We start from the raw sequence: 213,976 nt of genomic DNA, 5'->3' as shown, positions 1-213,976 counted from the left end.
TTTATATATTTCATTCCCCCGTTATTTATTAAATAAAATAAATTAAGTCTACATAGTTAATGACGCTAAATAAGTTAAGACAATGTCAAATAGGAGTGGACAAAAAAACCAAAAAACTGAACCGAACTGTTGAACTGAACAAACAAAAAAAACTGAACTATTACTAACAATTATGAAACTGAATTGAACAAAAAAAACTAAATCATTACTAACAAAGTAACAATGTTGAAACTGAAGTAAAACAGTTCAAAACAGTTCAGTTCAATTCGAAATAGTTCGGTTCAGTTCGGTAGCTAAAATTCGATTTCGTTTGTTTTTTTATATTTTTTTTCAACGGTATCAATAATAACAGTTCGATAACCAATGTTTTCACCCTAACTCCCTAATTGAGTGGTGGCCTTAAGTATAGTTGAAAAGGATGATTAACCTAATTTGCTAGGGAAGTCTCGGTTAGACTAATTTGCTTATTTTTATAAGGAATATTTAATCTTTTTGAAGTTGAAATTTAGATCTTTTAATGGCATTGTAAATTATTAAATTTTATCTAAATTAATGATAAGATTTGCACGTTACATGATCCAATGTCTCATCCAGAACCAACTTGTTTTATTGGATTAGTTGGAGTAACAAAAATTACGAGCTGTTACCCAATCCAATGAATTTTGATTATATCTGATAACGAATTTCGTCAAAAGTAACCCAATTCATCTTGTATACAATGTGAAATCTAGAGATGAACACCATCAGAAGATGCATTAAGTTCAAGATATGATTGTATCTGGTCAAAGATGTTTGCTGTGTACTTTGGATCAAGTAAGAAGCTGGTAACCTAGCTAGAATTACCAAATATTATCCAAATTATTCTTCTTTAAAAATGTTGTGTTAATTACGATTCCAACGGAGTATACCATCAAGATATAGAGAGTACTAGAAGAGAAGCCATAGAAGAGGATCATTAGCACTAGAAGAGAAGCCATAGAGTTGTAATCACTGCATGGAGAACTTTTGGAACCAGTATTCAAAATATTTTGATAAAAAGTTAAAAATTAGAAACATCTTTCTATTCAAATCCCTTAAACATTCATTGAAGCTTATAAAAAATGAATCAAGTACAAGCGGTATATATATCCATCAAATGACCCTAAAAAAATTACATATATAAAATAGAACTAGATTGATGACCCGTGCGCCGCACGGGTCTTATGAGCTGTAATGCATTCACTATTAGTAAAATGCAATAGTTATTTGAAAATAGACTTTTGACCCGTGCAACCCATGAGTATTTTAGATTTAAAATGATAGTATTTTTATAACAATTGAAAAAGCATGGATAGATTTGAAATAATTAATATATGATTTCCAAAATTCAATTAGAAACCGTGCAAAGGAATGGGACAATTTGATTTTTCCGTTTAGCATATTCTTGTGGCTGTAATTTAGAATACTATAATAAAAAATTAACTAAGGGACGTACACCTAATTTAGATTTATCAATGTCATCTAATGAACCATTGTGACAAACAGTTGTTGTGCTGTTTTTGGCAAAACAGTGTCAAACAAATATGTAGTAGAACCACAAAACAACCTTAACAATGATTGATGATTGATCACTACATCAATAAGTTAAAGCACAGTGTGAATTAATCATAGAACAAAACTGGTTTTGAATATAGGATGGACACATAGTCAATGGAGCGCCGAAGACAAAGGATTCATGTTGCTTAACGATAAAATCGTATTTGTAGTCTCGCCACCGGAATATACATAACGAAAAGTAGAGAAGAAAGTTAGCGTTCACATAGATGGACCTCTCAATCTAAATCTCAACATTGGTAACACTCCAACATAATCAACACTTTTATAAGATAATCATAATTTCTCATGTATCTTTGAATGCAAAATGAATGACCAAATAAAAATGAATGACACATAGAGAAATCAAAATCACAAACTCCCTTGCATTCTGTAGATGCTTGAACCTCAATAATACATATTATGATGTTGTTGTTATAGCACAAACTCCCTTGCATTATATGAAAATAATTTCAAGCTTGAAGACTATATCATCTATGTTCTCAAAAAATCACACGATGACTAAAACAACTAAAAAGAATTAAATCTAGAAGCATTTGTTTTGTCCACTGAAGCTATAGACAGAACAAAAAAAAAACACACAAACTTTAAAAAAAAATATTAACAGAGGAAATAAGTGAGTTACGAACACTTCAAATTATTTAATATCATTCTTGGCTTCCTTTATATCTGCCTTCTAACCATCCAACCTGTCATATACAAAAATAAGTATTTTCAAATTAAAAACTTAGAAAATATAATATCATTAAGATTTTGGTTTTTAATTTGCAGTTTGTAGGAATTGAATTCTAAATCTCAACACATAATGGATATTTAGCATAATTAATTGTATGGTGGGATAATTTGCAAGCAAGATCCTTCATTACATGAAGCACATATTTAAAATGCAAATTAGGATGCTTGAGAAGTAGAAAACAAAAATAAGATAGACAGTAGACCCATTAATGTAACAATTATATTTCAACTAAAGAAACTAAGGTATAGGTGGTTCTACCTTTGTATCTTTGTTTCGAATAATGGCTGTGGGAGAAGAAATGTCAAACTCAAAGCATTTTTAACCTCCATAATCTGAGCATCAATATCCTTAAGATTCTTTTCAAAAACTTCAAAATGCTCTTTCAATGCTTCCTCCTCAAATATCTCATCAGAAAAATTTGGTCGGTCCATAAGCAAAAACGGTTGCTGCAATGAAATAAGCATGCAATGATTATGTAATGCAAAGTTTCTATGAGAGGCACAAATCATATGGAAGGACAGAACAACATTCTTTACTGAGTGGATATTAAATGTGTTAGTGTGCATGGGGTATTTCAAGGGAGAGGAATAACAGAAGCTTATGTTTTGAAATTCAAACCGGAAGCTAATTGTGCTAAAAGAATTCCTTAATAAATGCATAGAAAGTGGGATGTGCGTAACAAATGCTACCACATTGTTTTTTGTATATGACGATCCAACAAACACTCCTATCACTAAGGCTCAGTTAATGCTCACAAAAAATAGGAAAAATAACAGATTGCAATGCAAAATTTTAAAATTCAAATTCAAACCTAAGGAGGGAAATATTTTTAGGGTTGATTAGAAATTAATGAGATGTGATTTAGAGGGAAAAAATTAGGTTTAGTGATAAGCTAGACCTAATAAGCTTTAAGGATACCTGGTTATGTTTGAAGAAAATGAAGTGCATAAATATTCTCGGTATGGAAGATTCAAGGATTCAAGGAATAAATAATGATGTGTTTGATTCCATTTTGTTTTGGAAAGTGGAGAGGGAGGGTGGAGAGCTACATATATATGCTTTGGAAACAACTAAACGTGTGCTGAGTGGAGATTTGAAATTCAAGCCTCGGTAAATGGAAAATAACACAAATGGCAAGGCAAAATTTGAAATTTAAATTTAACATATAGAAGGAGGGAAATATTTGTAGGGTTAAAGTGATTAGCAATTAATGACATGGAATTAGAGGGAAAAAATTAGGTTTAGTTGTAGCTAGACCTAATAAGCTTTAAGAATAAGTGATATACAATTAAATTGGAAATGATAGCCACCCATCACATCACCATAACGAATGAAATAATGATTATATTATGAGAATTAATTTTCACTTATTGGTCCTCGATCATGCTAATTATGCTAGCTAGTGCCTGCGATTGCGAAGGTTATTGTTGGCAGCGACATGAGCAACAGTATGGTCAGAGTCGAGGGGCTGGAAATGGTGATCATCAGATTCGCGAGTTCTTCTGCGAAAGGAATTATTATCAGCTGATCCCAATAACAAACGTTTTGAGCTATCTGAATGTTGTAATGAGCTGTTCGTGTGATCCTAATGGAAGGTTTGATTCCATATATCATTGGCGCAATCAACAGAAAGCAAAGGTTTGATCACACGAACAACTCATCAAATTGCTTTCTGTTGTATAGAGCATTAGGAATTGCTTGATTTATCTGAAATTTACACTTTCGAATTCTTACACGATGACTACACTAATGTCAATGTTATGGTTGAAACATAAAAATATTAAAGCTTCATGTTGATTTTATCTATTTAATATTGGACAAATATTTCCATAAATTGAATTCGAAACTTAAATATCTATAAACAATATTGTCATGTTCAGAACTTGCACATTCTTCCAAATTTCACAAATATTGGTATGATGTTTGTGATACTCACTCTCGTTGACAAAAAAACATAATCTTCGATTTTCCTAGATTACACTTGAAATTGAATAACTTAGTGGTAGTCCTTTTAACTAAACAATGTCATGGTTCCAAGTGCTTTAGAAAATATAAATCCGATAAATACTTAAGTTTTTTTTTTTTTTTTTTGCAAAAATAACTTCTTTTAATTGGTCAATAGTGAGTTTTTTCTTATTCTTATAATTGGGGGTCGAAGTGGATTTTTTTCCGTCTTATAATAGGGCTATATTAGGTAAAAAAAAAATAAATAGTAAATCAAACCATAAAATTATATAGATATGTTAGATCCATGCATCTCAAGATAATTACTACTTTGAGACTTTCAAATCATAAATTAAGATTAAGAGTTGGATTGTCCGTGATGCTATGTATTAAGTAATATAGATCAAATAGAATGACCAAATAGTGGAACACGACTGATTATAGCAAGGATGGAGAAATATATGCCTAAGGGAAATGCGATATCTGAAAGTAATATCGGCGACATAGTTTTCGTACCCTTGATTGTCTTTTCAAATCTATAAAATGATATATTTTATTTTTGTATATTATAGTCGATATGACCCGTGCGACAGCACGGGTCGATTGTCTAGTTCTAATAGGCCTAAAAGGCTAAAACAAGGGGACAGAAAATGGTTGGGGTATTAAAAAAAAAAAATTAGAGGGCAGTAGTACTAGTGGGTATTAATTTTTTTTTGAGACCCATGGCTGAAGGAGGCCCAGCTCTGTTGAGCTGTTTGCACCCCCTCAGGGCCGGGCCAGTTAATAATGATGATTGAATTAAGTTTTATGGACTGTATATCTTTTTACTTTCAAATTCAATTTAGGCGCATATTATAATATGAATATGAATCTCTAAAAATGGTATAAAGATTAATAACATTTTTCGTAAAAAATAAATTTAAAATAATAAAAATTGAAAAATATATATAATATTTCACCAACAATAAGATCCACGTTTGGGCCATGTCTCTATTAGATGCTTTCATTAGTTAAATCTTGGGAAAAATGTTGTACAAATAATAAGTAATTATTGGTAACTTATTTTTACATTTACATTTAAATTTAAAGAAATCAAAGTCTTTCGGACATTAATTTGAGTGAAAAAAAATGAAATCAACTGAAAAATAAAATGTAATTAATTGAATGCGAAGTAGGCTAAGATGTCTATGTAAAATAAAATGTAAATTTTGTTCCTTGAAAAAAAAATGTAAATTTTGTTGATAAAAATAAATTGGAAATTGGATATGCATGCATGGTTGACAACTCTGACTGTTGCTTTATGGACCTTTGACTTAGACTATTAAGCGCAACAGCTCATCATAGCCACTTCCAAAAAAAGCATTCTTCATCTTTGACAATCGTCCCAATAAACAAAACAACAATGATCAACTCGTGCCCTAAGGGCATTGTATAAGGAACCCATAAAAAGAAACTATATCTTAAAAATACAAGTCCAACACATGTTAAAATCATAACTGTACAATTTCCAATGTAAAAGTTGCTATTTTTAGATGCTTAAACAATGCCCTTAGGACACTTGTTAGCTTTTTCCATAATTGTTTAATTTCCAAAACACTAAGCAGAAAAATCAAAATCTAAAAAACCTTTTTTATCCAACGGTCTTCTTTTAAGAGGTTTAAAATTAATAAAATATGATCAAATTGATGACTAAAACAAAGATAAAGGACCATATTATAACGTTTAATAATAAGGGGGCCATTCAGAAAAAAAAATTAAATTAAAGGACCAGATAATCAATTAAGCCAAAAAAGCCTAATAATTATAATGTTCATATCTGATCCTATGCAACCTCAAGCAATTATCCAAAATACTTAAAACAAAATTACAAAATTGTTGTTTTATTAATGGATTGGATCGATTTTCATTTATTTTTTTTTATAGAAAAGGTTAACAGGTTTAGGGATCGATTTTTGGTTTTCATAGCAAATATCGATCCAACCCAAATACAAAAATGTATTTACCATAGTCATAGCTGATTGAGAACCTGATATATACATTGTAATAGTCAAAACTGAAAAGCAATACAATTCATTCAGTTTGGTCCATCTAACCGATTTTTGTATTGTAAAATTGTGAAAATTGAAGTTTTTTTAACGAGTTTTCTTGTAATTTCATGAAAGTTGATCGGTCCACATTATCATGTCGTAACTCTGACTCATGTTATTTAAAACATATCAAATCATTATTTTTAAATACCAAAATTTAATAAAAGAACCAAAACCAAGTGATTTTAAAATAGAGGGACAAATTTCATGAATGAGTTAAAATATAGATCAAAATAGTAGTTAAGCCAAAAAAAAATGAAAACTTAATTACAAAAGCCACAGAAAGACATTTAGATAGAGGAGAGTTCACTATTAGTTTCCGTTAAATTTTTGCTTATACATGAGACCGAAGGGAAGGGAGTAACTCAAATACTGATGTGTGTAATAAACATATTAATTTCTTAGGAATAAAACTTCGGTAGGTTTTACTATAAATTGTTGTTGCAGTGAACTAGCAAGCAAATTTAAAATTGGATGAATTAGTGTTGGACTAATTAACTAACTAAGGTGAAAATAAGTTATTTTGGCACATACACCTCCAAGCTATGGGATAGTGTTCGGCAACCAATATTGTTGTGATTGAAACCTCAACTAGCACACAAGGCCTGCATTGGTTTCACTTTGAGTCACACCACACGTAGCTGGAAATGACCCCCACCTTCTTTCACTTTCTTTGCTTCCTTCTTCATATCGAACGCTTCACCCTCCAGCTCTCTCGTACTAGTACTACTGCTTTCCTGAAAATTAATTAGTGGCTTTTGAAATTTAGAAACAGTTATATTTGAAAATAGAAGTTTGGTAGGAAAAATAGCATAAATGCGAAGGACGCAACTGGAACTAGTGCTGGTGAAGGAGAGGTAGATGCTATGTATCCGGATTGGACTAGCAAACAACTATATATGGTTGAGAATGAGAATGATGAGAAGGACAATGAGTACTGTCTTAGGCACCTTCGCTATTTTTTCCATAAGTAATACACTTGTATAATTAAATTATTGTATTACATAGTATATTTAGTAGGTAATTAATTACATGTATATGAATGTGATTCTACTCTGGTCGATCCTGATCCTGATCCAATATAGCTGGGTGAGGAGCAGAGCAGTTGTGACAAAACATCTCTGTAAAATTAATTAAGGAAAGGGTCAAGATCCCCCCCACACCCACGTGTGAGTCAGTGAAAGCATTTCAGATTCTGAATATTATCTGCAGGCGGTAGTTACAACAATAATGATGCTATTTTGATTCAATCATCACATGCTATGACATATTCACATCCAACTGCAGTGTGCTTTCAAAGTACATTAATATAAAAATGAAAAAATCAAATTGTACATTTAAGAATGAAATCCCTAACTAGAATTTCAAACTTTTAACCATTTTTAATTTTAAAGAAAAATTACATTGACTATGATTATTGGAATGTAGACTAACAAATCACAACTGAGAAGAACATATGTAATGATTTTACTTAGTTGGAATAAGAATGTAAATGAAATTTCATTGATTCACTCAATTAAACATTACAATTTGGTAATTGGAATCTCTGTTGATAAAGAGAGAGTAATAGGTAACAAAAGGAATGTAATAAGAATAAGAAGAATAGAAGTGAAGGACTGGAGAATCAGAGAGAAGAAGTTACTGTTGTTTTTGGATTTCCAAACTGTTAAATTTGAATTTCCAAATTCTATCATCTACCGAAGTTGTTACTAGGTTGAGTCACGACCAGGTCGCTCTCTTTAAGACGTTTCGTGGCACTACCCAAAGTTGTGCAAGGTAGACTATCAACCACGCCGCCTCCAGGATAAAACAAGCCCAGCTACAACTGTTCGATTAACTACTGCACTGTAGAAAAATCGTTCGAGAATTACACCCTCAAAATATGGCTCAATCGTTTGATCGAAGCCACTCGATACGGTACGTAACCGCTCTATTCGAAACCGTTCAAATTAATATGGTATTATTACCATTCTATTATGGTGCTGAGACCACTCAAATATGGTGTTTCCACCATTCTAATTTCTCCAAAACATGGATATGGCACTACGACCACTCAAATATGGTGATACCACCATTTCTCCTTAAAATTATTAAAATAATATATATACTGTTAAGATCATTCTTTAATATGATCTTAATAGTACTCTATATTCCGAAGAATCATATATTATCGAAGGGACTATGAACTTAAGACCAAGGGACTATGATCTTAAGAACACTCTTAATACCGAAGGGACAGAAAGGAGTAGAAGCAGAAGAAACTTGTTAAAAACAAGTCGGAGGGAGAAGAGAGGAAAAAACACAGGAAGCATCGACTGTGAATTTTCGGTGTAAAGAATCAAATGGGGCGAGCTCTCCTTTTATAGGGAGAGTTTGTAACAAAAAACGAGTGACTTGGGGATTAAGTCTGCTTAATCCTTAAGCAAACGCGTTTTGTTTCTTAATTGGATATATCCGGAAATTTCTGGATATGCTTTTGGATCGGGTCGGATCGTAACAAATTTATTTGTTACGCGTAGCGCTTACGGATAATGATTAAATTAATTAATTAATTAATTTAACATTTTCAAGTGACAAAAAAATATATATCAATTTTTTTTTAAGCGTTCACCCGTTCACAAAATTGGGTACCCCAAGGGCACACCCTTGGAGGTCATTTTTCCCATATATAAACACTTACTAGTTGGGGTGACCCTTCAATGTGGGACATTTTTAAGTCACACCTACACACTAGTTTTTTCATAGTGTTTTTCTTTCCAATTTTCTTCACTAGAATTAACTAGTGTTCCAACAATCCCCCACTTGACTTCAAAATGGTTTCGAGAAATAACGTAAAACGTTTCCATAAGATTTGCTAATATACAAAGGTGTCGCCAACAACTTGAACCTTAGCATAGTGGAAGGTATTCTGATTTAACAAGAGTTGCTTACAACATTGAACTCTATCTCAGACATAGAATCCACACACAAACCTTTTCATAGGTGTATTCTAAAAGCCCGTGCGTTTTAAGGCCCTGCACGTGTATCCCGGTTTTAACGAATGCTCTAGGAATTCTGCCTCGAAATTCCATAGGACTGGCCTAAGTTCCACATTCGTATAGGTGAGTCTATCAAGGGTACTCCTGTAGCTGTGTACCCCACTCAACATAGAGTATAGATCTCATTAAGAGTTACTATTACCTCATCCTTCTTTCGCTGCAGGATCATGCTTTCTATATTCTTTCTCTCATAGCATGTTCTACCACTTCATGACTTGTTTTTACCCATTGAACCTATTTCTTGGGATCTCCAGTCATTTAGGTCGGGTTACCATCACTTGTGGGCTATAGGGATTAGTCCCATCCTACTGGATGTTTCTTGGACTTTCTCTCTATTAAGTCCTTTCGTCAAAGGATCAGCTAAGTTTTCATTCGTACGTACAAAATCAACTCTAACCGCTCCATTTAGAGATACACTCTCTAATCGTGCTATGTTTTCGCCTTATCTGTCGTCTCTTACCATTGTAATAACGATTCTTAATCTTTGCAATAGCCGCGGTACTATCACAATGAATTAACACAGCAGGTAACGGTTTTTCCCATAGAGGGATCTCAGCTAGCAAGGATCTTAGCCAACTTGCTTCTTCACTAGTTTTATCTAGTGTTCTCATCTCAGATTCATTCCATAGTGGACTGAGTCAATATCATTTGTTTTAACAAACAACTCCTCTAGTGATGCTCAATGTGCAAACACTAGTCGCTAAATATTCATCTGAAAGATGTTCAATTTATATCTTGTATCATTTAAGTACAATATGTTACTCCTAGTGAAGTAATCTTAGAGTCATAGTCTTCTTTAAACACCTCATGACTCTTTCTATAGCATGGCAATGCTTCCCACCTGTCTACTAGTAAACTTGCACAAGAGTTTCACGACATCGACAATGTCGGATCTAATACATTCAGTGGCATACCTAAGTGCTGCCAATGATGCTCGTATATTCTGTTTTTCTAATTCCATCTCAAGTGTTCTTACACTTGGATCATAATATGTGATTGCAAGGTTACGGTGAAATAATTACATTTCTTTAAGATCTTCTCAACTTTGTGAGATTATCAAAAAAGTTATCTTTTCTGATATAGTAATCTTGAAACCAAGAATTACTTCAATTTTTTTTTTTGTTTAGGTCTTTCTTATCAATGTTGTTGATAAACAATGATTTCACATAATTCATAACATGAATCTTTAAATCAAATATGAGCAAGTCGTCTTCATAGAGACATATGATCGTGCAAATATTATTTGTCACTTTCATTCACTTTATACTCATTCGATAACATTAGAATGTCAAATTTTTCATGCCATTCCTCAGGAGTTTATTTTAGACCATTCAAATAATTATCTAACTTACAGACCTTGTTTTCTTGTCCATGAATTGCAAAATTTTTCAGGTTGTTCCATATAGACTTGTTCTTCTAGTTCACCATAAAAAGGCAACTTTCACATCCATTTGGAGTACTATCGAGTTATAAATGGCGGCTAAAGGGACTAGTACTCTTATGGATATGATTTTCATGACTGGTGAATGAATGTCGAAGAAGTCTATATTTTTCTCTTTGTCTAAAACCTTTGACTACAAGGAAAGCCTTGTATTCATCAACCGTACCATCAGGTTTTAGTTCCTTTTTTTTTCAAAAATCCAAATACAACCGATTGGTTTTGCAACTATGAGACAAGTCAACTAAGTTTCATGTTTTGTTAGACTCTAGAAAATCCATTTCATCGTTTATTGTTTCTTGCCATAATTCAACATCCATTAAGGATATAGCTTTTTAAGGCTTAATGGATCTTCTTCCATTTTATAAACCAAGTTCATACTCTTTAGCAATTTTAGCTTTCTTACCTCCTTGAGGTTCTATAACATCTCGTACGATGTTTTCATAACTGTTTCATAACTATTTCTGATAACATGAATGTGATCAGATTTAGTGCCCCCACTAGTTCTTAATTTTTAAAAAGGGAAATTTAATTTGCCCCCACTAATGTCGTGCTCCCATTAGAGCCCCCACTAGTGCCCCCACTATTCTTTAGTTAAAGGGGTATATATTTACATAGAATTCGACATCTTTTAAATTCTATGATCACTTTAACATTTAGGTCATAAAACCTATATGTTTCGTTATTTATCGCATACCTGATGAATACATATTCATAGGCTCTACTAGTGAGTTCAACTCTCTTGGGGTCCAGGATCTAAATATAGTCCAGACAATCCCAAGTTCAAAAAATAAGACAAGTTGGATTGTCTTTTCTTCAAAAATTTCTTAATTAGAATTTTTGTCTTTAGACTTGGGTACTCTATAAATTTCAATTTTCGTTATAAAAAATTGAACATTCAAGCATATCAATTTTATTTTTCCAAAGTTCACAGTCATCAATAAATATGATAAAAATATTATTTTATCATTTCTATTTTATGTGTCATCAAATTAACACATATCATTATGTTTAGAGATTCATATCCTCTAAATTCTAATTTATATGAACTTTTGATTCATATATCTTGACTGCAATAAATAAAATTGTTTAATTATATAACTTTGGAATTAAGTCCAAGTTACTCAAGTTTTAAAATTTAAACACTTGTTCGTGATCAATTTTGATATGTCAAATATTAAAATCACACAACTAATAACATAGAAGGAGAATTTAATTTTTTAACATACCATCAAAGTGCAATCTTTTTCACAAGAGTGCATGGTACACAAGTCTCTCTTTAAGTCTGAGTCAACTCAGTCTTATTCAATAGAAATCTGAAATTCAGATTCTTTCTTAGAGTAACTAACTTCCGAATTTTAGCACTCCCTTAGAACTAAAATCATGTTAGTTCCTTCAACCAATTAACCAAGGACACAAATTTAAGAATATTAAATCTGCGAATTTTTTCAAATGGTTATTCCAGGATGGTATAGAACAATTCATTAATGTTACGGTCGAATCCATCCCAACAAATTATTAGCACAGAAGATGTTCGCTGCATATATTGGTTTTTCAATAGCAAGAATGAATTCATATCCAATATAGGTTCATCATGCTTTTATGTAATTGCATAAAAGTTCTTTAACATCGTCAAAAGTTATATTCTTAATCAATATGAAAGGTAAACAAGCCAGGCAAAATTAAATGGAGCTACCGTGGCTTTTAATATCAAATAAGAACAACATTGATATCTCATGAATTTTAGTGTTATTGTTTGAAACAACAAGCACTTCGTCGTTTCAGTCAAAAGATGTAATTCTATAGCTTGATTTATCCTTAATGTATTTAGGGACAACTTAACCTCAATATGTAACTTCTTCGGTAGACATAGCATATAGAAACGTCTTAAAATTGTTGTTTTTGGATTTCCAAACTGTTAAATTTGAATTTCCAAATTCTATCATCTACCGAAGTTGTTACTAGGTTGAGTCACGACCAGGTCGCTCTCTTTAAGACGTTTCGTGGCACTACCCAAAGTTGTGCAAGGTAGACTATCAACCACGCTGCCTCCAGGATAAAACAAGCCCAGGTACAACTGTTCGATTAACTACTGCACTGTAGAAAAATCGTTCGAGAATTACACCCTCAAAATATGGCTCAATAGTTTGATCGAAGCCACTCGATACGGTACGTAACCGCTCTATTCGAAACCGTTCAAATTAATATGGTATTATTACCATTCTATTATGGTGCTGAGACCACTCAAATATGGTGTTTCCACCATTCTAATTTCTCCAAAACATGGATATGGCACTACGACCACTCAAATATGGTGATACCACCATTTCTCCTTAAAATTATTAAAATAATATATATACTGTTAAGATCATTCTTTAATATGATCTTAATAGTACTCTATATTCCGAAGAATCATATATTATCGAAGGGACTATGAACTTAAGACCAAGGGACTATGATCTTAAGAACACTCTTAATACCGAAGGGACAGAAAGGAGTAGAAGCAGAAGAAACTTGTTAAAAACAAGTCGGAGGGAGAAGAGAGGAAAAAACACAGGAAGCATCGACTGTGAATTTTCGGTGTAAAGAATCAAATGGGGCGAGCTCTCCTTTTATAGGGAGAGTTTGTAACAAAAAACGAGTGACTTGGGGATTAAGTCTGCTTAATCCTTAAGCAAACGCGTTTTGTTTCTTAATTGGATATATCCGGAAATTTCTGGATATGCTTTTGGATCGGGTCGGATCGTAACAAATTTATTTGTTACGCGTAGCGCTTACGGATAATGATTAAATTAATTAATTAATTAATTTAACATTTTCAAGTGACAAAAAAATATATATCAATTTTTTTTAAGCGTTCACCCGTTCACAAAATTGGGTACCCCAAGGGCACACCCTTGGAGGTCATTTTTCCCATATATAAACACTTACTAGTTGGGGTGACCCTTCAATGTGGGACATTTTTAAGTCACACCTACACACTAGTTTTTTCATAGTGTTTTTCTTTCCAATTTTCTTCACTAGAATTAACTAGTGTTCCAACAGTTACATCACACATTTTCTGCCTTGTTTCTTTGGTCTTCTCTTATTTATAAGTGTCCACTTTCATATTTTCTATATTGCCCTTTTCATCTCTTTGACTCATCACATTACCTTCCCCTTTAAAATCAACCTTATCCTCAAGGTTGAAGCAAAGATAATGTTGAGGAGTGGTAGCAACTTTCCGAGCAACATGTGTCCAAGTAGCCTCCCATCCAAGTAAACCTTCCCAATGGACAAAAGAACATCCACCCGGATCCCATTGGTTGAATTGTGAGGACCCCTTATGAACAAAACAATCACTGAGCAATGTAACAACATCAAGCACAAAATGCAAAACAATCACAAAATGGATGTTGCTGCTTGTAGTTCTTTCACCTAAATGCAAAACAAGCACAGAATGGCTGAGAAAAAATGGCTCCACATCAGGTTCAGAAACAAAGTGTCCCCCATCCACAATAATGATAAAACAGTTCATGAGTCATTCCTACTAAGGACTGTGGTGGATCCAAAAGCTCCAAGGATTCCAATAACATAAAACCACCACACACATAAGAAAAAGTAGCAAGTAATTTCAAGGAAGAGAGCTTATTAAAATATTTTTAAACTTATTCATTCGTCAAGTGAATAAAATATATAGTAGATAAAATTTATTTTTGACACAAATAATGTTTAATTCATCTTTATTAAAAATCAATAGAAATGGGGTTAAATATTGAGTTATTATAAAAGCTTTGTTTATTCTTATTTTTCTGCATTTGTTTAATTAGATATAAGCTTTGTTTATTCTTATTTTTCTGCATTTGTTTAATTAGATATTTTAGAAAAGGAAGTTTTGAATTTTAATTAGATATTATCAAATACTTATTCTAACTTGATTCTATGAAATTATTTTATTTAAAGAAAATGAGATGAAATAACTCAACTTTAAAAAATAAATAAATCAAATTCCTCATTTTTCATAAGCAGCATTCAAATACTTCTTTATCATGACATGAATTTTTTAGTAACAAATTTATAATCATTCATCTTAAGACCTTTTATAATAATTAATTTTTTTATTAAAATTTAATTTGATTATATCTGCAGCATAAATAAATAAAGGATGCACATTGGGCTTTTACCCTCTTTAGTGCTATTTTTTTTTGTTACAAATTTAGTGCTAAATTTAAAACAATTTTTTTATCAAAATAAAAATGTTATTTTTCTGAGAAATTTGTTGAGCACAATTAAAACTTAAGAACCGATTTGTATCTGATCGTTTATATACATCGGAACTATCATTGAGCACAATTAAAACTTAAGAATCAATTTATATATACATTTTTCAATTCAATCAATTCAAGTGAAAGGGATATATTAATAAAGAAGTAATAACAGAAAATAAGAAAGTTAGAAAAGGAGACTAACAGACATTATGTCTCCTCAGCCTTATATTCTTTTTTATTTATGACATTTTTTATTAAAAAAAGTAGACTAACAAACTTTATATCAAATAAAAAAAAGTATGGCTATAATATTTGGTTAATCTAAGAGTGATTTACGTATCTATCATGCCATAACCAAATATTAACTAAGAGTTATAGTTAAAGAGCAAAAAAGAGGAGAAAAACTATAATACAAAATTGAAAAGGTACAATTCAGTAGTTGCTTGGAGAAATTGATGATAAATAAAACCCAAAATTTGTGTATAAATTTTATGTTTTATTGACTTAACAGGCAGCAAGGATGAAACAAAAGTGCAAATGTAATCCTCCTTTATCCTTTTTTCCCCATTCATACGAAGTTGGAAAAGTAAACTAACTAATGAACAATCAAGACAAATTAAGGGTAAAATATTTGGTCAGTTTAAGAGTAATTTAATTAGAGTAATATCTAAGATCTTTTGGTTTTCAAGCCTACTTGTGAATACTTATCTGTTTTTTTTTGTTCTTCTTACAAGTGAAAGGAGCTTTAAGAAGTTTAAGCATTTTGTTTAAAAAAATTTGGAGTAAAAATATTATATGGAATTGTTATAGTTAGGGAACTAATGAACATGTGATTTATTTAATTTAATTCTTTAAAGATGCATAATAAGATAGAAAGCCAAGTTGTTACTAGTGTGAGAAGATATTTTAGAGATGCCACATAGGCATAATTCTAGTTCTAGAATGAGTTAGGTTTAGATTACAAAGATAATAATATATGGGATAATAGTCACTTTGGCCCCTGAAATTGTAATGAATAGTCAAAATAGTCCTTCAATGTATCAAAACTTCAAAATAGTCCCTGATTGTGCATTTTGTTAGTCAAAATAGTCCTTAATGTTAAAATATTTCATTAATATTGTCAGATTAGTCCTCCAATATACTTACTTATTGTCATATTAGTCCTTATAAGTACATGTTTATTGTCATTTTAGTCCCTATATGAAAAGATTTATTGGGAACATTGAGATGTTATTTTAGTGTTAAGGACTATTTTGACTAACAAAATGCACAATCAGGGACTATTTTAAAATTTTGATAGTCCCTCTTATTCAATGTCGTGTGGAGGATGCTGGATTTACGGACCTTGAAATTATTCCACTGGGGGCAGATAAGGTGTTTCTTCGTTCTATGTCTGGAGGCTCGATTTTTGAAGTGGTTAAGGAGGCAAGATAATTTTTTGATTTACTATTTTCCCAGTTGGTTAGATGGGATAATACGGTGTTGCCTTTTCGAAGAGGTGCATGGTTAAGAGTGTGTGGGGTTCCGTTGCATGCATGGAATGAATGTTTTTTTAAGCTGTGTGTTTTTGAATGTGGGAGTTTTTTACGTGCAGACAACTGTTCTTTAGCCAGACAGCGGTTAGACTACGCTAGGGTGTTAGTTTCTACTTCGTCTTTTGATGCGATTAATTTGACGGAACAGATTTTATTAGATGGTGATCTGGTGGATATTAAAATCATTGAAGAATGGGGTTTTCATCTTGGAGATGATGCCTGCTTGTCTGAGGAGGACGTGAAGTCTGTTGTGTCTTCTCCGGGTTTTGCAGAGTTATTAGATGACATTGAAACAAGGGATAATGTGGATGTTTTTGTTGACAAAATTGTTAAAAATTTGGAGGAAGCATAGGATGAGAACCAGCATCTAGATAATAATATTAATGGAGCAAATATTTTAGAGACTACGGTACGGAATGAGATTCCCATAGTGCCTCTTAGCCGTCCGGACAGTCCTAAAATCGCTTCCAAAGAGGTTGTTCCTGTTTCTGTTGATTTGGAACCTGTTAATAATGCTGAGTTGCCGCTAGTTAAAGGTGGCTCGGCACAGGCTCTAACGGAGGTGCAGCCATCAAGAAAACGCGTGTTCAACCAACTTCAAGTTCTAATGCGAATGTTCGGTCTTCTCGGGCGGGTCCGTGGAGTGTGGAATGGCTCCGTAATGTTCAAAGTGCTGATGTCGGTCTCGTCTCATCTAAGAAAAAAAGGTTGAAGAGGATATGGGGGAGGCCGGTGGTATGGCTAGAGGAGGTACAAGATCAAATCATAAAAAGAAAGCGGGTGGGGTGCTTAGACATCCGGTTCTTACTCTTAAAAAGGTTGCCAGGCTTCCTAGTAAGGATCGTGCGGAGGTTATGAAAGTCTTGAATAAGTCCGATGTTATGATCTCCTTAAAAATGAAAATATCTCGACGCCAACAATTGAGGGCCCGTGTTAGTGAATCGGTTGTGGGGGCTGTTGAGGCAAAATCCCTAATTAATTTTAAAGATAACAAACCTTGATGATTAAGGAAATAATGGACTTTGATTAATTTGTTGGTATTTAACTTGTGCTCTTGAGTGGTTAATTAAGACAGGAACAAGTTTCAATTCATACCAAGAAACAAAGAATCAAAGGACATAAAGACTTAAGAACTCAGTCAGAGTTCAGAAAGTTAAAAAGAGTTCAGAAGGTTGGACAGAGTTCAGAAGGTTGTTCATGATGAACATCAAAAACCAAGCCTAGATTTTCATGATCCAAATGAAGAACATGCAAGGTCTATGTGACTTAAATAAAAGCCCAGTAAAGTACAATGAATAAAATCAATCAAGGAATAAAGGCATTTAATTGATTAAAGTCAAAGAGGGCATCTTCAATGTTCATTCAAGACTATGAACATTTGAAGTACAAAACATTAGGAATATTCCGTCAAGAATATTATCCTAGATGTTTTCAAGCTGCACTTCATAAATGTTTCACTATTAGGATTTGATTACATCATATAAGAGTCTTACAAATCATCCTAAGTGAAACAAAAAGAAACATTCTGAAGTCCCCTGAGTTCAGAAAGTTCGATCCTGCTCCATGCTTTTTCTGACATGAACAGTACAGTTGTTGGAAAGAAAAAGGCAAAGCCAAAAGCAAGATCAAATCTGATTCAACAAGATTTCGACACATAAGGGAGTTGATACTGTACAAAGCAAACCAAATCCCCTAAAGTATGGAATGAAAGTGACAGCTCCACTTTATGAGATCCTGCACTTGTTCCAAGACAGATTGCAAAGAAAATCTGACCCAGGAACATTCTGAAGTCGTACAAAGCAAATCTTCAAGTACAACCCAGAAATTCATGTGACATTCATCTGCAAAAAGCCCAGATGCATATCTGACCGTTCATCCACATGAACCCAGATGAAGATCATGATGAACACAACAACATTCTGAAGTATTCTCAAGAACACAACAACATTCTGAAGTATTCTCAAGAACACAGCAACATTCTGAAGTACATCAGTTTTGCCCAGAATTCAAGTGTAAGTTGGTGGGTCCCAGGACACGTGGCACAAGACCAGTGGACACTCTCCAACGGCTACAATGGTTCAAGAAACTCTATAAATAGAGATCAAGACCTCAGCATAATACACACCTTTGCAAAGCATACAAGAAAACAACATAAGAGTGTTTGAAGCTTTAGCAAAAACATTGATCATCACAAAGATTCTAAGAAGTCTTCAAAGTGTACATCAATATTTCTCTTATCTTTTTAAAGATAAATCTCTTCCTCCATTTCTCCTTTGTCTGATCTATATCATTCAAACTCCATACAAACTCCATACAAATTGTAAACAAAGTCTCATCTAGCTTTAGGGGTACTAAAGTATTAGGTTGAGCAGAAAGGTGTAAAGTCTAAGTAAGTAACTTAGCAAGAAAGGTGCAAGCCTGCTGAGGCTTAGAGAATACAGGTTGTGTAATTGTTCAGGTGAACAGAGTTGTACGGTGCAGGATTTGAGAAGTTATCTCAAGCATCATAGTGGAAAATCTCACAAAACTGTGAGGAGTAGACTAGCCCACATTGGGTGAACTACTATAAATTTCTGTGTGTCCTTCTTATCTTCTCTTTACTCTTTAATTTCAGTAAACACAACACACACACAAACACGTGTAATTAACTTAACTGTTTAAACTGTTTTTCAGACTAACACTTCAGAACGTTCTGAAGTCTGTCAGTTAACTTAACCATTCCAAGTTTTCAACTTGAGAATAAAATTTTAAGTGACAGGTTTAATTTTAAAAGGGTCACAATTCAAACCCCCCTATCTTGTGACTATATTATCTACTTCAGGGGCGACTTCTGGTTCCTCTAGAGAATCTACGTCTTCGACTTCAGTGAATAATGACTGGATGAATTGGGTGACTCTCCGTGGGAATGATAAGGCAGCTACTGATGATGTTCATGGGTTGGGTAAAGTTCTTGGTGTTTCGTTGCAAAATAATTCGCAAAATAGGTTCGAAGGGTTATCTCGTCCTAAACAGGTTCCTAAGGTGTCAGTTGTGGTGTCTACGGAGGTTGAGGTAGGGGCGGTTGGGCGAGGGAAGTAGTGTGGGTGGCTCGGTGGTGGTGTGGAGGCGGGTGGGTGTTTGTGATGAAGTTATTATCTTGGAACGTGCGGGGGTTGGGTGGGATGGAGAAGAGGAAGGAAGTTTGGTCACTGGTAGGGGAGAAACAACCGTTTATTATTTGTTTACAAGAAACTAAGCTTTTGTTGTGTGATGATTTTGTGTGTGCTTTGTTGTGGGGACGTGGAACTCATGCCTACTCTTTTCGTCCTTCAGTAGGAGCTTCTGGGGGGATGCTGACTTTGTGGGATACCTCGGTGGTGGAAGTGTGGTCTTCTGTTAGCAAAGATCATGTTCTTATTATTCATGGCCGAATTATTTCGATGAATGAGGAATTCTGTTTATTTAATATCTATGCTCCGTGTGATACTCTAGGAAAACAAGCTTTGTGGCTTTTTCTGTCCGAAAGGTTATCTCATATCCGTGGGAAAAAAGTTTGTGTGTGCGGGGATTTCAATGCAGTTCGTGGAATAGATGAAAGACGTTCAGTGAGAGCTGATGTTGTGTCACCGGATGTTGCGTCATTTAACCTTTTCATTGACGACAACTTTCTGATTGATTTGCCGTTATGTGGGCGACACTTTACCTGGTTTAAAGGGGATGGTATCTCAATGAGTAGGATTGATCGGTTTTTGCTTTCTGAGGAGTGGTGTCTTAGATGGCCTAATTGTTTGCAGATTGCTCTCTTGCGTGGGGTGTCTGATCATTGTTCGCTTCAGTTATCTGTGGATGATGAGAATTGGGGCCCCCGTCCTTCCCGTATGCTAAAATGTTGGCAGGACTTGCCGGGTTATCATCAATTTGTTTCTGATAAGTGGAGCTCTTTCACCATCGAAGAGTGGGGCAGTTTTGTTCTCAAGGAGAAGCTGAAGATGATAAAGTCGGCTTTGAAGGATTGGCATTTGACTCACTCTTCTAATATTCCGGCAAAGCTTGACTCTTTAAAGTCCAGGCTTTCTTCATTAGATGGTCGAAGTGTTGATGGCGTGTTGTCGCCCGCTGAGCTTGAGGAGTTACGTGGGACTACTCACGAGATTCATTCTTTGTCCCGTTTGAACACGAGCATTTGTTGGCAGCAATCTCGGTTACTTTGGCTTAAGGAAGGTGACACAAATTCTAAATTTTTTCACTCGGTTTTAGCTAGACGTCGAAGAAGGAATGCTATAGTTTCTTTTGTGGAAAATGGTCTTGTTGTGGAGGGGGTGCAACCTATCCGTAATGCCGTTTTTACGCATTTTAGTAATCATTTCAAGAAACATCAAATGGTTCGGCCAGGTGTGGGAAACATGAATTTTAAAACTCTATCGGTTTTGGAGGGGGGCGGTTTAGTGTTACCTTTTACAGTTGATGAAGTGAAGGCAGCGGTGTGGGACTGTGATAGCTACAAGAGTCCCGGACCGGATGGTGTAAACTTTGGATTCATAAAAGAGTTTTGGGTTATTTTGAAAGAGGATATTATGCGCTTTATTACGGAGTTTCATCGGAATGGCAAATTAGCTCGTGGTATTAATACAACATTTATCGCTCTTATTCCTAAAGTTGATAGCCCACAGAAGTTGTCAGATTTTCGGCCTATTTCTTTGGTGGGTTGTATGTATAAAATTTTAGCAAAGGTTCTTGCGAATCGCCTTTGTTTAGTGATTGGTAAAGTGATCTCTGAGACTCAGACAACGTTTGTCAAAGATCGACAGATTCTGGATGGTGTTCTTATTAGGAATGAGGTGATGGATGAAGCTCGAAAATTGAAAAAGAAGCTTCTGCTTTTTAAAGTGGATTTCGAGAAGGCTTATGATTCTGTTGATTGGACTTATTTGGATGAGGTAATGGGAAAGATGGGTTTTCCGATTTTATGGTGAAAATGGATTAAAGAATGTGTTTCTACTGCTACGGCCTCAGTTCTAGTAAATGGCAGCCCCACAGATGAGTTTCAGTTAGAGCGGGGTCTCCGACAAGATGATCCTCTCTCACCTTTTTTATTCCTTATGGCAACCGAGGGTCTGAATGTTATGATGTCTGAAATGGTGAATGTTCAAATGTTTGAGGGATATACTGTGGGGGCGCATAACCCTTTGGTGGTTTCTCACCTTCAATTCGCTGATGGCGTTAAAAGTTGGGCTAATGTCAGAGCTTTGCGGGCTGTGCTTTTGTTGTTTGAGTCCATGTCTGGCCTGAAGGTTAATTTTAATAAAAATATGCTGGTTGGTGTAAACATCTCTGATTCCTGGTTGGTTGAGGCAACATCTATCTTGAATTGTAAAGTGGGGAAGGCTCCATTCATGTACTTGGGTCTCTCTATTGGGGGTGATCCTCGTAGGTTAGCGTTCTGGGACCCTGTGATGCATACCATTAAGTATAGATTGTCGTCATGGAAAAGTTGTTTTCTTTCTTTTTGGGGCCGTTTGACTCTTCTTAAATCCGTTCTGACCTCTCTGTCTGTCTACGCCCTTTCCTTCTTCAAAGCTCTGTCAGGTATAGTCTCTTCCATTGAATCTTTATTTTAAATTTTGGGGGGGGGGGGGAGTGAGGTTCTCAGTAAAATTCATTGGATTGATTGGCAAACTATTTGCCTTCATAAGGAGGATGGAGGACTGGGGGTTAGGCAGTTGCGGGAGTTTAATTTATCTCTTTTAGGTAAATGGTGTTGGCGGATGTTGGTAGATAGAGGAGGTTTTTGGTATAGGCTGTTGGCTGCTAGGTATGGTGGGGAGGCAGGGAGGTTGGAGGTTGGGGCCCTGATTGTTTCTTGTTGGTGGAGGGAGGTGGCGAAGATTAGAGATGGGGTAGGTGAAGAGGGAGAGGGATGGTTTGCTGGGTTGATGTCGAGGAAGGTGGGTGATGGGGAGACCACGTTTTTCTGGCTGGACCGATGGGTTGGAGATGTACCTCTTTGTCGGCGCATTAGCCGTTTGTTTAATTTAGCGGAAAACAAGTTGGCGTCTGTTGCCTCTATGTGTTCGCTAGGTTGGGGGTGGTGCGTGGCAGTGGAGGAGGAGGTTGTGGGCGTGGGAGGAGGAGTTGTTAGTGGAGTGTAGGACTCTTTTATCTCATGTCTTTTTGCAGCCTATTATTTCAGATACTTGGCAGTGGCAGCCTGACCTTATAGGAGGCTACTCAGTGTGTTCAGGTTATGAAATCCTTACTTCACATGATCATCATGTGGTGGATGCAGCTCAGCACCTTATTTGGCATCCTCAGGTTCCGCTGAAGGTGTCGATTTTAGCTTGGCGTTTGCTTCGTGACAGGTTGCCGACAAAAATCAACCTTCTCAATCGGGGCATTGTTACTGCTGCAGACATCTTATGTGTGTCAGGATGTGATCATGTTGAATCTGTCGATCACCTATTTTTACATTGTAATGTTTTTGGTGCTATCTGGTATCAGGTGCGGTCTTGACTTGGTTTTTCAGGAGTAGATCATTATCATATTGGAGATCATTTTCTTCATTTCACGCATTATTTAGGTGGTATGAAGACTAGACGCTCCTTTCTTCAGCTCATTTGGCTTCTATGTGTTTGGCTTATCTGGAAGGAGCGTAATAATAGAATTTTTAATAATATTATTACTCCTATAGAGGAGCTAGTGGAAAAGGTTAAGTTCCACTCGTATTGGTGGTTGCGTGCTAATAATGCCGCTTTTGTTTTTGGTTGTCAGCAGTGGCGGTCGAACCCGTTACTTTGTTTGGGTATCGACTAATGTCTGCTTTTGTACTTTGACAGATTGTTTGTTTCTTTGAGCGCTTCTATGACACTCCTTGTGCTAAAGAGGCGTTGAGTTTAGTGTGAATATATTTCATTTTGGCTTTTTCAAAAAAAAAAAAATTTGATACAATGAAGGACTAAAATAACTAATCATTACATATTCAGAGACTAAAGTGACTATTACCCCAATAATATATAGATAGATGGTAGAACCCATCTCATATTTAAGAGTTGAATCTCTCGTCATATTAAAAGCCAAGAAGATTTGTAAATTCAGTATTATTCTCTTAACAAAACAATTTTCTCTTCGTAAAACAAAACAATAATTCAATAAACTGTTATAACGATTAATGAAGAATGTTAGGGATACTTTATGTTCAACACTCTTTTAACATTCATTATTTTATTTGATGAAACTAATGCATACCCATCATTTTAAGTGGAACAATTTCTAAAGTATTAGACCCACCATAATTCCAGTAAAAAAAAAGTGACTCTTAGAAAAAGTGTTGGTAGCATTGATTCAACACTTAAGATTGAACTCTTTTTTTTTTTTTTTTTTTTAAGGAACTTAAGATTGAACTTAATTCATAAGAAGATGAAATAAATACAAGCTGTACTAAAATTCCACCAAGAAGTAAAGGACAATAAGAAAGTGAGTATTGTTAACATTGTCAACTAAAACTATTTGGAGGAGGGGTAAAAAGTGATGATGAAAGTTTTTTTAAGACTAGAAGTTGATTTTTTTTAGAGAGATTAAAACGAAGAGTTAACATATTTACAAGGGCAAAAAACATATTTAACCCAAAAAAATAATAAATAAAATAGTCAGTTTCGACCTTTTTCAATGCAAATAACACATATAACAAATAAATAAGAGTAAATTCAAATATTAAAACAAAATGTAACAAATTTCATATGTCTGATTTTTTTCGTTATCATTTAAAAAAGACAATGGATGAAAGTGAATTCAAATATTAAAAAGAATGTAACAAATATGATATGTGTATATGTCTATTTTTTTTTCTTTTATCCTTAAAAAAAGTGTAACGAACTATATCAAATATATCTCACTATAAATATAATCAATAAGAAAATGATCGTTATTTTATTTTTATTATATAATCAATAAAAAAATTATCATTATTTTATTTTTATTTTATATACAGAAAAATAAAAAATTGTCAAATTAATAAATAATTTAATTATATGCTTTTACAATAATTTATAGATAAATCGATGTAGAAATAATTTCCATGAATTAATATTTAAAAAAAATTATAATCAAAATTATACAACCATATATAATAAAATACACACATTGGCGCAGTGGTGCCCGTTTTTCCACTGTTATTTTTTTTGTGGTGGTCGAGGTTCGAATCCCGAACCTTGTATATTTTATTCATTGTCAATATCAATTGAGACAAGCTCACGATGACTTTTCTCCGCTGATATAGTAATAAGGATAGAGAGGTGGTAGTGACTTAAAAAAAATAAAAAAAATAAAAAAAGTTAATCACGAGTTTAGCGTGGTGGAGGAGCAAGGAACTAAAGTCTCACAACCAAACCCAACCCAACCCTTGGTAGACTCCCTAATTATTTTGGTTTGCGATTATCAGAGAGAGAGAGAGAGAGAGAGAGAGATCAATCAGAGAGAAAGAGAAAGAAAGAAAGACTTGTTTTGTTGTGTTGCAGCAACAGCATCAACAAGCAAGCAAGATAACACTTACACAACATATTTGAGACCCACCAACTATAATTCCACCTTGAAATTAACCGATCGAGTCGAGACCCATCAGAAGAAAGAAGAGATGAAGTTTTTGTGGCGGTTGTCAGTACTGTTTATGTTAGTTGGGATGTCAACGGCGAGATTCGTGGTGGAGAAGAACAGCTTGTCGGTGACTTCACCTGATAAAATCAAAGGGAAACATGACAGTGCGATCGGTAACTTTGGGATTCCTCAATACGGTGGTAGCATGGCTGGTAATGTTGTTTATCCTAAAGATAACAATAAGGGTTGTAAAGACTTTGATGATTCTTCTTCCTTCAAATCCAAACCTGGTGCTCTTCCTACCATCCTTCTCCTTGATCGTGGAAGTTAGTTACTTCACTTCACCTTCTTTCTTGTTACTTTCATTTGCATGTTTCATATTTTGCCTTGATTCTTCGCTACTTTAATCAAAACCTAGATGCCCAATTTAGTATCTCACAAATAAATAATACCAAATTACTCCATGCTATTTTTATACTGTAGACAATTTAGTCCCTCATTATAACATAGGGACTAAAGGGATCAAAATGGGTCTTCACTCTATGTGCTTACTTACTTGTGTTCCTTTGCAGATTGTTTCTTTGCTTTGAAGGTTTGGAATGCTCAGAAGGCTGGAGCTTCTGCGGTACTCGTTGCCGATGATATTGAGGAGCCCTTGATTACTATGGACACACCCGAAGAGGATGGCTCATCTGCTAAATATATTGAGAATATTACAATACCCTCTGCTCTTATTGGAAAAACTTTTGGTCAGAAGTTGAAGGATGCCATTAGTGCTGGGGATATGGTCAATGTTAATCTTGACTGGAGAGAGGCTGTTCCTCATCCTGATGATCGTGTCGAGTATGAGTTGTGGACCAATAGTAACGATGAGTGTGGAGTTAAATGTGATATGTTGATTGAGTTTTTGAAGGATTTCAAGGGTGCAGCACAGATCTTAGAGAAAGGAGGTTACACTCAGTTTACACCCCATTATATAACATGGTACTGTCCTCACGCGTTTACATTGAGTAAACAGTGTAAGTCCCAATGCATAAACCATGGGAGATATTGCGCTCCGGATCCTGAGCAGGACTTCAGCACAGGCTATGATGGGAAAGATGTGGTTGTTGAAAATTTGAGGCAGCTATGTGTTTTCAAGGTGGCAAAAGAAACCGAAAAGCCTTGGGTGTGGTGGGACTATGTCACTGATTTTCAAATTAGATGCCCGATGAAGGAGAAAAAGTACAACAAGGAATGTGCGAATGCCGTCATTAAATCTCTTGGTCAGTGAATCATCATGCTTATTATGTTTTCTTGCAGTCGTTGGTTGATAATGACTTTGTTAAATATCTAATGTCCATATTCTTATTATGTTTATCTGCAGGTCTCGACATTGCAAAGATTGACAAGTGCATGGGAGATCCTGATGCCGATTCTGAAAATTCCATTTTGAAAGAAGAGCAAGATGCACAAGTAACGTCCTTTATAATTGCTTTTAGTTTATGCTATCATTTAATTCATTGTAACATTATATTTATGCGTAGATTTTTTTATGAAACTGGTTTTGTAGATTGGGAAGGGATCACGCGGTGATGTTACCATATTACCTACTCTTGTTGTCAATAACAGACAATATCGTGGTAAACTGGAGAAAGGTGCCGTTTTAAAGGCTATTTGCTCTGGATTTGAGGAAACTACTGACCCAGCTGTTTGTTTGAGCAATGGTAAGTGTTTACTTACCTTTGGTACAAGGGAAATATGCGATGAAGACTTGTTTTTAGACCTCATTCTTCTGATTTCCTGTGCAGACGTGGAAACAAATGAGTGCTTGACAAACAACGGTGGTTGTTGGCAGGATAAAGCAGCTAATATCACTGCATGCAAGGTATTTATCTTCATGAAAACAGACTTTCTAATAACACGGTGATGCTGATTTATAATTCCTATGTTCTTACAATGTTAAATATCTGCCAGGATACATTCCGTGGGCGAGTATGTGAATGCCCCTTGGTTGATGGTGTTCAATTCAAAGGAGACGGTTATACAACTTGTGAAGGTGAAATGGCGTTAAGCTTTACCTTTATGCACGCAAAATTGATTTCTAAAGGGTTTGCTATTTCTGTACCATGTTTATTGCCTTCACTTCTATGCTGTGTTGTGCATAGGGTGTAATCACGATCCTTTAGCTGAGGGACATATGTGATTCTTTTTTCCCCACGTGCACTCGTAGTTGTGTGTAACTAGTTTCTTCTGTGTTTGCAGTCGGTGGACCTGGGCGTTGCAAGATCAACAATGGAGGATGTTGGCATGATGCCCGGAACGGACATGCATTTTCTGCTTGTTTGGTTAGTAACTATTAAATTTATTGGCCAAACTTTATTTCATTTAAAATGTTTGTAGTTTTAGTGGCTCGTTAATCCCAAATTAGAAACTGAATTACTACACATATTGTTGTGTAAACAGGATGATGGAGGAGTTAAATGCCAGTGTCCTACAGGGTTTAAAGGTGATGGTGTAAAAAATTGTGAAGGTGAGGGATGCTTATGTTATTTTTCTTGTTACTATCCCCCCCTGCTCTGTAGCTTTCTGAATATACAGATCAGCGTAGTATATACTATATACACCATGAATAGAATCCTCATTCTGTTTTTAATATTTTTATCAATCGTGACTGAACGTTCATTCTTGAATGTCTTATTGTCTGATAGTAATATTTGTGAAATATTATTAATAGAATCGATGGTTTGCTGTTGTACACTATAAGTTAGTACTTCATGCTTCAATCTGGGTCAAATTTGTCTTCCTCTCTCTTTTGTCCAAAATATGTTATCTCCTCTCTGTTTGTTTCACTGGAGAGAGTTACTGAAATCTCAGCAAGTGAAACATTGGCTTCTATACTTGGATAAACTGTGATTGAACTTACTATCACCAGTCAAGTAGCTGCAGATTCTTCGTAGTCCATGGGTTGAACAAGCATTGTGATCTTGATGATACCTAGTGTATGTTTTCCACTATAAAAAAATTTGGAATTCATAAGTTGAACTACTTCTGTTTCATCTTGACAGACATTGATGAATGCAAAGAGAAGAAAGCTTGTCAGTGCCCTGAATGTAGCTGCAAAAACACTTGGGGCAGCTATGACTGCAGTTGTAGTGGAGATCTTCTGTATATCAAGGACCATGATACCTGTATAAGTGAGTTGTATACAATAAACTTTTTTACTTGCACCTAAATTTACACGTTCTTGTTTTTTGAGAGTATGTTCTTGTTGTAATGCTTGTTTTCATGTCTCCTACTGTATAATCTACAGGTAAAACCGCCAGTCAGGCAAAATCCACTTGGGCTGCTTTTTGGGTTATTTTGATTGGCTTGGGTATGATTGCTGGAGGGGGATTCCTTGTGTACAAATATAGAATTAGGGTAAGCTCTGCTGCATTCTCTCAGTTTGGTGATTTTATTGGGTTCCAATTGATAAATTTCTAAAGCATTATAGCATATCGAGTTTCCCATGACTTGCTTACTTTGTTGTGTTTAATAGCATATAAATGAAATAATAAATTTGTTGGTGGTTTTGCAGCAATACATGGATTCTGAAATCAGAGCAATCATGGCACAATATATGCCCCTGGACAGCCAAGCAGAAGTTCCAAATCACGTCAATCATCAAAGAGCTTGAAAGAGAAAAACAGTCCAGTCTCGTGGGATTTCATGGCGTGTAGCATGGATGTGGCGTCTCATGTGCCCTCCTTGAGCCATTTAGAATTCTGAGCCTTTTATTTAGTACTGTAATATATAGACAATAAAATATTGCCTATTAGAAATTTAGAATGTTCTTGGAAGGTGAGATGTATTTCACTGGATTTCTGTTTTACCATATGTAATCTTCCACGCACAATGTTGTAACTTATGGTGCTGTAGTTCAGAAAACATCTTGATATTATTTCACTGCTCAGTTGGGTGTTCGTGCTTTTTTCACTTTTATTCTGGATGTTGCGTGAATTTGTATTTAGGATGTGTGTTGCCATGCAATGGTACTTCTTCATTATATATCAGATTCACAGTCCTACACAAAATATGCAGCACTAACCATAATTATGTATTAAACACATTAGGACAACCGAATTGTCGTCTTGTTCATGAAAGACCTTCTACTCCGTAATAGTTATACATACAATTAGCACAAGGGATTTATCTTCTTATTCCAAGATTAACATTTTTATTATGTAACTAACTATCCAAAGAAAACTGTCACATATAAAAGTTGTTATATAGAAGGATCACAATGAGATCCAACTTCAATGGATATATTAAAAGATACCAATAATGTATAATGTTTTGTCTATCAAAAGAATCTAAATATGGTTATGGGTAGTTGATAAATTTTAGCCAATAATGCATAAAGTTTATGTCGCAATGGATAGTTGATAATTTCAATAGTAAATGGTGTTGTTTTGAAAAGTGGATGGAAGATTGGAAGCCTTACTTTTTTTCCTTTTAAGCGGAAAGCACAAATAAGAGAAATTGCTTATTATGGTTTTTACCAACGCAGGCTGTATTTTGTCAAAAGCAACTATTTATATAGTTTTAATTTTATTTAATTTTAGGCAAAGTCTTATTTACATATAAGCAAAGGCGGGCAAAGTCTGTATTTTTTCCTGAATTATTTTGTATCACTATTCATGTTATTATATCTTTTTTTTTTTTTGAGGGATGTTATTATATCAAACAAATGAATAATTTTGATTGATGTCAACCCAATATGAATAACTCTACGCACATTTTGTTGATGTGTAATGTAGTTTTTTTTTTGACAAATTGATGGGTAACGTAGTTGTCACCTTAATACGTGATAGTTCTTGAAAACTTCATTTATAATATAGAAATAGTACAGCCATAAGATAGAAAGATAAATAAAACTTATTTCACATCTTATTACGGTAGAATGAGTACATCATCCAATGAAATTCATGTAATTTGGTAAATATAGTCCTAAAAGAACAAGAGAGCGTGTATATTACTTTTTTGATTATAATTTCCACGTAATGCTTATAGAAAGAATCAAGAAACCAACTCAATTTGATATCTCATTATTTAGAAGTAAAGGTTTGCTTTGTAATCAATTTCATATATGCTAAGAATTAAATGATACTCTTTAAAAAAAATCACAAAAATGGAATGGAACTGGGGTCTCTTAAACAGCTGCATTCTCTTTTATTGGTATGTTGTTATGCATATCCTTTGTTTCTTTTGTTGGGGTAATACCAAGTTCAAGTCCAATGTTCATTCCATTGTAAGCAATGGGAGAGTACATCCACATGTCATCAGAGCTTAGAAGCTGTTCCATTCAAATTCATATAGGGATCAGTACGTAATTGTCTTTGCATTGAGCTCAAATTTTTAATGAAGAGAGAGAAAGGAGAATCCTCAAACCTTAATTTGAAGTTGTAAAAACTTCACATATTGGACAGCTTCCTCAAGCATGGTGCTGATATCCACCTGCAGGGTTAATCAGCAAAAAATAAAAGAATTTTTAGCAGATGAACCAATTGTTGTTCAATATATAGTCTGAATGGCATGTCATTGAGAAAGAAAGTTACCTTAGTTCCATTGGGGACAAGGTTTTGTAGGATTTTCAACCTTTCATTTATTCTTTCTCTTCTTTTCTATACAATACAAAAGGAAACATGGTAAGACCTTACATGGACAGCAACAGAATATCATATATTATTAGAAAGACCAAATACATTATGAATAAGCACTTTTTAGAACCTACCAACTTAACAATTAACATCCACATAAACACCTTTTAATCGAGCTTGATTGAAAGCGGGTAATAGACTAATAGTGCATATCTTTTATGACTTATGGAATAAGTTCATTTTAACTAACATAAATGATCAATTTGAAATTAGAAAACTAGAAGGATTAGTTCGATTCGATATACAAACATTAAATAGGACCACAAGATGTATTTGGCCTATGAGAAACTAAGTGTTGCTATTCCACAAAAGACTTACTCTTGCATAGAGGCTCTGTGGATCAGTAGCAGGACCTCTACTAGATCTTGATTTTCCACTTAATTTAGCCGTAGAATCATTCTGGCTCAAACTTGAAGATTCCCTTCCACGTAGCTCATGAGAAGAATTGGACTCATCCTCTGAACAATAACCGCTTAACGTCTGATCCTGAGAACCAGGACTTGTATTCTCTTCAGTGCTTATAGAAGCACATCTTATAATCTTCCTACATTTGACATTCCTCTTGTTCTTTGGGACCTATAAAATCAAATGACACGGAGAATTTCAGAAAATCAAAATCAAAATCCAAACCATAAACTGTGGTGGAAAACGAAATGCATATCACTTGGAAAGAAGAAATAAAAAACAGTAGTAAGGGAAACATTTAGAAGATTAATTCATGGGCCTTCTGTTTGTTACCTCATTTGAGCTCCTAGATCTTTTTCCTGAATTTTCTGCGCTTGTGGTTTTATCCTCTTCTGGTTCAGAAACTAGTACTTCACGTTCTGATTTTCGGGCCTGCAAGTTTTTGTTAGCTAGAACTTGTTCATCAGATTGTGTTGTACATGGAGTGAATTTGGAATGATCTATGGAAAGACCCATAGAAATATAGTCAAAGCTGGTTACTGGATTGTTGTCGAAGCAACTTGTATCAGAAGTTGAGGTAGGAACTTGTGCAGTAACAATTGTGGAATCATGTGGTGGCCAAAATGCAGTTTCAGTACCCAACAAATTGGAATTTTGATAGAAATGTTGTGATGAGAATGAGGAGTTACCAAGTAATTGGTTCATAAAGTCAGATTCCTCAGCAGTGTAGAGTCCACTGAGAGAAGTCCATTCTTGAGAAATAAGCTCAGTAGGTTCCATTTTATTTCAGAGTGTTTGTGTTAGAAGATCTCCACGCTTGTTTTTAGGGCTTGATAGTATTCCATCTATTTATAGTCGACAAATAGAATAAGAATGTACGTACTATTATAATAGGGAGTGACTTAATCCTTATATGAAAAGAAAAGATCTGAATACATAATTGCCAATAATTAGCATCTGACACAGGTATGGTATGGGACCACTTCAGCCTGAAGAGAGGAGCCAGTTAAGTAGTTACTAGTTTGGAATATATATATATATATTCATTTGGAATATATATATATATTCCAACCGCGTGTGGGAGACGTGGGGTTATCATATTCATAATCATATGATGAGGTTGAAAATGAAAATGAGATCGTGGTGAGGAGTCTGTGTGAGATTCTTGAACAAACTGTCATTGAAACAGACAGCACTATCTATCTGTAACTGGATTTTTGTCCCCTTCAGTCCAGGGATCTTACAAAAAACCTAGCTACGTACCTACTACATTCTTCTCTCAAACTTCAACATAGCTAGCTAGTAGCTATATAGATCGATCAGAAATATTCAATTTCAACTCTAGATTTTCATACTACGTACTATTTATGGCATATTAGCTACGTACTACATGTGGATGAGATGGGCTGGATGGACATATTCATATATCAGACCAGATTCTTTTGCCAGCTTCATTAGTTAAACTTGAAGAAAATTTAATACAAGTTTAAATCAATACTTATATCTATATGTGGCTACTGGACCACAAACCAATATATTTTTTCATCCATCCACATCCATGTATTTTGTATGTTAATTTATACAACTTGTTTACACGTATGAGTTAGCTAGCTCAGGGTGAATTCCCCGAAGGAAATTTTCTGAATATGAATGAATTCCGTAAATGTTGATTACACTGTTATACATATATAGGAAACACACCTCTTATCTTTTCTGATATATAATAATAATATATTATATACAAAGCAGAGAAAAACAGAAGGGGGAAAATGAAACTGAAACAACAAATTAAATAGAATGTTAAAAAAAAGAATTAACTAAGTTTCTAACTAGAATAGAGTTGGTGAATAAATAACTGGCCAAGCATGCGCTCCTCCCGGTTGATGCCATTTGAGAATACTACTAATTTATTTATAAACATAGTGTTGCCACAAGTTAAGTTAACTGCATCTATCTATTTCTATTCTAATAATAATAATAATAATAATAATAATAGGGCTTTTGGTTGAACTATATATAACCAATTCATTTCTCTTATGGAAGCCAATTAATTACATCTAAACTTTTGATCTTGCACTCTCACTTTCCTAATATTTCAACTAATCAACTTTCTGACTCAGCAATCCTCCACTTCACTTGTTAATGTTAAGCAGCTAGCAAGACAAAATGATAGTATTAATTCCTTAAACATTATTGGCAAAGTACGTAGTAATATTTAGGAAAACATTCCAAAAACATTAATAAGAAGAATAAGACAATTGGGTTAGGTGCTTTTCTAGAGTCTAGACTAGAACTTGAAAAAGGGTGGTCTGGTCCCACCTCATAATCAGAGTTATTTATTCACATATGACGACATATTGAAAGGAAAAAGAAACTCAATTAGCATTATGGGATTGATTTGGGACCACTCACAAAAATAATAACTTAACCTTTGCACTTGCACGAGGGATTGTTGTTTTGCTTCCGCGTGAGATACAGATCATCGTTGTATTTTGTATGAGACTGCTAGATGACAAAGTGAAGTACAAATGAATATGTACTATACTAATACAAGCATAATAATAATAGTAAACAATTATTTTACGGCAAAGAGAACCATTTTATTCATCAAAGATAGAATTTAGCACAAGTGATAAGGTAATATACCGAAACATTCTAAGTAGAATTCAACCCACCAAAAAATTGAAAACCATTATACATATATCAATTCCTAACTATACAATCTAATCTAATGGCCTCCATAAAAACCAACTTCAAGACAAGTTTTTGATATCATATATGGCCTCCAAAGAATTGGATTGTTTTCCACTTTATTTTTTTATCGGGGTTCTAGCCTTACAAATGAACCATTTTCCCCTCCTAGTCAAAGCACCAAATGTCTATAACAATATTGCAGTTAGAGCTCGTATCGTAGTTCACATTTCTCCTCTCATCTGTCAAGTTTAACAGACTTGATTATGTAGATTATAGTTTTCTTTTCTTTATGTTGCCCTATCTCTGTCTCACCTTTGTAAAAAAAAAAAAAAAAAAAACCAAAGTCATAAATTGTGTAGTGACTATCACCCCTTCAATTGCTATATGCATTTCGCTTTATTTGTTTAATTCATCTGTGATGAAACCATGATATTGTCAATAATTTTATGCCCTCTATTGCAAAAAAAATAAAAATGTAAATACTTGTTAATTAATATTTTTTTATAAAAAAAGTATATGTATTGGTGAATGGTGACTTGTTTTGGAACCAACTCATTCTTGTTCTTCCTTCAAAACAAAAAAAAAAAACTCATTCTTGTTCTAATATTGTCTCATCTTTATTGGACTCGTATTTCATTGAATTTAATCATATTTAAGGTCGGGTTTAAAATATTGGTCAAGTCTAATGTTAATTTCGGGATACATATAACCCGATATAACCCATCCTTTATAGACCTTCACCTCATGAAACCAAATAGTGTTTTTGCAAAGTTTTTTTGAACAAGGTGTTTTTGCAAAGTTAATTGAAATAGAAAGGATAATGTGTTGAAATTCAAGTATGGAGAATTAGAGGGAGGAATTGATGGAGGTGGGAGTGTAGAGTTAAGATCTTCTCTATTTCTCAAAATATAAAAAATCAATTCTACAACTTTTAGAATCACTTTGAGTTAATATATCCAAAATGTTGGGAGATGGGGGAGAAATGTTTTGTTCAAAACCGTGGGTGAGTGGAGTCACTTTAAAGAATAAATTTAGTTGATTGTTTTCTTTTTATTATTGGATAGAGGTTAAATTGGTACTCCCTCCGTCCTAAAATATAAGCAAAAAAATCTCATTTTCTTTGTATCAAAATATAAGCAAAAAACACCAACTTTTATGTTATTATTGTGTTTTTTTAAACAAATCATCTTTTCCAATATAAAATTAAATGCATGTTGCATTCAATTTGTTTCTCTTTTTATTTTCTCCATAATTTTTAACCAATGAGAATTATTTTTACATCTTTCCATGAAACTTATTCCAAGGAGAACACAAAAAATTATACCTCAAATCACTAAGTATTGGTTTTCTTAATAAGTGTGAATTAGTGTTTTTTGCTTATAAAAAAAGACGGAGGGAGTAGATTTTTGGATAAATTTACTTTTTAGTAGAATGTTTTCTTCTTACCTTGTTAGGACATTTTTTTAACGGATGGTAGGACATATTCTTATTAGAGAAATTCTTGATATACACATTTCAAATAATTAAAGGGCGCCAGTGGTTGTCATGCATTTAAAAAAAGAGATGGGAATAATTGAGGTATGGCTAGCCACTAACAACTCGACTAGTGGTCCTAAAAATGGTGCATATACTATAAACGGAAGAACTTTTAGAGAAAATCTTTAGAAAATCAAGTAATTAATCAGATGATATTGTTAATATAAATAAAATATCGAGAAATACGTTCGTTAATTATAAATATTATTATTAGTTTATTCCCTCAAAAAAATAATATTATTAATAGTTTATATTAAACCTTGCTGTAATGTTTAATCCCTTGGACTTCTTTACTTGATAACCGAAAAATAATGGAAATTAGCTGCTTTATTTTTGTCTAATTTTGGAATAGTTAATCATTTTTTAAAATAAGTATGGCCACATAAAAATTATTCCAGAAATTTAAGGCCATTTTATTATGAGATAATAATTTGTATTTTTTGTATTGTTTTTCTATTGAAATATTAAATGAACCCTTTATTATAAACAGATTTGCAATTTTGTGATTAATTTTAAAATAAAAAAAAAAAAAAAATTTCTTAAAGCATACATTATTTTTTTAGATGATTCTTATAGTATACTTAGTTTCCAAAAAAAATATGTGTGACATAAAATCATACCTCGTATCTAAGGAGTTAGAAAGAATAATTGTCGTTAAAGAAAAAAATCTTCATCGCAATAACAACAAACAAGTGTTCTTGTTTGAAAGTCGAAGTCCAGGTCAGAATCTATGTTAATGGTAATTAACACCTTAAGTTGGATTTTTGGGAGTTGTGGCACTCAGTCCTTTAGGCTATGTTTAGATTGGTGGGATGTGATGGAATGGAATCAAGTCATAGTCCGTTGTTTAGATTGTAAGAAGAGTAATGATATTTTGATATCCATTTGATGACAACTTTGTTGACAACTTTGTGTTTTCTCACTTCTTATTGGTCAAAAACAATGGAGAGAGAAAAAGGAAGAGAGAGGATAACAACATCATGTGAGTATGAGAGAGAAAGTTGTCAAAAAGTGGTTGTCAAAAATATCATTTCTCTTGTAAAAATCATGGTAGAATTACACTCATTTTTGTTCCCTTCCTTCCAATTTGGAGTGTAAAGTTATGTTCTGTTCATCTGTTGAAGGCGTGCAAAGAAAATAGAACGGAAGGAGGATGATTGATATAGGTGTGAATGGAGTAATTTTTAGTTTGTTTGATGCAAGTACTAATGAAAAAAGAGGGGTGGGGATAGGAATGAGTAAAAAAAAAAAATGAAGAAAAGATAGAAACACACAGAAACGGGCCGGGTTGGGCCGGATCGGGTGATCATCAGTCAGTGAAGTCTGGTACATTTTGAAATTGAAATTGGAAATCTATGAAAAAACAGAAGACAGGATTTGAAAAATAAAAAAAGAAAAGAGAGCCTAAAACAAAAACAAAAACCCCGTGTTTGTTTGGGTCGCGTGCGTGTTGATTCAAACAAAATTGAATTAATTTCCCTCTTTGTTGTGTTTGGAAACCCTAGATTAGATTAGATAGGTAGTGAGTTCAACTCAACAATGGCAACACCAGTGGTATCCGCCGGTCGAGAGTTAACAAACCCTCCATCAGACGGAATCTCGAACATTCGATTCTCAAACCACAGTGATCATCTTCTCGTCTCCTCTTGGGATAAAACTGTTCGTCTTTACGATGCAACCGCTGATGTCCTTAGAGGTGAGTTCCTTCACGGCGGACCTGTTCTTGACTGTTGCTTCCATGACGACTCTTCTGGTTTCAGTGCTTCCGCCGATAACACTGTCAGACGGTCAGTTACTTACTTACTTCACCTTTCCAGATCCATTGTTATTGTCATTGTTAGTGCTCATTAATTACTTTTTGTAGCCTCATTTTTGCTACCGGTAAGGAGGATATTTTGGGAAAGCATGATGCTCCTGTTCGTTGTGTTGAGTACTCCTACGCCGCAGGTTACTTACTTACTTACTTATTATTCTTACTCCTTTTTTCTTTCAAACTGCTAACCAATTATATGTGTTAATTTAGATGTCAATGCTACTGCTACTGTCACACACTCTAGATACATACTTTTGATCTCTTTTCAATGTCTTGGTAAAACATATCCATACTTGTTTGCACATGCGTGAGTATAAGAGAACGTATGTTTTGCTCCACTAGTATATATTTTCTGATTCTATCAAACAATGCTTCACACTGTCATTCTCAAGTTGCCTATTCATTGCAGTTTCTAGCTTATCCCTTTTTAACACTGAAAACTCAAATGTGTTGACTACTAGTTACTATAGCTTCGTTTTTTTTTTTTTTAAAAAACTTGGGGAAGGGGTAAAATATTATTAATTTAAGTTACACTCATGTTCATTTAACAACTGTTCCCGTGGAGATTTGAACTCTATTCCTTGAAGTTACTTACAAGTCAAACTCTTATCACCAGATTAGCGAAAACTGATTTTGTTCTCTCATAAGTTACAAAGAAAATTCAAATGGGTACTACTAGACACTAGTTACTATAAGTTCATTTCACGACATAAACATTGCGTTTTCAGAAATATACATGTCCAGTCAGTTTTGCATTGCCTCGTGTGATATTCTTTGTAAGGAATAATAATTAAGGATTGTAAATGTAGTGTACTAGATGTGATTTGTGACGTGTGTTTTCTCCTAAAATGTGCCTTGAGAATCAAGTTTAAAACCAACGATGATAACATATTTGGTTGTATATGTTAAATATCATTATCGATTAACGTCTATAACTGTTGAATATTATTATTTCCGTTCAAAGGAGTCATCATTCTTAACTTATCCATGACAATGACAAGAATTGCAGCTTATTTGCTGGAAGTTTGACTATTGACAATGGGCTAACTTTTAACTTATCCATCATTATAGGGCAATTGATCACTGGAAGTTGGGATAAAACCATAAAATGTTGGGACCCTAGAGGTGCAAGTGGACAAGAGCGTACTCTAGTTGGGACGTATGCACAGCCTGAACGTGTTTACTCTCTATCTCTTGTTGGACATCGGCTTGTAGTAGCAACAGCTGGAAGACACGTTAATGTTTATGACATGAGGAACATGTCTTGTCCTGAACAACGAAGGGAATCTTCATTGAAATATCAAACCAGATGTGTACGCTGCTACCCAAATGGAACAGGTAAACTGTAGTGTATGTGTGATTTTGGAATAATTTGCAAAACTTATGGTTTGGACTTTGTTTTGTTTCTTCAATCTCATTTGAAATTTTCATCAAATGCTGGTTTGTGTTTGTTTATACTCTGTGCTTTAAATATTGTTTATGCATGAGCACTATTATTGATTGAAAGAGGAGAATAATGTGTAAATTCATGTGTTGAGTTTCTTAGCTTTGATGGCACTGATTTTTGTGTTGAGTTTCTTAGCCTTGATGTTCATATCCCACATACTTTTTGCAGGATATGCTCTTAGTTCTGTTGAAGGGCGGGTTGCAATGGAATTCTTTGACCTATCTGAGGCTAGCCAGGCAAAGAAGTATTGATTTTTAGTGTTTTGTTTATCATTTTAACCACTTCAAAATTGTTGTTTTTTTTTACTTTATGTATTCTATATAATACCTCATTTGCTTCTAAACTCTACACAGGTACGCTTTCAAGTGTCATAGAAAATCTGAAGCTGGAAGGGATATCGTCTATCCCGTAAATGCCATGGCATTCCACCCCATGTAAGTGTTTTCAGGTTCTTTGTCTATCAAATTTCTTATCACCTTAATTCACTAGCATGCTAAAGAAGGTTAAAATTTAAAACAAATTGTGGTTTTAGTGGAATATATAAATCTTGTTATCAGCTATTTATGTTCTCTGGGTCCAAAGAATGGACACTGATAATTACCACAATGGCTTGAGTCAGGAAACGATAATCTCTTGGCTTGTACTAATTTTTTGTGTGTGACAGTTCCTTTCATACATGTTATTGATAATCATGACTATTTGGTTTAGAAATTAAATGGTTGCAAGTTGGGAAAGGTTGGTTGCATCCTAACTGAATGTTGATAGGATCATGAAAGTTGTGCAATTCAGTACTCCAAAAATCGACTAGAAAATGACTAGGAGATATTACGAATGTCATTGGCAAGTGATGTATTTGAAATGAGAAGCATTTTTGCTTAGTTGTTTCTCCTATCAGTACCATTCTAGGATTTGTATCATTCAGAACACCAAAGATGACATGGGGATATTACACTTAATGGTTTCCGAAATTGGATGGTTAGAATTAGAATATACAAGAGTTTCCCACTCGTACAACAATGTAATAGTTGGTGTAATAAGAACCAATCTGGGGGACGAGGAAAGATGTGCAAAGGTGCTAAACACCTTGAATATAAGGAATCTTATTAATAAAAGGTGCTAAACTCCTTGAATACATTGTTCTTTCTATAGAGTACAGCTTATCAAGCTAACAATCTCAGCCAACTATCAATCACAACTAACTAACCGCTGCTAACCCAATTATCACTAATTTATTAGTAGCAGTATCAACATACTAACTGGCACATACAGTTCTGTTAATGCTTAATTAAAGTGTCAAAACACTCATGAAAAATCTTCATGCAGATATGGTACATTTGCCACAGGAGGTTGTGACGGTTTTGTTAACGTATGGGACGGAAACAACAAAAAGAGGCTATACCAGGTTTTTCTCATTTGCCTCGAGTAAATTTAGAGATCAGATTCTTCTTATGGCACTGCGTCAATTACTAAATTTCCATTTATCCTTGCAGTATTCAAAATATCCAAGTAGCATTGCTGCACTCTCGTTTAGCAGAGATGGACGCCTCCTAGCTGTTGCATCAAGTTACACTTTTGAAGAGGGACCTAAACCGTAAGTATTCACAACTCCCATTTTCTCCACACACACGCTCTCTCTCTCTCTCTCTCTCTCTCTCTCTCTCTCTCTCTCTCTCCCTCCCTCCCTCCCTCCCTCCCTCCCTCCCTCCCTCCCTCCCTCCCTCTCTCTCTCTCTAATCTGTTGTTAATTTCTTTTGCAGCCATGACCAAGATGCTATCTACGTTCGCAGTGTGAACGAGATTGAAGTCAAGCCAAAACCCAAAGCCCTTCCCAATCCTGCAGCGTGATTCACTGGTTCCTGATAGTAATTTTGAAAAATAGAATTTTCTTTTATTATATTTTACTGTGTACTTTGTTCACATCTTTGGTATGAACATCCCAAGGTAGACTAATGTTGTGAAGCACTAGCGAATTTCTAGATACATGCTAGTTAACATTTTGGCATTTCTATTTTATGCGTCTGAGTTTCCCTTCATTGTAAATATTTGTTGTTGCTGTGTTGTAAAGACCCAGGGTGACTACTGCTACTATTTCTATTGATATGCTTCTCGAAATTTGGACCATCTCTAACAGAGATACCTGGACTACTCCGTTCTATTTTTAGTATCAGATTAGCAGGAGAAAAAAAAAATCTTAGAACAAGTGTGATTTTATATTTTTGATGCACTGTTCCGTTATTTGAAAGTCAACTTTATTACACTATTATGACTTTATAACAACTGTAATAGATTTGTTATACTCCCTTCATCCCTATATCTACCATCCATTTGACTTCATTTTTGTCCCTAAATCTAAACCCTTTTTCAAATTACTAGATGCATTTATTATTATTTTCCTAAACATACCCCTAATTAATACTACTAACTTATCTTGAAATTTAAAAAGTCAAATTTAATACATATACAAACAAAGGACAATATGGTAATACTAATACACAAAACAGACATAATAATTACACTGATAGCTTTTTTTAAGAAATGTGAAAAAAGCAAAGGGAGATTACATTAAGGGACGGAGGGAGTATTTGTTTGTGTATGAATCTAGTCACTAGGCTACTTGACAAAAAAAAAAATAGATTTGTTATTTTTGACAGAAATTATAAAGATATAGATATGTAAACTTTTTTTTTTTTTGAGAGAATATAGATATGTATACTTATTATGGTCTTCTTTATATTTTCAGCTGATGTGAAAATACTTGAAGTTTAAATACTTGGAGGAAATTATGTGAACAATATGTGGTAATATGTGATTCCGATTGAATTTCAAATTATTTTAAAAATTTATTTTCTTTTTTTTTTGAAAGAATTTATAAAATTATCATTTACCCATAATATAGTGTTTTTAAAAAATATATGGCAATTTTTATGGAAGATTAGTAAACTCTGATTATAAACTATTGATACATATTAAGCATAATACTTGCAAAATCAAAAGTTAATCCTTATGAAAATATCATCTGTTTTTATAAACACGGTATTTTCTTGAGCATTTTTAATATTAAAGAAACCAGCAATTCATTCGTTGATAATCTCAATCAACACCTTCATAAAAGAAAATGTTGAAATCAAACCTTGGATTAAAGAAATTGAAAATTCAAGAATCTCAATGTTATCTCAATGTTTGTGCTATGTGAAAACTATGGATCTTCCACTTGGTGCAATGATGAACCGGCCAAGATCACTCGGTATATTGGCACCAAAAGTAGAAATGTAGCTTCAAATTTTATACGGAAACAAAAACATTCTTATGCAGTATTAAGACATTGGAGGAATGCTTAGACTATGTGACCTAAGTCCCAAAATATATATTTTAAAAGTATAACGTTTCATTCCCATTTCCATAATAATAGTAATAGTCACGATTTTGTTTTAAGAAATAGAGAACATAACTAGTTCAAATATGCACTAATAGGGAGATCCTACCAAAGACTCGCCCACAATAACCACGTAAACAAGTCTCAAGAACATTATGCAGAAGTAACAATCAAGATATATATCCTTTTCTAAGGCAGTCAATAGTTACTAGTTCTTAAATAACTTTATTGTCAAAAAAAAAAAAAAAAAAAAAAAAACTACCCAAGGTGTATTCCAACACCTTAATCAAATTAGACACCAAAACCAATTTACATAGGATCGTTTAACATATATTGAGTGTCTTTCAATTCGCTTTGCCAAATAAACCGCACATAGCTCTCTACTCAAAGGGTCGTGCTAACCTACCGGATGACAGGTTAATAAACAAGTGAAATGTATGAAAGTTCTATAGGTTACCAGGTGAGTTAGTGTAAACAATCACAACAGATGTATATCAATGTCTGGACATTCTAAAGATCTAGAATTTGCAGCACACAAACACACACATTAAGTCTAAATTAGATGTTTCAGATTATTTATTAACCAACAAAATAGTTACATATCATCTCCAGTCGATCAAAACAGTGGAAGAACTCCCTATTTTTTTAATTTACAAATGGCACATTTTCAAGTTTACATATCAAGCAAGTTAAAATTCTAGTTAAAAGCTTAGAAAGGCAAATTACTTCCATTCACATCATAAAACAGACACCATGCACAAAGATGCCAACATCCAATTTATAATTCTAGTGATGGATAAAAACAAAACAACAACTCCACAACCAAGTAGGAAGTAAATATGTTTTTAGTCTAACAACTCAAGTTTGATTAAGTGACTGAATATAATAAAAAAGCTACAAAATTATAAATAACTAAAATCATCCTGGCATCGTTTTGCAGCTCGGAAGGACCATTTCAGCGATACTGCAACACCGAAAAAAGAGGGTAAAGTGATGAGAACTCGTGCTAAAACAAGCAGATATTTAGAAAATCTACACTAACAAATAGAAAAGTAGATGAAAATATTCACCTTAATGAAGCCAATTTCCTTGGCATTGCTGTGGAAGCACTGTCTGCAACACATGAGTCCGTACTTCCTGATCAATCCATGAGAGTTTCCACAGACACGGCTACAAAACAAGGTAGAAAACATACATTTACAATCGAGCAATATCAAGTATGTACATGTAATGTAGCTAAGAAAGAATAGTTGAAATGTGTGTGACAATAACTCATCTTAAGACAGTAGTTATGACATACTAACACTGATGTTTACAACAAAGATTGCATTGTTTAAGCTTTAAACCAAGTACAAACGTTAAAAACAAAGAATGGGTGAGATTATTATTATGTAAAATGATGTGAAAATTAAGGTCCCATTTTATTTTCAAAGTAGGACACATGTCAGAATGAATGAAAAGAAGTTGAATAGAAGTAAATAATACTTCCAGAAAAGTACAAGCACATCGAAAAATGCATTGGTTTCAAGAGTTGAGTTGGATCTGAATGAATTAGGATCGGAGACAAGTTTAATTCCGAAATTTGTTTCAGTAAATCATCCAATTAACAATAAGTTGGTGTGATAAATGACAGTAATCTATGGAATCACATCTATAACATGAACACAGTACTCAGAAATACGGATCGAAGAATCTTACAAGGGTTGGTTTAATATAAAATAAAATAAAATGAAAGAGATAGATAGATAGCATACCATGTGCGAGAACCAGGACCATAGGTCTTGGGGTGAGAGTTCCAAACGTTGGAGTGACCCATGATGATTTCTTCCTCGGATGTAGGCAGCGATCTCAAACCCTAGCAGCAGCAGCAGCAGCAGCGCAGTAGCAGCAGATACGATCGATCAATCAAAGCAAAGACTCTCTCTAACTTTATATACTACCATCAAAACTCAACCCTAAATATCATCTTTTTATTTATTTTTTAATCCTTTCATTTTTATTTTTTTTTAACACTTTGCTCCTTTGATTTTTTTTTTTTTTTTTTAACAAATTACTATTCTAACAGTCAATTGATTTGATTTGAAACCAAGACAGAATAATTCACCTATAACCCCTTGTTTTTCAAAGAAATGAATTTGGGACCACCAACTTAACATAATCGTCTACATAAATACTTTTTAATTGAGTTTGTTGATAATATGATAATTGTGAAAATAATTTATGACTTAAATGATCCATTTGTTACAAAAAATAAATAATTAAATAAAGTAAAAGACAGCGAGAGGTATTTGACTTCATTTTTATTTTTCTAAAACAAAGTGTTGTGAAATGGTATCACCCTTTGATAGATGTACTAATAGTTCGGACAAAACCAATGTACTCGAGAAGAAAAAAAAAATCAAACCAAACAAAAAATTATGGGGTGAACACAAACACATCTCATGGACCACTAGGATACGAATCCAACTCGACTGGCTCCTTCTCCTCCTCAGCATCCGGGTGGACCTCATCATGAGCATAACAACCTAATCATGCTCCTGATACTCAGGTTCAAACTCAACTACAGGATGAGGCTCATGCACATGAGTATCACTCATGCCTCCCTTACCCCCTTCTCGCCCTACCCTTCACTTCGGTTTGTTGTAATCACTTCTGTCTTGAGATGTTGTCGTTGTAGGTCTAATCCATCTAATACGTCTGAGCGGTCCATATATGAAACAATCAAATTCACATATATAAATCAATAAAATACACAAAATAAATAAATAAAAACAATTTTGAACATAGATGAACACGTTCGAATTATATAATCCGAACACGTTCAACTTATATATATATATATATATATATATATAAGGGGTCTTGCTAACAAGTGCCCTAAGGGCATTGTTTAAGGAACTCATAAAAAGAAATTATGTCTTGAAAATACAAGTCAAACACATGTTAAAGTCATAACCGTACATTGTCCAATGCAAAAGTTGCTACTTTTAGATGCCTAAACAATGCACTTAGGCACTCGTTAGCATTTTCTATAAATAAATCCGGGTGAATATATAAGGGTAAAATTGGAATTGCAGAGAGTGGATGAGAAGTTTGGTAGGAGGATGAAATCAGAAAATTTAATCGCATCGCCTCTGCCTGTGCGCATTGAAAAGTAAGCTCATAGCTTCTACCGTTCATGGCTTCATCTTCTTCTCAACCGGTATTAACCTAAACCTACTTCTCTCACTTTTATTTTTCTTGTCGAATTTTCCATCACACACACAATAACTACTTATGCCATAATCGATGACTCAGGAAGGTGGTTTATCAGAAGAAGATTACGACTTAATCCATGGCTCTCAATCTGGTTGGGTCGATGCTCGTACTTCTTGTCATCATCTTCATTCCTTATCAAATGATCTTACCCACATTCCAACCCCTAATACTCCCTGCAACAGGTATCATCTTATTCTTTTAGGATAAAAATATGTTCTTGGAGTTCTAACCTCTCAAATTTATGCTATGCTAAATTGATGTGATCCCTTCACAAGAATTATTATTCAATCTTGGAATAAAAACAACCAAATTTATCTGTGTTATTTCGGTAGCAGCAGATGATGTTGCTCTATCCTGTTTTAGTAGCTCTTTCATTCCATTGAGGTAATCTTTGATTCGATAGAAAACTTATAGAATTGTCTAAAGTTCTTGTTTTATGTTCGACAGCAAATTATGCTTCTTTCGTAGTGTAAGATGGGTTGAAAGATGATGATGTGATTATGATGAATGGATTTGAGTTTTCATTTCGTTCATTTAAATTACAAACAATGGGCTGCAACATATATTCAAACACATTGAAGAGAGGACAAGAGCATTGAAGTAAGGAGATAAGGCTTTATGAGGAAGAATGACATTCGCGGAGTGGTTACACTTTAGAGATGAATGTTTATTTTTTCGTGTAACAATTCGGCAAGCTGAACAACTTTTTACATATATGTATCACGCCCAAAATGAATAAATGGAAGTAGAATTTTTATGGAACAGTTACCTTATTATTATTTGCTCCTACAATCTTTCATCAAAGTCCTTCTCATTTGACTCAAGCACATTCTCTCTTTCTTCAAATTGCCCCTCTTTTGATTTGAGTTCCTTCCGTTGGATTTCAAGTCTTGATTTATGCTTCTTCACTTGCTCTCTAAACTGCTTTTCTTTCAACTTGAGATCCTTCGCTCAACCGTCATGGACCTTTACTTGTTCTACAAACTGCTTCTCCTTTGACTTGAGATCTAGTTCGTCCTGCATGGATTCCAATCGTTGTTCTTCTTTTTGTTCCGTGGTACGCCATCCGTGAATAAAATCTTGAATTAATGTGAGTTCTTGGCGATTACTTCAAGATTCGATACATGAATGGCGCATCAATGGACAAAAATTGCAATCCAAGCATAACCAACTAGATAAAGTCAAAGGAGAAGCACTTTGTAGAAAACTAAAGGTGCATGAAGGAAGAGCGAAGCATTTCGTGTTGAAAGAGAAGCAGTTTGTAGAGCGATCAAGATTTGAAATCCAGCGGAAGGAACTCAAATTAAAGGAGGAGCAATAAGAAGATAGAGAGAAGGTGCTTGAGTCAAATGAGAAGGACTTTGATGAAAGATTGAAGGAGCAAATAATAATAAAGTAACCGCTCTATAAAATAAATAAAAGGAAGTTGAACTTCGATCAAAGTTCTACACTTCATTTTGGGCCTAATACATGGAAAAGATGTTCAACTTGCTGAATTGTTACAAGGAAAAATAAACAGTAAACTAGACCCACTCATTGTTCCAAAGTGTAACCGCTACATAATCGTAATTCTTCCTCATAAAGCCTTGTCTCATTTCTTCAATGTTCTTGTCCCCTCTTGAATGTCTTTGTCCCTCTATGTAGCAACCCATTATTTATTTAACATGTAGCAGCCCATTATTTATTTAATTTAAATTAACTAAATAGAAACTCCAACCCACTCATCAAAATCAAGTAATCAACTTTCATCCCATTTTACACCATCAAAGAAGCATAGTTTGTTCTTGAGCATAAAAGATGAATTGTAGAAAATTCTCTAAGCTTTCCGTCGAATCAAATATCACGTCAATTGGACATCTAGAGCTCAAGATATAGCCAAAACAAGACAGAGGTGACATCACTTACAAAAATAACACTTCGAACCAAAACTAATTTGGTTCTTTTTATTCCATGATTAAATCAATGTCTTTTAAAGGTCAAGCATGTTAAGATTGTTAAAAGTTCCACAATGGATGAGATACACCTTACAAGCCGGTTTTGTAAGTTGAGTTAGGCCCAAACCAAACTCTCTGAAGGATCACATCATTGATTGGTGGACAGTGCATCAAAAGTTATTGATAATATTCGACCAACAACTTAATTGGACATTTTTTTTCTTCCAGGTGCCAACACCCGAGTGAAAACTGGTTGTGTTTATCGTGTAAGGACGTGCTCTGTGGCCGTTTTGTGAACAGGCATATGCTCCAGCATTTTCGTGAAACTAATCATAGTGTGGCCCTCAGTTTCAGGTATTCATGATGCTCCTTTTTACTTGTGTCCCCTCTGACACCCCAATTATCTTGTGCTGCTTTTTTCATTCACTCATTCTGTCAAACAGTGATCTGTCAGTATGGTGCTTCTCCTGTGATGCTTATTTGGATGCTCAAGTTATTCAGCAATTGCGACATGTTCATGAAGTGGCCTATATATTGAAATTTGATGAACCTCCACCAGTTGGAGCAAGCTGAAGCCTGAAGGTTCGTCTAGGATTTGACCAGGGTTTATTATTTACATATCTTGTAGTTTTGATGGGAATCAATACTTCTATGCAATGAATTTGGATCTTTTCAGTTTCTACGTAACATTTGGGTTAGCTGTTTTATATTTTTGCGTATTTGAAGTACTACCTTGTGAAATACTTTGTTTGATGTTTGAATATCATACAATTCTGGATGGAGAGTCAGATTTTTTTATTGGGAATACAATCTATAGGATTCTGATTGGCCATGTTTTGCTTAAAATAGGAAATTTGAAATTTACAACTTTTAGAAAGTGGAAACTTAGGCCTAATGCTGAACATGGAATACTACTACCTGTTTCACTCCCTCTTTGCCCAATGTATGTGTTTCAGAGGTTTGGAAATGTCAACTCGATTCTCTAGATACTAATGAACAAGAAAAAAAGAGTTAAGAAAACACATGAAATGGGACATAAGTGGTTGTCATGGCTGCTATGACCGAACATAAAAAGACACTAGAGAGTAGAGATAAAATGATAGATGAAAGAGGATGGATGCAGCAATGCAGATGGAAGATGAAACACTTTGATAACATGAATTGTTTAATGAAAGTAGTCTTGGGAAGGAACAACTCCACTACTTTGTGAAAAAACAATAGCACTTTGGACATTGGATTTGACTCATCTAAAACAAGTAATTAGTAAAGTGAGAAAACAAGGGACGGAGAAGTTATCAATTCTCATGAAAAGAGTAGATAGACATTATTCTCACCCTATCAAGCGGGCATGACATTTATCATGTTATCGTTATTGAATAGAATAGAATAGAATCTTTACATAATAATTTACCCTATCGAGTCTGTACATAAGAATTTTCCCACTTAAACTGGTGTTATTTTGTAATTTTTCGTTATTCACATGTGTAAGTATCTGTAATAATTACTTTTTGAATGAATACTTGCCAATGCCACTTCATTACTCCCAAATACTATAAGCTGTGTAAATGTTGTCTGTCAATCAAATAAGTTATCCAATACATCTGTCTTCATTGAACCAAGAGTCGCTTAAAAGCTACAAATAAATAAGAAACTGGTATAGAAATATGATGCTTAAATCTCCTCCCTGTTTGTTTATGGAAATAACACAGGTCAATGATATCAATAACTGCCCTTTGGCATATTACTTGTGAGCCCTTTGGCATATTTGTTGAATGTTAATTTTTTCCGGAGTATGGGGCATTTCTCATATGGTTTTAGTTGTTTTGGGCAAAGAGGGCAAAGATGCTTTGCTGTGAGCATTATAAGCCTATGATTTACATCTGACGGAGAAATAGAAGCAGATGTAAATCATCGTATTCAAGCTGGGTGGTTGAAATGGAGAAGAGCCTCGGGTGTTTTGTGCGATAAAAAAGTACCACTTAAGCTGAAAGGAAAGTTTTACCGGACAGTAGTCAGACCGACAATGTTGTATGGTACGGAGTGCTGGGCGGTTAAGAGCCAACACGAGAGTAAAGTAAGTGTAGCGGAGATGAGGATGTTGCGCTGGATGAGTGGTAAGACTAGACATGATAGGATTAGGAATGACAACATTAGAGAGAGAGCGGGGGTAGCACTTATAGTAGAAAAGTTGGTAGAAAATAGGCTTAGATGGTTTGGACATGTAGAGAGAAGACCCATAGATGTCGTTGTTAGAAGAGTAGATCAAATGGAGGAGAGTCAGGTTAAAAGAGGTAGAGGAAGACCTAAGAAAACCATTAGAGAAACCATTAGAAAGGATTTAGAGGTCAATGAGTTGGATCCAAATATGGTTTTTGATAGAACACTATGGCGTCATTTGATCCATATAGCCGACCCCACTTAGTGGGGTAAGGCTTGGTTGTTATTGTTGTTGTTGTATATTAATTTTTATGTTGTTTCTTTTATGAGAAAGTGATACTCTTAAGCTTATTTTGTTCTTTTTCCTTTTATCCTTCATTACAAAGACTCAATAGATGTCTTATTTATTTTTCTGCTATGTTTTTTTTCTTTCCACGTACTAAACACTTTTTCTTTCTGCCTTTCATTCAAATTTTAAACATGTGATGCCTTTTTAAACATTGCTTATTTCCTCGAAATACAGTTGAACATGTTGAGATCCCATTGTTTTTACTGAATGCATCTGATATGTGACAGGTAAAAAGAATGAAGACAATTTCTGAATGCATGTTAATATTAGTTTGTCACTTGGGAGAGTTTGGTAGCTCATTTGGTTTGAGCCAAAAGTTAAAAGGGTTAAAGGAGTTGGAGGTGTTCAAACTCGGACGAAGGAGTAAATATTAATCTAATAACTAACATTTGTCATAATTTTTTTTAGTTTGTCAGTAATTACCTTAGTATAGTCGCCACACGTTTCTTTCTCCATTCCACGAATCTATACTAGTTTTGAGCAAGCTATAGTTAGATAATTCTTATTCATGTTAATGATCGTGTGTGTTCATGTTCATCTAAAAGGAAGCACACATATATTTACGAAGGAAAAAAAAAAAGGCACACATCTCTCCCTATATCTAGAAGTAAAAATGCCACTATATTGATGTTAAAATGGTATTGTCTCTTAAACTAACACACTTTCACCGTACAAAACGTGGCTGGCAAATCACAATTCTCTTTTGTTTGCAGTGAAAACTTTGTTTAATCATCGCTTCCACAATTTCCTTCCTGCGCATGAAGATAAAACCTACATACAATGGCACTTCATAACCATGAAGATAGTTTCAAGATGCACTTTTTTTATTTGCTTATGATGTCATTTTAAGACAGTTTAAGACGACTCCAGTCTTATTTTATTTTTTCTACGATTTTTTTTTTTTTGTTCTTGTGTACTTTTAATAGAGAATATGATTTATGTAAAGTATAACAAGGACCCATAAGTAAGTTTTATTCTAAATAAAGTAACACAACAAGTTCTTAGTTTTTTAGAACAAGATGGTAGTTGTTTTTTTAGAACAGAGGGTCAAAACCCAAAATAGAAAACTAACTTGTAATTAAATGAGGTGTATAGAAACACCAGTATTAGCAGCTAAGAATAATTAAAACTAACTCGGGTAACACATTGCTTTCATAGTATGCATGGCAAATACTGAATTACAAATCCATCTCTAGTTACTTTTGAATGTTCATCAGCAAGCTCCAACACATTAGAATCCCATTGTTTCCATTGAGAAGAAGTGTAGACACCACAACCTGTGCATCACAATGAAGTTAAACTCTACCCGTCTCTCAACTCCTTGCCAAATGCAAACCTTCAAAAACACCCCAAAGCTTCACAACAAAAGCACTACATACAAGCATTCTCATCATGCAAAACGCCACCGCAACATGAAATAGAAGGCCAAAGTGGCTTGGATCACCAAACTCCAAAGTTGTTGGAATTTGCTGCAGCCAGAAAATTCCTGCAATCACGTATCTGTTAGTCGTGAGATCAAGAGTGGTTTTTTTTTTTTTTTTGTCAAGTGATATAGTTGCTAAAAATTCGCTTTTAATAAAAGAATAAAAGAAGTGTCTAGAGGTTTGAACGTCAAACCTATGTGTTATAATGCATTGTCGGAATTAATTGAGTTAAACTCATGGGAACAAATCAAGTGCAGTTCTAATTTAAACTCGGTATTTTTGAAATATTAAATTTAAAATTAAATCATTTTTTTCTAAGCCATCGGATCAAGAGAGGGAAAAGGGCGACGGCATGAAATCAAATTTTGTTAAGGTTGACGGGTGTGAAAGATTAAAAAAATCAATAGTAATGAAAAAATTGATTTGTTGGGTGATGGATTCGTGTTGAGAAATAAGGTTTGCAACATGAAGGTTGTGTTGTGTTGTGCTGTGAACAGATCTGAAATATTAATAAACAAGAAGTTAATCTCATCCGTTGACTATTGATTCTTCTTCTGCTGATGGATGATGATGAAGTAGTAACTGCTGCTGCTGCTCCAAAACTAACCTTATTACCTCTGATTGCTCTAATCTTCTACGAAGTCTCCGGCGGTCCATTTGGAGTTGAGGATTCTGTTAGAACCGGCGGTGGTCCTCTTCTATCCTTACTCGGCTTCTTCTTTTTCCCTCTCATTTGGAGTGTCCCTGAAGCTCTCATCACCGCTGAACTCGCCACTACTTTCCCTCACAACGGTGGCTATGTTCTTTGGATATCATCTGCTTTTGGTCCCTTTTGGGGTTTTCAAGAAGGTTTTTGGAAATGGTTTAGTGGTGTTATGGACAATGCTCTTTATCCTGTTTTGTTTCTTGATTACTTGAAACATTCCTTTCCTATTTTTAACCGCATGCTAGCCCGTATTCCTGCTCTCTTAGGCTTTGTTTGCGAGTTGGGTTTTGGAGGGGAAGGGAGGGGAAGGAAAGGCTTATGGAGAGGTAAACCCTTGTTTGCGAGTTTTAAAAAACAAGGGAAAGGTTTTGGGGGGTTTAGAAGGGCTTCATTTGTTCAATTTTAAAGTTCCCCCAAATTGGGGGGTTTTGGGGGGTTAAGCATATAAATTGACAATTTTGCCCTCATAATAATTCAAATTGACAATTTTAAATATAACCTAATTATTACGATCTCTTTTCAAAACAACTTTTTCTAAACAGCTTATATATCAAAAACAGCTTATTACAACCTCTTTTCAAAAAACAACTTATTTATGCAAATTAGCTTTTAACGACCTCTTTTTCAAAATCAGCTTATTCAAAACAACTTATTCATCAAAAACAGCTTATTACGATCTCTTTTTCAAAAAACAACTTATTGAAAACAACTTATTCATCCAAAACAGCTTATTACAATCTCTTTTTCAAAAACAACTTATTCAAAACAGCTTATTTATCCAAAACAGCTTATTACAACCTATTTTCAAAAAACAGCTTATTCAAAACAGCTTATTTATGCAAAATAACTTATTACCACGTCTTTTTCAAAAACAACTTATTCAAAACAGCTTATTTATCCAAAACAGCTTATTATGACCTCTTTTCAAAAAACAACTTATTCAAAACAGCTTATTTATGCAAAACAGCTTATTACCACGTCTTTTTCAAAAACAGCTTATTCAAAATAGCTTATTCATCCAAAACAGCTTATTACGACCTCTTTTTCAAAAACAGCTTATTGAAAACAGCTTATTTATGCAAATCAGCTTTTAACGACCTCTTTTTCAAAAACAGCTTATTCAAAACAGCTTATTCATCCAAAACAGCTTATTACGACCTCTTTTTCAAAATCAGCTTATTCAAAACAGCTTATTACGACCTCTTTTTCAAAAACAGCTTATTGAAAATAGCTTATTCATCCAAAACAGCTTATTACAATCTTTTTTTCAAAAACAACTTATCCAAAACAGCTTATTACAATCTCTTTTTCAAAAACAACTTATTCAAAACAGCTTATTTATACAAAACAGCTTATTACAATCTCTTTTTCAAAAACAACTTATTTAAAACAACTTATTTATGCAAAGCAGCTTATTGGATGATTAAGTTGTTCTCAATAAGCTGTTTTTGAAAAAGAGGTCGTATTAAGCTGTTTTCGATAAATAAGCTGTTTTGAATAAGTTGTTTTTGAAAAGGAGATCGTATTAAGCTGTTTTGTACAAATATGGTGTTTTGAATAAGTTTTTTTTTTTGAAAAAGAGATTGTAATAAGGTGTTTTGGATGAATAATCTGTTTTCAATAAGTTGTTTTTGAAAAAGTGGTCGTATTAAGCTGTTTTGGATGAATAAGCTGTTTTGAATAAGCTGATTTTGAAAAAGAGGTCGTTAAAAGCTGATTTGCATAAATAAGTTGTTTTGAATAACCTGTTTTTTGAAAAGAGGTTGTAATAAGCTGTTTTGGATAAATAAGCTGTTTTGAATAAGCTGTTTTTGATAAAGACGTGGTAATAAGTTGTTTTGCATAAATAAGCTGTTTTGAATAAGCTGTTTTTTGAAAAGAGGTTGTAATAAGCTGTTTTGGATAAATACGCTGTTTTTGAAAAAGAGATCTTATTAAGCTGTTTTGTATAAATAAGCTGTTTTGAATAAGTTGTTTTTGAAAAGAGGTTGTAATAAGTTTTTTGGACAAATAAGTTGTTTTGAATAAGTTGTTTTTTGAAAAAGATATCGTAATAAGTTGTTTTGTATAAATAAGTTGTTTTGAATAAGCCGTTTTTTAAAAAAGAGATCGTAATAAGCTTTTTTTTTTATAAATAAGCTGTTTTTTAAAAATAGATCGTAATAATTTACTTTTTATGAGATAAGTTGTTTTGAATAAATTTTAAGATAAATTACAAAGTATAACACAACGTATTGTTTTTAAGAGAAAAAAAAGAAAATAGATCGTAATAATTTACTTTTTATGAGATAAGTTGTTTTGAATAAATTTTAAGATAAATTACAAAGTATAACACAACGTATTGTTTTTAAGAGAAAAAAAAGGGTAAAATAGTAAAATTACAACATAAGCCCTCAATTTCCTTTCCTTGTTGGTTTTTTAACTCCCAAACAAGGGGAAGGTTTTCCCTCCTTTCTCCCTTCCCTCTCTTTCCTTCCCTTCCCCTCCTAAGCCTTTCCTTTCCTTCCCCTCAAAACTCGCAAACAAAGCCTTAGGGATCACGTTTTCCCTTACTTATTTGAATTATAGAGGTCTTCACATTGTTGGTTTCTCTGCTCTTGTTTTAACCATTTTCTCGCTTTTACCCTTTCTTGTTATCTTTGTTCTTTCTGTTCCCAAAATCAGACTAAGGCGATGGTTTGTTGTGGATTTTAATAACGTCAATTGGCGTGGTTACTTCAATAACATGTTTTGGAATTTGAATTATTGGGATAAAGCTAGTACTCTTGCAGGGGAGGTTGAGAATCCAAGTAAAACGTTTCCCAAAGCCCTTTTTTGGGGGATGCTTTTGGTGGTCTCTTCGTATTTGATTCCGTTGCTAGCAGGAACAGGTGCTTTGAGTTCCCCTCCAACTGAATGGGCTGATGGTTATTTTGCTGAAGTCGGGATGTTGATTGGTGGTTTTTGGCTTAAACTGTGGATTCAAGCCGCCGCTGCCATGTCTAACCTTGGATTGTTTGAAGCAGAAATGAGTAGTGATGCTTTTCAACTTCTTGGAATGAGCAAGATGGGATTGCTTCCAGCTGTATTCTCATCAAGGTCAGTAATGTTTTACTTTTATGTCATGTCTCAATACCCTCTTTCTCTTTCCTAGGTAGAAAATGAAACTAAATTCAACTATGATGAAATTGTGATACCCTCTCCTTGTATGGTATCTTTCTTTTAATTAGATTGTATATAAGCAATATGGTTATCTGTTTTGAAAAAATAGATGGAAGATTTGAACTTCATCCTTAAAGGGGATTTGTAGTGGATGTAGTACCTACCATTTAGTCTTAAGTGAGTGGTAGATGAGAGTACTTTCAAATTTGATATTAATTGCTTGAACAAAAAGGTAACAGTGATCTAACATTGATGTGGTACTATAAACTTTCTAGGTCTAAGTATGGAACGCCGACTATTAGCATTTTATTCTCTGCAACTGGAGTTATCTTCTTGTCATGGATGAGCTTTCAGCAAATACTGGAGTTCCTCAATTTCTTATATGCTATAGGAATGCTTCTTGAGTTTGCAGCTTTTATAACTTTGAGATTGAAGAAGCCAAATCTTTATAGACCTTTCAGAGTTCCGTTCCAAACATTTGGTGCGGCCATGCTTTGTTTGCCTCCTGCTTTGTTACTTATTCTTGTTATGTGTCTGGCTTCTTTGAGAACGTTCTTTGTAAGTGGAGCAGTAGTAATCGTTGGATTTATCTTGTACCCTATCTTGGTTCAAGCCAAGAATAAAAATTGGTTACTGTTTGAAGTGGAACAACTGTCATCACCTTCCAATGGTTGGCATTCAATTGATTCAGAACTGGTTGGCCATGAAAACAAGGACACAGAGCTTTCTATGAGCTCACCATTGCCTATGGTGGAAGAAGAATTGTCTTTAATGCAAAGTGGTTCTAATCCAAAGTAGAGGGTCTTGTCTTGACGTATTTTTCATAGAAAATTCACATTAGATTGTTGCATATTCTGGTCTTCATAGACTTTATTAAGGTTGCAAGAAATGGACACGGTTTTCCATTATACTGTTGATTCAAGTATTGAGAGAGGCCACTGTAAAACAGATATTCAAAGAGTAGAAGCAGAGTTCTGTACGATGGCTGAATGGTGAAAAGAACATGACCAAATCTTGTTTGTTGTACCTTGCTTATATTTTACATTTGTTATTACAATCAATTTAGCAAAGAATTATAATTATTTTCGATTAATGAAAATTCTTATCAGTTACAACATGTTTGTTTCTGCATCATAGGCCCTCTCAATGCATGTCCAATAGTCTCTTCAAAGGATAACATTTGGTTCAATTCATGGCGTCACTACAATTTTATACATTTCCAAACACAATATTTTAGACAGGTTTTATTTTGATTCACATTTACACAACTCCCAATTGTACATTGCTGCATTTTTTGAGTTTTGTTTTTAAATATACTGTCTTGCTTATTTTGCATCAGACATAGTGATTGATTGTGCAAAGAATTGATCAAAAGATGTAGTCATGATTCAACTGAGTACATTTAAACTATAATGACATTAATTCTGAAGAATGCTTTGTAGGAACAAATTTGTCGTTGTGTTCCAATAATGTACAAGATTTATCATATATGAAAATTGTGTCAAAATAAACCATACAATTGAGCTCAAGTGGTTGTCCGAGTTCAATTCTTGGGTGGAACAATTCTTAGCCAGGCTATCCTTACCTCACAACCGAACTCCGGATTACAAGGGCCCCTTTCCCCTAGGAACCAAGGGTTAACACCCAAAAAAAAATTGTGTCAGAATAACTCGTCCTGTGCTGGATCATGAATTTGGCCAAACTTCCTATGGACTACCAAATTAAACAGAAGAATTAGGCAGCAAATCACTTTGACCCTTTTGAGTTTGAAGCAACATAGGAGCCCCACTTTCAATTGTTTTCTAAAGCATTTAAATTTTAAGACAAATGTGTTTCTACGGTTGTGAAACCGATCATAACATTAGCATGAAAACGGTTGTCTGAAAAATATTCAGGAATCAAAAACAAAATATTAAAGCCTTTTGCTTTATGTGAGTATATAAAAACAAAAGGAAAATAGATACAACGAGTCTTGCTATGCAGTCTGCAATCATCTTATTTACTATTACATATATTTGGACGTACATGTGTGTCCTACTTAGATTCATTTTGCAGCAATCATACATCTCCGATACTGCTAACTGCCCAAGTAAAGAAGCCTCTTCATAGCAATCTGAGGAGGCCAGTTGTGGAATTCTTCTGTCTTTCTTAGCATCCAAAATCATAAGGAACCAGTCCTTTCAGTTCTGGGCCGTTGAGTCCGTTATTTTCAAAGCTGAAACACAAGTAGTAAACATATACTTCAGCTTCAAATGTTATGAATACAAGTTTGGGCGACTATTCTAAGAAGCGAGATACTTTGCAAAAGTATTTAGTGTATGTAATCTTTAATTCAAATCAATTATTATCTCAAGCATGTTAAATATGGTCATTTTATCTTAGTTCAGTAATGATAATAAGCTAGACACTAAAGTAGTAAGTAGACAAAATTTCCAGATGTCTCGTATAAATGAGACATGCTAGGATGGTTGATAAGGTAACAGTTACTGAAAGTGATGCAGTCGTATATTGATGCTTCCTATTTTCAGCAGGAATATGTTGGAATTAATCTAACAGATGATTTTCAGAACCATGATGTGGTGTATGATGGTATGGATCTTGGTTTTATCCTACCAGCTGAAACTGACAATTTCACATGCTAGTTGTATAATATGATGAATTGTATTGTATAGTGCCTGCAAACAGTTAGTGTATTGTATTACCTCTGTGCTGGGAAAGATCCAAAGTTGCCATCTACTGGTATTGTTCCACAGAGGTCATTATTGGAAACATCACTGCACAATCACAATCATGGTTTGAAATTAGTTGAAAAATGAATAAAGTAGCAAAATAGAAAGAAAAAAGAATGAGAAACTTACAAGAATTTAAGATTCTTAAGGTGAGTGAGTTGTCTTGGAATGGGTCCAGTGAGCTTGTTGTTGTTTAAGCGTCTACAGTAGTATATGATGAATGCAAAAATGATTAATAAATTGATTGATGTATGGAAGAGTAACATAAAGAGAAGAGATGATTTGGGGGGATGACTTACAGGAATTTAAGCGAGTTCAAGTTGGCAAAGGAGTTAGGGATAACACCTTGAAATTTGTTATTATACAAATCCATACTAATAAGGTTCTTTAAGTTACCAAGTTCGTTGGGAATGTTGCCATATATGTTATTGTTATAAAGCTCCCTGCAAATGCAAAATAAATAATTGAGGGACAACAAAACAGAACACAAGACATGATTTAGCAGTATGTATGTATGTATGTACGTACAGATATTGGAGGTGGGTTAGTTGGGCCAATTCAGGTCCCAAAGTACCAGAGATGTTAGAATTGCCCAAGTCTCTGAAATTCAATTCAATTGAAACATTAGAAGAAGCATAAATAAATAAATAAAATAACCCTAAGAAATGAAATGAAATGAAATGGATCTATCTAACTTACAAGCGAATAACGTGATTGTTAGAGTCGCAGGTAACATGGAACCAAGTACAAGAGTTAACAAGAGTAGGGTCCCAGCTTTGAAGGACGTTGTTGGGATCAGAAAGTCTGGTTCTGAAAGCATGAAGTGCGTTACCTTCAGAGTTTGTTGAAAGAGATGGGAGAGGAAGGATTAGAAGTAACACAGACACAGAAATCAAACTACACATATTCATTCTTTCTTTCTTTCTTTCTTTGTGAGTTAAGAAAGAAAGAGAGAGAAGAAGGGAACTAAAGTAAGTAACTAAAGAGAAAGACAAGTTAGAAAGAAGAAAGGAAAGGGAAGGAAGTCAAAAGAAAAGAGGTTGAAACGGTGCCAATACGACAGACACATTAACATTGACTGAAGTCAATCACTCACGCGTTGCTTCTATTCTACTGTGCTTGTGCTCTGGTCCCACCCCACCATTTAATTTGGTGCTTGAATTAATATCACCAAGTTTGACTCTAATTTCAAACCTCAACATTTGTTACCAACTAAGAAGCCAATATACATGACACAAGAGAGGACACGGAAAAATTTTAAAATTCAAAGATACGATACTGTTGGGATATTTTAATAAAAAATTAAATTTAAACTACATATTAAAATTTAAAATACAAAATATGAACTAAAATTCAAAAGGAAAAAAATTGGCGTAAAACCTAGACCAAACAGACATATAAAATTGATAAGGCACAATAAAGAAATTGCCTTCACACAACAATCAACAATAACATCGTTCTCAAACAAACAAAGAGACACAAAACAAACGGCGGCAACAATAGAAATATAAATGTAAGTAATATTGATAATAAGGAAAACAACAATTAGTCAATTACATATATAATATATCCTAAATAGAAAACATCATTACTTAGTCAATTACATGTATACCAAATATAATAGAAATATCTGGTAGCCCTCACATATCGATTTTCCATCGCCTATCGCTCGTATCTTAGATGTATCTAAAAAGTATCAGTGTTTTAAAAAGAAATAAATTTAATCTTCGGATAGGTGTTTGTTTTTCAACAATATTCTCAACATTCTTTGTACTCTTTCCAAAAGTGAGAATTTATAAAACCTTTAATAAAGCCATATTTCTACTCATGTTAAAAGTCATACAAGATAAAAGTATAGAAAGTAATATACAATTTGTATTGATAATGAGAATGTTGATTGCATTAAGGTTCATAAGACATATAATCAATAAGAACAACTAACTAGTCTAACTAATTTTCTTTTTTTTTTCAAATGAGGGGTGACTAAATTTTACATCTAACACTTTCAATAAGAACATTTTAGGCAAACAAATTGTTTTATCATACGTAGTAAGCTAACATAATTAATGAATTTTCAAAATTGATATACAAAATTTAAAGGGCTAATAATAATATGAGACCGTGATTAGAATAGAGTAAGCTACATCCAATGTATAAAAAAAAAAAAAAAAAAAAAGATTAAGCTACATGATAATTGATGTGCTACTTTGTTTGAGGCAAAAGAAGGAAAAGATAACATTACTTTGAGACTATATCCATGGTGTTTAATTATTGATCGATCCATGCATGGTGCTTATTTGTACACGCATTTTACTCGGGGAAGAACAGACACTAATTCCCACGACTGAAATGAAATATGAAAAGTAGCAAGACATGACAATGTGGTGATGTTATTATATTCGCCTAATAAACAAATATTTAGACAGAGCACAACAAAATTGTACTACAATTTCGGTAACAAAATTGATATTCGTTTTTTAAAAAAATAAATAAATAAAAAGACATTCGTTTAATCCACATTGAATTAGTTGGAGAAAGGAGCAGGGCCGTCTTAACAAATTCATAGGCCCGTTTTAGTTTTATAAGGGATGCAAAAAAAATTAAATTATGGGCCCAAAAAAAAATTACACAAGTCATTTAAAAAAAATTAAAAATTACACTTTGGTGGGACTTGAACACATGACCTCTCATTCACCAAAAGCTACCCGTGCCACAAAAGCACGCTTAGCAGATTGATATTATTTGCTTTTAATACATATATAACCATTATTTAGTGTCTTAAATATTTTTAAAAAAAAATTTGGGCCCCAAAAAATTGGAGGCCCGGTGCCGTAGCCCAGCCTCGACGGGCTATGGGCCGGCCCTGGAAAGGAGTAGGAAAAGCAAGGGTTTATAATGAAAGCGCAGATTGATTTTCCTCAAAAGAACATGAGTATAATTATGCTGTTGCATTCTCATGTGCAAAAGAATTTATTCTTCTTTATTGGACCTGTACTTGCGAGATTTATATACTAGTCCATTACATTATAAATAAGCATCATTTCACCATGTGAATTGGCAGGTTAATTTCATATCTAGACAATAATATTTCATATCAAGTAGCAGCTTCCAATACGGACGTACGTATTGATTCATGGGAAGATCAAACATGTTCATGCATCTCCGGTAATATATAGTATCTTTAATTTATATAATACTGACTTAAACTAATCAATATTGGTGTAACACAATTGTGAGTGAATGAATATGAATGAAACTTACTTACTACTATAATACACTGGGTGCAGGAGAACAGCTAAGGGAGCGGAGAGTACTACTGGGCTCAGTAGATACTTAGGAAGAGAAGCTGGGTCGAAGCAGCTGCTGGTTGATCAAAAGACAAAGAGTAGTAGTTTAGTGGATTCATCATCATCATATTCAAGCTGTTGGGTTCCACACCCAAGGACTGGAATTTACTTCCCTGTTGGCCATGAATGGGTAATGGAAGATGTTCCTGATGGCGCTGCCACCTTCTCCGAGACCTGTTACTTCAGGAACTAACCATGTGGTCGGGGTGGATGACATTCAAAATGAACTAATGTAATATCATATCATATCATATGTATACCTCCATCATCACCAGAAAATAAATACACACTACGTTTACTATATTATATGTGGAGCTTTAAGAACTCAAGCATCCACCACCACCATCTAATATTATAAAGCTAAGTGAGGTATCCAATTGAACATATTAAATCAATGAAGAGATCTTATGTGTGCAATTTTTTTAGGTCTTAAAAAATTGTGATGCCATAAAATAAATGGTAAGAAATCATGGGAGGGGTCTTACATGTATCATTTTTGTTAAGTTTAAAATGGTGAGGCCAAAAAATTAATTGAGACAAATTGTGAGAGGAAACCATAAAATTAGTGCGTTGAACAGCATATTTATTTATTGGAGTGGAATTGAGGTCTAAAACAATGGCTTTAGTGGCGTATAATTGATAGAATTCAGCGGGAAACATTGGATTAAAAGTACATTAACTCTCCCTTTCTATCCGGTCAAGAAGATCAAAACTATGGATGATTCCAATTTTTATAAGTCATTCTTAGAAACTTATGAAAATTGCCTCTTCAAACATTGTTCAAGTTCTAGCAATGTAAGTTTCAAAACAACGAATACACCACTATGTAGGAGTGTCAAGTATAAGAAGTCCTATGATAGATGGAAATAAGATGTTGAGTAACGTAAAAATGAGATGATCCATATAATTAATGTTTTAAGATTTTAAATGAAAAAATAGTGTCTAAATCATTTTTATCGTCACTCTTAACCCCTGATGTAATGTCTCCTAAGTGGTTTGAGCCTCCTTCAAGACCCAACACATGGTTCATCATTCATCAATTAAGAGATTGGTGACTCTAGTCCTATTTATAAGAAAAATTTGACTTTTTAGATTTATTGAGTTTATCTTGTCTAAAAATACATCATTTATACAATGAATCAAAAAAGTCAAATGTTACTTATAAATAGGACATAAGAGAGTAATTAATTGATTAAACCAGCATTTACAAGCAAATAGGTTAGAAATGTTAATGTCCACCTTATAACACACTCTAATAATAATTTGCCACATCATCCATTAATTTTACTCCATGACTTGCTATCTTTTCAACCATTTATTATATGTGTTTTGTTAACGAGTGCCCCGGAGCACTCTTTAAGGATCCTAAATTTATTAAATATTCTTTAAAAAAGTGAAATGTTACAAATTTCAATGCATTGATTACACAATTTTTCATAAAAACTTACTATTAATGGAATTTTAATATTTCCCTTATTATATTTATTATTAATATTGGAATTTTACTAACAAATATTATAAAAGCTTTTCATCCTCCTGCTGCGCACTTGAACTTCTCACCACCATTTCTTCAACAAAGGTTCGACAAAGTAACAAAAAATAAGATAAGATACCCCTAAATCATGGCACAAGAATGTTTCAGTTGCACGGAGTTACTCGTAATTAAATAATCATCTCACTCTCCTTCACCTGAGTGGTTGGACCAACAATCATGAGCAGAATAATAAATAATCATAAGCAGAACATATAGCAGCAACATATTTAACATGTCCAATAAAAACCTAATAATAATAATAATAATTAAAAGGAGTACACACTATCGCATGCTGAAGAAATTACATCATTCAAAACGAAATCTTCAACAGAATCCTGTTCTGTACCTGAAGTACTAACAAAAACAAAAAACTAAGGCTACTACTATATTGCAGGTCACGATACTTCCAAATATAACAGTTCCATACACCAAAACGTGGCCTTCATATGATATAAAAACTAAACCTTGAGACTTAGTGGCCTTTGCCTTCAATTAAGGAAGTGAGGGCTAATCAAGCCAGCAATCTCAAGCATATCAACTTCATCTCTCCCTGCAAATACCTTCTTCAGTTTCTCATCACAGCGAATAAGCCTCTTTTTCTCAGGGTTCTGAATATATTAGAAAGAAACATTCAATTAAAACCAATCAAACGTTGCTGAACGTATTTATGAATGCAGGATAGCATTGGATTAATGGATAATTATCCCAGAGAACATTCAATTTATGGATGATACGGAAATAATCAAACACTATACTAGTGTAGTCTGTACAAGAGTAGTTGTAGGAAGCTAGAAAATAATAATAATAATAATAATAATAATAATAATAATAATAATAATAATAATAATAATAATAATAATAATAATAATAATAATAATAATAATAATAATAATAATAATAATAATAATAATAATAATAATAATAATAATAATAATAATAATAATAATAATAATAATAATAATAATAATAATAATAATAATAATAATAATAATAATAATAATAATAATAATAATAATAATAATAATAATAATAATAATAATAATAATAATAATAATAATAATAATAATAATAATAATAATAATAATAATAATAATAATAATAATAATAATAATAATAATAATAATAATAATAATAATAATAATAATAATAATAATAATAATAATAATAATAATAATAATAATAATAATAATAATAATAATAATAATAATAATAATAATAATAATAATAATAATAATAATAATAATAATAATAATAATAATAATAATAATAATAATAATAATAATAATAATAATAATAATAATAATAATAATAATAATAATAATAATAATAATAATAATAATAATAATAATAATAATAATAATAATAATAATAATAATAATAATAATAATAATAATAATAATAATAATAATAATAATAATAATAATAATAATAATAATAATAATAATAATAATAATAATAATAATAATAATAATAATAATAATAATAATAATAATAATAATAATAATAATAATAATAATAATAATAATAATAATAATAATAATAATAATAATAATAATAATAATAATAATAATAATAATAATAATAATAATAATAATAATAATAATAATAATAATAATAATAATAATAATAATAATAATAATAATAATAATAATAATAATAATAATAATAATAATAATAATAATAATAATAATAATAATAATAATAATAATAATAATAATAATAATAATAATAATAATAATAATAATAATAATAATAATAATAATAATAATAATAATAATAATAATAATAATAATAATAATAATAATAATAATAATAATAATAATAATAATAATAATAATAATAATAATAATAATAATAATAATAATAATAATAATAATAATAATAATAATAATAATAATAATAATAATAATAATAATAATAATAATAATAATAATAATAATAATAATAATAATAATAATAATAATAATAATAATAATAATAATAATAATAATAATAATAATAATAATAATAATAATAATAATAATAATAATAATAATAATAATAATAATAATAATAATAATAATAATAATAATAATAATAATAATAATAATAATAATAATAATAATAATAATAATAATAATAATAATAATAATAATAATAATAATAATAATAATAATAATAAACACTTGAATTGTAATCTAATTATATGAAACATGTAGTTAAGATTATATGGCTCCAAAATTGACAATAGAATCCATCAGCATCAACCATTATAAAACAGAATTGCATATACAACAAATTCAGAAAATTTGTGCAATTGAAACGCGGAAAAGCAGAGTTAGTACTTGATGGCCAGACAGACAGACAGGTTAATTATGTATTGTGCTGTATGTAGAACAAGTGCAAACAAGGTTAAAAATACAGAGTTAGATATGACAGTCAAAAAGTTGATGTACAAATTGGATTCCCATTTAGTTGGTTAAAAATAAAAGAATGAAAACTAGATTTGGTTTTCTGCTGCAGCCCAATTGAATTTAGCCCCCATAATAACCGATTATTCCCAAATTAGTGCCTAATAATATATTCATTCAGACCAAATTGGTTGTTGAGTCAAAATAAAACATGAACAAATGGTCTTGTAATATATGTATTGTAGTCAATGAAACAGATATCATGTCTTGAAATGAAACCATCTTAATAACTAACAACTTACCATTCTGAATATATGCAGTTTAACAACAATTTCAAAAACAAATAATTTGTACGGTTTAGGTGAAATTTTAAAAAAGGCTTATTATCCTCAAGAGAAAGAGAAAGGAGAGAAGTTAGACCTGAAGATTGTGTTCCTTAATGTGGGCCCAAATGCTCTTGAGGGCTTGGGTTCGGGAAATCTCGGGTTGGCCGACGAGGTCTTGCATCTCGGGGGAGATTTTTTTAGGTTTCATAATACCGCGAATTTTGCCTCCGGTGGGTGGAGGCTGAGAGACGGTGGCAGAAGTAACTGTTCGGAGTGGAGCCATACGCAACGAAGGTGTGGGAAACGCAAACCTTGGAGTCCTGAGAGTTAGAGGAGGAGATGATAATAATAGTCCGGTAGCCATTGAAACCGCCATCTTCACTCACAGCGAGCGAATGGATAATCTTTGTTTTGCAAACTTACTGAATAACACCAACACTATCCCCCCCTTACTCACTCCGCTCAACTGTTATCTCCTTCTCTTTTCAATTACCAATCTGCCCTTTTCAAACTTAGATATTTTCCATTCCTATCCACTTTCTTTTTCCACCCTCTTTTTCCTACTTCATAATAAAGTTTTTTTTTTTTTTTTCAAGTAGCCTAATGGCTGGAGCTTACACGTTTTAAATGTGAAAAAGTAGGGTTAAGCTCATGGGAACTATAATATCATTTTTTAAAAACATAAAATTGCACTTTCAATTTTCCTCCCTCAAACATAGACTAGATATCAACTCATTTCTACCTAATCCTCTCATCTGTGATCTTCATGATTCAATTATGGTTCTGGTTTTTAAATCACTGCTCGTTAATATACCAATATTGATGGGAAAAAAAATGATATTTATATAATCATTTTGTGACAACTCTCTCATACTCTCGTTGTTTTTTACTCTCTATTATTTTGGTTATTATGTCAAATATATAAAAGATTTTGTATATTTTTAATTTTTTCACAAATCGCCCAAATAACATATCTCATATTGATGCATCATATTGTAACCAAAAAAATATTAATGCATCATTATATGTCATTTCTTCTTCTATTAAAAAGACACGAAAGATCAACAAAGCCAACAAAAACCTCATAATAACAGCTGCATCCTTCCATAGAAAATAAACTAGACTTTTTCCCGTGCTATCGCACGGGTCTGTTAAAAGATATTTGCATGTTAACAAAAGAGCAGGTCACTTATTCTGGAATAAAAAAATAAAATAGACTTGATGTACAATGTGAGCATAAAACATGATCATTAACTAATGACTTCATTTCATAGGTTACCATTGAGAAAGCATAATAGCTGCACAACATAAGTATAACAATATTTCAAAAAGAATAGTGTCTAAATTGTAAAGATCAGTTTATAAAAAGAATCATTCTATAATATCTAGAAGCTCAATATATCAAATATGCTATCATCTTAACTCCATGTTTTTTCATAACTTAAACAACATATAAATTCTATATTTTTCTATCATATAGAGGCCGAAAACAGATGGCACAAATTTAAAAACAAAACATTACCCGATCATCAAGTAATATCATATGAAGACTTCAAATGTCATTTGGATTGAACCAATCAGGTATAGTCCAAAGATTAATCACTCTTACCTTGACTTGGAAATAAATCTTTCCACCAACAATGTCTGAGATTTTTGTTATCTTTGGAGCGTTGGATCAAAATTCTTACAAAGAAAAATAGAATGTATGTAGACAAAAGAGCCAAGATGCATGTAAAAAAAATTACATCTTTGCTTGCCATTTACGATAGTGAAGATGGTTTGATATCTATTATAAACTTATCAATTAATAATGGCAAAAATTAACTAAGTCTAGGGATGTATATATAGGAAAGGCATATCGAAAGCACCCCATATTGTGACATTAGTATAGGCAAACACGTCCAAAACAACTCAATAAATGATGTTTGCTGGAGAAGTTGCAATTTATTGTACCAATAAATTAACTTGTCTGAAATTTCCATGGACATTATCACATTGAGAAAACCAAAACACGTTTATCAATCAATGGAATAGCAAAGTAAAGAATCATAGCCACATAGTATAGGTCTTCTTGAGCAACTAAATTTAATAATGAAGCATGCCAATTTCTTGTTTATAGAGAAAAATGTGCAACAATATGCTTGTTTATGAATAAACGTGTGAGACATTAGATCTAAGGCACACATAGCTTATCTTGAGCAGCTGAATTAATTAATGAAATTAGATAGTGGTTGAAATAGGGTGAAAAAAACGTGCTAGGGCTGCATTATGGCGCCAAAAGATGGTTATTAGCAGATTAAAACATGCAAAAGTGGGTTAGGGCTCCAATTAGGGTTAGGGATTTACATCAATCAGACTACCTTAGATTTTAATTAAGTAAGATAAACAAAAACAACATCTTGATACGGCCGGTTCAACGCATTTCAAAGTCTAGAGGGATTTAATGTGATGATGTTTTATGTAAAACAAATTAACATAAAAATCTTGTAAAAAGAAAAAAATTAACATAAAAATATTTTTTTTTCGAGAGGTAACATAAAAATATTTAATTTAAAACAACATAATTAAAGAATACTTTTTTCTTATAGCAAAATTAAAGAATACTATGTTACACCTTACATTATCAACATTTTCTTTTTTGTAGAAATGACCTTTTGTACCCAAAAATATAATAAACGGGACTTATGCATACCAATTTCATAGGAAAAATAAGGAAAAATAATTTCTTCCCTCACCTTATTCACTTATCATGCACCCTCTAAATTGAAAATTTTATATCTTTTTGGATTTTAAACATTGACATCATAAATGACTCAAAAGAAAAGTAGGAAACTAAGATAAGAGAATGTGAGTTGGAATGAGAAATTGTGAAGAATGAGTTAATATTTATAGGTCAAATTTTGAGTTAATACTTAGATAACATTTCAATGTTTCACGCATGCATTTTTTACACTATAATGTGCTATCTGATATAGAGTGATAGGAAGATATGCGTTTCAAGGTGAAATTTCCCTCGAATTTTACCACTAAAGTATGCACTAATCACTCTACCAATTACTACCTATTAAAAGCAATTATGACCTACTTATTTCAAATATTAACACGTATTAAGGTTGATTCGATTTTGAATATTAATTATTATGTACTGTTAATGGCAATTAAGAACGTAGTTAATGGCTTGAAAACGTCGTTAATGACAATTAAAAACTTTTAAGTCGCATATTTTTGTATAGGAATTACTTTTAATTGCTTTTATGCATTATGCACCAATCACTCTTCTAATTACTACCTATTAAAAGCAATTAACTACATACTTATTTCAAAAATTAACACGTATCAAGGTTGATTCGATTTTGAATAGTAATTATTACGTACTGTTAAAGGCAATTAAAAACGTAGTTAATGGCTTGAAAACGTCGTTAATGACAATTAAAAACTTGAAAGTCGCATATTTTCGTATAGGAATTACTTTTAATTGCTTTTATGCATTATGCACTAACCACCCTACCAATTACTACCTATTAAAAGCAATTATGACGTACTTATTTCAAAAAATAACACGTATCAAGGTTGATTCGATTTTGAATAGTAATTATGACGTAGTGTTAATGGCAATTAAAAACTTTTGAATAGTAATTATATCCAATAGAAGACTATGATTAATCACATTTGAAACTAACGAAGAGAATTGTCAATTACCTATTTAAATACCACTCAGTTGTGCTAATACAACCATTCTCGACTTTAAGCAAATATAACTCTTTCTTCCACTTGCTAATATGGCAAACATTTTCACCCCCATTTCAGCTGTGACAAGTGGAAGAAGGATTTGAAGTTGATTGTATGTGTGGCCCATATATGGCTGATCCGTGATAAGGAAAATCCAGACGATATCATCTTCATGAACATGATATTGGTTGATGAGAAGGTATATTATATAAATCGATTGTATAAATAAATGATCCTTTTTTCAATATACTATGGTTTATGTTAATGACATGTTATTTTTTGTTTAGCGAGGACGGATCCATGCAATACACATCAATGAACTCATAGTATCCTGAAGGGGATTCGCCGGCCAGTCCTTATTGCATCCAATATACAGTTATTGGTGGGGGTGAATCGAACCTAAAGGTTAGTGTGGCAACCCCATGCACTTTGAGTTTTACATGCATAACTATTAAACTTTTCAGGTTTCAAGTGCAGCAGTCTCTTCCCAACAATCAAGATATACAACAATCTTTGGAATTTATGTGCACACTTTATCATATTCATCTTCATCATCTTCTTGGTCAAGTTATTGCAGCAGACCCCCAACACAAGTTTCAACAATCTTTAGGTTCGATGTATGATTTACTTGTGATTAATGACTGCAATTTTTGGAAGAGATGAAAGCTGTAACATCCCTAATTTTCATCAGCTATATTTTCATGTATCTCTATGTATATATGTCCGTTTTAGAATCACTAAATAGAATTTTATTCCAACTATTTATTTTTATTAATCAGCGTGACAATATAAATAAATAAAATCTTTACATAATCTATTTTATTCTAATCCTAATCATTTAATAATGTATTTTTATTAGTAATTTATTTTAAAGTTCCTTTTTGGTATTATATTAATTAGGTTATTATATTTTGACATGGTCATATTAGTTAAAGCTACACGTTTTTGGTGTCTAATTGCTCAGTCAAGCATGTTCCACATTATCTCCTAATTAGTTGGCATTAGTGGTGTTACTTGAGAGAAATAATAGCAATGTGAAACCAATCCTTTTGCACGTAATAAGGTATCAGAATCAGACCAATATAGGGAGTGAGCGTTTGACGGTTCTAGTTCTAACCCAGCCTACTGTAACAACACTATCATCATGGGGTCTTCATAAATTACAATTGCTTTTACTTTCTTTTAGAAGTCAACGATGTCCTTCCATCAATACTTAGTTTGAATATATCCCCATTTTCATTGCTCAAACTGAAGCTGGTACCATGCATATTTCCTTTCTCTAACACGAAGAACAGGTAGTGTATTATGAGCATCAAGGTATTCTAATTCCTTGAATTCATTAGTTTGGTCAGTTACATATTAAAAACCATTTTCTTACATCAATACAATTATCCAAATCAAGAAAACAAACCCCCTCCTATCCATATGACCTCACGCAAACCATCATATCCCTTATCACAATGTGATCTTATTATTTCCCATAGTCTTGGAGCATACATGCATCTTCAACATTCCATAATTGATTCACATATACAAATATTTTCCAAGCTTATCAATCAATTTCTAGAGTCTATTCCTCTCAAAATTCGTGTATGTCCTAAGGTACTCCATGTCCTATTTTCTAGTTTAATTTTATTCTCCAATCTCTAATCATAAAATTATTGTTTCGTGGAACCTATTTTCGTTTCCCCTGAACATGCTGCTGTGGAATTGTGACCGAGCATTCATTCACCGTTCAATCGGGTTAAATTTTAGACAACATTTCCCAGCAGGTGGTTATTTGTTTTCAACGGTCCAATCGTCAAAATAAAGTCTAGAGCGAGAGAAATCGTGCATACTTTGAACCTGCAAATTTAGAGGACCTTATAGTCGATTGATTGGGAGGAAAGCTTATGAGGTAAGGGCTTTTTTTCCCCATACGTCCATACTAAGTGCTAGGGCTGTGTCATTAAGTAGTGGTAGCAATGCTTGTCTTTTAATAAGAAAAATAATTAAAATGTATTTTTATGGTAAAAATTATTCTTAATTATGTTGGCTTAATACATCCCCAGGTCCCTTAACTTATTTTTTTCTTCTCACTTCAGTCCCTTAACTATTAAACGTTTCAATTTGGTCCTTAATTATGTTTTCTTCATCGATTTGGTCCAATTTTATTAATTTTAAATCCCTAAAAAGAAGACCGTTGGATCAAGGACGTCCATCAGATCTTACTGTGTACCACCAACACCTAAGTATCTGAAATTTAATTTTTAAAAATAATATAAATCCATTTATATTAATTTAGAAATAAAAAAAATTAAAAAATTGGAAAATTAATTTTCAAAAATAAAAAAATTCAAAAAATTTGTAAAAAAATTCAGGAATGAATTTTTTTTTTTAAATCTGGAAATGTTTTTTAAAATCTGGAAAATTAATTTTAAATTATTTTCTACAAAAAAAAATTTGGAAAATATTTTAACTTTTAAAAATCTCGATACCAATTTATAAAAATTCAGATTATTTTTTTCAAAAATTTTATTTCAGAATCACGATTATTTTAAAAATCCAGATTATTTTTTTCAAAATTTTAATATTTTCGAAAAAAATCAGATTAATTTTTTTTGAGGGAAAAAAATAATCTGATTTTTTTTCCAGATAATTTTTAAAATCATTTTTTTACGAAATTATGAAGATTTTACGATTTTGGCTAAAATTTGAAAATATATTTCGAAAAAGTACAGATTTTTCTTTCCAAATTAATTTTCCAGATTTTTTTTAAAAAAAAAAATCCGTAAAAGACTCTGAATTTTATAAAAACTTTTTTCGAAAAAAAACTGACCATTTTTTGTAAAATTTTGAATTTTTTCTTTTTTTGTATTTTGAATATTAAATTCCTGAATTTTGTAAAAAAAATTTAATTTCGAAAATAAAAAAATTCTAAAAATATTCTCCAGATTTAAAAGAAAATATTTTCAAAAGAAAAATATTTTTCCAATTTTCCAGAATTTTTTTTAAAACCTGGAAAATTAATTTTAAAACTTTTTTCTACAAAAAAAAAATTGGAAAATATTTTAACTTTTAAAAATCTCGATACCAATTTAGAAAAAAATTCAGATTATTTTTTTCAAAAATTTTATTTCAGAACTACGATTATTTTAAAAATCCAGATTATTTTTTTTCAAAATTTTATTATTTTCGAGAAAATTCAGATTTATTTTTAGGGAAAAAAATATTCTGATTTTTTTTCCAGATTATTTTTAAAATCATTTTTTTTACGAAATTATGAAGATTTTACGATTTTGGCTAAAATTTGAAAATATATTTCGAAAAAGTACAGATTTTTCTTTCCAAATTAATTTTCCAGATTTTTTAAAAAAAATCCGTAAAAGACTCTGAATTTTTTAAAAACTTTTTTTCGAAAAAAAACTGACCTTTTTTGTAAAATTTTGAATTTTTGATTTTTTTGTATTTTGAATATTAAATTCCTGAATTTTGTAAAAAAAATTTAATTTCGAAAATTTAAAAAATTCTAAAAATATTTTCCAGATTTAAAAGAAAATATTTTCCAATTTTTTTTTGTAAAAAAAATTTAAATTAATTTTCCAGATTTTAAAAAAAAAAATCCTGAATTTTTTTTCAAATTTTTTAGAATTTTTTTTATTTTTGAAAATTAATTTTCTAATTTTTTATTTCTAAATTAATATAAATGGATTTATATTATTTTTAAAAATTAAATTTCAGATACTTAGGTGTTGGTGGTACACGGTAAGATCTGATGGACTTCCTTGATCCAACGGTCTTCTTTTTTAGGGATTTAAAATTAATAAAATTGGACCAAATCGATGAAGAAAACAAAAGATAAGGACCAAATTGAAACGTTTAATAGTTAAGGGACTGAAGTGAGAAGAAAAAATAAGTTAAGGGACCTGAGGATGTATTAAGCCTAATTATGTTTTATATCAAAGTTGTGTATGTGGAAGTGAGGTGAACTGGTTTGTTTTATATTATTATGCATGATATGTTCTTGTGATGTAGGGAAAGAGATGTTAGATTTTTGATAAATTAGAAAAAGGAAAAAATGGAAGTGTGAGTTTGTGAAATGATTGACTGTTGGTTGTGTGTTTGATGATGCGTTAATATTTGGTTGTAATTGCCTTAGTGGCGGGTTAATATTATATATCTGTGTGGTGCCTTAGTGGCGGGTTATAGTTATATTTTGCGTGGTGCCTTAGTGGCGGGTTTTAGTCTGCATTTTCATGATCATGCATGACATATGCATCTTTGTGGTGCCTTAGTGGCGGGAATTGCAATTATACTCTGTGTGGATGCCTTAGTGGCTAGAATTGCAATTATATTTCTGTGTGGTGCCTGTGTGGCGGGTTATATCCGGATCATATAGTTATAAGAGCATGCATCTTACGCATAATTGCATTGAGTCTGTTGTATTCATGTGATTGACTTAAAACTATTATATTTCAAATAAGATGTGTGTGAACCTTACTTTGAAGCATATGACTTGAACGTATTTTTCTTAATTCTTTTTGATTGATAAGTTTTGATATTATCTATTTTATGACATTGTTTCTGGTGCTTTGAGTATGAACCAATTTGGATAAGGAAATTGACCCTTACATTAATATAATGTTGTAGCAGGTATCAAAGATGATATATGAAGTTTGATATGTGATGAAAGTGTACGCGGAGGCAAAAGTTGGGTTTTTGATTAAATTGTAATTTTAGAAGTAATTTAGAATTATATTTAGTTTAATAATTTTTATTAAATTATGTAAAGAATTTTGTATAGGTTTTGGTAGAATATATATTATTGATGAAATAAATAAATAGTAGTGTTTTTCAGAAAAAGAAAATGAGTTAGGTGAAATGTCTTGAACCAAAAATCCGGGGCGTTACAAAAGCTTACTTTTCATCCATGACTACGGTGAACGGTAAACAAATTCCTTTTATGAATATATGTTATGGAAATTTATGGATAAATATTTCATATGTGATGTGTTTGTGTTAAATTTACATGTGTTTGTAGATAATATAATGATATTTGTACAACCATTTTTGTACAACTTTTGTACAACTTTCTCTCTCATACTCACATTATCTTCTTATGCTCTCTCTTCCTTTTTCCCTCTCCATTGTTTTTGACCAATGAGAAGAGAGAACAACAAGGTTGTCTCAAAAGTTGTACCAAAATAGTTGTTCAAATATCATTACTCTAAATTTTGATATGTATGAAGTTTATCGTTTGAAATCCATTTGATGTTAATTTGAACATGAAATAACATGCATATGATTTTATTTGAATATAAAAGTAGTGTATGTGAAATTATCTAATGATTGTGTTGCTTCATGTAATAAGTTGTTAGACTTATATTAAAGGGTTTTGTTTGTCAAGTGGTACTCGTGTCTTTTTAAACCAATTTTTAAAAATTCATTAGCTCTAACATTTGAAATTGTTTTCAAAATTACGGATACATATAAAGCCCGTTTGTTATAGCTATTTTTTAGGATAAAAACACTTTTTTTAAGAAAATAATCACTTTTCAAAATATTGCATCCGTTTGTTACAGATTTTTAAAAAAATCAGAATCTAAAAAAAAATCTAAAAACAGCTTCAAATGAGAAGCTGTTGAGAGCAGCTTCTCAAAAAATAGATTTTTTTTTTTTGAGAAGAGAGAAAATATGGATATAAAGATTGAACTAATTTTGTAACAAAAAAATCGCTTTTATATAGCTGTATCCAAACAAACTAATTTTTTTTTTAAAAAGTGATTTTTTATTACGGTAAACAAACGCAAAATAGATTATGATTTTTCATAAAATCTCTAAAAAATAATCTCTAAATTATTTTATGTCAAAATCACTTTTATTTTAATCCGTGACAAACGGGCCCATAATTCGAACCCATCCAAAGAGATAGATAATTAAACGCTTGCACCAATGGGATCGACAAACATATAACTGTTGCAATGTTAACATAAATAAATAAATAAATAAAATATTAATCATTTTTTGCAATAAGTTGATAATTGATAATCAAAATTAATGATATATTTAAATGTTGATGATATCATATTATATCTGCATGATAGTGTGAAAGGAATTGTTAATTTCTTGTTTATCATGATATTAAAATAATTTGGGTATGTTTTGAATTACTGTAAGTTGATATATGTTCGTAGAAGAAAGTCATAGATAATATTAATGATTTTTGTTCATTATTTATTTTTCTATGTGACTATTTATTGAAATTTAGCATTGAACATATTTAAACATAAACCTGAATTTAACACAATGAATTCATGATATATGGTATTAGTTATATGATAACTAAGATCAAAATGTTTGTTATATTTAATTTTATGTGGAGTATATGACTTGCATGTTTAATCTCATCTTATGAAGTTTGGTTATGACATTCTTTTATGATCAAGTTTTATTTTGCTATGTATGTTTAATGCATTCAATGTATGATATATCTTGGCCAGATATAAAAGAAAAGTTGAAGTTCAAATTGAAATGCAAGTTAAATATTTTTATAGCAAATGTGTAATGACATAAAAGATCGTGTATTATTACAATATACTCGATTGACAAAAGTGTCATGGTTTGATGATAGTTTGGTGAATACTATCAAGAGTATATAAGTTGATCCATAGACATAGCCATGAGAATACAAAATCTACGTGAAGAATTGAATATTCAAAGTTTATAAAAGTTAAAGAAAATTTTGCAATTATTTGACGAAATGATTGACAAGGATATGATGTCTTCGGATAAAGATGTTCATGACATTGAAGACATCATTAGGGATGTGGTACAAGCCCAAATCTAATTGATCACAAATGGTGGAAACTCAACCCACACTTGAGTAGCATCAAGTCTTGGGTTCAATGGTGAAAGTACACTATTAAAGTGATTGAAGTACTTGACAATAGATAACATCCCAAGGGGTAAAAGTACTTGGACCATAAGAAGAAAAGGGGTAGGATGAGGTTTTTCCTCTTAATGGACATATAGTATATATTGCTGGAATGCATACTTATGGGGCATTCCCGATATAGTCTACCTATGTGAGATTGAAGTTTGGCCGCTTCATTGAGTTCAAGGGCTTGACTCTTAAATTCTCATGAAAAGGATACATGGACACAAGGCCATAACAAACGTGTCAATTTTACAATTCTCTTTATCAATGGTACCGAGATTCTATGTGTAAGTTATGCACACTTGTTCTAATGAATAGTTGGTCCAAAGCTTGTCTACCATACTATTTGGGAATGAGCGAAAACTTAACTTACTAAGTAATGGTTCAAATCGCGAGATACCATTATCTGAAGGCATGAAATTTCCGGATTTATGAGATTTAGTATTTTGAAAATGGTGGGGGATTGTTGGTGATTTCCAAAATAATGGAATCACTTTAGATCAAAAGTTGTAACTCTTCACCAACAGTTGTAACTCTTCGTGAGAATCATTCATATACATTGGAACTTTTCGCAAAGAGGTGCTTAATGAACCTTTGTGTTTATTCAAGTGTATATGATTATAACCTTTGGCTTAGGGGTGCTTAATGAACCTTAGCATTGATTCAAGTGTGTATGATCATAACATTTGACAAAAGGGTGCTTAATGAACCATAACATTGATTCAACTCAAAGGGGTGCTTTCTCTCATGTGAAGGGTCATATAATGTACTATAAATGCTTGACATTTGGGCATTAGTTTGACAGACACAGAACAAGAATTTTGTTGCATTAACAACATAGTTCTCCCTTATTCTCTTACTCTAAATCATCCATCAATTCTATAATGCATGAGTGAATTGCTGGAAAGGGGTGTTCAAAACCGAACCAACCCAATAGAAAAACCCCAAACCAAACCAATTCAAACCGAAAACGCAAAAAACCGCACTTGGTCCGGATGAATTCGGATGATTTTTGCACTGAACCGCGCGGTTCGGTTCGATTTGCGGTTTGCATCTCAGCAACCAAACCAAACCAAACCAAACCGCAAGAATAATGAATATTACTTAAATATGTACTAGCCCAATTACGTAGCTCAAGAATAATCTTTTTTGATTCGATTTTTTCATCGTTGCACCATCAGGTTCGATTATAATTCCTTTCCATCTTTTTCAATTCATTTCCAGTGATGAATTTGTTTTCTTTACTTCCCAATAATTTGTTTCATGCTTATGTTTCTTCTTAATTTCACCTATTTTGATATAAGTTTTACCTAATATTTTATCATATAAACATCAAAATAAAATGTCCTATGTTTATTTTGTAACAAGTTGGCAATATTAGAGTTAATGTAATATTTTTTTATCTCGCGATAAACCGCACAAACCGAACCAATCCAAACCGTATTGGTTTGGTTTGGTTTGGATGACTTTTTAAAAATCAATTGAACCAAACCAAACCATATGCTTTTTTATCTCGCGGTTTGGATGACTTTTTTGCTCAAAACCGAACCGAACCAAACCGCGAACACCCCTAGCTGGAACCATAAATCTGTAAAATACTGTTAGGAGATACGGTTGGTGTGGTTGTGCAATACACATCAATGAACTCATAGTACCCTGAAGGGGATTCGCCGGTCAGTCCTTATTGCATCCAATATACAGTAATTGGTGGGGGCGAATCGAACCTAAAGGTTAGTGTGGCAACCCATGCACTTTGAGTTTTACATGCATAACTATTAAACTTTTCAGGTTTCAAGTGCAGCAGTCTCTTCCCAACAATCAAGATATACAACAATCTTTGGAATTTATGTGCACACTTCATCATATTCATCTTCATCATCTTCTTGGTCAAGTTATTGCAGCAGACCCCCAACACATGTTTCGACAATAATATGGTCAAAAGAAAAAACAATAAGTTATTCTCCATACATTACCCAAAAAGTTGGTTAAAAGCTGTTGATTAAAGAGGAGGAGGATTGATGTAAGAATTTTGCTCTCCACCCAGCACATTTTGCTCGCACCCTGCAGCCATGCCAAAATTACCCTTGCGCAAGTTAACTCACGCTAATTTCCAAATTTCAAACGTGAAAGATGAATCACATGCATACAGCATACCTACATACACAGCCTGGATACATTAAACTATTATTATCATTCCAACACTTTGCTTATATTCAAGAATCACGTGCATAGATAGTTAACATGCTCTTGGAATCTTGCCACGTGCCAAATTGCAGAAGACATAAAGATATTATGCTTCTTGCTGCTTGCTACGTGTTGAAGCAATGACATAATTAGCTGCTTGCAATGACATAATATATGACGCAAATATTGCTTGCTGCACCTGCTTTTGATTGCACAGATACATGTATAATTCAAGCAGAAAGCTTATTGTGCAGACAAAAACCAGCGTGAGTTAACTCACTTGGGTGCGTGAGTTAACTCACGCAAGTGTAAATACAGGTACGTGACTTAAGTCACGCTGCGCTAGTTAACTAGCGCAGGGGTATTTTCGGGATGGCTGCAGGGTGCGAGCTGAAAGTGCAGGGCGGAGAGCAAAATTCTTGATGTAAACCTGCTGGAAGGGAAAGATACGAGCTAACAAATGGAGGTTGAAAAGTAGCATATCCAGCTTGAAACTTACTAGCCCTACCAACACGTCTCTAGCTTTACTAATTTTGAATAGTACATAAGATTTTTGTTTTCTTTTAGAGAAAATAGTAAGTAAGATCTAAAATATGTTTAAATATATTGAAGTCTTTTGGGGTTTTATGTATGAGTAGATCGCATATGAATGACTAAAATGTAGATATTTAAGAGATGTGACCTCTTAATCTAATGTCTTAAGATTTTGAATGAAAATGTGGTGTCTTACACATATGGTCCTAAAACATTGACCTGTTGTTGATCCTATCGTCCCTAAACTCTCTGACATATTTAGTAGCCTTACAAGCAAACTTTTTTTTTACAGATGTCAAGCAAACTATATAGCCATTAAATTCAAATATTAAAAATTGTCTATCTTGGATTCAATGATACCAATGTTGCATATCTTCCTCTTAGGATTTCCTCACCCAGATATGATGTCCTTTTTTTTTTTTTTGATAAAAAGATATGGGCTTAAGGCTTAAAATATATTTGGTCTTTTATCTTTTATCAAAAATGTGTTTTAGTCCTTTATCTTATCTTTAACATATTTTGATATTTTATGTTTTTAAAAAGATTCACGCTTTAGTCCTTTAGTCATAAATCATGACATAAGTTAAGAGAAGTTTAATATGTTACAGTGCTAACATAAACCTATATGTGGCATAGAAGAGGGGATACAATGTCATTTTTTTTTTAGAAATATTGGGAAGGAATGGTAAAAACAAAAACATAAGTATTTGAAGAAGATTTTGTTGCGATACCTTTGAATGAGAACGATTTGTTGCGACACTTTTAAAGGAGTTTAAATTGTTGCAATGTGTTTTACAAACTTAAAGCCCCTTGGTTTAGTTTCCAACTTAACATTTGGATAACAAATGGACAAACTTGAATCTTTTTAAAAAAAGATAAAGGACCAAAACATGTTGAAAATAAGATAAAGGACCAAAACACATTTTTGTTAAAAGATAAATGACCAAAAATATATTTAAGCCAAAGATATAATGTCTTTTAACATTACTTATATATACATACATACATATATATATATATATACGTATATATATATATGTATATATATATATATATATATATATATATATATATATATATATATGTATATATATATATACACACATACATATATATACATACATATATATATATATATATATACATATACATAGCTATATATATACATATATATATATATATACATATATATATATATATATATATATATATATATATATATACATATATATATATGATTTTGTCAAAAACAAAACCATTACTTATATTCTCAAAATAGAAAATATTCAAACTTAACAATTACATATCCTAGTCAACCGGACACATATAACTTGTTTTTTGAAATACCCCATTGATTGGTGAGCCTATAGGCTTTAGGCACTAGAAAGATTAAAATAGTTACCAATTTTCTCATGCAATGGTAGTTGAGGAAGGTTTATAACTAAACTTTTCTTTTAGTAAAGCAAAATTGAGTTCGCTTTCAAATTGTACTAGTCGGTTGCTGAGATAGATAATCCCTTTCAGAGGTTATTCATTTCATGGTTAGTTAAAGGTGTAGACAAAAGTATACACTTGGCAGCTATTTAGTTACAGTGCAAGATGCAAAATACTTGTTCTTGCAAGAAATTAAATAGTCTGAAATCAAAGTTCGAACAAACTGCTGATGACGGTGCTAATTAAGAGGGTGAAATGTCTAATTAGTGAAAGAATAGGTTAACTTACATGTATAATAAAATCCACTGGTATAAGTTAACTTTTGTAAAATGAGGGATGCAATTTATTTCGAAAATACAATTTTCATATCTACTCTATCTATCTATCTAATAACCGTTGATTGAAACTTTTCTTTTACGGTAAAGGGACTTTTGCATTTCATCATCAATCAATGTTTAACAGAAATAATTACAGTGCTAATCATGTTTTCCAATTAAAGTGGACTTTAAATGCGTGGATTGTTTTTTAAGCAAAGTCTTCTTCATTTTTTGTTTTACAATCAAAGCTAAAAAAATCTTCCTTGTTACTTGGCACTGTTCCTATTAATGCTTACCTGGTTTCGGATAGCACTTGGGTGACATTGTGGTTGGTGACATTGAGCAACCACAATGTCACAGGTGTATGAAAAAAAAAACCTTATGAAAGAGAGAGAAGAAAGTCACTTGTAAGATTATGATTGATTAATGCTAATATCATCAACCACAATGTCACTCATGTGCCATCTACTCATGTGCTACTGGTTTCATTCAATCAAAAGCAATGAACACGACATGTGAATGCAAATAATCATGTTTATTGCCAGCAGAGGCTGAAGCCCCCACCATAATTTGGGGCTATATGTGTACTGCATGGGCCTCTGATTATTATTATTATTATTTTTTAAATAAACCTCTCATTATTGTTGATGATATTTATTTAAACATTTTTCAGTAAATTATTTGCATAATATTTCATTTATCAACCTTATGTTATCTAGGACAGGGAGGTGAGTAGGACCCAACAAGAGGAGTATCTGGCCAGCTTCGGATCCACCTTACCAACTAACTAGTGTAGTACCCCCTTATTGGCTTCTTTTAACTCCCAACGTAGCGTACAAATCACACATGCTATGTGTAGCCCAGCCTCCAAATGAAGACACATGACATGACCCACGTTCTCACACACTCGTCGTTCTCGATAAGATTGAGAGTATTATAATCTTTCAAAAAAAAAAAAAAAAAAAACTCCTATTATCAATAACTCTTACAAAAGAGAATAGCGAATTCGTTCCAGGTTGCTTGCTTGCTGCCCAAGCCTGTTTTGTCTGAAATGCTTGCTGCCAAGACTGTTGTAGTTACATTTTGTCAAACTGAAATGTGCATAATTTTGTCCAATGAAATAGCTTACTTTTTCTAATAGTCCTTTACTTTTTGTCCTATACCAATATTATATTTCACTTATTTTGTTTGTATATGCCCAGTTTTATTTGTATATGACAGTACCATATGACAGTTTTGTTTGTATATACATGAATAGTTCTGTGTGCTACTGCTGTAGTACTGTGTGCTACTATATTTCTGGTGAAAGTAATTTTGTTTTGTAGTGCTACTCCAAGACCCTTTCTCTCTCTCACGCTCCAAGACCCTTTCTCCCCAAGGCTCTTTCTCTTCCCTCAAGTAGTATTTAAAGCCTTGCCTTGCCATTACATTCACTCATGTTGGTCTAATTTATGCCTCTTGCCTTGCCTTTCTCTCTCTCATACATTTTGATGATGCAGGTTATATGTGATACAACAACTTATCTCATTGGTATGCATTTTTTTTATTCTTCTTTACAGTACAAGTACATGAACATCTCAATGTCATTCTTCATTATGCAACTTTTTGCCTCTTCTTTGTCTCCCATCCATAGGTTTCCACAGCCAGCTCAAGGCATTCTTGAAGGAGGAACCACGCCAGCAGCAAGCAACATGAAGGCAAGTCAAAAGAACTCTATGATTAGAATATTTAACAAAGTTAGTGTGGAGAAGAAAAATTGAATTTTAGTTCACATAACTCATGGTGCTCATAAAATTTTTGTTATCCTCTTCATTGTTTCAGCTGGAAGCCCTTCATATGAAAGCAAATGATAGATATTCTACAAATAGACAAGTTTAAGGTATAACTACTCTTCACTCCTTTTTTTTTGGATAGTTACTGTTAACTCTCTTGGTGATAGTTTTCTCATTTCTGTCTCTCTTTTTTCTCCAGGTTTCCTCCCCCCCACATAACCAAACCTCACCTAAGAGTCTACCATCTTTTCTACATTGATAGCTACATCTAATTTTTTCTGTAGATAATCTCCAAAAAGACAAGTTTAAGGTATAACCCTTAAATGCAGAGTCTCTCTTCATTCATAACATTCTTAGTACAAAACAGAGTTATATGGCTAAATATGTGTTTGTGTGTGTGTCTGTTTGCATATATTATTAAGTAAAAAAAAATGATTTCATGTTATTCACAAAACAATCAAAAACCAATTGCAAGCTAAAAATCATAAACTTTCTTCAATTTCGTAACAACTTACAGTTGAATAATAAAGTGAATGAATGAGAAAGAACTCAAAAATGGAAGGCCGGCACTTTTTTTAATAATAAACAAGAGATTACAAGTTCCACACAATTGTTTTCATTTTTTTTTACTTACAGTGATAATGTGTATTATGGACAGCAACAAACAAGCATGTAAACAAGTCCTCAGCAGACAATTCCTTCATCAAATCTGCATATTTGTGAAGATCCTTCATCAAACTATTCCTCAAAAGCATTTGGATAGCTGCCAAGCAGGCATGTTAGCAAGAACATGATCTGCAGATTTGGGTAGATTAAGAAAGATGCATCAGTCATCCATAAGATGTCTCCAGAAATTATAATTTTACCAATGTTACTTAACATGTGTCTAATAAAATTAATTCTTCAACAAGCAAACATGTGTCATCTTACTAATTTTTGTTCCTGTAATTTATTCCTATATTATTATTTGTATTTCTGTTCATTCGATCATTATATGAAAGGAAAATATGAGGAGTCCAAGAGGCATACAATGAAATTCATGGTTCACACTTTTACTAAGAGAGTTTATTATAAGGCATGGCAAAAGAAAAATTGGCTTGCAAGTTCATTATAAGGGTTTATCATGTTTCTAAGTCATGTGTTTCACTAGCAAGTATTCTCCATAACCAGGGTTTGAAAACTTTTGAGCATAACAAGTGACTATGTTGGTTACAATTGTATTAAACGAAAAACAAATTCAAAATATAAGTCCAATTAAATAATTTAAATTTAAATTAAATATGTATGTGGTTTCATGAGAAGTTTGAATAAGTAAATCAGAATTTGAGTCATAGGTCAAAGGAAACAACAACCAAATTTGGAAGTAGTGTTATAAAGAGAAAATTTGATACCTCTGGCTTTGCAACACTAACAAAGCTCAAAAGTGTACTTTTCTTCATTTGAAGCAAATCAGAATTTGAGTCTTCAACAAGCAAACATGTGTCATCTTACTAATTTTTGTTCCTGTAATTTATTCCTATATTATTATTTGTATTTCTGTTCATTCGATCATTATATGAAAGGAAAATATGAGGAGTCCAAGAGGCATACAATGAAATTCATGGTTCACACTTTTACTAAGAGAGTTTATTATAAGGCATGGCAAAAGAAAAATTGGCTTGCAAGTTCATTATAAGGGTTTATCATGTTTCTAAGTCATGTGTTTCACTAGCAAGTATTCTCCATAACCAGGGTTTGAAAACTTTTGAGCATAACAAGTGACTATGTTGGTTACAATTGTATTAAACGAAAAACAAATTCAAAATATAAGTCCAATTAAATAATTTAAATTTAGATTAAATATGTATGTGGTTTCATGAGAAGTTTGAATAAGTAAATCAGAATTTGAGTCATAGGTCAAAGGAAACAACAACCAAATTTGGAAGTAGTGTTATAAAGAGAAAATTTGATACCTCTGGCTTTGCAACACTAACAAAGCTCAAAAGTGTACTTTTCTTCATTTGAAGCAAATCAGAATTTGAGTCATAGGTCAAAGGAAACAACAACCAAATTTGGAAGTAGTGTTATAAAGAGAAAATTTGATACCTCTGGCTTTGCAACACTAACAAAGCTCAAAAGTGTACTTTTCTTCATTTGAAGCATCAACTATACTCACATGTTCCAATTTTGTCTTTACATTTTTCTTGAAGTCCAAAAAACTCCGATAAAACGACGTATACTTAAATGATGTACAACTTAAATCATGTTTGCAATGTGACTAAGAGAGTCAATTAAAAGGCATGGGAAAAGAAGTATTGACTTGCAAGTACATCATAATGGTTAATCACATTAGTATGTCATGAGTTTCACTAGCAAGTATGGTACTGAAAAACGATGCATTAACAAGATTTAAAAGTATTCATAGTACTTCAATTCCCTTACCTTATGTTACTATTTGTACTTCCACAAAGATTGATAACCTTATGTTACTATTTGTCTTCATTTGTAATGTAATTGTTACTTGCAAACCTGCCAAAAGTTTAACATAAGACAATTTAGAAATACTATTGGACAAATTTTGTAAATTTTTTTAGCTAAGGGATCAAATACAGTTTGAAAAAAGGGCCAGATTGTATGTCCGATGTGGCAGCAAGAAAAATACGGCTATAACAGACAAAAGCCTTAAAATGTGAGAAGAAAAACAAAATGCTTCCATGTAGGTCAGGAAGGTAGAGCCTTCCCCATAAAAAACAAAAGTATTCATAGTACTTCAATTCCCTTACCTTCCCCAGATAAAGCCTATAGAATTTTAACAATTTATTCTTACAAGTGGTATTTAAAGCCTTGCCATGTCCATAAAGTTAAAGCCTTTCATGCCCTTTGCCATGTCCAAAACACTCAATTGATAAAACGATTTCGACTTAAATCATGTACAACTTAGATAAAAAAGGAGAGATGTGTACTGTTTTTAAGCCTAAAAATCTTGAAATGAAAAATGGTTACTTTTAAAAAGCAAGGTAAAAGACCATGGATATCTAAAAAAAATGTTGACTTAAACGGATTGAACCAAGAAACACTATACAAATGAGTTGGTCACAATTTTGCTCAACACTAACTATAGTGGGTACTGACTATATAGATTAATCTCAAGCAATTAAACAAAAACGTATTCCATAAAATTATAAGAATTATCAGTAAATTGGAAAAAGAAAATTGAAAACATATATACCTTCCAATGTGTAGCTTAATGACAAGTAATAACGTGGTAGAAACAGAGGCAAACAATGGACCTGTAATGTGTACACACCATGAAATTAAAAAACCCATTACTCCTGAAACCAACCACTATACCCTGCACCATTCAATTCACACGGACTAATAATCAATGGTAATATTTAAACATTATTTTCAGTACATTTTCTTTATATAATTATTAACAAAAAAAACATTTAAAATATATTTTCATTTTCTTATCTTTATTATTGAAGTATAAAATGTATAAATAAAAGTGTGAGAATATTATAATGTTAAGCATGAGAATTGCAATATATTTAAGCATACCACATAAGCAACGGTCAGAAGCCTTAAGTTCCAACCCAGCTTCCACTAACTAAAATCCCTCCCAAAGCAAAGAGCAAACACAACGGAGTAATGAGTTGGGTATCTTTCACTCAACTTTATCTGTTCACAAAGTTAAACAAATTAACCAGAATGAATAGTTGATATAAAAATTTAATTAAAATGTTAATTAGTTGGTATTGGTATAATTAATCAACCAAATAAAAAAACTGACCTGAATAATAAGCCACAAGGCAAACGAGATGCTACTAAACAAGGCACATACAGAACCCAAAATGGTATTGAAATGAGCCCATCTTGATTTCAATACCTTTAACAAAAGTCAGTACCATCGCTCCACCAATTCCAATAATTGTACCCTAAATGTTGGATACCCATTTTGGTTCGATTGTTGCATGGAATTTGTAGAGCAGAAGTAGAGAATCAAGACTCGATCGATGAAAATACGCGGCAGTTGCTTGCAAACTCTGGAAAAAAATGACCCATTTTTGGGTATAATCTTTTTGTGATTCTGTTATGTTAGAAAGGTAGATCAGATTTAGGATAAGACAAATATGTTGTTCGGGGTAAACAAGTTCGAGATCAACGGTTGCTGTTGAGGAATGGCTGACGGCGGCCGGTGAGGGAGAGGAGGAACCACGTATGTTAGGGTTTCAGAATGAGACTGTTAGAATGAAAATGGGAGATGAGGGACAAATTGTTTTTGTTTTCTTAATTGGGCTTGGCCCAATTCCTGTTTACTGGAGGGATTTATGCCTAAAATAGTAGTGTGAATAAAAATAGGTGTAAAATTAAATTTTTATTGAATTCAATTTAATTCAATTTAAAATAGATACATTCAAACCTAAATCTTAACAAAAACAAAACAATATTCATATATTTAAATTGATAGACTGCCCATGTCTTCGGCTCAAATCATTGATTGAATAGTTGATCTTCAAATAAAATTCAAATGAACACCACAACAAGATGAGAAATTAAAAAAATAATATTTTACAAGACAACGAACAACACGGTTTCGCACTCAAGCAACGGATCACAAAAAAAAATTATATCTACGTGAAAATCACTTATTTAAATTAAAATAAATAAAAAAACTTAAATCATATCATTTGAATTTCAAAGTCATTTCATCCCCAAGTATATCTCCAAAACATTTTCAAATTCAAAATAATAAAAATAATTGAATTTGAAAATAAACATTATAGATATAGTTGTGGTCAACAATGTAATGAAGATTTCGTTTGTACGTGTTAATAACAATATTTGTTTCGATACTACGTAAAAACTTTGATTTTTTGTTTTCATTTGTACGATGATAGTTAAGTAATAAGCGATCATCACACGTAATAGTCGTCCCGTGCATCGGCACGGGTCTTACTTTTTGTAGAATGTCTTAATATTGTCCAATGAAACTTACACCATTTCTGCTCAGCTGATTTTGTAGAATGTCTTAATTTTGTAGAGAATAAGGAGATGAAGAATGATACGGTGCTAGACTAAGGAAACGGGGTCGGAGCTACTTGGAAACATCATGAAAAAGACAACCCATCTTTCTGAAATGGCCCTTTCATGATATTGGTTGGGGAGAAAGTTAGAATCGGTTGTGGAGATGAAGAAAATGAATATCTTTTGGTCAAACGATGCCGAACTCATTGATGCATGGGGTAGTGAGTTCGCCGACGGCGCTTCAAGGGGAGAATGAAGCGTGAAAATTGTTTTAGGGTTTCAAGAAATGAGGAAGAGATAAGATGATCCGCTCAGTTAGTAAGGAATATTGGGCTTGGCCCAATTTCGGATAGTGCAGGGGGTGTACGCCTAAACCGATGGTGTGAATAGCAATATTTGCAAAATTGCATTTTTGTTGGATTAATAAAACAATTGCAAACCTTGAACTTATATCTTTTTTTTTTCCTCTCAAAAAAATATATCATTTAATATTTAAAATACCTACAACCTCGAATTAATCTTCAAAAAGAATAAAAATTATTTGAATTTTAATTGTTATTGTTGAAATTCAACTTTTTTTGAATGACAAATGTTAGTGGTTAGATTAATTTATTCTCCTTTGTCCTCGTGAGCTTAGCTCAGTTGGTATGGACAATGCATAAAATATGCAAGGTCTGAGGTTCAAACCCTAGCCACCACCAAAAAAATTTGTTCTCCTTTGTTCGGGTTGCAACTCAAGACGTTCAACTCTTTATCTCTTGGCTCAAATCAGTTGAACTGCCCAATTTGAATTTCAACTTGAACCTACTACATTCGGTTCGATTGGTATTTAATTATACCTTTTTTATGATTGAACTTCTCATATCCCTTTCTATGTTATTAATTTTTTGGTATTGCCTAACAAATTCTATAATTGTAACCTTTTTGGAATGCAAACTATGAGGCTTAACATGTAATATTGGGGTACTACCAATATTAAATGTGAACTTTTATAAAAGCCAAATTTTTGAGTTTAATTTAATAAAAAAATTGGACCTAAAAATGAAATTTTAAGCTAACTTATCGCAGATGAACTTTTTATAATATTTTAAACAAGCATGTTAAAAATCATTAAAAGGATTAAAAGTTTATGCACCATTAAACAAATTTTAATTTAATTAATATGGACTAAAACTACGTGCTGAAAAAAAAAGTATATGGACCAAAATATGTTACTTTTTTTATGAGGACTAAAAACGAAATTGACTATATTTTTTAGGGACCAAACATTTATTTAACCCAGAAAAATGAATATGTTCCAGGATAAAAATTATTAATTGTTGGATAACACGTTTGAAATACGAGAATTGATGCAAGAATATTGTGTAGAAAATTTTAAGTTTTAGTGTTTTACACTTTGTGTCCGTGTGTGGTATGCACATCGTTCAGTATGTAGCCTATTGTCGGCTGTAACCCACATAATATTAATTTATGATCATGTGTCATGTATAATATGGACGACGTGCAGTCCAATGTCGACCGTTTTCCACCCGTGCGACGCACGGGCAACACACTAGTTATTAAAACAAATGTAAGACCTAATTTACTTTTGAAGAATTTTGAGTGATTTACTCAACACCTAATGATATAATCAGACAAAGAGAAATGCTACCCACAAAGTAATTTTTACTCTATTTGCAAATTTATTCATGTAATTAATTTTCGTTGTTGAGTAATCCATTCATAATTCTTCAAAGTCAACGTAAAAAAAAAAAACCTAAAATAAAACTTGATATATAAGGATAGTTATTCCACACATGTTTCAAATACAACAACAACCTTGTTGTCTTGCCATAAACAAGCACAAGCAAACTCAACACAACCATATATGCATCTTTAAAATCATCAATCGATCTAATCCTTTTTTCGAGCCTGAACTCCACACTTGTTGTGATTAATCCATACTTTTTGACTAGATTTTATCCTAAAATATTGTTAAATTAATAATGTGTAGAAGAATTGGTTAAGCAAAATTTGATGATCCGATGATTTTTACAGTTGACACTAAGAAACTGAATTTACATGTGTTCCCAATTAATGCATTTTTTGAACGCAAAAGCCATTCGTGTGTTTCTTACGTCTGAATGTTTTGGCCACATATCCAAAGAGGCACACAAATTGATGTTTGAACATGAATTGAATTGAAATTTGAGGCAGTGGGATCCACCAGGGGTGAAAGAGGTCATTGTTAGTTGTTATTATGTCGTTTGTGACATTCCATTATCGGTTATCACAGTGAGATTAAGCTGGAAATGTTTGGTAGCTAGTAACAAACCTCATGATCATGATATATACATACATAATTACATATACGGAACCTATATCCTGCCTATTTAACCTCTCCCATGCCAACAAACTCTTAAGTCTTCAACTCACTCACTCAATCTCTTCTCTTCTCTTCTGCTCTTTTGTGACCTGCCAGTTGCATGCGCAGGTTATATAATTAAGCAACTGAAATTAAGATCGAGCAATATCATATACATTATAAATCAAGACAATTAAGATGGGCACACATCATATAGTTTTGGTGGTTGGTTTGATCTGCGCTGTGTTTTCCAGCGTAGGAGCCCAACAAGCTCCATCCACCTCCCCAAACTCATCTCCAGCACCACCCACTCCTCCTGCTAATACACCCCCAACCACTCCTCAAGCCTCCCCTCCACCTGTTCAATCTTCTCCTCCACCCGTGCAGTCTTCTCCACCTCCAGTTCAGTCCTCCCCTCCACCAGCTCAGTCCACTCCCCCTCCCGTTCAGTCTTCTCCTCCACCTGTATCCGCTCCACCACCAGTTCAGCAATCTCCTCCTCCAACCCCACTCACTCCTCCACCTGTTCAGTCTACTCCACCACCTGCATCACCACCCCCTGCCTCACCTCCACCATTCTCTCCTCCCCCTGCTACTCCACCTCCCGCAACTCCACCTCCAGCAACTCCTCCTCCGGCACTCACACCTACTCCCCTCTCATCTCCGCCAGCAACTACTCCAGCTCCCGCTCCTGCCAAGCTTAAGAGTAAAGCCCCTACATTGGCACCTGTACTCTCGCCATCAGATGCTCCCGCTCCCGGACTCTCTTCTCTCTCCCCCTCTATCTCTCCATCTGGTACTGATGATGTAAGTTCACTTCTCTCTTTCTCTCTACTTGATCACTACTAATTACTAACTAGGTTTTTAATATTGGACCTAACACGTCCTTACAAAATCAAATTGTAAAGTAACGGGTACCATGTCATATTAATATTTTTTATATTAGATCTAACTCATTCTTTGTAAACGTGTTTAATAACATGATGCGTGCATCTCTCTATAAAGGTCTTGGTATTTTCAATACTAATAAGGTTGATCCCCATATCATACACAACCCCTTTAGTTTGACTCATATCAAAGCTTTATTTGGAGATCAAATATATTTCGGTTCGGAAATGTATATATTGCCTTTCCTAATTAAAAAAACATGTTTAAGTATAAATTAATTAGCTTCCTTTTCTTCTACTTTATCTATTTTCTAGCCAAATTTTGTGTGCGCGCATGGTTTTGATGCAAACAGATAGTAAGTTGTTAGACTAATTAAGTTTTGTGGGTATATTATATTGCATTGCAGAGTGGGGCAGAGAAGTTGTGGTCACATAAGATGATGGTTGGATTAGTATTTGGATGTGCTTTCCTGTACTTGCTGTTCTAGATCGACACCTCTGTCTTCTCTTCAGAACTCAGATTGTTATTTTTACCTCTATATATTATTATTTTCTCGATGTGATATGGGAGTTTACTACATACATTACATTGTTTGCATTCTTGAGACATTCATTTCAGGGGAGGTTTTGTATTAATTGAGGACACTTATTTTGTATCTCACTATTCTATTATAGTTTATCCATCCATTCGTTGCTTTCTTTTGAATATTTTATCGATTACATTTTTCTGTTAATTCTTCTAATATAATGTTTCTATTTCTATTTACATTTACGTAGTTCTGTAACGTGGGGAGACTCTACAACAGGAACCATTAGATTAAAACTAAGTTGTTTTGTTCTGTGCCCTTTACCACAACCATGTTTATATTCTTATTTCTCTTCACCTGCTAATCAAAACTTTAACAGCTGCAACAAGCACCGTAATTATTGCAACTACATTCTCCTTCATTTTTTAGCACCGAAAGTTGCATAATTAAGGCTTCAAATGCACAAATTATAGTGCGGTTCCTCTAAAATTTGAGTTGTAGGGACAATTTTTTTTGTAAAAACCGTCAATAATAAAGAAGCAAACGTACAGTCAGCAGACAACAACTATAGCCTATAGGTCCCATTTGCAATTGTGCCCAGTTTCATAATACTAGGTTGATTACGGTAACTCGTTCTCAAAATAAAAATAAAAATTACGATGACACAAAAATAATACTCCCTCCGTTTCAAAATGAGTGTCGTTTTAGGTGTTAACACACATATTAAGAAATGCAATGATTAAGAGAAAGAGAATGGTTATTTTACCAAATTATCCTTATTAACTATTGGTTAGTTTTAAAAGTAATACTTTGGAAGTAGTGTGCAGAGTATTAATTAGAGGGTACAATTGAAAAGAAAAAGTTATTATTGCATTGGAAACTTAAAGCGATACTCATTTTGAAACAAATTTTTTTGGCTAAAGCGACACTCATTTTGAAACGGAGGGAGTAACTTAAACAAGTTAAAGGTCCTCGCAAGTCAATAACGGTTTACTTTTTTTTTCTTTTCTTCCCTTTTTTGAACAATCCTGATTGTACCTACTAAATCCTAATTGTGCAATGTTAGCATGTTACTCCCATAAAATTTTTAAACTGAATTTATTAATATAAACTTCTAAATACTTCAGAGTTTGGTTGAATATCGATACTTCCCATAAGTAAAACTTATTTAACATTTGAATTTATTTAAACAAATTGTTATAAAAAGATGTACCAAAAATAATTAATATAAAAATGTGACAGATCATTGATTGATTGTGATATGTCTGGTGAGACATTGATGAAGGTAACACTGATGGAAGATGCTCCGGTTCGATGGCAACGAGTCTCTGCGGTGGAACGAATGGTGTCTGCAGGCACGTTAGCACTCCAATGCTCAAGTCAGTATTGGAACTAAGAAAGAGTGTGTAAAAAGTGTGGGAAAAGTGAATCATACCTTCGGGGTGAAGTTATCTCACCCTTATATAGGCATGTGTGAGAATAACTGCCTCCATGATGTGGGGGGCGTGTGATTAGGAGACAGTTGGATGACACGTGTACGGTATCTGATTCACAGAGGCGTACTCCAGTGGGGTAAGGCGTACTGATACTGATATATTCCTTCAGACGATGCGCCTTAGTCTGGTGGACGTTTAGTCCACATGTCACAAGGGGATTGACCTTCTGACCAGTCCAGAACATATAGGATGAGAGATACATACTCAATCAAAATTCATGAGTACAGGAATGTTCATCTTTTAAATAAGTATTTTGATATATGTTTAAAGAATAAATAGTCAAATTAATCCCTAAATTATATGGTTTTCATCATTTTGGTCCATAAACTATTTAAATCAACTAAAAGATGCCTAAACTATATCATCATCCATCAATTTGGTCCCAAATTGATGAAAGAGTGATGAGAGAATGATAATTTAGGAACTAAATTAATTGTTTATTATATTTTTATATAAACCAGTGAATTAATAGAATTGTGAGATTAAACTCTCTTTTGATATTAACATGTCATTTTAGTGAGTTTCACAATATATGATATCGTATTTTAATTCTACTTTATAATAATATATTTAAATATGTGAAAAATTAATGTACACTATTAAGTTTAAATTATTGAAAAAGTTAACAAATTTATAATTTAATTCAAAATATGAAATTTAATATAACTATAATAATAGTGATTAAAAAAATTATGCATATTTTAAAAGATATTACACTTCCAAATTATTATCCATTTGAAAAAAATATTAGGTCCTTTTTTTAAAGAGTAGTGATATTTTGACATCCATTTGATGACAACTTTGTTGACAACCTTGTTTTTCTCACTTCTTATTGGTCAAAAACAATGGAGAGAGAAAAAGGAAGAGAGAGGATAACAACATCATGTGAGTATGAGAAAGAAAGTTGTCTAAAAGTTGTCAAAAAATGGTTGTCAAAATATCATTTCTCTTTTTTAAAAGAGAAAAGAAAAAGGTAATTAATGAGGTTGACTAGTTAAGTTAGTTGGAAGGAAGGAAGTTTGGAAGGGAAAGGAGAAGAGTTAGATTAGATGGAGAAAGCGGTGAGAGCATACGCAGAAGTTCTGAGACTTGTGCGGCGTTTACCAAAGGATTCAAGAGGTTATTATGCTAAGTACGCTCGCGAGAACTTCGTTAATTACCGTGAGGTTGATCCTTCTGATTCCACTACTCTCCATGATCTCTTTCAACGTACCTACACTCATTCTCTATGGGTTCTTCATAAGGTTCGTTTCACTCATTCATTTCTGTTTATGGATCTTAATTGATGATTGATTACTCATAATATCACTACTGCAATGCTACTGCAGTATTCGGTCGATGAATCTGCCGCTGATAAGCTCAAGGTGATATGTTGCGGGTAGTGCCAACATCTGTGTACCTCAACTGTTTGTTGTTTTTCCTCACATAACAATGCTGCTTGTTCAACATTTATTATAAGATTCTCTATTTATTTATTATTAATTCCAACATTTCCTAAAGAATGAGTTTCCATATCCTCGATTCAATAAGAGTTACCGCCGTGAGTGTATATATACAGATACAAGTGTGTTTTTTAATTCTAAATTGAATGCAACATATTCGATATTGATACTTCTCCAATTTTAATGTATCCGAGCTTTATAGCTTCGAGTAGAGGCATAAGTTTAAAACAAAGGGTTAAATCTGCAATTAGGCGAATTGAGTCTTGATCCATTTAATTGTTAATTCTTTTAAGAGTCCTGCTAACTTTTGCTTAAGGAGGATAGTTGGATTTGGGGAGCATATGAGAGTGGTGTATTCACGGTGAAGTCAACATATTTTTTGTTGGAAAGAAAGTTTGTGGTAGACGATAATTTGATGGATATCTGGAAATAGTGTTCCATTATCTTTGTCAGTTGTCTAGTCTTGACATTCTAACTAAGATGCATGGTTTTCCTGCCTTTGTAATTCTCCTCTCTTGGCAATGGCCCTAAAACTACTCGAAAGATGAGTTGATCGTTGATCCACAAACGAAATACCACACAAAAAATATTAGGCTCACGACCGCAAGCAGCCACATAATCAAAAGGTCCCATCTCATGATAAAAAGACCATTTTCCTGCATCAAAATCTAAAATGTAGATTTCAAATCTTTTATAACAAGCATCTTTACACACAATGCAAGAAAGACAATTTCCCATCCATACAAATTTCGCAAGAGGACGATGATCCATTGGCACAGGGGGAAGTGAAATTTCTCCAACATTAGTTTCCTTGTCATTTGTCAATATACATGACACTTATTCCATGCATAGTTATCCAGTAAAGACAATTGCCTCAATTATAAAGCAGTTGCCAAAAATTATACCATGGTCATCGAGCTTCTTTTCTAGCTATTTCTTTCCACAAGTTATCTATTCCAATTCTCAGCACATAGAAAACATACCAAAAAGCACCTGAAACCTCTAGGATATCTATGAAGAACAGTTTGAATTTGGCAGTGTGAGGAACACGTGCTATAGTAACTTGACGCACAAGTTGCATTCGCTTTTGTGAAATGGGTAAAGGAGGAATTCTAAGCCAGCACTTGATAATGGGGTTCACAACAAAAGTTCGTGTAGGACCCTGAAAAAGCAGCAATATGCCATCACAATTACCAACTATACTTCCCATTCTTGGAGGTGTTCCCAAATCAGTTCTTTCAAATTCAAATTGGCCATTCACATTGTCTTTAATATCCAAGAAATAAGAACTATTTTCTGAGGTGCGATTTTCAACGTAAAGACCAGGTTTGGAACGTGCATGGCGTAGGCATGACTCAGCAAAATGGGAGCTGCGGATAGTAGCAGCCCAATGTTTGGAAACATACCTCGCAGAGTTAAGCAAACAGTCTAGAGGAACCAAAGTAAGGATAAGTCTTCAGGAAGCAGCGGCTTTGAAATCACTTTACAACTCTTCCACTATTGGAGTTTGGCTTCTTCTTGTCATGTGACTTGGAGTATGTGTTTATGGATTTAAATCTCTTGCTTCTACATCTTCTTCCCATTATTATTATTAAGGTTATCCTGCATGCATAATAAAGTATAGGCCCCAACAAACAAAATGTCAGTTAAACCATCGTCAATTATGTTAATAACCAATTTTAATTGAAATGTCACCTCCTAAACCGCGTCATTTTGTAATCTAATATAGTTAGGTTCTATCTGTATTTGTTGGAACACTAGTTAAAGTCTAGTGAAAAAATTGGAAAGAAAGAAAACACTATGAGAAACTAGTGTGTGGGTATGTGACTTAAAAATGTCCCACATTGGAGAGTCACCCCAACTAGTAAGTGTTTATATAAGGGTGGGGTGACCTCCAAGGGTGTGCCCTTGGGGTACCCATTTTTGTGAACGGGTGAACGCTTACAAAATACATATATCACACGCGCGGCGCCGCCGTCGGGCCGGGCTTGGGCTTGGGTCGTGGGTTGGAAAATTGATATATATTTTTTTGTCACTTGAAACTTCCGGATAATTAATGTGTTACATTTCGACCCGATCCAAACCAGTATCCAGAAACTTCCGGATATTTCCAATTAAAGAAAACGCGTTTGCATTGCTTAAGGATTAAGCAAACTTAATCCCCAAGTCACGCGTAAAACGCGTTTGCTTAAGGATTAAGCAAACTTAATCCCCAAGTAATTCTCGCGAACTCTGCCTATAAAAGGAGAGCTCCCCCCACTCATTCTTCACACCAAAATCTCACAGTTGATGCTTCCTGTGCGATTTTCTCTCTTCTCCCTTCGATTTTAAATCGTTCTTCTTCTTCTACTCCTTTCTGTCCCATCGGTTTCGAATAGAGCGGCTGCGTACCGTATCGAGTGGCTTCGATCATACGATTGAACCATACTTTGAGGTGTAATTCTCGAGCGACTATATACTGTGCAGTATATACTCGTAACAGTGATCTGGGCTGTTTTATCCTGGAGACGGCGTGGTTGATAGTCTACCTTGCACAAACTAGGGTAGTGCCGCGAAACGTCTTAAAGAAAGCGACCTGGTCGTGACTCACCCAGTAATTTCGTTCGGTATAATTTTTAAATCGAAAAATAACAATTTTAAGACGTTTCGGAAACCATGAATACCAACAACGAAATTACTGTATCTGGAACAGCTGTCGATTTCAACAAACCGTTTAAGTTTCACGGCAGTAACTTCAAGCGTTGGCAAACAAAGATGATGTTTTTTCTAACTACGAAAAAGGTTGCCCACGTCTTGAAGGATAACATACCCGTGATACCATCGATGTCGGTTCCTATGGAAACGACTAGTAACGGTAAGACAGCAGTGGCTACAGATGCTTCTATATCTGCAGCAAATGCTGAGTTGGAAAGGCTTACTGCCGAACATGCTGAAAAGGTGAAACAGGCTGAAAAGGATATACTCCTCTGGAAAGAAGAGGATTACCTGTGCAAGAATTACATATTGAACTGTCTTGCGGATCATCTATATGATCTGCATCTGATTCATAAGACAGCTAAGGATGTTTGGGATGCTCTTCAGAATAAATATAACACTGAAGAGGCTGGCTCAAAGAAATTTGCTGTGAGCCGGTACCTAAACTATAAGATGAACGACGAGAAATCTGTCGAAGAACAATCTCAGGAGCTTCAGAATATAGCTCATGAGATTTTTGTTGAAGGGATTCAATTACCTGAGCAGTTTCAGATTGCTGTGATAATTGATAAACTGCCCCCTGCTTGGAAAGACTTCAAGAATGCCCTTAGGCATAAGACTAAGGAGTTTTCTCTTGAAAGTCTGATTACTCGACTTCGTATTGAAGAAGAGGCAAGAAAACAAGAACTAAATGAAGAGGTGTTTGCTGTCTCGCACAGCAACACTAAAAAGAAATATGTGGGTGCTGTTCTGAAGCCTGCTGGCAAACAATTCAAGAATCAGAACCGTCCTGCAAATAAGAATTCCAATCGGAATAAGAATGGGAACCCTCAAAAGGCCCCAAGAGCTCAACCATCAAAGAATGAACCTGCTCAACCGTTTAATTGCTACAATTGCGGACAACCAGGTCATATGGCACGAAAGTGTAGAAACCCATCCACTAGACCGGCTCAAGCTCAGGCTCACTTGACAACAAATGAGGAGCAGCCGTATATGGCAATGATAACTGAAATCAACATGGTGGGTGGATCTGATGGTTGGTGGATAGACACTGGTGCCTCTCGCCATGTCTGTTATGAACGTGCTATGTTCAAGACATACACTGCTGCTGAAGATCAGAAGGTGCTGTTGGGAGATTCTCACACCACTGAAGTTGCTGGAACCGGAGATGTGGAGCTGAAATTCACCTCTGGGAAGACTCTCATATTGAAGGATGTGCTGCACACTCCTAGAATTAGGAAGAATTTAGTTTCTGGTTTTTTACTGAATAAGGCTGGTTTTGAACAAATCATAGCATGTGATATGTACTCTATTACTAAGGATATGGTTTTTGTTGGGAAAGGGTATGCTATTGATGGTATGTTTAAGTTGAATCTTATGAATAAAATTTCTCCTTCTGCTTATATGTTGTGTGATTTTAATATTTGGCATGCACGACTCTGTCACGTTAATAAACGAATCATTTCTAATATGAGCAATCTCGGTTTAATTCCTAAGTTATCTTTGAATGAATTTGAAAAATGTCAATTTTGTAGTCAAGCAAAAATAACAAAAGGATCTCATAAATCTGTAATAAGAGAAACCGAACCATTTGAATTAGTACATTCTGATATATGCGAACTTGATGGTAACTTGACTAGAAACGGGCAAAGATACTTTATAACTTTTATCGATGATTGCTCTGATTACACTTATGTGTATTTAATGAAAAACAAAAGTGATGCGCTTGATATGTTTAAAAATTTTGTCAAAGAAATTGAAACTCAATTCAATAAAAGAATCAAGCGCTATCGTAGTGACAGAGGCACTGAATATTTATCACACACATCCAATGAGTATTATAAAGAGCACGGAATCATTCATGAAACAACTGCACCTTACTCTCCTGAGATGAACGGTAAAGCGGAAAGAAAAAATAGAACCTTTACCGAATTAGTAGTTGCCATCATGCTTAATTCTGGTGCAGCGCCTCATTGGTGGGGGGAAATTTTATTAACTGTTAGCTACGTGCTAAATAGAGTACCTAAAACTAAGAACAAAATTTCTCCTTATGAAATTTTGAAGAAAAGACAACCTAATTTGTCTTACATTCGAACATGGGGCTGTTTAGCCTATGTAAGGGTTCCTAATCCCAAGAGAGTCAAACTTGCAAGTAGAGCCTATGAATGTGTATTCATTGGGTATGCCTTGAACAGTAAAGCATATAGGTTTTATGACCTAAAGGCTAAGGTGATCATAGAATCAAATGACGCCGATTTCTATGAAACGAAATTTCCCTTTCTATCAAGAGATAGTGGGGGTAATAGTGGGGGCGCAAACATGAACACTACACCTGATCACAATCCAGTAATCAGAAATAGTGATGAAAACATCATAACTGATGTTACAGAACTTCGAAGAAGTAAGAGAGCAAGAACTGCTAAAGAGTATGGACCTGAATATGTGGTCAATACATTAGAAGAGGATCCATCAAATCTCAAAGAAGCTTTGTCTTCCTTGGATGCAGACTTATGGCAAGAAGCCATAAATGATGAAATGGATTCTCTACAGTCTAACGATACTTGGCACTTGACTGAACTGCCTCCAGGCTGCAAACCAATAGGTTGTAAATGGATTTTGAAAAAGAAACTGAAACCTGATGGAACTGTTGACAAATACAAGGCACGCCTTGTAGCCAAAGGTTTCAGACAAAGAGAAAATATAGATTTTTTCGATACCTACTCACCAGTCACTCGAATCACATCCATAAGGGTACTAATTTCCTTGGCTGCTGTTTATAACTTGATAGTACACCAAATGGATGTGAAAACTGCTTTTTTGAATGGTGAGCTGGAAGAAGAAATCTATATGGAACAACCTGAAGGTTTTGTAGTCCATGGACAGGAAAGCAAAGTATGTAAGTTAGACAAATCTCTGTATGGTCTAAAACAAGCCCCTAAGCAATGGCATGAAAAGTTTGACAACTTAATGATTTCGAATGAGTTCAAAGTGAATGAAAGTGACAAATGTATCTACTACAAGTATGATAAAAACATTTGCACTATCATATGTCTATATGTAGACGATCTACTCATATTTGGGTCAAACATTCCTGCCATAAATTCTGTGAAATCACTGTTGAGTAACAACTTTGATATGAAGGACCTAGGAGAAGCTGATGTAATTCTTGGCATCAAGATTACTAGATCAGATAAAGGAATTTCCTTGGATCAGTCTCATTATATTGAGAAGATATTAAGGAAATACAACTACATTGATTGTAAACCTGCAAGCACACCTTATGATCCAAGCGTAAAACTTTTTAAGAACACTGGAGATGGTGTTAGACAAACTGAATATGCGAGCATCATTGGCAGTCTCAGATATGCCACTGATTGTACTAGACCCGACATTGCCTATGTCGTGGGACTCTTATGCAGATTTACAAGTAGGCCAAGCAAGGAGCATTGGCATGCTATTGAGAGAGTCATGAGATACCTGAAAGGGACTATGACATTAGGACTGCATTATCAAAAATATCCTGCTGTACTTGAAGGGTACAGTGATGCAGATTGGAACACCTTGTCGGATGATTCCAAAGCGACCAGCGGCTATATATTTAGCATAGCTGGAGGAGCTGTTTCTTGGAAGTCTAAGAAGCAGACCATTCTGGCTCAGTCCACAATGGAATCTGAGATGATAGCACTAGCTACTGCTAGTGAAGAAGCAAGTTGGCTAAGATCCTTGCTAGCTGAAATCCCTTTATGGGAGAAACCGTTACCAGCTGTGTTAATTCATTGTGATAGTACCGCGGCTATTGCAAAGATTAAGAATCGTTATTACAATGGTAAGAGACGACAGATAAGGCGAAAACACAGCACGATTAGAGAGTGTGTCTCGAATGGAGCGGTTAGAGTTGATTTTGTACGTACGAATGAAAACTTAGCTGATCCTTTGACGAAAGGACTTAATAGAGAGAAAGTCCGAGAAACATCCAGTAGGATGGGACTAATGTCTATAGCCCACTAAATGATGGTAACCCGACCTATATGACTGGAGATCCCAAGATTTAGGTTCAATGGGTAAAAACAAGTCATGAAGTGGTAGAACATGCTATGAGAGAAAGAATATAGAAAGCATGATCCTGCAGCGAAAGAAGGATGAGTTAATGGTAACTCTTAATGAGATCTATACTCTAATTGAGTGGGGTACACAGCTACAGGAGTACCCTTGATAGACTCACCTATACGAATGTGGAACTTAGGCCGGTCCTATGGAATTTTGAGGCAGAATTTCTAGAGCATTCGTTAAAACCGGGATACACGTGCAGGGCCTTAAAACGCACGGGCTTTTAGAATACACCTATGAAAAGGTTTGTGTGTGGATTCTATGTCTGAGATAGAGTTCAATGCTGTAAGCAACTCTTGTTAAATCAGAATACCTTCCACTATGCAAAGGTTCAAGTTGTTAACAACACCTTTGTATATTAGCAAATCTTATGGAAACGTTTTACGTTATTTCTCGAAACCATTTTGAAGTCAAGTGGGGGATTGTTGGAACACTAGTTAAAGTCTAGTGAAAAAATTGGAAAGAAAGAAAACACTATGAGAAACTAGTGTGTGGGTATGTGACTTAAAAATGTCCCACATTGGAGAGTCACCCCAACTAGTAAGTGTTTATATAAGGGTGGGGTGACCTCCAAGGGTGTGCCCTTGGGGTACCCATTTTTGTGAACGGGTGAACGCTTAGAAAATACATATATCACACGCGCGACGACGACGCCGCCGTCCGACCGGCCGGGCTTGGGCTTGGGCTTGGGTCGTGGGTTGGAAAATTGATATATATTTTTTTGTCACTTGAAAATGTTAAATTAATTAATTAATTTTTCATTATACGAAAGCGTTCGCGTAACAAATTAATGTGTTACATTTCGACCCGATCCAAACCAGTATCCAGAAACTTCCGGATATTTCCAATTAAAGAAAACGCGTTTGCATTGCTTAAGGATTAAGCAAACTTAATCCCCAAGTAATTCTCGCGAACTCTGCCTATAAAAGGAGAGCTCCCCCCACTCATTCTTCACACCAAAATCTCACAGTTGATGCTTCCTGTGCGATTTTCTCTCTTCTCCCTTCGATTTTAAATCGTTCTTCTTCTTCTACTCCTTTCTGTCCCATCGGTTTCGAATAGAGCGGCTGCGTACCGTATCGAGTGGCTTCGATCATACGATTGAACCATACTTTGAGGTGTAATTCTCGAGCGACTATATACTGTGCAGTATATACTCGTAACAGTGATCTGGGTTGTTTTATCCTGGAGACGGCGTGGTTGATAGTCTACCTTGTACAAACTAGGGCAGTGCCGCGAAACGTCTTAAAGAAAGCGACCTGGTCGTGACTCACCCAGTAATTTCGTTCGGTATAATTTTTAAATCGAAAAATAACAGTATTGATGGAACATAATGGAATGAAATAAAGAATGAATAATACAGCAGCAAATACAATGCACAGAGTGTGAGGTAGGCTATACAGATCAAACGTCACCATTTGATGTTCTATCCAACTAATTATTCTTATGTACTATTAGAATAATTAATTTTTAATGCAATGGGAATATTAGACGAACACAGATGCGTAGAAGAAAACCCAGCATAATTTTAATAATAAAACAACAAATTGATTCCATCCTCGCAGATTTGGGGGATAAGTGGTGGGATGAGATGGAATCAACTGAGCATGAATTCATTCCATTTCATCATCAATAGCTATAGGGAAATAAAAGCAATTTTACCTATAATAATCTACGAGATTGTAGTAAGAGAGAGGATATCTTCTTCTACCCTGTGCCTGCCGTCTTTTCCACCCTCGTCGTCTCTGTCTCACGGTCGCATTTCGCATATTTTTCCTTTTGTTTTGTTTCATTTTTTTATTTATGTTTTTTTCCTTTCTTTTATTTTTTGAATTCTATAATCCAAAATATAAAAATCCTTATTTATTAATTTTGTTAAGTCTGCAGCAACTTAACCTAATTTTTTCTCGCTCATTTGCTTTATTAGGTTTGCAATTATTTAACCTAACAAATTCTATCTAAAAAAATGCATTGCACACCAATTTCATTCCTATCCGCTTGCCTTTTTTTTTGAAGAAAATATTTTCTACCATATCAATGATCACGTATGATCCTTCTATTTTATACTTTTTTTTGGTCAAGAATTTTACAGTTTTTTTTTGGATTTTTTTTTTAATTTCATGCCTTTTTTTTTTTGACATCCTTATCCTTATTTATTAATTTTGTTAAGTCTGCGGCAACTTAACCTAATTTTTTCCCGCTCATTTGCAAATTAGGTTTGCAATTATTTAACCTAACAAATTTCATCTAAAAAAATGCATCCACCAATTTCATTCATATCCTCTTGCCTTTTTTTTTTTGAAGCAAATATTTTCTACACTTTTAGGTTTGCAATTATTTAACCTAACAAATCCTTATTTATTTAACCTAACAAATTATTGAACCATATTGCGTAAAAAAAAAAGCTTATGAACCATATTTGTTTTAAACTATTAATCAATTTGTGATTGCGTAGTTTATATTTCTCTCAATTTGAAATTATGCAGTTTTTTATAAGTGTGATTGTTGTTGCCTATTTATAATATCTGAAATTGCCTCTTTAGATTTATTGTGTGAAATATTATTGATTTTATGATTGTATTTGCTTTTGGTGTACGTGAAAAGATATACATGGATTAAAACCCAGAGCTTATGGTTGTTGCATGAGATTAAAGCCTATAAAGTTAGGACAGAATCATATATGCATGAGATCAAAGCCTCTGAGTTAGCAGCATAGAAAAACAAGTTATTTTAGGCATTTTTGGATTGTCTTATTTTCGAACTTATGAAAATAGGTAATGCAGGTAAAAAGGTTTTTTGTTAATTCATAAGTACTCACTAACAAAAATTGAATCTTCATAAGTTGCATTTTTTCATAAACTACCTCTACACAAAAAAAGTGTGCCATCACTTTGAATTGAAGACTCTATTTCTAGACTTTTAGCCCATGGGTCTTATCGTTTGTAATTGACACCAATATAACTAATATTACATATTTCTTTTTATTTTGGTCAAATAGTCTCATGACTTTCTAGCCACTAGACTGTTTGGCTAATATATATCACTTATTAATGTCTTTTAAAGTCGATAGGACCCGTGCGTCGCACGGGTAAAATGTCTAGTAGAATTTAAACCTCTAATAAAAATACGGGTTATTGTTCTTCTCTTATTAGTGTGGTTTGCTTCTCATGAACTTAACTCGGTTGATAGAGACAATGCACAATATATGCAAGGTCTGAAGTTCGAACCTCGGACAGACGAACACCATAAAAAAAAAAAAAAGTGGTTTGTTATTTACATCTTTTTAACCAACACTCCCTCCGAACCACCCAAAATTCAAATCTTGCTACATTGTGCATATTTTAAAGAAAAATGCTAAACATCCCGACAATGTTTTATCCCGAAGCATCCCGAATGATGTGTCAGTGTTCCTATCTATGCCACGTGTTTTCTCTTGTGCAAAACATCTCTTCTTTTTTTTTTTTTTCTTTTTCGGATTTTCATTTATCTTCATCCTCACTTTCTTCTTCTTCCCACTAAACATTCATTAGTAAACTATTCCTACAAAGCTCTGCTTTTTCTCATATGGGTAATCTTATTATCCATCACCTTGATTTGGCAACTTGGTATCATAAAATGAAGTTTTATTCTTCAAAGAGAAGTGTAAATGTGATCCAGAATTGCAAAACCATATCAATAATAAGAATATGAGGTTGAACCTCCCAACAAACTCTACTGGCTGGCTGTTATATGAATAAATTTTCTTGTAATCAAAATCCATGTTGATTCACACAGTTTATTTGAGAATTCAGAGTGCATATGTTGCTGGTAGTGTGTTACTTATCTAGCGTGTTAAAATACATAGTAAAACGGCAATCGTGAAAATTCACGAGAAAAGCTTTCGTGAGAAATAGCACTGCTCTATTTTAAATGAAGTTGTTCGAGTTCATCGTTTTAAATATTAAGGAACCTTTCTTTGATCAAACTCATATATTCGATCCAATGAAAAATAATTTTCTCTATTATAACTAATGAATCACTCTAAAAAAATCACGTCATGAAGTCACACTTGATTAACTTAATGGGTTAAATATATTTTTGGTCTCTATAAATATACCAATTTTTTGTTTTAGTCCTCTAAAATTTTCCTTCAACTTTTAGTCCCTATAAAATTTTCAATCTTCACTTTTGGTCCCTCCGTTAAAGTAAACTCATATGTACAATTCATATTTTTGAATAAAACTTTGTAGAAAAATTTATAATATTATAAGAATCACTCCCAAAAAAATTTAGAATTTCTTAACAAAACATGATTTTAATATGAATTTATATTTTTTTATGGTTAAAAATTCATATTTAATTTATGTTTGGTTAAAAAAATCTTTTTTTTTTGGGAAAGATTTTTAAGATATTCTGTATAATTTCATTAAAAAAAATACTAAAATTAAATTTAAAATAGGGACCAAAAGTAGTCATTGAAAATTTTTATAGAGACTAAAAGTTGAAGGAAAATTTTAGAAGGCCTAAAACGAAAAGTTCATATATTTATAAGAACCAAAAACATATTTAACCCTAACTTAATTATTAGTCAATTATAGTTACATTCCTCTTTCACAATTTGAGCCCGTTTGTTACGGATTAAAATAAAAGTGATTTTGATATAAAATAATTTAGAGATTATATGAAAAATCAGAATCTATTTTGCGTTTGTTTACTATAATAAAAATCACTTTTTTTTAAACAAATAATCTAGTGTGTTTGGATACAACTATATAAAAGGGATTTTTTGTTACAAAATTAGTTCAATCTTTTAAATTATATTTTCTCTCTCCTCTAAAAAAAATCTATTTTATTTTAAGCTGCTCCTTACAGCTTCTCATTTGAAGTTGTTTTTAGATTATTTTTAGATTCTGATTTTTTTAAAAATCTGTAACAAACGGATGCAAAACTCTTAAAAGTGATTATTTGTTTAAAAAAAGTGATTTTTTTCTTAAAAAAGCTATAACAAACGGGCTCTTTATCTTTTTCTTCCCCTTCTACTAAAGGGCTTTATCGTAAAATACACTATAAGATAACAAATTTCCTTTCTCAATGTAAAGAACTTTTAGCAAATTTAGTGTGTGGGTTTAGCTTTGGATAAAATTGATTCTGACAGAATTGATTCTGACATAATTGATTTTGAGAGAATTGATTTATATTTGGATGCAATAATGTAGAATTGATTAGAAAGATTGAATGTTGTTTGAATAGTTTTGATCAAAATTGTTTTTGAATGTATAATTACTAAAATGGACATAGCTAAGTACAAATAAATAGACATATGTGAATGTGTGTGTAGAACAATACTGAATGTATATATATTAATTATTCTAAATAAATAAATAAATTTTATGTATATATTAATTTAAAAAATGATAAATATGATCATTAAACCTTTTTTTTGCATAATATTTTTTCATATATTTTTTTTTATAAAATATATTTTTTTAATTTTTTTTGCGATGGTGAGAGTACTAATTTAAGGAAAATGAGAGTTAGAGAGCGTGAGAGAGAGAGAGGCGGTGGTTATGGCTATCGCCGTAAATCACCGCGCCGGTTTTCTTTTTCATCGGCTGCGAGGTATGTCGGGGGGGATGGGGTTCCAGCCAGGGAGGCACAAATTGGGTGGGATGGGGGAGATTGGTCTGAGGTTAGGTCTAGACGTCGGAAAGCGAACGGACCGGGACAGTATGGACAGGACAGGCTCGAGGGTTTCAATCGACAGGGAGGATACAATGATGAGGGTTACGGCAACAGAGGTTACAGGCATCGCGACAGAAGCTTAGGATCAGAGGACTGGTATGGTGAAAAGGTTTGATGATCATCGTAGGGTTAGGGTTGATGGTTATCGTCATTGGCATAGGGAACGATCAGCAAGCAGCGTTTCTGGTGGTGACAGTGTATACCGCGCCTGGCATGATGGTTCACATCCACATAGGTTCTCAAGGCAATATCAGTATGACGCAACTTCAATTCAGTCACGTGAACAACAGGTTACAAAACCAGTTACTGGTATTTCTTCTAAACCAATTGCTTTTATTGCTTTCTATATATCAAACTTCCCATCGGAGTTGTCTTATGTGGAGTTGCGTAAGGGTTTGGAAGTATGTGGAATTCTTTCAGACATTCATATATCTCGCTATCTTAATGTCAGAGGTCAGTCATATGGTTTTGCACGCTTTGCCAGTGTCAGGAATGTTGAGAAATTATCTGCTGCTCTGAAAAATGTGATTTTCGGTGATTTTCGTTTGCATGCTAACGTTGCAAAATTCAATATGTTTGATAAGACTGTTAAGAAGGAGGGGGATATGGAGGACGAAGGGAAGAACAGAGTTGTAGAGGGAGTTAAAATTAAAAGAAGAGGTGATGAGGGAGGAGAGAGGCCGAAGGTGTTGAATAGGAAGGAGGAGTTAGAGAAAGTGAAGGTGGAGGCCATTAAAACGGAAGAGGAGAGGGAGAAAAAAAGAGAGAGAGGTAAGAAGGTTCCGGTAAAGGTGTTGGTAGGCGGGGTGGATGTTCCGATTGTGCTAAAGAAGGGAAAAATTGCTAAGAGGGGAGACATAGTTGTAGGGAAAGGGATGGGATCGGTTGTTGGTGAGGAAGGGTGTAATGATGTGGCGATGGTAGCTAAGGAGAGGATCTATAGTGCTGTTCCGGAAGACATAGCATGGGCTAGTAAAGGCTTAACGGCACTTATTCGTAATGGGTTGACGGTTCCGACTTTTCAACAAATTATTATTGATATTGGTTTGGAGTTTTTTCAAGTGTTTCCTTTAGGTTGTGATAAGATTTTTCTGCAAGCTATTAATGAGCAAGATTTTACGTCTCTTTTCAACAAAGCTTCTGAATTTTTTAATGAATATTTATATGATTGTCGGCCTTGGTCGAAGGACTATGAATTATTATATGAAAGAGATGCTTGGGTTAGGTGTTATGGTATAACGTTGCATGCTTGGAATATTCGTTTTTTTGCCTTGATCGCTTCTTGCAAGGGTAGACTTCTGAAGGTTGATGAGTGTACCGTGAACAAAGTTAGATTGGATTATGCCCGCCTATTTATTACTACATCCTCATTCAATGAATTAAATGGGGTGGATGATTTTTATATAGATGGTTCAAAATTTACAATCCGTTTAGTCAAAGATCTTGAGTTCGGTTTAGCGGAAGACGATTGTCTGGTGGAGTATGAGGCGGAAAATGTTTCTCACTATTCTGAGCCCTCAGGTTTGGATGTCAATGAGCCTTTGGTGGATACATTAGTTGATCAGTTACAGGAAGAATGGTCAAAAGGAAGTAAGTATGTTTCTGAAAAAAAGGAGAAAAACTTGAAAGAAGCGGTGAAAAGACTAGAGGAAGCTTATGTGGCTGCAGGTGGGGGGCGCTAGAAATGACGTTGGAGGTGATAATATTCCTCCTCCAGGTTGGCAAGAAATAATGTCTCAAGGTCCGTGGAGTTACAATGTTTGTAAAAAGAAAGGGTTGGTTGTGGGGGAAAAGACTGTATCTACTTTATCTGCAAAGGAAGCGACATCCAAAATTATTTCCAACAATAATATTAAGTATGGTTCTAAGAGTGACACATCTTTGTTAAATCTGAAACGTATTGCTAGACTCCCTTTGAAAGACAGGTACAGGTTGATCCGCGCTAGGCATGGCAATGGGGCGGGGTGGGGACGGGTTTTACCTTCCCCATCCTCATACCCTATTCTCATATACTTACCCGTTACCCTACCCATACCCAACGGGGATGAGAAATCAAACCCCATCCCCGTCCCCGACGGGTTTGGGGATCCCATCCCCATCCCCGTAGTGAATTATTTTTTAATAATTTTTTTCCAACCCCAATGGCAATTTTGTAAAGCATTATGTTCCCTTTAACATTTCCTTAACATAATGATTTGGTTGCTCCTTTAAAAATCAAAGACAATTTTTATAACATGGGAATTATTAAACCAAATAACATAACATGATCTAGGGTTGTGTTTCCATTTATATAAAAAAGGGTAGAAAAATAATAATTTTTTACATTTGGGACGGGTATGGGTATGGGTTCAGGGTGGGTACATATAACCTCGTTACCCGTCCCATACTCGTGTTTTGAAATCGGGGAAAACCCAAACCTATACCCAAACCCAGTCAAAGCGAGGAAAACCCGTCAAATCGGGGTGGGTTTGGGCGGGTACCCATGGGGACGGGTATTGTTGCCATGTCTAATCCGCGCTATAAAAAAGTTAAACAGAAAGAAGTCTGCTTCTAAGGTCTCACGTTCCTCCAAAAGAGGTGTTTCTTTGTCTCATGGTTCTAATTCTTCAGGGTCTTCGACTAAGTATACAAACTAGTTGGCTTTACATGGGAAATCCAATGATGTAACAGTGGATGTTGCGGTGGTGGGGAAGGCTATGGGGGTTAAGATAGATGTGGACTGTTCTAATAAATTTGATGTGCTAGCTAGGGGTAAGGGTGAGGGTGATAAAAATGTTAAAGAGGTGGAAGGGGCCAAGGGGCCGAAGTTGGGGGAGGAGGGAGTTTGAGGGTGGGTTGTGAGGGTGTGGGGCGGTGTGGTTGTGGGAGTTGGGGTTTTTTTTTTTAATGAAGCTTATATCATTTAATGTGCGGGGTTTAGGAGGATGAGAGAAGCGGAGGGAGGTTCACAGGTTGGTGAGGGAGAAGAATCCTTTTGTTTTTTGTATTCAGGAGACCAAGCTACAGGTGATTGATGATTTTATGTGCCGCTCGCTGTGGGGATCTGAGCCCTACGGTTTTTCCTATCGTCCTTCTCTAGGGGCAGCAGGGGGTATTCTTACTCTTTGGAATTCTAATGAAGTTGATGTTCAGGTATCTATGAGCTTTGAAAATGTTTTGATCATTAAAGGGCGGTTTATTAAGAGTGGTGTTGCTTTTGCCATCGCCAACGTGTATGCGCCTTGTGACAATGGGGGGACGCGTGCATCTTTGGGAGAGAATAGCGGCTTTGATTGTTAATGATGTTGGGAGTGCCTGGTGTGTGTCTGGTGATTTTAATGCCATCCGTTCGGAGGCCGAAAGGAAGAGTAGAGTTATTGGCGGTTATCCTGAAGACTTTCCAACTTTGAATAATTTTATCGATAGTACCGAGTTGGTTGATTTGCCTCTTTGCGGGAGAAATTTCACATGGTATATGGGGATGGTTTATCTATGAGCCGACTTGATCGTTTTGTTTTATCAGAAGGCTGGTTATTATCTTGGCCCAACTGCTTTCAGGTGGCTCTCCCTCGTTCTGTTTCTGATCATTGTCCTATCTTATTGTCCGTAGATGAAGCTAACTAGGGACCAAGACCAAATCGCATGTTGAAATGTTGGTCTAAGTTACCTGGTTATAAGGATTTTGTTACGGAGCAATGGCAATCTTTCCAAGTCACTGGGTGGGGCGGCTATGTTCTCAAGGAAAAATTAAAATTAATTAAAGGAAGTTTGAAACTGTGGCACCAGACTCATACTCAGAATCTTCAATCAAAAATTCTTTCTGTAAAAGAGCGCCTATCTGTTTTGGACGTCAAAGCGGAGGAGCAAGATTTAGCGGATGATGAATTGGAGGAGGTTCATTTTTTGCCGTCTGAAGTTCTTTCTTTATCAAAATTTCATGCAAGCATTCAATGGCAGAAATCAAGGCTTAACTGGCTCCGTGAAGGTGATGCAAACTCTAAATTCTTTCATGGTATTATGACTGCAAGGCGGAGGGCGAATGCTCTTTTATTTATAGATGTCGACGGTGCACGAGTTGAAGGGGTTGCAAATGTTCGCGGTGCTGTTTTTAATCATTTTCGACATCATTATAAGTCGATTAATGATACGCGTCCAAGTGTGTAGGATATGGTATTTAAGACCTTGTCTGTCGAGGATGGTGGGTCTTTGACGGGGTTATTTTCAGAAGACGAGATCAAGCATACAGTTTGGAGTTGTGATAGCTATAAAAGCCCGGGTCCTAATGGCATTTCTCTTGGCTTTATTAAGGATTTTTGGGGGCTGCTCAAGGGTGATTTGATCCGTTTCTTTAATGATTTTCACAAGCATTGTAAATTGTCGAAAGGTATGAATAGTACTTTCATAGCCTTGATTCTGAAGGTGGAGAGTCCTCAATGTCTGTCGGATTTTCGACCCATTTCTTTGGTGAATTGTTTATACAAGATTTTGTCGAAGGTTCTTGCTAACAGGCTTCGAAATGTTATTGGTATCGTTATCTCCTCATTGCAGACAGCTTTTGTGCCCGGCCGCCAAATTCTTGATGGCCTTTTGATAGCTAATGAGTTGGTGGACAATGCCCGCAAACGTAAGAAGGAACTATTATTATTTAAGGTGGACTTTGAAAAAGCTTTCGACTCAGTGGATTGGACTTATTTACATACCATGTTGCGAAGAATGATTTTCCCTAGATTGTGGTGCAAGTGGATGTGGGAATGTATATTGACACCTTCTGTTTCTTTTTTGGTGAACGGTAGTCCTACCGAGGAGTTCAATTTAGAAAGGGGTCTTCGCCAGGGTGACCCTTTGTCTCCGTTCCTCTTTCTTATTGCCGCCGAAGGGTTACATGTGATGATGAATTCAGTTGTGGAGCAGGGTTTATTCGCTCCTTTCATGGTAGGGGCGCATGGTGCTATGCGCATCTCTCATTTACAGTTTGCGGATGACACCCTTTTGGTGTGTGATAAGAGTTGGGGTAATATTTGCATTTTAAAATCAGTTTTGATGTTGTTTGAATTAGTTTCTGGTTTAAAAGTAAACTTCCATAAAAGTATGCTATATGGGGTTAACGTTGTTGGCTCTTGGTTGCATGAGGCGGCCTCAGTGCTTCATTGTAAACATGATAGGCTCTCGTTTCTTTATTTGGGCCTTCCTATTGGTAGTGATCCAAGAAAATTGGCTTTTTGGTACCTTCTAGTCGATCGTATTAAAAGAAGGTTGTCTGATTGGAAGAGTTGTAATCTGTCTATGGGTGGTCGGTTGATATTGCTTAAGTCTGTCTTGTCCTCCATTCCGGTCTATTTTCTTTCCTTCTTCAAAACCCCTTCAGGTATAATTTCTACCCTTGAATCTTTATTTAATGCATTTTGTTGGGAGGGATGTGAGGATATTAGGAAAATTACTTGGATTAAATGGGAGACTGTTTGTTTGCGTAAGGAGGAAGGCGTATTGGGGGTAAGGAGATTGAGGGAGTTTAATTTAGCTCTATTGGGTAAGTGGTGGTGGATGATTTTACAGGAGCGTGGCACCCTTTGGTATCAGGTCCTTTGTGCCTACTACGGAGAGGAGGGAGGGCGGCTTTGCTGCTCTCGTAGAAGTGGTGGATCAGTGTGGTGGCAAACTATTTTAGACATTAGGGATGGAGTGGGTCGGATTGATTCAGGTTGGATGTTGGACAATATTACTCGTCGTGTAGGGGATGGTTTGTCCACTTTGTTTTGGGTCGACCCTTGGCTGTAGGGGAAACCGTTATGTACTACTTTTTCGCGTATGTATGAGTTAGCGGAGAACAAATTAGACACGGTGGCTGAGTTGTTTGCGAGAGGGTGGGGGGTTAATGGGGAGGCGTGGAAGTGGCGTAGGAGACTTTTCGCATGGGAGGAGGAGTTGTTGAGGGAGTGTATTGGTCGCCTATCTATTTTTTCTTTTCAGGGTCACCGTGCAGATAGTTGGATTTGGACATTACATGATTCTAATTGCTACACTGTTAGTTCTGCTTATTATTACTTAACAGACATGGAGGTTGATGAGCATCATCAACATAATAATAATTACAGGTTTTTATGGCTGAAAGCGGTGCCTCTTAAAGTGTTAATTTTTGCTTGTCGCCTGTTCCTCAACCAGATTCCTACTAGAGACAATCTTTTTCACCGGAAGGTTTTGCTTGCATCTGAACAGGGGTGTATTGCTAATTGTGGTTTTAACGAAGACAGAGACCATTTATTTCTTACGTGCGGTTTCTTCGGCAGAGTATGGCATATCATTGCGGCTTGGCGTGGTTACTCAACAGCTTTCCATTGTCATTTTTTTGAACATTTTAATCATTTTAGTGGTCTGCGGGGCTTCTCAAAGAAATCAATTGAGTTAATGCAGATTATTTGGCTGTCAGTATCTTGGACAATTTGGAAAGAACGAAATAATAGAATTTTCAAAGGAAATGAGGATAATTTGCTAGCTCTAGGTGAAAGGGCAAAGCTTCAGTCTTTTTGGTGGTTGAAATCGAAATACACTAATTTTGATTTTGACTATCAAGAATGGCGGCGGAGTCCTCTAACTTGCTTAAACTCTCTTTTCTAGTTTGTTGTTCCTTGTTTCTCTTTGCTTCTGCGCCTTATTGGCTTGTACATGATTGTTTGTGTACCTTTGTGCCTAGGCGTTTTGGCACTCCTTGTGCTTTAGCGCCTAGTGTTGTTTAATATATATATATCCCATTTTGGCTTTTTAAAAAAAATACTAGAGTTAGTTGCCAAAAATGATAAAATATAGAGTAAAAAAATGTAAAAAAAAACAGTAAATTTGAATGAAAACACCGGAAAGGAAAATCCAAAACTTGGTAACTCATGACCATATATATTTTATGGGGGTTAATTTGGTTCGTTAAGTTTTCTTATTAAATTTGGTTTATCAAATTAAATACAAAGTAAAAAGAAGGAGAATTGATAAAGGTCGATATAAGAAAATAATAGGTTGTAATAATCAAAATATAAAATTTATTGGAGAAATGATTCTAGTTAACTCAAAAACTAGGAATTGTAGCTTCATCCATAATTGCTTTTGGAGATGAGAATTGATTTTGATAAGCTGAACCAAACATGTTAGACACTGGCGGAGGGACCATGGGGGCCAGGGGTAGTCGTGGTCCCCCTAATTATTCAAAAAAAATTTCTTTACTATTACTATACTATTATTATATACTATTATTTACACATGGTTATGAATATGGTCCCCCCATTATTAACATATGTGTTCTTTGTATGTTGGACATTTGTCTTTTATGGCCAAAAAAAATTTCCGAAGCTTGTTTTTTGACATCCATTGTTTCCTAGGAACACGTGAAAATGACCAAAAAATCAGCGGTAGTTATGTGTTTCTAGGAAACCATGGATGTCAAAAAAGCAATTCTCAAAATCCTTTCCACTTTTAAAAAAAAGCTCATTATGTAAGTTGGAGCCCTGAATTCTATCTTTTACGGTAATGACCTAATTAACTTTTGGATGTAACTTAAATTTCTTATATATAATGCATTTGAAGATTTAATGTTTCTTTGCTAAATTATACCTATTACGACTTGGTTCCCCCAATGTTTAAAACCTGACTCGCCCTGATGTTGGAATTGCTAATTTTATATGATTTATATGCACTCAACTACAATTTTTCCATTGCATTTTCATAGCATTCTGATTAAAATATAAGTTAAAGTATGACATGTGTGCTTAGTGGGTTTTATTTTTTAAAAAGTATGTATGAAGATAATATTTAGTGTTACAAATGTGGCAGTTTTTATAAATTTTAAAGTTTGTAAGAATAATAAATATTTTCTTTCCTTCTTCAAAACCCCTTCAGGTATAATTTCTACCCTTGAATCTTTATTTAATGCATTTTGTTGGGAGGGATGTGAGGATATTAGGAAAATTACTTGGATTAAATGGGAGACTGTTTGTTTGCGTAAGGAGGAAGGCGTATTGGGGGTAAGGAGATTGAGGGAGTTTAATTTAGCTCTATTGGGTAAGTGGTGGTGGATGATTTTACAGGAGCGTGGCACCCTTTGGTATCGGGTCCTTTGTGCCCACTACGGAGAGGAGGGAGGGCGGCTTTGCTGCTCTCGTAGAAGTGGTGGATCAGTGTGGTGGCAAACTATTTTAGACGTTAGGGATGGAGTGGGTCGGATTAATTCAGGTTGGATGTTGGACAATATTACTCGTCGTGTAGGGGATGGTTTGTCCACTTTGTTTTGGGTCGACCCTTGGCTGTAGGGGAAACCGTTATGTACTACTTTTTCGCGTATGTATGAGTTAGCGGAGAACAAATTAGACACGGTGGCTGAGTTGTTTGCGAGAGGGTGGGGGGTTAATGGGGAGGCGTGGAAGTGGCGTAGGAGACTTTTCGCATGGGAGGAGGAGTTGTTGAGGGAGTGTATTGGTCGCCTATCTATTTTTTCTTTTCAGGGTCACCGTGCAGATAGTTGGATTTGGACATTACATGATTCTAATTGCTACACTGTTAGTTCTGCTTATTATTACTTAACAGACATGGAGGTTGATGAGCATCATCAACATAATAATAATTACAGGTTTTTATGGCTGAAAGCGGTGCCTCTTAAAGTGTTAATTTTTGCTTGTCGCCTGTTCCTCAACCAGATTCCTACTAGAGACAATCTTTTTCACCGGAAGGTTTTGCTTGCATCTGAACAGGGGTGTATTGCTAATTGTGGTTTTAACGAAGACAAAGACCATTTATTTCTTACGTGCGGTTTCTTCGGCAGAGTATGGCATATCATTGCGGCTTGGCGTGGTTACTCAACAGCTTTCCATTGTCATTTTTTTGAACATTTTAATCATTTTAGTGGTCTGCGGGGCTTCTCAAAGAAATCAATTGAGTTAATGCAGATTATTTGGCTGTCAGTATCTTGGACAATTTGGAAAGAACGAAATAATAGAATTTTCAAAGGAAATGAGGATAATTTGCTAGCTCTAGGTGAAAGGGCAAAGCTTCAGTCTTTTTGGTGGTTGAAATCGAAATACACTAATTTTGATTTTGACTATCAAGAATGGCGGCGGAGTCCTCTAACTTGCTTAAACTCTCTTTTCTAGTTTGTTGTTCTTTGTTTCTCTTTGCTTCTGCGCCTTATTGGCTTGTACATGATTGTTTGTGTACCTTTGTGCCTAGGCGTTTTGGCACTCCTTGTGCTTTAGCGCCTAGTGTTGTTTAATATATATATATATGTATATATATATATATATATATATATATATATATATATATATATATATATATATATATCCCATTTTGGCTTTTTAAAAAAAATACTAGAGTTAGTTGCCAAAAATGATAAAATATAGAGTAAAAAATTGTAAAAAAAACAGTAAATTTGAATGAAAACACCGGAAAGGAAAATCCAAAACTTGGTAACTCATGACCATATATATTTTATGGGGGTTAATTTGGTTCGTTAAGTTTTCTTATTAAATTTGGTTTATCAAATTAAATACAAAGTAAAAAGAAGGAGAATTGATAAAGGTCGATATAAGAAAATAATAGGTTGTAATAATCAAAATATAAAATTTATTGGAGAAATGATTCTAGTTAACTCAAAAATTAGGAATTGTAGCTTCATCCATAATTGCTTTTGGAGATGAGAATTGATTTTGATAAGCTGAACCAAACATGTTGGACACTGGCGGAGGGACCATGGGGGCCAGGGGTAGTCGTGGTCCCCCTAATTATTCAAAAAAAATTTCTTTACTATTACTATACTATTATTATATACTATTATTTACACATGGTTATGAATATGGTCCCCCCATTATTAACATATGTGTTCTTTGTATGTTGAGCATTTGTCTTTTATGGCCAAAAAAAATTTTCGAAGCTTGTTTTTTGACATCCATTGTTTCCTAGGAACACGTGAAAATGACCAAAAAATCAGCGGTAGTTAACTACCGTCGGTTTTCTAGTTATAAGACAGCGGTAGTTACCGCTGGGGTGTTTTTTTTTGTCATTTCCATGTGTTTCTAGGAAACCATGGATGTCAAAAAAGCAATTCTCAAAATCCTTTCCACTTTTAAAAAAAAGCTCATTATGTAAGTTGGAGCCCTGAATTCTATCTTTTACGGTAATGACCTAATTAACTTTTGGATGTAACTTAAATTTCTTATATATAATGCATTTGAAGATTTAATGTTTCTTTGCTAAATTATACCTATTACGACTTGGTTCCCCCAATGTTTAAAACCTGGCTCGCGCTGATGTTGGAATTGCTAATTTTATATGATTTATATGCACTCAACTACAATTTTTCCATTGCATTTTCATTTTCATAGCATTCTGATTAAAATATAAGTTAAAGTATGACATGTGTGCTTAGTGGGTTTTATTTTTTAAAAAGTATGTATGAAGATAATATTTAGTGTTACAAATGTGGCAGTTTTTATAAATTTTAAAGTTTGTAAGAATAATAAATATTTTTGTAAAAAAGAAAAGAAATTAAAGATGTGTGATTTTTAATTTAAGAAAACGCAGCGATCTGATCTGATTCATCTTGTGGTGCGAAAAGTGGTAGATACACACAATTCCTTCCCTTCCCCCTCTCCCTCCAATCCATCGTCGAAGATGAGTTTGAATTCTTGTAAAAGAGCATCATCATCATCATCATCATCTTCCAATCGATCAAAGAAGAAGCAGCAGAAAACAACTACCACCAACCAGAAAACCTTAGGCGTCGCCTGGGGGAACAACTCTAATTCCACTAAATCCCCTTTCTCCGATGTTGCCAGGTTATTATTATTATTATTATTATTATTATTATTATTATTTTCTTATTATTCCTTTTCTCAATTTCTCAGTATTGAATTCAAAACTTCACTTTTACAGTTACATGACTGAGAAGAATCGAAAACTACACAATCAGTTTAACACCGAAGAAGCTTCCACTTCTTCTGGGAACCCTATATTCGCCGGAGTTTCAATTTTTGTCGATGGTTTCACCGTTCCTTCCAGTCAGGAACTGCGTGGATACATGTTAAAGTATGGTGGAAGATTTCAGAATTATTTCTCAAGGCATCGTGTAACACATATCATCTGCACCAATCTTCCTCACTCTAAACTTAAGAATCTCAGAGCTTTCAGTGCAGGGCTTCCCGTCGTAAAACCAACTTGGATTTTAGATTCTGTTGCTTCTAATCGACTATTGACTTGGGCGCCTTATCAACTTCACCAGCTTTCTAATAACCAACAACCAAAACTTTCCAAATTCTTCACATTCAGACCTACCAAAAATTCAGAGGATGCCCTTTGTCAAGTAGAGTCAGACATTGAAGATTCATTTGTTAGTGTTGGAAAATCAGAGGGTACTGATGCAATTATGATAGAAGAGCGGCTGGCCAGTGCTGGAATTAAGTGTGATGAAGAAGATCCTGTTGGAGGAAGCAATGATGCTGCTAAAGATGAGGAAGACGTCCAAGGTGAACTCGAATCTAGTTGTCAAGAGCCTTCTGCATCAGTTAGTAGCCTCGGCTCATACGACCATAATGTAAATGAAATTCCAAGTTCTGCCTCCAACAAGCCTTCTAAGCAGTGTCATTCAACTCTTTCCGATCCTAATTTTGTGGAAAATTATTTCAAGGTACTGAAGTTGATATAAGTTTGGATTTTCATATTACTTGTCAAAATGGTGACATTCTTGTTGGTTGCCTTCATTTTCTCTTATTATGGTGGCTACTGTATTCGTCATCTTAATCCTTTAGAGTATTCTGCAAAGATAAGATGGGGGGAGTCATAACTAGTTTAAGCACCCTTGGTGCATTTGGTTGTGTTTGCCATCCCATAGCAGTAAAAACAAATATAAAGATTAAAAATAAAATAAAAACTGATTTTGGCTGAGGGAGGGAGATGGAGAATATCAACCTTCTTTAAGGATGCAAATTGCAAACGTATCAAATGATATACTGTCATGATATTGACTTGCTCCTCGTTTTACTTTGGCATGATTTTCCTCTCCGACTGTATCATAAAATTTATGCAAAATGTTAACGTTACCAATCTCTTAATCTCCACTGATGATGCCATAATTTTGTGATATCCTAGCTGAACTTTGGTATATGCAATATGCAGAACTCACGGCTACACTTCATTGGAACTTGGAGAAATCGGTATCGGAAGCGTTTTCCAACCCTTTCTACTGGGTTTGATAATGAAATTTCTAATATCAGTGCCTCTAGTGTTTCTGGGAACTCAGTTGTTATCCATGTTGACATGGTAGGCTTTACATACATGTTGGAAATAACTAATTGTTGTCAACTAATTTTCTTTGTTCAATGCTTATCAGATTTTACTTTTAAAAACAAATGTTATGTTTATATTGTTGTGTCATGTGCTGCCCCAGGATTGCTTTTTTGTCTCGGTGGTTATCAGGAGCCACCCTGAATTGTTGGATAAGCCTGTAGCTGTCTGCCACTCGAATAATTCTAAGGGAACTGCTGAGATTTCCTCTGCAAACTACCCAGCACGTAGTTATGGTTGGTTATATGCAAAATTATAAAATGACAATATGACTCAATATGCTACCTTATTTGTTTTATCTTTTTGCTCTGTAACTTATGACTTCTGTCATTGTTAGGTATTAAGGCTGGTATGTTTGTTCGAGATGCCAAGGCTCTTTGTCCCCACCTTGTTATCTTTCCATACAACTTTGAAGCTTACGAAGAAGTAAGTTACAGAAGGGTGTATGTAATTAATAAAGTTACAGAAAACAATTTCATATCTTTTTGTAACTTCTTTTACCCCTTATTTTTTATTTTTACCAAGACATCTTGGACAATTTGCAGGTAGCTGATCAATTTTATAGTATATTGCATCGACATTGCAACAAAGTGCAGGTTTTCTACGGTTTAATATTTTTTAAGTTCATAAATTCTCAGTTGGTGTATCTTTAGTGCTATAACTGCTACTTAATACAGGCTGTAAGCTGTGATGAAGCATTTTTAGATGTCACCAATTCAAAGGCTGAAGATCCTGAACTTTTAGCGTCATCAATCAGGAAAGAGATCTATGAGACCACTGGATGTACAGCCAGTGCTGGCATAGCTGGAAACATGCTTATGTCTCGTATTGCTACTAGAACTGCTAAGCCAAATGGTCAATATCATATAACTCCAGAAAGGGTATGTTTTGGAGTTTTCTATTAATCATTACTAAATCTACAGGAGAGAGAAAATGTGTGAGAGAGTTTTGTTTAGGTAAGAGAATATGAGATTAAACCTGTTATTGATTGATTCATCTGTTGAATACAACTGTAACTAATTGTCACTAACTAATTGTCAGTTATGCCAGCCACGCTAACTGACTGAAAATTATGGAACACCTCTATATGCTGACAGTATTAATTTGTATTTTTTGGTGTGATGGAGGTGTCACGTAACTGATATTAAGACCCTGTTTCCTTTCTTTGTACATTCCTTTATTTTATGTGGCCAGAACAGTGTCTGTTCCATGAACTATATGCTGAAAGCTTTTGACTATCTTCAGATATTTGTTGATTGCTATATGGGACAGAGCGGTAAAAAACAAGCACAAGAATTTAATAAGCGTAGCAAAGATGAGAATGTTGTGTTGGATGTGTGTTAAGACAAGACGAGATAAGATTACGAATGACAACATTGGAGAGAGAGTTGGGGTAGCACCTATCGTCGAAAAGGTGGTGGAAACTTGGCTTAGGTTGTATGTGTACGTGGAGAGAAGACCTTTAGATTATATACTAGGAGAGTAGATCTTATGGAGGGTAGTCAAACTGCTAGAGGCTGAGGAAGACCTAAATAAACTATAATAGACATTATAGGGTCTTCTGATCCATGTAGCTGACCCTATTTAGTGGGATAAGATTGAGTTGTTGTTAATGCTAATTGTTGCTATTTTAATTTTGTATTTACATTGTGGATTATACTGTATGATACGATTTTTATTAGAAATTCTTTGAGATAGTTCTATGCTAGACATGGAAGATATAGTTATGTTCAGTTAAAAATATTCTATTACTCCAGACCATGATGCTTCAAATTTTCCTCAAAAGTTCTAATTCCATGTTTGACATGTACTTTGGAGTGTGGACATTGCACAAGACTTATTGTTTATGGTGGTTTCTGCTGCATGTTTTCAGATAAAAATAATATATTTATAGATCAACTTACATATCAAATCTTCAGATAGTTAATGAAAATATTGTGCTTGTGATTTGTAGCTTTTCTACTAAATTTGGACATGTAGGTCTACAATAAGTCCCTACAAATTATGTAATTTGATAAAATAGTTGATGTGTGGAATGTGTCAATATTTTTGCCTTCCCTCTTATATAGTTTTACTTTTCCAGGTTGAAGATCATTTAAGTCAACTCCCAATTAATGCACTTCCTGGAGTAGGGCATGCTTTACAGGAAAAATTGAAGAAGCAGAATGTTCAAATGTGCGGACAATTGATGATGATTTCAAAGGTTTTACTATTCACTGACTTATTCTTTTTAATGATTTTTTTTCTTTCTTTTTCTGATACTTTGGAAGTTCAGTTTCTGTTCCTTGACTCCCTTTTGAAGGTCATTTTGTGACTTTTCAAATCTAGTATTAATACATCCAATACAATACAAAATAAATTTGACATAAGCCTCCTTATAGCATCAAAATGAATTAAGTTCTAAAATAATGTCAAAATGACCACCAAAATATATACTCAAAATGAGAATAGGCTGTGTAAGAAATTAGAGACAGTTTATTCGACACATCAATTATTTTCTCACAAGAGAAAGAAAATAGGGGAGGCTATACAAATTTCTCCACAGCCAAAGAAGGATTCCCGAGATTGAGAGGAAATGAAGCAAATAAGGGAAAAGGGATAAAGTGGAAACACAAATGAGGTAGGGTGAAGCCGCACAACACAAGGGTAGAAAATATAATGCTTCTCGTTTGGTGAGAAGCTTTAAAAGGATTCGGCCCTCGTTTTTAAGTGAAACTGCTCATTTCAAAAACCTTCAAGAACTAATTTTTTTTTTCTTTCTTTCAATTAGCACAAATTCTAGTTCATTTTCTTTTGGGCATTAGTTGAATAGAAATATCTAGAGATTAATGAGCTGGATAGAAGTATGGTACATGAAAGAGCATTATGGCGTCATTAGATCCATGTAGCCGACCCCACCTAGTGGGATAAGACTTGGTTGTTGTTGTATTAGTTGAAAAATGTTTGGATAATTCTATTGTGTCAGTATCTGACATCTTTGCATCTGCAGGTCTCACTGCAGAAGGACTATGGAATGAAAACAGGAGAAATGCTGTGGAATTATAGCAGAGGAATTGATACCCGGTTGGTTGGGGAATTTCAGGTAGGGAAAAAGGCCATCATTTTGAATTTTTGTTTCATCTTTAAAATCCAAACTCGATTTCTCGTTATTTGGACTTGGAATATTGACAATATTTTGGACACACACACACACACATTAATCCACCTATTTTCTTCCACTGTACATCGTGCCAATAGGTTGTGTAAGTTGCCCCTTTGCATTGATCTATTGTCGTCCTTGTTTAGTCATTGACTAACAATTCTTAAAGTGAACTGGGATTGAAGGATACAAATTGTCAGGTTAATATGAGAAATAATAATATTCTCAGTCTGAAATCAAAATTGGTATATTTATGCTCCACAGCATGATTTAAAACATGATGCCACTGGCTAGTATTTTACTCTCAATCTTTCACCTCAAATGTGGTGTTTTATCCTCGTTTCCTCCTTTGAAGGTTAATTTGTTCTTTCTTGACAAGCTTGTTTGAAGCCATTTCATAAAGATGATGTTATGTACACATATGCAGGAATGCAAGTCTATTGGTGCTGATGTAAATTGGGGTGTGAGGTTCAACGATATGAAAGATGTCAGTACTCTTCTACACATATCTTATTTTTATTTTTGCCTTAGAGTATTGCAAAACAAAACGATCAAAATATTGACAAAAGTTTTTCCAGTGTGAGAACTTCCTAACCAACCTTTGCAAGGAGGTCTCATTAAGATTGCAAGGTTGTGGCATGCAAGGACGCACTTTCTCTCTCAAGGTATTGATTACGTTTAGCTTGATAGATTTTTATTTTAAGATTATTCAGATATCAACTTTCGGTTTTGGCTCATGAGGTGCTTTTCATGTCCTGTTTTATTTTTTGAACTGTCATTTATATTATTATCGTAAATGTTTCTTATAACTTCTAAGTCAAAAGATATAAATTTTTTAATTTTTTTTTGGATATATGTTTTAGATCAAAAAGAGAAGAAAAGATGCTGATGAACCTGCAAAATTTATGGGCTGTGGAGATTGTGAAAATTTGAGTCACTCAGTAACGGTAAATATTGAAACATCCAGCATTTTTCATATATGCATTAAACTGCTATACTGTCTTCCAAAAGTTTTTCTAATTGTTTCAAGTACTAATTTTCTGTTTGATATACTCGATGTAGATTCCCGTAGCTACTGATAATTTGGAAGTACTCCATAGGATAGCAAAGCAGCTTTTTGGAAATTTTTACATAGGTATCTTAACTTTTAATTTCCACCATTTTAATGACTATAACTGACCAGTCTTGGTATATCCTTAGACTCTTGAATCCTTTGCTGCATTTTCTTTCTTTAGCAAAAAAATTAAAGGAACTACTATTTCATTTGATGGGGTTAACACTTAAAAAGGCTTTTGGTAAATTTTGGTAATAAGAAAGGCCAAAACTAAAGGAAAAGTGCCATATTTAATATGACCATACTATATAAGGACGAAGGTTAAGAAAGTTGTACATTTTTTTTTTTGCATTTATGATTAACATGGTTTGGTTTGGCCTTGGGTTTATTCTTAAAGTTTCATTTAACACTTGATGCAAGTTGTTTCATCCTTTCAGGATTGGATATTGTTCATCTTATTCTATTCTAATTAAATGCTTGCATATCAAGCACTTATGCTCAGCACTTGTTGTTGATGATAATAGACTAACGTTTCAAAGTATTATGATGCTGAAGCTTATGCCTTTGAACTTCATAACAATTTTATGGTATTTTCTTTGTAATCGTGCTGCATAACATAGTTTAATAAACCAGACAGGATCCAATGGTTCAATAGGAAAATCGACGAACTGGTCCAAAACAGGAAAAACTGGTCAATTTATGTTAACCAAAATGATCTTTTGCCAAATAAAGGTCCAATATCAAGTTACAAAGACATTTACAGAGAGGATTCAGTGATTGGTTTGATTTCTAAAACATTGATATATAGTGTTTTAGCCCAGTACTTTTTGCAGGGATCCATATATCTCCAGTTAATTGGAAATCTAACCATCATCTTCTCCTTTTGGCTATTTCACGTAGATGTCAAGGAGATTCGAGGTATTGGCCTGCAAGTTTCCAGACTTGAAAGTAGCAAGGCATCTAAGCAAGGTACCTGTATTATTTTCAGTGAAGTTTAACCCAGCTGTGCTGTAATAAGATACTGTTTTGTTGTGCATGCTACTAAATTTATAGGCGACTTACTGAGCTGAAGGAGAACGTATGTTTTTAAGCTGAGATTTGCTATTTTGATGTTCCTCATCTTTCCTTCTCTCTGTCCAAACAGATTTGTTGCTTTCCTTGTTTTGAGCTATGGTTTTATTGTTTTTCAACACTTTCTTTCTTTGTGATTGTCTAATAATATTTATTTCATGAAGGTGCAGAAAAATATAATTTGAAATCATGGATCACTTCAAGATCTGCAAGTATGGATAAACAGAAACATCCCATGGGTAATGGTAATTGTTGTTGAACAGGGCTTATATGCTATGATATTATTTAGAAGATAATTGGTGTAGATCATATATGAATAATTGTGTTCTCATTTTGGGATTTTGTTAATGATTAAATTAATAAAAATGACATCCGATGGTTTCTCTTTCTTCAGGTCATGACAAGCAGAATTTGGACGGCACTTCCATTCATGGATGTAGAGATTTGCGTGGGTCTTCAGTTCAAAAGGACAACAACATACAAGATAACCAAGCTAGTGCTGACCGAATTTCAACACCACCTCCTTTGTGTCACCTTGATGTGGAAGTTATAAGGAATCTTCCCCCAGAAGTATTTTCAGAACTAAATGAAATTTATGGAGGGAAGTTAGTTGATTATATTACTAAAGGAAAAGGCATAAGTGAGAGTTCTAGCTCTTTACAAAGCTCATTTTTGGAAAAAGAAGGTAAGCATTTCTCTATTTCATTATCCTAGCAAGTTTGGACTAATGCACAACTCAAATCTGCGTACATGCTTTCAAATTGTTTATTCTGCAGCAACAAACAAGGAAAAGGAGCTTTTGGATGTGGAGTCGATTCCTCAAAAAAAGCCATTATCTGAGATTGAGGTAATTTTTTAGTGCTGGTGGTATGCATAAGTTTTAATGCTTAAATCTTGGATCATATCATTGGATGATGGAGAATATTAGTCAACATAATAATTATCTCTTTTTACTCCATCTTTACTTAAATATACAGAATTTCAAATTTTCTTGTGGAGATGATCAAGATATCAAATTATAAAGTTGATTCGATTTCATCTTTTTGGTGACTCTTGGAAGGAAAAAAAAATTAACAGAAAACCTAATAGTTAGTGGGGAGAGTTAAACACATGATCTCCTTATCACTCCAACTCCTATGTCCCTTCCCCAAAATCAATTTATCCACCTTGTAACACAGTCACAGACTTAATTCATTAAAATGGAATAAATTTTAGTCCTGTTTGCTTTAATTTGTAATTATTTATTGTGCTACTTCCCCGAGAATATTTTGTTTAGCAGCATGTATCATGATTCATGGTTTACTGCCAGGCAATGCAACATGAAGCAGAAGGAGGTGAAGTTGTACCTGATTTAGGGTCTGGGCCGTCTTGTAACGTTAATCCCAAATCAAGTTTTGAAAAAGATGATTTGTTGCCTTCTTCTTTAAGTCAAGTTGACGGTTCTGTGTTACGAGAATTGCCCGAGGATTTGAAAGCAGTCATTGTTCTGCAGCTTCCTGCACACAGGAGACGGGATATTAGCTCCAATGTTGCTCTGGTTCCTCCTAGTGAAAACCATCAGGTGTCATTAGGTGTCAAGAATTCCGAGAATCTTGGATCAAATGTTCTGAATGAATGTCTTTGGGATGGGAATCCTCCGAAATGGGTGGAGGAGTTTAAAATGAGCAGTTGCTTAATTTTAAATAAACTTGCTGAAGTTTATTATAAGTCAGGGCTGACTAGCACACTGTCATCAGTTTTACACCAAATAATATCTGAATTCCACCGGCTAAATCTAGTCCATCAGATTTCTGATGACTCTGTTAACATCATGTGTGAGCTACTGAAGCAGTATATCAAAATGAAGATTGGAAAAGATATTGAAGAGATTTATATTTGTTTTCGGCTTCTGAAAAGGTATTTTAATGTTACAAGTTAGGATTGTACTCTGCTGAAGGGCTCATTGTTTTCATATGTTATTATGTGCTTTTTTCCTTAGTATCTCCCACCTCAAATTTTATGTGTATAAATGTATGTATCTGTGTGTGTGTGTGTCTGTGTGTCTATAAATTACATTGACTTCTGTGTCTGTAGGTCCATATTTAGGCTTATATACAGTGAAGATAGCTTTCTGTTTTTGTAACTTCCTGAGAATTTTGTTATACTAACTCTGGTTCCATATATAAGAAGAAAAGAATCATCATGACCAAGGAAGTTCATTTAACATTCCAATGTTGAACATTTATTTCAAATACTATAACCCTTGCATTAACACACCCACTTTTATGGGGAGTAGATGCGTTTGTAGTAAATATTGAAATGGCATCCAAGTAGTTTTAGCAATTAGTACATTTCAAAATTTGTGACACTTATAATTAGGACCAAAGAAAACACCAAACTTTTTCTTATATATGGACCAGAGAGAGTATTTCAAATTCAGTTGATGACACAGTCACATATTAAAGAATATTTCAAAATGGTTGTTGTGAAGTTAAATTAATTATTTTTTGGATTATTATCTTGTGACAAACTTTGGAGTGACTCATTTGTTTTCAGGTTTGCAGCTAAATCACAACTTTTCCTACAAGTGTATAATGGTGTATTTCCATACCTTCAGGTATATCTATCTTATCAACCAAACAAGACATCATGAAAATAGGGGGGAAATTTGCAGGGAGCAGGGGTGTATGGTGTGGCTCTTGAAATATTTTAATAGGATGGAAATCTAGTGATGGCCTGGTTTGTATCTAGGAAAATGTACATTTTAATGGAAATTGTTTTTGGTAGTCTTCGTTGAAGTCTTTCTAAACGCAGGACTTACTCTTTTGGAACTAAAATAAATGTTTCTATTTTAATCAAAGAGCAATTGATCAGTGTGAACACAAAAATTTACAAAACAGAGGCGGATAAGGGCTCCTTAACAAAATAACAAAACATAAAACAGTCAAGAAAAAAAATCTTTGATTGCCTCCAAGGATATTTGTCAACAAATATTTTGTATGTTCCTTAATGAATTTTCTGATGACCTTAATACGTTGATGTCTAATTTGGCCCCTCTAAAACAAGAGGAGCACTTAACAGGGAAATGTGCATAGTTACAAACAACTGTTGATTGAAAAATTGTAGAGGTTGTGATCGAAAAAATTTCTTTGTATTGTGATGTAGTGGAAACTTGAAACACTTTTATTAGCACATGCTTTCTCTTCTCTCTCCATCAATACATATTGAATTAACTCTGATTTAAATTTTGTAGGAAGCTGTTGATGACAATTATGGAGGAAGTTTGTTTATAACCCCATAGTAACACTCAGATAGTCAAATTCTTTTACTATGGGAAATTAAGCAAAATTCTATGATTTCTATGTGAGTCTCTGCGGTCATGTCACAAGCCAACAGTTCTATCAACCATGATGTTCTGCAGAGTATGTTTTACTTTAATGTGAATGCTAATAATTTTCTGCTGTGTTTGTGCTTGTTTAATGGATGTGAATCGTATATCTCCTTTTTTATTCATTTAATCTTTTTCATTGTCTTGTCTAAAGTTTCCTATCTTGGTTATTGATCATAACTTAGGTCTCTATCTATGATTCATAGTTCATCAATTATTTCTCAAATACTATATCACTGCCTGTTAGCTTTGCAACATTGATTTTACATAACTCTGTTTCTATTTATAGGTGTAAGTACATTGCACAACCACCAGATGAATTCAAAATCAGAGAGAGAGAGAGAGAAGATGAAGATAAGATACAACAGGTTAGTTTGCTTTGGAAAATTTAAGTATGTTGTGCTTATTTGGCTTGCCAGCCTAGTGGTATTAGTTTGTGCACCAGTAGCAATTTAGTTTTTCGGATGTCTTAAAATCGGTGTCAAGGCTTGTAATAGCTGCAGGCATGAGGCGAAAACAAAGTTTTGCCTATCATTTGTGTACCCGGGCACAACATTTTTGCAGGAAGCAATAACACCCTATATAAGATTTGAACTTATGCTCCAAACTGTGATTAAAATCAATTCTTATTTTCTTTGGTGCCCGTTTCTTATTTGATAATAATTCGATTCTTAGGCGAGGACGTCGCCTAGGACTGCAATTACTGCTAGAAAGGACATGTAGCTTACAGTTTGGTTCTTCTTCCAACTCCTCATAGTTCTCTTAGAATTTAGGTTCAAGGTCAATCTTGACCCAACAAAACTTATGGGTCAATTTGTTACCAGTTATAAAAAAAGTGATTTTGGCATTCAACAATATAGAGATTAATTTTTAGAGATTCTTAAGAAAAATAATAGTTATTTGTTTGTGTTTGTTCTCTACAATGATTTTTTTTTTTGTTTTTTTTAATTAATTTTTTTTTTTGTTTTTTTTAATTAATCTTTCAAAAATAATTTTCAAGATAAACTACTCAAAACAGGCTTTCCATTCTTTTGTTTTATCTTTATATTCTCATTTTTTTTAAGTAACAAACCAATGAAATTCATAAAAGTGATTTGTTTTTTAAATAGCTTTAAAAACAAATGTAACAAACATGTCCTATATGTTTGGAAAATCCTCACTTTATAAGCTTTACTGCCTTATAGTTTTATAAGCTGTACCTATTGCATATCTCTTATCAATGTAGGACTCTCAACACCCTCCTCATGCTCAGGACAGAACATCTAAAGTGTGTCCATACTTTGGAAGTATCTTAAAATTGATGTACAAGAATATATATATATATATATATATATATATATATATATATATATATATATATATATATATATATATATATATATATATATATATGCCATGGAGTAATCGACAACCTTAGTAAATGAATATATGTTCAAGAGTTTATATTGCTTCTGGTTTGATGTTTTATACTTTCCTTGAGCTACTGCAATTGATCTTATGATATTTGACTATACTTATTCTATAATTATGAATACCATTTGTCATCTGTAACCTTGAGCAATTTATAACCTTTATCATTTTAATTTTCTCATACCAGTTCTTTTTAATGTGATGGCCTCTGCCAAATTATACTATTTACGGATAAATGATAGAATCTGAACCTCTCTCTGTATTGCCCCCATTTTCTTATTTAACAGGATTGAGATTGATGCGACAGCACTTGCTTAGTTATTGAATCAGGCATCATTATTGCAGTTACAGCTGGGAAGAGGGCAAGGGGGAGCCTTGGCGCAGCGGTAAAGTTGTTGTCATGTGACTAAAAGGTCACAAGTTCAAATCCTGGCAACAACCTCTTGTGTAAAAATAGGGTAAGGCTGCGTTCAATACACCAAAATGGTGGGACCCCTTCCCGGACCCTGCGTATGCAAGAGCTTTAGTGCACCGGGCTGCACTTTTACAGCTAGGAAGAGGGTCGATTTAGTCTTGGAGATGCATAATAAGCTGCTTGTATAATTCAGTCCTGCTTGCAAACAAAATAGGTAATTTCTCAGCACTATATGAGTGGCAGATTTGGTTTGGTAGGTATTAGGCTTGGCAACGGCCAACAAGACCTGAATCTAAACCCTCCTTGATTTTGACCGAAAAATCAGCACAGGTTTGGGTTTTTGCAGCTACCAGGGATGGAGATGGAAATCCTTTGGTAAATATTTCCAGATGCTACAAGGTTCGAGGCAGGCAATTTTATGAAACTGTTTGTGTTGGTACCTGTTATACCCTTGCTGCATGATCCAATACCAAGAAATTAATTTTCTGTACGTATCACCGTTAATTTATAAAAAGGCCTGGGTTATTTTTGGATATGGACATGGTTTGTCACAGTGAATGCGTGAAGAATGAAGATTGGAACTGATCTATTTATTAATTGAGTAAAATAGAGCATCAACACCGGTACATCTTAGACTCCTCGCTAGAGTTACTTTTTTCCACTACTGCTTATTTTGTTGCATCAGGTTGGAAGCAGAGTATAGTGAAGAGATTTTACACAATAGTTTTATTCTCCAAATAGCAGCTTATTAATTTAGCTTGGTCTTATAGCCAATTTATTAGTTGTGGATGACAGTTTGGCTTGGTCTTTAGCTGATTAAGGAATTGTTTGAGACCGTTGAGAGAGCTGGTTAACTCTGGAATAAGAATTACGGTAGACTTCCGTAACGTAGTCAAAATTGTTTAGGGTAATGGAACCAGGAAGCATCTTTTTTCGCTTGTTTCCTTGTTGTTTTGGTGTACATACATAATAATGCTAGATATTTACATATTTATCATTAGGATTAATTTCAGGTATGGGCGAAAAAATATGGATTTAACAACCAAACCTGTAAAAAATGAAACAAATTGTGTTTTGAAAAAACTAATTTCAAACTGTTTCAGCTATTACAACAACTCATACTTTTAATTTTTTTATATCCAGCACGATTTTCAACCTTAATTGTATTCACGTCACTTTTAGGTCAATATATCAAAATGTTATTACCTGCATATTCATTCATTTTTGCCAGTGTAAAATTATACCACACTAAAATATAATACTAGCGATTACGATATTTTTTTTTTCAAAATACTCCCTCCGACCCTATATATAAGCACTCTTTTATTAGAGGCAAATGGTGCTTATATATAGGGACGGAGGGAGTATAAACTAAACATTTAGTGTAGCATAAGCGACCCATATGAAAATGTGAATATCATGATAACATCTTATACATTTCCCTCTTTAAAAAAAAAATAAAAAAATCTTATGCATGAGAAGAGCTACTCTCTTTTTTCACATGGTTCAAGTTATTGATAAAAGTGTAGTTTATTACATTAAGTTGTTAAGAAATCCAATCATGAATGATAGCTTTAAAGTTAATATGACTTGCTTCTAAGCCTAAAAGAAGACATTCATTATTATACTGCGTCAAAATTACAGCATTAATTTGGTCGGAGGTGGAGTATCTTAGTTGGTAGTCTGTTCATAGATTTGGTGCAGGAAACCTCGTGCGGGTTGGTGCTTTTTGTGTGTGGAAACGCTCAATGCTTTGTGAGCGACACATTGACCTGAGTTTGAGAGTCCTCTTTGTCTAATGGGAATAGAAATGAGAATTAGGTTGTGTCCTCTCCTCTGCCTACGACCCATTCTTCCCAATACTAATATTACCGTCATCATGACTCAACATATCTTTTATTATTTTTTATTTTCTTTTAAAAAAATAACAACAATTGCTAAAAAATACATTTGAACTATTTTCTTATTAACTTCTACTTACATCTAACAATAAAAACAATTATAAGTATTCGGTTTTAATGAAAACAATGAATTTTGTAAAATTAACTCAATGCAATTGCATAGGAAACACAAAATTTATATAGGTGGGAAAAATACGAGCATACATACATGTATGTCACAGAGAGAATTTAGGTGACTTATAGTTAGTATTAACAAAATAAGTCAAATTGAAAGGTAACATCCACCAACTACAATGCACACAGTAATATTCTGTCCGAGTAATCGACTTATTCCTAATATTTTATTTGTGTACAAGTCATAAATTAATCCCTCACCAGTCAATAACTCGTACTCTTTCGTATAAGAAATACACATTTTCTTTCAAACATTTTGCCGTGTTGGATTTCAAAACTCAAATTTAGTTGCTTTTGGGTTGTTCAGACTTAAAAATTCAAAGTAGTGAAAGAATAATAATAATAAGTAACCTTCCAACCCCGCCACCAGCTACAAGTTAAGTCAATAAAGAACAAAACAAGCCTTTTTCCAATTAATCTTCAATTCAGTCATTCTCCATACACATTGCTATATATATTTAACATTCCTCATCATTCATGCTCCAAACGACACCACTAATATATATTGTGTACGGTTTGGTACAATCTTGGAAACTAGATATATACAAAATGAAGCTGCAGGGTATTATTATTTCTCTCAATATTATCAATGTCCTTTTTTTGATGATATTTTTCTTTCTCTTGCTCTCACACTCCATACAAGTTGAGGGGATGAGACCTCTCAAAGATCAATCTGCTCCTTCCGTCATAAGTTTAATAATCAACCAGGCTTATTCTGGGCCAAGCCACAAAGGACGTGGTCACTGAACTGATGCTAGCTGCATGTACGCCAAAGAAACTTAACTAATTTTATATGTTCTTTCTTATCTATGTATAGACGTAGGGAATACTCAAATTGTGACTCTCCATTTTACATGTTAGAATTGTTTTGCTTTTGTTGAATTAATGTAGCAAATTGAAATCAATACATTATAAACTTTAATTTGTTTCCATTTGTACATTATATCATTAAAAAAAAATGGTAGATTCAGTTAATGAAATAGTATTTTGATTCTATTGAATCAACCTTTTTGCTTTGTGTTTTCTGTATATATAATTCTATTTTGAGTGAACACCCTACATGCTTGGAAAGAGAAACACACACAAATTGATGTGATATAAGTTGATAATCTAATAGAAAGATTGAGAGGTGTAGAGGATATGGAGTGTCTAAATATCATTTTTGTTTAATTCATTATGTAGCCAAAAGATTGTAATGCAGCTGCAATTTTACAATTTAATGCAAGTTAATCTAGGTACAAATGCCATAAAATGGAAACACATCTAAAGCGACTAATTCTCTCTAAAAATAATAATCTAAAGGAGTTAACATTAAGGTTAATAAACAAATTTTATATATATATATATATATATATATATATATATATATATATATATATATATTGTATTGTATTGTATGCATATCAATGCATAATAAATATCAACCCTTAATCCTATTACTTGAACATCAGTCAAATATGTCAAAGAGAGACTATCACCCAAAGAAATCGACAAAAGAATGAGTATTTTGAGCATAACATAACACATACATTTTTTTTTAATGACAAAAGTTAGTAATTAGTTATTAGATTAGTTTTTCTCATTCATTCGAGTTTGAACTCGAGAACTTCAACTTTTTATCATTTAGATTAAATTAATTGAGTTACCTAACCCCTATAACACTAACATACTAGAATTGAGTTTCAGATGTGTAGGAGCATAAGTTATGAATTTGTGTTGTTTGAAATTTTTTTCTTTAAAATTAGGTTGCTTCATATGCATATGTATGAATTTATATGAAATATAAATAAATTTTTAAATTTGGTAGGATCTTACGATCCGTGTTACGATCTCCCGATTCACGATCTCATGGGTCCTACCCGATCTTACTTAGGATCTCAAGTTTGTCTACCTTGAGCATAACAGGTTAAAATTTGAAGATGAAATGCAAAGATTCACGATACTATGTTATGTGAGTTATTGCGTACATCTATCTTTTCATAGATATTTAACTGGTGTTACAAAAAAATTATTGCAAAATATAAAGTAAAAGATAAACTCAGACTCTGCAAACCCATTTAAAGTTGGCCTAATAGTTGGCTTGGAGTCTCCTCTCGAAGTCTCAAGTTCGATTCTCTCTAGTACCAATTTCGATGGATAAGTCCAAACAGAGCGTTGCTCTAGCTTTAAATAGACCCCTGCCAGTGGGATGTGAAATTGATCCCCACGAATTAGTCGATTATTAGATCGGATACCGAATTTAAAAAAACACTCATTGGCAGCCAGCTGAGAACCGTGACTTTTATGAATTGTAAAATTCAACCATGTCCCTTCTTTCAAATGACATTATCTACAACTACAAGTGCCTATGACATATCTTATCTCTATATGGAACTTATAATTTTCCTCATTGAGCTATTATTTACTACTACTGCTATTACTATTATTATTATTATTATTATTATTATTATTATTATTATTATTATTATTATTATTATTATTATTACCAAAAAATTTAGTCTTCTCTATTTATGTTGGTCTGATAGGCTTAAAAGACATTTTTTTATGTCTTGTAGCCCGGCCTTTTAGATAAATAATCTTCTAAAAAAATTTAGTCTTCTCTATTTTAAAAAAAATGTTTGACATACAGTTGGAGTTTGACTTAGACTAGGTCGTAGACTCTTCTATACTGCCTTGACCTATCACTAGTGTGTAACCCGCGCTCCGCACGGGTGGCATTACCGACAGCTACGAACCACAAAATATTACTGGGACGAAATAAGATAGAAATCAACAATGCACATCAGGGCATCAACAGCATACCTTGCGCTCACAACGGTTACCATAAAACAAACGTCACACGCACCCACACCAGTATGTTTCAAAGTGGACATCGTGAGTCATACGAATGACACGCCACACACTGAACGATGTGCAGAACACCGAGACACAAAAATTTGATCATGATCAAAAATTAAATATTACGACCAACGAAAGGCTATTGCATCACACGGGCCCTACACAAATACAAACAGCGGAACAAAACCACCAAGAATTTTCCACCACATATTTGGGAATACTATGCCAATGGAACCATACAAATTTAACACATAAATTGGAAATTTTCCCCACTACATAACCTCCTAGTGGCCAACAGCAAGGAAAGCAAAAAGAAGCCAAAGCTGGAAAAAAAGCCTGGCAAAAGCACACCTATAGTTGCTGCAAATTTGACCAAGGACCATAGCATAATAACACGAACAGTCATCAAACAATAACACCACCATGTGAAGCAACAGAACAATAGCATGTACTGTGCACAATGCAGTCTATAAAAAACGCCATCCTCTCCACACAATCTTCATTCCATTCACAAATACTTCATTCACACTAAAAAAGAATGGGAAAGTTTTTTCTAATTTGTATTACTTTGTTTATAATTATTTTCTTCCTGGTTAACATCATCAGCATCGAAGAAATTCGTGTAGATAGCGTAACAATTGTCATGGTCTGCATTTTACCACTGCTAGTCATGGCATGGATTGTTACTATTTGTTTCGATGTAGACACGAAGTAAGATGGTGCCTGCTCCCTCTGACTCCAGCAACTACATAAGGTGATTTTTTCATGTTTGTGCCTAAAAATAGTTTGTTTGCTTCAAATTGGAATGCTGGTTTTAGTTTTTATGCCTCACGCAAAATCATAAGTCCAGGAGATCAAGTTGAAGCCAGCAAGTTGTCCCAAGCATATGCATCCAATCTATGTCCAATAACCTCTAGATTAAACCTTCTAATTGTAATGAAATATTGTCACAAGTGGTGTTTAATTAGAACCTTATGTCGTCTTGTTTCAATTGTTGTTTCATAATATTTATAGTCCAGAAATGAATTTGAGAAAATTAGATTTTTTTCTCCCTATTTTGTGCGAACTTTAACAAAAGTTCATAAAAATGACAAACTCGCCTTTAATTTGCGTGAAAATGAGTATGAGAAAATCAGATTTTCCCCCTTTCAATCAACTCGCCTTTAATCTGTGCGACATTCAACAAATGATCATAAAAATAAAAAACAACAAAAAACTGCAAACGATTAAAAAATCGATATTATGGAACCCTTTCCACTATCCTTCGTATGGTGATAAGGATCACAGTCATGTCTTGCATGACAATGAAGATTCTTACTCGTTAATGGCTTGTCATGAAAAACATTATTGCATCTCTTTTTGTCCTGCGTTACTAATCCTTTTTTTTTTATGGATCTAATCCATTATCTTGTTTTTCAAAGCGCTTTACGGAAGAGTTTAGTGATAATATTCATATCTATTACGAAGCTTAACAATCATTAAAAATGTCCATCGAAGGCAACACTTCGAAGAAATACCAATTTTAGAACTCAGGGAGGAGAATCCACATCAGTACCTCACATTCGACAACACCAAAAACCGGAAGATGAACATAGTAGTTAGGAAACTCATTGGAACAATGCTCGCAACAACATAATAAAATAGTGCAGTCAAAAGCATTAAAAATGTTACGGATGTTTCACTCTACATTGTAATATCTCAAACGACGTCTTTTACCAAGGATTCATGCTAATCACGATGAAAACTATACAGCATGATTTTTTTAACAGTTAATCAATCTCCAACATTGATACCGAATTCCAACTGATGCCAACCGCCAATCCATAAGAATAAAATAAGCTTTATGCATACTCGTATTCTACATCTCCTAATATTGCTCTCGAAAGATAATAACAAATGAAGATATTGCTAAATTATGAATTCTCAGATGCTAAAGGCTAGTTTTATACGGTTAATCACAATCAAGTTACGTACGCCAACACATTGCACAAATAATTAGGATAATAAGTTTTGAAATCACTGTTAAAGTTGAGAATCCAAAGTCACCGATATTTAGTGTACCACGGGTAAATTCAATCAAGTCATACATAATAGAATAGTGTATAAAAAATAAGAATCGAATAGACAACTCAAACATTGAGTTCGGTGAAATGTCACACAACGGATGAAGGGTAACTTTGGAATTTTGCTGGCATACAGATTCTTTATATATAGATAGATTTAAAGATAAGGACATGATGATGTGCCACACAAAATTTCCTAAAGTCCTATCCAAAGCACCACACAGACGTGATGGTACTACCATCAAGAGAGTGTAAATGTAATGCACATGCACATATGTGACAAAAGTTCACCCATTTTTTTTAATCATGCTCTTATCCTTAAATAATGTTTTTATAAGGATCCTTCGGTAATGTTTTTTTGCAGGATCCTTGTCACCAACCTTTTCTTTACGCTATGACGCATGTTTTTTCAAGGATCCTTGTCACCAACTTTGTACTTGGATTGCTTTTTTTTTGCAGGAAATGCATTGGAGTATAATAATAACGCATCATCAGTTAACTCACGCAGCTTGACTTAAGTCATGCATGTGTAAAAACTAAGTCATATTTTTTTATACACTTGCGTCAATTAACAAACAAACAGGGGTATTTTGGTCAGTTTGACCGGGTAGGAGCGAAACTTGCTAAAAAAAGAGTAGATTTCTTTTTTTGTTTGTTTCAATTGCTTGCTCCATCAATAAAAAATGGTCCTATTACCTTGCCCTATTAAAAAATCGTGAAAATACACCATAGAAGAAAAGACAAAATTAAAGAATGCAAATAGTGCAGTTCACACAACATTAAAACCTTGTTTTTCATCAAATTCATTCACTGCACTATAAAAAACGAATAGACTGTTAATATTAAAACAGTACTGGCAACAAAAACCACAAAATATGATAATAAGACGCATAAAGGTCTTTCGTACAATTCTACATTTTACATGCAGTCACATACACATATTACATAGAGTCACATTATGCAAAGATGAGTACTACAAATCACAATTACAAATTCAAACGGCACATTTAAACAATAATAAAGACACTTCAATGCATTCATCAGCACTTACAGACCACCTTATTCGTAGATGAGCAAACATTAAAAAAAAAAAAAAGAAAAAAAAAACACAAAATTAACAACATCCAATCACAAACCCTTGCAAACATTTAACCAACCGGTACTAAATCTTTTGAAACACTTCATGGTAAACAACATTCATGGTTCGATTCGATGGTTGGCCATGATCATCAGTGACCAATATCTTCAACCCTTTCCTAGTCTTCACACGAGACACGGCAACATACAATTGACCATGTGTGAAAACTGGCCTTGGCAGGTATAAACCAACATTCGACAACGTTTGCCCCTGGCTTTTGTTAATGGTCATTGCAAAACACAAACATAGTGGAAATTGACGCCTTTGAAAAGTAATTGACACATTTGCATCAGAAGGCACCAAATTCATCCTGGTTATATAAACCACCTCACCACAGTGCGACCCGCTAACAACATTGGCAGAAATAATATTCTTCCCTAAGGAAGCAATTGTCAACCTAGTACCATTGCAAAGTCCAGAAGATACATCAACGTTTCTAAGCAACATCACCGGAACACCCACCTTCAAATGTAGCTTATGATTTGGCATTCCAGAACATTTGATGTCATTTAAAAACTCAGTTGTTATCCATCGACGATCAATCCCAACGTCTTCATCGCATTTGCAAACAGTATCACAACTCAAGTACTCTCTCTCCTCTCCAGGCATAAGATCCATCACATAATTATTGACCCTTTCAACAATTTCAAGCGTAGGGGCCAAAATTGCACGATTTTGAAAAAAAGTTGGGTCCTTCATTCCCTCGAGTATGTCAGGGTAGGTTGCCCTGACAATATCACCAAGGTGATCACCAGAACTATCAACCAGAAGATCAGCTGGAATTTCAACCAACGCCTCCCCATCTTGCACTTCTCCTAGCTTACCGTCACCAATATCGAGAGTCCACTTAGCAAATTCCCTCAAAGACTCGTCTCCACAACCATCCGAAGTGAACTGCAAGCGCATATTCTTCGTCAACTTCAACACCTTGCACCACTGCCACAACGGAGACGAATTGATGGTAGCATGAACAATATCAGCACGACCTCCTTTGGGGACGACGGGAAGTATTTGACGAAAATCTCCACCAAAGACTATGGTCTTCCCACCAAACGGAAGAACATAGGCACCATCGTCAACACTGGTCATTATATCTCGCAAAGTACGATCAAAAGCCTCAAAAGCTAACCTATTTATCATTGGAGCCTCATCCCATATGATCAAACTCGCCATAGCCAATAACTCTGCCTTCTTACTATCCTTATCAATCTTGCAAGAAGATTCTTCAACCAAAATCAAAGGTATCGCAAACTGGGAGTGCGCAGTCCTCCCACCAGGAAGGAGCAAAGATGCAATCCCACTCGAAGCAACATTCAACACAATCTTCCCCTCAAAGCGCAACCTAAATGAAAGGGCATTCCAAAGAAATGTCTTTCCCGTACCACCAAACCCATCAACAAAAAACATCTGGCCCCTGCGACCATAAACCGCGCTTAAAATTTCTTGGTAAGCAAACATCTGCTCTCTGTTCAAAGAACTGAACAACTCATCGTGTTTTGACAACATTTCAACAGAGTCATACGACAATTCATTGGCCAATAGAATATTATCGTATGGTTGGACAATAGGGTTATCAAGCTGGGGCATGCATTCAAAATCTTCAAGGGACTTCCCATTCGACCGAAGAATTTTATCAATCTCAATCAAACACAATTGCTTCAAATCATCGGATGAAATAGTCAAATCTACCAAAAAAATCAATAAAAACAAATTAAGCATAATATAGCATACATGCATTCATATCCAATAAAATATAATACTCCTTACTATAAGGAGCACTTACCATGAGAGTTTAACAACCTTCTTCTATCATACAATATGCCATCTGCCAATATTTCCCACGTCTGCTCCCAAACATTTAGCGGATCACTGAGTGAAAAACACAACAACAAATTTGCAAATGTTTTCCGAACATATGAGCCGGAACACATCAATGCCAACTCAGCAAGAGCATCAATAAATTCTCGATCATCAGCCAACAAACCTAAGGCACCGCAAGCCTCGCGGTAAGTATCAAAAACATGTCCATCAACAGTTCGTATGTCTTCAAAACTGGTACAACCGACCTGGACATTCAACAATAACCTCATGTAATACAACTCCCGAGTGCTGTGAGGTACAAACGTCAATCTTCCTACGGACTGACCCTTCTTACGTGGATTCCAAACACGATCATCAGAATCATAGACAAACATAGTAGGAAACTTGGTGTACGTCAGATCTCTCCCCAAAGTATACCTCTTATTGGCTTCCATCCATGCCAGAAACATTGTATTTTTCTTCTCATTCCTAGCCAACACACCACCTAAGTCAGAGTTTTCTTTGAAAACAACTCGTTGACCACCACACAAATGAAATGTCAGACGCTGCACTGAGGGCCATCTGTTGTGAATATCAAACTTAAAAATCCTCCATATGGATTCACAGGGAGATAGATAACGACAATCGTAATACTGCTGGATTTCATCAACACAGTCTTCATCACCAGTATGAAGAGAAGCTGTTACCCTGTCAACCCCTTTGGTGATATACTTAAACAAATACTTGATGCAATTTGACCTGTTACAATACTCAATATTTATGTGAGCCTGATACTTCATAATCAACTTAGGATTATACGGGACAACACTACGATTATCCAACTGGATATCATTCTTCATAACTGTCACTCCAAGATCTCGACGCCGGTAGATGGGATACCCACTCTCATCGAAAGAAGTCCTAGCGACAAATTTCTTTGGATAAAATTTGGAACAACGACGATCTTTCATGCAAGGAGAATTAGGTCTAGCAAATCCACATGGACCATGAATCATGAAACTCGTAACAGCCGCATACAATTTAGGGTAAAGCTTTTCATCAGGCAACTCAGCACAAATCACAGAATTTATGGAATCAGGAGTGTTAAGTTTATCCTTTGGATCAAGCCACAATAATATATGAGCATGCGGTAAACCACGCTTTTGAAACTCTATGGTGTAGAGACCTAGGAAGACAATATCAACCCATTACATTTCACCACAAAAATACAAATATAAACATATATCATCAATCCATAAAATAAAAAAAAAATTATAAGGTAAAACCCAGTATGAGACAAACAAACTAAAACAACTTACTTGCTATAACTCGTCCAAAAAAGTGACCTTTTTTAAAATCAGCCATCATCTCCTCCAGCTTCACATGGAAAACCCTGCAACATATATCTGGTCGATATGGAGCATAATTACCGGTCCTTGCAAGATGACGTTGAATCTCAACCCACTTAGGATTACAGGTGAAAGTGAGAAAAAGGTCCGGATACCCATATTTTTTACAAATAGCCATCGCATCCTGACAATTATTAAACATGTATCTCTTTCCACCGGTGAATGACGCCGGCAACACTACCCTTGAACCAATGGAAGACCCATCGTAGTCACCACGACTAACTGCCTCTTCAACGCCCTTAAGAAAGCTTGATCGTATATTAGCCTGATTCTTTCTAATAAACGATAGCCTCTGGTTCTCAATCATGGAGTACAAATCAACAACAAATTGTTGGAAGAGGCGCCTACTCCGTAGAACAATCGAGTCCTCAAGGTCTCGTTCTTGCAACCGAAAAGCAACAAACTCTCGAACAGAAACACGAACACGTTTTTTTACAGAACCACTGGTCGTCAACTCAGTCAACTCAATGTGTTCTTCATATTGCTTTTCACCAAACGGAAACAACAACGGATACTGGAGAGGAAGGTAGTTCGGATGTGTCTCATGTATACGCTGCAAATAACCATCCCTCTCCTTCACAACAATGTCCCGACCTTCGCCAGAATCATCAAAGTCTCCAATAACCAAAGCAGCAACTTCGGAAATCTCGGGCACATTATATGTGCGAGAATCAACCATCCTATTTCGAAATAAACGCAACCTAACAGGCACATCCTCATTTGCCAAACGGAAATCACGCACCATCCTAAAGCTTTTCACTAACTCATTGTGCTCATCGAACAAACTCATTAAACCTCTCACCAGCGATGGATCAAGATCAGTCCCTTGAGGTCTGTCACTGCACAAGAGAGCAAAAAAATGTAAGGGTAACAATCAATTGGCAGGACAACACTAACGCATGTTTTTTTTTTTAATTTATTTTACCTGAAATGTGACATACGATTCACTAATTCATTCTCGGTATCATATATGTAGAGTTGACAAAACTTAGGCTTATGTCCATCGCCTGGGAGCAAACTTCCAATCCTGTGGTAATTTTGACCAGATATCACAAACTGTGGGGGACCACGTCCATTATTCCGTTGAGTTTCAACCCTCCCGCCCATGGAAGTAAAGGAAAACATGTTGTTGTATGATCTAATGTTTGAGAGGAAATGTGCACTGCGTGGATCAAACCCAAGAAACAAATTTCTAATCAATGGAGGAGGCTCAAGCATGTATGACAAACTAATTTTCCCCTTCATACAACATAGCGAAACTTTGGGCAAGACTGCAGCAAAATGTTTCTCAGTCCTTTCGCCATACCACACCTTCGCACCACATTTTTGACAGATTGTGCTCATTTCGCCAATATCCAAATATTCTAAAAAATGTAAATTTAGTTAAAATTCTCAAAATGTAAAGGTAAAATGACCACAAAAAAAAAACACATGCATGCCAAAACATTGATTACCCTGCTCTTCGCTGCTTCGAAATAAACCCAATAAATCAGATTCATCATTGTCACCAGGATGAGAGATAGGTGCATCATTGTTGGGAGCCGTAGAAGAACCTACGTAAATAAAAATATAAAAATAATTGAAACTAACAATGGAACTGGAACCCACAAGAATGGATATGAAATTATTATATAAAAATAATTTTCATAATTATTATATACGTGCATGGATATGAAATTAGTCCCAACCTCTAATAGAAAACCAATCAATGGTATAATTTCACATTTTTTCCTTCAATGGACACCACTAAAAAACTATCGCTATTTTCGGGTGGTTGCTTTGGAGTATAGTCTATATGCGGCACGATATGTAGTCTTCTTTAATGTCATCCATATATTTTTAATCCAAAGGTTAATGAGCATTCTCACCATTCTCATATATAAATTGCATTTTCATAAGACATCTCCTCTATGCTATTATCACCTAAGTTGTCTCTATTAATGGGGGCAGGCGTATCACACGCCGAGTAAAACTAACAAAATTAACTCGCTTAGAAAGTCTAACTTATGAAAAATAATGTCATATGAGAATATGTATATAAAAAACATACCACGTTATCACGCATATTTTTTACATACATATATTTTTTCTTTTGAATAATTATATACATATATTTTTATTATCACGCAAATTTTTTATATACATATTTTTCAACAATATATCACGTTTCAATGAGTTATAACTTAAAGTTAGGCTGCACACTGCACTAAGAGTATACAGAGGACATTTGATCAATACTAACACCTACTTGGAATTGAATTCTGGAGTGATCGCCGGTCAATCCTCAAACGATTCATACGACCTCCTCCAGCAAGCCTCACTGCAAAATAACAGCATAAAACCTATAAACAATGAGTGGTCATAACAAACAGATTGAAGACAAAACGATAGCAACAATAACCAGCATCCAACTCACAGCCACGCCTAACTCTATAAACAGAGGAGGCAGCCGACATCCTCTGTCTTCTTGCCCTAAGCTTTTCTCTCCTCTCTAGACGCCTTTGTGCAGCCACGGCAGATCGATTGGCATGAACATTGTTAACCATGGCTGTTGACGATCTCTATATTAGTATTAGTATTGGTGTGCTATTATGATGTATGAATTATGATGTATGAAAACAGAGCATTTTTTCTTTCAAGGTACCACACTCCTGCAATGAAAATAGGCTTAACACACCACCATATATATACTAAAATAAATTGAAGACAATGCCTCTACCACCAAGCGCAAACAGACAAATTCAATTGAACATTATTAATTAATATTTAATATTACCAATAGAGCAGAAAAAACAAATTTGTTTGAAAGTAAAAATCCAAAATAGACTAAAAAGCCAATATGTACTTCTTTGGACATACATGGAAGAATTCCATATAAGTCAAAGAACATTCCTGACAAAGTACATATTAAGAAGATTTAGTCAGAAAGTTAGATTTTCCAAGCAGACAAAGGAGAGTTGAACCCATCAAAAGAGACAAAACTTCCTAAAAAAAAGGTTCATAGCATGGCAAACCATACATCCCATTGGAGCAAACCACTGGTAAAAATAAAATAAAATAATAAACAACGACAAAGTCAAGGAATATATGAAATCAAGGGGTGATGCACTGAAAAATTCAAATGGGAAACATCTCGTCAGAAGAAGAAATATAAATGGTAAAATGCAATTTATTTCCCTCAAAACAAATTTACACAATCTTAGTAAATATAACATACACAATTAAATTAGACCAATTAACCACATGCGTCGTTAGGTAAGTTCTGGATGATCCTTGATTAGCGGCGAAGCTAGCATAAATATTTTGCGGGGGCCAAATTCAAAGAAAAATAATTTTTTTTAAATAAACATTTTAAATTCAAAGATAAAATATAATTGTAGTCCAGTAAATCATAACATTTTAGGTTTAGTCACTATAAAACAAAATTATTTTTTGTTGCAAATTTTTACCAAAAAAGAAGAGTGTTTCCAGTCATGCATTTAATCCTAAACTTAACCAATATGTTAAAAAAATTGACAATAATTTTTTCTTACATCAAATGTATATAAATATAAAACAATAACAACGAAAATAAAAATTGACAATAGCTATTTAGAAAAGTTTAACACAGTCCCCGTGAACTTAACTTAGTTGATAAAGACAATGCATAATACATGCAAGGTCCGGGGTTCGAACCCTCGACACGACTCAAAAAAAAAGGTTGGACACAAAGCCTATGAAAAAGTCAATATTGTTCGTAATTGATTGTATACGAAATAGACTAAACTTTTAGACACTACTATTTGCACCCTCATTTACACTACTACCTCTCTTTTATTAAAAATCTCTATCTAGTAGCTATCCATCCAGAACGTGGAATAATATGCCATCAAGATGTACACTTCCAAATAAGAAAGTGACCATGTCATCTAAGTGTTTGGTTATTTTAATTTTTACATTAGTATAGCCGGCTTAATTTTGCCTGATACTTAGAATAAGGAGATGTCTAAATATTGAAATGTATATCTATTGTTAGTCTCAATTATTTGATCACCATTATTGGATTGAATTTGAGATTTTTATTACATCATTAAGCCCTCGTGATAGTGGGTGTATGTGGAATGTGGATGAATATTTTATGGGAATTGTTATGATGAATGAGGGAGTCTCTTCATACAACTCAATTAAAGAAGAGGATTGCCCTCTTTTCATTAGCTACAGTGTAATTATCATGCTAAGACTACACATGTTTTAATCACTGGTGGAATATAGTTTCTCTATTCTTTCCCACACACATTAGAATAATTGCAGACCGGTGATCATTGGTTCAATCTTATATGCATGTTTTCTTCAACAAAAAAAAATAGATATTGCTTTATCAGTTTAAGTGTTATCACAAAGTGGACTACATATGAGAAAACCAAAACTATTTGGGGTCCTGTTTAAATGGTTTTCTATATGTTAAGAGAAAACCATAGCTATGGGGTCCTGTTTAAATGATCAAACAGTCCCACGCATACATAAACACAGACAAAAGCACCCAATATATCACAAGTTCTGCACCCAATATATCTCAATCGAAGTCCACAAACAAAAGCAATAAAAGATCTTAAGGCATAATTGTATCAACCATGTTTTGACTACATAAACAGCAGTGGCGCACCATGCTCATAATAAAGCAAAAGCCATATGCATTCAAGCTTTAGGCAGTCAGGTTTGCACACAAACCAAATACAAATTACATGATAGAAGCCACCTGTGATGCAAATTCATACATCACAGTCACAAAATGCAAAACAAACACAGCACACATGAAGCACGATAGCATGATCTAATAATACATTGCACAAATAGCAATCCTTCGACACCTTAGTACGACAAACCAAGAGGTAGGCTAATACCAAAAGGTAGGCTAATATATATGACAAATACTTTCGAAACCTAAGACACACAACCCATGAGATATTCCACTACTTGGCCTTGTCAACAGATTTCTGAAAAAGTGACCCAAGAGAGAGTGCCAGCGCAGGATCCCCCAAGTCCATTGGCATATCATCGTTGCGACGAACACCTGACAAATGACCACGAGAACTTGATGCCCCATCAGAATGATTAACCGCATCACAGCCACCAGCAAGAGACAGAGCAGTTGAAACCGATCCACCATCCCCAACAGAAGGTGCGAGCCGGACGAATGGAGGCTTGAATATACACTGAAAAAAAACAACTAAACTGTTAGCTGAAAAACAACCAAAACAAACACCTACGGCTCATGACAATTGAGACATTGATCACCAAAAAAAAGCATGGAAGTCTCTTTAAACTTTATATGAAAGGATGAGGACCAAAACCACACAGCAAAATACAACAAAAAATCCGTAAACATGGCTAAAGAAACAAAACAGCACCTAAAATTTTACTTGGTATATTGCCAATTCACATAGCACAAAAAGCTAAAAAAAATGAGAAACAAAAATGGAAGATTTTCACACACGCAATCCTGCTTAACACTCATAAAACATGACATATACCTCAAAAAAACAAACACTCCTCATCGAGGCATAAGCAAAATTCAAAAAAAAGAAGAAATCAAACAATGGACAACACACCTTGAGTGGAGTGTAGTTGTTGCCAATGGCATGGTAGCTCCTAATGGTTTCCTCATTATTTGTGACGCGAACAACCTCGAACCTTTCCCTCCCCGAACACTCAGACCGAGGTATCTTCTTCACAATAAATAAGAAATATTTGTCCTTCATTTCTGCCATCCCACCCTCACTCATAACATACCTCAAGCCCTGCAAACCATGGCAAAATCAATAAAAATCCACCAATGAAGACAACATAATGGAATAAAAACAACAACAGCATCCAAAAATCACACACAACATGTATACCATCCTAATCATGGAACAAAAACCAACCATTGTTTTGAAATGCAGAGATGGAATTCCATCGAGCACGTAATCATACAGCTGGAACCTAGCAGTGCCATTCCCATCATCAACAACAATACTCAGCCTGCACCAGACTCATACATTAATTCCCATAGGAAACACACATCCCCAACACCACAAACAAACAGGTAATCAAATAAAAGGCTCTACCTCACAGATACATTGAAAGTAGTTCTGTTGCATGGGGCACAGAGATACAAACCATCAGATACACTCATCAACTTCCCGCAATCACACATAGGATACCAAATCCTATGGAACTGATAACAACTGACAATCTTAGCATAAATAACGAACAAACCATCCTCAACAGTGTCAACCAACTCAGATACTGATTTCCTTGGAAGAATCAAGTTAAACTGAGTGGGACATGGAGCAATCACAGATGATGCACCGTAAACATTGCCAAAATGACCCCTTCTAACAGACAACAGAAACCTAAAAAAAAAAAACACATGCATAACAAAATAAACTCAAATTACTGCAACGGACAAAAACAAACAAAGAAATCAAACACCATAACCAACGATTTTTTTTTAAAAACAACCTTTGTTTGAACCTAAGAATGTCAGGAATAGCCGGTTCAAACAACAACCTTGTGACCTTTTCAAGAGACTTGACCAAAACAATCCCTAAAAAACAGAGAGATGGATTATGAACTTCAGAATGATTTAACCAAAATATTAATTTAAACAAAGGAACAGACAACCACTCCACAAACCTTCTTCCCTTCCAGACTGAACAAACTGAACCACAACAACTGGTAAACCCTCTCCACAGTCCTTCAAAAGATCCTTGAACATAGCAACATAGCTTCCAGTGAGTGCACACTCAATCCTTCCACTTCAAAACACACAACACCAACAAAATAAATAAAACCTAAAAGCAAATGACCCACCAAACGAAACCTTCAAGTTAGGCAACATACCTGAGGTCAGCTAACTCCAATCTCACAACAGTAGCAAGATTACCAGCTGAATCAACAACATAGTCATAGTACAGACCAGTTAAAAGTCCCATGACATCTGAAAAAATGGATTGAAGGATAAAAAAGAGTGCAACTTAAATAACAAACAAAAATGGTTGGAAAAAAAAAACGTTAAAGACACTAACCAACCAAATGACGATTTCCAAAAACACGCCTCCTGATCTCCATTGCCGTCGACACAGCCAAACCATAACGATGAATCACATAGCTATCATCGACATAAAACTTTGTCTTTGTATGAACAGCAATCCTGTAAGCATGCCTGGTAAGCATGCAAAGCCCTGTATTGGGAAATAAATGGAAGTAATGGATGACATAGACTCCATTTTCATGCAAAACATCTTTGAACTGAATCACACATCTTGGTGAAACAGTTGCTTGGATCCTGTTACCCTACAAACCATGCAAACATAACCACATGAGAAATCAGCAAGTTATCTACCATAAAAAACTAAGACACAACAAAAACATAAACCACACACAACATGTTATAAGATAAAACGCTACAAAACTACATAAAACACTCACATCCTCATCAAGCAACACCATTTCAGTTGAGTTGATCCTTCCAGGTATGACCTCACTCACGTTGTTCCAAAGCTTAACAACTCTAACCTTAATGGTCCAATCCATCCTTGGTGGCCTAAGACTCGATATCGCATTCAGAGGGCGCTGCATTGCTTCGTCAAAGACTTGGAACAAACTAACTTCTAAATGACTTATGAAGAAAGGAGAAAGTAGCTACTTATAAAGGCAAAGATACACGTATGTATGGGTAAGTTATAAAAAGTTCAGTTGTGGAGCTCAGCAACAAACGGACCCCAAAAATATAAAGTGGAATTGTTAATTGATATATTGATATAATATTGATATTGATATAATAGACATAGACATAATACCACATAGAGAAAATGAAAAACAATCCACCATACGTCCGAATTAGTGTGGTAAACTGTTCATAGAAGTGGTACTCTAGCAAGTCACGTGAGAGTAGACTTGATTTGAAAAATAGCCACCTAATACTCAGATTACTTGCACATGCTCTCCGAAGATAATATACAATGAACCATCATTTTTTTTTGGAAGCAATTTGAAAAACCCAACATCAAGTCATACAATGAAGTGTCACACCAAAATTAGCCAAAACATGAAACCAAGGCTCTGCTTAAGATTACCCATTTCAGGACAAAACTAAGATGAAATCCTCCCATCTTTTATGTTCGAAGTCATCTAATTCGACAAAAATCTTACAGTCATACGCGCGTTTTTTTAATAATAACATCATATAGATCACACTCGAGTTTTTCTAAAAATAACATGAGAATGAGAGACACCGAACCACAGTTTTAATCCAAACACTTGTAAGAAAAACCGACAAAAAACCTACATATTAAAAGCGCATTTTTTTAAAAATTATCATCCTATAGATCAGACGCAAGTTTGTTTTAAAATAGCATGAGAATGAGAGACACGGAACCACAATCTTAATCCAAACACTTTTAAGAAAAACCGACAAAAAACCTATAGATCATACGCGCGTTTTTTTTAAACATAACATCAAATAGATCACACGCGAGTTTTTTTAAAGATAACATACGAATGAAAAACACCGAACAACAATTTTAATACAAACACCTTCAAGAAACATCGATACTCGCTTAAACTACATCTACAGAAAAAACACCCAACACCGACAAACAAAACGAAACAATTATACAAATTAACCAATCACTTATTATAATAAATTCACAGAGTGTGTGTTATAATAAAATTAGATAATTCTTAAAAAAAAAACACCCAATTGCATTTGAATCACTGATTTTACAAATGTAGCAAAAAAAGAAAAAAGCTAAAATATGGTATTGGTCCCTGGAAAATAGGCCAGTTTTGGTTTTAGTCCCTGCAATTTTTTTTTTATAGTTTTTGGACCCTGCAAAAATAGGCCACTTTTGGTTTTAGTCCCTGCGAAATTTTTTTTTTTTTTATAGTTTTTTGCTCCCTGCAAATTTGAATCACTGACCTATTTTTGCAGGGACCAAAAAATATAAAAAAAAATTGCACGGACTAAAACCAAAAGTGGCCTATTTTTGCAGGGTCCAAAAACTATAAAAAAAAATTGCAGGGACTAAAACCAAAACTGGCCTATTTTCCAGGGACCAATACCATATTTTAGAAAGAAAAAATACACACCAATCACTAATCAAGTTAACTCACTGGCATGTCCGAAAAGATGGAACAGTCACAGTGCAATGATTCAATTTGAAAAAATCAAAATGCTAGTATGCCAATCCACCCTAACTACACTCGTTGAATTGATAGAAGAAGCAAAACTCACCGCCATGCCCTGCTGCAAAATACATAACCTAAACCACTCCCTCAAACAACATACCATATTAGTCAATGAAACATGTCACAATGACATGTCACACCACATTTGGCAAAAATAAAAATTCAAATCAGTTCTCATCCATTCACAACCAATTTATCTAATGAAACCTTTTGGATTCTGCCAATACAATGCTATCCCTTTCAGACCCCACTCCATAAGTCCCTAAATTTTTTTCATTAGCTATATTTAAACATACATAGGATGCAGTGGGACTAAAGAAATAAAATACACACTTGGTTGGCCACATAATGGATTGAAAAAAACGTTACCCATATTGTTTAGACCCCCAACAACAAAATGGAATGTGATCGATATAACGATATGGCCGGAACGATATGGGACTAAAGAAATAAAATACACACTTGGTCCCTAAATTTTTATCTTTTTTGGCAACCTCAGAAGTCTATACTACAGTGGAAACAATAAAATGTGATCGATATGGCCGGAACACAAAAAAAAAAAAAAACACCCTAAAAACACTTCTAGAGATAAAACTCACCAAAATACACGTCACTACCTAAAACAAACTTATCCACAGAGACAACCGCGGTACAAACGATAACAAACACCGTACATCATCGCTACTCACCCCAAAAAAAGAAGCACCTAAAAATTAAAATCCCATTGCACAAATAATAAAACGAAAGCGAAAGCGGATAATCGATAGAACGAATTTGTTTTTTTTTTTTAAAAAAACAATGGAATGCAATATAATGCTATCAACCTTTCCAATAAAGAATCCGAGACCCAGAAGGTTTTGTTTTAGCGACTGGTACATGAAATTTTGAGGCACTTCCTTATGCCACCATTGCTGAAGCTTTTGGATTTCGGCTGGCAATTCAGTTTGGTTATGATATGGGCCTTAGAAACATTATCGTGCCAATTCAATTTCAAGAGATTGTGTTTGCATCGAGGAAACTCGTTCTTGTATCACTTCTACTGTCGCAACCGATTTAGCTCGCGTTTAAACGAAATAAAAAAAATAATTACTCCGCGACTTTATATAAGCAATATAATATGCCCTCTGGATTCTGCAATTTATGCTAAGATCCACATTCCACATAACTAATTTACAACGCCTATTTAATATATCCACCGTCTACAACACTTGATTAAGAGAATTTAGCAGTTATATAATATTAATGTCTACTGAAACTAAAGCTCCAAATGACACAACATTACCACAAAAAAAAAAAAAAAGATAAAGCATGAAAGCAGCACTATATAATAAACTTGCAATTGATAAAATGACCAAGATTCTTTTCTCACTTTCTGATTTAACTTTGGAGTTTGGACATTTTGTCACATGCCCACACTTTCATGCAAATTATTCATAGTCTTAACCTTTTTATAAAGTAGCAGGAATAAGTGTAGCAAAACACATAAGCCAAACTTACATTCCTCTAGAAAATATTATGCATTGAATTGTTAATTTACTTAAATGGATACAAAAAGTGCAACAGAAGCAAAAAAACAGAAACCTACTTACTACAAAAATCTCAAACCAAGAAGATATGCCACAGAAAAACAAACCAACTTCACTATTATAAACTCAGGGATACATAACTCAAAGAAAGCAACCACATGGCTAAATTCGTTAACATATTACTGCACCAAAGGATCCCACACAACTTATTCCACTACAAAGGGCACAACAACACAAACATAAACACACACATGCGCATAACATAAGACCTAAGAATTGGAAAACAGACAATAACCACACATGGGGTCAATTCATTCCACAATTACAACAACACATAGGACAAACACAGACATAGATCATTCATCTTCAGCCATCCTTCCACATTTGACATGAATGAGTGAGTCAAGTCCATCAACCTCCACATAAGCATCCATGAACATCCTCTTAACACCTTGCTTCACCTCCCCACCAGCAACTCCTCCGACCACACTGGAGTCTCCTCCTTCCTCCACAACGATACCAGCAGATGCAGAGGAATCAAAAGATTCAAAAAGAGAGTCAACAGCGTGCATAACTTCTACACAGTAATCAACTGGATCATAGGGAGGACCATCAACCTGGTTAACCTCAACACATGAGTCAGCTGCATCATGAGCACACTCAATATGGTGATTAGCTTCAACAAATGTATCGGCCGGTTCATTAGGAGATTCAGCATCGCGATCACCCTCAAAATGTTTAGGTTGTCCCTGCAATAAAGGAAAAAAAAACCAGAGTCATCTGATCATTCCTACTCGAAGATAATTACCAAACAAACAGACAAATATCCAGCAAACACTTACATCACAACTATAAGCAGAATGCAGTGGGTTTACCCAGACATTCATCAACGCTGGATCAGAAAGAATATCTTCAATCACATAAGTCATACCAGATTCATGACCCTCCTCTTTCTTCTTGTTCACCTTGAAAAGCATAGGATCCCCAAAATAATCCTCCATCTCAAGAGGATACAAAGAAGACCCTTCATCCTACAATCGAAACACCATGACATAACGGAACAGAAAAACAACATCAAAACAAACCACAACCACCAAAACAAAAAACCAGGTGCATTGTACAATGCATAAAACCTACCATTGACATCAACAGATCGCAAGTGTGAGGTGCAACCATCATCACAAAGTAATCCTTGAGAAGGAAAGTAACCTCTTTCTCATTATCCACAACCCTTATCTTGAGCCTAAACCTACAACCAAAGAGGGAAAAAACGATAATAACAACCATATAGAGGAATCAAAGTAAACTCTGTAACATAAATATAAATATATAAATACAATGTCAGAAAATATGAATACCTAGGAACAAAGCGAGTAGCATCCTCAGGAAGCCACATATCGACTCCCTCTTCAACTCCCAAGTAGCAAGCAATAACAATGAAAACACCTTCTTCATTTGAGGAAAGAAAATCATGCAGCTTTGTTATTTTTTGGTCTCCTACAAAATTAGCAACCCTACCCATTCTCAAATTATGGAACCAAATAAGGACAGTCAAAGAAATGTAACTAACCAAGTAGATACATGCTTTGCAAGTGACTATGAGATGAGGCTGGTGTGCTATATATAGAAATAATAACCAAGAGGAGAGGGAAAACAAAATTCAAATGGTGCATCAATTTTGGATTTTGGAGTAAAGACAAAACAAACAAATTGCAGACAACCCTGACAATGAAACATGTAAAGACAAACAATTTTGGATTTTGGAAGATAGCACAATAAGGGAAATATACATATATATTATAAAGTTCCCTTATTTGGCAACAGGACAAAACAATAGGAAGGTTTAGGAAAAGGCACAACATTGCTGCTAATTGGAAAACCATCCTACACTGAATCTTGAATGATAACAGATATAGGAATTCACCAACCAAAGGGTTTAACGGCCAAACATCTATCTAAACCCACCACACACAAAAATGGAGATAGAAAACAGGGTTTAAACCCTTGATCAATCACACAAACAAAACAATGAAGCCTTAATAATTAATATAACCTTGTTTGCACCCAATCTAATCTAAATTACCATAATAGACCAATACGATCTAACTGTATAATTTTGCATCAGACCTAAAATGAAAAAACCAACAATCTTTGAATACATAACCCATCCCTCACAAAGTAGAGCCACGCAGAACAATCATTAACCTAGTTTCCAATTCCTAACTCGCAAAATTCCGCGGAAAAATAGTAGAGAGGAAAAGCACCAAGCTGCAGGGGAAAAACATGAAATAAACAAACGCATACTGTTATTGTGTGCTTAAAAAAGGCCTACACAGAGCAAGAATAGAATAACCTTGGCATAAAATACCTGCAACCACATCAAAAACTAACCAAATAAACATACATGCAGAAGCGCATAAGTGCACATCACCAACGAAGAGAACAAAGAGAAAGTCTACATCTGGTTGTCATGGAATGAAAACAAAACCCCTTACTGGATCAACTGCCTATCAAAAGCAAAACCAAACACAACATATGGGCCAGAAAATTTGCGTGTGACTCAGCCCAATCCAATCCCCAAACACGATTCCTTCAAATGGCAAAAATATAAATATTATATCTACTCTATGGTGATACATAATGGCGCTATCACCCTAAAAATATACAAACTAACTACAATTTATACATAGTTTTTTTTTAAAGAACACAGTTTACATAGAATTAAAAACCATCTGTTGGGATTTACATTTTCAAATTAAAATACACTACTCCATACGAAATGTATTATTTTTAAAAACCATTTGTTGTCACTCACTCTTCTTAGACAATCAACTATATATGTGTGCTAAATTATCCTTATGTATCTATCAACTAATTGCTACCTTGGACTATAACATAGAATCCCTATTTGTCCATCAAAACGTTGAGGGTCCTAAAGAAGGGGACTAAGAAAATAAACAAAAAAAATAACATTCAACAAAAATAAATGTTGAGTGAAAAATCATGTGACAATAATGTTTTCAATTGAGGCCTAACACTGAATCAAACATTGCATCAAACATTGACATTTTTTTTCTGTTTCTTTTAATAAACCTCTAACCTGAGATTGGAATTATTTTAAAAAGTAATCATAAAACAGGTTTGACAACTTAGCTACTAACCTCAAACCCAATCATGCTCAAACTAAACAAAAGTTCCTCTTGCATTCCATTTAATTGAAGCTTGAATGTCACACTATATGATTTTGCAGCAGAAAAAAATTTATGAACAACTTTTTACATGGACTAACCAGATTATATAATTACATTGATGTCCCTAGGGGGAACAAAATTAAAAGGGATATTATATGCATCTAAGTTTTGTATAAAAAACAAAGAAGTAACATAAGGAAAATTATACAACTAAAGTCTTAAGAAATATGAAAAATTCACGGTGTGACGGCTGAAAAATAATAACCTCAATTAAATCTAAGCACCTCAAAGCCTATGTCATAATTATAGTTGGGTTTCTGCAAAATAACTATAAGCTCAATTAGATTAAAGCACTTCTTATTAGTGCTGGACACGATACCGTAACTGATATAGGATGCAAAAGAAGGCATTAAACCAACAGTGGTGTGGTGCACCATTAATTCAACAACAAACCACTACAACTGATAAGATTAAGAAATTAACGAAACACTGATCAACACTAATAACATCAATCATCCAATGCAAAATACAACACAACCACCACAAATATATTACAATGAAAGTTAACTTGACAAAACTGACCCATGGACATACAGGGCCAGCTAGACAGGCAATCACACCACATTACATATTACATTACCCCTGATACAACACAAACACAAACAAATACAATACACAACCCCACCATCCTTATTGAACAGAACACTAATTAAAGAAGCCAAATCCACCAACAAAGGAAATCACTCCTTATTGCTTCTCTTAACACCCTTGACAACACGTTTGGCAAGTGGAGTGACAACACCATATCCTTCATCAGCAGCAGCATCAAACTCCTCAGCCAAATTCCTCCTAACACTTTTGAGTGAACGTTTTTTCCGTGAAGCCTCAACACCAGGCACACCATCGTGATCAACACAGTTAAAATCATCACCCAAATGAACGGGGCCACCACCAAGACCAGGGGGTGCAACCTGATGCAACAGGACACAAAGAACAATTGAGAAGAAATCACACACCCACCAAACAATAAGCACAAGTAAAAAAAGACATATCTGCAGCACAACTGCATCATACTACATCATAGGAACAACAACCTCAACTTCAGCAGCATCATGCTTAAACTCGACATGACTTAATCCAGGAGACGGAGTCTGGGCAACAACGTTGGCAGCAACAACATCACATTGCGTCTCCTCAACAACCTCAACGTCTTCACCCAAATCACCAACACCATCAACATCAGCCAACCCATCCTAACCAGACAGAGAGTGAATCCGAGACTATTAAAATCCAATCATGGAGAATGCCAACACAAAAAAAAAAAAAACAACTGGAAGGAAAATCTAGCACCTAGCACACACAACAAAATACACACATACAAACCTTCTCAGGTGGGCAATCCTCCACAGTCTTTGCAAATTCAGAAATAATTTCGGGATCAACGCAAACCCTTTTAACCCTAAATGATCCATCATACACCACACTAACAGATGCATTCCTCTCGACCCTAAACAACATACTCTTGCCCTTTAGCTTTGCCATTTCGGCTGGATAGAATCCACCATTCTCAGCCTGGTAGACACTCAATATAATCAAAAGAATCATCGTAAAAACATCAAATAGACCAGCACACAACATAAAAAAAGCCAAAAACAATCCACTTCAAATACCTTGGCTGCAGACACCAATGCACTACACTCCACACCAAGAAGGGACTGCATGTCACCATCAAACATAACAAACACAGCGTCACCAGTTCCATCCGCCACAATAACCTTAGCCTTATACCTATCACATTACACACCAACAGATAAAATTCAGAACAAAACATAAATGCTGCTACAAACACGTGGATAAAGAGACATCACACCTTGGCACCATATGGAAAACATGCTTCACACATCCTTTGCAGTAGTATGCACCAGAATCAGCTGTAACCCCCCTATGACACCTACAGGCTGGATACCACCAATCCTCCCCTTCGACCAAACCTTCAATGGTCGCAAAAACAACAAAAGTCCCATCATCCTCAAGCTCATGAAGACCAGATATTGTTTTCCTTGGATACAGCTGCAAGAAATCCTCCCGGAAAGAAGGCCTAATACGCGGACCAAGCGCAGGCACAGGAGCAGATGACTCCACACCATGTAGAGCAACACTACAACCAAGAACAAAGTGATCAAAGGTAAAAACAAAAAAATACAAAAAAAAAGGAATGGGAGGCTTAAAACTCTTTCAAACAGTGGAAACCATGTCTTTGTTTCACAGCAATAATATAGGAAATAATTGCTTTCATTGCTGCAAGTTCTAACATAGAATGCATCACCAAATAAGATGCTTAACTATAAAAATGGAAACTAAATCAATTGAGATGCAAGGGCTGCCAACAAATATTGTTTTATTTTATGACAAATATACCTCTAGAAATAACCAATGCTAATATTAAAACATAACAATAATATAACAATTTCATACAACTGATGCTATGAAATTAGTCACGTCTTATACTATTTCAACATACCCCTCCCTGAATCTCACAGCCTCTTCCATAGGAGGATTAAGCCAAATCTTGGTAGTATTCATCACATTCTGGATTGACACCCTATCTGCAATTAAAAACATTAAAAAACACAATGATTATTGCAAATGCAAAATTACACAACCTATCCAAATCACACAACAGGACAAACCTCTGAAAATCTTAATCTTGGCAAACTGAACAACAACCACAGGCAACCCCTCAACAGACTTTTCCATCATCTTCTGAAGGGATTCAACATAACTACCAAACAAAGCACACTCAACCTTACCGCTGCATAAAACAAAAACAAAACGACCAAAAAAATACCTTAACTAAATATCAAAGGTGAATGGAACAAACCCAAAAAAATCATCACATGGAGCAAAGAGATAACCTATCATCAGTTAGCTCAAAAACAATCATCTTGGTCACCTTGCCATCCCTAACATACTCTCGCTCCGCAGATATTCCAGTCATAAAACCAATAACATCTACACGACAGACAACTGCATTCACAAAGGATTCAAAACAATACCACAAAAAAAAAAATCATCACTCACCAACCAAATAATCATGATCAGCAGATTGAGCACAAACATCACTGATCTTGGTAATTGACAGCCCATACTGCGGGATCATTGAACTCTCAGCCCTCTCAACCTTTGTCTTCATCTGGAAGATCAGCTTATAAGGATGAACTGTGGTACGGTATGAACCGTATCCTGGAGCAACAGAAAAGTATGACATCCTATAAACTCCCCCCTCAGCAAGCTTCTTCTGGAACACATACAGCAGCTGTTTCCTAACGGTGGCGTGAATCTTGGCACCCTAGAACAACAAACCATACAGTTTATGAGTTAAATTGCAAATCAGGAATGAAAGCAACACACCAATTCAAACAACCAACAAAACATCAGAACCTGACCAATCAATATAAACAAAATACCTTTTGATCGATCAACACCATCTCCAGGGAGTTAGTCTCGTCAGGCTTCAAAAACGATGGAACCTCCCACATCCTGAGGACACGCACCTTGATCCTCCAGGTCTCTCTACCGGGAACAATGTCAGCGAGACAATCCAAACCCTTCTCCATCTCAGAATGCGAGAATCCCAGAATCCCACAATCCCACAATGAATACAAACCCAGATTCAGAAAAATTCAAACTCAAAGCAAATTCAAACTCAAAGCAAAACAGAAAAACAACTGGAGATGTGGTGGAAAGCCTTCGCAAACACGCGTATATATAACAACCAAGGGATGGGGGCAAAACGGGTACATGAACAAAATCAAAAACACTAAGAGACAAAATCCAAGCAAAGATATCAAAAAATATTTGTATACGGACCCATATACGACAACAAAATGGTGCCAACATCACGTACAAACAAAATAATTTGAATCTTCCAAAGGGTGAAGACAAAAAACAACATGAATCCAGCCAAACCCTCAGACATTCTCTGCACAAACCACAGTCAAAGCCCTAAATTGTCGGAGAATGAGACAAATTAGGAATAAGGGAACACGACAAAATCCGGCCAAGAAATCAAAGAATTTGAATCTTCGAAAGGGTGAGGACAAAAAAAAAATACGAATGATGCCAAACCCTCAGACATTCTCTGCACGAACCACATTCAACCCCCTGAATTGTCACAAATTGAGACAAATTGAGACAAATTCGGGATCCAGGAACACGACAAATTCTGGCCAAGAAATTGGAGGAAAAAACATTACCACTAAGAATGGAGATGAACAGCTAGCAGAGAGACTATCTTCTCTTGTAAGGGTTATTGATTCTTAGTTTAAAAAAAGGTCATTGTTTGTGTTCCTATTAGGTCTTCTTACGTATTCTATCACCACTGTGACTAGTCATATACGAATCACATGGTACTAATATTATGCTTTGGACCACTTCTAGAGGCGTTAAATGAGGCAAAAAAAAATCCATTCATAAATAACATATATAACATGGTTTAAAGTTATGTTCACTAAATTGATTGATGTCATGCACCTAGCACCTCCTTATTCTTTGCTGCTTAATTTGATATCAACTAATTAATTCCTCTTATATATATATATATATATATATATATATATGAAAGGAGTACAACATCACTCCCATCCCATCTCATAGAACAATGGCTCAATACCTTAAGCAAGTCCTGTGCTTTGTACTAGCTCTGTCTGCTGTCTATGAAAGTGAGGGTACGAATTACATTGTGTCCAACAATGCTCAATCCAGCATCGGTGGTAAGCTGTTTGAGAAATATGTGGGCACAGAATATGCCAAAGAAACATTGAGCACTGCCACTGACTTCGTTCTCAAGCTTCTTCAGCAGCAGAACAACACTTCAGCAACAGAAAGAAAAAATGTACAGACTATCAGCTTGATAGTTGAAAAAATTGATGGGATAGCGTATTCTAGCAACGGAGAGATTCATGCTAGTGCAAACTATATTGAAAGGTACCCTGGAAATATAAAAAAAGAGATGACCGGTATACTCTATCATCAAGTAGCACACATTTTGCAGTGGGATGGAAACGGTGAGGCTCCTTCAGGACTTGTTGAAGGCATAGCTGATTTTGTGAGGTTGAGAGGTGGATATGCAGCAGAGCAATGGGTTTCTCCAGGGCATGGAAATGATTGGAAGCAAGGATATGATGTCACTGCTCGTTTTCTGGACTATTGCAATAGTATTAAAAATGGCTTTGTTGCAGATTTAAACAATAAGATGAAAACCAGTTATAATGATAGTTATTTCACTGACCTGTTGGAGAAGCCAGTTACTCAGCTCTGGACTGACTACAAGACTAAGTATGGCACCAACTAACTAGAACGGTTAATTGGTTAATAAAGAGACAATGCATTGGGTTGGGATAGTTAATAAATGTGCATGCCATTAAGGTTTTACATTTGGTTTCTATATTTTCCCTGTTATGTCATGCAGCTCACTTGTTGTAAAACTACTTATCATTTTGTAACAATTTGAATAATGTTTGAATTTTAACAAACTCTTATGAGAACTAATTTAACATTGATTCACACTTCAATCAATTTAAGATAATTCCTGTTCCAATTTTTTTTATTTAAGGAAAATATGATGAATAGCAGCGACATTAACCATTACGAAGCATCATAAATAATTGTTATTGATTATTTACCATCATCTTTACCAAAACGTGCTTAGTTTCTTAAAAATAAACTTGCTTTGTAAAATGGAAGAACCTTATTTACATCAGATACATAACCAGGTGTGATTCTTAAATTGCGGACCAGTCTAAACAAAATATTTTGTTATATTTTTGTTGGTTATTCTTATTCTTTATTTCAAGACACAAAGTACATGTAAAATATAGCAAGCTCAACACAATACAAGTTGTCAAGAAAGCTTTGGTCATAACTTGAACCTTGCTCCAGGTTGTCCCTAGCAAAATCAGCAGTTAACTAGTTTGATCGAAGTCAATGGCATGCTTGCTCCTCATTTCGATGCTTCTCTTCCTTATTTCATCGACAAATGATTCAATATTGCTGTGTGAAGAACCACCTTCTCTAATAGCAGTTTCTGCTTCCGCCTTCAAGTCGAGCACATTTTGCTTTATCTCCTTTGCCTTGGTTCCAACATTTGCCTCCAACAAACACTTGTTAACCTCATCTCTGTTTATCAATTCGTTTGCAGCTTCACCCTTACACATTCTAATCCCTGACTCCATGCACATCAACCAAGTACTTGGCATTCGTCACTTGGTCACCCCATTGTGGGAACGCCAACACCGGCACTCCAGAGGCAATAGCCTCCAGCCACAGTGAGTAACAAAGCAAGCGATTGACCGGTGTGCAAGAACCTGCTCCTGAGGACTCCAACGAACTACTTTGCCTCTGCTCCTAGTTTTCTCCAAAATCCCATCTGGAAGCACATGAGGTTGCTTGCCAGAATCTTTATGGGGAGGTTTCATTACCCAAAGGAAAGAAACTCCAGATTGTAGAAGGCCATAAGCAATCTCATCAATTTGATCTTGTTTCAAGTACACAATGCTGCCAAAGGAAATGTAAACGACAGAGGAAGTTGGCTTTGAGTTAAGCCATTCAATGCAGTCGTCATTGGGCTTCAACAAGTCACCACAAACAGTTTTGTTTTGTGATGACTTGAAGAGGGGTCCAACACTCTTAATAATAGGGCAATTATTCTTGGATGACATGTATTGAAGGTTGTCGCGCTCAAGCTCAAAAAAGGTGTCCATTAAAATACAGAAAGGTTTATGCAAGTTTTGGAACTGTCCATTAAAAAGGTGTCCATTAAAATACAGAAAGGTTGCCCTGGGAACGATACAAGGAACACATGATCTAAAATATCATTATCACACCCCATTTTCCCTTTAATCTCATTCATCTCTCTTAATTTGTTAATTAATTTCGGTGAATGATCAGATGATATATATAATAATCTGAGCAGATGTACATTTAATTTGAATTTTGAATGGCATGTATGTACTATAATAAAGAATGTTAGGTTGCAATCTCGATCAATTGGTGCACTAGAAAGTCACTATATCCTTATATATATATATATGCATTTGGACTTGTAGGTATATATGTACCTACCTCACCCCAATTTGAGTTATAATTAAACTGATGAATGTTGATGGAATATTAAATCCATTAGCTTAACATACGCTACATAATTGCAGTTTTTAGTACAAGGTTTGCCATCTTTAGCAGATAATTGAGCATATGGGGAATACCACAAAAATACAAATAATATAGCATATATATTTATTACTCTTAGTTTTCAATATCCCTTTTAACTAAGAAGTGAGTAGCAAACATCAGGATGCGAGTTGGGTCTGGGGTACGAAGCTCTAATCAGTAAGAGAGTAAAGAGTGAGTGTACGTACCTTATGGTAATGGCGAATGGTGTCTCTTGTTGGAGTAATGATGAGAATCCAAATTCTAGTCTTTGAGGGGGAAGAAGAGGAATATGTGTGCTGAGCTTGAGCCTTTGGCCAGTTCATAAAATATATATTGCACAGAAAAAAAATATTATTTAACATATATTTCATGCACAACAATATGAGTAATTTTAAATTCAAATAAAACCCTGACTTTCTAACATGATTTAAACTACGTATTTCACTTTATAATATTCCCCCTTATGAAAAAAGCACAATCAAACAAGATGTATGTATGCTCTAGTATAACCTATACACTTAAAACAATTTTTTGAGTAGAAACATATTATGTGCATCAACAACTTGCGCTAAAACTAGTGATTTAAGCAATGTACTGTAGCATACAAACAAAAACAAAATGGAATTTCAACCTTAGCAAAAAACATAGAGGAATGGGGGAGGGGAGAGAGAGAATTCCATTTTATTTTTAAAGAATCATTTCTGAATGGATTAATTTAAAGGATATGCACTCTAATAAAAATGAGTGTATATACATAGACATATAGGTGGCATACACCCTTTAAACCTCTACACATAAATGCAACATATGACAATATGAGTCCAAAATAACTACATAATCTTAGTTACACATTACCAAAATACTCACCAACATAGGATGTGTACAAGAGTGGTATGAAAAAAGGATGTCTACCTATATTTTCCCGATAAAAATAGTCTGTGTTTTTGCATGAGTCCAAAATAACTACATATTCTTTGTTACACTTGACCAAAATACCCTCCCACATATGGTGTGTACAAGAGTGGTATGAAAAAAGGGTGTCTATCTGTATTTTCCCAATAAAAATAGTCTCTGTTTTTGCATCATTTCTCTTTTATAATTGCACTTTAAAATTTATATAACATAAAAAAAAATGTTGAACTCTCGTCAGTGTAAAGTTGATTTATATAGATACTCCATTTGTTTGTCTTTAACAAAAATATTGTTTTAAAATGAAAGGTTAAATATATTTTTGGTCTCTATGAATATACCAATTTTTAACTTTAATCTCTTTAAAATATTTGTTGGACTTTTAGTCCCTTAAAAAAATTTCATCATCACTTTTGCTCCTTACTTTTTAGCCAACTCAACTCTAGCCATAATATTTTTTAATGAAATTTTCCAGAAATTGGTAGAATATTATGACAAACTATCTAAAAAAATGGAATTTTTTAACAAAATATGAATTAAGTGTATATATATATATATATATATATATATATATATATATATTTATGTTTTTGGTTCTTAAAAATTTATGTTTGATTCATATCTTGTTAAAAAAATTTAAATTTTATGTTCGTGATTTTTCAGTTATTAATGTGATATTAGTTATTTTTTGCTAATTATACCCTCTAATATAATTAAGAGAAATACTTATATATAGTCACAATCTCATATCAATATCATTTAGACACACTCATCAAATCAATAGTATATATATAAAGTAAGGTTTTTTATGCCACGTGTCACTTCCACATTCATTCTCAATATTTTTATTATTTTTTCTATTTTTAAAAATCAATATTTTATTTAACATAAATATCTCAACAACATTTTGATCTTATCCACTCAATATTTTCTTTAAATTTTTTATTGAATGACTTCTTACGGGACTCCGCCCCTCAAAATCCAAAATTCCATCGTTTAGACCCATTTTTCATTTTTTTTAATTTTTCATATTCTCAGAAAAATCCGAAAAAATTTGCATTAGTTTGATTTGATTTTTAGAATTTTTTGGTGCCATTTTTATATTTTTATGATTTTATTTGACAGTTTTTTAGCATTTTTTACTTAGTTTTTTTGTTGTTTTTAAAAGCAAAACTCAAAACTGTTGAAATGTGAGAGAGTCTGATGGCTGATTATACAGAAGAATTGTCCGGATTATAAAATCCGAAATAGTAAACATGAATTCGAATTTTAAAATCCGGAATGCACAAGGGCATTTTTGGAAATTTTACAGGGCGCGGGAGAAGGCAATATGGTGGGAAAGTAATAGTCCATGTTTAAAGGGACCCAAAACTATTACCACTTGGACTAATTCATTATTGATTTTGTTACACTTTTTATTGTTGCATTGGACATTCATCTCATCATTTATATTTATTTTTAATTTTTTTTGAAATATTTATATTTTTTTATGATATTATTATAATTGTAAATCAATAGTATATATATAAAGTAAGGTTTTTTATGCCACATGTCACTTCCACATTTGTAACGCCCTCCTTTTTATTTAATTATTTTAAATGAGTTTTAGAATATATTTATATGATTAGTGTGATTTATAAGATTTATGTGATTTATATGATTTTAGAGAAATTTATGAGACGTTGTGACTTATTTTATTGTTTAATAAAATAAGATTCGAAAATAAAATAAATATTAAGTTGTGGGGTTATTTTGTGTAGAAATATATTTGTTATTTGATGAAGAGATATATTTGTTATTTTGTTTAGAAATATATATATTATTTGGTGTAGAAATATATTTGTTATTTTGTGTAGAAATATATATGTTATTTAGTGTAGAAATATATTTGTTATTTTGTGTGAAAATATATATGTTATCTGGTGTAGAAATATATTTATTATTCAATGAAGAGGTATATTTGTTATTTGGTGTTAAAATATTATATACATATATATTTTGATGAAATATGCTATTATTGTTATATGGTGTATTATTATATATTTAGTGGAAGACTATATTTAGTAGAGAAATATTATTTATTAGAATGTGAGGATTATTAGTGTTAGTGGATTTGAGGGTTGGAATAGAAAGAAGAATAAGTTGTTGGGCCTAAATAGATTTGGGAAGAATATTTTAGTATTATAAATAGAGAAGCTTAGGTTGGAAAGAGTTTACCTTAAACCGCTTTTTGGAAAAGAGAAGAACAAGAAAGAAGAGAAGAGAAGAGAAAAGTCAAGAGAAGAGGAGAATATCTTAGGAAAAAAGAACGCTGCTGCTGATTCAGGAATTAATCTAAGGTGAGGATGAGACTATCTTGCATTAATATTAAGTTGTTAAATCATTAGATTACATCTAACAAGTTGGGGAGAGTTTGTGAGAATTTGAGAATTAGGGTTTTGAGAGAGATTTGATGATTAGATGATGAAAACTTGTTGAATTGATGTAGAAATTATGTACAGACCTTAGATAATCCATAGGATGATTATTGGAAGTAGTTTTGAGGTTATAACCATGAGATTAGGTGAAACTTGGAGAAAATCTGCATTCTGCCCGAATTTTGATATTAAAACCTGTATTGATCGGTGGGGAATTGGTCTTAGGTGTAAACAAGAAAGTTGTAGGTATGGATGTTAGCTTTCTAATGCCGTTGGTCTCACATCAATAGGATTTATAGAACTTGAGTTATGGTCAAATTACTGCACATAGGTCACAGTGAATTTTTATGGACTTTCAGCACAACTTTTCCGAATTTAAAATAAAAACTGGTATTGATCGGTACAGAATTGGTCTTAGGCGTAAACATGAAAGTTTTAGATAATTTTGTTAGCTTTCTTGTGGCTTTGGTTTGACGTGAAAATGATGTTTGGTCTGTGAGTTATGATGAAAATACTACAGGGAAGTCTTAGCAAAATTGTACGGTGACAACATTCTCTGTTTCATGTTTTTGTGTTTTGTTCATATGTTTCTGTTTTGAATTGATCTTTGTTGTAAACATGAAAGTTGTTGATATTTGTGATATCTTTCCAGTAGCTTTGGTTTGACATGAAAATATGTTGTGGATAATTTATTATGTTTTTACAAAGATACTTAGTGAATTATTGTCGATGTTTAAATACGATGTTATATGAAGTTGTTTATGATTGATGAATATGATGTTTTAAGATGTTGTTTATTATCATTTGATATTGTTATATTATGATATGACATGAATTATTTATGTGATCCATATGTTGTCAAGATGCTTAGATATTAAGATGTTAAGACGTTAAGATGATCAGAGTTGTTAAGTCGTCGAGTCGTTATGAAGTCATCAAGTTGTTAAGATGTTATGTTGTCAAGATGTCAAGATGTTAGGATGTCATAGATGTTCATGATGTTGTTTAAGTTGTCAAGTTGTAGGAAGATTGAGTTCATTGCATACTCATTAAAGTTGGGGGCTTTAGGCCCGGCAGCCTTTGTGCTCATTAAAGTTGGGGGCTTTAGGCCCGGCAGCCTTGTGCTCATTAAAGTTGGGGGCTTTAGGCCCGGCAGCCTTTGTGCTCAAACTACGTTGGGGGCTTTAAGCCCGGCAGCTTTATGCTCACATGTTGAAGAGCCTAATTACGCTCATTTATGTTGTTGATTGGTACCACATGCATTTGCATATCAAGAAGTTTTAAGATGATTTAAGATGTGAAGTTGTCGAGTTGTCAAGTTGTCGAGTTGTCGAGTTGTTTAGATGTCAAGACGTCACGTTGATAAGTTATTAATGAAGTGCTATGATGAATGAAGATGAATGATTATGATGTTTATGTTGATGATTGATTATGATGTTATATGATTTATGATAAGATGTTACGTGAATTATGATATGATGATATGTGATGTTTTATGAATATATTTATGACGATACATGATAACGTTGTGTTTGTACTTAGGATGCTATAAGTTGATGTTTATAATTATGTGGATATATGGGATTGATTACGAATTTGATTATGAAGTTATTTTCGGTAATGCTATGTTTTGATAATGATACTTATGTGAATTACATGTTGATGCTTATGATTGATATTGATGCTATGTGATGATTGTTGGTGACTATTATTTGATGTTATATAATGATGTTTAAGATTAGTAATTGATGATATATGAAGATGTTTATGATTAGTATTATGATAGTTTATGACTAATGTAGGAAGATTAATGATACTAGTTAAGGAAGTTTAAGTTGTTAGATATGATTAATGAATTATAAGATGTTTAAGTTGTTGAATGTACTTTATATGATTTATATGTTTAATATTATTGTTTGAGAAATCTCACCCCTCTGTTTGGAAATGTTGCTCTTCGTATGGGTAACTTGCAGGTAACCAGGATTAGTTGCGGTCGTGAGTGGACTCCTCACAAGTGTGTCTTAGGTGCTCTGATACGTAATGGGATGGGATTATGTCTTTACTTTCTGTTCCTTACGTATTACTTTATGAATCTTTCAAGAATTGATGTTGAACTAAGTTTTATGAAAATTTATATTGAGGCCCTTGTGCCAAAGATTATTTAAGTTGTCAAACTATTCCGCTGCGAAGTTTTAAAGATTATGTTGTTATATTTTTGAAGGATAAATTATTATTCCATTTACGTTTTTTAAGAAATGTGACATTCCGTTTTATGATGAAAAACTCTGATTTTATTTAAGAAATTTTTACGTTGGGAAAACGGGGTATTACAACATTCATTCTCAATATTTTTATTATTTTTTCTATTTTATTTAACTTAAATATCTCAACAAACTTTTGATCTTATGCACTCAGTATTTTTTATCTCAACAAACTACACATCAATCAATCAATCAATAGTATATATATAAAGTAAGATTTTTTATGCCACATGTCACTTCCACATTCATTCTCAATATTTTTATTATTTTTTCTATGTTATTTAACATAAATATCTCAACAAATTTTTGATCTTATGCACTCAGTATTGTTTATCTCAACAAACTACACATCAATCAATCAATCAATAGTATATATATAAAGTAAGGTTTTTTATGTCACATGTCACTTCCACATTCATTCTCAATATTTTTATTATTTTTTCTATTTTATTTAACATAAATATCTCAACAAACTTTTGATCTTATGCACTCAGTATTTTTTATCTCAACAAACTACACATCAATCAATCAATCAATAGTATATATATATAAAGTAAGGTTTTTTATGCCACATGTCACTTCCACATTCATTCTCAATATTTTTATTATTTTTTCTATTTTATTTAACATAAATATCTCAACAAACTTTTGATCTTATGCACTCAGTATTGTTTATCTCAACAAACTACACATCAATCAATCAATCAATCAATAGTATATATATAAAGTAAGGTTTTTATGCCACATGTCACTTCCACATTCATTCTCAATATTTTTATTATTTTTTCTATTTTATTTAACATAAATATCTCAACAAACTTTTGATCTTATGCACTCAGTATTGTTTATCTCAACAAACTACACATCAATCAATCAATCAATAGTATATATATAAAGTAAGGTTTTTTATGTCACATGTCACTACCACATTCATTCTCAATATTTTTATTATTTTTTCTATTTTATTTAACATAAATATCTCAACAAACTTTTGATCTTATGCACTCAGTATTTTTTATCTCAACAAACTACAAATCAATCAATCAATAGTATATATATAAAGTAAGGTTTTTTATGCCACATGTCACTTCCACATTCATTCTCAATATTTTTATTATTTTTTCTATTTTTAAAAACCAATATTTTATTTAACAAAAATCGGGTTTTCGGGCTACTTGATCGGATTGCTCCGAAACATCCCCAGAAAATCAGAAAAATTCAAGGACCATGACTCCCCTAGAAGGGACTTCTTACGGGACTCCGCCCCTCAAAATCCAAAATTCCATTGTTTAGACCCATTTTTCATTTTTATTAATTTTTCATATTCTCAGAAAAATCCGAAAAAATTTTACATTAGTTTTATTTGATTTTTAGAATTTTTTGGTACTATTTTTATATTTTGATGATTTTATTTGACAGGTTTTTAGCATTTTTTTACTTAGTTTTTTTGTTGTTTTTAAAAGGAAAACTCAAAACTGTTGAAATGTGAGAGAGTCTGATGACTGATTATACATAAGAATTGTCCGGATTATAAAATCCGAAATAGTAAACATGAATCCGAATTTTAAAATCCGGAATGCACAAGGGCATTTTTAGAAATTTTACAGTGCGCGGGAGAAGGCAATAGGGTGGGAAAGTAATAGTCCATGTTTAAAGGACCCAAAACTATTACCACTTGGACTAATTCATTATTGATTTTGTTACACTTTTTATTCTTGCATTGGACATTCATCTCATCATTTATATTTATTTTTAATTTTTTTTGAAATATTTATATTTATTTTTATGATATTATTATAATTGTAAATTTAAATAAATTCAATCTAATATACTGACACGTGTATTCGTGCACACAAACTTATAAAACTTATTTAATATCTAACCCGGGCAACGCCGGGTCTCTAAACTAGTACGTATTGATGAAAAGCTTTGAGCCTCTATTTTCAAAAAGAAAAGGAGGGCATTAAAGATAAATTGACTAGGCCGTAGTTTTTTTTTTTTTAAAGGAAGACTGGGACATGTAAACTCACACAATAGTTCATATTTATATTTTGCACATAACTAATATATGAATCTCTTACCCCACTTTTTCTACAATTTTAACATAGTAATTTTTTTTTAGAACCTCTGCATTTTACATTAATTCAATAACTTTTTAATCATTAATTGTTGTTTTATAATAAAAACATCTTTTAGTTCCTTTAACATGTGCAATTATTACACATGATAGACAAATCCTTTTTCTTAAGGCACTTTGCCAAATCACTTAAAAAAAAAAAGTAAGCATATATATAGTATGCCAACATGATAATTAATATATGTAAAAATTGAAAGAAAAAAAAAACAGAGATCATAGATATATATGAATTTATATATTGCTTGTTAGAATATTACATTGAGGAAGAACTAGAAGATTAGGATATAAGAATGACCATTGGAAACAATAAAGTCAAGATATATTAATTATTCCCTGAAGAACACACACAACATACATATATACAAGACACGATATATAGAATGCAGACAACCAAGTAGCCACTATAATATTTAAATTAATTCATATGAAATAGAGAGAACATTTTTTCTTGATTAAAATGATGGATGGAATATTAATGATGATAGCCATCTGGTAGTTGTTGCTTATGGCCTTCTCCAGGGCTAGGACCAGAGTTGTTAATCTCCTCCAGTAATTTCTTATTATGTGCTGAAGTACTGCTTATTACAACACTATTAGTATCATTATGCTGTTGTAGTGGCCGAGCCATCCCATGTTGGAATTGGAAGCTCAACCCAAACAAAATAATAACAATAATAGCAAAGTAATATAATTTCACTAAGCTTCCAACCATTATTAGGCTTGGAACGAGGTGTATGTGATCTTGCTAATGAATTGATGTATATATGATTACTACTATAGCTACTTGATATATATAGAAGAGCATGCTACATGCATTGCTATATATAGAAGAGTTTAATTGTTTTGAGACACCACCTCTTAATTTGCTAAAGTCTACGCTATCAAGCAAAGGGAAATTAATTAACTCGTTAAGCAATGCAAATTATTTGTCCTGCATACACTTTCTAGAAACAATTAATACAGGGAAATCCAGTCAACATATAGGTTGCTTCTATGATCAATCTTCTTCTACTTTAATTTGCAGGAACTAATCCATGATATATTGGTATATAATGTGTGCATGTAGATAGATCAATGTACGTGTCATGAGATTGCATAACAAGGTTAGTTAAATTTACCATCATACTTGACTTAATTACCTAAGACCACAAAAAGTTGATCTGATGTAAAATATCTAATTATGGTAATGTTTATCAAAATAACAAAAATGCTGTTTCCTATATGTCTCTATTTTGCTAAGTGGCTTTGAACCTGGACACAATCAACTTAACTCATGTGGTAGCTAGAGTGAATTTACAAATTTCAAGCAATCTCTAACAATTTGCATTTTATTTTACAAATAGCTATTTTGAGTGTAAAATTTGTTCAAATGCAAGAAACTAAGTAAGTGATCAATATATCACATGCATGAACCACAGTTTGTCTTATTCTCTCATTCAGCTACTACTATTGCCTTTTCAACCGTATAAACACTGTATACTTTTTTCTGGTGACATGAACCCTGACATTTACATTTTTACCCCACATATATCAAAATATCAAAAGGTCACCCCAATAATTTTCAATCCTAAAACAAATTTTAATATGCATGTTTTTTTTCTTTTGATGTTTTTTTATTTATAAAATCTAATAAAAATATTTGTTCAGAGGTCTAAACCAAGGGTTTTAGATGTCTTGGCCCAACCTTCACTTTTTTTATTTAATGTGGAACTTCTAAGTCACACTTGACATACATCATTTATGCCTTGGCCCATCCTCATATCATATGCATGCACCTTCACCATGTCTTTCAGTTCAAATTCAAAACCATAATCAAGTTGCGCATGACAAAGTCTTCCATTTGCATTTTTAGCATACTGTATATATGCACTTCTGAATGACCCTAACTAGGCCTTTGCTACATTAATTCTTGTCTCTCGAACTCATAAAGTGGATGCGCATAATGAATGAAATGACATATCCACTCAAATTATTTGGCATCATGCCATCATATATACCTTCCTTGCAACAATATTCTTCTATTTATGGTCAGGTTAGATGTATATGTATCTCTCTTAAGTCAGGGTAATACCTTATTTGTGCAGTTATAAGTATGATATGTTGGTTCTGTCAAAAAAAAGTATGATATGCTGGTTATAAATTTGGTGTAAAGTCACCCACACACCTTAACAAACATAAAAAAATCTCAATTATTTGCCTTATATTATTGAAAGTTCTAATGAATACTAAAACTTGCTACTGAATTTGTCCACTTAGAAATTTAAAATAATAGAATTGAATATCATTGACAACATTACATCCCTCGAATAATGATTCACTCATATTATCAGGGAGCGATAAAAAGAATCTATTTGGAAATTAAAGACTGTGTTAGCGAACTTGAAATTAAGCAAGATAACGATTTCGCTAATATTTCACAACAATGATTACGTTTTTATAGATAAAAATGCTCCGAGACTACAGTCCTATTAGTCATGAATGTGGTCTACAAAACTAAGTTCCTACCATCACTACTCGGCTAAACACATGTAAGACCAGTATCATCCTCAATGATAAGGTCTTAACCTTTTAAGACTCTGTACTTATTATGTACTTTTAAATTGGGGGTCTTATAGAATCCAAGGTCTCACTTAAGATCTCATTCTTAAGTGGGACCCACACTTTTTAAATATTAAAAAAATGATATGTAATGATATAAAATTAGTGATAGTTTTTTGAACAAGCAAAAATGAATTATATTAACACTGACACGCAATTGTTACAACACAAGGTGTGTCTTAACAATCACGAAAATAACACTGTCAAGTCAAAAATACAAAACACTTAGTCGATGCCCATACATAAAAGCGGGTTCGACCACCAACTATGAGTTCCGAAACTGAATACAACATTATTAGCTTTCAACCACCACAATGAATAAGATTTTACTTTCTCTAACAATTGTGGTAGTGAGCTTTGTTTATTCCTACATAACATGTCATTCCGATCATTCCACAAAATCCAAACACAAAGGAGCCATATAAGGTGAAAAAAAGATCTCCGTGATTTCAAACCACTAGCATAATGAATAAATTGAGGGAGATGGTCTGAAATAACATGAGACTCGACCCCTTGAATACCAAGCCACGCCCGCACCAACGACCAAAGAGCACTAGAAAATGGGCAAAGCAAAAACAAATGATCCACGTCCTCGACTTGCCCACACCCGGTAAGACACAGCCGCGCCTCCATTGATATAATTCCACGATTTGCCAAATTCTCTTTAGTAGGTAAACGATCCCTCAACAGACGCCAAGCAAATATAGAAACTTTTAGAGGTGCCTGTTTATGCCAAATTAACTCCAAATTTTGATGTAAATGTGGTTGTTCCTGCGATGTTAGTAAATCATACACACCACGGACGGAGTACCCACCATTCGGATCCGGTAACCAAAGCCACCTGTCAGAAGAGGAATCCTGCAAAGTAACAGTGAGTAATAGTTCCCTACACTCCTCTACCAATTCTTCCTCCCGCTCCCACAAACGACGGCGCCACTGCCACGCCTCCCCTCCTACCTCCACACCCATAAATTAGTGATAGTTGATTAGTGAGTCTTGTTTAAGAAATAGGTGTGAGATGTTGGGTTAGAGGGATTGAGTGTTTATTAGGTACTACTTTTAAAAAATCATAAATGAATGATATGTACATGTGGAACTCATTTAAGTATTTATTGTGAATGATATAATATGTAAAATGTTATGTTGCCTAGTGTTTGCGACACCCCACGGTTTATATTACTCTTACATGCTATGTTTTCATTTCGGGTATCTCATCCACTTATCTCTCTCTTTTGCCATGCTTCCTAGATTATAGTCGTGTTTGTTCCCTCTTAGCTAAAAAAAGGTTTGTAATAGAAATATTCAATTCTTCTAGCCTTGATCAGTTCTAACGTTCTTACTACCCTTTGATCGTTTTTTATTTTGAAGAGGAGTGATATTTGTACAATCAATTTTAGACAACTTTTGTGACAACCACTTTTCCTCTCTTCTTATTGGATAAAAACAATGTGTGTGTGTGTATATATATATATATATATATATATATATATATATATATATATATATATATATATATATATATATATATATATATGAGTCAGGATCCGTTGACACCAGGTGTAAGTCTAAAACCAAATCTCAACCGTTATAATGATTTGATCTAACGACTCATATTATGTCAATAATAAATAAAAAGGATGCACATTAAGATGGTAATAGGAGATTAAGATTATATAAGATACTCTTTGATTTTCTTCTTTCAAAAAAAAAAAGGATACTCTTTGATTTGCTATTAACAATTAATTATTAGATACTCGTGGTCTCGTTCTGCCATTAAAATTCATAACCATGTTTACACGGATCGTCTAATTTTGAGCTTTTTTCCGTCGACAGGTAGACAATAAACAATTCTTCTACACCTACCAAATAAAGTAACGATGATTAATCTCATAACCATCTTTTCTTCTTAAATAGAGAAAATTCAATAACGGTGTGGTTAAATTGAAAACCAAAATACATTAAAATTCAAATCCATATAACATTACAATTCAAAACCATGGTCCACGATTACGAGGATTGACATTAGTTTGAAAACCCGTTTAAGTATTGGAGAAGAAAATTCAGAAGTTTGAAGAGTTTTCCAACCGAGAAGAAACAGTTGATAGCTTTTTTTTAGGAGGAGGAATAGATATCGTGCTTCTATTCTAATTTTGCTTAGTTTTTATTAATTATTAACCGTAGGATTTGTTAAATTTAATGGTTGAGATTTGGTGTAAGTCTAAAGACTTACACGTGGTGTCAACGGATCCTGATATATATATATATATAGGGAGGGAGAGAGAGAGAGAGAATAAGAGAGAATAAAAGCACATATGAATATGAGAGAGGAGGTTGTTTCAAAAGTTGTCAAAAAGTGGTCGTACAAATATAATTTCTAATTTTGAATGATCATTCATTTGACTATCTAGACATCGACAATGGTACAAGTAAAAGATATTGCATCACTACATAGTGTATTACTTAACAATCAATCACCACATTAAAGAAAATTGTGGATAAGCTACCCACAACCAATTACTAACCACGCGTTTCCACTAACTATGATGGAGTACATGTGACTGGTTTTAATTGATTTCAAAGACAACCTAGGTCTTACAAATTTTCACTCATTTCTTCTAAATCCCTTGCTATAAACATCTTCATTATGAGAAATGTACACATTTCATTATGTTAAATCTCTCACTTACCTCAATCGACTTGAACGTTAAAGTGTTTGTAGGTATGAAATCCCTGCTGAGGAGCATCACACCGTTATTAGTCATGCTTCCATCAACTCCGATTGCATTTAAGATCGACTATCAGTAATTAAAATTGTGAGTAAACTGTTATGTTTCATACTTTTTTCTTTCTCGTTGACTTATCAATGGTTTAACCGTTGAAAGTCAAACAATGGTTTCCTTATTCAAAATTTCAGGGGTTGATGAAACTTGGAAGCAATTGAGTAGGTATATATCAAACATCATAAGTTCTATGGTTCGATTTCAGGATTTATGTCGTCGATAATTATAGTGATACTTCTACCTTAAGAAGAAATGATTGTTTACCTGATTCATCATGTACCTAGAATTTTAATATAAAAATTCCACCAACACTCAATTGAACATTGAAACATGTATATCATTCAAACCACAAGAACAAAGATAATATTGACTTAACATGAACAAAGATAAATAATTCTATGTGTTCCATTTTAAACGACTCATAAATATTTTACATAGATTGACAAAGGTGTAAAAATGTAAGAGAGAAAATATTACTTTTATTTAATTATCGTGATCAAGTGGTGATGTATGTTCGTCGTCGTTTTCTTTCTATCAAGTGATTTTCACATAAATTTATGTTTTTTTTTCTGGTCATTTCCTTTTTGAGTGAAACGTATGTTATTCGTCATCTTATGCGGTGTTGTTTGTTTTCAAGTTTTGCTACAGTGTTCGTTTGGTTCCGACTGAAAGATTAGCTTCAGCCAATTACATATTTAATCAATAATTTGAACGTCAACGTTGAAGGTACGATGACATTCCGACCACTTTAATTTTACCGTATTATTTGCAGACATTTTAACATTATATGTTTACTAAAAAAAAACATTATATGTTATTTATTGGATTGTCGTAAGTTTGTACACAAACTCATCCTTTACGATTTTAGCGATATTAAACATGTCGGTGTATTTGATGTATTCTATCTATTTTTATTTTGTTTTTGTATAACATAATTTGTACATTTCAGAATATATACCACCTTTTTCACATCCAGAAACAAGTGTTGTCTTTTTATATTTGAACTTGATTGATATAAGCTTGTAATAACGATAATCATAAACCCTAACTTTACTGTTTCAACAATAACCCTTTAATGATAGGCTTTAAAGTAAATGTGTTCGGGACAACTCATATCTGAACATGAGTAAAAAGAAAACTAAAACCATGACAAAAACAACAAGGGATCTATACATATGAGGTGCTATAGCTCAGTGATAAGAACTTACTCTTATAGTCTGAAAGTATAAATTTTAAATTTTTTCGAAGAAGACAGTTAGAATTTGATCGTTAACGCCACTTTAATTAATAAAAATCATCTCTTATCAAATTTTTGTAAAACAAGGGAACTACGTTTAGAGTTGTATCGCATAAAATCCAATGGATAAATATGTCATTACAATGTACGGATGAGTGAATAGAGAGTATAGTTAAAGTGGGCTAAAGTGAGAGAGGTGAAGAAAATAAGAGTTGTAATAAATCACGCTCACGAGAACGTCTGAATTAATCAATCCAAACAATTCTCGTTTGAATGAATGAAACCTAATAAAAGTAAATTTGATATATGGGCTAATTAATTAAATGATCCCTATAAATATTCAAAATTTTGATTTTTTTTTTTTTTTTTTTTTTTAGGTTTTAAAAACAAAATCCTGGAAATTTATTAGAACAGTTTAGTACTAGAATGTAGGGGTGAAGAGGAAAATAAGGTGTGTTATTAGCATATAGTATATGTTTTGAAGAGCATAGCATAGCATGGCATAGGTATACAATTTGGTTTGGGCCCACCCATCTTGACGGTCGTTCGTTAATGTTGGCCGGCGGCCATCATTTTTCATTGAGCAATAACATACGATACAAGTATGTATGTCCGAGTCGGAGCCGCCGTGAGATCATGGAGTCGTCGTCGTCAGTTGTCATCTTCGGCGGTGGGAGCGGAAGATGGAAAATGGCTTACACTGCCACCTGTGAGTACTACTACTGTAAACCAAGTGACCTCTTCGACTTCGACCCCTGCCCTGAAATGGGTTATACGATGTTGCCCTCAACTACCTAAAACCCTTATCCATAAACTCTTTCGTCTAAAACAGGTTCGAATGCTCCCACAACAACAACATGCTAACAAGTTCAAAAGGGTTACACCTAAGGATACTTTGAACTCAGGAGATCGTATATTTCTTCCCAATTCTGTTAAACAACAAATTCCTCCTACTACACCCCCCAAACATGAATCTCTCACTTCTAAACAAATAAACTTCATTCGTTCTCTTGTTATCTATAAAGATCCTCACATTCTTGTTCTAAACAAACCTCCTGGAATGCCAGTGCAGGGTGGCATTAATATCAAACGAAGTTTAGATTCTGTTGCTGCTGAATGTTTAAATTATGATTACTCTCAACCTCCTCGTTTGGTGCATAGACTAGACAGAGATTGTTCTGGAATTCTTGTCATGGGAAGAACAAAGACAAGCACCGCACTTTTGCATTCCATCTTCCGTGAAAAAACATCAAGGGCTTCAAATGAGGTAATATTAATAATCACAACTTCAACTTCAATTTATTTCATATTTTAACTTCATCTTTTATTTTATTTAAATAAATAGAATGACACGGAAAAGAGAATCCTACAAAGACGGTATTGGGCATTGGTTCTTGGATGTCCTAGACGTTCAGGCGGAGTCATTAATGCTCCACTGGGTAAGGTTGTATCCATATTCTCAACTTGGCTAATCCTTTCAGTTAAATCACAATGTTTTGCAATGGTTCTTTATTTTCTCTTGGAACTAAACTCTCTTAACATTTCAAACACCTAATTATCTTGCTAAATCCTATTTTACCCTATGTTTCCTTTCTGCTTTACATTACTTGTGGACCAGTGAACTAAATTTAAAACACAATTTTAGTTTCCATAGTGTGTGGCCTCGTATACACAATGATTGCCAACAACTCTCTGCTGTCACATGAATGCTTAGGCCTTACAGCTGCAATATGCAATAGTCAGTAAAGGCTTAATCTTTATTAGCTTCTTGTACTTAAGTAATTGATAATTGATTTAATGAGCCATAAAAGCTCCTCATATTGTCAATAATGTTGTAACCCTTCATTTGATTTGGTTTCAGGTCGTGGTTGACAACGGAAAATCTGATCGAATAACTATCATTGACAATTCTGCATTACTGTCATCGCAACATGCAGTTACAGAGTACCGAGTGATTTCATCATCGTCTCAAGGTTGGTATTGAAGTTTACGTTAAATTCTGAGTTTTAAGTCACCTTAAAATTTAGAGGTTGATGTTTGTGATTGTCCCTGTAAGTGTGGGTGAACTTGTGTTTTATAGCACGGCATAATTCTGGCTTAAGATTCTTTTTCCCTTTTGCAGTGTCTGTGACATTTTAAACTTATCTTTAGTTTTGGCCTCTCAAATTATCTTTATTGCTAATGACTAATGACTAATGAGTTAATATAAAAATATCATTAGTGATTTAAGAAACAATAATTAAGATCTCCCTCCTTATGGAATTACCGAAATGCAAAAAATGCATGCTTCCAAACTAGTTGAGTTTACAAAATGATACATTACATAATTTAGTTTAATAATTTCACATCATCACATGTTATTGGATAAAGCAGACACAAAAACGAGCTGATAGCTACATAAAAGGCAGGACTTCAATTTAATTTCATGTTTGGAAAATAGAATTTTAGTCTGGGCACAAGTAATTAAACCGATAGGTGATGTCCTACATGATTTCTATCACAACAGACCTAATTGCAAATGTTTGAGCCTAAAATATGGAAAATTTGTGATGCGTCCTCCCCCCTCCCCCCTTTGTTATGTTTAGTTTTCCTTCAAAACGTGTCTCCTTTGATCTTCTTAGTTGGCAATCCCGACTCATGTCACTGGTAATGATGCAGGTTATACATGGTTGGAGCTTTCCCCTTTAACCGGTAGAAAACACCAGGTAATAGAAACAAGGGAAGAATCATTACCAGCTGATCTTGGTACTACAACTTAGTGTTCAATCAATGCATATGCTGCATCCCCATAATTTCTATTCTGATTGTTTGTGCTGGTTCTGCAGCTCCGTGTCCACTGTGCTGAAGTGTTAGGTACACCGATAATTGGGGACCACAAGTATGGACGGCAAGCTCATAAGAAGTGGGGACAGTTTGATTTGTCTAATCCGGAGGACTCAACTGAAAAACATCTCAAGGAAGAGGCACTCCCTTTTGGCCTTAATTTGAATAAGGGGAGCATCTCTGACAAACATCCTCGATTACATCTTCATTGCAAGCAAATAGTCTTGCCCAATATATCTCAAGCACTGCAAAATGTGCAATCAGTATCAGATTCAAGTTATGACCTCTCAGTAGTTGAATCACTTGAGCTGGAAGCGGATTTGCCCCCATACATGAAAAAGAGTTGGGAGGTGACAAATTCTTGAGTTATGATCAAAGTGTAGCAGTCTTTTTAATTCACTTGGTTTCATCTTTGTAACTTCTTCCGTTTGAGAGTCTGCTATCAATTTGATGCCTTCAAGTGTGTTTGTAACGTATGACTCATGAGAATTCAATTGGCATTGCATTTTCCATATGTTGAAATGAGACTCATGTGCATCATTTCATGAATAATAAAAGTTATACTATTTTTTTTCTAGTTGTATATGTATGTATGCCCCATGTTCTTGTAGTTGATAGATACCCTTCAACTCTATTGCATGCACCGTCCACACTAGGATTGTGAGTTGCCGTGACCCTCTCCTTATAGGGTGTTCTCTATGGCGTAAACCACACCCTATCTCCTACAACACTCTCTTTCATCTTATTTCTCTTTCTCTCACTTTTCTCTCAAAAAACAAATTCTTCACAGCTTGTCCCCATTTCTATCCTAATACTAGAGAATGTATAGAGATTCAAGGAAGTGACTTGTATACAAGAAGATAGCTTATGATTTTGTCACTTTCAGGTATATTTTTCATAAGATTTGCAAGGAGCAAGTAGTTTACTCTCGCATAGTTAGATTATTGTTGATGTACCAAAAAATTTGCTTGTTGTGCTTTTCTTTATGTATTTGTTCTTGATATACATACTCTGAATCCAACCAGTTCAAGTATCAAAACTACTGCTTTCATTTCAATCTTCTTTCTCTTAAGCACGTTGCAATATTTGATGTGACAATTATTTCTATATTCCAAATTCCAAGTCTGTGTATATATGTTATACTGTTTTAGTCCAAATTCCAAAATGCATTTTGTTTCTGTAAAACGTAGCAACTCAAAATTTTAGAAAGATTGATAAAACGATAAAAAGTCTCCTTTCACATTTCTCAATTTTTCATCCCTATATCACTTGACTACAAGCCCTGAAGCTTACTTTTTTCCCACAAAAATTGCTAAATGACTTCAACTTATGGCTTATTACATTCCACTCATTCAATTTTGGAGGGTCTTCTAAAATTTCCAAAAACTATGAATACATTTGGCTGCTTGTGAAGAGTTTCTAGGGTGGAAGCAAGGAAAACTTTGGCACAACACCGTTTTGCTTCCTAATCCAAGCTGAAGTTCCCTCAGAAAATATAACAAATGAAAGCATCAGCTGTCGTATGCACCAATGGTTTTCAAAATTCACCGTTTGTCTACTTTGAATAGAGCTCATGCACTGCAAGATAGATTAGAGCAATACAAATAAGCAAATGTAGATTTGAATATCAACAAACAAATTACATAAACAACTGTTAGAATACACATTATCAGAACTCCATTGAACCCCAAAATACCTTCAAGTTGGTTATAGCCCTCATGTTTAGTCTAAACCATGTTAGAGATTTAAAACTTGAGAAATTTGGTAAGATTGTAAGAAAGGAAATCTTATCTTAGTTTTGTCTAAATCATCACTTAGGCTTCCTAATCTTCTTTACCAAATTTGAGCCTACATGTCTCTAAAATGATAGGAAACTTGTTCAACTATATTTTTCTGCATAATCATGCAGCAACTAAGCACCTGAAATGCCACATGTAAGCCTTAATAACAAACTACATTTGGTTCCTTAATTCAACTCCCAAGCACTTGAATGTCTAGTCCAGCCATCATGCTTCTTCTCCATCTCCAGCCCATCGCATGTACTACTCATTCCTATTATCGATGTTCAAACATAATTTGTAGAAAACCTACCCATACCCGAGAAACAAAAGTTCTTTGAATTTCAACTTGCCTTGCAAAATTCATTAATTTTAGACCTTTACCACACTATTATTTCAGTATGGCTTATGCTCAGCATTACCAATTTATAAACTAACTCATTGGGGATACTAACACTTATATCCCTTTATTAAACCCAACAAACAATTATGTTTTTTTAACTCATCTCATAATCAAACTTACGTTCCATCTAGCCCCCCAAAATAACAAAACAAGGTTGGTGATCATAGAACAATATCAAATCTTTATTTTATACAAAATTAAGAACCACACACATCATTCCATAAGAAGAATACAAACTGATCGCATAAACCACTTCTCATCTACATCACACTAAAATCAAATAGAAGCAATGACTGTTTCTAATTACAACTAGATTAGTTCCTAATTCTTGTGAGGACACAAGACTCCAAACATAATAATTCACCCTCTTTCCTCATGGCATCCAGTCTAAGACAAGGTGGTAAATAGAAGATAGTGCACAAACAAAGAAATTTGGAAGATATTAAAGGGATTATAGCATTAGGAGCAATATAGTATAATAATCATAAACAAGCTGGAATAGCAGTTGGTTAAAGTATGTGGCTGTTAACCACAAGGTCGGAGGTTCAACCCCTCCTTATAGCAATTTTAATCCTGCCTATGTTTAGCTTTGCTATTCATTGCCAGTCCCAAGCCCGGGTAAAAGGAGAGGGATGTGTTAAGCTTGGGCAACAAACATAAAACTTTGTCCAATCTCTTTGATGTGAATCGAATACGCAATAGTGTTAAGGCTAGGTCGTTGCCTAGAAGCAACGTGTTGTATAGCTCGAGTACAGTGTGAAATGAGCAAGGGCCGCTACATTGTTTTTGATAGAACACTATGGCGTCGTTTGATTCATGTAGTCGACCCCACTTAGTGGGATAAGGCTTGGTTGTCGTTGTGTACTGTATAGTATAATCATCAGAAATTGTGAGTCAAATGACATGGGTGTGTCACTTAAATTTAAGTTTAAAACATGTATGCCTTACCCCAATTACTTGAAACTTTACCTGATGATCTTATCTTTCTATTGTGAAGAGTCATGCAAACAAGGAAAATACTGATGGGTGCTGATAATATAACCTTATTCCATTTTATAAGTTTTCAGCCGAAGCACTGACTTGTAAAAGGGATAAAGTTTAATGGAAATATTATGCAGCCGAAGTACTGACTTGTAAAAGGGCTAAAGGTTAATGGAAATGTTATGTTTTGAGAAGATAATAATCAAATTGCCTATTGCCTGTTGTGATAGTGAGTTTGATCTTCATCGATATGCATGAACTCATGAGACTAATTTACCATATAAAACCATTTCAAGCAGTTACCACATAATACATCAGAACTCAATCCAATTACACAAACAAAGTTGTCAATATTTCAATTTCAAATAAGCACAACACAAACAGTTAAGCAATACAAATTTCATGACCTCCAGCTATAAATATAACTATAAATATACTACTCTACAACATCCAAGAGTTCATAGCACAATGTAACTATAAATATCAAGAAAATGGTGAAGGAGAATATTTCAAAACCTCGTTCTTCTTCTTGTTTGTGTCATCTCCTTAAGCTTGGTCACTGTCACCTGGGAGTGAAAGCAGAGACTCTGTATAAAGAGCCACTTCGGTTCCATGTGTACTGTCAGAATAGTAGTGCCACTCTATCAACTGTCCTTTGTCATTATACTTCACCAATTTCCATCCATCTTCTGTTCCAATGATATCACCACTTTTTGTAGAACATATTGGGGAAAACAGCTTAGTGGAAATGCCGTCAATAGACAAAACAAGAGTTTTTGTCCAAGAGGAATGCACTTTGTATTCTTTCATCACCCATATTTCAAGTGTATCATTAGCATAATCCATAGCCCATATACTGAGAAATTCTCCAAATACCCACACATCACAATTTGTAGCTTCATAGTCAATATCAATTGGGAGATGAATCTCAAAAAGTTCCCTTTTGATTAAATCAAAGGCAAGAATAAGATCCATTCGTAAATGATCGTGACGAAAAGCGAACCAATGAATAGCCCCATTAAAAAGAGAGCCTGTTATTTTGGGGTAATCAGTAGAGGAATTGATATAAGGGCAGTGAATACCCTCAATTTCTTTCCATGTATTAGCTCTGAATGAGAAAATCTCCAAATGCTTAGTATTAGCTAATTTGGGGTCATGAGAAATTGACACCAAGAAGTAATCATCAGTTGACTCCTCATACCCAAAACCATAGAAATAATTTCGATATTCGGAACCATAACGAGACAAAGGTAATTGTTTATGAAATCCAGTGGATGGATTCCATATATAGACGTCAAAAGAACCGTGAAGAAGTAAAAAGCCTCTACAAGAACCTTTAAATTGAAGATCATGGGGGTACATAAAATAAATGCTGGAGGAGGCATAAGAAGAATCATCCTTAAAAGATTATGCTTCGAAGTCAATAGATAGACAATGACGATATGGAATTGGTCCAATGAAAATGATTCTACGAGTGAGTGTTGCATTGCAGTTGAAGAGGTGAGTTGAAAATGTGAAAGTGCAAAATGGGTATCATTGGAGATGAGAGATAACCAAGACTTACAAACGCGTTTGAAACGAATAAGAGACTTAACTGGTAAGCGAAGTAGGATTTGGATGATCAATTCAAAAGGCAGCATATACATTGCAGACGCAGGATCCATGCTTGCTTTGCCTCTTTCATTTGCGAATTGCGACTGTTTGTTTCTTGTTGTTTCCGTCCACTCCCAACTCACTCTCTTTTGTTGCTTGCTAGGTTGATGATAAAGACCCATTTGCCATTTACGTTAACAAAAAAATGTTATCGTGACAAATGAAATGAGACACGTAGTACATGATAATGGAACAAAAGGCATAGTGTATTGTAAAATGAAACTGAAAAGAAAGATTTTTTTTAACAAAAAAAGTTTAGGTTAGTTGGACTTCAGAATTAATAGAATTGATGGACTTCAAGACTCATCAAACGTTAATAGAGCTATTATAAATTATCAATCACATATAGAAGTTGACGTTAACGACACAAGTTGAAACCACAATTATGTGGATGGGTCAACTTCTTATTGACCGAGTTAAAAAGAAAGAATGTTGGAGAGATATTTAATTATTTTAAACTATTTTATAGTATTTTAAAGTGGGATGATTATTTAGTTGTTTGGTATGAGGTAGAACATCAAAGAAAAATATATCATTTTAAAATGATAAAATTTCCTTTTTATAAATTTAATAAAAACACTAAAATCTCCTAAAGTAATTTTTTAATAATTTTTTTATCATGGTTAAGCAATATTTATTTTACTACTTTAAATAAAGAGTAAATTACACTCTCTTTTCCTAAGAGAAATTTGAATTACACTCTCCTCCTCTTTTATGTTAAAATATATACACTCCTCCCTTAAAAAGTAAATTTTATACTCCTTTCCCCTATAAGATGCTTGAATTACAACTCTCTCCCTTAATAATTAAATATGCACTACATTTTAATTTATTTGAACATAAATAAATATTTTTACGATATATACTAATTTTGAACCACCATTTGAGAAAAATAAATTCATTTCTTTATAATTTAAATGTCAATGATAATTAAATTTAAATATTTTGCTATTAATTTTATAATTTAAAGTATAAAATTAACTTTTAAATAACCATACTTTATTGTCGTTAGTAATTTTTTACATATTTGAATTTTATTTTGGGTTGTTTCATATTTTATAATAGGTTTAAAACTATATGTTAATGAAATTGTGAATAAAAAATAGCAAAAAATATGTATTCAAATTTTTATTATATTAAAATAGACCCGCAATACTATTTTTTTCCGAAGTGTGTTAGGTTATTACTTTTTTGCTAGATTATTAGAAATAAAAAAAAATATTGAGGGAGTGAAATGTAGATTTTAACGTAAGAGGGGATGAGAATGTAATTCAAACTTCTCTTAAGTTAGGAGAGTTAAATAATTTATAGTATGTTTTGTGTAAGATGAGAGGGGAGTGTATATTTTCACATAAGAGATAAGAGGAGTGTAATTTAAGCATTTAAAGGGGAGAAGAATATAGTTTACTCTTAAATAAATATAGGCAAAATAAAGTATTTTTTTGTTTGAGGGAAGGCAAAAAATAAATATAGGCAAAATAAAGTGTCCTCGTGAGCTTAGCTCAGTTGGTAAGGAAAACGTATAAAATATGCAAGGTCCGGGGTTCGAATCTTGACCACCACCAAAAAAATAGGCAAAATAAAGTCTAGGGTTCGAATCCTGACCACCACCAAAAAAAGGCAAAATAAAGTTAATTAGTTCAAACTTTTGTTTAATATATAGATCTATCTCTAAAAAAAATGACTTTACATGGAAGGATTAATGTATTTTCATTCTAAATACTAAAAGAACTGTTGAAAAAAATGGTGTGTTTAAGAGGAGAACCCAGTGAGCGACATGGAGTAAAGTAGAGTTGTTCTGCAAATTCTGAGCGTGAGGCGGCTTTTACTACTGAATTGAGTGAGATTCGAAATATGGAATGGGAAATGAGTGCTTCGTTGTTACAGAATTTGAAGTTACACGATCCATGGCTTCCTCCTAACACTTGGGAACAACCAACATCCCTTCTTCCTCTTCAACTATCTTCATTTTCAAATTCTAATTCTAATTCTAATTCAAATCAAACCACTCTCTCTGTAAGTACTCATTTTCAATTTCAATTTCAATTTCAATATTCTCTTCTTTCTTTTCATCTTCATCTTAATTAATTAATCTCTCTATCTGCGTGTGACTCTTCAGGAATCCAGTTTGGTTCGTTTGGTTATGAATGCAATGTTAGGTTCCAAATCATCCATCATCGCTATCCATAACCGATCTCCCTTCTTTTCTTCTTATCATCCCAACACCACTTTCCTTCATCTCTGGAATCGTGCTTCCACCACTCACTCTTTCTCAAATATCCTTCAATCCATTGCTTCCACTGCTTCTCTCGTTTTCCTTCTCCGTCACTTCGTTGATCATTTCACTGTTTCCCTCCCTCCCTGTACTCTTGTTAATCAAGCCTTTGCTGTTGCCGTTGGAAATGTCTTGGAAGGTTACATTTCTGCTCTCCACACTATCCACGCTTCTCTCATTCTCAGACGTGCTTCCTCCAAACCTCTTGATTGTTTCAACACTGTTGCACATTCTGAAATTACGCTGCTTGAGTTATATCTCCACACAAAACAACTCAGAATTCAGATTCAAGCCCTTGCCAGTATATGTAACCTACAAAAGTGGGCTCATTATACTGATTTCCAAGACGTTATTGCTAAAGCTACTTCGGAATTTGCTGACTTCTACAGAGGAGGGACCTTATTAACATTTTTGTATCATCAATTACAGGTGTGTATATATAAGTATAGATAATGACCTGACTAAAATGCAATTTCATGATTCATAAATGAACTTATGCATGTTTCTTTTTAGGTTGCTGATTCTGCTCACTGTGCTCTTCTCAAGTTTCTTTTTCTTCAATCATGTGAACCGTATTGTGGGTTTATTAGATCTTGGATTTTCAAAGCTGAAATCCATGATCCCTACCAGGAGTTTATTGTTGAAAATTTAGAATGTTTATCTCCTAAGTCGCATGTTAAAGCTGGTAATTCTGTTGACGTCCCATCTGCAAGTATCAGGGTAACTCTTTTCTGTGCTGACCTGCAGCCTGTTTTTTCATGTGTATCAATAATGGACTATTGCCTTGTTATATTGATTCTCATAGTGAGAACTTCTTAATGTCAGTTGCGAGATGGAGTTCCCATTCCTGGATTTCTCAAGGACTCATTGGTTCCACTTGTTAGAGCTGGTCAGCAGCTTCAAGTACTATTGAAATTACTTGAGCTGTGCATTGATGTTGCTGCTGGACAACATAGTTCTGATGACTTTCTACCCTGCTGGAGCGGCTTTTCAAGCAACAGTCTGTCTTATTTCTCTCCACTGACTTTCAACAAAGATACTATAGATAATATGGTGCTTGCAAGAGAAAGCTACTATAGAAGGATGAATGAAAAAATTGAAAGCCTTTTGAGCAGCTTAGAAGTTAGATATCAGCAGGTAATCGTACTGCATAGTTTTGGTTTCTTGTACAGTGAACTTTTTATCTCTATTTACTTTCAGTTATTTTGTGGTACCAATACATAATTTACTTTCAAGAGAATAGAAAGGGATTGCAAGGCCAAAAATTCAAGATATTATCTTACAGGTACCAATGGATGAAGAAATGCAGAAAAGGCGTCAGATTTTTATTTTATGAAGAAAAAAAACTATAAGCAAATTCACTTAAAACGGATGTAGGTCATACATAAGGAAGAAAACAAATTATTGTGATACTTTCTAACTAAATCCATCCCATTATTGATTTAGAATTATGTCTGTACCAAGATCTTTTCCTTCTTGTTTATGTCAGATGATATTAAAAATATCCTATAATATTTGGATCTTATCTTCAGAGTATCTTAGATTATGTCTTATGATTTGTTTTCATACTTCTTAGATGGAGAGCAGAAAAAACTGCTTTTCCCACTACGAGTAGGTACTTATTTTCTCTCTGTTTTTCGTTCTCATGCTTGAAGAATTTCCTTTTTGCAGGTACCTATGCATGCTCCAGTTTCTTCTTTTGATAATGATGTGGGGACTCTAGACAAACTAGGCCAGCTCATGTCAGAAGACGAACCTATTATCTCTCCAACAGAAGATAAAAGTTCTTCAAATATGTAATCTCTTACTTTCATTCCCCTCCTCCCACCCCCAGGAAAAATGTGCGTGCATGAAGATGCATGCACTCAATAACATGTTTATCTCATTCTCTGCTTGACATATTAAATATTTGTCCTTACGACTTTTATTTCCCTTTGTTATTTCGTCATTGATGTTTTGTAGAAATTCTCAGGGGATCTAATAATTTGGAATCGGATGTCTCAAGTACGGAAGACGAGATGTCTCTGCTGGAAGATATGTATGGTCAATCTGAAAGTTCATCCTTAAACAGCTCTGAGGAGCAATTGGAGTCTGATCAGCTTAGTGGCTGGCCTTGCCCAACAGCAGGACAACAAAATCATCTATCTGCTTTAAGCTTCTTGAAGTTCACTACCTTAAATAGTTCAATACAAAATTCCTGTCATCATGAAAATCCAGGCAGTGATTCACATGAAATATGTGATAAAATGGACGCTGTTGATCATTTGATGAAGTCCTCCAATAAGGGAATGATATCAAGTCACATGTTTGACCCTCAAAATCCTGAGAATTCGTGGTACTCAAGTAAATTCAGTATTGAACAGAGAGGTAGTTGCATTGACAGTCATTCAGCAATGGACGATTTACTGAAAAAATCATTTGATGCTGATGGAACTGTTGAGCAAAAGATGACAGAAAAGCACCTGCAATCCATGAAATATTCCCAGTTATGTCGCGTTGCTGTTAGTGATTCTTTGAGTGTGGAAACCTTGAGTGAGGACCAACCTGTTAATAATACGCCGGCTTCATTTTTGTGTGATTTTCAACCACTAAAAGTTGGCCATCAGTGTAATCTACCTAGCATTAATCCCTTTAGTATGAACCCAATGTTGACTAGAAATGTTTTGCCTCAACAAACAGCAGATTGTGCACAGACATTTCCTTACTTCAACTTTTCTACTGTAGAGGACCCTTGTAAGGTTTATATGGACAAGTTACTCACCGATTCAATCTGTACAAACACATATTCATTTCCACCGGATAGCTGTGCATCTACTTATGGTAATCAGAATAATGATTATGGAGAAATTGGCTGTGGTAATGAAGATGGGTTGGTTGATGAACCCAAATATGGTTTTGATGCTTCACTGGATGTGGTGGACCATAAACAATATGTTTTAACAGATACATCTGGTGGGAGCAGCTGGGGAAGACTGCTGGGCAGTTTTCGGAAAACTGTTGATTGTGATGCTACTCAAAGGCAGACTTCGTTGTCAACATTTGAGATGCCACTTGATATTATAATTGACAAGTGCTTAATACAGGAAATCATGGTTCAGTATCCTTATTTTTATATTTATTCTGGTAACCTAATTGAATGGTTTAGGTATGCTGTTTTATATTTCATTGCTTTATAGCTTCTATTATTTCTTAGCATGATACTCGATAGGTATACTATACAAGAACTTGGGGAACCCTCCCTTTGATGTGGGAGTTGGGATTTAGGCACTCCATAATGCCCAAGTCTCTATCACAATATGCCCTTGAGAATGATAGGCGATGTCACAACAACTACACTTTACAATGCTTTACTCGGCCTTTTCAGTCAGTTCTTTCTTAGGTAGTTTTTCGAGCTACCGACAAATCTGATACTAATTGATATGTATCCTAGCACTTGGGGAACCCTTCCTTAAAAGCTAGCTATCAAGCGGAAGAACCAAACCACTTAAATACTCCACAAAGCATCCCCCGCTACTCGATGTGGGACTTAGGCACCCAGTAATATCTGGGTCCTTTCAATACTGTTCATGCATCGGTAATGTTGTCAGTTGTATTATCTTCTATAAATTAGTTAATGCAGCCTCAGTTAGCTTCTTTACTGATGGGTTAGAAAGTTATACAATCAACAAGCAAAAAATCACAAAGGAAATGCAAATATTACTAATTCCTAGTACTATATTTTATATTTTGAAATAAAAGAACGATTTAGTGGTGCTTCAATATATTTTCAAAAAAAAAAAAACAAGCATACCATACCCCATCAGGTAGGACAAGCTACATGAATTAATTGATGCCATTTAGAATTCATGCTCCATAGTAAATTTGTGCTATGAGTATTTGTAAAGAGTCCCACATCGGACAAAATATGGTCTAAGCATGTGTTTATAAGTGGGGCCAGTCCTCACCTCACAAGCCGGTTTTGTGAGGTTGTATTAGGCCCAACCTTTCTAAGAGTATTATTGTACCAAACAAAGTGCAAAATATACAGTAAGCCTGTATAACATGTAATATGTTGAGGCGGACAATGGTAATTTATTGGTCATGTTTAGAATTTATGTGTGAAAGTTGACAGATGAAACAGTGTAGAATAAGCATTATACAATACGTTGAATTTTATCAATATTCTCAGATTCAAATGGGTTGGTATGATATTTCTTTTGGAAAGTATTATGTAATAGCTTTGCGTGTCCTTAAAGATGCTAGATACAATTATGTCAGCAAACTAATCATCAATGTGCTTGAGGAGGCATTTAAGTTGCAAGAGCATCTTTTAGCACTGCGGCGGTATCATTTTATGGAATTAGCAGATTGGGCAGATTTGTTCATCTTGTCTCTTTGGCGACATGTATTCCTAAATTCTGATTGACAATGACTTCCTTAATATTTCATAGCTTTGATTTCTGACTATAGTCTACAATCTGAACGTTTATTCATTCTTTGTTTTACTTAAAATCACAGAAGTGGTCTGTTACAGAAGCTACCGAGAGACTTCCAGAAATTCAAGGCCTACTTGAACTGTCAATCCAGAAGTCTTCTTGTGAGCAAGACACTAATAAGAATAGGTTGTTTGTGTACATGAAAGGACATGGAAAATTGCCTCTTTCAGCATCTGCTATCGGTATATCTATACTTCTACTACTAGAGATCCAGTATTTTGTTTTTATTATTGTCTTATTTGGTTTCATTAATATTTTCATTTTCATTTCAAGTTTGACAAGCTCACCCCACCCCTCCGTGGAAGGTTAAATTATGCTTCTGATAAGGAAATTCGTAATTAATGGCAGGGGTTCGTTCTTTCGATTTCTTAGGACTGGGTTACCATGTGGATTGGCCACTCTGTATTATTTTGACACCTGCTGCGTTAAAAATATATGCTGATATATTCAGCTTTTTAATACAAGTGAAGCTTGCCTTATTTTCATTGACTGATGTGTGGTGCTCATTAAAGGTTTGGTTTCTTGCAGCCGTTCCCTTTTTCTTTTCCTGTTGTTATTATTGCATAACTGCATTTATTTTTATCCTCAGTAAGATTTTGATTTAGCAATTTCGTGGCAGGAAATTTCCAATTTAAAACAATTGAACACTTAGGTTAAATATGTCCAAAGAGTTATCGGCGAGTAACTATTTATTGCCTTAATGTTTTCTAAACTAAATTTTTCCACTAATTTTGAGCGAGGACTGTCAAAGTCTTATTGGATTACTTTGGTCTATCTTTAGTTGATGTGGTTTTTCAAATTTTCAACACCCCCTCATGCATAGGATTAGATATTTCACATTTGGAGTGAAGTTTTGCAATTTTGGACATGCCACATGTTGGATCGACTCTAATAGACTAATACCATCTCAAAGTTTGGACATATGTCCAAAGAGTTATCGGCGAGTAACTATTTATTGCCTTAATGTTTTCTAAACTAAATTTTTCCACTAATTTTGAGTGAGGACTGTCAAAGTCTTATTGGATTACTTTGGTCTATCTTTAGTTGATGTGGTTTTTCAAATTTTCAACACCCCCTCATGCATAGGATTAGATATTTCACATTTGGAGTGAAGTTTTGCAATTTTGGACATGCCACATGTTGGATCGACTCTAATAGACTAATACCATCTCAAAGTTTGGACATGCCTTGCATGTTTCTCTATACTTCATTACGAATAACTTTGGAACAATGTCTGAGAGCCTGCAATTTCATAAGTCTGCAGCATCATTCTGAAGTGTATAATCTGATATCCCGAATTGTTTCTATTGCTATGAGTTACATTTTATATTCTGATTTTTCAAGGGAATAAGGGATTTTGATTTTATTTTAGTGCTTATTTTCTTTCAATTTTGGTGAACAGGATATGGCACATATAACCAATAAGGGTCTAAATGCTGAATCACACCAGCCTGGGGCAGGGCATCTTAATATATTGATGAAGATGAGGTATATGTACTGGATTTTTTTGGGAAGTCTGGGACCATGAACTATTTTTTATATGATAGGCCTTCTTCTGTGGTCATATTATCGTCTTTAATGTATGCCTTGGAGGTTTGGACCATGTGGTCTAGGTGGGGACACTGTCTTGATGAAGTCCCGTGAAATCTTGAATATTGAATATTGAATATGAGCTTCTTTATATGTATATTAGCACCTCTAAGCATCCTTTCTCCACTTTCATTGACAGGCACCAGATCAGCCATTTTGTATCTACTTTGCAGCAGTATGTGGAGTCACAATTATCACACGTGTCATGGTGCAGGTTTCTTCATTCCCTTCAGCATAAGGTTTGAAGCCAATGCATCTATTTATTTAGTTTCATTTCTTTGTATCCTTTTCTTCAATGTATAAATTGATGCGTTTATGGAGCTTTATAAGTATTTATTTTCAGCGCAAAATCACCTTTTCTGAACTGCTTATGTATTCTGATCTGTGTCTTAATAACTGTGGTCGCTTAGTCGAAATGAAGGTCTGGCTTTTACTTTCTATCTTTTGGTTAAGCTCACTGCATACAACTGCATGGGCTGTGCCCTTCTTAGGAGACTGTATTTCTGTTTTTATTGTGGGAGAACTTGATATAAGACAGGAAATAAGAGAAAAAAGATAAAGACATCCTGAACATAATTCTTTAGGTTGCATTTGACTCACATCTCATTTCTAATCTAGTTCTACAAGCACTATTAGGAAACCAGTTTTAATCCTGTAAGGATCAAGGCTTTTAGCTTCCTCTGCTTTGGAACAGTTTCTGCTGGTTAAAGTTAAATGTTTTAGTACCAGGTTTTGGGCTGTGTGCAATTTATATTATTCTTTGGTTTGAGAAGAATGCTTGCTTTCTTTAAGGAGTATCTCATTACCCTTTCTTTAAAGAGGGCCAATGGGGTTACGGGCAAAATATCTGTTTTTAGGGTTATCTTCTTTGACGACGCCAATCTGCCACATGTTTTTGAGCTGTACCTGCCTGTTTATTTCTTTATTTTATTAATTATTAATGAATGCTACCTCTGGTCCCATATATGAGAAGAAAAATTCAGGACTAATTTAACGCTACAGTTTTGAAAGTTCATTCCAAATATTACCTCGTCATTAAATGTTCCCCCCACCCACTTACATGGAGAAAGATGTATTTCTAGTAAACATGTGAAGGATTTTAAAGTAGTTTCAGCAATTAATACATCTTAAAATTTGTGGCTTTTTCTTAGAATTGGGAACGAAAAAAGCACCAAACATTTTCGTAAAAATTAAATACTCTACACGGCTAGATATGATGATGTGTATGACTTCAAAATTCAATCACTATATCAATGTTTTGGATATTCCCGTCATTCATGCAGGTGAAAGATATGATGGATCTCGAGTCAGTGCACACAGAATATCTTGCTGATTCGTTAAGCATGTAAGTTTACATTTAATTGCTACTTATTATTTATACAGACAGTTACTAGAAAGTCAGTTTTGAGAAAGTATTTTGGTAATTATGATTACTTAGCTAACAAATTGAATCATGAATTTGTCTAATCTGGTTTTCCTAGTCAAGATCTTCACCAATATCTGCCTGCATGCCACCCTCTAGGCAAGCTCTTGCTAGGCTTGGCAATTGTGGCTTGGGGGGGGGAATAGTTCTTCCGTCCACATCCACAATTTCATTGCATTATCTTCAACCCAGCTCTATTTCCTGTGTGGTTACTCCTTCACAAATTGACTGACATGGATGATTTCTAAATTCTTTTTTCAACATCTGACACCCATCGCTGCCCCAACATAAGCCCTAGTCAAAGTGGATTTTTCCCATTAATGTCGGGGTGGGCTTTGGTGGGTATCCACGGGGTTTGGTCCTCCGTTGTAATACTGATTACTAGTTAACTAGGTATTTGCTTACTGATTAATTTGCAATCGATCAGTATTGTAATATTAATAACTGGTTATCTGCATACTGATCAATAATGTAAAGCTTATGTGCAAGTTTGATGTGTAAATAGGGTAACTATTTAGTGCAAGTTTTTGAACTTGTACCCACCCACAAAAAAACCTTTGGATTTGGAAGTTTTCTTCCACAACTCCTAAAGAAATTTACAGCAAGAGGAAAAAAGAACATTATAGTGTCACGTGTCATAATTTTAGTTGGAAGACATACGCACTATAGGACTAAAAATATTTTCCATAAGCTCAGAGGGTAAATAAGAGGTTTATGCATGTATTATTGCAGATGTTTTCTGTCTGATGAAACAAAGGCAGTGGGCAGCATTATTGAGAGCATTTTGCAATGTGCACTTGATTTCCGGTCTTGTCTTACAATAGGAGCTTGTCGGGGAGACTTTTTAGGAGAACTTTCTACAATCAATATATCCCAGGTAAACCATGCACCATATGCATCACATATCTGATACATTTATACTGTTTTCCAGCATATTGGCGTCTCAATTATAGACTTCGCGAGTCATTACTCTTAACTGTCGTTGCTGTGTATGGCAATATGTATACGTCCCTTTATTCTACAAAACTTCTCAATGTTCACACTTATTATTTCTAGGGTCTGATTCCCTCGAAACAACCTTATCTTTGCCAAAAGGCCTTTTTGAAAAACATACGCATTAGATAAGAACATAACAGAAAATGGAACATCCTATCTTGAACATGTTAGTTATGTCATCAAATATTTTGATCCTATCCGAGTAAACAATACACTGACCAGCTGATGGGAACCAAATATTGGATCCTAACACCAGCTGTTTCTAATTATTTCCAGGTGCTTTCCATAAAGCAAAAGTTTGAAAGAAGTCTAAATGAATTGCACGTCTGCTATGTCAAGGAACCTAGGCATGTGAATTTTGGGCTTTCTCGTTTCTGGGAATATCTCAACTATAACGAATATTATTCAAATGTCAACAATGGGATGATGAGGTACTGTGCTGTCTGAATTTTGCCAGCTGTGATGAAGAATAATGACATTTTGCATCAGCTGTTGGTTAGGAATCCCGCTTGACAGGTCAACATTGGTATGTGGCTGTGTACAAGGTATTCCCGTGTTTACATCCTCGGGTTTTAGAAGTACAGTTGAATGTGTTGAAGTTTTTTCCCTTGGCTGGTTTGCCAAGTCATGGATGTTACTGTTGGGAATAACTTGATAGAAAAAATTGTATCTTTCATGCACGAAGATAATAGAAAAATGCAAAAACATTAAAAGGCATTGCATCTGTGACATGTCAGGGACATTATGTGTCGGGGACATTATGTATGTTCCATGGATTTGCTAACGTTAGTTGAGATTATGTACATAATAGGATAGGAGAATGTCTGGGTTACTTTCCCCATGATAACGTCAAAATTTACTTTGTAAAAAGAAAAGGAACAAAGAAAAAATGTTGATATCAAATGCATTATATTCTGCTCGGTTCATGGTATCCAATCTTGATTTTGCCTTGGACATCTCTACCATGTAATTCTGACTAGAGTCGTATACTATGGATTGCGGTCCATCAATCAATGTTATTATGGGAAAATATTATATTATTTTAAGGGAAATGCTAAAGAGTGCCCTTAGGGCATTGGTTAAGAGGACAAAAGTAGAAATGTTGTATTGGGAAATTGTGAAAAGTGAAAGATTTGACTTTTTAAAAGTGAAAAAATTGTTGAATTCAATGCAAACTTTACTAATTTTGATTTCCTTAACGAGTGTCCTTAGAGCACCGATTAGCATAATCCTTATTTTAAATGCACACTTTCCTTTTTCTCTCCTTATTCTACCTGGAAAAAAAAAGTACGAAGAGGCTATTTTTTTTTTTTGACAAAAGTACGAAGATACTCTATTATTTTACTTATTTGTAGCATTTTGGTTTCATTAATGATATTAATTTTTATGCAGTAAATGTGTAAAAGTTTTTATACACATGCATCTAATCAAATTATATCAGTGTCATTTTTTTTTTAGGAAATCATAGTGTCATTTTTATGAGTTAGTTTTTAAAATATCTCTACAAATATCTATCTAGATTTCATGGAATTTGTGTGAAAAAAAATAAAAAATAAAAATATTGCACCGTTTGTGTATACAAATTGTATCCTTCATTAAATAGCAATTTTTATAACACAATATTTTTTTTCTTAAACATTATTTATTGTAATACACTATGATATTGAATTCGATAAGCAAATGTTCCTTAAGTTAGTGATTATGTTAGTTTTCAGGATTGAATCCGGGATCTCCTCTTTAAAACTTCTTTAATGTTTCTTAGTTCATCAACTGAACTATCTATGTGGGACGATATTTAGATTTGATTTTTTTTTTCAACCTTCGATTCACTTAGAACATCTCCAATGCTAGTATTTTAAGTGGTCCTCATTGCTATATCATGATTAATACTTCAATGTTTGATTCCTTAAAACGGATCTATGAAGTGACCCTCACATGTTTGCTCCCATATTGGAGATTTAATCATTATAATATTTCTTCGTTGTTTTATTGATAAGCAATCACTTTGTTAGAGAAGATGCATGCATTCCTCTTTCCTCATATCCCATATCACAACTATACTTAATGTCATATAAATGACAATCCCTTTTGAATCTTGTCTGATGAACTATAAGCACGTATCATAGAGAATGGATGGGAGAGATTAGGGGCATCAGTAACATAAGTGATAGCTAGTGATAGATAGAAATACCATATAATATATAAAAGGAGAAATACACCTTTCAAACATATGACAACTTATTTCAATTTGTTCTTCACACAAGGCACAAACAGCATTTGGTACCTCTAAAATCACTCTCCTCCAAAACAAATTGGCCTTTGCAGGGAGTTGTCCCACAATTGTGAAGAAAAATAACATACGTTGGAAGGAGCATAAACAAAGATCACACGGTTGGAAAGGTTTTACTGACCAAGAAGCTTTGAGGATACTAGATATACTAGGTGGACTTCACCGAGAAAACCTTATCCATATCACCCTATCAACACCGTCTATCTTGATGGGATAATAAAGAAGCAGAAGACAATATAGACGATAACTTCACAAGTAGTGCAGCTTCCCGAACAAATAGGATCCTCCTCTACCTAAAGTCTATCCGGCCAACTCACACGAGGACTAACAAGATCATGTTGTTGCTCCGAGACATGATATAACCTATGGAACACCTCACTCCATGATGAAGAGCCTGGCTTAAAATCATGCCAAAAGTGAATTGTAGCCCCATCTCCGATCTTTTTCCCCCAAGAACTAGTTTGAGGGTGAGTCACAAAATACACCTGGAGGACATAAATCATTCAACCCCACTATTCGCTACTCCACTCAAGTTTTATGCAAAGTAACACATAGGTTATCAGGTGGACAACTTTTGCACCAACCGGTAGACCAAGATACTAGAATACAATCGTACATTTTTAAAAATTTGATGTCATAATGAGGAATGTCTACAATACTCCAAATATTATGCACCGAGGTCTTCCTAAAAGAAGTGTGTCATGTGCATGCTGTAAATGTGATATTATCAACCAAAAAACCCCTAAATATCTTATATGATTATGCCCTCCTCGTTAAGTTCACTCAGACCCTCAACCACTTATACAAAAAATAAGGGGGACAACATATCTCCTAGTTTTAATCCCATAAATTCTATAGTATAATCCCCTTGTTTTTTTGTTGAACATAATCTACAGACACCAATAATCTTATATGAGAACAATCACCACAAAGGAAATAATAAAATTAGATACCAAAATTTATGTGGTTTAGACACCTTTGGTCAACATCAATACATCCACAAACTTCTCAACAAATCCAAGTTTCTCTCACTCGCAAGAGACTAATACGAATTGAAGTGTTTCAACTCTTCAAAAGACCCATAATTAGGGGTGAAATAGAAATCTGATTTCTTCAAAGAATGTACAAATATCATTCCCACATATCATTCTCACTTTTTAACATATTTGAAAATTATCCATCTCATTTTTCCAAACATGAATGTAGCCGCTCCATGATTCAAACATTAAACCTCAACAATTTACGGTGCATTGGAATTTTCCCACTTCCATTAATATTTAGAAATTTGAATTGGTTTAGAAGAAATCATTCCTCAATTAAAATTTCTAAATTTCTACAATAATAAGAAAAATCACTTCATTTTCATCACTTGGCCTTCTTATGGCTCGCACTCTTTTTTGGGTCAAAGATAAAGAGATTCCAATAATAAAAGGTCAGATGGAAGACCCACTAGCTCTCTAATCATATTACAGGCACGACACCGAAAACAAAGGGATTCGTCCAATTACATACTCCCTATAATGGATAACTACAAAACACGAGACATTGAAAACTATAACGTAGTTATAACTAATCCCCCGACAAAAGTACAACTAAGACGCCGAAAACAAAGGGATTCGTCCAATTACATACTCCCTATAAAGGATAACTACAAAACACGAGAGACATTGAAAACTATAACGTAGTTATAACTAATCCCCCGACAAAAGTACAACTAAGGAGCAAATATTATTTCTGCGGGATTTCCTTTGATGGGTTTGGCGAGATTGTGCAAAAACCGTAAAATATAAAGAAAAATGTGTAATGTAGGGAATACTAAGCCCACTCACTCCATAACATGGATGGGTGAATACTGAATACCCAAGTTTGTCATTCTCTGTGTATGACCAATTGGATACTAAACAGTCCGCATGTATAATGTAATTGAGAGCATATAATGACTTTCAGAAGCAATAAACAACTGATATGATGCCACTAATCCACATCTTTGTTATAATAGAATGATAGATTTGTACCCAAAAAAATAATGATAGATAGTATATCTAGAAAATAAAAACTATCTTTATGACACATAGAAAATAAAAACTTAGACAAATGCTCCTAATGTAGAGATATAAGAAACAAAATCTGGGCAAGATTGTACAAACTAATCATGTACAAAAGCACGGTGGTTCCTTGGTAGCGAAAGTAGCATATGTGTGTCAATATGGCGGTGGAGGGTAGAATCCTGAAAAAGGATGTGATTGGAAAGGAAAAAATTATTAAAGCAGTAGATGTGAAAATTGAAATGGTTGGCAGAGAAACAAGAATTACTTACCAGCGTTTGGAGGATAACCTGCAGGTGGAGGGTATGATGGTGGTGGATAAGCTGAAGATGGCGGATAAGAGTGGGGAGGAGGGTACGGTGATGGTGATGATGATGAAGTTGGTGGATAGGGAGATGGCACTGAAGGAGGGTATGGTGATGATGATGAGGGTGGTGGATAGGGAGATGACACTGATTGAGGGTATGGATATGTTGAGGATGGTGGATAAGAAGATGGATTATGTGAGTGTGAAGCAGCAGGGTAAGGTGGTGGTGGTTGTGGATAAGCAACAGCAGGTGTTGTTGGATGGTGATAATTAGAGTGTGGTTGTTGTGGGTAGTAGGAAGGAACAGGATTATAGGATGGGACTGCTGTATAGGGAGTATGGCTTGAGGAGCCTGGTTTCTGCAATATATTAGCATCCCAAACACACTTATTAAGAATCAACTCCAATTGTTATTATATATATGTAAATGTAAATAAATAGTAATGAAAATGTAGGTTACCTGGTGATTCACTTTGGCATTGGCACTGGCATTGGCATAATGCAGTATGAGTTTTACTTCGCCTGCGTGTCTGTCAGACAGACAGGGGAAAAGATGCATCAGACATAGTCATAATAATTACAATGAAGTGAAAACAAGTGTTGCCTAATGCTAACTGATTAAGTCTCTTGTTAATTTCTCGCTACCTACGATCATCAATAAAAATCATGAATGACTTGTACCTAAGAAACAACTGTATCAATCAACCATGTCTCATCTATAATTTCGATATGGATGAGACAAAGGAATACTGAGGAGTACCTGCCAGTTTTAGTTTGAAGTGGCCAAGAAGAGTCGTCAAAACCTTGAGAGAGAACTTTGTGTAATTGAACCCTAAAATAAGACAGAGAATATAGCATGAAAGAATAGTCATAGATTAATAGCAATAGAAAATGATTGATAAGAAGTAGTGAATTGAATAGTTACTTTCCGGTGCCGATAAAATCATCGAAGGTGACGGTATTGCTGTTCCAAACGACAACATTGATCTCACGAAGGCCTTCAATTAGAGGAAGTATGAACTTCTCTTGAAATACAGGGTTTTTTCCGCCGTCTGGAATTGAAAGAAAGAGTCAACGATTCAAATAGGGTCAACAAAGTGAGTGAGTCATAGAAGAAGAAGAAGAAGAAGAATTGAAAGTAGTTACGAACGAACCAGTGCATGTTCTTGTTCGGAACTTGGTGGAAGCGTATTCGATGCAAACGTAGGGATCTTGTCTTGAAATCCATTCAGTGTCTTTCAATTTCGAGCAAGAAACGACTACGATAAATAACAGGAAGGAAGGAAGGAACAATTCATCATCTCTTAATAATAAAAATCAAAACCAAGTCAAAGATTAAAATCAACTGAATTGATCTTACCAGTAACCTCGAGAGGCTGGCCTTGAATCCCAGACATCATCATCATCGTGAGTGAATCAATTGAATATGCGCACACAGATTTTATTTTATTTTATTTAGATCACATCACCCGTATCGTATCGTGTGTGTCTTCATTTAAATATTTTTTTTTTACTAAAATTAATTAACCCACGTTTGAGAACATATTAGACCACTCGAGAGGGGCCTACGGCCTAAATTATTTAAAGCATAGCTCAGCCAAATCGTTTCACATTAAAGTTCACTTAGAATTTTTTAACAACTTTCATATTTTAGAAATTCTAGAGTCTTAAGAGTCTGTATCTGATTTGTATTGTGAACATCACTGATTGTATATCAAGTGTTCAACCTCAAACATTTTTCTTTGTAATTCTGTTTGAATAGAAGTCTCTTGCAGTTGTGCTTAAGCATAGGAACTCTCTTGATTTTGTTCTTGAGCATAGGAAATCTCTTAGAGTTGTGCTTGAGTAGTTTGAAGTCTCTTCCTAGTTTTATCAGTGAGCAGTTGTAATCAAATATTGATTTTAGTGAACTCTCCTTGAAAGTGCAAGGGGGACAGGACTACTTCCGGTTTGTGGAAGGAACCTGTATAATTGTTTTGTCTCTTTCTTCTCTCTCACTCTGTTTTTATCCGCTGCATTTAGATTCTGAACCTCACTTCAGAAGTTGAACTCTATCTGCTTCTAAACAGTGACTTCAGTAGGAGAAATCGAAGAAAAAGCTAACACAACTGTAGCAGTTTTGGCCCCCCCAAGGCAAAAAAAATAATAAAAAAATAACATGTGGCACTTCACTTAGGGTGCCACGTCAGCATAGGCCGAGTCAAAATTGGCCTTAGGTGTCAAAACTGCCACATGTGCAAAACTTAGGGGGCGGTTTTGCGAATACATTCAAAATGACCGTATGTCACATGTTCTTCCATTGATTTGAATTTTGCATATGGTCAATATACATAAACCATATTATATAAAATATATTATGAAAAAGTCTTTAGTTTTGGAATAGCCATCTGATTTGAGAGATAAATGGTTTTGTAATACAATCAATTTACTTTTTTACACTCAAAGCAAAAATAAAATTATCTAATTCTATAAGTGAATCTTGAAAACATAAGAAATTATAGGCAAATTATATCTTATGATACTTTTCACATTTTTACCTACAATCAAATCAATGCATCAACAAACAATCAAAGTAATGCATCAACAATACATTTAGAAAACCCTAAATGAAAGAAAGGATGAGTTGAAAATAAAAATAGCAACATATGTATTTTTGTGAGATAATGAGAGAAAAAGACACAACAACCTTTACTTAACGGCGGAACAAAAAAATTAGGATATAGTACGAAACAAAAAAAAGAACCTGATGCGACCTTTTTTGTTGTTGTGCCACATCTTCTTCTTGTTTAAACATTTTTATAGTAGTATTAACAAAACACGAACCTTATGGCATTTGTTTAAGGAGGAACGTGATCAATAATTTCAATATCAAATTATATTATAAAATATGTTGTTAATCAAACCTCATAGAAAGGGGATCAACAAAAAAAAAATCTGCAAACAACAGGGGATATTAATAGAGAAATAAATAGAGAAATTTACAATAATTAATGTGATGCCAAAGGAGAAGTATAGATCAACAACAATTAATGCGGAGTATAGGTCAACAACAATTCATGTGATACCAAAGGTGGGAAATTTTTAGTTTAGAAGTAGGGTTAAGTATAGCTTGACCGGTTAAGATTTATAAATAAGAGATATTTGTTCAAATGTGTACCAGTCAGACAGTGATAGGACAAAAGGAGTTTCAATGTTTCTCTAAGCCATGTTGAATTTGACAATGGAAGAGATGGGGCGATTTGTTTAGCAACTAGTCAGGGCGATTTGTTTAGCAACTAGTTAATTCTTTCCAAAATAATTGCACTTAAATTGCCATTAGAGTAGGAAGGGGCGCAGTTATTCCTTTCCAAAAAAGTAGCACCTAAATTGTCATGAGAGTAGGAAGGATTAAATTGTCACTAGAGTAATATAGGGCGGGGGTAATTCCTTTCCAAAAAAATAGCATAAAATTAGGAACATAATTTGACTTTAGATAAACATTAAATGCAAAAGTGTGGAGGGAAAAAATTAGGTTAAAATCCTTATTTATTAATTTTGTTAGGTCTGTAGCAATTTAACATAATATTTTCCCGCTCATTTGCTGTATTAGGTTAGCAGTAATTTAACCTAACGAATTCCATCTAAAAAAAATGCATCGCACCAATTTCATTCCTATCCTCTTACCTTTTTTTTTGGTACACTTATTTAATACTAAAAAAATGCATCGCACCAATTTCATTCATATCATGTTGGCTATATCCTTATTTATTAATTTTGTTAGGTATGCAACAATTTAACCTAATATTTTCCCGCTCATTTGCTGTATTAGGTTAGCAGTAATTTAACCAAACAAATTCCATCTAAAAAAAATGCATCGCACCAATTTCATTCATATCATGTTTGCTATATCCTTATTTATTAATTTTGTTAGGTCCGTAGCAATTTAACCTAATATTTTCCCACTCATCTGCTGTATTAGGTTAGCAATAATTTAACCTAACAAATTCTATCTAAAAAATATGCATCGCACCAACTTCATTCCTATCTTGTTGGCTATATCCTTATTTATTAATTTTGTTAGGTTCTGCAACAATTTAACCTAATATTTTCCCGCTCATTTGCTGTATTAGGTTAGCAGTAATTTAACATAATCTAAAAAAATGCATCGCACCAATTTCATTTATATCCTCTTGTTTTTTTTTGTACACTTATTTAATACTAAAAAAATGCATCGCACCAATTTCATTCATATCCTGTTGGCTATATCCTTATTCCTATGTCAATCTGTAACGTCCTACTTCTATTAAAGCGATAAAACACGCGAATATAACAAATATTCAAGAAATAGACGCTACGTCTAACCAAAAACCAATCCAGTCAACATGCATATATAACATCTCAACAGTCACAGCGGAATATAATTCACAAACTCCAACATATACATGTCATGGTCAAAATACATCATCATGTAAAAATACTTCAAGTCCGACAAATAAAGTTCTCCACAACTGACACTCTAAAACGACAAAAGAAAAGACACCTAATCAGAGCCTGTCCTACTCTAAGACACGACAGCGGAGAAAGCTCCCGCTATCCAAACATCCAAGAAGCAACTCACAAAGCGACTAATCCTGCACAACGTATACCCATCCATACAGACAGGTAGGCGGTCTAAACCACTGGGGGTAAGCATTACATTAATCACAATCAACAGATAAAAACATAGCATTCGAGGATTCATACATATCACATATACATAACCATCCTTCCTAGAATACTAGCATCACATGATTATTATCCCCCATTATTTGCACTTCAAGCTATCACATTATTATCATAGCATAACAGACATATTTGATCTCTAATCAAGTCATCGACAAGAGTTCATCATTATCAACAACCAATTAAAATGTTACTCACCTCATTGCTCATCTAGCATGCTTAACTTAACAAGTACAATTCATCGTTTCAAAATTATAAGCAAGTAATCATCATTATCAAATAAATCACCACAACATATGTATATACATATACAATTCTCATCTCATCATTATTATCAAAGTATCTATCATCAAATAGGTTCACCAAGTGTATAAGTACAAGAAAGTGAGACATGCAATTAGAACATAGTTCAATTATTCACAACCATCAACAAAACCCACCAATATACATATACACCAATCCACGCAATCACAACATTCACCAAATTTCACCAATACACAAATTTTTCGAGTCACATATTCAATTATGTCACAACTTATCAACCATTAAATTCCAAATGTCACAAGTATGTATTCATCAAACACACTTATCATCAATAATCACCATTCACATACAACAACAATATAACATTTCAATATGCAATGCGCCTACACTTGACACATATATGCATGTGGTACCATAACAACAGTCATTAGATGCCAACCGCACATCTATGTAAGAGTACACCCCCTCTTACATGTAAGAGTACACCTCCTCTTACAACAACTATGTAAAAGCACACCTCCTTTTACATTTCAACATATGACTCAATATGATATGATGCATGGACATACAACAACGATCCGATAATGCACAACTTCACCACAACAACGACAATGCAAAAGTACACCTCCAATTACATTGACTATCTCAACAACATTGCATTATCAAGTATACATGTCCACACATTCAACATTCATAATTCACATAAGAGTCATCATCACACACATCAACATCGTCTTACCAAATATCATAATCAATTCCATATACTTTTCATAAACCAAGTAAAATGGAACAACACATCATTTCATGATAAACATCACATTCAATCATCCACAATCATCCATATATCAACAATTAATCATATAAAGTCATTCACAAAAGATTTACAAGGTAATTGGATTTAAAGAACCATTTTCGACAAGTGATAAGTGTTTAAAAGTGATATATTTCATATAGGAGTTTAGGCATTTTAGTGACTTGTTTTGCAAGATTCTCTATGGAAAACTCCAATTATTGTGTAAATATGTCATTTATGCTTTTGAGCCTTATTCTACCCTTTTTGTGCAGGAAAATACAAGCAAGGAGCAAGAAACGTCAAAGTTCAATGTCCTACGCTATTAGCGTGTCCTACGCTATTAGCGTGAGAAGAAATGGCCAAGGTCAGAGAGATACGCCATTAGCGTACCTGGGGCGTAGGTTTTGGAGAACTCTTGAAGAGTACGCTAATAGCGTATTCTGAGCTATTAGCGTACAAGCTCCAGAGAGCTACGCTATTGGCGCACCTGGAGCGTAGCTAGTCAAGAAGAACTACGCTATTGGCGTAATATACGCTATTAGCGTAAATACTCCAGAGAGCTACGCTATTGGCGTGGCTGGAGCGTAGCAGCAGGGCAAGGCCAACGTGGCACTCTCCTATTGGCCAGAAAATAGGCCGCCTTACCACGCTATTAGCGTGAGTTGCGCTATTAGCGCAGGTGTAAAAATGCAGGCCCATTTAAATAGCATTCTTCCCTCTCTCTACTATTATTCACTATTCCATTGAAACATTTTATACATTTCTAGAGAGAGGTTAGAGCTATTTCATAGAGAGAAACATAAAGCAAGTGATTAAGGAGTAGATTCAATCCTAGATTCATTGAGACATCAAAGATCTTGGCATGGAATCTTCATCTTTCCTTCATTCCTTGCATTAGTTTACATGTCTATATGTAACTATCACCTTCTTTGTAGTATTGAGGTAACTATCAAGCTATTATGTAATCTTTTGATCTTTTAATATATAAGGTTCTAGCTTAATGATTCAATATTGTTGTTATTCTTGCTTTTAATGCTTTCAAAGAGATTCAAGATGATTTGGACACAAACCCTTGAATCTAGAACTAGAATAACAATCTATCTTATGTTATATCACTCTTGACAAGTTTGTAAACCTTTGATAATTACTTTTAATCAAGCTTTTAATGCTTTCGGATACTTAATCAGGCTGGACACGGTCGATTAAGTTATCCGATCGACTTTGTTATCGTTTAAGGAATTTGGACACGAATGTTTAAACGCTAACTTGGAAATAACGATGTCGCTTTGGACACGAAGGATATTGTAGAAATGATTGTAATAATATTGGTTATAAAGCTAGAGTCTGTTAATCGATCGAGAGATTGCTGCTGTTATGCTTGCTCGTTATCTTATACCGCAAGCGAAATAGTTCGATCCCCTCTCGTTTTTACTTTAGTGTCAAATATGGATATAGTGTTACAAACAAACAAATTATATCCAAACCCTTAATGTGAACGATTGTGTAAATGCTTATGATTAAACGTAACTCCCTGTGGAAACGATCCTATATATACTCACGTGTACATAGTTATATGACGTGTAGAAAAATCTTACATCAAAATGGCGCCGTTGCCGGGGAGAAACGGAAATTTTATTATAAGTATGGAAACAATTTTGTCATGTTAAGTCAATTTTGCACAAAATTCTTTCATGCATATACTTATACACACATATCATTCATTATTTTTATGCTAACCACTTGGTATAGTCTTGGTGAACTTTGTTTATGCGAGGTACCGTTGCTCACGAAGACCTACAATTTGATCCAGAGATTGAGAAAACTGCTAGGTTACTTAGAAAGCAAGCAAAGGAAGCTAGGAGATTAGCCAGGCTGGCTCAGCCGGAATCTTTACTCTTTATTCCTTCTCCGTCAGGTTCGGTGCATACTATTTCACTTGGTGATTCTTCACATTCTTCACCACATTCATCTCCGAAGAGTGAACCAGAAGTAGTCATGGCTCAAGAAAATGATAATGATGCCCTACCTATGTGGATTAGTCCAAGGAGGCTAGCTAATCTTGGCAATCGTAATGCCAAATCAATTGAGCTGAAGTCGGGGTTGATAAACTTGATAACTCATAACCAGTTTACCGGTATGGATCATGAGGATCCATATAAACATCTTACCAACTTCTATGTTACCGCCGGTACACTTGGTATGAAGGAAGATGAGGAAGAGGGTGTGTTTGTGCAATTGTTTCCTCATTCTTTGATCGGGAAGGCTAAGGAGTGGTATCTTGATCAACCAACTTCTTTGATGGAAAATTGGGGTGAGCTAGAGAAAGCATTTCAAGAAAGGTTCTTTCCGGAGGATAGGCATCTTGAGGCTAAAACTTCAATTACAACTTTTGCTCAAGGCCAAAGTGAGACTCTTTGTGAAGCTTGGGAGCGCTATAAATCATTGCTAAGGAATTGTCCAAAGCATGGTTTTGATAGCCAAAGGCAACTATATCTTTTTCGTCAAGGGCTTCAAGACATGTCCAAGACGATGCTAGATGCAAGTGCTGGAGGTTCTATTGCTTTGAAAAACCCAGCTGAAGCTGTCAAAATCATTAATCAAATGGCTCTCAACACAAGAAAATCCTCTCACAACCGGAATCCTAATCAAAGGAAAGTCGGTATTCTGGAACTAGAAGCAAATGATGCGGTCTTAGCTCAAAATAAGCTCCTCACTCAACAAATAGAAGCTATGCAAAAGGAGATGAGAGCTATGCCTAAACAAATTCTTGAATCTCTCAAGCATGAAGGAGGAACCGCTCAAGTCAATACTTGTGGACTTTGTACGGGGGATCATCCAACCGGCTATTGTCCCGAACCCGGTTCTTTTGAAGAGGAAGAGGTCAACTATGTGGGAAACCAACAAAGGCCTAACCAACCACAACAAGCCGGAACCTCACAACAAAATCCGGGTACTTCCAACTTCCAAGGAAGGTATCCGGCCAACCAAAACCAACAAAGACCTTGGAGAACACCGTACAACAATAACTACCAATATCCTCAATCAAATTTCTACCAACAACCTTTCCCCCAATTCCAACAACCCTTCAATAATCAATACCAATTCCCACCACCAAATAACCCCCAACAACCTAACAATTCCCAAAGCACCGAGGAGGTCTTGAAACAATTCATGCAAGTGTCCATGGCTAACCAGAAAAACACCGACGCGTCGATCAAAGGCCTTGAGACACAAGTTGGTCAGTTAGCACAACAAATGGCTCAAGGTCCTCCGCAATTGGGAGCTTTCACCGCTAACACTCAACCAAATCCTAAGGAGCACCACAAGGCATAGCAGTCAAAAGCTATAGCTACAAGGAGTGGGAGAGTAGTAGGTATAGGGGTAGGTGATGATATTGTTGTTGAAGAGAAGGATGATGAGGTTGTCAATGAGGAGAAAAAAGAGAAGTTCGAGGAGGATAGTGTAGAGATAGAGGAGGAAGTGTATATAAAGAATAAAGAAGCATTAGTTGAAAAAGAAAAAAATCAAAAAAGAGATCTTGAGGTACAAGTGGAGATGGAGAGAAAGAATAAAGATGTGGGGGAAGATAAAGGGAAGAAACAAGTAGTTGAGAAGCAAGTGGTGGCTCAACGCTTACCATACCCACATGCTCCATCGAAGAAAGACAAAGAGCGGCAATACGCAAGGTTTCTTGAACTCTTCAAGAAGTTGCAAATTGATATACCATTCTCAGAAGCCTTGGAGCAAATTCCGGTCTATGCGAAGTTCATGAAAGATATCCTTTCCAAGAAAAGAAGAATCAATGATGAAGAGACGATCCAAATCGATGCCAATTGTAGTGCTATTATTCAAAGAACAATGCCAAAGAAAGAGCAAGATCCGGGAAGAGTCACTCTACCGGTAGCTATTGGCACAACACATGTAGGTAAAGCACTACTTGATCTTGGATCAAGCATCAATCTCATGCCTTTGTCCGTTGCCAAAAGAGTTGGTGACCTTTGTATAAAGCGGACTAGGATGATGTTGCAATTGGCCGACAAATCCTTTGCAAAACCATTAGGTATGGCCGAAGATGTTCTTGTAAAAGTGGACAAATTTATTTTTCCGGCTGATTTTGTGGTTATGGATGTCGAAGAAGATGAGGATGTGCCTATCTTAATGGGAAGGAATTTCATGCAAACGGCTCGGATGATGATTGATCTTGATGATAATATCATGAAGGTCAAGGTAAATGATGAAGAGGTTACCTTCAACATCCGAGAATCTTTGAAGTACTCGAAAGACAAGGGTGCGTGTTTCAAAATGGATGCAACCGAAGAAGTCATCTTGACTACTCGGAAGCAAATGCACAATAGAACACCCCTTGAGAGTGCTTTGGTGGACGCACTCAATGCTATTGATGAAGACGAAGCAAGTGCCATTGAAGAGTGTTTGAAGGAGCTAGATTCCTTGAAGGAGGTTCTTCCTAATCAAGCCATACTTGAAGATTTGAAAGAAGAATCCAAGGAAGAAGCCAAAGTTGATGACACCAAGGTAGAATTAAATGTTTTGCCATCTAATTTGAAATATGTTTTTCTTGAGAAAGATGGTACAAAACCGGTGATCATTAGTAGCTCCTTGTCCATCGATGAAGAAACAAAGTTGCTAGAGGTTCTCAAGGCCAACAAAGAAGCAATAGGGTGGAAGTTATCCGACTTGAAAGGGATAAGTCCATCTTATTGTATGCACAAGATTATGATGGAAGAAAACTTCAAGCCGGTAGCACAACCGCAACGCCGCTTAAATCCAAATATGAAAGAGGTGGTGCGAAAGGAAGTAGTGAAGTTGCTTGAAGCCGGCATGATCTATCCTATCTCGGATAGTGCTTGGGTAAGCCCGGTTCAAGTAGTTCCCAAGAAAGGAGGAATGACGGTGATCACTAATGATAAAGATGAGTTGATCCCAACTAGAACCGTCACCGGATGGAGAATGTGTATAGATTATAGAAGACTCAATCAAGCAACAAGGAAGGATCACTTCCCCTTGCCCTTCATGGATCAAATGCTTGAAAGACTCTCCGGTCAATCCTTTTATTGCTTCCTAGATGGTTACTCCGGTTACAATCAAATCGCCATGAATCCAGATGATCACGAGAAGACGGCTTTCACTTGCCCCTTTGGTATTTTTGCTTATCGAAGAATGCCATTTGGCTTGTGTAATGCACCCGCAACTTTTCAACGGTGTGTTCAAGCAATCTTCTCCAAACTTATTGGAAAATGCATGGAGGTGTTCATGGATGATTTCTCGGTTTTCGGTTCGTCATTTGATACGTGTTTGAATAGCTTGGATACCGTGCTGAAGCGGTGTATTGAAACTAGCTTGGTGCTCAATTGGGAGAAATGTCACTTCATGGTTACCGAGGGTATTGTCCTTGGTCATAAGATTTCTGCTAAGGGTATTGAGGTAGACCAAGCAAAGGTCGATGTCATAGGAAAGCTTCCTCCACCGGTAAATGTCAAAGGTGTGCGGAGTTTTCTTGGTCATGCCGGTTTCTACCGGAGATTCATCAAAGACTTCTCAAAGATTGCAAAGCCTATGAGCAACTTGCTCAACAAAGATAAGTCTTTTGTTTTTGATAATGAATGTCTTGATGCATTTGAATCTTTAAAAGAAAAGTTGACCACCGCACCAATAATCATTGCTCCTAATTGGGATTTAAATTTTGAATTAATGTGTGATGCAAGTGATTATGCTGTTGGTGCGGTCTTGGGTCAACGTAAGGATAAAATTTTTCATGCTATTCACTATGCAAGTAAGGTTTTGAATGAGGCACAAATCAATTATGCCACAACTGAAAAAGAGTTACTTGCAATAGTTTATGCAATGGAGAAATTTCGTTCTTACTTTGTAGGTTCCAAAATTGTTGTTTACACTGACCATGCAGCTATCAAGTATCTCCTTACTAAGTCCGACTCAAAGCCAAGGCTCATCCGTTGGATGTTGTTGCTTCAAGAGTTTGACTTAGAGATTAAGGATAAGAAAGGCACGAAGAATCTTGTAGCTGATCACCTTTCAAGGTTGACAAACAATGAGGTAACCAAGAATGAACCGGAGGTTCGTGAAGAATTTCCAGATGAACGGTTGCTAGCAATCAATGTGAGACCGTGGTTTGCCGACATGGTGAACTACAAAGCAACCGGGTTCATTCCGGAAGATTTTGAATGGCAACAACGCAAGAAGTTCCTTCATGATGCTAACCACTTTGTGTGGGATGAGCCTTATTTGTTCAAAATTGGAGCGGACAATCTCTTGCGTAGGTGTGTGGATGATGAAGAGGCAAAGAAGATCCTATGGCAATGTCATAATTCGCCCTATGGAGGTCACTTCAACGGGGAGAGGACAGCCGCAAAGGTACTTCAATCCGGGTTCTATTGGCCAACTCTTTTCAAAGATGCCAATTTACATTGCAAGTATTGTGATGAATGCCAAAGAACCGGATCAATGTCAAAAAGAAATGAGATGCCTCTACAACTCATCCTTGAAGTGGAAGTGTTTGATTGTTGGGGTATAGATTTTGTTGGCCCTTTTCCTTCATCATATTCAAATGAGTACATCTTGGTAGCTGTTGATTATGTTTCAAAGTGGGTGGAAGCCGTAGCATCTCCTAAAGCCGATAGCAAGACGGTAGTGAAGTTCCTAAAAAAGAATATTTTCACCCGGTTTGGTACACCAAGAGTTCTCATTAGTGATGGAGGGTCACACTTTTGCAACACACAACTTGCCAAGGCCCTTGATCATTATGGAGTCAAGCACAAAGTAGCATCACTGTATCATCCGCAAACGAATGGACAAGCCGAAGTTTCTAACCGGGAGGTCAAACGCATACTTGAGAAGACGGTCTCTACATCTCGGAAGGACTGGTCGGCTAAACTTGATGAAGCTTTGTGGGCATATAGGACTGCATACAAGTCTCCTATAGGCCTTACTCCTTTCCAAATGGTTTATGGCAAATCTTGTCACTTACCGGTCGAGCTCGAACATAAAGCATTTTGGGCATTGAAGTTCCTCAACTTTGATCAAGAGAAAGCCGGTGAAAGAAGAAAAGTTCAAATGCATGAGCTTGAAGAATTGAGAAATCAAGCTTATGAATCTTCAAAGCTCTACAAAGAAAGGACCAAGAAGTATCATGACAAGAGGATCATTCTGAGACAATTCATGCCGGGGCAAATGGTATTACTTTTTAATTCAAGACTGAGATTGTTTCCGGGCAAATTGAAGTCTAAGTGGTCCGGACCTTTCATGGTTAAAGAGGTCAAACCGTATGGAGCTGTTGAACTTGAGGACCCAGTCACCAAAGCCAACTGGACTGTTAATGGGCAAAGGCTTAAGCCCTACTTCGGTGGTGAAATTGATCGGTGTTTGACGACGATTTCACTAATCGACCTTGATTTCTTCAAAATGCGTCAAGCTAAGGACGTAAAACAAGCTCTTGCTGGGAGGCACACCCAGTTTTGTAAGTATTTTTTTTTTTTGCATATAAGAGTAGTACATATACATTTACAAGCAGAAATGAAAGACTTTGAAAAACTGATCCTGAAGCCTCACGCCAATAGCGAAATTTGCGCTATTAGCGTGATAGCTCCAGAGAGCCACGCTATTAGCGTGAGTTTGACGTGGGAGAAAAAAAAAATTGTGGGCCCAGGGGATTAACTCCCCATAACTTCCCACAACCCCTCTTTTTCCCCTTTTACGGTTTCACTCCTTCATTTTCTCACTCTCACACACAAAACAACTTCTCTCTCACATATAACCCTAATTCACAAACAAGGTTTCAATTGGTTTCAAGCATCCATTTTTGCATCTTTTCTTCTTGCATTTGTGTTGCTTCTCTCTGCATTAACAAGGTTTGATCTTCTCTTCCTCTCTTTATTCTTGAATTTAAAAAATCCATGTTTTTGACATGATTAGAGATGGTTAGGTTAGGGTTAGAGTTTTGATTTGTGAATAGAGATTGTTCTTCATTGATAATAGTTGGAAAAGGAACAATAATCATAACCCACATGCAACAAACATTCATCTTTTGATTTTGACCCATTTTGTAAATTTGAAAAATAAGGGTTTTGAATGATTTGTGTACCAATGTTGTGATTCTGATTCCTTTTCGTGATTCTATTGTGTTTTAGAGACATAGGATGAAACCTAGGGTTGAAATTTGCTGGTTGGTGTTGTGAAATTGCAGGAACAAAGATTTTGAAAATTTGAAAATTGCAGGTACGAAGAACTACGCTAATAGCGAAATATACGCTAATAGCGCAACTTTTCCAGAAAAATTTCGCTAATAGCGTACCCTACGCTAATAGCGAAAGTTTCCCAGAAAACTTTCGCTATTAGCGTGGCTGGCGCTAATAGCGTAGATCTTCATACTTGCCCAGATTTTCAAAATTTTTGATGTTTTTAAATAACCAATTCTGCTTTGTGCTAATATTTTCTATGCAATATGTTGGTGTTTCCTGGTTTTGTTGCAGATGGCACCGAAAAATGTTGAAAAAACTACCGGGACCAAACATCCAAGAGGCAAAGGGGCCTCTACCTCTGCTGCACCTGCAATCCCAAACCGTTTCCCCACCCCTGCCCACTCTGCCAGGTTTAAGAAGATGGCACAGTACAAAACCTGGCACGAGAAAACCTTTGACATTCACCCTAGTGGTGAGCATGCTGATATGCTCCACATTTTCACTGGTCGCAAATGGACCAAGCTCCTTGTGCCCGCAACCGAGATTAACACCGACCTAATCAAGGAGTTCTATTGTAATGCTGTCCCTGATGCCTCACCCGCTACCTTTGCTGAGACTTTCTCTTGGACTTCTTATGTCCGAGGAAAGCAAATCCCATTTGATAGGGATGCAATCAATGATTTCCTTGAAAATGCCCTAAACCTTGAGCCATCTGAGGACCCCACAATGCCCACCTTGTGTACCTATGCTAAGAGAAACGCTCAAGGCAATTGGAAATTTCAGCAAATTGAGCGTGATATCATGAACAAGGGTAGGTGCTTTGTAAAGAATGACAAGGGAGAGATTAGGCATGCACTTACCAAGGAGATGACCGCTACTG

General features: G+C 34.2%; 25 protein-coding genes, 5 long non-coding RNA genes and 2 pseudogenes across 54 annotated transcripts; 16 read left to right on the top strand and 16 right to left on the bottom strand.

Annotated features, from left to right (window-relative positions):
- Window positions 1-1,936: 1,936 nt before the first annotated feature.
- Window positions 1,937-3,908, bottom strand: LOC146918835 (uncharacterized). Its single transcript, XR_015011233.1, has 2 exons — window positions 2,588-3,908; window positions 1,937-2,282 (listed from the first exon to the last, which is right to left on the bottom strand). It is a non-coding gene; the product is annotated as an uncharacterized LOC146918835 (long non-coding RNA).
- Window positions 3,909-21,696: 17,788 nt separating this feature from the next.
- On the top strand, window positions 21,697-23,496 carry LOC146918834 (uncharacterized). The gene is made up of 4 exons (XM_085710536.1): window positions 21,697-22,183; window positions 22,373-22,542; window positions 22,775-23,095; window positions 23,431-23,496. Exons 1-4 carry the CDS (start codon window positions 21,697-21,699, stop codon window positions 23,494-23,496), a joined length of 1,044 nt encoding a protein of 347 aa, XP_085566662.1.
- A 1,491-nt stretch (window positions 23,497-24,987) lies between these two features.
- Window positions 24,988-29,127, top strand: LOC146918833 (vacuolar-sorting receptor 1). Of its 2 annotated transcripts, XM_085712067.1 has the most exons (11): window positions 24,988-25,509; window positions 25,756-26,448; window positions 26,550-26,638; window positions 26,736-26,889; window positions 26,974-27,050; window positions 27,140-27,221; window positions 27,428-27,510; window positions 27,629-27,695; window positions 28,231-28,359; window positions 28,476-28,585; window positions 28,743-29,127. In XM_085712067.1, exons 1-11 carry the CDS (start codon window positions 25,224-25,226, stop codon window positions 28,839-28,841), a joined length of 1,869 nt encoding a protein of 622 aa, XP_085568193.1. In that variant the 5' UTR covers window positions 24,988-25,223; the 3' UTR covers window positions 28,842-29,127. The 2 variants fall into 2 exon arrangements, with proteins under 2 accessions (XP_085568193.1, XP_085568192.1); XM_085712066.1 differs by having other exon boundaries at window positions 26,736-27,050.
- An 891-nt stretch (window positions 29,128-30,018) lies between these two features.
- On the bottom strand, window positions 30,019-32,095 carry LOC146918832 (transcription factor bHLH84-like). Its single transcript, XM_085712068.1, has 5 exons — window positions 31,603-32,095; window positions 31,183-31,440; window positions 30,763-30,828; window positions 30,596-30,661; window positions 30,019-30,500 (listed from the first exon to the last, which is right to left on the bottom strand). The coding sequence occupies exons 1-5, from the start codon at window positions 32,047-32,049 to the stop codon at window positions 30,357-30,359; spliced, it is 981 nt and encodes a 326-aa protein (XP_085568194.1). The 5' UTR covers window positions 32,050-32,095; the 3' UTR covers window positions 30,019-30,356.
- A 4,762-nt stretch (window positions 32,096-36,857) lies between these two features.
- LOC146918831 (mitotic checkpoint protein BUB3.1) lies at window positions 36,858-40,871 on the top strand. The gene is made up of 8 exons (XM_085712065.1): window positions 36,858-37,286; window positions 37,364-37,446; window positions 38,384-38,650; window positions 38,928-39,003; window positions 39,113-39,193; window positions 40,083-40,161; window positions 40,250-40,350; window positions 40,517-40,871. Exons 1-8 carry the CDS (start codon window positions 37,039-37,041, stop codon window positions 40,602-40,604), a joined length of 1,023 nt encoding a protein of 340 aa, XP_085568191.1. The 5' UTR covers window positions 36,858-37,038; the 3' UTR covers window positions 40,605-40,871.
- Window positions 40,872-42,841: 1,970 nt separating this feature from the next.
- Window positions 42,842-44,031, bottom strand: LOC146918830 (small ribosomal subunit protein uS14z/uS14y/uS14x). Its single transcript, XM_085712064.1, has 3 exons — window positions 43,887-44,031; window positions 43,203-43,302; window positions 42,842-43,096 (listed from the first exon to the last, which is right to left on the bottom strand). Exons 1-3 carry the CDS (start codon window positions 43,946-43,948, stop codon window positions 43,088-43,090), a joined length of 171 nt encoding a protein of 56 aa, XP_085568190.1. The 5' UTR covers window positions 43,949-44,031; the 3' UTR covers window positions 42,842-43,087.
- A 1,180-nt stretch (window positions 44,032-45,211) lies between these two features.
- Window positions 45,212-50,719, top strand: LOC146918829 (histone deacetylase-like protein). Of its 4 annotated transcripts, none has more exons than XM_085712062.1 (5): window positions 45,212-45,334; window positions 45,430-45,572; window positions 47,553-47,678; window positions 47,768-47,906; window positions 50,544-50,719. In XM_085712062.1, the coding sequence occupies exons 1-4, from the start codon at window positions 45,311-45,313 to the stop codon at window positions 47,895-47,897; spliced, it is 423 nt and encodes a 140-aa protein (XP_085568188.1). In that variant the 5' UTR covers window positions 45,212-45,310; the 3' UTR covers window positions 47,898-47,906; window positions 50,544-50,719. The 4 variants fall into 4 exon arrangements, with proteins under 4 accessions (XP_085568188.1, XP_085568187.1, XP_085568189.1 ...); XM_085712061.1 differs by lacking the exon at window positions 50,544-50,719 and adding an exon at window positions 50,058-50,341; XM_085712063.1 differs by lacking the exon at window positions 50,544-50,719 and adding an exon at window positions 48,281-48,874.
- Window positions 50,720-51,674: 955 nt separating this feature from the next.
- On the top strand, window positions 51,675-56,218 carry PUT5 (Amino acid permease family protein). The gene is made up of 3 exons (XM_085712058.1): window positions 51,675-52,226; window positions 54,495-55,038; window positions 55,377-56,218. Exons 1-3 carry the CDS (start codon window positions 51,815-51,817, stop codon window positions 55,897-55,899), a joined length of 1,479 nt encoding a protein of 492 aa, XP_085568184.1. The 5' UTR covers window positions 51,675-51,814; the 3' UTR covers window positions 55,900-56,218.
- A 715-nt stretch (window positions 56,219-56,933) lies between these two features.
- Window positions 56,934-58,828, bottom strand: LOC146918827 (leucine-rich repeat protein 2-like). Its single transcript, XM_085712059.1, has 6 exons — window positions 58,530-58,828; window positions 58,359-58,430; window positions 58,130-58,273; window positions 57,960-58,031; window positions 57,804-57,875; window positions 56,934-57,316 (listed from the first exon to the last, which is right to left on the bottom strand). The coding sequence occupies exons 1-6, from the start codon at window positions 58,739-58,741 to the stop codon at window positions 57,250-57,252; spliced, it is 639 nt and encodes a 212-aa protein (XP_085568185.1). The 5' UTR covers window positions 58,742-58,828; the 3' UTR covers window positions 56,934-57,249.
- Window positions 58,829-60,877: 2,049 nt separating this feature from the next.
- On the top strand, window positions 60,878-61,483 carry LOC146918826 (glutamate racemase). Its single transcript, XM_085712057.1, has 2 exons — window positions 60,878-60,995; window positions 61,118-61,483. The coding sequence occupies exons 1-2, from the start codon at window positions 60,964-60,966 to the stop codon at window positions 61,368-61,370; spliced, it is 285 nt and encodes a 94-aa protein (XP_085568183.1). The 5' UTR covers window positions 60,878-60,963; the 3' UTR covers window positions 61,371-61,483.
- Window positions 61,484-62,937: 1,454 nt separating this feature from the next.
- Window positions 62,938-65,848, bottom strand: LOC146918825 (SWIB/MDM2 domain superfamily protein). The gene is made up of 2 exons (XM_085712056.1): window positions 65,522-65,848; window positions 62,938-63,319 (listed from the first exon to the last, which is right to left on the bottom strand). Exons 1-2 carry the CDS (start codon window positions 65,801-65,803, stop codon window positions 63,200-63,202), a joined length of 402 nt encoding a protein of 133 aa, XP_085568182.1. The 5' UTR covers window positions 65,804-65,848; the 3' UTR covers window positions 62,938-63,199.
- Window positions 65,849-70,233: 4,385 nt separating this feature from the next.
- LOC146918824 (uncharacterized) lies at window positions 70,234-74,002 on the top strand. Its single transcript, XR_015010640.1, has 2 exons — window positions 70,234-71,053; window positions 73,789-74,002. It is a non-coding gene; the product is annotated as an uncharacterized LOC146918824 (long non-coding RNA).
- Window positions 74,003-81,518: 7,516 nt separating this feature from the next.
- LOC146918823 (uncharacterized) lies at window positions 81,519-83,349 on the top strand. 2 transcript variants are annotated; one of them, XR_015011226.1, is made up of 5 exons: window positions 81,519-82,071; window positions 82,175-82,238; window positions 82,363-82,420; window positions 82,513-82,623; window positions 82,972-83,349. It is a non-coding gene; the product is annotated as an uncharacterized LOC146918823 (long non-coding RNA). The 2 variants fall into 2 exon arrangements; XR_015011227.1 differs by having other exon boundaries at window positions 82,950-83,349.
- LOC146918822 (uncharacterized) lies at window positions 82,064-86,959 on the bottom strand. Of its 4 annotated transcripts, XR_015011230.1 has the most exons (7): window positions 86,086-86,959; window positions 85,854-85,973; window positions 85,522-85,582; window positions 84,735-84,821; window positions 83,705-83,816; window positions 82,948-83,108; window positions 82,064-82,199 (listed from the first exon to the last, which is right to left on the bottom strand). It is a non-coding gene; the product is annotated as an uncharacterized LOC146918822 (long non-coding RNA). The 4 variants fall into 4 exon arrangements; XR_015011231.1 differs by lacking the exon at window positions 83,705-83,816 and having other exon boundaries at window positions 85,522-85,644; XR_015011229.1 differs by lacking the exon at window positions 83,705-83,816.
- A 2,761-nt stretch (window positions 86,960-89,720) lies between these two features.
- Window positions 89,721-91,257, top strand: AGP9 (arabinogalactan protein 9). The gene is made up of 2 exons (XM_085712053.1): window positions 89,721-90,471; window positions 90,959-91,257. The coding sequence occupies exons 1-2, from the start codon at window positions 89,863-89,865 to the stop codon at window positions 91,037-91,039; spliced, it is 690 nt and encodes a 229-aa protein (XP_085568179.1). The 5' UTR covers window positions 89,721-89,862; the 3' UTR covers window positions 91,040-91,257.
- Window positions 91,258-93,553: 2,296 nt separating this feature from the next.
- LOC146918820 (complex 1 protein, LYR family protein) lies at window positions 93,554-94,121 on the top strand. The gene is made up of 2 exons (XM_085712052.1): window positions 93,554-93,818; window positions 93,903-94,121. Exons 1-2 carry the CDS (start codon window positions 93,624-93,626, stop codon window positions 93,954-93,956), a joined length of 249 nt encoding a protein of 82 aa, XP_085568178.1. The 5' UTR covers window positions 93,554-93,623; the 3' UTR covers window positions 93,957-94,121.
- Window positions 94,122-94,130: 9 nt separating this feature from the next.
- Window positions 94,131-95,970, bottom strand: LOC146918819 (uncharacterized; annotated as a pseudogene).
- Window positions 95,971-106,636: 10,666 nt separating this feature from the next.
- On the top strand, window positions 106,637-108,220 carry LOC146918818 (uncharacterized). The gene has a single exon (XM_085710535.1). The coding sequence runs from the start codon at window positions 106,637-106,639 to the stop codon at window positions 108,218-108,220; it is 1,584 nt and encodes a 527-aa protein (XP_085566661.1).
- A 1,547-nt stretch (window positions 108,221-109,767) lies between these two features.
- Window positions 109,768-110,681, top strand: LOC146918817 (uncharacterized). Its single transcript, XM_085710534.1, has 2 exons — window positions 109,768-110,001; window positions 110,304-110,681. Exons 1-2 carry the CDS (start codon window positions 109,768-109,770, stop codon window positions 110,679-110,681), a joined length of 612 nt encoding a protein of 203 aa, XP_085566660.1.
- Window positions 110,682-117,059: 6,378 nt separating this feature from the next.
- On the top strand, window positions 117,060-130,291 carry REV1 (DNA-directed DNA polymerase). 17 transcript variants are annotated; one of them, XM_085712046.1, is made up of 23 exons: window positions 117,060-117,325; window positions 117,423-118,173; window positions 118,662-118,805; window positions 118,933-119,065; window positions 119,167-119,255; window positions 119,375-119,425; window positions 119,507-119,710; window positions 120,913-121,032; window positions 121,819-121,911; window positions 122,396-122,455; window positions 122,547-122,633; window positions 122,832-122,915; window positions 123,031-123,103; window positions 123,923-123,991; window positions 124,264-124,332; window positions 124,488-124,778; window positions 124,870-124,940; window positions 125,403-125,989; window positions 126,629-126,689; window positions 127,326-127,494; window positions 127,750-127,828; window positions 129,158-129,499; window positions 129,616-130,291. In XM_085712046.1, the coding sequence occupies exons 1-20, from the start codon at window positions 117,162-117,164 to the stop codon at window positions 127,371-127,373; spliced, it is 3,249 nt and encodes a 1,082-aa protein (XP_085568172.1). In that variant the 5' UTR covers window positions 117,060-117,161; the 3' UTR covers window positions 127,374-127,494; window positions 127,750-127,828; window positions 129,158-129,499; window positions 129,616-130,291. The 17 variants fall into 17 exon arrangements, with proteins under 17 accessions (XP_085568172.1, XP_085568171.1, XP_085568169.1 ...); XM_085712045.1 differs by having other exon boundaries at window positions 129,611-130,291; XM_085712043.1 differs by having other exon boundaries at window positions 124,264-124,338.
- On the bottom strand, window positions 117,345-125,592 carry LOC146918816 (uncharacterized). The gene is made up of 3 exons (XR_015011225.1): window positions 125,440-125,592; window positions 118,455-118,550; window positions 117,345-118,300 (listed from the first exon to the last, which is right to left on the bottom strand). It is a non-coding gene; the product is annotated as an uncharacterized LOC146918816 (long non-coding RNA).
- Window positions 130,292-137,375: 7,084 nt separating the features above from the next.
- On the bottom strand, window positions 137,376-143,242 carry LOC146918814 (uncharacterized). The gene is made up of 7 exons (XM_085712030.1): window positions 143,025-143,242; window positions 142,857-142,928; window positions 142,063-142,161; window positions 141,534-141,972; window positions 140,519-141,447; window positions 139,183-140,385; window positions 137,376-139,084 (listed from the first exon to the last, which is right to left on the bottom strand). The coding sequence occupies exons 1-7, from the start codon at window positions 143,152-143,154 to the stop codon at window positions 137,424-137,426; spliced, it is 4,533 nt and encodes a 1,510-aa protein (XP_085568156.1). The 5' UTR covers window positions 143,155-143,242; the 3' UTR covers window positions 137,376-137,423.
- A 2,069-nt stretch (window positions 143,243-145,311) lies between these two features.
- Window positions 145,312-146,603, bottom strand: LOC146918813 (uncharacterized). The gene is made up of 2 exons (XM_085712032.1): window positions 146,197-146,603; window positions 145,312-145,800 (listed from the first exon to the last, which is right to left on the bottom strand). The coding sequence occupies exons 1-2, from the start codon at window positions 146,368-146,370 to the stop codon at window positions 145,558-145,560; spliced, it is 417 nt and encodes a 138-aa protein (XP_085568158.1). The 5' UTR covers window positions 146,371-146,603; the 3' UTR covers window positions 145,312-145,557.
- On the bottom strand, window positions 146,379-148,210 carry LOC146918812 (uncharacterized). The gene is made up of 8 exons (XM_085710533.1): window positions 148,061-148,210; window positions 147,658-147,925; window positions 147,473-147,569; window positions 147,266-147,387; window positions 147,092-147,176; window positions 146,695-146,982; window positions 146,474-146,608; window positions 146,379-146,385 (listed from the first exon to the last, which is right to left on the bottom strand). The coding sequence occupies exons 1-8, from the start codon at window positions 148,208-148,210 to the stop codon at window positions 146,379-146,381; spliced, it is 1,152 nt and encodes a 383-aa protein (XP_085566659.1).
- Window positions 148,211-151,703: 3,493 nt separating this feature from the next.
- LOC146918811 (uncharacterized) lies at window positions 151,704-152,940 on the bottom strand. The gene is made up of 4 exons (XM_085710532.1): window positions 152,706-152,940; window positions 152,485-152,596; window positions 152,190-152,378; window positions 151,704-152,096 (listed from the first exon to the last, which is right to left on the bottom strand). The coding sequence occupies exons 1-4, from the start codon at window positions 152,867-152,869 to the stop codon at window positions 151,704-151,706; spliced, it is 858 nt and encodes a 285-aa protein (XP_085566658.1). The 5' UTR covers window positions 152,870-152,940.
- A 2,058-nt stretch (window positions 152,941-154,998) lies between these two features.
- LOC146918810 (uncharacterized) lies at window positions 154,999-158,860 on the bottom strand. The gene is made up of 10 exons (XM_085712031.1): window positions 158,006-158,860; window positions 157,620-157,887; window positions 157,454-157,550; window positions 157,229-157,350; window positions 157,060-157,144; window positions 156,409-156,696; window positions 156,209-156,326; window positions 155,922-156,110; window positions 155,633-155,791; window positions 154,999-155,509 (listed from the first exon to the last, which is right to left on the bottom strand). Exons 1-10 carry the CDS (start codon window positions 158,153-158,155, stop codon window positions 155,279-155,281), a joined length of 1,707 nt encoding a protein of 568 aa, XP_085568157.1. The 5' UTR covers window positions 158,156-158,860; the 3' UTR covers window positions 154,999-155,278.
- A 335-nt stretch (window positions 158,861-159,195) lies between these two features.
- LOC146918809 (uncharacterized) lies at window positions 159,196-160,082 on the top strand. Its single transcript, XM_085712029.1, has one exon. It carries the CDS (start codon window positions 159,199-159,201, stop codon window positions 159,889-159,891), a length of 693 nt encoding a protein of 230 aa, XP_085568155.1. The 5' UTR covers window positions 159,196-159,198; the 3' UTR covers window positions 159,892-160,082.
- A 159-nt stretch (window positions 160,083-160,241) lies between these two features.
- LOC146918808 (gallate 1-beta-glucosyltransferase 84A24 pseudogene) lies at window positions 160,242-173,038 on the bottom strand (annotated as a pseudogene).
- A 3,629-nt stretch (window positions 173,039-176,667) lies between these two features.
- On the top strand, window positions 176,668-179,486 carry LOC146918807 (Pseudouridine synthase family protein). Its single transcript, XM_085712027.1, has 5 exons — window positions 176,668-177,353; window positions 177,432-177,530; window positions 177,948-178,059; window positions 178,745-178,791; window positions 178,912-179,486. The coding sequence occupies exons 1-5, from the start codon at window positions 176,691-176,693 to the stop codon at window positions 179,272-179,274; spliced, it is 1,284 nt and encodes a 427-aa protein (XP_085568153.1). The 5' UTR covers window positions 176,668-176,690; the 3' UTR covers window positions 179,275-179,486.
- Window positions 179,487-180,348: 862 nt separating this feature from the next.
- LOC146918806 (F-box/kelch-repeat protein At3g06240-like) lies at window positions 180,349-183,482 on the bottom strand. Its single transcript, XM_085712028.1, has 2 exons — window positions 182,588-183,482; window positions 180,349-180,487 (listed from the first exon to the last, which is right to left on the bottom strand). The coding sequence occupies exon 1, from the start codon at window positions 183,431-183,433 to the stop codon at window positions 182,618-182,620; it is 816 nt and encodes a 271-aa protein (XP_085568154.1). The 5' UTR covers window positions 183,434-183,482; the 3' UTR covers window positions 180,349-180,487; window positions 182,588-182,617.
- A 1,932-nt stretch (window positions 183,483-185,414) lies between these two features.
- LOC146918805 (Spc97 / Spc98 family of spindle pole body (SBP) component) lies at window positions 185,415-195,419 on the top strand. The gene is made up of 14 exons (XM_085712033.1): window positions 185,415-185,740; window positions 185,844-186,428; window positions 186,513-186,719; window positions 186,825-187,136; window positions 187,671-187,795; window positions 187,972-189,096; window positions 190,242-190,383; window positions 190,497-190,656; window positions 190,823-190,986; window positions 191,877-191,962; window positions 192,204-192,303; window positions 193,348-193,409; window positions 194,220-194,364; window positions 194,760-195,419. The coding sequence occupies exons 1-14, from the start codon at window positions 185,579-185,581 to the stop codon at window positions 194,928-194,930; spliced, it is 3,546 nt and encodes a 1,181-aa protein (XP_085568159.1). The 5' UTR covers window positions 185,415-185,578; the 3' UTR covers window positions 194,931-195,419.
- A 3,320-nt stretch (window positions 195,420-198,739) lies between these two features.
- On the bottom strand, window positions 198,740-200,547 carry LOC146918804 (uncharacterized). The gene is made up of 7 exons (XM_085712034.1): window positions 200,486-200,547; window positions 200,280-200,384; window positions 200,051-200,177; window positions 199,886-199,957; window positions 199,586-199,655; window positions 199,091-199,484; window positions 198,740-199,000 (listed from the first exon to the last, which is right to left on the bottom strand). Exons 1-7 carry the CDS (start codon window positions 200,529-200,531, stop codon window positions 198,975-198,977), a joined length of 840 nt encoding a protein of 279 aa, XP_085568160.1. The 5' UTR covers window positions 200,532-200,547; the 3' UTR covers window positions 198,740-198,974.
- Between the last annotated feature and the right edge of the window lie 13,429 nt (window positions 200,548-213,976).

This window comes from Medicago sativa, chromosome 5, assembly GCF_051527215.1.
Source record: "Medicago sativa cultivar Bolivia chromosome 5, Bolivia_mono, whole genome shotgun sequence".
In the NCBI taxonomy this organism is placed as follows: domain Eukaryota; kingdom Viridiplantae; phylum Streptophyta; class Magnoliopsida; order Fabales; family Fabaceae; genus Medicago; species Medicago sativa.
The sequence above is the reverse complement of the archived record's forward strand: the minus strand, read 5'-3'. Positions and strand labels throughout refer to the sequence as shown.

Excerpts from the sequence above, each read along its gene's own strand:
- PUT5 (XM_085712058.1), top strand. The coding sequence starts at position 51,815 with ATGGATGATGATGAAGTAGTAACTGCTGCTGCTGCTCCAAAACTAACC. Across the intron at positions 52,227-54,494 it reads CCGTATTCCTGCTCTCTTAG|GGATCACGTTTTCCCTTACT; the intron begins GCTTTGTTTGCG and ends ACAAAGCCTTAG. Across the intron at positions 55,039-55,376 it reads CCAGCTGTATTCTCATCAAG|GTCTAAGTATGGAACGCCGA; the intron begins GTCAGTAATGTT and ends TAAACTTTCTAG.
- LOC146918804 (XM_085712034.1), bottom strand. The coding sequence starts at position 200,531 with ATGATGATGATGTCTGGGATTCAAGGCCAGCCTCTCGAGGTTACTG. Across the intron at positions 200,178-200,279 it reads CCGAACAAGAACATGCACTG|ACGGCGGAAAAAACCCTGTA; the intron begins GTTCGTTCGTAA and ends TTTCAATTCCAG. Across the intron at positions 199,001-199,090 it reads AGGTTATCCTCCAAACGCTG|GATTCTACCCTCCACCGCCA; the intron begins GTAAGTAATTCT and ends ATCCTTTTTCAG.
- LOC146918834 (XM_085710536.1), top strand. The coding sequence starts at position 21,697 with ATGGCAACCGAGGGTCTGAATGTTATGATGTCTGAAATGGTGAATGTT. Across the intron at positions 22,543-22,774 it reads CTGGGTTGATGTCGAGGAAG|CCTATTATTTCAGATACTTG; the intron begins GTGGGTGATGGG and ends GTCTTTTTGCAG. Across the intron at positions 23,096-23,430 it reads TTGGTGCTATCTGGTATCAG|ATTGTTTGTTTCTTTGAGCG; the intron begins GTGCGGTCTTGA and ends GTACTTTGACAG.
- LOC146918807 (XM_085712027.1), top strand. The coding sequence starts at position 176,691 with ATGTATGTCCGAGTCGGAGCCGCCGTGAGATCATGGAGTCGTCGTCGT. Across the intron at positions 177,354-177,431 it reads CATCAAGGGCTTCAAATGAG|AATGACACGGAAAAGAGAAT; the intron begins GTAATATTAATA and ends TTAAATAAATAG. Across the intron at positions 178,060-178,744 it reads GATTTCATCATCGTCTCAAG|GTTATACATGGTTGGAGCTT; the intron begins GTTGGTATTGAA and ends GTAATGATGCAG.
- LOC146918820 (XM_085712052.1), top strand. The coding sequence starts at position 93,624 with ATGGAGAAAGCGGTGAGAGCATACGCAGAAGTTCTGAGACTTGTGCGG. Across the intron at positions 93,819-93,902 it reads CTCTATGGGTTCTTCATAAG|TATTCGGTCGATGAATCTGC; the intron begins GTTCGTTTCACT and ends ATGCTACTGCAG.
- LOC146918833 (XM_085712066.1), top strand. The coding sequence starts at position 25,224 with ATGAAGTTTTTGTGGCGGTTGTCAGTACTGTTTATGTTAGTTGGGATG. Across the intron at positions 26,449-26,549 it reads TGCCGTCATTAAATCTCTTG|GTCTCGACATTGCAAAGATT; the intron begins GTCAGTGAATCA and ends GTTTATCTGCAG. Across the intron at positions 27,222-27,427 it reads CGGTTATACAACTTGTGAAG|TCGGTGGACCTGGGCGTTGC; the intron begins GTGAAATGGCGT and ends CTGTGTTTGCAG.
- REV1 (XM_085712037.1), top strand. The coding sequence starts at position 117,162 with ATGAGTTTGAATTCTTGTAAAAGAGCATCATCATCATCATCATCATCT. Across the intron at positions 122,634-122,831 it reads GACGCACTTTCTCTCTCAAG|ATCAAAAAGAGAAGAAAAGA; the intron begins GTATTGATTACG and ends TATATGTTTTAG. Across the intron at positions 125,990-126,628 it reads TGTTTTCGGCTTCTGAAAAG|GTTTGCAGCTAAATCACAAC; the intron begins GTATTTTAATGT and ends ATTTGTTTTCAG.
- LOC146918817 (XM_085710534.1), top strand. The coding sequence starts at position 109,768 with ATGGGGGGACGCGTGCATCTTTGGGAGAGAATAGCGGCTTTGATTGTT. Across the intron at positions 110,002-110,303 it reads TCACATGGTATATGGGGATG|ACTCATACTCAGAATCTTCA; the intron begins GTTTATCTATGA and ends CTGTGGCACCAG.
- LOC146918827 (XM_085712059.1), bottom strand. The coding sequence starts at position 58,741 with ATGAATATGTGTAGTTTGATTTCTGTGTCTGTGTTACTTCTAATCCTT. Across the intron at positions 58,274-58,358 it reads CTAACCCACCTCCAATATCT|GGAGCTTTATAACAATAACA; the intron begins GTACGTACATAC and ends TTGCATTTGCAG. Across the intron at positions 57,876-57,959 it reads CTTAAGAATCTTAAATTCTT|TGATGTTTCCAATAATGACC; the intron begins GTAAGTTTCTCA and ends GTGATTGTGCAG.
- LOC146918814 (XM_085712030.1), bottom strand. The coding sequence starts at position 143,154 with ATGGTTAACAATGTTCATGCCAATCGATCTGCCGTGGCTGCACAAAGG. Across the intron at positions 142,929-143,024 it reads TTATAGAGTTAGGCGTGGCT|TGAGGCTTGCTGGAGGAGGT; the intron begins GTGAGTTGGATG and ends GTTATTTTGCAG. Across the intron at positions 142,162-142,856 it reads ACTCCAGAATTCAATTCCAA|GTTCTTCTACGGCTCCCAAC; the intron begins GTAGGTGTTAGT and ends TTATTTACGTAG.
- LOC146918832 (XM_085712068.1), bottom strand. The coding sequence starts at position 32,049 with ATGGAACCTACTGAGCTTATTTCTCAAGAATGGACTTCTCTCAGTGGA. Across the intron at positions 31,441-31,602 it reads GATCTAGGAGCTCAAATGAG|GTCCCAAAGAACAAGAGGAA; the intron begins GTAACAAACAGA and ends TTGATTTTATAG. Across the intron at positions 30,662-30,762 it reads TTGTCCCCAATGGAACTAAG|GTGGATATCAGCACCATGCT; the intron begins GTAACTTTCTTT and ends TTAACCCTGCAG.
- LOC146918810 (XM_085712031.1), bottom strand. The coding sequence starts at position 158,155 with ATGGAGAAGGGTTTGGATTGTCTCGCTGACATTGTTCCCGGTAGAGAG. Across the intron at positions 157,888-158,005 it reads TGGTGTTGATCGATCAAAAG|GGTGCCAAGATTCACGCCAC; the intron begins GTATTTTGTTTA and ends TTGTTGTTCTAG. Across the intron at positions 156,111-156,208 it reads CATTGGTGTCTGCAGCCAAG|GCTGAGAATGGTGGATTCTA; the intron begins GTATTTGAAGTG and ends AGTGTCTACCAG.
- LOC146918812 (XM_085710533.1), bottom strand. The coding sequence starts at position 148,210 with ATGCAGCGCCCTCTGAATGCGATATCGAGTCTTAGGCCACCAAGGATG. Across the intron at positions 147,926-148,060 it reads TGGTGTTGCTTGATGAGGAT|GGTAACAGGATCCAAGCAAC; the intron begins GTGAGTGTTTTA and ends CATGGTTTGTAG. Across the intron at positions 147,388-147,472 it reads TTGGAGTTAGCTGACCTCAG|TGGAAGGATTGAGTGTGCAC; the intron begins GTATGTTGCCTA and ends TGTGTTTTGAAG.
- LOC146918818 (XM_085710535.1), top strand. The coding sequence starts at position 106,637 with ATGGTGAAAAGGTTTGATGATCATCGTAGGGTTAGGGTTGATGGTTAT.
- LOC146918831 (XM_085712065.1), top strand. The coding sequence starts at position 37,039 with ATGGCAACACCAGTGGTATCCGCCGGTCGAGAGTTAACAAACCCTCCA. Across the intron at positions 37,447-38,383 it reads TGAGTACTCCTACGCCGCAG|GGCAATTGATCACTGGAAGT; the intron begins GTTACTTACTTA and ends CCATCATTATAG. Across the intron at positions 40,351-40,516 it reads TTTGAAGAGGGACCTAAACC|CCATGACCAAGATGCTATCT; the intron begins GTAAGTATTCAC and ends TTTCTTTTGCAG.
- AGP9 (XM_085712053.1), top strand. The coding sequence starts at position 89,863 with ATGGGCACACATCATATAGTTTTGGTGGTTGGTTTGATCTGCGCTGTG. Across the intron at positions 90,472-90,958 it reads CTCCATCTGGTACTGATGAT|AGTGGGGCAGAGAAGTTGTG; the intron begins GTAAGTTCACTT and ends ATTGCATTGCAG.
- LOC146918830 (XM_085712064.1), bottom strand. The coding sequence starts at position 43,948 with ATGGGTCACTCCAACGTTTGGAACTCTCACCCCAAGACCTATGGTCCT. Across the intron at positions 43,303-43,886 it reads GGTCCTGGTTCTCGCACATG|CCGTGTCTGTGGAAACTCTC; the intron begins GTATGCTATCTA and ends CTTGTTTTGTAG.
- LOC146918826 (XM_085712057.1), top strand. The coding sequence starts at position 60,964 with ATGGGAAGATCAAACATGTTCATGCATCTCCG. Across the intron at positions 60,996-61,117 it reads AACATGTTCATGCATCTCCG|GAGAACAGCTAAGGGAGCGG; the intron begins GTAATATATAGT and ends CACTGGGTGCAG.
- LOC146918811 (XM_085710532.1), bottom strand. The coding sequence starts at position 152,869 with ATGGGTAGGGTTGCTAATTTTGTAGGAGACCAAAAAATAACAAAGCTG. Across the intron at positions 152,379-152,484 it reads GCGATCTGTTGATGTCAATG|GATGAAGGGTCTTCTTTGTA; the intron begins GTAGGTTTTATG and ends TTTCGATTGTAG. Across the intron at positions 152,097-152,189 it reads ATTCTGCTTATAGTTGTGAT|GGACAACCTAAACATTTTGA; the intron begins GTAAGTGTTTGC and ends CCTTTATTGCAG.
- LOC146918813 (XM_085712032.1), bottom strand. The coding sequence starts at position 146,370 with ATGAGTGAGGGTGGGATGGCAGAAATGAAGGACAAATATTTCTTATTT. Across the intron at positions 145,801-146,196 it reads ACAACTACACTCCACTCAAG|TGTATATTCAAGCCTCCATT; the intron begins GTGTGTTGTCCA and ends GTTTTTTTTCAG.
- LOC146918809 (XM_085712029.1), top strand. The coding sequence starts at position 159,199 with ATGGCTCAATACCTTAAGCAAGTCCTGTGCTTTGTACTAGCTCTGTCT.
- LOC146918825 (XM_085712056.1), bottom strand. The coding sequence starts at position 65,803 with ATGGCGGTTTCAATGGCTACCGGACTATTATTATCATCTCCTCCTCTA. Across the intron at positions 63,320-65,521 it reads TTAAGGAACACAATCTTCAG|AACCCTGAGAAAAAGAGGCT; the intron begins GTCTAACTTCTC and ends TAATATATTCAG.
- LOC146918806 (XM_085712028.1), bottom strand. The coding sequence starts at position 183,433 with ATGTACCCCCATGATCTTCAATTTAAAGGTTCTTGTAGAGGCTTTTTA.
- LOC146918829 (XM_085712062.1), top strand. The coding sequence starts at position 45,311 with ATGGCTTCATCTTCTTCTCAACCG. Across the intron at positions 45,335-45,429 it reads CTTCATCTTCTTCTCAACCG|GAAGGTGGTTTATCAGAAGA; the intron begins GTATTAACCTAA and ends TCGATGACTCAG. Across the intron at positions 45,573-47,552 it reads CCTAATACTCCCTGCAACAG|GTGCCAACACCCGAGTGAAA; the intron begins GTATCATCTTAT and ends TTTTTCTTCCAG.
- LOC146918805 (XM_085712033.1), top strand. The coding sequence starts at position 185,579 with ATGGAATGGGAAATGAGTGCTTCGTTGTTACAGAATTTGAAGTTACAC. Across the intron at positions 186,720-186,824 it reads TCCCATCTGCAAGTATCAGG|TTGCGAGATGGAGTTCCCAT; the intron begins GTAACTCTTTTC and ends TCTTAATGTCAG. Across the intron at positions 193,410-194,219 it reads CTTGCTGATTCGTTAAGCAT|ATGTTTTCTGTCTGATGAAA; the intron begins GTAAGTTTACAT and ends GTATTATTGCAG.